Source organism: Lissotriton vulgaris, chromosome 12 (assembly GCF_964263255.1).
Source record: "Lissotriton vulgaris chromosome 12, aLisVul1.2, whole genome shotgun sequence".
Lineage (NCBI taxonomy): Eukaryota > Metazoa > Chordata > Amphibia > Caudata > Salamandridae > Lissotriton > Lissotriton vulgaris.
Window position 1 is genome coordinate 7,081,424 of NC_141700.1, and position 288,358 is coordinate 7,369,781.

The 288,358-nt window shown below is 50.8% G+C and overlaps 1 protein-coding gene across 1 annotated transcript; it reads right to left on the bottom strand.

The window, feature by feature from the left end:
* Positions 1–15,014: 15,014 nt before the first annotated feature.
* On the bottom strand, positions 15,015–217,943 carry STK11 (serine/threonine kinase 11). Its single transcript, XM_086946696.1, has 10 exons — positions 216,162–217,943; positions 144,188–144,271; positions 137,037–137,126; positions 113,687–113,819; positions 111,141–111,277; positions 110,400–110,527; positions 66,521–66,578; positions 60,067–60,260; positions 17,658–17,892; positions 15,015–16,413 (listed from the first exon to the last, which is right to left on the bottom strand). Exons 1-9 carry the CDS (start codon positions 216,440–216,442, stop codon positions 17,681–17,683), a joined length of 1,317 nt encoding a protein of 438 aa, XP_086802822.1. The 5' UTR covers positions 216,443–217,943; the 3' UTR covers positions 15,015–16,413; positions 17,658–17,680.
* Positions 217,944–288,358: the final 70,415 nt, after the last annotated feature.

Sequence of the window (288,358 nt, forward strand, 5' to 3'; positions counted from 1 at the left end):
CGGAAGCCGAATTGTAGATCGGACAAAGCACGCCTTTCTCTACCCACTGCTGGAGTCGCTCAAGGATGACCCTGCCGGCTACCTTGCCCAGCGAGTCCAACAGTGAGATGGGACGATAGCAAGTAGGCTCCTGGCGGTCTCCCTTTTTAAAGATTGGGACCATGATGGACTTGGTCCAGGACTCCAACAGCCCCTCTTTTGCAGCTGCCGTGCATACCCTGGTAAGTATGGGGGCCCAGAGGTCCAAGTTGTATTTAAAGATGTCCACCGGGACTCCATCGGGCCCCGGAGCTTTTCCATTTTTCCTTAATTTTAGGGCCAGAAGGATCTCAGATATCAAATTCAATTGAAATGGGGTATACGACGGCTGGGTGGGTTACATCTTCGCTTCCTATATGTGTTTTTTTCTGGAAGATTTTTGAAAAGTGGGATACCCAGGCTCCTTCTTCTATGGCCACTTCGATTTTAGGAAGATTGTCATCCGCTAAGAATGGGGACTTTATTACTCTCCAAAATGCCTCACTATTTTTATCTAGGGCACTTCTATGCAATTCGTCCCACAAAGCCTGTTTTAGTTCACCCTTTCTTTGGTTTCGCGCAGACAGGTATTCTTTTCTAAGTCTGGCAATTTGCTGTGGATCTCTAGCATCCTTGTTCAGGGCCACTTTTAGCTTAAAGTGTGCCAAGGTACAGCTATGATTAAACCAAACTTTCTTTTTTGAGGTTTCTGCTTTTGGCTTTGTTGTCAGGAGGCCCTTAATGGTAGTTAGAATTATGGAGAAGTTACTTAGAACTTCCTCCTCTGTCACAGTTAAATGAAGGCATTTTATGATGTAAGGAGGCTGATTTAATCAGCTCTTCAGTGATTTGCCCAGGATTTATCTTCCCCCATTTTAAAGAGTACCCATTTAGCTGAGCCAGATGTAGTTTATTCTGGGTCAAAGCTTTTGCTATCGTTAAGGTAAGGGATTGTTGGTGGATTAAGTTAAGTTCTATCCTAAGGGCCGAATGATGACTTAATGTATTTGGTAGGACTTCGAAGTGTTTGGTCCTATTTGACAAGCCATCCGATAGGAGGATGTAGTCGACTGTTGACTGGTATCCCCTCCCTACGTATGTTGGGTCTAACTGCTTAGTATTAGAGTTCGGGTTGGTGACTATTAGGAGGTCCAAGTCTGATAACAGGTCGTTCATAGCTGTGCCCAGTTTGGTATGGCAGAAATGGGTAAGAGGGATATCCTGCTCATTCACCATCCCACCACAATTTTTTCCGGGTGTGGGCAGGGATGTAGATTAAAGCCCCCCCTCCCCTCCATAAGAAGAAAACGGCACCTTTACCTCCTTTCACCTGTCTAAGATTGGAAAGTTTTTCATTAAAATTTGATACCACCCTCAAGAATTCTCCTTCAACAGGCGATGGGTCAGGTCGACTGCTCCTCCTCACTAGGCAAAGTCGAAAGAAAGTGTCCCACGATGGTGCCAAACACAGCTGTTCTTGTTCACCGTGGTCGGGGCGGGGCAGGCAGGGAGAGCAGACCAGGTGGTGTGGATTGGTCGTGCAGGGGCTCCTGGGAGACGGAGTCCCTGACAACGCTCGCAGCCCTGCTGCAGATTACCCCTCACCTCTCCCCGACCGAAGCTCTACAAGTGCTACACCAAATGCAGAGTCTGTTCCTGACCTGGAACCGCGATGCGGGACCCGCAAAGCGGGTCCGGCGAGCAGTGGGCAAAACCAACAGCGGGCAGCAACAGGCGATGGGTCAGGTCGACTGCTCCTCCTCACTAGGCAAAGTAAAAAGAAAGTGTCAATTGCGACCGACAGCATAGCCGGCCAGAAAGAAAGAAAAAAGCATTGAATGCCGTTTTCTTTCTGCCCATCTGAACACACAGCTGCAGGGGCCACTAAGAGTTGCACATCTCCAGCGCCACGATTTTGAAGAAATTGAGTCAAGTTGGTCTGATTGTCTCTAGGGATCTACAACCTCAATACTATACAGCCCTGAAGATGGTCTCACTAATGCAAAACTAGAGACCGAAACGTCGACTTATAACTTTTTTCTTGGATATTGATTTGTTGTTTATATTTAGAAAAAGTGTTGCAATTGTTACAGTGAAGGTTTTCAAGTGCATGATAATTACCTTCTTGTTGCATTGTATGTATTGTATACAAGTACCCTGAAAAATTCTAATATATAAAATGTAATACTTTCATATATACACCCGTTTTTGTATGTTCTATACACCTCTTTGAGATTTACTCCATATGATTGTTCACTCTTGAACAGAGTTGTACCCGTTTACAAGAAATTGCCTAAAAGAATTGACGAGTTGAAAGAAATCAATTAGCAAGCAGATCTTCCATCTTGCTCCCAAATGTAAGCTCAAAATAAACTAATCATTCATTTGAATAAATCCCTTGAAGGCACATTTCCCAGGTTAAGAAGTGGGCACGCTGTACTGGTCACCTAACAGCCCACAAACCTAAATTTGCCACTTTGCATTTTGCAGATGACGTAGTGTGACCGTAAGAGGCCCAACCACTAGCTTGGCATCAATGCTTGTGTATACAGAGTTGGTAGAAAACCCATATATTGGTTGAAAATATCCCACTGAGCTTCAGATACAATGGATAGGAGGTCTCTCCGAACAACAGGACTCGGCCACACAGAAGGTGAAGGAAAAACCCATCACCTGGTTGTAAATGTCTCCGTATACTGTACTCTCCTGAAGTTAGGGCTATGGACACCTGAACATATCAAAAACCTTTGAAATGGTTTACAATGTCGCACAAACCTCAAATACACTAGAAAGCAGGTTTGACTGAACGCCAGGGCTCGGCTGATGGATAATCCAAGAAGTTCTCTCTGAATGTCAGGGTTCGGGAACAGATGAAAAACACACAAACTGGTTGAAAATGTCACGCAAGACCCAAGAGTTTCTCAGAACGTCAAAATTAGGGCACAGAGGAGGAATCCACTGAAATGTAGATTTACTACAGCTAAAGGATGCTATCAATTGAAGCTTTTCACAATTTTGCTCAAGATCTATTTGTTTAAAAAGAAAACAGGACGGCGACTCCATCTTTGTGTAAATACTGCCATACGCAGATCCAAGATGAATCCATGAGAAGGGACCTGCAGGACGTTCCGACAGCTGCCTTGACCGGCTTCTCGATGGACGGTAGCATCCGGTTTACGAGCAGCCTCCAGCTAGGGATACCCCGGAGCGGTCTCTAATCTAAGGGTTCCTTTAAATCAAAAGTATTTTAATCCAAGCTAAAAATATTTTTTTTAAATCAAAAGAGAAACGTACATCCAATTAACAAATAGAATCTTCTTTTTTTTATAGTCAATGGATGTCTTGAGACTAGCATCATTTAGACTTATGTTCCACACTTGCTTTACTCCAGGGAACACTGTGGCACCAGTAGAAGCCGCATACCTTGCAGTAGGGTGAGAGAAGGGCATTCGGAGGCTCTCCACAGCAGGTGACCGTCTCATCGTTCCAGGTGAAGCCAGGGCTCCTTTTATAGTGCACAACCCGTAAATACTTCTCAGAAGTTCAGTCTTTATGAGAACCCCCTACTCTGTTCACCTCCACTGGACTGACTGCTCACCCAGTAGGTAACCATAGCGATCTTAGAGTCCGCAAAGTATGTTTAAAAAAATCCTCAACTCTAACTTAAGCCAGTTATGAGGAACATTGATTTTGTATTTTGTATTTATTAACACGGTTATTCAATTAATCAAATCTGTATTCCTAAGTGTACGCAAAGAACAAGTTACTGACCTTCGGTAATGCGGTTTCTGGTAGAGACACCATCTTACCACAGATACCTCACCTGAATATTCCCCAGGCGGCAGATTTAATCTGGAAAATTTTAAGCAGTTCCCCGGTGTGTTGGCAGGTGGCGCCATGCAGATCTGCACCAACGTCACTCCCCTCTGGAAGGGACACGTGGGCCCTACATCGGCGCCGTTCATGTCCGTTGACCTCATTGGCTTTCTGCACTGTCCGCGCACTCCGAAGCAGAACCCATTCTACAGATTGGTACGGACCAAAGTACAGATCTCCAAATAGGACCTTTTTGGTGTCTACAAGAAAGAGGGTTACCGAAGAAAGTTCTGTTCTTGGCATAGAGGGCTGCAGAGTGGTACATTTAGGAATAGATCGCCATCTGGTGTTGGGCTCGGATGATTGCACTTGTTTTTCTCTTGGAGAAGTCTTTTGTCGTCACGAGACCGATGACTCCTCCTTTGGGTGCTAGTGCGCATGGGCATCGGCTCCATCCTTAGATTGTTTTGCCATAGTAGGGTTAGATGGAGTAGTATGATAGAATACAGAAAGAGATGCCCATGTAAGTGTATCTAAATAAGATAGTGTTGGAACAGACACAGGTTTCCGGGGAGGCTGGGAGGGCATGTACCACTCTGCAGCCCTCTATGCCAAGAACAGATGCATACTGGTAAGTAGCATATTCCGTTCGAGGCATATGGGCTGCAGATGGTACATTTATGAATAGACTATACAGCAGTTACCTCCCTAGCGGTGGTCACCAGTGTCTGTTGAAACAGTCTGAAATAAAGTTTTTAGTACAGCTTGGCCCACTCTAGCCTGTTGTGTCGCCTGCACATCAACACAGTAGTGTTTTGTGAAGGTATGCGGTGTAACCCAGGTTGCTGCTTTGCATATGTCATCTAGAGGAATGTTTCCTAAGAATGCCATAGATGCCCCTAGTTTACGTGTAGAATGAGCTCTAGGAGGAACAGTTAATGTCCTTTTTGCTTTTATGTAACATATTTGTATACATTTTACAATCCACCTGGCAATGCCTGCTTTAGAGATAGGATTGCCCTTATGTGTTGGAGAAAACGCTACAAATAGTTGTTTGGTTTTTCTGAGTTTGTGTTCTTTCTATGTAGTACAATATTGCCCTTCTGACATCTAATGTATGTAGGGCCCTTTCCGCTACCGTCTGTGGTTTTGGAAAGAAGACTGGTAGTTCCACTGGTTGATTGATGTGGAATGCTGAAATTACTTTAGGCAAGAATTTTGGGCTTGTTCTAAGAACCACTTTATTTTGGTGTAACTGTAGGAATGGTTCTTGTATTGTAAATGTCTGTATTTCACTTACTCTTTCGAGTGAAGTAATGGCTATAAGAAAGGCTACCTTCCATGTAAGGAATTGTATTTCACACCTATGCATAGGTTCGATAGGCGGTCCCATTAGTCTGGTGAGTACTATATTGAGATTCCACACTGGGGAAGGTGGTAGTCTTGGCGGAATGACTCTTTAGAGGCCTTCCATGAAAGCTCTTATTGCTGGCACTTTAAACAGGGAAAGATGTTGCCTGTTTTGCAGGTACGCTGCTATAGCTGCAAGATGTACTCTAATGGAGGTGTAAGCAAGGTTACATTGCTGCAAGTGTAGTAAATAGCAAATAATCTCCTTAGTGGCTGCGTCCAGAGGATGGATGTTGTTACTGTTACAGTATAGAGCAAATCTCTTCCACTTTGCTGCATAGCATGCTCTGGTAGTAGGACGTCTTGCTTGCTTAATGATTTCCATACAGTTTGGAGGTAAATTTAAGTATCCAAATTCTATGACCTCAGGAGCTAGATCGCTAGGTTCAATTGTTTGGTATCTGGGTGCATTATTTCTCCATGGTTCTGTGTAAGGTGCATGGGTAATATTTCTAACTTTTGATGTGGCACCTGTGAGAGTTGCAGTAGCGTGGTGAACCACAGCTGTCGTGCCTACGTGGGTGCTACTAGTATCATTGTCATTGAATGTTGTTGCAGTGGGAGAGGGGGAAAAGCGTATGCAAATTTGTTGGACCAATTTATCCATAACGCATTGCCCTGCGACAGGTGGTGTGGGTACCTGGATGCGAAGGTTTGGCATTTTGCGTTCTGATGAGTGGCAAATAGATCTATCTCTGGTTGTCCCCAACTTTGGAAGAATGGCTGCAGAATTTGGTCATGCAGTTCCAATTCGTGTATTTGTTCTGACTCTCTGCTTAAGATGTCTGCTATCTGATTTTGAACATCTGGTAGGTGTTCCGCTACCAGATAGATCTTTTGAGGAATGGCCCACCTCCAGATGTCCTGTGCTAGTCTGGATAGTTGGAGAGAGTGTGACCCCCCCCCAGTTTTTGAATATAATACATTGCAGTCATGTTGTCTGTTCTGGTCAGGACTGCTTTGTTGAGAATATGCATTTGAAAAGTTTTTAATGCTAGAAACACTGCTAGTAGTTCTAGATAATTGATGTGCAGTCTTTTTTGCTGTACACTCCATCTTCCCTGCACTGTATATTTGTCCATATGCGCTCCCCATCCGGTGAGCGATGCATCCCCTGTTATTATCACTTGTGGAATCGGTTCTAGGAACGACCGCCCCTTGGAAATGTTTGTTGTGTTCCACCACTTCAGAGAATGATGTGTGCGGTCGTCTACCAACACCAGATCTGTAATCTGACCTTGAGCCTGATTCCACTGTGTTGCTAGACATTCTTGCAGCGGACGCATCTGTAGTCTGGCATATGGTTTAAGCAGTATGCAGGAGGACATCATCCCTAATAACTGCATGAACACTCGAGCTGTTATTGAGTGCTGCAGTTGAAATCTTTTGATCAACGTGAGCATTGTTTGTATCCTGATTGGATTGGGGTATACTATGGCTTTTTCTGTATTTATAGTAGCCCCTAGGTATTGTTGAATCTTGTTTGGTTGTAGGTGGGATTTTTTTGTAGTTCACCATAAACCCTAGCTGGTGCAGCAACTGAATGGTCTTTTGTGTGTTTTGAAGACATTCTTCTTGTGATTTGGCTTTTATTAGCCAATCGTCCAAGTAAGGGAAGACATGTATTTGTTGTCTTCTTAGGTGTGCTGCAACCACTGCTAGGCATTTTGTGAACACCCTTGGTGCTGTTGTGACCCCAAACGGAAGGACTTTGAACTGATAATGTTGACGTTCCACAACAAACCTGAGATATTTTCTGTGGGCTTTGTGAATTGGGATGTGAAAGTAAGCGTCTTTTAGATCCAGCGTAGAAAGAAAGTCCCCTTTCTTCAGTAAAGGGAGTACTTGTTGGAGCGTGACCATGTGGAAATGCTCCGAATTTATGTAAGCATTGAGAGGTCTGAGGTCTAATATTGGTCTTAGGGACCCGTCCTTTTTGGGGATCAGGAAGTATAGAGAGTATACTCCTGTTCCCAGTTGATCTTTTGGGACCTTCTCTATTGCATGCTTTTGTAGAAGTGCTAGTACTTCTTCTCTTAATAATGTCAGATGATCTTGACTCATTGGACGCTGTTTGGGGGGGATGTTTGGTGGGGTAGCTGTGAGTTCTAGGCAATAACCATGTTGGATAATTTGTCTCACCCACTTGTCTGATGTGATGTTTTCCCAGACAGGTAGGAACAGTGATAGACGTCCTCCGACCGGTGTTATATGGTCTGGGGGGAGTTGTATGAAGTCACTGTTTTGGGGTTGGGGAGTTGCGGTTGTTGTTATTTCCGCGACCTCTACCCTTGTTGTTGTTACCTCTGTAACTGCCTCTTGAATTACCTCTGGGTGATGTTGGTGTAAAAGAGGTAGATTGCTGGCTTGTGCCTGTATTCTTTGACCCCCCTCTATAGGTGAACCTACAAAAGGAACCCCTTTGACTTGGCTGTTGCAATGCTCCCATTGATTTAGCCGTTTCTGTGTCTTTTTTCATTTTTTCTAACGTCTCGTCTGTACGTGAGCCAAAAAGTGTTTTTTCATCAAAAGGCTGGTTCAATAAGGATGTCTGTACTTCTTGTTTGAACCCTGAGACCCTAAGCCATGCTTGTCTTCTTAACATGACACTGGTGTTGATGGATCTTGCTGCAGTGTCTGCTGCGTCTAAAGCACATTTAATGGAAGTGTTAGTTATTATCTTCCCTTCCTGTATAAGCTGATCTGCCCTTTTTTGATGTTCCTTGGGGAGATGTGTAATGAGTTTATCCAACTCATCATAATGAGCTCTATCATAACGTGCAAGTAGCGCTTGTGTATTAGCTATGTGCCAGCTGTTTGCCGCTTGGGATGCTACTCTTTTGCCAGAGGCATCTATTAACTTAGACTCCTTATCAGGAGGAGGAGCTTCTCCTGTAGTTAATGAGTTTGCTCCCTTACGAGCGTTTGTGACTACTAGCGAGTGGGGAGGTAACTGTCCCCTGATAAATATTGGGTCCTTTGGGGCTGCCTTATATTTTTTTATCAATTCTTGGGTTTAATACCCTAGCCCTCAAAGGATCTTTGAATATGTCAGCTGTGTGATTGAGAAGACCCTTAAGCATAGGTAGTGTTCCTGATGTTCTTTGTGCAGCAGGCAGTGTTTCGAAAAGGAAATCCTCTATTTGAGGTTCCTTGTGTAAATCTACCTTGTGGTATTTTGCTGCCCTATTAATTAACTGTGCAAAACCTGTATTATCATCAGGTGGTGAGGGTTTTGAGGGATATAGTTTGGGGTCGTTATAGTTATCTGACCCTGCATCATAATCCTCCCATGGGTCTGCTTCATCTGGGGCAGTGTCGTCATCCCCATGAAGTTCTCCCTCCCCTGTATCACTTTCTACATCTGTTTGAGGTGTAGAAGGTGCAGGAATAGCTGGCAGAGTGTGAGGAAGAGAAGAAGATGGTGTGTCTGTAGGTTGAGGAGAAAGAGGAGGAGTTGTATTTGTCCCCATTGTTCTCTTTTTAGGAGGAGGAGCTTTGTCGTCCAACTGTTCATTCTTCCTCTTTTTAGGTAGTTTTGTCACCACTTTGCCAGTTTGCGGATCGATAAACAAAGACTTTTGTTTTGGATCAGTCTGATGCTCCTGTGTCGGTACCGAAATGTTTGGTTCCGAAAGGTGCCTTTGCTTCTGACCGTCAGTGTTCTGTGTTTTCGGTACCGAGAATTTGCTTGATTCCGATTTTTTCGGTGTCGAGTAAGTCTTCGGCGTCGAAGCATGTTTCGGTTTCGACATGGAATGTTTCGACTGCGAGCCTTCCTTTGTATGGAGCTTCGGTGTCGATCGCTTCTCGGATCCGACATAGTGGGAGGCCGATTGTTTCGGTTTCGTTGCCGGGCCCAAGGCAGGGCGTCGGAATTTTTTTTCGGTAGTCTGACCGGGCTCGAAGGCGGGGTCGACACCAAACGGGGTCGGTTTTTCGGTAAAGGGACGTCGTCACTCACGGTTTGATGATCGTCTATTTCTTCGACATCAGACTCGTCCACTTCCGACCCAGACTCCTCATCTTCTTCTTCTTCTTCGGGGTGCTGGGCCTCGAACAGCTCCAGGATTGCCTCTGACTGCATTCTCGAGACTTCGTGTCTTCGGGCTCAACAGTTTCTAATAGTCGACTTGGAGGAGAATGCTGCGCAGGCTTCACAGTCCCTGGATTCGTGTACAGGTGATAGGCAAAAAATGCACACCTCGTGTAAGTCCTTGTGTGGGAACTTAGCACCACACGTTGGACATTTTTTGAATGGAGTCCTTTCCATGGACTCAGGGCTGGACTACGTCGAGATAGGCCTCCCGGTCTCGTCGACGTAGAAGTTGTAACTTTTGTTGTTTGACGTCGAAACGCGTCAAGATGGAAATAAACTCTCGTTCGATAACCATACCGTTGAATTGGAAAGGGAATACGCGCCAAAATATTACTTTTTTCCCCGAAGTCGATCCGGAGCGTTTCAATCCTCAACCGAACCCGATGGCGGAAAAAAACAATCTAAGGATGGAGCCGATGCCCACGCGCACTAGCAACCAAAGGAGGAGTCATCAGTCTTGTGACGACAAAAGACTTCTCCAAGAGAAAAACAAGTGCAACCATCCGAGCCCAACACCAGATGGCGATCTATTCATAAATGTACCATCTGCAGCCCATATGCCTCGAACAGAAAGTTCTTCTGATAGAGACTTCCAACCATGGAAGCCTAACTTTTTGAATAGATACCAAAGCAGCATCTCTCAGGTGGTGTATCTGAACGGATTCAAACCAAAAAGTCCTGCAGGACACACAGGCAAAATGCCCATCTCGAAAGACCTAGCTGTCCAGACAGTCAGTCTTGGTGAAAGTGTGTAGAAATGCCTGCATAGCCCACTAACAAATGTCCAGCACAGGCATTCCACATGACAACTCGGTGGTAGCAGCCTTGGCTCTGGTGGAAGGAACCTGCAACATTCTGAAGCCTGCCCTTCAGCCAACGCAGATCACGATCCAGCGAGAGAGGTCCTTCTGCATAGCCTTGATTTTCATTTCTCCAGCTAATCCAAGAAGGAACATGTTGTCCACTTGATGCTGACTGGTGAGATAAATATAGAAGCAGAGAGCTCTTTTAGGATCCAGGAGATCCAATCTGTCTTCCTCCTTAAGAGGGATGACAGAGCAAAGAATGTTGGGAGGCTAGATGTGCAAAGGTTCACCACCTTTGGTAAAAAGGGGTCACTAGTCCTAAGCAGCAGCTTTTCAGAGTAGAAGAAGGTAGAAGGATTTACAGAGAAAGCCTGTAGCTTACTCGCCCTCCGTGTTGAGGTATTGGCCACCAAAAAAGACAATCGTGAGGCTTAGCAACCTGAGAGGACAGCTGTGCATTGGTTCAAAGAGAGAACTCATGAGAAATGTCAAAACTAAATTCAAGTCCCTCTGGGGTATAACAAAAGGAGAAAGAGGGAAACAGATGCTGTAACCTGTTGAAAAAGTGCATTACACTTTAACTGTGTCCAAAGCAAAGCCGGGCTGGGCTAGGGATACGGCAAACGTCAAAACATAAGACAATTTAGTGTGAAATGGTAAGGCTTGTTTGCCAGCGCACCAAGCCACAAACTTGTCCCAATGGCAGGCGTTTACAAACGTGGTGGAGGAACACTTAGCTGCCAAACTAACAACCATGTCCTTAGGAGGAAGGTCAAAAATGCTCTACTGCTGCCACTCAGTCTCCAAACACGGAGGCTATGGTTGTGCAGGTTCAGCTGCAGGACCCTGCCTTGCTGCAGCGACAGGAGATCCTCCCGAGGAGGCAGTCTGAAAGGAGCACAGATGCGAATGCCCAGAATAACACGCTCTGTGCCCAATCCAGAGACATTAGAATGACTTGGGTCCGGTCCATCCTGATCTTGTTCAGAACTCTGGGCAGAAGAGGTATTAGCAAGAAGGCGTACAGGAGTGGAGAGTCTCACTTTAAGTATAAGGTGTCTCCAAGCAAGAACAACTTTGGAAACTCAAATGTTCAGAAGTGCAGCCATTGTGCGTTCTCTGCAGTGGCGAACAGATCGAGCCATGGTTCTCCCCAGTCGTGAAAGAGACCTTGCAGCACCTTTGAGCGTCACTGCTATCCGTGGTCCACAAAGCGTCAACAGCGTGCAAAGATCCTGCCAGGTGCTGCACCTCCAGGAAAATCCTCTGGCATTCCAGCCATGTCCAGATACACAGGGCCTCCTGGCACAGGGCACACAACCCCAACTCACTGCTTGTTGCTGTACCACATGGCAGCAGTGTTGTCTGTAAACACATGAACCAAACTCCCTTTGATGCATGGCAGGAAGGCAGTCAACAGGAAGTGAATGGCTTGCAGCTCCAACAGGTTCATGTGGAGCCGAGCCTCCAAAGGAGGCCTCTTTTCTCCCCTTCTTCCAAATGGCTGCCCCAATCCAGAAGCAATGCATCGGTCACCCCTGTCAGCTCTAGGTGGGGTAGGGAGAGGGGTCTCCTACGGACCCAATCGCAGTCAAATAGCTACTACTGTAGACCTTTCGCAGTCTCACCAAAATTCGGAGCAGATCAGAGAGAAACCCTGGTACCACCCCCACTGGGACTTCAGATCCCACTGCAGACCCCACATATGCCACCTGGCGTGCTTGACCAGAAGGATGCAGGCTACCTTCAGTCCCAGCAGCCTCAGAGTCAATCTCATTGAAATGCAGAACTCTTCGCTCCAAGGGTCAGAGGTGAAACTGCACCATGTCCAGAATGGCTCAGATGAAAGGGAGCTATTGCGAAGGAGTCGGCTGTGTCCTCTGCATGTTCATAGTAAATACCAACGATGTTACGTATGCAGGAGTCTGGAGGTCAGCGATGAATGCCTTAGGTGAGCGCACCTTCAGCAGCCAGTCATCGAGATATGGGAAGACTGGAACCACCGACCTTCGACGGTGTGCCTCAACGTCTGCCATCACTTTCATGAGCACCGTAGGGGCAGTGGTGAGGCCGAAGTGGAGTAGAGGCAACTGGAAGTGCTCCTGGCTCACTCTGAACCACAGATCATGGCTTTGGGGAGGACAGGATGTGAAATAAGAGTCCTGTAGATGCAGCGCTACCATCCAGCCTCCAAGGTCAAGACGGATCCGGCCTGGGCCAGGGTGGACATCTTGAATCAGTCCTTACTCAGGAAGGTACTGAGAGTTTGAAGGTCTAAAATCGGAGGAAGGCTCCCTTCCTTTTTCAGCAACAAGAAGTAGGGAGGGGGGTGTTAGGGATAGCAACCACGATTAACTTCTACATCAATACACTCTGTATGGCTCCCTTCATCAGAGAGCTTGCACTTCCTACTGCAACAGGGACAAATGGTTCTCCGTAAGCCGTTCCGTGGATGGTGCGGTATGTAGAAATGACAAGGCGCAACCTGGCTTACAATTTTCTGAACCCTCTTGCCTGAAGTTATCGCTTGCCACGCTAGCACAGAATTCTGGATTCTGCCTTTGAAGGGTGGCTGTGTGCGGTCAAGTGCAGCTGGAGGGTTGGAAGACCGGGCTTCGTCTCTGGGTACTGCAGCCACGAAAAGGAAGAGGGGACTGCAGAACTTGCTCTTAATTTAATGTCATTGCCACTCACTCACGACACTAGTGCACTTATCCAAGCGTGATCCGTGATCAGATTTGGTGGTACGCTAGGCATGGGCGCAAGAATGCGTTCTTTTCTTTTTTTAGACCAAAGCCGGACAGTACAGCTGTCTGGTTGGAAAAGACTTATTGAAAATCCCATTGCTTTCCATTTACTTTCTCTTTTGTCACTCTTACTTTCTATTCAATAATGTTAGGCCGTCCACGTAGACTTTGTCCCTCCTGCGGCACGAAGCCCATTTACCTTCTTTTTGATTGGCTCCTTTTATCCTTGCAGAAGGGTCTGCTTTTTGGGAACTTTATCTGTTTCTTAAAGCACTTCATAAGAGTGCATGTGGTTTCCCTGTTCTGTTTCCCCACTTCTCCCAGCAAATTTATTTTCCTAACATTATAAAAAGTTAATTGTCTACCATTTTGTCGTTTGAGCTGCTCTTGCGTATGCTTTCAGTTTTATAAAGCTTTGCCATTCGAACCGCACAATTTAACTCCATGTTGTGCTCTCTTGTTCGTACACTTCCACCCTCTCACTCTTGCAGTCTCCATATGCTCCCTCCCTGTTCCGCTGTGTTGCTTTCTGAACCCGCTCCCTCCAGGTATCTTCCCGCCAGCGTATCCCTGTGTTGCTTCTCCCCACCCTCCTCTGGCTTCCATGCACTGTGATTCGCCCTCTGTTGCCTGCTGCACTGCCTCAGGGATGTAAAGTATTACCAGTCAAAGGATAGCACAACACGTCTGATAAATGCACCCGAGAGGGTCAACATCCTCCCTGTCGCGCCAAGTGACAAAGCAAGGCGCCAACCAGAACAAACAGATGTTGTAAATGGACCTCGAGCTCATACAGTGGCGTCCTCCACTTCAGCAGCAGGTTGAACGAGCCGGGGCCACCCTGCTCAATCGCCATGAAGGTGGAGGATGGACGGTTCAGATGGAGGACCTGTCGCTTCCGCTATCAGAGGAGGCCAGACCGGAGCAGAAGAGGATGACACCGGAGCAGCTGGAGACGAAGAGCGTACCACAGTCTGCACAGCCATTCTGGCACAATCATGGCCCCCTGTGCACAACCACGGCCCCCTGTGCACAAATCATGGCACAGTTTCCCCAAACTGATGGGGGGAAGCAATGCAGATGACGTTTCACTGCAGCCGGAATGCGTATCCCAGAGTTTAAATGGAATTGAAAAAAAATGTTTATTTTATAACTTTGGTTAGGGTGGCCATAACATTCCCTCCAATCTATACATACACAAATTCAGCATAGCATATAACTTTCATTACATACATTTTATTTAATACCCAACTGGCTTGTCTGGGGTCTGTTCACCGCAAGACTAATATTGCATGAATCCCATCTAGACCCCAGGCTTGCTTCTACCCCACACCATTCCAGTCCTGATCCCCAAACTCCCCCTGTGCCCCTCCCCCACATCCGTTGGCATACCTCGATGTAAAATGGCCTCCTTTGTGGTTAAAATGCTCTGCAGTGCAAGCCTAAGGAGCCAGCGCAGAGCACTTGCCTTTAACGCCAGACTCTGGCATCCTACAGGAGAGGTCCCCTCCCTCCTTAGGGGAGACCCTCCCTCCTCGGATGCCCATCCCACCTTGGAGGTCTCCACATCCCTCTTTAAACTCCAGCCTTTCTCCTTTCGCTCTACTGTGGTTCCGAAGCATGGCAGCTCTTCACCCACGGATGCTGCACCGCAGCATTCTGGACATAAGGCATGTCATCACAGTATCTCCCGTTGGGTAGAGTAACCCTTGCGCAGCAGGAGCTTTTGCGTCCTGTGCTACCTCCCTTGTTGGCAGGGGTGCGATCCCTCCTCGTGCAGGGAGGGCATCCTTCCTTTGGTGAGGCTGCCGCTCTGGTCTGAGGATGGTTTCCATTCGATCCGTGCTGCAGCTGTGCTCCATCTTGGATAAAGCCGCCCACCATCCTGAGGAACCCTTGCGGCCCTCCACCGGCCATGTTCCAATTCCTCCAGCCCCATTCCTCGATGCCGCAACATACACTCTACCGCAAATCCCCCACCCTTACAGACTGGCTCCATCGTTGGGTACAGCAGCACCCCTCCTTCCACCAATCTACCCCCCCCTCTCCCTCCCCCCTCCTGCGACTCCATCCTTAAACAAGGTTACCATCCAACTCAGATTATCTTTGCAACATGAAAACATTCACCAATAAATTTTATTCTTTCCATAAAGAAAGTCCTCCAGGCGAGTACTGGTGCCGGCTCCCATGCAAGTGTATAGGATTTAATACCATCGGCTCGTTAGGTTTGTCTTTCAAACACATCGCAGTGCGCACCAGGGATGGACGCCCAATGGGACCAGCACAGGACACGAGTTTGAACCATAAAGTGCACTTCCACAACTTCAAGCTTCCAGCGGATCCTGGAGTGGAACGGGGAGAACCTAGAGGTCAAGGGGTGTTTAAAAACCAGGAGAATCTGAGGGTCAAGAGGCGAACAAAGAACCAGGAGAGGCGGCCAAGTGTAGACTGCAGGCTTCTATGGGCAGGAAAAGAATCCGGGGGTGGGCGTCATGGCAAGCAAAGAAACTTGGGGTGAAGGGGGATGTAAAGAACCTCCTGCGAGTCAAGAGAAGATGAAAGAAGCAGGAGACAGAAGAAGAGGGAAGCATGAGGAGGCCAGCAGGTCAGGTACATGCCTGAGCAAGGGTGGTAGGCGGTGAGGAATGGAGTAGCCCTGAGACTAGACTAGGACAGGGGGTCTCAGTGGAAATGAAGGTGAGGTCTTGAATACCAGAGATGCTGGCAGCAGAACAACAAGTCACAAGTGCACACAGAGAAGCTCTGGATTTGCTACAGACTAAGGGGTCAGAGGGCAGCTAGAGGATGCCAAGTACTGCATGTAGGCAATCCAGAGGTAAGCAGTGGCATGCAGGATTGAAGCGGGGGCATTGCTTCGCTCAATGAAGGTGCCACAAAAGGGTAAGGCGTGGCACCGGGGGCATATGAGCGAGGTCGAGAGGAGGAAGGCCTCCTCTTTGATAAAAGTGGTGAAAACCCAATACAGCAAAGGACAGAGGGTGACTGAGAGGGATCTAAGAGGCAGAAGAAGGCCACAGGCAGAAGGGTGGCACAGAAGCCACAGTGTTAAAGAGTTAGGATGTCAAGGGTCCAAGGGATCAGATGGGACTTAGGAGCCGGGTGCGCCAGATGGGGTGATTAAAAAACGAGTCAAATACTGATCACTCGCCCATAGACACAGGAAACAAGTGGATGCAAAATAAATATCTCCAAAAACCATGTCCTGTCCTCTCCCCTCTGGTCTCCATGAAAGAATGAACACAGGGGTTCCGTCTCCCCAGTCTTTAGAGGGAGGTGCCGTTGGAGAGCGAGTCATCCAGGAAAGAGCTGAGCTAGAGTGTGGCGGGGGATCTTGCACTGGTCCCGGATCTACACCTTCACGCCAAGCCCGCTCTCCACAACGTCACGTCACTCGGTTTCAAGAACTTTTTGGATTTTCAAGTGTTCCCCTGAGCACGGGTCCAAAGGGGTCTCCAACTGGGGCTAAAAGGCAAAGACCCAAAGGAATCCAGAGAATCTACAACAGACAGAAAAAGGTAATCAGGAACACACCGTACAGGCCAAGATCAACCGCCCAAAGCAAGAACCCCACGGATACCCCTAGAGATACTCCCAGGGCAACCCCATCACAGTGCACTTTCGTAGTTAAGAGGCCACTGCCGCATCAACAGCAGACATGACTGCAGCCTTATACCAGGTAAGCATGACCACTGCACACGCCAAGATCTACTCAACCTACCCACACGCCAAGATCTACCCCAACCTACCCACGCGCCAAGATCTACCCCTAACCTACCCACACGCCAAGATCTATCCCAACCTACCCACACACCAAGATCTACCCCAACCTACCCACACACCAAGATCTACCCCAACCTACCCACACACCAAGATCTACCCCAACCTACCCACACGTCAAGATCTACCCCAACCTACTCAAACGCCAAGATCTACTCACACGCCAAGATCTACCCACATGCCAAGATCTACCCACACGCCAAGATCTACCCCAACCTACCCACACGCCACGATCTACCCCAACCTACCCACATGCCAAGATCTACCCCAACCTACCCACACGCCAAGATCTACCCCAACCTACCCACACGCCAAGATCTACCCCAACCTACCCACATGCCAAGATCTACCCCAACCTACCCACATGCCAAGATCTACCCCAACCTACCCACATGCCAAGATCTACCCCAACCTACCCACATGCCAAGATCTACCCCAACCTACCCACATGCCAAGATCTACCCCAACCTACCCACATGCCAAGATCTACCCCAACCTACCCACACGCCAAGATCTACCCCAACCTACCCACATGCCAAGATCTACCCCAACCTACCCTACCCACCGACAAGATCTACCCCACCAGGGCAACACCACTACTGTGTACTTTCCATGGCTGAACCACCAGTAGACACAACTTCTGCTTTCTACCTAGGTCGGCATGACCAGTGACGTTCCTATACCTACCCGACCTGACGCTACCCGACCCATACAACATTGCCTACCCTACCAGTGCAACACCACCACTGTGTACATTCACTGCCAAAAGTCAATCGCTCAATCACCAGCAGGGGCATGTACAGTCACTCTAGCGGAGCAACGTCACTAGAACGTAAACCTACAGCAGCGGTACTATTCTGTACTCATTCAGTGGTCAGATCATGCTCGAAGCACTGGTACGTTCACTGTACATGGTCAGTGAGACTGGTACGCACACTAAACCAGGGAAGTACGGATACTTACCATCAGGCGCTGCTGGCCCTTGCTCACTGCTGTTTGCAGGTGGACAGTTTGCGGATCTTGCTGCTGGCAGAGTGGGCCTTGCGTTGCGCGCCAGAGGAGGCGCTCGCCCTCCGCTCAGTCTTGCTTTTGGTGCTGATCTGCACCGTCTCGGTGCCATTCATGCATAGTGGCTTGCTGCTGGCCCCTCTGCTCCGGTCCTGTCCATTCTGCCCGGTGTCCTCCTCCGGTACTTGTCCTGGAGAGGAGAGAAGGCGGAGGCTAGGTTAGCGCCTGAGGCAGCCCATCCAACGGGGAACAGACTGTGGCCCCTGCGAGCGAGACAGCCAAGATCCCCTAAAGAAGTCACCAGTCTCTGATGCAACCAGCAGCAACCAGAAGTATCAGCCCCTCAAACACATCCACTGGAGCAAAAAAACGGAGAACTTCAAAGTGTATTCGGAAACTAAACCACCGACAATCGCAGAACTGTCTGCCCCGAAAGAAGAGGTGAAGAGATATTACACACCGGCTTCCCTTCAAACAATTGACCTACTCAGGAGAAATCCATAAACCATTTCTTCAAATAAATGCCCCCCCCCATTTCTTTGGGGCCTCAGGCAAAAGGATGGATTAAAATAAAAAATTAAAAAAATTAACAGTCTTTTATTAAAGCTTAGACAAACAGGAGATGATTGGGAAACACCAGCCCTAGAGTTACTGCTCTCTACAGACACTCCAACACACTCACAACGCAGCATGCGGAAGGTTTGCACCGGGCAACCCCCCCACACAGCAGCCCCGGGCGGCCACTCCCCACACAGCAGCCCCCCCGGGCGGCAGCTCCCCACACAGCAGCCCCCCCGGGTGGCCACTCCCCACACAGCAGCCCCCCCGGGTGGCCACTCCCCACACAGCAGCCCCCCCGGGTGGCCACTCCCCACACAGCAGCCCCCCCGGGTGGCCACTCCCCACACAGCAGCCCCCCCGGGTGGCCACTCCCCACACAGCAGCCCCCCCGGGTGGCCACTCCCCACACAGCAGCCCCCCGGGTGGCCACTCCCCACACAGCAGCCCCCCCGGGTGGCCACTCCCCACACAGCAGCCCCCCCGGGTGGCCACTCCCCACACAGCAGCCCCCCCGGGCGGCCACTCCCCACACAGCAGCCCCCCAGGCGGCCACTCCCCACACAGCAGCCCCCCAGGCGGCCACTCCCCACACAGCAGCCCCCCGGGCGGCCACTCCCCACACAGCAGCACCCAAGCACTCCACAGATTCCCCTTCGTCGCCACTCATGACCAAGGGCTGAAAGAACAACCTCAGTTCAGACATAGCTATATGCAAATGGCTGAAGACGGCTGTAATACCAGAAACCGGTCCTCGGAAGCTTGTTTCCGGTTCAGGGAAGGCATGGCTTGGCAGTTCGGGCTGAACGGTTTCCATGAGGCACAGGGTCAGACTGATTTGCATATGGCCATGTCTGAACTGGGGTGGCAGAGTGGGCTAAAGAACGGTGATGGATTAAACCCAGATCTGTTGACTGGGTGTGAGTGTTTGATTGGTTCAGATGCTCCGTCCATCACCACCCCCTTTTGTGCCGTTAAGTTCATCCTGGTCCCTAACTTGTCTCATTTTGGGAAGACCCATATGGGTAAAGTAGGAAAGATATCAAAGCGCTGAGAAGTTAATTGCACAGAGACAGTCACAGCTTTGCAAGATGGCCTCATCCAGAGACCTGTGCATCAAAGCACTATGAAGTCAACTACATTGAGCGAGTCGGTATACAAGATCGCCTGAGGCCTGAGCATCCAATCCCTGAAGTCAATGACACAAAGCAACAGGACTGCTGCCACAACTGTATCTCAAAAATGTGCGACTTGAACAGACAGGCTTGGCCCAAATCAAATAAACCTGATGCCCTGTATCCAAGGTCGAAAGGCTCTCACTAGGGCAGTCACTAGTCACATCCAGGGACCCCGCGCTGGAGGTTGTCGATGCCATGACTTTGGGGACCACCTTTAGCCGGCAGCAGAGACATCCGACACAACATTTCAAGAACTTCTGGTGGGAAATCCAGAGGCTTTGAGCTCCCGCTTACTATGGAAGAAAACCTACCAGGGAGGAGGAGGGCAGACACAGCCACGCCCCGTTCCTCAGGTCTCACTAGAACAGAGGCTCTGAGCTTCCGCTTACTATGGAAGAGAACCTACCAGGGAGGAGGGCAGGCCAGCCACGCCCCGTTCCTCAGGTCTGATAGGAACAGAGGCTCCGAGCTCCCGCTTACTATGGAAGAGAACCTAACCGGGAAGAAGGAGTGCCGGCACAGCCACGCCCCGTTCCTCAGGTCTGATGGGAACAGAGGCTCCGAGCTCCATCTTACTATGGAAGAGAACCTACCAGGGAAGTGGGCAGGCCCAGCCACGCCCCGTTCCTCAGGTCTGATGGGAACAGAGGCTCCGAGCTCCTGCTTACTATGGAAGAGAACCTACCAGAGAAGTGGGCAGGCCCAGCCACGCCCCGTTCCTCAGGTCTGATGGGAACAGAGGCTCCGAGCTCCCGCTTACTATGCAAGAGAACCTACCAGGGAGGAGGGCAGGTTCAGCCACGCCCCGTTCCTCAGGTCTGATGGGAACAGAGGCTCTGAACTCCCGCTTACTATGGAAGAAAACCTACCAGGGAGGAGGAGGGCAGGCACAGCCACGCCCCGTTCCTCAGGTCTCACTAGAACAGAGGCTCTGAGCTCCCGCTTACTATGGAAGAGAACCTACCAGGGAGGAGGGCAGGCCCAGCCACTCCCCGTTCCTCAGGTCTGATGGGAACAGAGGCTACGAGCTCCTGCTTACTATGGAAGAGAACCTACCAGGGAGGAGGGCAGGCCCAGCCACACCCCGTTCCTCAGGTCTCACTAGAACAGAGGCTCTGAGCTCCCGCTTACTATAGAAGAGAACCTACCAGGGCAGGTTCAGCCACACCCCGTTCCTCTGGTCTGATGGGAACAGAGGCTCCGAGCTCCCGCTTACTATGGAAGAGAACCTACCAGGGAGGAGGAGGGCAGGCACAGCCACGCCCCGTTCCTCAGGTCTCACTAGAACAGAGGCTCTGAGCTCCCGCTTACTATGGAAGAGAACCTACCAGGGAGGAGGGCAGGTTCAGCCACGCCCCGTTCCTCAGGTCTGATGGGAACAGAGGCTCCGAGCTCCCGCTTACTATGGAAGAGAACCTACCAGGGAGGAGGACAGGCACAGCCACGCCCCGTTCCTCAGGTCTCACTAGAACAGAGGCTCTGAGCTCCCGCTTACTATGGAAGAAAACCTACCAGGGAGGAGGAGGGCAGGCACAGCCACGCCCCGTTCCTCAGGTCTCACTAGAACAGAGGCTCCGAGCTCCTGCTTACTATGGAAGAGAACCTACCAGGGAGGAGGGCAGGCCCAGCCACGCCCCGTTCCTCAGGTCTGATGGGAACAGAGGCTCCGAGCTCCCGCTTACTATGGAAGAGAACCTACCAGGGAGAAGGAGTGCAGGCACAGCCACGCCCCGTTCCTCAGGTCTGATGGGAACAGAGGCTCTGAGCTCCCGCTTACTATGGAAGAGAACCTACCAGGGAGGAGGGCAGGCACAGCCACGCCCCATTCCTCAGGTCTCACTAGAACAGAGGCTCTGAGCTCCCACTTACTATGGAAGAGAACCTACCAGGGAGGAGGAGGGCAGGCACAGCCACGCCCCGTTCCTCAGGTCTGATGGGAAAAGAGGCTCCGAGCTCCCGCTTACTATGGAAGAGAACCTACCAGGGAGGAGGGCAGGTTCAGCCACGCCCCGTTCCTCAGGTCTGATGGGAAAAGAGGCTCCGAGCTCCCGCTTACTATGGAAGAGAACCTACCAGGGAGAAGGAGGGCAGGCACAGCCACGCCCCGTTCCTCAGGTCTGATGGGAACAGAGGCTCCGAGCTCCCGCTTACTATGGAAGAGAACCTACCAGGGAGGAGGGCAGGTTCAGCCACGCCCCGTTCCTCAGGTCTGATGGGAACAGAGGCTCCGAGCTCCCGCTTACTATGGAAGAGAACCTACCAGGGAGGAGGGCAGGCACAGCCACGCCCCGTTCCTCAGGTCTCACTAGAACAGAGGCTCTGAGCTCCCGCTTACTATGGAAGAGAACCTACTAGGGAGAAGGAGGGTAGGTCCAGCGACGCCCCGTTCCTCAGGTCTGATGGGAACAGAGGCTCCGAGCTCCCGCTTACTATGGAAGAGAACCTACTAGGGAGAAGGAGGGCAGGTCCAGCGACGCCCCGTTCCTCAGGTCTGATGGGAACAGAGGCTCCGAGCTCCCGCTTACTATGGAAGAGAACCTACCAGGGAGAAGGAGGGCAGGTCCAGCGACGCCCCGTTCCTCAGGTCTGATGGGAACAGATGCTCTGGTAGCCATGGTGGTCAGATGGGCCCTGGAATGCCCAGATCATGCAAAGCAGACTTCTTGCTCCTGCTTCTGAAATCCCAGAGTGAGCAAAGCAGGCCGGGCCTGCGCTTCGTGACCCACATGTTCCAAAGGTGGCGGGCGCACCGAGGACGTGACTTGCAGGGCACTCTTTCTGAAAATAATTGGAAAAGCCATGGAATTACACCCTTGTTTTAGGGTTAACCCTTTCCGTGCGCCCGTCGGCCAACGGCTGTCGCGAACGCTACCACCGTAGGGCTGCGCACGTCCGTTGCCAAACGCGTCCCCGCCCACACAATGAAATGCCCCGCACCGTGGCGGAATTGCTGCTGCCGTTAAGGCGTTAAGAGTCTGACAATGGGGAATGGGGGTGGGGGTGAGTGGGGGGGGGGGGGGGACGACAAAGGACGACATTCAGGGGGACCCATTACCAGAACTACAGACAACCACTTCGAGCCCCTGTTTAGTTGATGTATGATACTTTTAGGAGCGACTGCTGCCAGAGATGGGGTGAAGCTGAGGAGTAACTTCACCCCTCTGAGTGACCAACCAGGGTACCAGAAAGAGAGCAGCTGAAGGATACAAGGAATATTTAGATGTATCCAGTTGGAGTGAGTGTGCCCGGCTTTGCAAATAACAGGTTATATTCAATTCTTCTGCAGCATTGATATTGTAAGTAAAGTGTGAGGCGAGTGCTCCACGTCAGAGTGTTTCTGGTCTTGCATGCTAGAACCGAGGCTCTTGGACTTACTCTGCCCCAAAGAAAACACAAGGAGAGGATGGGCGGAGCGCTGAAACCTTTCAGACTCACCCCCGGTCACAGATCTGGGTTTAATCCATCACCGTTCTTTAGCCCACTTCACCACCTCAGTTCAGACAGAGCCATGTGGAAATCAGGCTTGACCCTGTGCCTCATGGGAACAGTCCAGCCCAAACTGCCAAGCCAGGTCCTCCCTGGATGGGAAACAAGCATCCTGGGACCAGTTTCGGGGTTTCACCCCTTATCAGCCAAGATATCTTGAATTCAGTGGCAAAGTGAGCAAGAGACCCACGTCTGGGAATGCCCAGAAACCGGTCCTCGGAAGCTTGTTTCTGGTCCACGGAGGACCTGGCTTGACAGTTTGGTCTGGACTGTTCCCATGAGGCACAGGGTCAGACTGATTTGCATATGTCTGGGTCTGAACTGGGGTGGCGAAGTGAGCAAAAGAATGATGGATTCAACCAGATCTGTGACTATGGGGTGAATGCATGATTAGGTCTCGCGACCTATCGATGTGCGCAAGCGCATCGAGCGGAGCGAGAATTCAAGTGGCGAAAACATTGTCAAACTAAGGGCTTTCAGCCCCGCGGTTTTCATGAAGTTCACGTGAACAGAGGGCCAGCCCAGCACATCAAAGGGCTTCTCCTCCCCTAATTATTCATGGCCGGCCGCAGGCCGGCCGTACTCTGTTTACCAAGCCCGCCCCTTCAGTTTCCCAAGCCCGCCCCCATCCTCCACGCATCTCCTTTCACCATGCCTGCACTCTATACAGCCCAGCACATCAAAGGGCTTCTCCTCCCCTAGGGCTTCTCCTCCCCTAATTATTCATGGCCGGCCGCAGGCCGGCCGTACTCTGTTTCCCTTGCCTTGCATGCAGTGAGAGGAAACAACACCCCAAGACCCACAGCTGGCCCATGTCTAGTTCACGCTTTGTAAAACTACTTATAAATGAATAAACCCAACTACCAATGCAGTCAAAAGATACTTAGTCGTGGTACCCACCAACCTATATCTGCGACCCACCATCGCCAAACGAAACAATGTGTGCCCTCAAGCTAAAACACATACAAGGCCACCATACAAAGAACACACAGATTGCTTGCACCCATTTCTCGTTAAAGTTTATATAATGGGATTTGATCACCCGGGACATGTAGACCAAGGAGCGGAAAAAGGACAGGTAACCGGACACATGGAGACCGGACTGTCAGTGACACGCGACAGAACTGCAATACACTAAAGTGAACAATTAGATGAAGATTTTCTATTGTACATTCTCCTAATTATCGTGTAAATAATTTATGTAATAACAAGTAAAATGACCCCTGATGGAAGCCTGAATTATTTAAAAATGATCAAGTATTTATAAGATGGCACTTGGTCGGCATTTGTCTGTTGTAAATGGAAGGACACGTATGACTCGGCTTCTCACTTGTGTGGCAGGGCGTAGCTGCATGCGATGCGTTGGCAATCTGTTGTGAAGGCGAAGGCCTGCAGAATACTACATAAAGTCGTTTTGTTTGTGTAGCATTTTAAATCTGTTTGATATTACACCTTTATCATATCAAGCAAACTCGCATTGCATCAGGATTTTTTTTTTAAAGTAAGCATGGATTGCAAATAATAAAATAAAGGCCACTTTGTAGGTATTCACGTTAATTTAATAAATTCACTTTAAAACCGGAGATTTAAGTGGTTTACAATTTTTTTAACCCATCCATGCCAACACGAGGAAGAATCTTCCTCTTTCTGCGTTCCTCAAAAGGTCCGAATCACAGCCTTAAACGTGACTTTTAGTCTGCTCTCCCAATGAATTTCCACTGTTTAACTTCGTCATGGGGGGGGGGGGGGGGGTTTAATATCGCCACATCAAAGGCATCAATGACCCTCCCACAGGCTTCCCCAGCGCTGCCCCGCCCCCTGCTTCACGGCCAGGCCACATGTTCCCAGCAGCAGCATTTCTCCTGCGCCAGGCCACATCAAAGGCTCTGTGCCACTTTCACCCACACAGCACCACTTTCAGACACGCAACGCCACTCACACCCACGCAAGCCCACTATCACCCACGCAACACCACACTCACCCACGCAACGCCACTCACCCACGCAACGCCACTCACCCACGCAACGCCACTCACCCACGCAACCCCACTCCTCCACGCAACCCCACTCCTCCACGCAACCCCACTCCTCCACGCAACCCCACTCCTCCACGCAACCCCAATCACCCACGCAACCCCACTCACCCACGCAACCCCACTCACCCACGCAACGCCACTCACCCACGCAACGCCACTCACCCACGCAACGCCACTCACCCACGCAACGCCACTCACCCACGCAAAGCCACTCACTCACTCACGCAAAGCCACTCACACCCACACAGCACCACTTTCAGACACGCAACGCCACTCACACCCACGCAGTGCCACTCACTCAAAGCCACTCACACCCATGCAGTGCCACTTTCACCCACACTGTGCAGTGCACAATAGGTCTCGCAGTAGGAAAGTTGGAGCTATTGCTTTTGTAAATGACAAAGCCCTTTATGTTTTTAAAATGAAAACAAAAATAAAAGGCATGGTTATTTGCAATTGTAATAGCTCCAACTTTCCTGCTGCGAGACCTATTGGCAACGCCAGTGCTTGTTTATTCAGCATTCCGGCCATGATTCGGTGCGTAGTCCTCTGCCCCACGGCATGCGATCCTAGATTAGGTAAACGCTCTGGCAAAGAGGGGGCTCGCTTCTGTACAGGGGGTGACAGAGTCCACTCAGAGGAGAGGTGAAAGGCAGATCGCTTAGTGGGGAAAGGTGGTTGAAAAGGGGTTCAGCACAAGAGGAAGCGCGGCTTCCAAAGAGCAGAGCGTAGCAGAGACGGATAGAAAATGAACTGGAAAGAGGGAACATTGCACTACAGCCAGTGACGCGGGTTCCCGGAGCTGCAAGGGCGCGGGGTACCGGGGCTGCAGTGTCGTGGGGTCCCGGGGCTGAGGGGGCCCGGGGCTGTAGGGACGCGGGGGCCGGGGCTGCAGGGACCCGGGGGCCCGGGGCTGCAGGGACGCGGGGGCATCTCAACTCAGACAAGGAACCAGAGAATAAGTGCATCACGACTGTTCTCGGAAATGAAACCCCCGAGCACATGCGAAAGACGCCGCTGTGACGTCAGTAAGATAAGAGCGCTGCAGAGTGGCGGCCAGTGAACGCAGGGGTGGTTGGGTCACACCCGGGGATGCGCTCAGCACAATGGAGGCCTCACAATGGGGGATGCAGGCGCAGCATCCGGGGTTGCCATGGCACCCGCGCGCCGTGCAGAGATGCATCGAGAGGGAGCGCCTGAGCCTGGTCCAGGGAGGAGAGGGGGCAGCCCAGCCCCCCCCCCCCCCTCCCCCCTCCCCCCCCCCCCCCCCGGCGCTCGGTGACTCAGCCTCCAGCCGAGGCTCATCGAGTGGGACACAGCTCCGCGCCCACGGCAGGCCGGCACCAGCAGCGGCTGCTGGGACGGGGAGCGCCGCTGGCAGGTCCCGGGGAGGCCGCTCGGAGCCCCGGCACGGCCGGGCGAGGGGAGGGCAGTTACGGACTAATTGTTACGCATTAATGGCCCGGAGCCGGAAGCCTCTCTAGAGTCCCTCTGCGCGTGGCCTGGTCACGCAGGGGGTTTAAATCTAAACCTGCGGTGTCGGGCAGGGCAGGGTCACCCACACGCCCACAGTGGGTTGGTTTTGTGCCGCTGCCCTGGTTCTTTACTGTCAGTCCATCCTTCACTTCGGCTGGGCGCTGCACCTTCGCCCGAAAGGGCCAGGGCGCAGAGACTGCGGGGGTCACGAGGTAGACTAGAGGGGTGTCCAGAGCAGTCTTTCCGACGCCACGACACGGGACCAGCACAGGAGGAACCTTCCAGCAACAAAGCCTGGCTAAGGCCAGGGCACAAGGAAAGAAGCCACTCCAGAGCCCCGCGCCAGGACGCATCCCTGCACGTGGACTCCAGAGGCAGCCCTCGGTGCGAACAGAGACCCGCCCGACCCGGGGTCTCCACCAGACACACCCCCGCTCTGGAGGAGACCCTGCCCTGCGGCACCAGAAGACCTTCCGGAAGGGGTAGCCTGATGGAAGGACAGACGCACATGCCCAGAAGCTGTGGGGACCACAGAGTCCTGCTGGTTCAATCTGGAACCACTGGGGTGACTTGGGCCCAGTCACTACAGAACTCTGGGCAGGAGGGGCAGGGCAGTATACAGCTGCCCCCTGTCCCATCCCAGTCAACATGCATTTTGTAGGGAAGACTTTTGAGGGCACTTTATCAGGTAAACGTTTGGGCACTGTGCCTTATCTGCGGCGGCAAAAACATATAGCCAGGTGCTGCCCACTGTCTGAAAACGCCCTGGGGCTCCTGAGTTTTACAGTTGTTTGTGGTTCGCTGGGTGCCGCCGGATTAACTCACCCGCCTTTGCTTTCAAGGATCCTGGAAACCAGGGGCGTAGCTAGAGCTTGTGGCGCCCGGGGCTCTCCTTCATATTGCCGCCCCCCCTCGGGGGTGCTGGGGAAAAAGGACGGCGAACAACTGAAAGAGGTCCGAGGGACACTTAGTATCGTCGCTAATAGTTATCTCGATCAAGCAAGTTACATGCACATACATGACACAGTCCAGGGCTAGACAGACCACGTCCCCAAAATAGTGCCGCCTGGGACGGACAGCCCCCACCTAGCTACGCCGCTGAATGGCCAGTAAATACAATACAATGCTAATGTTGGTTGTGCAAGAGAGACTATTGCGCATAGTGTGAATCTTGGTAAATCTGCTCACAAGTGTACTGAATTTAGAATGTGCTAGATCAATAAATGCATACAAACATAATTACCCCTTCAACACCCAAACTACTCCATACTCCTACTACCTCTGCCTTATATTAACCCATCCTATATTTAAACTATCCAACCTTTAAATTACTCCTTCTACCCTCACATTATATCACCAAAACTCACACACTACACTCCGGTTTTAAAAACTGCCTCTTCAGACCCCCTCTGCTGTCCTACCTTTAAAGTACACCTTCTAGTCTTAAACAACATCTCACCTGTGAAATGCCATTCCCACCTTCAAAACACTGCTCCTTCTCAAACAACAGAGCCTCCTGCTCTACTAACACATCTCATTCTTCTAAGGATGATGAAAATGCCACAATATTTGAATGTTATGCAAAGTAAAAATATGGAAACTGCAACACTCAACAGAAAATACACAAAGAGCTTTAAAAGTATACAGCATTTCTGTGAGGTCATCAATTTTATACTCTTTGCTCCTTGTGACCGGCAGGCAGTGGAAGAACAGAAGCTCGAGGAAAGGGGGGTGAGTGAGGAGACGGGTGTCATAGCTGCCAAGGTTTCAGATTGCGATGTGTGACATTTTCAAAATGTCAGTGTAATTATGAGTGCCATTTCAACAACTATGAGTGACACTTTTTCACAAGCAAATTCAAGCAATGAAGATGAGGGAAACATAATTATCAGAAATGACACCCATTTGAGCAAAAAGAAACTCCAAGAACATCCTAAAAGTGCTACAAAGCACTAGAAATGGTCTCTGTCCACATGGGGCCTGGCCCAACAGGAAGGATCACCACTGACAACCGAATGTGTGACAAAAACACAAAGAACTGGTAGCTTTTATGTGGCGAAGTACACATAAATGCACGTTCTAGTCAATTACCATATACATGCAAGTGTGTCAACAGAACCATGCATTTGAAGAGGAAACGGGATAGTCTATTTTCATCGACAATTCCCATGCACCCATGACACGCTAACCTGTTAATACCAGTTCCAAAAATCTACCTAACCCCCAGACGAGTACTGCACACGATACAGATACGTAAACTTTCTATTCAATCAATAATGACCTGGAACGTGTTCCCAACACTGATGAACTTCGCCTTACATGTCAATCTCTGCCATATAATGGTCTTGATACTGCATGAGTCAGGAATGCTTAATAAAACGGTTTATAAAGTCCCTTTTCATAAGATGAGGACTACACACACATCTTGCTTTAGCACACGTGTGTGATGGTCTCCCTAACTCACCATCCATCCACTCTTCACCTCAGCTGCGTGCAGAGGGCACACTGAAAGAAAGCACAATGCTACAGAAAACAATGTCACCACCCTATCAGATTTGTCTATTTAAAGGGAAAAGGCTACTTTTTCATTCCTTGCTTGCTATGAATACTTTCTTTGGCAGTTAGCCAAGCTTTATCAAGACAAAAGCTACAACTTTAGTTGCGGCTCTAAACAATTAAAAATGGTGCAACATCAAGAATGGGATTCTGCAGTTGCAAACTAAAGTAGCCACACAAGTCTAGGAGTTTTAAAACGGCCACACATCATTATCATTGATTTGCTTCTGCTTTACCACTAAATAGCAACGTTTTATGTTGAAATCATCACTGCATTGATTGAAGTCTAGTCATGTCCTAAATTTGTTCAACTGCCATCAGCAGCAAGGCCTCTGCGTCAGCATTTCCAAACTCGGGGTCGGGACACACTGGTGGTTGTGAGCTGATTTTGGGCGAGTCTCTAAATTCCTGGTCTGTATGGTAGGTAATATTTAAAATGATTATCTCCATTTGTGCTGGTACAACGGTGCTGAACAATGTCTCTAAGTAAAATTTGAAAACAAACCCTTGCTACTATTCCCACCTAGGCTCCAGGTAACCCTTCCAGTATTTGTTGCAGCCGTGTTTATTCACTTGAAAAAGCCATTTCACAACAGGAGAGGGCGAGAAGCAAGCATCCTTGTCTCTGGGCGCCTCCTCCCGCCTCTGTGCTCCGGTTAAAGTGAGCCAAAGTAGTCACCGAGCTAAATAAACTCAGCAGAGGCCCAAGCTATATGCCTCATAACTTTCTCCTCGTATCAGTACAGTTGTCTGTTGAAGCGCTCTCTTGACATTCGGGGTAACTGTCCGCGAGACGCAGCGCTGCAATTAAGTGCATAACATAAAAAATAAATAACAGTCACTGAAACACTTACTAGCAGGTGACTTGCTAAGCTGCTGCCCACCGCCAGCCACAATGTGCAACACTGGTGGCCACTCTGGCGAGTCTGCCAGCTGTGCCTGTGCTGCTTCATCCGGGCTGCTCCCCAGACGCGGCCCGACCGACAGTGGACACTCGACTCCTCGACCTCCGCTGGGCGGCCCCCGTCACCCCCGAGCCCGGCCACGCTCGCAGTCCTCCGACCTCGGCCTAGCAGCTTGGTGGCCAGAGCTGCTGTGAGTGTCTGTCGCCGGCCGGGGCTCTGAGGTGGTCAAGATGCCGAGGGCTGCAGTGTAAGCGGGGCCGGTGACACTAAATTGGAGGATGGACCACCCTAGTCACTTTGGTCTGTCTGCGTACCTGTGCTGAGCGGTCTCATGTGGCTGGTGCTGCCCGATCGAGGCAGCAAAGTGTCTAAGATCCTTTGGGCCCAGAGTGACGTGACTGTGGCTTGAGGCCTGATCGATGCATTGCCTCGCGGTAGCCCATGCAGACTCGAGGGTTGACTGCACTGAGTGTCGGTAGAGGCGGGACGGCCTTCTGCAATTCCTGTGGCCCTCGGGATGCCCTGTTCCTGGGTCTCATCTGCTGCTAGGCTTTGGTGCCCCCCTGCTGCTCGCTGGAGGGGTCGATTCCCGCTGACACATTTGAATCCATCCAACCCCAGCACGCCCTCTCCCTGGCAGCACCGGAAGTCGTGGGCTGCACGTCAGGAGGAGCATGCGCTGGAAATTCAGCCGGCGGGCGGAGGCCGCTCGGCACTGGCCCCTTGCGGCGGCCTTTATAATTTATTTGGGGGCACGGAGTGTCCCCAAATAAATTCTAGAGGCCGCCGCAAGGGGCCAGTGCCGCGCGGCTGCCGCCCTGAAAATTGTGCCGCCTGGGGCGGACCGCCCCCCTCGCCCCCCCCCCCTAGCTACGCGGCTGCTGGAAAGTGTCTCACAATCCGGGAGATGCCCCCACGGACAAAGCCTCCCGAAACAGGACCCCGTACCCCGGCTTGTTGCAGTCCCACAGGATGGGGCTGTCCACAAGAGCCTGTATCGTCCGCCCATGATGGACGGGACGGCCTTCGATGCCGCAACTCCAACAGATGGATTAGTAGCGTATCTCTGATCTCCGCCTCACCCAGATGACCGTCCAACCCAGCAGGGACGCGTCCGTCACCACCGTCAGCTCTGGGTGCCACAGGTCACATTCAGGTCGAGCAGCCGCCACTGCAGATATTGGGCAGCCTTCTCCGAAACCCAGATGATATCCGACAGGTTCCCTTGGAAATGGACCCACTCATGCTTCAGATCCCAGTGCCGAGCTCGCGGATGGCATCGAGCGAAACAGATCAGCAGGAAGTATGATGCATCAGGGCCTCTGGGCTGCCCTCACCAAGATCCAGGACAGAGGTTCAAACATGTGGATTTTTGTTTGAATGATCGACACACAGTGCCACAGAGGAATGGCCATGAACTGCATCATGCCCAAGCTGGCTCCGGTCAGAGAAAGTCGCGGCACTGCAGTCCGGAAGAACTTTGGCTCGTTGACCGAGAACACCAGCTATGTCAGAAGAGCCGGTCTAGTCTGGAGGTGGTCTACGACGGACTGTCGGCCTTCAACAGCCAGTCATTGAGGTAGGGGAAAACTGGTTTCCCAAATCTCCAAAGATGGGCAGCGATCACCATCACCACTTGTGTGAACGTCCTGCGGGTGCTGGCGAGGCTCTAGGAGAGCCCGGCAAACAGGTTTATGGCCAACCTTGAACCGCAGGTCATGTCTGTGGGACTACAGAACAGGTGCATGGAAATACGTGCCCTGCAAGCCTGTGGTGCAGAGGAATGAAACGAAAAAGTATAGCGCTGCTGGAAAGATTTGGAGGACACATCGTTGGATGTGATGGATTGCCAACCCTGGAGAAAATGCTGGTTGCGAGCCGCTAAAGATATACGAGAGCGGCTTAAGGGATAGATGCAGGGGGTTGAGGGAAACATTAGGGTTCACCTTCCTGCTGTAAGCTTGGAACACCAAACTCTCAGGGGGAGTTTGTTGCAAGGGAAAATCAAGGTTGCACGGCAGTCTTTGGCGCCTGGCCTCCTGTCCAGGGTTTAGGCCAGAGGAGAGAGCCAAGCAGGGCTCTGCTGAATGACAGTAAGGTCCCGGAGGCAGCAGAGCTTCAGGAAGCACAGTTGTTTCAATCTCAACAGAAGGAAGCTGTAGATCCAGGACCTCAGCAGACAAAGGAAGTACTCTCCCCCGTTGGCAGCCCCTGGGGGTGGGGGATCAGCGGATGCATCAGGCCCCCTGGGCTCTTGTGAGTCCAGGTACAAACTCACTTCATGATGATGGGGATGATCGACGCCCACATCACCTCAGTCATCTCCGAGTGGTGGCAACCTCTGCTCAGAATCAGAGCCACAAACAGATGGACCCTCTGCGGACCTCCCCTTGGTGCGGGTGTGTTTTGCCTGAAAGAGGCTGTGCGGGTGTCGGGTGTGCCTGAGAGGAGTCGGAGTAGGACTTCAATGGAGTGATTTGACCCAGGGTTGGGCACTGGAGTTGGCAGTGTATCCTCCGCTGGTGTCGGTGACATCGCGAGCGGCGTCAATGAAAGAAAGACCGGCGCAGGTCTTGGAGCTGGAGTCGAAGCCAGCACTGGAGCCCGTGAAGTCCCCGAGGGGGGTTTCAGGAGCTCAGATGCCACCGAGAACAGATCCGCCCGTGGTAACCCAAAAAGAGGCCCATGCGGACTCTGGGGGTCCGAGGCATGCCAGGAGCAGCGGGAAGACTGCTACGAAGGAAATCAGCAGTATGGCCGCCTTAACGGGTTCAACCAGCTGTGGCTTCACCAAAGGCCCAGATAACTCTGGGAACATCAGCATCAAGTGTGGGGTCAGCCCATCAATTGGAGATCCGGATTGAGTGGCACCTTCGCAACCTTTCTTTAGCTGGAGTGGCAGATGAGGCAGAGTCTTGGTTTACCTTCTTGCGTTTTATCTTTGACTTGCCAGATGACTTTAATCACGAAGCGGGCTGGTCTTGGGATCAGACTAGAGAGCGGGACAAGTCCTCAACTTGGAGCTGGAATTACAGGAGGCCATGATTTCTTGTCGATGTTCATCAATGTACAGTTTTGCTTCACAGGCCTGAAAAACCTCGGGTGCAAGACGGTACATTCAACACTCAACTTGGAGCCGTGCCCAGAGCCCAAACTCTAAAGACACACCATGAGCAGGCCAGTCACCGACACCCTCTGTCCACAGTCATCGCAAGATTTGAATCCTTAGTTTCTTCGAACACTGGAATTCAACTTTGAACAAGCATTTACAATGTAATGGTTTCGCCTTTTGAAAAGTTTGAGCTATTGGCATTGTAAATGAAACATTTTTAGGTCTCGGTACTATCCGGTTCGTCAGAACCGGAAGTAACAAGATCTTATGTCTCTTAGAGGGGCTCTTTATCCCGCCTCTAATTTTGGCTCTCTCCCATTGGCTGGCTTCCTAAATGGAGGCCAGCCATTGGAGGAGAGAGCCTTCACTCCAAATAGGCTCGGTCTTTTTCTTTCCACTTTTTGGCCACGCATACTTTTGAGCACCGAACACGCCCCCAAATCCGAAAAAAAACCAGAAGCTTGTGTCCGCCATTTTCTATCCTTCGCAGTGAAGGTAAGCCAGTGTTTGTTTCCCTCTGTGCCTTCTTCCCCTGTCTGTTTCCCGCCCCCCTCCCGCTCTCCGTGTATTTTTGCTGTCCGTGTCTGTTTGTGCCTTCTTCCCCCTACACAGAGCCCGAGAGCGGTGAGAGCAGAATTGGCGCTCCCCCCCTCCCTCCGCCCGCAGCTCTCCTCCATCCCGATCCCCCCCTCCCTCCGCAGCTCTCCTCTGTTCTGTCCCGCTCCCCCCTCCCTCCAGCTCTCCTCCGTCCTGAAACGTGAATAATGTCTCCTCCGTCCCGATCCCCCTCCCTCCGCCCGCAGCTCTCCTCAGTCCCGAAACGTGAATGTTTGCTGATGGAGACGTAATGCTCTTGTCCGTCCCTTCTCTCAGACCCTCTCAGGCCCACTGTGCCCGCTGCACTCTGAGGGACGGGTCTGTGCCCTCACACTTCGTGCCCTGCGGCCTGGCCCGTCCTCGCCACCCCGCAGGCCGATGGTTAGTGCTTGGGGGGCATCAGCGCAGCTGTGGCACTTGTCCCCTCAGCCCCAGCTCTCTGTCGGTGGAAACACCAGGGTTTGGTCCATTGTCACAATTACAATCTTTGTTGTGAAAAAAAGAGTTCCTTGGTGGAATGTGCGGCTTTAACCCTAGAACCTGGAACCTCGGACCTAGGGAACCGGGTTCGAGTCTCGGCAGGGACGCTCAACATCATTTAATCTCCCCGTGCCTAACATAAAATGAAGGCGTCCCTTTGTAACGTAACTGCTTCTTGTGTAAAGCGCTCTGATACCTCCAGGTCTAGTTAGAGCTATATAAACCCCACTCCAAAAAACCACTCAGGAGACGGACCCGAAACACGGCGAATGTGACCGGAACCACGAAAAACTCGTAATGTATGTGCCAAATACTTGCTGGTTTCCCTACAGCTCCCCCTCCTTACATCCCCACCCCGAGGGGTGGTCCCACTAGATGGTGCACAAGAGATTCGTGCTCACATTTTCCATCCACCAGAGATCACGTGTATGGGCAACTCGTGCACATGTCTGAGCTCAAATATAGCGCCAAGACGTGGTTTTCTGAGGCGAGGCTATGCCCTACCTAACTTGTTCCTTTGCTTGGAATACACGCTGTAATCCGACTGGCACAGCGCCTCAAATCATTTATTTTCGCAGGTTGCGCTTTAGAAGGCCTCTTCTCTTAAAATAGTATAGCCAGGCTTGAAATAGATTTGCCAGGGCTCACCCACCAGCCTGCAGCGCCCGCCCCCCCGCACCCCCCGTCCTTGTGTGTCCAAAGCTCAGCCTTGGAAAGCTGTGAATCATGATGGGTGCTGTGAAGGGAGGGGGTGCAGAGGGTGGCACAGGTTCGGAGAGGCTGAGCTGGGAGCGTGGTCTCCAGGTGGGAGGCTCGGGTAACTTCAACCTTACATATGTGCACCCAGCGTCTCCTGCCTAGGGGGCCTGCCAGTGACGGTGGCGCATAGAAACGAACATATTTTATAGAGGCGCCCTAGCGTTGCCTCTGCTTCAGTGAAAGGGAAAAATGCAGCCCCCCTCCCCACCCCCACCCCTATTTATTTTCAAAATCTCCCTCTCTGCTAGTTAAAATGTTGGCATGTGCGGTGGCACTGCCCCTCCCCCACAGAGCTGTTCCAAGCTGCCAGGTTACTCAAAACCGTAAACTGCAGGTCCGTCCCTCACACCTCTTCATCCCGCACACTGCTTCTAAGCGCTGTGTCCCATGATGCGATAACGGCGCCTCAGAGGTCCCCACACTCCATAGAAAAACTTCTCACTCAGGCTCAAAAGCAAAGACATCCTTTCAACCTCAGACCCCACGCAGTGCAGCTAGCTATATACAGCGCCTGGATACACCCGTGGTGATGAGAGAGCTACTCAGATACTGACTGATTGATTTGTTGATTGATAGATAGATGTTGCAATCACTACATTAAAATATACTTTGCTGCTGTTACTGTATCGATGGGCCGGATACAGCAAACATTTCTGAAATCGAGTTAGCCATACTGACAAGTCCCAATGTTTAAGCAGTATTAATGCAGTCTACACGCCGCTGATGGTCTGTGCAGAAGCATTCAGAATGCCTGCATCAATTAATAATATACATTTTTTTCTCGTGACTTTGCTTTTACTTGTATGATAAATGCAACTGTCTCTTTGGAGCTTGCTGTTTGGATTGTAAATCCATGTTAAAGGTTCACCGAACACCGATACAAAAGCAACATGTATATTTTGTTTTTTCTAGGAAGGCATTTTTCAAGGTAGTGGGCGTCCCGAGTAATTTCTTTCCGCGAAGCAACTGTTTTTTCGGATTTTCATTTTTTTCTTTCTGAAGTTAAAGCTTCTTGTGTTTTTTTTCGTACTCCTTTTTCTAGCATACCCCAGCCGCAGCGTGATCATGGGTAGACATTATAGTTGCCTGCGAGTAGGCAGGCCGCAGGACTCTAGTGCCAAGGTTCTCCACTTCACCAGGAAACCCCAAGTAGCTCCTAAAGCACAGCTAGAACCTCTTCTTGCCGTGAAGCTGGCCCTGCCGGCTGACCGTGGATTACTGAGCTCACCGGCTGCAATCGTCCTCTCTACATTTTCTTAGGTGGATGGGTCATTAAGCTCTCACCATCTTTTAAACCTCTGAGAATTGCCTTGTGCAACGAATATCATTGATCCTTATTTCACAAAGGTGCCCTATTTATTTGAACCCAAACTGGTGTTGTGTCTGGAAAAGGTCATCTTTGACGTACTTTTATCCCTAAGTTGTCAGAGTAGTGAGTGCAGAGTGCAGAGTAGTGAGTGCAGAGTAGTGAGTGCAGAGTAGTGAGTGCAGAGTAGTGAGTGCAGAGTAGTGAGTGCAGAGTAGTGAGTGCAGAGTAGTGAGTGCAGAGTAGTGAGTGCAGAGTGCAGAGTAGTGAGTGCAGGGTGCAGAGTAGTGAGTGCAGGGTGCAGAGTAGTGAGTGCAGGGTGCAGGGTGGTGAGTGCAGGGTGGTGAGTGCAGGGCGGTGAGTGCAGGGCGGTGAGTGCAGGGCGGTGAGTGCAGGGCGGTGAGTGCAGGGCGGTGAGTGCAGGGCGGTGAGTGCAGGGCGGTGAGTGCAGGTGCAGAGCGGTGAGTGCAGGTGCAGAGCGGTGAGTGCAGGTGCAGAGCGGTGAGTGCAGGTGCAGAGCGGTGAGTGCAGGTGCAGAGCGGTGAGTGCAGGTGCAGAGCGGTGAGTGCAGGTGCAGAGCGGTGAGTGCAGGTGCAGAGCGGTGAGTGCAGGTGCAGAGCGGTGAGTGCAGGTGCAGAGCGGTGAGTGCAGGTGCAGAGCGGTGAGTGCAGGTGCAGAGCGGTGAGTGCAGGTGGTGAGTGCGCAGAGCAGTGAGTGCAGGTGCAGAGTGGTGAGTGCGCAGAGCAGTGAGTGCAGGTGCAGAGTGGTGAGTGCGCAGAGCAGTGAGTGCAGGTGCAGAGTGGTGTGTGCTGTTGAGTGCAGAGTGGTGTGTGCTGTTGAGTGCAGAGTGGTGTGTGCTGTTGAGTGCAGTGATGTGTGCTGTTGAGTGCTGTGTGCTGGCAATGTAAATGACAATGCCATTTATTTATGATTTAAAGAAAAAAGAAAGAAATGTCATGAGCAATGCCAATAGCTCTACCTTTAATGATGCCGAGACCATTGCATTGTAAATGCTTGTTATTTATGTGTTGGTTTTGAAAATAAATAAATAAATGGCATTGTCATTTACAATGCCAATAGCTTAATCTCTCGCAAATGCAAGACCTATAGCATTTGCAATGCAATAGGTCGCGTATTTACATGAGTTTGAGCTAATGATATTGCAGATAACAATGAGTTTTATTTATGTTACAAAAACCAAAACATAAATAAAAGGTCTCTCACACTGCTGTCTCGCACACACTGCTGTCTCTCACACACCATGCTCTCCCACACACCATGCTCGGGTGCGGCTCTGTGTGTGCCCGGGATCTGTCTCATTCCGGGCTGCCACACACGACGGGGAGGGGGGCTGTAGCCCGGTGAGTCCAATGGGTGTTGCGCGCCTGGGTGCACCCCATCACATATACACTTCGAGTTCATCCCGTGCCAGGCACTAGCAGCCCACACTATCCTGTTGTATTACTCCATTTTATGACACGGTCATTACTTTTCATCAATGTAAAAACAGAACACTGCAAGTACCACAATGCAAAGGAAAACGTGCAAACCACACTCCACGACAAGCAACAACCCGCAAGCACTGCAAAACCTTTGGAGGATGGAAGTCCTCACAGCACGTGGTGCAGTGAAGTAATCAGCCAGGACCGGGCGAACCTTTCATCCACCGGGCACGTCCCCATCGGGCTGGAGACAGTGGAAGCTCCAGAGAGGGGGAGAGAGAACCAGACTACAGAGGGATGGAGAGGAAAAGAATGGATGGAAAGAGACAGAGAGGAGACGATGTGAGCCGGGCTGGTTTTAGCATTTCCCCCCAGGGCTGCTTCGGTTCCACAGTCCGGCCCTGCAATCTCCGGGTTGCAAAACTTCCTTTTGTGAAAAAAAATTACATAAATAAATACCTCCCACGATACACAAAGCTCGAGTTTGTTTCGTGGCAGGCGTGAGGTGCTTCTATTGTCTTTACAGTCTGGGATTTGCAATCTTTCGTTTATAATGTGGAATACAAGACGGAAACACCTCGAATCTCCAGGCAATACATTTAGTCTGCGTTAACCAATCAGAGCTGAGGTGAGGCGACCCAGAATGTCAGACAGAGGCAGAGAGAGAAATAAAATGCATGTACATAGACCCGAAGGTCTCCGGTGTCCAGAGCAAGTCATGCATTAGAAGATTGTGTTCTCCTTTCCAAACTGAACTCTCTATACCCCCCTCCACCCGGTCCACCACAGCCCTCGTTCTTACGGGTGTCCAAAGTCCACAGAACACGGTTTCCAGCCCCGGGCGTTCATTTAACAAACCCGTGCATGCTGGGAGCTCTGTCAAGGTACATTCAAATTCCACCAACACATCCGATAGCCAAATAACCATTATTTATATTATATAAAAAAAAAAATAAAAAAAAAGACAGACGGCATGATCAGACAATACTCTATTAAAAATAACAAAAACACGTTAGAAATAGTTCCTACATAGTGTGTGAGACAGCGGGACACCTCTGGGCGCGGGGTGGTGTGTGTGCTTCATGCAGCGGGACACCTCTGGGCGCGGGGTGGTGTGTGTGCTTCATGCAGCGGGACACCTCTGGCCTCGGGGTGGGTGTACGTGCTACTAGTCACGCTTTGGTTTACCTGTACCAGGGTCACTGGACTATGCAAGTCTTAAATCGCAGTGTTTTCAGCATACTTACGGATGTAAGAAATAATCTGCTATTACGTCATTTGCAGATGTAAAAAAACAAAGTTTCTAGCTCGAACTGAATTTAAAACAAGAACGAACAGCGGGAGGGGGGGCGGGAACGGACAGCGGGAGGGGGGGCGGGAACACGAACAGCGGAGCTTCGGTCCCGTGATCAGGGGTGCGTGTCCTTGGGGGTCGGGTGTTTTGGGGCGGGGGGGGGGTGTTTGGTGCGAGTTTTCGCACACGCCATGGAGGGGGACTCACCTGGCTCCGGATGGTTGCTGGTGCGCTGGCGGGTTTCCTGGGAGGGGGGGGCCTGCACTTCTTCCCGGAGCAGCGCCCACCTCGCCTGGTGGAGTGAGCTTATCTGTCCGAGCAGCATAACAAGCACCTACGGGCACACGGACAGCGGGAGGGGGGGTTGGAGGGGGGAGGGGCGGAACGGACAGCGGGAGGGGGGGCGGGAACATGAACAGCGGGAGGGGGGCAGGAACGGGCACACAGATAGCGGGAGGGGGGGCAGGAACGGGTACACGGACAGCAGGGGGGGTGGGGTGGGAACGGAGAGCGGGACATCGCGCAATCCACCCCTGCAAAGGACACTTCCGAAATGGTGGAAAACAAAGCTGTGAAAAAAAAAATAGCACACCCACCGCCGCGATGACGATCAGAAAAGGGTGCAGAGGGAAGAAATCGCGGGAACGCCCACGAATCTGGTCCGGCCATGACAGACAGATCTCTGTTCCAATGGCTAACCTCAATTTATGGAGCTAGCCAATGGAACAGAGGGTGGATTCCCAAGCCACGTAGTATTCTCGTTAGGTTTTCGCCTGCGCGAAAAGCTGCGCAGTGCGCAGCTTTCAATTAGGCGAAACCTAAAAATGTGCAAACAGACTAAAAGGGAAGCGGAGCGCTGGATATGTATTTAAAGGCACCAAAAGAAAAGAACTGAAGATGGTGCAAAGCGTGGCATATAGGTGCAAAGCCCCTTAGTCCCTTTGGAGTGGAACAAAGTCCCAGTGGAGCTGCAAAGGGAGCTGGGAGCGGTAGAGCAGGGCAAGGAGGTCTTTCAGGTCCAGCCTGGCACCTGGGTAATGTTCTAAAAGTGAGGAATCTGCAGTTGGAAGGATTCACCCATTCTACTCTGCAAGACAGCACAGAACTGCCCACAGATGGGACATTGTCACACTGCGCGCAGGGCAGGGGCATCTGGACATGTGTCAGCAAGACAAACGGGGCCAAACTCTCTCCCTACCACCTTGGAAGCTTAGATGTCATGTAAGGGGAACCCCTTGACAATTCCGAACGATTATTCTGATGTATAATAGGTGGAGTGAGGGTATGCACTTACAAACTAACACAGAAACCACAGGAGGAGACCCCAGGAAGGACCCAGTGCCAGGCACTTTAACGTCCATGAGACGACGGACAAGGAGAGCCCTGCGGGGAGCTTCACGAGTCTGTTCCCACCGCCCCCACTCCCCCTTCCCCCAACACCTGCTCCGTCTCCACATCTCTGGAGGAGCGACAGGAGACAGAAGGCAGATTTCCTTCCGACACAGCACAGACCGTAGGCCAGCTGTCTGCTCTGAATTCTGGAGGGCTGCCTTGCTCCCGCCAGAAAAGATGGAATGGGTGCATTAAGAATCCAATGTCTGGCTGCACGGGTGACTCATCCCCTCTACCCACGAGCAATGAGAACACGGCGCCCACCCCCTTCATCCTGCACAGCACTCTGTGCTCAACACCTGAGCCCACCCCCTCCATCCTGCACAGCACTCGCTGCTCAACACCTGAGCCCACCCCCTCCATCCTGCACAGCACTCCCTGCTCAACACCTGAGCCCACCCCCTCCTTCCTGCACAGCACTCACTGCTCAACACCTCTGAGCCCACCCCCCCATCCTGCACAGCACTCACTGCTCAACACCTGAGCCCACCCCCTCCATCCTGCACAGCACTCACTGCTTAACACCTCTGAGCCAACCCCTCCATCCTGCACAACACTTACTGCTCAACACCTGAGCCCACCCCTCCATCCTGCACAGCACTCACTGCTCAACACCACTGAGCCAACCCCTCCATCCTGCACAGCACTCACTGCTCAACACCTGAGTCCACCCCACTCCATCCTGCACGGCACTCACTGCTCAACACCTGACCCCACCCCTCCATCCTGCACAGCACTCACTGCTCAACACCTCAGAGCCCACCCCTCCATCCTGCACAGCACTCACTGCTCAACACCTGACCCCACCCCCTCCATCCTGCACAGCACTCACTGCTCACCACCTGACCCCCTCCATCCTGCACAGCACACACTGCTCAACACCTCTGAGCCAACCCCTCCATCCTGCACAGCACTCACTGCTCAACACCTGACCCCACCCCCTCCATCCTGCACAGCACTCACTGCTCAAAACCTGAATCCACCCACTCCATCCTGCACAGCAATCACTGCTCAACACCTCTGAGCCAACCCCTCCATCCTCCACAGCACACACTGCTCAACACCTCTGAGCCCACCCCTCCATCCTGCACAGCACTCACTGCTCAACACCTGACCCCACCCCCTCCATCCTGCACAGCACTCACTGCTCAACACCTGACCCCACCCCCTCCATCCTGCACAGCACTCACTGCTCAACACCTCTGAGCCCACCCCACTCCATCCTGCACAGCACTCACTGCTCAACACCTGAGCCCATCCCCCTCCATCCTGCACAGCACTCACTGCTCAACACCTCTGAGCCCACCCCCTCCATCCTGCACAGCACTCACTGCTCAACACCTGAGCCCACCCCCTCCATCCTGCACAGCACTCACTGCTTAACACCTCTGAGCCAACCCCTCCATCCTGCACAACACTTACTGCTCAACACCTGAGCCCACCCCTCCATCCTGCACAGCACTCACTGCTCAACACCTCTGAGCCAACCCCTACATCCTGCACAGCACTCACTGCTCAACACCTGAGCCCACCCCCTCCATCCTGCACAGCACTTACTGCTCAACACCTGAGCCCACCCCCTCCAACCTACACAGCACTCACTGCTCAACACCTGTGAGCCCACCCCTCCATCCTGCACAGCACTCACTGTTCAACACCTGAGTCCACCCCCTCCTTCCGGCACAGCACTCACTGCTCAAAACCTGAATCCACCCCACTCCATCCTGCACAGCACTCACTGCTCAACACCTCTGAGCCAACCCCTCCATCCTCCACAGCACACACTGCTCAACACCTCTGAGCCAACCCCTCCATCCTGCACAGCACTCACTGCTCAACACCTGACCCCACCCCCTCCATCCTGCACAGCACTCACTGCTCAACACCTCTGAGCCCACCCCACTCCATCCTGCACAGCACTCACTGCTCAACACCTGAGCCCACCCCCTCCAACCTGCACAGCACTCACTGCTCAACACCTGTGAGCCCACCCCTCCATCCTGCACAGCACTCACTGTTCAACACCTGAGTCCACCCCCTCCTTCCGGCACAGCACTCACTGCTCAAAACCTGAATCCACCCCACTCCATCCTGCACAGCACTCACTGCTCAACACCTCTGAGCCCACCCCCCCATCCTGCACAGCACGCACTGCTCAACACCTCTGAGCCCACCCCCTCCATCCTGCACAGCACTCACTGCTCAATACCGCTGAGCCCACCCCCTCCATCCTGCACAGCACTCACTGCTCAACACCTGAGCCCACCCCCTCCATCCTGCACAGCACTCACTGCTCAATACCGCTGAGCCCACCCCCTCCATCCTGCACAGCACTCACTGCTCAACACCTGAGCCCACCCCCTCCATCCTGCACAGCACTCACTGCTTAACACCTCTGAGCCAACCCCTACATCCTGCACAGCACTTACTGCTCAACACCTGAGTCCACCCCCTCCTTCCGGCACAGCACTCACTGCTCAACAGCTCTGAGCCCACCCCACTCCACAGCACTCCCTGCTCAACACCTGAGCCCACCCCCTCCATCCTGCACAGCACTCACTGCTCACCACCTGAGCCCACCCCCTCCATCCTGCACAGCATTCACTGCTCAACACCTCTGAGCCCACCCCACTCCATCCTGCACAGCATTCACTGCTCAACACCTCTGAGCCCACCCCCTCCATCCTGCACAGCATTCACTGCTCAACACCTCTGAGCCCACCCCCTCCATCCTGCACAGCACTCACTGCTCAACACCTGAGCCCACCCCCTCCATCCTGCACAGCACTCACTGCTCAACACCTCTGAGCCAACCCCTCCATCCTGCACAGCACTCACTGCTCAACACCTGACCCCACCCCTCCATCCTGCACAGCACACACTGCTCAACACCTCAGAGCCAACCCCTCCATCCTGCACAGCACACACTGCTCAACACCTCAGAGCCAACCCCTCCATCCTGCACAGCACTCACTGCTCAACACCTGACCCCACCCCATCCATCCTGCACAGCACTCACTGCTCAACACCTCCGAGCCAACCCCTCCATCCTGCACAGCACACACTGCTCAACACCTCAGAGCCAACCCCTCCATCCTGCACAGCACACACTGCTCAACACCTCTGAGCCAACCCCTCCATCCTGCACAGCACTCACTGCTCAACACTTGACCCCACCCCATCCATCCTGCACAGCACTCACTGCTCAACACCTCTGAGCCAACCCCACTCCATCCTGCACAGCACTCACTGCTCAACACCTGAGCCCACCCCCCTCGATCCTGCACAGCACTTACTGCTCAACACCTCTGAGCCAACCCCTCCATCCTGCACAGCACTCACTGCTCAACACCTCTGAGCCAACCCCACTCCATCCTGCACAGCACTCACTGCTCAACACCTGACCCCACCCCTCCATCCTGCACAGCACACACTGCTCAACACCTCAGAGCCAACCCCTCCATCCTGCACAGCACACACTGCTCAACACCTCTGAGCCAACCCCTCCATCCTGCACAGCACTCACTGCTCAACACCTGACCCCACCCCTCCATCCTGCACAGCACTCACTGCTCAACACCTCCGAGCCAACCCCTCCATCCTGCACAGCACACACTGCTCAACACCTCAGAGCCAACCCCTCCATCCTGCACAGCACACACTGCTCAACACCTCTGAGCCAACCCCTCCATCCTGCACAGCACTCACTGCTCAACACTTGACCCCACCCCATCCATCCTGCACAGCACTCACTGCTCAACACCTCTGAGCCAACCCCACTCCATCCTGCACAGCACTCACTGCTCAACACCTGAGCCCACCCCCCTCGATCCTGCACAGCACTTACTGCTCAACACCTCTGAGCCAACCCCTCCATCCTGCACAGCACTCACTGCTCAACACCTCTGAGCCAACCCCACTCCATCCTGCACAGCACTCACTGCTCAACACCTGAGCCCACCCCCCTCCATCCTGCACAGCACTCACTGCTCAACACCTGAGCCCACCCCCCATCCTGCACAGCACTCACTGCTCAACACCTGAGCCCACCCCCCCATCCTGCACAGCACTCACTGCTCAACACCTCTGAGCCCACCCCCCATCCTGCACAGCACTCACTGCTCAACACCTGACCCCACCCCTCCATCCTGCACAGCACTCACTGCTCAAAACCTGAATCCACCCCACTCCATCCTGCACAGCACTCACTGCTCAACACCTGACCCCACCCCTCCATCCTGCACAGCACTCACTGCTCAACACCTCTGAGCCCACCCCCCCATCCTGCACAGCACTCACTGCTCAACACCTGAGCCCACCCCCCCATCCTGCACAGCACTCACTGCTCAACACCTCTGAGCCCACCCCCCCATCCTGCACAGCACTCACTGCTCAACACCTGACCCCACCCCTCCATCCTGCACAGCACTCACTGCTCAACACCTCTGAGCCCACCCCCCCATCCTGCACAGCACTCACTGCTCAACACCTCTGAGCCCACCCCCTCCATCCTGCACAGCACTCACTGCTCAACACCTCTGAGCCCACCCCTCCATCCTGCACAGCACTCACTGCTCAACACCTGACCCCACCCCTCCATCCTGCACAGCACTCACTGCTCAACACCTCCGAGCCAACCCCTCCATCCTGCACAGCACACACTGCTCAACACCTCAGAGCCAACCCCTCCATCCTGCACAGCACACACTGCTCAACACCTCTGAGCCAACCCCTCCATCCTGCACAGCACTCACTGCTCAACACTTGACCCCACCCCATCCATCCTGCACAGCACTCACTGCTCAACACCTCTGAGCCAACCCCACTCCATCCTGCACAGCACTCACTGCTCAACACCTGAGCCCACCCCCCTCGATCCTGCACAGCACTTACTGCTCAACACCTCTGAGCCAACCCCTCCATCCTGCACAGCACTCACTGCTCAACACCTCTGAGCCAACCCCACTCCATCCTGCACAGCACTCACTGCTCAACACCTGAGCCCACCCCCCATCCTGCACAGCACTCACTGCTCAACACCTCTGAGCCCACCCCACTCCATCCTGCACAGCACTCACTGCTCAACACCTGACCCCACCCCCCCATCCTGCACAGCACTCACTGCTCAACACCTCTGAGCCCACCCCCCCATCCTGCACAGCACTCACTGCTCAACACCTGAGCCCACCCCCCTCCATCCTGCACAGCACTCACTGCTCAACACCTGAGCCCACCCCCCATCCTGCACAGCACTCACTGCTCAACACCTGAGCCCACCCCCCATCCTGCACAGCACTCACTGCTCAACACCTCTGAGCCCACCCCCCCATCCTGCACAGCACTCACTGCTCAACACCTCTGAGCCCACCCCCCCATCCTGCACAGCACTCACTGCTCAACACCTCTGAGCCAACCCCTCCATCCTGCACAGCACTCACTGCTCAACACCTGACCCCACCCCTCCATCCTGCACAGCACCCACTGCTCAACACCTCTGAGCCCACCCCCCCATCCTGCACAGCACTCACTGCTCAACACCTCTGAGCCCACCCCCCCATCCTGCACAGCACTCACTGCTCAACACCTGAGCCCACCCACTCCATCCTGCACAGCACTCACTGCTCAACACCTCTGAGCCAACCCCTCCATCCTGCACAGCACTCACTGCTCAACACCTGACCCCACCCCTCCATCCTGCACAGCACTCACTGCTCAACACCTCTGAGCCCACCCCCCCATCCTGCACAGCACTCACTGCTCAACACCTGAGCCCATCCCTCCATCCTGCACAGCACTCACTGCTCAACACCTCTGAGCCCACCCCCCCATCCTGCACAGCACTCACTGCTCAACACCTGACCCCACCCCCCCATCCTGCACAGCACTCACTGCTCAACACCTGAGCCCACCCCCCCATCCTGCACAGCACTCACTGCTCAACACCTGACCCCACCCCCCCCATCCTGCACAGCACTCACTGCTCAACACCTGACCCCACCCCTCCATCCTGCACAGCACTCACTGCTCAACACCTCTGAGCCCACCCCCCCATCCTGCACAGCACTCACTGCTCAACACCTGACCCCACCCCCCCATCCTGCACAGCACTCACTGCTCAACACCTCTGAGCCAACCCCCCCATCCTGCACAGCACTCACTGCTCAACACCTGAGCCCACCCCCCCATCCTGCACAGCACTCACTGCTCAACACCACTGAGCCCACCCCCCCATCCTGCACAGCACTCACTGCTCAACACCTCTGAGCCCACCCCCCCATCCTGCACAGCACTCACTGCTCAACACCTGACCCCACCCCCCCATCCTGCACAGCACTCACTGCTCAACACCTGAGCCCACCCCCCCATCCTGCACAGCACTCACTGCTCAACACCTGAGCCCACCCCCCCATCCTGCACAGCACTCACTGCTCAACACCTGAGCCAACCCCTCCATCCTGCACAGCACTCACTGCTCAACACCTCTGAGCCCACCCCCCCATCCTGCACAGCACTCACTGCTCAACACCTCTGAGCCCACCCCCCCCATCCTGCACAGCACTCACTGCTCAACACCTGAGCCCACCCCCTCCATCCTGCACAGCACTCACTGCTCAACACCTGAGCCCATCCCTCCATCCTGCACAGCACTCACTGCTCAACACCTCTGAGCCCACCCCCCCATCCTGCACAGCACTCACTGCTCAACACCTCTGAGCCCACCCCCCCCATCCTGCACAGCACTCACTGCTCAACACCTCTGAGCCCACCCCCCTCCTCACAGACTAGGTCAGGCACTTGCAAGGATTCCAACAGTTTAATGCAACTAAACTCAAACCAGCCCAGGGTTTGGGCTGCTTACAGCCCTAAAGTCACACGCGAGACTGGAACATTGCAAGCACAATGCAAGAAGAGATTAAAAAACAATGCAAGGGGTTAAACACATAGCAAAGGGGATGAAGTGTAGTAAAGGGAAAGCAATGGTATACGAACCCTGTAAAGAGACTGTAACACGGTTCAACCAAGGGAAACTAGCACAGCAAAGAGGATACCCAGGACAAGAGCACAACAAAGGAAACGCCACAGGATAAGACACAGGAAAGGAAATGTAAAAGGAGATGAGCATTGAAAAGGCAGTGCGAAATTAACAGGAGCACAGGAAAGGGAATACAAAGGGATCCGAATACAAGAAAGGGAATACAATGGGACAGGAGCACAGAAAAGGGACTACAAAGGAAAAGGAATACAAATGGATAGGAGCAAGGAAAAGGGAATGCAACAGGATTGAGATAAAGGGAATGTCATGAAATAAGAGCAGAGCAAAGGCAATGGAAAGTGAGAAGAGCAGAGCAAAGGGAATCCAACCGGTCTAAGACTGAAAATAGAGGTTCTTTAATTTTGGCCACCTGGATCAAGGAGTCGTTACTCTTGCACACCCACGCCTCGCTAAAATGCTCTCTGGCCCACAACAACCAGAATGACCAGCACAACTATGCACACACCAGAGTTCAGTTATCTTGCCACAGTTTACTGCAGGCAAAAGCAAAAGGCAAATTTGATGGTAAGATACGTACTAGCAGACACAGGTAATATCACACTATACCTGAAAAGGACACTATCAACCCCTTGCAAACGCCAGCCCAGGATTTTCTGCATCCATCACCAGCACCTCTTCTGCACGGATACAGAGTGAAAGCACAATCCTTCTGATCATGTATGTACCTCCACCCACGGATCCAGACTCCAGGTGCAGTGCGAGCTGGGCATCATCTACACACATGTTACAGTCTGGCAGATGTGCTCTGATATAATAATCAGACCCTCATAAAGAGTATTTGGAACTGTGAACAGAGACCGCTGTGATAACTGCAGAGGGGCGAGAGGGACTACTTTAGACCAAAGGTTTAAAGCCATTCCATGTTGCATGCCACCATCACCAAAGCTTAGCCACCTCTGCAACCACATTCAGAGTCACTTAAACTGCTGCCATCAAACCAAAGGCTACAGACAGATCCTAGAGCACTAATGGCCTGCCTGAAGTGACGCAAACATCAAACAAGGTGCTCTTCGACTCATGAACCCCAAGGGGGCTTGGATTGGGCAGATCAAGCTAAACTATATGCACTCGCTGCGGCAAGACCTTTACTACCAGGACAGGGAGAGACGAAGAAACTTGCGGTAAGAGCATGGGGGAGAGTTCATCCCTCTAGACACTTGCAACCAATCGCTGCTGGTGCTGTGAGATTGAACACCTTGCTTCCAGGAGAGGAAAAGAGATAGGAGACAGGGCAACGTCTGGGGTTGGGGCGCGAGGAGGAATTTGCACCAGTCATTACTTCGCATCTTATTCATCACCGAATGAAAGCTCAACTACAGCCATCTGTCCCTCCAACCTCAAACGAGAATTCATTTACAGCAGAATTCAATGTTAGACCTTAACTTGAGCATTGCCTGCCAGTAAAACGGGGCCAGTTTATTACAAGACAGTTTGAGCAAGAGGAGATAAGTACCTCCACAACATGATGTTTGCTGCTACTCAGGTCCTGTGCTTGGTGAACGCTCTGAGAATCCAGTTCAGGACAAAGGTCAAATGAGCGGAGGAACCTCAGAGAAGGAGCTAGTTCAAGATCTAGAAGTCCACCTCTTGAAGGCACAAGGAGCGGAGAAAACAATGTCTGCGGCACCCAGAAGCAGCAGCCCCTGTCTTTAGAACACGCTCCATAGACAAAGCATGGTGATTCAGAGAAAAAAACTAAAATCAGAATCACCACTTTGCTACAGACAGACAAAATAAATTACACCCAATGATTTGAAGATGCCCTGGGAAGACCGGAAAAGGTATCACCAAAGATACTGGGCGTGGAACCCATCACTGTGCAAGAAACCGAACTCATGGGCACAGAAAAAGCAGCCCAAGAAATGTGGAGGACTCAAGAAAAAACAAAGAAACTTCAAAGATACTATAGTGTTTGCTCAAGACAAGGGCAGGCAAGTTCTCAGTTCTCACATGTTTCATTCTATTCCACAAGCAACTTATGCGATGCAAGTGAAAGTCAGAGTCTTGAAGAGGAGGTACAGAGAACGGAGGAATGAGGGATAGAGAAGGAAACTAGAGTTTCGAAGACTAGGTACAGAGAGTGGAGGGAGAAGGAAACTAGTCTTTAACACTAGGCACAGATAGCAGAAGGAAGGGGGAGGGAGGAGGACACAGCTCTTGAAGACTAGGTATAGAGAGAGCGAAGGGATGGAGAACGATACTAGAGTCTTGAAGACTAGGTATAGAGAGAGCGGAGGGACGGAGAAGGACACGAGTCCTGAAGACTAGGTATAGAGAGAGCGGAGGGATGGAGAAGGACACTAGAGTTTTGAAGACTAGGTATAGAGAGCGGAGGGATGGAGAAGGACACTAGAGTCTTGAAGACTAGGTATAGAGAGAGCAGAGGGATGAGGGTGGAGAACGACAAGAGTCTTGAAGACTAGGTTTAGAGAGAGAGCTGACGGAGAAGGACACGAGTCTTGAAGACTAGGTATAGAGAAGGCGGAGGGATTGAGAACTATACTAGAGTCTTGAAGACTAGGTATAGAGAGAGCGGAGGAATGAGGATGGAGAAAGACACGAGTCCTGAAGACTAGGTATAGAGAGAGCAGAGGGACGGAGAAGGACACTAGAGTCCTGAAGACTAGGTATAGAGAGAGCAGAGGGATGGAGAAGGACACTAGAGTCTTGAAGACTAGGTATAGAGAGCGGAGGGACGGAGAAGGACACCAGAGTCTTGAATACTAGGTATAGAGAGAGCGGAGGGTAGGAGAAGGACATGAGTCTTGAAGACTATGTATAGAGAGCGGAGGGACGGAGAAGGACACTAGAGTCCTGAAGACTAGGTACAGAGAGAGCGGAGGGATGGAGAAGGACACGAGTCTTGAAGACTAGGTATAGAGAGGGATGAGGGTAGAGAAAGACTAGTTTTGAAGACTAGGTATGGAGAGAGCGAAGGGACGGAGAAGGACACTAGTGTCTTGAAGACTAGGTATAGAGAGCGGAGGGATGGAGAAGGACACGAGTCTTGAAGACTAGGTATAGAGAGGGATGAGGGTGGAGAAAGACTAGTTTTGAAGACTAGGTATAGAGAGAGCGGAGGGACAGAGAAGGACACTAGAGTCTTGAGGACTAAGGTATAGAGAGCGGAGGGATGGAGGTATAGAGAGAGTGGACGGATGGTGGTGGAGAAGGATGAGAGTCTTGAAGACTCGGTATAGAGAGCGGAGGGATGAGGGTGGATAACGACACTAGTCCTGAAGACTAGGTACAGAGAGAGCGGAGGGATGGAGAAGGACACGAGTCTTGAAGACTAGGTATAGAGAGGGATGAGGGTAGAGAAAGACTAGTTTTGAAGACTAGGTATAGTGAGAGCGGAGGGACAGAGAAGGACACACGAGTCTTGAGGACTAGGTATAGAGAGCGGTGGGATGGAGGTATAGAGAGAGTGGAGGGATGGTGGTGGAGAAGGATGAGAGTCTTGAAGACTCGGTATAGAGAGCGCAGGGATGAGGGTGGATAACGACACTAGTCTTGAAGACTAGGTATAGAGAGAGCAGAGGGACGGAGAAGGACACTAGAGTCTTGAAGACTAGGTATAGAGAGAGCGGAGGGACGGAGAAGGACACTAGAGTCTTGAAGACTAAGTATAGAGAGAGCGGAGGGACAGAGAAGGACACTAGAGTCTTGAGGACTAGGTATAGAGAGCGGAGGGATGGAGGTATAGAGAGAGTGGAGGGATGGTGGTGGAGAAGGATGAGAGTCTTGAAGACTAGGTATAGAGAGAAGAGAGCAGAGGGATGGAGAAGGACACTAGAGTCTTGAAAACTATGTATAGAGAGACCGGATGGATGGAGGACTGTCTTCAAGACTAGGTAGAGAGCGGAGGGATGAGGGTGGAGAAAGACTAGTCTTGAAGATTAGGTATGGAGAGAGAGGAGGGATGGAGGACAGTCTTGAAGACTAGGTATAGAGAGAGCAGAGGGATGAGGGTGGAGAACGACAATAGTTTTGAAAACTAGGTATAGAGAAAGCGGAGGAACGAAGAAGGACACTAGAGTCTTGAAGACTAGGTATAGAGAGCACAGGAATGGAGGACACTAGTCTTGAAGGCTAGGTATAGAGAGAGTGGAGGGATGAGGGTGGAGAAAGACTAGTCTTAAAGACTAGGTATAGAGAGTGAAGGGACGGAGAAGGACACTAGAGTCTTGAAGTTTAGGCACAGAGATAGTGGAGGGAAGGGGGGGGGGGGAAGAGAGACGCTTTTGGTTCTGAACTCAAATGAAATTAGGAATATAACGCAATCATAGTTGTATTAAAAAAAGGTGGTGGGATGGGAATCTTCATCTGATCAGAAATGTTGCTTTTCATTATGTCTCTGAGGTTCATTTTCCTATTCTGCTTCATCACTTGGTGGGGTTGGCTCTTGGGTGTGCAGTGACTGAAGCTCATGTCTACGAATAGCCACTAACTCTCTCAGTTGTGTTAAAAGATCGTGAAGTACTTCCATACGAAGGGCTTCTGTGGGCCGAGCTCCCTGTACGGACAGCAGCCCCCTCCTCTGCTCAGCATCTGCCTCCTGCAGTCTGACCCCTATGGCGTGAGTTCCCTGTAGAGACAACAGCTCCCTCCTCTGCTCAGCATCTGCCTCCTGCAGTCTGACCCCTATGGAATGAGCTCTCTGGACAGACAGCAGATGTTCATCTGTCTCCTGCTGTGTGACCCCTATGGATTGAGCTCTCTGTAGAGACCGCAGCTGTTGTTCTGCCTCCTGCAGTCTGGCCCCTATGGAGGGAGCTCTCTGTACAGACAGCAGCTGTTCATCTGTCTCCTGCGGTGTGACCCCTATGGATTGAGCTCTCTGTAGAGACCGCAGCTGTTGTTCTGCCTCCTGCAGTCTGGCCCCTATGGAGGGAGCTCTCTGTAGAGACCGCAGCTGTTCATCTGTCTCCTGCGGTCTAACGATACCTGCTGACTGAGCTCCCTGTACAGGGCAAAGCTGCTGCCTCTGCTCAGTGTCTGTGTCCTGCAGCCGGACCCTTGCTGACTGATCTTCCTGCACTGATACTGAAGCTGGTAAGGACCTCTGTCCCAGGCCTGCCTCACACTGTGTGTCCCCGGAGGGCGGAGCTCCATGCTCTCTACTCTGCTCAGCACCTGCCTCCTGCAGCTCCCCTCCTGCTGACCGAGCCCCTTGCACACGCAGCAGCTCTCTCCTCTGCTCAGCATCTGCCTCAAAGGCTGCTTCCTGCTCCCTGACTTCTGGAAGCTGACCTCCTTCTGCAGACCGCTGCTCCCTTTGCTCAGCTTTCCCTTTAGACCATACCCCAAAGGTCTGGTATCCCTCATCACCTAAGAAGCAAAGAACAAATAGGCATTACAAGCCAGTCCATAAAACCATATCATTTTAGAATGGGTGATTGAGAACCACACAAGAAAGGAAAGTATTGAGTCCTGTGAAATGATGCAATGAGGGCTTTGTGAAATCCCCAACTTCCCAACTGCCTTCTACTCATCTAGCTTTGGACAGTTCCTGAAAACTCAGCACCACAAGTAATCAGTTACTTACCTATAACTCCAGCTCTCAAAAATTGGCACCTTTTATATATTCACTCGCTTGAATCATTTCCAGTCGTCAGGCTGGGAATCCCTGGTATACAGTGAAAACATACAACGTTCAGTATAGAAGGCAAAAAGGCCATAGGCCTGAAACACTGTATATTTAGTTCCACAGCGACCTATTTTGAAAGAACCCAAACTTCAGCCTATGAGGTGGAAGTGTAAGCATTCCTACTCCCCCCTAGAGAGCACCATATCTCAGATTTCAAAGTACAAGTGTGAGAATAGTATATACAATGAGCCTCTGACCGGGAAGGAGGGAGGGTCGCTTGTGAATAAATAAAAGATAGTAATGTTGGAGAACTGGAGTTACAACACTGGATCTTTTTTATATATGCATGCTTGAATCAGAATAGCAAGTAGTACACATTAAAGAGTAGAACAAACCGGGAAGCTGACTCACCTTTAATGAAAAGGATTTCTCAGTACAGCCCGTCCTACTTCTGTGTCAGCTTCTGCGTCCATGTCTAGGCATTAATGCTTCGGGAACGTATGCCTGCTACACTGCAGATGTTGTTCAAGGGCACCCAAAGCTGCGGTTGAAGTCACACACCTGGTGGAATGCGTCCTCACTCTACCCTGAAGAGGAGACTTGGCTTTGGCATGACAAAAAGCAATACACGCTGAAAGCCAATAAGCTATACCCTGTTTGGACAGGGCTTGACCTCTTCGTGGTTGAGCAAATGATACTTTCTAAGGTTGTCTAAGACCTCTTAAAATAACCATATGGGTTGTATGGACTGGTGCAAGGTGTCCACTTACATAAGTGACATCATACACCAGGCCGCCTCTCACACTCAGGCTCTAGGTACCAGCGGTACCCTTTACTAGGGACTTAAATGGTGCTGAAGGTATTGCCAAGTGGGGTACAATTGTGCAGTTTTGGAAAAGAGATCCGGCACTGGAGACCTGGCTAGCAGGAACACAGTGCACTTCCAGTCAAAATCCCATCAAATACCAGTCAAAAAAGCATTGTGACCATGTCAAAAAGGGCACTTTACTATTGGTGGGAGAAAGGGAGCAATAGGCAAGCCCATGTCAGGATTATTAGATGTTTGTTGCAGTAACAACTTAGTAAAAGTATTCACCATTTGTTGCAATGTTGATAAGAAGGCCATTGGCACTTGGACCACATCTGGTGCTCTATAATACCTAGGTGGTTTTTGCTCAAATCCGTGCTTGTACTTCCAGACTTTTACTCCTGTGGACTAACATTCACTGTAGCACTCCCCATCGTCCATCGAATCCCCTTAAAAATCTGAGACCGATCTGACAACAAACTATGTTGGGCTGTAAGCGGTCAGTACAATATAAATCACTAGCTTCTTCTTCCAGGTCTGACTGCAATAAAGGTACAGCCGTGACCCTCAAAAGGTGATTAAAAAAATTGCATATTTTTTACAGACTTCGCAGATCCCAACTGTGATGCAGTCACAGATATGGTCCTTCCCATCAACATAATCGATGGTATGGTGGTGGTCGTTGTCGACGGTGGTAGTATTGTCGTCGACAATGGTATCATTGTAGTCTTCTTCGCCATCAGCGTGTCAATCATCAACAGATTGGTTGACATGGACTGGACCATGTATGTCTATGATACAGTCGACTGGGTTGTCGTGAACAGTAACTGTCGTCAACGACATGGTTTCCTTGGTAGATTTCCTCTTTTTTGTCACATGCGAGTCTCCATAGCACTTAGACTCTGGTTTTTCAGCAAAAGAAGTGGCTATAAGCGCTCTACGAAATAGATCATTCTCAGGGAACTGTAAAAGTATACTTTAGTGAGTTGTCTTTATAGAAGTCTTTGGTTGGGCAAGGCTCACGGAATCTACCCCCTGACGAGGGGGCATCTCCTTTAGAAGGAGGAGAGTTCCCTTTAAATAAAAATAAAAAATTCGTAAGAAATACTGGAACCTCCTTTTCTTCGTGGAGAAAGACTGGCAGATCTTGCAATCCGCCGACTTATGTTTAGGATAAAGACAATAAATACACAGAGAGTGGGCCAGCAGTTTACATCTTGCTGCCACGAGGTAAACTGTTTTAAATAGAGATCTCTTCTATTTATCAGCCCTGGTGGTTGGTAATAGTTGCTAATCAGACCAAAGATCTCCCTGGTCCAGAAACTAACTATCATCCCTAAAAACAACTCAAACCACTCACAGTACAATAGTTCTTTAGATAGGGCTGGTTCAAATCCAGGGCAGCCCAAAATGGGTACAATTTAAGGTTCTTTGAAGGTTAGAGCAGAGCTCCGGCATGGATGTGCAGTAGAAATCTGAGCTATGGCGGCCTCCAAGGGGAGTGGGGAGTAGGAGAGCTTAAAGCTTCCACCTCATTGGCTGAAGTTTGGGTTCTGTCAAATGAGGTGGATTTGTTACTAAACATAGTATGTTGTTTAAGGTATATGGCCACATTTCATCATATGTTGTATATTTTATAATGTATACTGCTATTTCAATTTAACGGGGAATCCCAGTCTAACGATATATATATATTCCATTGTTGGAGAAATGGCTAGAACAGGTCTGAGCATAGGAGAGTGCTTCATGACTTGTACGCTGGCACAGGGAGAGTGTTCTTGATCTCCCAATTCCCAGCCCCCATTTCTTTACGGAGCATGTTTATATTCTGGACACAGATCGTACACTTACAGATGCTTGCTTTAAAACGTCCAAACAAAGATACCATCAGGGACCATACTCCTTGAAATACTGAATACTCAGCTGCCTAGTACAGTTCCCTGGTTTAAGAGAGTAACCCCTGCTTCATATCTAGCAAGTACAGTTTTTATCTCGGGACAGCAGACCTTGAAAACTACCATCTGGCACCTTCTACAAGCTTCATCTGCAGTATATATTCTAAGAGCACAGTTCCAAGTCATTTTAAGGTATTGCTTTACACACATCTTTGGTAGAGTCCCTTTCTCATGATCAGACGGCTTTGATGTCCTCCACTATTCTCTCATAATTCAATGGCTTTCCTCCCTTTTCTTGTGTCTCATGTCTGTGTGCATTACGGCCTCACAATATTCTGACTGTTTGACCTCTATTCTTCCACTGACGATGCGGTTTACATTAATGGAACTATCTTTTCTTTTAGTTTTCCAAGGAGTGCATGTGTTTCCTTGCTCCTTCCCGTGTGAGCCATCCTCGCCTCCTCTCACTTGTTGCTTCCACCACCTCGTCCATTGTTTTCAAAACCTACCTAGATTTTTTTTTTTTAATCTTCTGCTCTGAAATGGTAGGCGACAATAAAAAAAACGTGTTTTTTCTTGTAAAAGATATGAGACTTATAGATGAACTGGTTGGGCAAAATGCACAGTACCAGCCTGTGGTTTACATCTAGGTGAGAACAGGGAGGGGAATAGATGGCTGCTATTTTGTATATTGTGCCCACATCGGCTGGTGCCTTTTTAAACACTGGCTCATTGCAGAGCCTTCCATGCACAGTTATGGTTAACTATTGACACCTGAAGCAGTATCCGTAACTGTTTTCCATACTTTAAGCCACCAGTTCACACAAAGCCCAAATGAAACACGTCCAGAATCTTGCTCTCCCTTGAATGAGCCCGCATGTAAATGTACACCTAGAGAGGAAGACGTGCATCTCACACACACACACACAATCATATAAACACAAATGGAGGCACACCATGCACACCTGTAGCGGTCCCACTGCTGCAGGTTAGTCTAAGGTCTGTCATGGGCAATGCAAGTATGGATCCATGCAGTGCCAGCACACAGGTCTGGGGGCGCAGGCAGTGCCTGGATGCCCCGCTACTGCAGTTGTGCTACCTTACCCACCAGTGGGTGGTGATCTCCGAGGTTCATGCACTAACTAGCACACTGGTAGAGATTTGTGCTTTGATTGACTGGTTCTGGTGCAGGGGCCGGCATCTCGAGTGTCAGCAGAAGATCCAGGTCCAGCTCCCGGAGCAACGGTTACAGGAAGACTCCCTGCCCTGAGACTCTGCTTGGTTAAGAGCACTGCGGCTTTCTGCTCAGTTGATCCCCTTCCCCTGGACCACTGCAAGTATTGCTAGCGCCTCAAAGCCTCAACAGTGCAGATCCCATCGCCCCTTAAATTACAAGTCTGCAGTCCCTTCTCTTTTCCTGAACGCCCTTCTCTTTTCCTGAACGCCCTTCTTCACATGCTTGCTGCCTCTTTTCCTAAGCTCCACCTGCTGGTCCTGCTCCCCCTGTCCATTCTGCTCTTCTGTGTTTCTCTTTTTTCAGATGCTCGCCGAACTCAATTTTCAGTTTAAAGTATTCCTTCTGCTTCCACTATCTCTCCTTCGCTTCCGGGATCTTTCTACCCATCAACCTGCTCCTCCATTCATTACAATGTCCCTCTCCTCCCACAGTGCGTGTGCTCACAACAGGTTCTTTCACTCCTCCATTCATTCCAATCGGTCTCTCTTCCACCGACCTATCTTGACCCATCATGGACTCTTCTTGCTTTGAATTTGGGGAGCGTCATTTATATATTTAGATCCAAATACAAGGTTTCTGCAGAGGAAGCCACTACCCCCTGCCCATGTTACGTCTTCGGTACAACAGTGCTTACACAAAGCAGGAATGTGTGCAGTATTTTGCTTAGACCGCGGCATTATTGGGAGGCATTCAAGGCCTTCCTTGGATGCATTAAAGAGCACCTTTTTCAACGCATGCATCATAGCTTTGTTGGAATGCTTCTTCTCCTAAACTAAAAGGAAAAGCATTTCACGACAGCCGCCTGTGCATGCAAACCTACTGGCAGCCCTCTTGAATGTTTTTTTACATTTGTCTGATGCCGAAGAAAGGGAGCAAAGAGAACTATTGGCTGTGCTCATGCTTGTTGGCAAAGCAGGCACTCACAGAGACAGACTCAGTCACTGATGACGGATGAGGGCAAAGAGACTCAAAGGCACCTCGCTTGAGCTTATTTTCTGCTTCGAGTACAAAACAGCTAGACTGACTCGCGGACACACAGCTATGGTCAACCCTGTCCCAACTTGCAGAGCATTCCAGGAAAGCCGTCTTAAGACAGAGTTCAGAGCTTCAGGCGTCTTACATACCGAGTGGCGAGCCCAAGCACACTCCGTGGCACAGGCGGTTAGAAGCCGAAGACGTCAAACCGCTTCAAAAGCAGAATGTGCAGGAGGAAAGACCTGCCGGCTGCAGGAAAGGTGAAATGCTAATGGAGGCGAGAGACGAGGAGAGCTGAAAGCCACTTTTGAAACAAAAGAGAAGAGAATGTAGAATAAAGAGAAAGGATGGAGGAGACACTAATGAACATAAAGAGGAGTGAAGTGACAATGCACACAGAGAAGCAGAGACGAGCGGTACTGAATGGCAAGGAACACTCCGCGGCACAGATCACGCTGCTCCTTGGGGAACTCAGCTCATTCCTAGAAACCTTTGTTCCCGCCATTTCTCTGAAATGCGTGGGCTGGTGTGAGGGAACAGATCTTGTATGAAGCAAAGGACACAGGCTTGGGCGAGAAGGGGAAGCGTGTCACTGTATAGGCCAAGCAGATGGATGTGGGTAGGTGGGGGGGGGGGGGGCATCAACACCGCCCACCAGTATAGGTGGGGGGAGGGTATCACCGCTGCCAACTAGTATAGGCAATATGATTAGGACCGACCTGGCACTGCCGCAGCAGACATTGAGGCATAGTAGAAGAAAGAAAGCTGTGACCGCTATTGACAACTTCCATAAGATCTCACACTTCAACCCATTAGACGAAAAAAGCAGTTTTAATAAAGGCAAATTCAATGGTGTTATTTTGCTGAGCAATAGAGCGTGATGCTGCCAGCTTAACACCAGGCTCACATGTGCAGCTGCATGAGAAAATGTGTGAAATGTATAAAAAATAAAAAATCCTTCCAGGCACTCGCTGCTGAAACTATCACAGTACAAAAATGGGTTAAGGATTAATTGGGTGAGGGAGGGGCTCCTGGGGCATGTTAGGATCAACTCAATGCTCCCGCTCCCCCAGGAATCTAGAATTGAACAAGGGAAAACTACTTGCTTACCACTGGATTCACACCCAGGGTGGACTCAAAGCAGAGAGAAGCACTGGTGGAGGGGAGAACGTGAGGAAGTGAGAGGGACGGTGAAGCTATGCCCCAGCTGTTCACTGGTCTCAAATCCCACCCATCTGCCTCAGCCCCTCGTTAACAAGCCCTCAATATGTGCAACAGACAGGTAGGAACAAATAAGGCATACAGTGATGCAGGGCAGAGGGTCACAGGAAAAACTGAGACCATGCAGGACACCGTTAGTTTAGCCTAAACCGTGGGAGACAGCTGTGTTTGCGGTTCTTGCTGGACTTTCTTTGCTCTGAAGAACAGCACCGGCTAGAGAGAAGGTGAAAGACCCAGGCTTCTAAAGGTGCACCTGAACCTCAACTAGCAGTTTGACGGACATCAGGATACTACGTGCGAGGTTTCTTTTCTGTACCTTGAAGCCACTGTTGAAACACGGACTGTGTGAACCAACCTTCATATTTGTGCGGAGGTGTAGCAAGGCCAGAGGTATTCCTCCCTCCTGGAGGCTCCCTGCCCAGCACACTGCCTGCAAAGGAGTGCGTTTGTGACTATATCTATGTTAACATTCCATGGTCCATTCTAGGCCACAGGACTGGCATGAACTGCTCCCATGCACCACGAAAAGGTTGACAGACACCTCCCCTGCGCATGGACAAAAGACACATCCCATCAGAATTTGCAGTTGGCAACATTTTACTAAATCAGGGCTTCTGCACAAAATCTTTGACAAGATATGAAAAATAGAAGGCGAAACAGAAGACAATTTGTGGCAGAATAAGTAGTGAGGTCTAGACCAACAGAGCCAGAAAAGCTTGCTAATGCCATCGAACAGCTGCGCAGACAGAGGTGCGACCATCTTCAGTGCATACCCTCAGCCAAGAGGTTTCCTCGAGTCAATTCAAACCCTGTGAATAATTCCTACACAGAATCCCAATACCATCCTAGACTAAACTGGTGTCTGAATACCCATAGTACCCGACCTTAGGACGAATGAAAAGCGTAAGCCAGGTCTTCCTGGACTACTTCCAGGTCTATCCCTTTCCCGATGTAAAGAGCGTGGCAGTATTGTGTTATCAGCACAGACACTCTCAGCCCAGCTCTCACCTGGCACTGTGAAGTCCTGAGTGAAGATAATCTCATCCTCCAAGTCAAACAGCTCTTCGTCTTCCTCCTCGGTGTACCCGTGCAGGTCTTCGAGGTATGGCACCACAGTCATACTCCGCCACCGGTCCCTGGTCTCTGGGCTGGGGGGGATGGGGACACATGCTTCTGCCTGTGGGTGTTTCTTTCGAAACCAGCTGGAGAAAGGATGAAGAGCGATACATTATTTATTGAGAAAGTAGTGAAACAATCAGTGAACGTTCAGCATCATTAGTATGTGTGGTCCAGTTGCTAGACTACTACACACCCTAGATCACCATTAACGGTGGCCCGCTCCTCGGCATGGACCACTCCCAAAGCTCCTACAGATGGCCACCAGCCCACCTATCGTCATGGGACCTAGAGCTGCACCTGCCCAGATGGCCGGCTGTCCAATAAACTGCCTCCAGATCATACATATACCTCGGTGCTCCATACGCTGCCATCAGTCCATATACCTCGGTGCTCATATCTTAACAGCAGCCCCTATAAGGTAGGGCACTCCTAGTCAGCCCCCAGTCTCTAGCCAACTCTCCTATGCACTATCCACACCCTTCAAGCCTCAGCGCAGACACTTCCGAAGGCATGATAGTGTTTTATGCAAGCTTTTGAGCAATTCCAATTTGAAGGGGTCACCGAGGCACTAACCTATGTGCGGAGTTTGGGGAGGGGAAGGCAGGCGAGGTCAAATGTAACTCTGCTACCTGCTGGCATCCCCTCTTCAATCCTAGATGGTTTCAGCTCCTCCCTGTTGCCAGTACCCCACACCACAAGCCCTTACAAGTCTCTCCAATTACCCAAAGAGGAGACAAGGGAGGAAAGATGAAGGAAGGCGGCTCTGTGCCAAGCCTGTGAATAAAACCCCACATATCACTCCCCAAACCAACAAGACCTTCCATTGTCTCAAATGAAGAAACTTCACTCTGGATGATGCACTCTCACCTCCCCACCCAAAAGGGGAAGACTCCTCGCCACAATCCTGTCAACTGGGAAGGACAGTGAACCCTCCAAGAAAGACAGCAACACAGCGGCATACACACTCCTCAAACAGCACCCGGCACTCAGTAAATCAGGGTAATGCACCCCCCTCCAGGCTCCCCTAAAAGGAAAGGACTTCCCCCACTAATCCTTTTAACTGGGAAGCAATGCAACCCTTCCCCCCAAGAAGACAGTGACCAAGCTAGCAGCTTCTCGAAACCAGTGCTCACTCGATCCTATGGCACCAACAGGACCTCCACGCACATAGCACACAACACCCCCTCCTGCTCCTTGGTGCAGCTTTGCCTGCACGCTGCACTTTAAGCCCCAGCACAGACAGGGAGCTGCCCCCATGCACCTCAATCCAGCACACAGCACAGACAGCGAGCTGCCCCCATGCACCTCAATCCAGCACACAGCACAGACAGGGAGCTGCCCCCATGCACCTCAATCCAGCACACAGCACAGACAGAGAGCTGCCCCCTTGCACCTCAATCCAGCACACAGCACAGACAGCGAGCTGCCCCCATGCACCCCAATCCAGCACACAGCACAGACAGGGAGCTGCCCCCATGCACCCCAATCCAGCACACAGCACAGACAGCGAGCTGCCCCCATGCACCTCAATCCAGCACACAGCACAGGCAGGGAGATGCCCCCATGCACCCCAATCCAGCACACAGCACAGACAGGGAGCTGCCCCCATGCACCCCAATCCAGCACACAGCACAGACAGCGAGCTGCCCCCATGCACCTCAATCCAGCACACAGCACAGACAGGGAGATGCCCCCATGCACCCCAATCCAGCACACAGCACAGACAGGGAGCTGCCCCCATGCACCTCAATCCAGCACACAGCACAGACAGCGAGCTGCCCCCATGCACCTCAATCCAGCACACAGCACAGACAGGGAGATGCCCCCATGCACCCCAATCCAGCACACAGCACAGACAGGGAGCTGCCCCCATGCACCTCAATCCAGCACACAGCACAGACAGCGAGCTGCCCCCATGCACCTCAATCCAGCACAGACAGGGAGCTGCCCCCTTGCACCTCAATCCAGCACACAGCACAGACAGGGAGCTGCCCCCATGCACCTCAATCCAGCACACAGCACAGACAGGGAGATGCCCCCATGCACCCCAATCCAGCACACAGCACAGACAGGGAGCTGCCCCCATGCACCACAATCCAGCACACAGCACAGACAGGGCGCTGCCCCATGCACCTCAATCCAGCACACAGCACAGACAGCGAGCTGCCCCCATGCACCTCAATCCAGCACAGACAGGGAGCTGCCCCCTTGCACCTCAATCCAGCACACAGCACAGACAGGGAGCTGCCCCCATGCACCTCAATCCAGCACACAGCACAGACAGGGAGGTGCCCCCATGCACCTCAATCCAGCACACAGCACAGACAGCGAGCTGCCCCATGCACCTCAATCCAGCACACAGCACAGACAGGGAGGTGCCCCCATGCACCTCAATCCAGCACACAGCACAGACAGGGAGCTGCCCCCATGCACCCCAATCCAGCACAGACAGGGAGCTGCCCCCATGCACCTCAATCCAGCACACAGCACAGACAGCGAGCTGCCCCATGCACCTCAATCCAGCACACAGCACAGACAGGGAGGTGCCCCTATGCACCTCAATCCAGCACACAGCACAGACAGGGAGCTGCCCCCATGCACCTCAATCCAGCACACAGCACAGACAGCGAGCTGCCCCATGCACCTCAATCCAGCACACAGCACAGACAGGGAGGTGCCCCCATGCACCTCAATCCAGCACACAGCACAGACAGGGAGCTGCCCCCATGCACCCCAATCCAGCACAGACAGGGAGCTGCCCCCATGCACCTCAATCCAGCACACAGCACAGACAGCGAGCTGCCCCATGCACCTCAATCCAGCACACAGCACAGACAGGGAGGTGCCCCCATGCACCTCAATCCAGCACACAGCACAGACAGGGAGCTGCCCCCATGCACCTCAATCCAGCACACAGCACAGACAGCGAGCTGCCCCATGCACCTCAATCCAGCACACAGCACGGACAGGGAGGTGCCCCCAGGCACCTCAATCCAGCACACAGCACAGACAGGGAGCTGCCCCCATGCACCTCAATCCAGCACACAGCACAGACAGCGAGCTGCCCCATGCACCTCAATCCAGCACACAGCACAGACAGGGAGGTGCCCCCATGCACCTCAATCCAGCACACAGCACAGACAGGGAGCTGCCCCCATGCACCCCAATCCAGCACACAGCACAGACAGGGAGCTGCCCCATGCACCTCAATCCAGCACACAGCACAGACAGCGAGCTGCCCCATGCACCTCAATCTAGCACACAGCACAGACAGGGAGGTGCCCCCATGCACCTCAATCCAGCACACAGCACAGACAGGGAGCTGCCCCCATGCACCCCAATCCAGCACACAGCACAGACAGGGAGCTGCCCCATGCACCCCAATCCAGCACACAGCACAGACAGGGAGCTGCCCCCATACACCTCAATCCCGCACACAGCACAGACAGGGAGCTGCCCCCATGCACCCCAATCCAGCACACAGCACAGACCGGGAGCTGCCCCCCATGCACCTCAATCCAGCACACAGCACAGACAGCGAGCTGCCCCATGCACCTCAATCCAGCACACAGCACAGACAGGGAGGTGCCCCCATGCACCTCAATCCAGCACACAGCACAGACAGGGAGCTGCCCCCATGCACCCCAATCCAGCACACAGCACAGACAGGGAGCTGCCCCATGCACCCCAATCCAGCACACAGCACAGACAGGGAGCTGCCCCCATACACCTCAATCCCGCACACAGCACAGACAGGGAGCTGCCCCCATGCACCCCAATCCAGCACACAGCACAGACCGGGAGCTGCCCCCCATGCACCTCAATCCAGCACACAGCACAGACAGGGAGCTGCCCCCATGCACCTCAATCCAGCACACAGCACAGACAGGGAGCTGCCCCCATGCACCTCAATCCAGCACACAGCACAGACAGGGAGCTGCCCCCATGCACCCCAATCCAGCACAGACAGGGAGCTGCCCCCTTGCACCTCAATCCAGCACACAGCACAGACAGGGAGCTGCCCCCATGCACCTCAATCCAGCACACAGCACAGACAGGGAGCTGCCCCCATGCACCTCAATCCAGCACACAGCACAGACAGGGAGCTGCCCCCATGCACCTCAATCCAGCACACAGCACAGACAGAGAGCTGCCCCCTTGCACCTCAATCCAGCACACAGCACAGACAGGGAGCTGCCCCCATGCACCCCAATCCAGCACACAGCACAGACAGGGAGCTGCCCCCATGCACCTCAATCCAGCACACAGCACAAGGAGTGCAAAGCCCCAGGCTCTGGCAGGAACTTGCATGAGGTAGTGCAGGAGGAATCCATCTCCTACCTCAACACACACACACACACAGAATACCACTGCTCAGCAAACTGCAGCATGCAGAGCCTGGATCCTAGCTGATGCCAGGCATCTGGTGTAAAATATGGATGTGTGTGTGTGTGTGTGTGTGTGTGTGTGTGAGAGAGAGAGAGAGGGGGGGGGGGGGGTTAGTCTCATGGCCTCATCCTCTCCAGATGTGCCTTAGTGTCTACAGTAACATTGCACACATTCCCAGTGCCCCCACCCTCTCACATTAGACACCAGTGCTGTGGTAGCTTTGGCTGATCAAATGAAGTGTGACACTGAGAAAAGGAGGTGGTTGCCATGGAAACGGTGTGCTCATACAGCGCAGCATCTCTTATCCTGGTCCAAGACTTGAGAGCGAGCTGGGCAGTGATAGGAACAGAGGCAGTGCTCATCCAGAACCCCAGCTTCCCTCACCCTGGTCTAGTACTTGAAAGACAGGCGAAGCTGGGAACTGGAAGGAGAGAGGCGCTGCCCACCGGGAAAGCTTGACCGCCAACTCACTGACTGGCACAAGGCCAAGATGGACGGAGAGTACTACAAGCCATGGGGTTGACAGTTTGTTCAGGTCTCTACAAAGGGCTGCTTGGACTCCTCCTGAAGTATAGATTTCCTAGTGCAAACAGAAGGCTCCTGAATAAACCATTTTCCGGCACCTCACATCCACCCCTCCTCATCTTATGAACAGAGCTCCACTAAGAGGAACAGGGACCCCCATGCACATCCCAGGTGGCCCCTAGACCCCTGCAACTGACTCCTGTCCGACAGAATGAGGTGCTCCCGTTCCGGGCCCTCTTGTATGTGCCTGTGCACAGCTTCCTCGCTGCTGCCCTACTTTCCCTCATCCCACTCTACCTACCGCAGGCTCCCTGGAGGCACCCGTCAGTGGCGCTGGCAGACAGCGCTGACGCACGTACCCCAGCGGTGACTTTGTGCAGGGAGCGAGGGCTCCGCCAGAGTGGTGCATGGATATCATACAGAGATACAGTGGAGGATGGGAAGGAGGAGGTGACCAGAAGGTACCGGTGGTTATGGATAAGCGGTGGGGTCGGGAAGGAGGAAGGTAAGGAGGGTAGATGCTGGGAGCTTACACCAGCGAAAGGGAGTAGATGTAGGGTGCCAACACCAAAGAGAGGTGGATGGTCTGGGTGGGTTCACACCAGGACAGTGAGTAGAGTTGGTTAGTGACTAGATTAGTGGCTGACTGCTGAAGATGCAAGGTTGTGCTCAAACCAGGTAAAGATGGTCTGGAGGGGTCCAACCCCATGTAAAGGAAGGCTGGTGGAAGTGGCAGATCTGACAACACGAGGGCGCTGCTTACCTACATCCTGTAAGAGGGCGAGGCGAGCAGCATAAAGACAGGCGGTGCAGCAGCCTCTACTTATGGGGAAGGGGCATTGTGGCCTGACAGTCAAGCTGACAACATTGAAAAGCTGGATGCTGATCTGGGCATTGTGCTGACATCAGGTGAGGCAGCAAATGGGCAGGCAGGTGTCTGAGAGCGAGGAAGGTGGAGCGAGTGTGTGCTGGAGGACTGATATCAGGGGAGAGGCAAGAGGGTTGGGTGACTGGTTGCTGGGAACCAGGAGAAGTGAAAGGATAGAACAGGGCAGAGAAAGGAGAGAACAGTGAAATGCAGGCACAGACGAGGACAGCGGAAACAGGAGGGCCGCGGACAATACAGGGAGATGCAGCAAGACTACCCCTAGGGATGGGTGTCCAGGCTGACCAGAAGGACATGCAGCGGAGGGCCCTTCACCAGGCAGAGGAATGACCCCGCCCCCATCACCCCACCCTCGCAACACCAGGCAGAAGAATGACCCCGCCCCATCATCCCACACTCTCAACACCAAGGAGTCCAGGGGAAAATCGCTCTATCAAGTGGCAGGTTATATGGATGGGGCAGCAGGGGAGCGCCCTGGGAGCGGAAGGGGCATCACACCAGAGTTAGGCCAGTTAGTGAAAGAGAGACAGTAACAACACTCACCTGTGCTGCCGGATCTGTTGTAAAGAAAACCTTTTTGCTGGGTCGTAGGCGAGCATTCCTGCAAATGGCAAAGAGGGCAAAGGTCAGCGCACCCGAAGACTTTACATGGGTGTGCGAGATGCAAGTCTGCACTGCTAACACCTGTTATGTACATGTGTGAGGGGAGTTTCTCCCACTAGGTTATAATGCCATCTGTGCTGTTATTCATAATGAAAGCTTACGCACCTGCTGAAAGTACTGAGTGTGTGTGTGAGGGAAGCTTGCAGGTCTGCCTGTACTGTATATTATTGGAGAGAAGCCTGCCCACCTGTTTGCACTTAACATAGTGTGCACAGCTGCAGCCTGTACAGTACTATGTATGTGTGTGTGTGTGTGTAAGGGAAGCTCTCGCGGCTGCTGCACTTACTGTACATTGTATGTGTGTAAAGAAAACTTGCACTGATGGTGTCTGCACTGCACATTTTAGGTCACTGATAGAAACTTGCACTGCAGCTCCCTAGGCTAAACATTCTGAATAAGGGAAGCTTGAGCAGCTGCCGGGTGAGTCCTACCTATTCTGTGAGGGGAGGAAGTTTGCACTGCAAGCTACTGTCCGTGTTGCACGATCATGTGAATAAAGGAAGAATGTCTTGCTGCTGCCTTTGCAGTGACGTCTGATCAGTGACGGAAGATTGCAATGCTACTGCCTCATGGCTCAGGGTTCTATGCATGTGGTGAAAACAAGCAGATGGAGCTCAATGCAAAGGTAAACAGCTTGTATTTGCGATTTAGGAGAACACGTAAATATAACAACGGATGACAAACTCCATGTGAGACCCACCTAGGAGGGTAAAGAAGCAAGCCCTCTGATATATCTATGCCACAGCACAAGCTCACGCTAAATGCAGGACGAGGGAGAGAGCTATTGCAAGGTGAGCTCCCAGGCAGGCTTGCTTCCACTACTGGAAGTGAATGGGATTCTAAGGGGCCCCCTAGGTAGTAGTGTTCCAGGATTTCCAACTACAGCAGATCAAGCCTCGACAACCAGCTCCTGTGAATCTGTTGGTGGGCTTTTCTTGTAACCATTGATGGTTAGCAGGCAGTATTCGGTGTGGGTTTTGTCATTTACTAAAAGTCTTCTGGGATCACAGCACGTGAGCTGGATAACTAGGTTATTGCTAACAGGCACTTGATCACTTGCTCTCTACCCCTCGATAGGAATAGCTTACTCCTGGGATGAATTAAGATAGTGTAGGAGGCTGGCTCTATGTATGCTCTATGCCAAAGTAAGGTGTAGTGTGCAGAGTCCAGTGGATCCTCAGAGGTATAGCAGAGGCTAAATTAGACAATCACAAACAACTCTCTTTGTGGTAGTGTGGACGAGCATTTAGGCTTATCGGGAGTGTGTTAAACAGTTATTGTATTCATCAATCAAGACTGAAGGCACACACTCCGAGACAGAATTCAAACTAATTACGGAAGTATAATAAAAGGTATACTTATGTTTTTATTTCTAGGACTAAATAGACTTGGCACAGGTAGAAAGAATATTCTTTCAAATGCAAGCCTGTACACAGAAAGGCAACTGTAGATGAAACTGGTAGTGTTACAGGTTTGTGTTTGAAATTGCTTTGCATTACTTTTCTGTTACGTCGACTATTCAGTGTCGTATGCCTTGAGAGCACACCGTGGGTCCTACAATACAAAGGTAAGTAACACAATTCACTTTTCAAAGCACAGATACTTTAGTTCCAAACCAAAGGCAGGTCAACACTTGGAACATTTCAGAGGAAAAACAACATGGGTTCCTATAGACAAAAATAAAACCGGGTTTGCACCCAAGTAAACGACTTGCAATGTTGGGGTTAGAACCAAGGTTCAAGGAAGCACTCGAGCTGAACCACTAGGGCGGCCGGTTGCAGAGTGCAGTGGACTAATGTTAGTAAATGGGGCTAGGGGGGCCTTCAGTCAGGGGCTGCGACGAGCAGGCCTCTGGGTTATGGGAGCAAAGCTCCAGGAGTTAAGATCAGAACTGCAGGGGCCAACAATCAGCACAAGAGCTGCACTTACAGCGGCACTGAGACGTCTGGATGCAGGGTGCCAAGGAGACGTCAAGAGCCCTAGTGTTTACAATGGAAATCTCTGGTTTGGAAGAAAAGCTACAGGCTCGGGCAAGGAGGTTTCCTGAGGACGACTACCGGCGGGAGAGATAAGTTTGATTGTTGAGGTATGCCTGAACACCGTCGGATGGGCCACCAAAAGCTGGGGTCTTTGGGCGTCAGGTTTTCTTACCAGCTCTGGTCGCAGTCGGGGGGGACCTCTCAGGTTGAGGCTGCAGGCGTCAGGTAGAAGATAGTGGTAGGTCGGGGGATCACTGGATCCCAGGTCAGAATCGCTGGGGAGACTTCTTTGTGGTGATGGGCCACTGACTAAGCCCCGAGGTGTTGGGTGGAGAGCGGTGCAGAACCACTGAGTCGGCTGGATCTGGGGTCTCTGTTGGAGTCTTGGGTTCAGCAAATCCGCTGCTCACTGGAAACTGAGCCTTTTTGGTGAAGGTAGGGCAGGTCCTCCAGGTTCTGGATGGCATCTGGACACACAGGGGTGTTGCTCGTCGAAGTCGGGACAGGCCAGTAGGGCTGGGGTCAAAGCAGTTGGTGTCCTCTTCCTCTTTCAGCACAGCTCTTCGGTCCTTCTTTCTTCACGAATCTGAGGAGGCAAAGTTCAGGGGGTTGTCCCGAAATACTTAATTTAGGGGCGTTACAGGGGTGTGCAGGCCGGGACCAATAGGTCCCTTCCTTCAGGCGAATACACCCCCTATTTTGGCACCCTCCAGTGGCATGGGCCTCTCCGATTGACTGGGTCCCCTCATCTTTAAAATGGAGGGGACTGAGATGTGTGCTTCATCTCGCCTCCCTGAGGGTTGGGGTTGGCAAGGGTGGGCACATCTCCCCTCCCAACTTGGTTTTCCCACAAATTCTGTGACTTAAAGTAGGGGCAGAACCAGTGGGAGCTGGGGTCAGCAAAAGGCAGGGTCAGCTAACAAAGGAGACAGCCTTTCGAGGCTTCCCCTTAGTGGACCCAGCCCTTTCTGGGAGAGGAGTATTAAACACCTCTGCCCAGGATGGGCTTTGTTTCTGGACCCAGAGAGTGGAGGCGCTCTACCCAGGGTTACAGAAACCGGTCTCGTGGTGGCAAATGGCGGGTAGCCATTCAGGCACCACACCAGGGATGGTAGTTTTTCAGGGGGCATCTCTAAGATGCCCTCTGAGTACATGGTAAAATAAATCCCACACTGGCATCAGTGTGGGTTTAATGTGCGGATATGTCTGCTACAAAACTCCCCCAGTTTTAGTAAAGTCATTGTGGAGCTGTGAGGTTCGTAATGACAATATACTGTTTATAGTTTTACTGCAATTACAATGTCTAAGAATGGACTTCGACACTGTAGGGGTACAGTGCTCATGTAACTGTGTCCTCACCTGGGGTCTAGTGCACCGTGCTAGAGGGGTGACTTACCTAGGCCACAGGCAGTGGGTTGCAGGCATGGCACACAGGGATGTGTGCCATGTCGTCTCATCACTTTTCTCTGCACTAAAACACACACCCTGCAAAGGCAGGTTGTGGGTGTTAAGGTGCAGGGCCTCTAAGGGTGGCACAATAGGTGCTGCAGCCATTAGAAGAGGTGTGGCGCAGCGGCCAGGGTGCCAGACTCCAGACCACAGGGTTCACCGTTCCATCCCCGGCACCGGCTGCAGGTTAGCATAGCCCAATGTGACTCTGGGCAGAAGCTCGCTTAATCTTCCCGACGGCCCCCAGCGCCCGGACACCTCTCCGGAGGTAGCTGTGCGCTTTACAAATGCTGGTATTTTATTTAATTTCATTAGAGGCCTTCCCTTGTCACAGTGCCCTTGGTACCTTTTACAAAGGGGCTTAACTGTGGCCAGGGATGTGCCAATTGTGGGTACAAGTTACAGCTTTGGGAAAGGAACACATGTGCTGGGGTCTGGTTAGCAGGATCCCAGCACACACACAGTCAAGTTGGCATCAGGTACCTGGCAAAAAGTTAGGGGGTAACCTTGTCAAAAGGAGCACTTCCATACAGATAGGAAGATACAGCATGCGAAGAATGTAAATGTAAATGTCTTTGTACTTGTATAGCCCACAGCTACCCGCAGTGGGTCTCCCGGCGCTTGTACGAATACCGCAAGGGAACCCTTCCTGGTTTTCCGTGTGAAGTGTCCACTCCTGGGCACCCCCATGGTGAAACCAGGCATCCCCGGCGCTGTGGAGGCAGTTGTGGAGACTAAGCAAGCTATTGCCCAGAATTGCAGCATGGGACCCATGATTGCTATAGGCACTGAGGCGAGAATATCCAGTCAGAGGAATTTATGAGCCCAAGACCCGCCAAGGCGGGAATCGAAACCGGGTCCCTGGCCGGAGCTCTGCATCAAGGTCTGCCTGCTCTAACCATTGAGCCACACTTCTCCACACGATTCAATGCCCAGTCACTGCTGCGTCTAAGAAAATGACTCTTACTTACAAGTAGGTCGAAAGAGCAGTTCAGAGTAGATCACCATCTGCGGCAGCGATAAGACAGTGAACCAAAACCAAGCCCATTGCATCATTTACCCATCAGGCATTTTAGCTCATTGCCCCTACAATCAATATTTTCCAAAAAACCCACACTTGGATAGACCGCCCCCACACCACCAAGCTCTGCAATTCCAGGAGACTTTTGCAATAGTGTTTAGAAACAATCACGGGTGAGCCAGTCTATGGAAAGAGGTCAGAGACTAAAAACAAAGCGATGAAGTAACCTTGCTTTAAGATGTTTTCATCTCTCCGGAAACTGGGGTCCATTGAGCAACCAGTGGGTTGAAGACCAGTCGTAAATTGACAAAAATCCGATATTTCCCTAAACCCAAAAACCCATCAGCAAACAACAAGGGGACCACCCAGAGCCAAGGACATAATGGCTGCGGGTTGACCAAAGTCGGTGGCCTGGTCTGGTGGCTGTCGGGTATCTTGTAATTGGTATCTAGTTAAAAACAGTGCCTTTCAAAAACAGTTCCGGACACAAGTTGTTTGAAAGTTTTCAAAGGGGAAGAAATATAGCTGTGGCTCAGCAGCAACTCTGGTGACCCACCAACCCCCGCCCAAGGCCCTCTTTCTTTAGTGAAGGTCTGTGTGTAAAACTGTCCGGGGTACCCAAAGGACAGGTGACGGCCACTGGACCCCTAGGGCCAGTTCTCATTGGAAAATGGATTTTAGCATTAGGAACTGACATCTACTTAACATGAGATGGTTCAGACTATTCTGGAACTCAGTGACCGCCGTGCCAGTGCTGCAAAGATACTGGACATGTGCATCTCTTCAAGATGGAAAGGTACATACATACAGATCAGGTTGTGTTTTTTAACAAAAAATAAAATGTGACATTTTCTGCATATCAAGTAGAAGTGCATCTTCTTTCTCAGAATCCAGTTTTGTGGGCTTCATACGTGGATTTCAAGGACTAGGTCATGGTGTTGTTGATCCAAGACCCAACAGACAAGCAAGAGTGGCAGCGGTTAGTACAACAGAGAACTTTACTGAACGTAGGAATGCACTGGGAAGCCTCAGCAACAGAAAGGTAGGTTTGTTTGTGGGGTGATAGTGCAGCCTGTCCTTTTCACCTTAGACAGGCAGTGAGCAGGGATACGCTGCAGTAGGTTAGACCTTTCTACAACAAGAAACCAAGCTGGTCGCTGATGACTACACCACTTCAAGCCAGAAACTGGACTGTAGGATATCGACTAACCAGGAATCAAAACAATGGCAAGATAAGCAGGCTGGACACTGCAGAGGAAGAGCAGGCTCCCTGGTCAGTGCATGGGTAGGGCAGAGGCCTGGTGGGTGCGAGACGTGCCAGTGCACTGCTGATAAAGGGCAGCTGCAGCCAAGCTCTGGAACAGTCATTCTGATGTTGGGACAGATGAGCTACAGGACGCTCATCAGAGGGATCCACGCACATCTGCTGGAGGCAGTCGGACCAGGAGCCAGTCTTCTAGCAGTCTAGGCAGCTTCTCCCTTTTGGAAGCACTTTACCTTTCAGTGCTCACATCACAGGTGTCCTCAGGAAGGGACCAATGCATATCCTAGACAGCTAACAGCAGACATTGTGTCTGGCCAGAAGTCTGTAGTAGGCTGATGAGGTTTCCTTGCTCCCGGCATTTTTACCGCTGGCATATGCATAACTTGTCTGGCTAGTTTAGGATGCCAGAGCCAACCAAAACACCAATTCTTTCAAAATATTGTTTTCTCATTCAGAGAGAAGAGCATCCCTCTTCTTTCTGTCTGGTATTAAAGGTCTTCTAGAGCAGAGGTCAAGTCAGAAGAGTCCGATTGGTCAGGATGTGGATAAGCCCGAGTCTCAACTCTCCCATGGTGCTTCTGCAGAATTGCATTTCATTAAAGCAGGGGAAATCTAGACTAAACAAAGGATGATAAAAAATGTCCACTCACCTCTACCTCTCCACCAAAAAATTCAAAAGGCAAGACTGGTGTCAGGAGGCATCTTCAGCACAGGGAGACGCAGGCAGTCAAGTCCACCAAGGACAAATGCAGCTTGCAGGAGAGCCATCATCCTGCACAACCATGTATGTGGTGTCCAAAGATACATCAGTATTCACTCCATAAGGTGCAACACACAGAAAAGTCATGCAACCCACACAAAGATAGGCAAATGGGTCCAAATGACAAAGCAACCATGCCGAACTCTGGATGGATGCAAAGGTAACTTAGGAGCAGGGAGAGAGGCACTGAGATAAGCTCCCAGTACAGAGAATCTCACCACAGAGACCAGTCCAGGATATCTTGCAGGGAATTACCTGAGACGATGGAATACACGAGACAGGGGAGAGGAAACAGGGATTTGGAGGGGCCCACTTCATGTGGGCACCTGGGAAGGCAAATGCCTGGTAGAGCCGGTCCTCAGGAGTTCACTATAGAGATGCATGGAAATGCCGGACTTACCAAGAACCAAAGGTCATGTCTATGTAACACTCCATTCCATTGTGGTTAGCTTCTCTATGCAACCAGAGAGGATGACTAATCAAATGCAAAATGCTAATTAGTATTGGTGTTACCAAGGGAGGACTGCTCATGTGATAATCCTCAGCCCGCCCCATCTGAAAAGAAAAAGCAGGCCCCAGTGAGCCTAGTCTGTGATGGAAGCCCCTCAACATAGAGTTCTTGTTCTTGTTCTTCCTTTCTCAAACCACTGCAAATGAATGCCTAAGCAGAGCTAGCACTCGGTGAGGTCAGGGCAGCAAGTGACTAGAGAACCTAGGAAGACATAGTGCCCTGTCAGTTCAAGCATGAAAGTGTTTCCATATAGTCTGCACCTGCCTCATGGCTAGGTGGCGCTAGTTCAGTGGCAGACACATGGTACAGGGGGCTCCAAGCACAGAAATAAGTAGTAAGCAGGCCCAGCAGTGGAGCCTCAAATAAAACTGCAGTAGCAAATTCAAAACTACAATCTCAGGGCGGTGAAGGGAAGAATGCCTAGCTGGTGTTAATGGGGAAGTGGGCGTTAATGATGAGAAGAGGGTGGCAGGGAAGAGAGCTGGTGGGCGTTAATGGTTCCTGAAAGTATGAGCGGCAATTAGGAGAAGTGACAGATCTTGTTTTTAAGAGTAAGCTTGTGAAGTTGGGGCCACGGCTCTGGTTTAACTCCGTGAGGCAAGGAGTAGAAGATGCAGTCCAAACATGTGTCAACTCAAATTCACACGAGCAGCATGAAGTGCATTGGGAATGTGCAGTTTCCCTTCAATGGAACAGGACGAGCAGAATGTGTGCGACATTGTAGAGTCCAGTCTCTAGATGGAAAGAGTGTTCAATGACTGTCTGCGATAACTTCCTGAGGTTGAGAGTAATAGTCGACGCTCAGAGGCTGGCGAGCAGGCACTGTGTTTTGAGACCTGTGAACCTTAAAAGTAAAGAGCTTACAGGGTGAACGCAAGTCTGCGACAACCAACTTTTCCATCAGTCACGATGTACACAGGATGTTCTGCAGTCTGTGACCGCCTCGAAAGGAGAGAGAAGAGTTTGACTATTTGCATTGAATTTTCATAATCATTCTAAAAAGTGAAAGAATATCACAAATTAGCTGTGTGTTGAGAATAGATCATCAAAATAACTTTTTTCAGAGAAAAGTGAGTCACTGCTGTTGGTGTGCCAGCCAAAACGTGCGGCTGTGAGCTAAAAACAGACCTCTCCGTGATGCCTTTCCCGAGCATTAATATGAAGTGCAGTTGAGGAATGGATTGTGACTCAATCCTATCAGACAAGAATGGCTATTTCTGGCACTAATGAACAGGGGTTATTATTGCCAGCGTTGGCCCAATGGGATGCAATTGTTGACTCCATCGCAATGAACCACTGTCCCTTTTGTAATGGTCCAGCACAGTCTTCATTTGGGAGATCGTGTTTCTCCACTCTCAGGACACTACTCGCTGGAAGAAGCCACCGTCTCACCCAAAGATGTTTAGCAGAGGCTGTAAATCCAACTCTTCAGCTCTGTCTGCGAATATTAACGAATATGCTACTTACCAGTATGCATCTGTTCTTGGCATGTAGGGCTGCTGACATTCATATCTGTGCATAGATCGCCGCCTAGTGTTGGGTCCGGATGATCGCACATTGTTGTCCTGGAAGAGTCTTCGAAGTATCACGAGATAGGTGGCTCCTTCCCTCAACTACAGTGCGCATGGGCATCGACTCCATCCTCAGATTGTTTTTAGCCATTGTGGCAAAGATGGAGTGAAACTTTGTGAATGATGACCATGCTAGAAGTATATGTGAGTTCTGCAGCTGCTACAGGCACCGGGGAGGAGGGCGGGCGATATGAATGTCAGCAGCCCTACATGCCAAGAACAGATGCATACTGGTAAGTAGCATATTCGGTTCGAGGCATGTGGGCTGCTGAATTCATATCTGTGCATAGAATACATAGCAGTCCCTCCATTAGCGGCGGCCGCCTGTGCCAGCTGCAGCAGTTTGGAAAAGTGTTTTTAGAACAGCCTGCCTACAGCTGCCTGCTGTTTGGAGTGCACATTCACACAGTAGTGTTTTGTAAATGTGTGTGTGGTAGACCATGTGGCTTCTAAAGGAATATTTCCAAGGAAAGCCATGAAGGCCCCAACTTCCGGGTGGAGTGGGCCCGCGGGGGAATCGTTAGAGTGCGCCTGGCTTTCTGATAGCAGATCTGAATACACTTAACGATCCACCTGGCTATACCAGCCTTGGAAATGGGGTTGCCTTTGTGTTGTGGCGAAAAGGCAACAAATAGTTGTTTCGTCTTCCGAAAATCTTTGGTCCTATCAATGTAGTACATCAAGGCTCTTTTGACGTCAAGCGTGTGGAGCATTCTCTCCGCGACTGACTCAGGATTTTGGAAGAACACAGGTAGTTCTATAGTCTGGTTGATATGGAACTGAGAAACCACCTTAGGAAGGAACTTAGGGTTAGTGCGAAGCACCACCCTGTTGGAATGAATCTGTATAAATGGCTCTTGGATAGTTAGTGCCTGGAGTTCACTAACTCGCTGTAATCGCTATTAGGAAAGCCACTTTCCATGTCAAGAACTGAATCTCGCATGAATGCAGTGGCTCGAAAGGGGGACCCATTAGTCTCGTGAGGACCATATTTAGGTTCCATTTGGGAGCTGGTGGGGTCCGTGGAGGAATGACTCGTTTGAGTCCTTCCAGAAAGGCTTTGATGGCAGGCACTCTGAAAAGGGAGAGGTGCTGCCTGTTTAGGAGATAAGCCGCCATTGCGGATAAATGTATACGAATGGAAGCATAGGCCAAATTACATTTGTATAGATGTAAGAGATAACAAATGATGTTTTGAATAGAGGCGTCTAGCGGGTTGATGTTGTGGTCTGCACAATAAATGACAAACCGCTTCCATTTCGCCGCATAGCATGCTCTGGTGGTGGGCTTCCTTGCCTCCCTGATTATGTCCATACAGTAAGGAGGTAAGTTGAGGTAGCCAAACTCTAAGACCTCAGGAGCCAGATCGCCAGGTTGAGCTGTTGCGGATCTGGAAGCTAAATGTCGCCATGGCTCTGCGTCAAAAGCTTGGGTGTGAGGTGCAGCCTTTGATGCGGTACTACGGATAGTTCCAGAAACGTGGTGTACCATGGTTGGCGTGCCCACATCGGAGCAACCAGGGTGAGAGTCATTGAGTGTTGCTTCAGCTTGCGTGCCACCAGCGGTATTAGAGGTGCTGGGGGAAAAGCGTACGCAAATTTGCCGGACCAGTTCATCCCTATCGCATTGCCCTGCGACTGTGGGTGTGGAAACCTGGCGGCAAAGCTTCGGCATTTGGCGTTTTCCTTTGTGGCGAACAGGTCTTTCTCTGGATGACCCCACCTTTGGAAGTACGGGTGGAGTACTGATGGATGTATCTCCCACTCGTGCATTTTGTGGCTGTACCTGCTGAGCAGGTCCGCCATCTGATTGTCCTTGCCTGGGAGGTGTTCCGCCATGAGGAAGATATTCCTTTGAATGGCCCACTTCCACATGCTCTCAGCCAGATGAGACAACTGTGGAGAGTGTGTACCTCCCTGCTTCTGGATGTAGTACATGGCCGTCATGTTGTCCGTCCGGATCAACACGACCTTGTTGCACAGATGTACCTTGAATGCTTTCATCGCCATGAAGATAGCCATCAGTTCTAGAACGTTGATGTGCATCTTCCTCTGCTGTGCCGTCCATAGTCCCTGCACAGTGTAGTGGAGTACATGAGCTCCCCAACCCTGGAGAGATGCGTCCGTCGTCAGAACGATCTGTGGCACAGGCTCCTGGAACGGTCGTCCCTTGCAAAGGTTTTGTGGATTCCACCAATGCAGAGAGTTGTATGTACGACCGGTTACCAACACTAGGTCTATCAACTGTCCGTGAGCCTGAGTCCACTGACGTGCTAAGCACTCCTGAAGCGGACGCATATGTAGTCTCGCATGCGGGACTATGAAGATGCAGGAGGCCATCATGCCTATCAACTGCATGAACACTCGTGCTGGAAGCGAGTGTTGAGGTCTGAATTTCTGTATCAGCGATTGAATGCTGCTGACCCTCACTGAATTCGGCTGTGCTTTGGCTGCCAGAGTGTTTATCGTCGCACCCAGATACTGCCTTATGTGGGCGGGTTGCAGGTGGGCCTTTGGGTAATTCAGTGAGAATCCCACATCGTGAAGAAGGTGAATGGTGTGGGACATGTGGGCGGCACACTGCTGGGCCGACTTTGCCTGGATTAGCCAGTCGTCCAGATAAGGGTAGACTTGAATGTTCTGTCTCCGTAGGTGTGCCCCCACTGTCGCCAGGCACTTTGTAAACACCCTGGGTGCCGGGGTGACTCCGAAAGGTAGAACCTTGAACTGGTAATGTTGATTTTGGATGGTGAACCCGAGGTATTTTCTGTGTAGAAGACTTTGCTCTAGTAGAGTGAGCCCTTATACCCTCTGGAGGTTCCTTAATCGCCAGGTAGTAGCAGATCTTGATGCATAGAATGATCCATCTTGAAAGTGTGCGCTTGTGCACAGCTCTTCCTTTCTTGCAGCCAGCAAATCCAACAAACAGCTGGTCATCCACCCTGAACTCTCTTGTTCTGTCCAGGTAGAAGCTCACCGCCCTCTTAGGGTCCAAGCGAGGAAGTTTCCCCTCCTCCTTGAAAGGGTGAGGGTGAGGGGGAGGATAGAAGGTAGGAAGGGTAATAGACTGTCCTAGATGGAAGGGAGTAACCACCTTGGGCAGAAAAGCAGCCCTGGTCCTAAGAACCATTCGTTCAGCATGAATGGTCAAGAATGGGGGCTTCGAACTAAGAGCTTGAAGCTCACTTACCCTCCTTGCCGAGGTAATAGCAACCAGGAAGACAAAAGTCTCAAGGGACACTTGTGCAAAGGTTCGAAAGGAGAACCCATCAGGAAAGTAAGCACCAGATTTAAGTCCCATTGAGGCACAATAAAGGGAGTAGGAGAAAATTTATTTGTAAGGCCCTTCAAAAATCTTAAAACCACAGGAGATTTAAACAAGGACGGCTGATCCGGCAAACAGAGAAATGCAGACAAAGCCGAAAGATAATCCTGGACTGTGGCAACAGCAAACCCTTGCTGCGCCAAAGAAAGAGCAAACTGCAGTATATCAGACAAACAAGCCTTCAATGGGTCAAAAGACTTTTCTCCACACCAAGTGACAAATTTAGACCATCTGTATGAATAGATGATTTGGTGGAGTCACGCCTGGCCGAAAGAATGACATCTACCACATCATGTGGGAGAGAAAAGGAATTCAGGTTGCCCCGTTCAATCTCCAGGCATGAAGGTGTAAGGTCTGGAGGTGGGGTTGTAGAACCTGCCCCTCCATCTGAGAGAGGAGATCCACCCTGAAAGGGAGATGGAGCGGCGGACACGAGGAGAGGTGGAGAAGATCTGTGTACCACACCCTTCTTGGCCAATCCGAGGCGACCAATATGACTTGCGCCCGGTCTTGGCGAATCTTCCTCAGAACCCAAGGAATCAAGGGTATGGGAGGAAGCGTGTAAAGGAGTTGCAAGTCCCATCTCAACTGAAACGCGTCCCCCAAAGCTCCCTGCATCGGATACTGGAGACTGCAGAATGACGGGCAGTGAGCATTCTCGCGAGTGGCGAACAGGTCCACCTGAGGAGTCCCCCACGTCTGAAAGACGTGACGAACTACCTCCGAATGGAGCCTCCACTCGTGGTCGGCTGAGAACTGCCGACTGAGACTGTCTGCACGCACGTTCAGAACTCCGGCCAGATGATTTGCCATCAGACAAATCTGATGGTCCTGAACCCAGGACCAGAGACGCAGAGCCTCTCTGCAGAGACACTGCAACCCTACTCCTCACTGTTTGTTGACATACCACATCGCGGTGTTGTTGTCGATCAGGACTTGGACCAACAGACCACAAAGGGAAGGGAGGAAGGCCTTGAGTGCCAAATGAATCGCCCGAAATTCCAGAAGGTTGATGTGAAGCAACCTTTCCCCTGGAGACCAAAGACCAAAGACCTCCAGATCCCCCAGATGAGCACCCCACCCTAGAGTGGATGCATCCGTTATTACCGTGGCCATCGATGGAGGAAGTTGAAAAGGCTTTCCTTGCGACAGATTGCCTTCCACGCCCCACCAAGTCAGATCTGCTGCAGTTTCTCTGGAGATCCTCACAGACTCCTCGAGATCTCCGTTGTGTTGATATCACTGCCTGCGGAGCCACCACTGGAGTGCCCTCATGTGCCAGCGTGCATTGTTGACCAACAGAATGCAGGAAGCCATCAGACCGAGCAGGCGAAGGACCTTCAGGACTGGAATGACAGCTCCATTGAAAAATAAAGGAATCAACTCCTGTATGTCGCGAATCCTTCGAGGAGGAGGGAATGCACGACACACAGTTGTATCCTGTACCGCACCTATGAACAGGTTGCGCTGGGAGGGCACAAGGTGAGATTTGGGCACATTTATTTAAAAACCCAACCAGTACAACAACTGAGTTGTCACTTGCAGATGATGGAGAACCTTCTCTGGAGATTGCGCTTTGATCAGCCAATCGTCCAGATACGGGAATACCGATATTCCCGATCTTCTGATATGTGCTGCCACCACAGCCATCACCTTGGTGAAGACTCGAGGCGCAGTAGTAAGACCAAACGGTAGAACCACAAACTGGTAATGTTGTGATCCTACCGTAAAATGGAGATACTTCCTGTGTGACTGCAGGATAGGGATGTGAAAATATGCATCCTGCAAGTCTATTGACACCATCCAGTCTTCTTCTATCAGCACTTGAAGAACCTGTGCAAGGGTGAGCATCTTGAACTTATCCTGTTTTAGGTAAAAGCTTCAAGATCCTGAGATCCAGGATTGGACGAAGCCTGCCATCCTTCTTGGGTATCAGGAAATACCGGGAGTAGCATCCCTGACCCCTTTCCTGCTCTGGAACCATCTCTATCGGACCCTTTAACAGTGACTGGACTTCCTCCTGCAGGAGTAAGAGGTGTTCCTCTGTGCAAAAACCTTGGCAAGGAGGGTAATTCGGAGGGAATTCCCGAAAGGGAAGAGCATACCCATTTTCTACGAGATTGAGAACCCAAAGATCTGATGTAACAGATTCCCAATCCCGTAGAAAATGAGTAAGCCGACCCCCTACAGGACCCGCATGATCCGGAATGGCAGATCTAGGGCTGCTTTTCTGTGGCTGGGGGGTTGGAAGAGGTGGAGGAGGAGGCTTGACGTCCTCGCGGATGAGCTCTTTGCTTACCTCTGTATGATTTATACAGCAAATTCTGCTGTTGCTGCTGCGGTTGACCTTGACGGTAGGGACGAAAAGAAAAACGTCCAAAACCTCTATACCTTTTGGTAGATGAACCTCTTGTTTGCAGCCACAAAGATTTGGCAGTAGCCCTACTGTCTTTAAATCTTTCCAAAGCTGCATCAGATTTTTTACCAAAAATATCAACACCGTCAAAGGGCAAATCCAATAACGCAGCCTGAACGTCAGCCGAAAAGTCTTATGACTTCATCCAGCAGCCCTTCTAGAGGCAACAGCAGTTCCCATGATGCGAGCAACTGAATCAGCGGTGTCTAGCCCACTCTGGATCACTTGACGTGCAGCTGCCTGTGCATCACCAAAACCTCATCAAAATCCTTCCTGTTGTCATCAGGAATTTTAGGAGCCAACAGTCGCAATGAATCTATCAGGGCATGTATGTATCTACCCATAAGGCAAGTGGTATTAGTCGATTTTAAAGCCATACTTGCTGAAGAGAAAGACTTCTTCGCAATCCGATCCGGTTTCTTGGATTCCTTATCCCCAGGCACTTGAGGGAATGCACCCACAGTCTTTTTTAGGTTTCGGCTGCAAAAAAGATGCGCAAGCAGCTTTTGCGCAGGAGAAATCTTTTGAGTTACAGTATGTGGCTCTGGAATCCGCCCTCTGTTTCATTGGCTAGCTCCATAAATGGAGGCTAGCCATTGGAACAGAGAGGCGTCCGTCATGGCCGGACCAGATTCGGGGGCGTTCCCGAGAATTTTTGGCTTTTGGCTACGTCATGCGACGTCAGCCAAAAGCCGGAAACGCCCTCGAATCTGGTCCGGCCGGGCCGTGCTTGCTGCTGTCCTGCCTTCCTCCGTGTCCCTCCTCCCGCCGTCCCCCCTCCCGTTTTCATGACCCTGTCTCTTAGGACTCCGCTCCTTTTTTGTAGCCCACCCTGACCCTCAGTTGATGGGATTCTCAGAGTAAGGTTTTCCGATTCCAACACTTGAAATGGGGGACGGCGACGTGGGCCCGGAACCTGTCACACACAGGGCTGGAAACGGATATTCGGTAGCAGGATTGAGCCTTGAACCCACGCAGAGGCCTTCCCCACACAAGGTATAGGCTGAATATGTATGGGATGTGTCTATTGGTTGATTCGTGAAGTTTGACGGCTCACAAGCCGAGGCAAAAATGGTCAGGGAAATGTTCAATAAAGGGTTGCGGTCTGCGGCCTTTTACCAATAAACAGCGACTGTGTGTGCTCCGTGTGAAACTGCGGTTGCTGCGGGGTTGATCAGAAGAAGCAGAGTGGCCGGGTTGTTTGTTCTGAGGGTTTTGAAGACTGCATTTATTGTATGGTGTATCTTGGCGTCTTTCAGTTAATTTGTTTGAGTTTGGTCACGTTACTGACATTGTATCGGGCTTAGTATCTTTCATTTTCACGTTGTATGTATTTTATTCTGCGCAGACAGAAGGTCGCTTCAAGGAGCTAGAGTGGAAACAACACTTACAGGTTGAACACAAGACACAACGAACTATGAGTACTTCAACAAAGAAATGACGACAAAAAAATGTGATTTAGTAAGTGGGAAGAGGCTAATGCAATAATCTTAACGGCATCGGTGGTATTGTCCGCAGGTTGCATTTGACATTAGGTATATATGCCTATTGAATGCATTGAGAGGTGAGTAAATTGTCAGTAGGATGTACTTTGTATACTTTTAGTTATATTCTCGAGTTCTCAGTATGTAAACGGAAGTATACACCAACTTAGATGCACACAGGTGAAAACCCGACAGTCATGGCATCGTTTTACATGCATGTCTTCAGTGTGCTGTTTTCAACTGCATTGAGGTTGGCGCAGATTAAGCGACTGAAAACTGATTTTTTTTCAGAATACTTCTGAAATCACTGTTTGGGGGTTGCTCGAATTCGGTTGGTTTTTGCCGGAGGGTCAAATGCTAAATCTCGCCTTTTGAAGCCAAGGCTCGTCTTAATAGTTAACTAACTACGCGCTTTCAGATGAATGCGTCACACCTGTGACACTAACCACCGTCTGGACTGTGGTGGTGGTGCTTCTTCTGCGTGCCAGCTCCTGAACCGCTGGCATTGTCTGTGCACCCCCACGCCCCTCCCCGGCCGGGCAGGTTCTACTTCTTGTCCTCAGAGGGGCCACGGCCCCCTCCACCCCCAGAGACGGGGAGGCTGCCCGGTATCTGAGGCGGGCTCCGGAGACAAAGGCCTCCTGCGCGGCACCCCCGGCCTTTCCTTTCATCCTGCCGGGGACTTCACACCTCAGTCTGGGGCATTGTCCGAGCGAGAGCAGGAACTGACGGGGGCCGAGACAAAGCGCCCGCCATAAAATGCTAAAGGCTGCTCTTCCTGCGTCTCTTTCTTCCTATCTGTCGCCCTCCCGTTCTTACTTTCGATCTTTCCCTTTAGTTTGCTTTTCATTCTTTAAGTCTTGTCATTTCTTTTACATGTATTGTATCCGCATATTTTTTATGGTTCTTTCTTTCCAATATTCTTTATGTATTTATCTTTCTTTGTTGCTACTTTTCTTTCTTTCATGCCAAATTTCCCTCCATTGTTCCCCATCGGCCCTTTTTAGGTTTCGGCTGCAAAAAAGCTGCGCAAGCAGCTTTTGCACAGGAGAAATCTAATGAGTTACAGTATGTTGCTCTGGAATACGCCCTCTGTTCCATTGGCTAGCTCCATAAATGGAGGCTAGCCATTGGAACAGAGAGGCGTCCGTCATGGCCGGACCAGATTCGGGGGCGTTCCCGAGAATTTTTGGCTTTTGGCTACGTCATGCTACGTCAGCCAAAAGCCGGGAACGCCCCCGAATCTGGTCCGGCCGGGCCGTGCTTGCTGCTGTCCTGCCTTCCTCCGTGTCCCTCCTCCCGCCGTCCCCCCTCCCGCTCTCCGTGTGGTCCTGCCTTCCTACGAGTCCCCCCTCCCGCCGTCCCCCCTCCCCCCTCCGTGTGCCCATCCCCCCATCCGCTCTCCGTGAGCCCGTGGCACATTCTTGTTCACATTGAAATCCAACTGCTGTTTGTTCATTCGTAGTGATTGAGCAGCGCACTGTAAACTTTATGTAAACAAGAACAAAATAGTGTTTAAGATCTTTGATTATGCGTTTTTCTCAAGTTTGGAGCTAAAGCTATTTAAACAGAAGCCATGCCCAGGTTTAATGCTGCTTAAAACACCTGTTCTATGGTAAATCCAGAAGTCGGCTTCAGGAAGCTCGGGTTTAAGAAGAAGCGCCGAGGCACCATGGCCCCTCGGCGTCGCGCCGGCTGTAGGGCCTGGCTTTGATCGTGAGTCTTCAGGCCGGCTCAGAGGCTTTTCTTAGCGTTCTAGCGTGAAATGACGCACGCTGTTATCGCGCTTGCGTGTCAGTGACTGGAAAAACAGCATTCCGGGGACTAGTGGGGCGATCCTTCTCATAGAGAAGTGAAGAGAGGCCTTTGAAGCGGTAAAACATGCCACGGAGCTTAATCCGGGTCTCCCGCCTGAATGGGCTGAGTATAGATACTGAGGGAGAATGTCGGCATTGTAATGTATTTGTATCGGAGCATTTATAAAGCGCTTTCCGGTAGTGGAATTGGGAAGAAATACTCTCGGAATGCTGAAATTGGCGGTCAACGAGTGGCAGAGCAAGGGGGTGGAGTCACGAGGGGCGGAGCTTGAGTTTGACAATCGTAATCCAAATAAATGACTAACATATCCACCACTCAAATTACTTTCATATTTTCACTATACTAATTCACCACTAATCCTTTATGGGTTCCGTAGTAGAGTGCTACTTGCCATAAAAGCGCTTTGACGCCTCGTCAGGTTAGTAAGCGCTATATAAATGCAATTACAATTTCAATATAATAGAATTTAAAGAGGTAAAACAAATCTAGTGGTAAACACAGTTCTGAGAGAGTTCTGTGTTTCGTGCAGTCACAGTTATGACTCAAAGCAGCATAGAGAGTCAATGTGCCACCTGCAAAGCACACAGTGTAACATGAACATGAAGATCACACATTTGTATTTTATTTAGATAGGTAAGTGGGCTACTGCTTTTGAGACAGATATAATTTTTTTGCGTTACTTCCAGTTCATAAGTAAATGCGAATCCATTATGTCTGTGACATCTCCTAAGAACAAAATAGATATATTTTGCTTTCGGTCTGTACTAATCTGCAAACATTTGTAACAATGGAACACTGGGAGCTTAATTACTTTTCCTTGTACCTAAAGGGCATGTAGGTTATGTGCCCTTGGTAAATTCATTGACTGTTTTGGAATTATGACAATGTGAGTATGAGGAGGATACATGAACAGAAGGGTATTTTATCCCACCAGTTTTATAATTAATAACTGTGTGGGCTGTGAGAGCTGTGAGCTGTGTCGGCTGTGGGCTGTGAGCTGTGTCGGCTGTGAGGGCTGTGAGGGCTGTGAGGGCTGTGTGGGCTGTGTGGGCTGTGTGGGCTGTGTGGGCTGTGTGGGCTGTTGGCAATGTATATAACAATGCCATTTATTTATAAGTAAAAAAAAAAAAAGAAATGTCATGAGCAATGCCAATAGCTCTAACTTTTCCAAAGGCGAAACCATTGCATTGTAAATGCTTGTTGAACAGGCTGCCTGAATAAGAACAAAAGTTACTTACCTGTAAACTGTGGTTCTCCAGTATTGGCGTCTTTCTTAGATTCACATGCTTGAATATTCCCCGTCGTCGAAGTGGGAGTCCCACGGTACATAAAATAGCAGTAACATATGCATGTATACATGAAAAATATCATAAATAAAAATATACCTACATATAATGTAAGTACCATAGAACAAAATAGGCCCATTGAAAAGCCTAAGGGAGAACTCACTTTAGTAGCATATTAGTGTCATTATGTGTAGGTTCACATTCCAGCCAATCAGGCTGTAGCCTCGTTTAGAACCTTCTCCTCAGAAGCCCAAGTCCTCAGATTTTCGTAGCACAAAGTAAGTAAAAGTGCCGGAGGAGAAGAGAGCCTCTGAGGGGAGGATGGGAGGGTCCAATGAGGCTGTGACATTGCGAACTAATCCTAAATTAATCCCAAAGGTTCCCAGTGACTTTCATCTCAACGAACCCGTAATCCTGAAGACTTTCTTTCCTGCTCCGCAAACTCCAGCTGAGCAGTCATTACACTCATTGGATGTGAAACGTTGTCTCAAATTTTACATTCAGCGAACTGCAACTGTCAGAAAGTCAGATCAATTGTTTGTGGCGTATGGCCCAATTTGCAAAGGACAACCTCTTACCGAAGAGACCATAACCAGATGGATATCCTCTACCATATCCTTTTTCCACCAACGGCTGGGAAGCCCCTTCCTGCTCCAGTTCGTGCTCACTCAACTAGAGCGGTGTCTACTTCTGCTGCCCTTTTTGCGGGGGTACCCCTGAGGCAGATCTGCAGAGCTGCTACTTGGTCGAGCAGCCATACTTTTACAAAACACTACTGCCTGCAATCAACAGACGCCGCGGATGCGGCAGTAGGTCAAGTGGTGCTGCGGAATCTTTTCCAATAAAGGTGAGCCTCTGTTGCTACCCGCCTCCAGTCATAAAGGTTTTTTCTAATAATATTTTAATATTAATTGCATTTTGACTGATATGTTTATCTTACTTGCTTTGGTATATCACCTTTATGACTTATGTGATGATTTACTGCTTTCTACTCTTATTCAAGCATGTGAATCTATGAAAGACACCAATACTGGAGAACCACAGTTTACAGGTAAGTAACTTTTGTTCTTCTCCAGTATTAGGGGAGTCACAGCCTCATTGGAGAATTGTAGAAAAGGAGGCTGTATGGTAAATGCCTGGATGTCACTGACACGCCTCGAGGATGTCAAGGCGAGCAAGAGAGCAACTTTCCATGTGAGAAATTTTAGGCTTGCAGAGTGGATAGGCTCAAATGGAGGTAGAAGCAGTGGAGACAAGACCAAATTTAAGCGCCAAGCAGGTGGAGGGCTACGGATAGGTGGAAACATCCTAAAAAGGCCCTTGTAAAATTGATTAATGATTCTCGACGAACAGAGATGTAGAACCATCATGACGGAAGCGGGAAATAGCCACCAGAAACACTTTAAGAGTTGAGTGTGAAAGTCCTGATCTCGCCAGGGATAAAAAGAAAGGCAAGATCTGTTCAGGTTTTGCAGTCATGGGGTCCAAATCTTTAGTGCGGCACCAGACACAGAAACGTTGCCACTTTAATTGATAGGTTTTAATGGTGGATGGAGCGCGAGCGTGGGCTAACACCTCTCTGCAGTCCTCGTTGATTTTCAGACTTGCAATTCAGGTTCCAGGCATGGAGTTGGAGGTATGCCGGATCCTGGTGACCGATTTGTCCCTGCTTAATCGTGAGGAGGTGAGGTAGAGGATGAAGCGGTATCGGGTCGGACTGTGAAAATAGGAGCAGGTCCGTGAACCATGGACGCCTCGGCCATTTGGGTGTAATCAGGATTATGTGGCAAGGTTGAAACCTCATCCTGTGTAACAGGCGAGGAATTAGAGGAAGTGGAGGGAAAGCGTAGATTAAGTCGTTCGACCAATTGATCGAAAATGCATTTCCGCTCGACTCTCTGTGGGGATGCCGACTTGCAAAGCGTTGGCATTTCCTGTTGGTAGCAGTCGCGAAAAGATCCATCTGCGGCTGGCCCCACCGCCGGAAGATGAAATCGACAGTTGGTTGGTTGGTTGAGTTCCCACTCGTGATTGTCTGACGGCGCCCGGCTGAGCGAGTCCGCCAGAACATTGGCCACACCCGGCACATGGGTGGCTGGGAGATGAATTTGATGTTGAATCGCCCAATCCCATATTTCTTGTGCCAGTTGCGAAAGTAGGAGAGACCTTGTTCCGCCCTGCTTGTTGAGGTAGTGCATGCTGGTGGTGTTGTCTGTCCTCACCAACAGAGTTTGTCCCTGCACTAACCTCAGGAAGGACTTTAGGGCCAGGAAAAAATCGCCAAGAGTTCCAGGCGATTGATATGCCAAGTACGTTGGGTCGCCGTCCACTTTCCTTTTACAGACATGCCGTCGAGATGCGCTCCCCATCCCTCGAGAGACGCGTCTGTTGTAAGCATCAGAGCCGGAGGTTCGTCTTGGAATGAACGGCCCGTAGATGTGTTTGGAGGGTGAGCCCACCACTCCAGCACTTTCTGGATGAGAGGTGTTAGAAGGACTTTGTCCTTGAATGACCATAACACCTGTTTCCACGGTTTGTCTAATTCCTCCTGTAGAGCCCTCATGTGCAATCTGCAATTGGGGATAAGTTGGATGCACGAGGAAGCCATGCCAAAGAATGATTTGAACATTCGAACAGCAACGTACAGTTTTGACTGTAGGAATTGCACCATCTTTACCATGCGGTCCAGTCTTTCTTGGGAAACGAACACTTTCCACCCCCGAGAATCTAGCGAGGCTCCGAGAAAATCTCGCCTTTGCGACGGATGAAAGTGTGACTTCTGGCAATTGATTGAAAGCCCCAAGGTTTGGAAAAGGGAGACGCAGAGCTGAGTGTGTTGCTCAGTCAGTTGAAAAGTCTTGGCCTTGATGAGGCAGTCGTCCAGGTATGGATAAAATTGGACGCCTTGCAGACGCAGGAAGGCAGCTACCGGGGACAAGATCTTGGTAAAGACCCTCGGCGCTGATCGAAGGCCGAATGGTAGGACTTTGAATTGGAAGTGCAGTTGTCCGACTGTGAAGCGTAGATACTTCCTGTGTCTGGGGTGAATTGGCACATGGAAATATGAGTCTTGGAGGTCGATCATTGAAAAGAATTCCCCTGGATTGAGATAATTCAGAATTTGAAGCAGAGTTCACATCTGAAAAGTTTTCGAAATGATAAATTTGTTCAGGGCCTGTAAATCCAAAATTGGACGCCACTCTCCCGACTTTTTCTTGACTAAGAAGAACCGGGAATAAAACCCCTTGCCGCATTGACCTTGCGGCACTACCTCGATGGCTCCTTTTTTGATCCTCAATTTTACCTGGGCCAAAAGTTCTTTGAGATGGGGAGAGGGTGGCCCCGAAGGTGGACGAGTGGGAGGGAATTTTGTAAACTCCAGGGTATGTCCTTTGGAGAGAACGTCCAGGACCCATTGGTCGGAGGTGATTTCGGACCATTTGCAAAAGTACTTTGAGATGCGACCTCCAAGATTTACAGTCGGCAGAAGAAAGGAACTGAGACGGTCACTGCTTTTTATTGTTTGAGCCACCTCTATTTGTTGTTTTTCGTTGGTATGGTCTGGTGGTGGACTGACGATTCTGGGATTGGTAGGAACCCCTCTGCCGGTTATCGTTGTAGGTATTGTACGAACGATATTGACCTGATCCTCGAAAAATAGAGAAACCTCCACCTCTACCTCGTGCCCCCCGAAAGGGCAGTTTCTTAAACTGGAGGGTAGCTAAGGACTTTGCAGTGTCGGTGTCCTTTTTTATCGCCTCAAGGGCATCATCTACATGCTTGCCAAACAACGAATCCCTGTCGTACGGCAAGTCCAGGACTTTTGCTTGTACCTCTGGACGGAAGGTGGTAGACTTCAACCAGCCTTGACGCCTCAAGACTGCAGCCCCAGCCAATTGACGAAAGCCCGTGGAGGAAATGTCGAGCGTGCATTCAATAATTTCGGATGAAATACTCTCCCTCCTGAATAATGGCCTGCGCTTCTGCACGGATGTCATCGGGTATTTGAGGAATCAGTGCGGCAATCTTGGACCACATCTGGCGGTCGTAACGGCCCAAAACAGCCAAGGTATTAGCCGCCCTCACAGTAGTAGCTGCCATTGTTGTAAATTTTTTGCCTATAGAGTCCAACTTGCGGCCTTCCTGATCAGGAGGAGACGTGAGCAGTGTAGCAGGATTGCGGGATCTTTTCTGTGCTGCCTGAGTTATAACCGAATCTGCTTTCGGTTGTGACACCAAACAGGCTGGGGCAGACGCCGGAGCCTTATATTTCTTGTCCAATCTAGGCAAAACTGCAGGTACCGAATTTGGATGTTCCGTTAACTTAAGGCCCTCCTGCCAAATAAAGTCAATGATTGGTATTGTGTGGGATTGCCTTTGTGAGAGGTCCTTAAAATCATACAAGAAGCATTCACTTTCATGTTGTTGTTTTTCGACAGTGAAATGAAAACGCTTTGCAGCATGGACCATCAAATTATGGAAATTTGCAATGTCCACTGGAGGCGATGCTAGAGGTGAGGTGGGCGGAGTGGAAGGTGTTTGAACCCTGTAATTGTCCCACTCATTCATATCAACGTCATTATCGTCATCAGTGTTGCGAGGATCAGGATCCTTGTTGTCGGCGTCAGGACGAGTACCCCCCCGGTGACACAGGTGGAACAGGTGCAGGTGCTTGAGGAAGTTGAGGTTGAGGAAGTTGTGGTGCTGGAGAGGCAGGTGTAGATGGAGGGAACCTGTGGTTATAGTCATCTAGCATGTGCTGCAGGTTCATGACCAAAGATAATGGCATTTGCATAACCGGCTCCGAAGTAACTGGTTCCGATTCCTCAACAGGAAATAATTTGTTCCCATCTTCGATGTTTTCCACATCATCACCCTCATCACTATACTCCTGGCACATAATGTGCAAATCAGATGGACTAGATGCCCGTCCGAATAGTTGTTCCACCTCTGAATCGTTTCCAGATTCTTCCTCCCCAGACTGAAACAATTTGTCTGGAAGATGAGTTCCACTTCTCACTGGACTCAGTTGAATGAGAGGTACCGTCCTCAAAGAAGAAGCAGTTAACACTGCTGTTGCCAAAGGTTGATGAGACGTCAACAAGCCTGTTGACGTAAATGCGGCAGTCTTATAATCAACCTGAGGCGCCTGCGTCATCGCCATAGATGTAATCGACGCCGAAATTGAAGGCATTTTCTTCGTCGACGAAGATTTCTTTTCCGTCGACGGATCCGTCGACGAGACTGGAGCCTTACTCATCGACGATGTAGACATCGACGGGATGACAGCCGTCGACGATGATGTGATGGTCGTCGACGGAGGCGCCGTCGACGAGGCAGCCGTCGACTATGATGGGTCCGTCGACGAGCTGCTTTTAGATGACTTGATCTTCGTCGACGGGGTTCCCGTCGACGAGGGAAGCGTCGACGATGACTTCTTCGTCGATAGTTTTGATTTGACACTCGACGAGACCTTCACAATAGAAGTAACGGGTCTCACCTTCTGGGCTGTCGTCGACGAGGTGATAGTCGTCGAAGCAGCACTGGTTGACATAGTACATGTCGTCGTCGTCGACGTAGAGGCTACAGTCACTGACTTAGTCGTCGCTGAAGATGTCGACGGACACGTCAACGAGCCCGTCGACAAGCCAATGCCAGATTTAAAAGTGGAGGGCAAGGCTTTGGGCGCAGACGTCGGAGAACCAGGTCCCGTAGACGTGCCCTGAAGCGAATCCTGTGGGGAAACAATCATGGAGGACTCAAACAGTCTACTTTTCTTCAGAAAAGGAGATGGAACCTCAGTTTCAGACCCACGCTTCTGAGAGGATTTTGAAACACCAGATGACAAACTTTCTACCTCAGAAACCACAGACACTGAAGTCTTCAACTTCTGTAGCCACAGAAAGAGACGGGCCTCTCTATCCCTCAGAGTCTTGGGAGGAAAAGTGCGACAGTACTTACAGTTTTTCACCTCGTGGTCTAGGTAGAGACAGTAAATGCATTTACTGTGTGGATCCTCATGGAAAAGGCGCAGTTTACCACAAGAAGGGCAGGTTTTAAATAAAGATTTCCAATTTGAAGACATTTTCTGAAGAAAACAAACAGCTTGAGTTGAAGAAAAACTGAGCAGAGCTCAGGGAGACTCCCTTCACACGACGTGCGGTAGAAAATCTGAGGACTTGGGCTTCTGAGGAGAAGGTTCTAGACGAGGCTACAGCCTGATTGGCTGGAATGTGAACCTACACATAATGACACTAATATGCTACTAAAGTGAGTTCTACCTTAGGCTTTTCAATGGGCCTATTTTGTTCTATGGTACTTTTAAGATGTACAATTTTATTACATTATATGTATGTATATTTTTATTTATGATATTTTTCATGTATACATGCATATGTTACTGTTATTTTATGTACCGTGGGACTCCCACTTTGACGATGGGGAATATTCAAGCATGTGAATCTATGAAAGACACCCCTAATACTGGAGAAGGAGTAGTTTCTGTCCTGTAACTCCAGTTCTGTAGTAGGGGTATCTCTATTATAGTCATAATCTAGTGAATAGTCCCGCCCATGTGCGTGGACCCCGGAGCAATCAAAAATAATCTCTTAAAGTGTCGAAAAAATGCAGAAGTGCACAGGCACTTAAGAGAGAATTTAAAGACAGATAATGCAGCCTATAACCAGGCTACACTGTCCAGTACTTCAACTAGAAATGCCACCAAAAATCCACAAACAGCAAAGTCTGTCCAGATTTCCCTTGCCTCAGCAACAAAAACACTCTGGAATGATAGAGAGGAAGACATGGACAGACAAGCCCCATAGGCTGCCATTATGTGGATCAAAACAGGATACTGTGCCTTTAAGAGAACTTTCCAGAACTTCACAGTATTCCAGAATGCACTGCAGGTCCCTTATACTTTCAGTTCTTTTTGAAGGCGTAACACGCCAGACCTGTAGCATTCCTTACATGAATATCTCCACCGGGGAGGACGGCGGGCTCTTATGACTATAACAGAGATACCCCTACTACAGAACTGGAGTTACAGGACAGAAACTTCTCCTTCTGTAGTAGGGGATCTCTGTGTATAGTCATAATCTAGTGAATAGAATGGCAAGCCCATCCCCACACCAAAGCAGCGGTGGAGAAACGAGAAATAACACCACTATTGTGCGAACAGATTTCGCAGCGAAGCCTGCCCAACCTGAGAGTCTGCCCTGGCATCAGTGTCCAGACAGTAATGCTTAGCAAAGGTATGGACCGACTTCCCAAGTGGCGGCCTTGCAGATTTCTGCAATAGGAACATTACGGAGCAAAGCCGTCGTGGCAGCTTTTCCCCTGGTGGAATGAGCCTTAGATTTACCCCCTAAGGTCTTATTAGCCTTTTGGTAACACAGTTGTATGCAGGACACAATCGAACTAGAGATGGACTGTTTAGAGGTAGCAAGACCCGTCCTGACCGAGCCATAATTGATAAACAATTGGTCTGACCTACGAATATCTTTGGTCTTATCCAGATAAAATGTCAACACCCTCCTAACATCCACGGAATGTAAGGACCTTTCCGCTGGAGATGAAGGATTCTGAAAAAACGTAGGCAAAGTTATAGTCTGGTTGACATGAAAATCAGAAATAACCTTGGGAAGAAATTTAGGGTGAGTACGCATATCAACCTTAGCAGCATGAAATACAGTATAAGGTTCTCGGCAACACAACGCCTGAATTTCACTCACCCTGCGGGCCGATGTAATGGCCAAGAGGAACGCCGCCTTCCAGGACAGGTGCTGCAACAAAACCTTATGAATAGGTTCAAAAGGCTCCTTCATCAATCTGGACAGCACCATATTCAATTCCCATGAAGGCGAAGGAAGCCGTACAGGAGGGAACACTTTCTTCAAGCCTTCCCAAAAATCCTTGATCACAGGGATCTGGAAGGAGGTCTGTGAAGGGCATTTCCTGTAGGAAGTCAATGCAGCAAGATGAACCTTAATGGAATGTACATTAAGGCCAGACCGCGCCAAATGTAGAAGGAAGGATGACGTCTTCCTTGCATGTAGTCGGGTCATAGTTCTTGGACTCACACCAGATACAAAACCTCTTCCACTTGTAATCATAGGACGTCCGAGTGGAAGGTCCTTCAGTATGTCCATGCAATCTTCAGGCAGATTCAAATGGCCATATTGCACGATCTCAGGAGCCATGCCGCCAAACTCAAAGACAAGAGGTTGGGGTGCAACATCTGCCCCGAACTTCGTGAGAAGGACCGGCCTGCACGGCAGCCATATGTGCGGAAGGAGAGACCGGTGAAGCAGGTCCGGGAACCACCACTGCCTGGGCAATTCCGGGGCAATCAGGATCATCCATGCCCTGGACTGGGACAGCTTGATGAGTACCGCTGGAATCAGGGGAATGGGTGGAAAAGCGTACAGAAATCTGTTCGACCAGTTGATCCATAGTGCATTCCCCAGCGTCCCTTGCTGGTAGTACCTGGAGGCGAAGTCTCGGCATTTGCTGTTTTCGGCGGTGGCGAACAGATCTACGTCTGGAGTCCCCCACTTTTCGAAGACTTCTCCTAGTACTTCGTCGTTTATGGCCCATTCGTGGTTTTCCTGAATCAGTCTGCTCAGTGCGTCTGCCTGAACATTCTGCACACCTGGTAGATGGGTAGCAGTTATCGTCAATCCTCTGGCCAGAATCCAGTGCCAGATAGTCTGCGCCTCCTGTGACAGGGTGCGTGATCTCGAGCCCCCCTGCTTGTTAAGGTAATACATCGTGGTCGTATTGTCCGTCTGTACAAGCAGAGAGTTGGTCTAGAAGGACGGATGAAAAGCCTTCAGTGCCAAGTGAACAGGTATGAGTTCCAGGAAGTTGATATGGTACGTGGACTCCATCGGAGGCCACGTTCCTTGAATCTGTAAGTCTCCCGAATGCGCTCTCCAGCCGTGGAGAGAAGCATCCGTCACGATAGTCTGAGTGGGAATGTCCTTATGGGAGGGAACCCCTCTGAGGAGATTCTCCGCTGAACACCACCACTTCAGAGACTGAAGAGCATGCAGAGAAAGTTGTATCTTGTCGTCCCAAGATCCTTTCCTCTGGTCCCACTGGTCCTCCAAGCACTCCTGCAGAGGTCTCATGTGCAGCCGTGCATGAGGAGTGAGGAAGATACAAGAGGCCATGGACCCCAGTAGAGAAGACACCGTCCTCACTGTTGTAGATGGAGCGGTCATAAGAGCCTGAGCCTTCCGAAGGATCGATTGCCGTCGCTCCTCCAAAGGAGACACGCTTGCTGACAGCGTATTGATGGTGGCTCCCAAGTACTGAATGCACAGGACCGGGGTCGGGACAGACTTGGACATGTTGATGTGCAACCCCAACTTGTTCAAGAGAACGCACGTCTTCTGGAAGTGTGCTTGAGCATCCGAGAAGGAGGAGGCCTTGATCAACCAATCGTCCAGGTACGGGTAGACAAACACCTTGTTCTTCCTTAGGTGTGCCGCAACCACTGCCATACACTTCGAGAATGTTCTGGGCGCAGATTTCAGCCCGAATGGCAGTACTGTGTACTGATAATGATTGGTGCCAACTTGAAATTGCAGAAACTTCCTGTTTTTGCATGTAATGGGCACATGGAAGTACGCATCCTGTAGGTCTATAGCACAAAGCCAGTCTCCCTGTTGCAACTGAGGATAAATCTGATGCAACGACAGCATGCAAAACTTTTCTCTGCGAATCCATTTGTTTGCCCGCCTCAAGTCCAGAATGGGCCTGAACTCGTTATTGTCCTTCTTGCGAACCAGGAAGAACCGGGAGTACAGACCTCTTCCTCTTTGAGACAGAGGTAAGTCTTCTATTGCCCTTTTCCTTAACAGGATATCGGCCTCCGCCTGGAGCTCGCGCAGTTGATACTGTGAGCTGACCGGAGGGATCGCTGGAGGCAGGCTGATGAACCGAAGACTGTATCCATTGCAAACAATATTCAGCACCCACTTGTCCTGAGTAATTTTTCTCCACTCTGCCTGAAAAAATTGAACGCTTCCCCCCCCCACCGGAGCGGGTAACGGATGGAGGGGAAGTAACAGCTCAGGGTCGCAACCCGGCCGGGCCCTTGATCGCTGTAGAGGACTGCTGTCCCCCTCTACCCTTCTGGAAGGGTCTCCGGAACTGCTGCAGTTGTTGCTGCTGCTGTCCCGAAGACTACCCTCGTCCTCTTCCCTGTACACCGAACTGTCTTTGGAACGGGCAGTAGGACTTCTTTTCTTTCGGCTTCTCCAAGCCCACAGCCGTAAGGGTCTCTGCCTCCGCCTTCATGCGGGCCATCTCGTCATCTGCGTGTTTTCCGAATAAGGTCTCCCCGGAAAAAGGCAGATTGGCCACCCGCTGCTGGGCCTCCGGCTTGAGTGACGTGAGCCTGAGCCAAGCATGGCGCCGCTGATTGATCCCATGACAGTAACCATGGGCAGCCAACAGGGAGACATCCGCAGCTGCGCTGATGACCTGGTTTGACACCAGCATTCCTTCCTTGAGGATCTCTTGGAAGTCCTCCCTCTTGGCAGAAGTTCCACGAACTGTTGCAGGGAGTCCCACAGAGTCCGGTCATAGCGGCCTAGCAGCGCCGCATCGCTGGACGCCTTCATGGCCGTGGACGCAGTCCCACAAGCCTTCCTTCCAGCCGAGTCGATCCACCGACTTTCTTTATCTGGAGGCACAGTGGAGGACAAGGAGGTAGAGTGTAATTTCCTGGCCGCCGTCACTATCACTGAATCAGGGACCGGATCTATCCTCAGAAAGGCAGGGTCCGAATCCGGGGCCCTGTACTTCTTCAGAAGCCGGGAGGGAGCGGCCTTCACTACCGCTGGTGTGAGGAACAGCTCCTCTGCAGGTTCTACCAGTCCAGGTACTAGTGGTAGGAGAGGGCGAGACAAATGCTTCTTGTGAAGCGTTTCGAATATTACGGACGTCATAGGTGTTGGAGCCATCACTGTGATACTCAATTTTGCAGCCCCCCTCAGGAGAATCTCCTGGAATGTGCTTATGTCGTTCACCAGAGACACTCTGGTCCCTGGGGAGCCCGACAAAGTCGGTGAGTAGGAGCGGGTCCTGGAGGAGTCCGTGCGGGACCTAGATCCCCTTCTCCTATGGCGACGCCTTGATCTGGTGGAGGATCTGCATCGACTCCTCGATCTTCCTCTCCGTCCGGAGCGTGATCGTGACTTCCTCGGCCTTGGGTGATCCGCCGGTTCCACCGGAGCAGGTGACTTAGGCTTAGGTGTCCCTTTGGGAGGGTTCGGAAGATTAGGCAATGAGACCGACCTCTGAGGAACCAGAGGTGGCTTTTCTGGCAACCGAGGTCCAGGTTGAGGTGGAGGTAACGAAGGAGGAGTAGTGTTCCTCGGAGGGGGACCACTCGGCAATGGAGGTGGTGGCGTCACCTTCCGTGACGGGGTATACACCTCGGAATACACCGAGCCCGGTGAACCGCCATCTTTACCAGCCTGGGACGTTGGCGAACCTCCCATGGCGTCAGGTCTCCTTCCACTATTCTTCGGCGTCGAAGAACGATGACCAGACGGCGAGCGTCGGTCCCTTGACGTAGAGCGTCTTCTCCTCGGCGTCGAACGCCTTCGCCTCGACCGCGACCTCGTCCGCGACCTTCTGCGCCTCGACGGCGACCTTCTGAGCCTCGACGGCGACCTTCTGAGCCTCGACGGCGACCTTCTGAGCCTCGACGGCGACCTTCTGCGCCTCGACGGCGACCTTCTGCGCCTCGACGGCGACCTTCTGCGCCTCGACGGCGATCCACTCCTCGACGACGAGGATCTCCTCAACGATTGTCTCCTCTTGGCGAACGGCGGTGTCGCCTCGACGGCGAGCGCCGACGCCGGGCCTTTTGACGTTGATCACTCGACGACGACGAAATAGTCACAGGAGACTTCGATGGTGGCCTTATAAGGTCCTTCGACGCAGAGCGTCGACGTCGTTTCGCCCCCGACGACGGGGAACAGACCGTAGTCATCCCTCTCAACGCCGTAGTCAGTGCAATCGACCCAGACGGAGAATGGGGATGCTTGCTGGTCTTCCTGCCCATGGGGAGCCCCCCAGAGGCCTCAGCATGGGCAGATGAAGCCCCTCCAGACCCACCTTGTGCCTTCATTCTTCTTTCTTCGAGGCCCTGAAGCCTGATCTTCTTTCTGTCCTTCAGGGTCCTGCCAGAGAAGCCTTGACAGATCACACACTCCTCTGGGACATGGGAAGATGGAAGGCAGAGGATACACACCTCATGGGGATCTGATTTGGCCTTCTTCCTGGAGCACTCCGGGCATTTATCGATTAATGCAGGCATATTCGACAAAAAACAGAATGCAAAAACCAAGGAGAAAGGCACCAAAGTACTTAGAAAGCACTTACCTTTGAAAAAGCAGTGAAAAATCACCAAAAAAAAAACCCTGAAAAGGGAGAGCTCAATGCCAGGGTCCTGCTTGCAGGAGCCGGAAAAAAGAACTGAAAGTAAAAAGGGACCTGCAGTGCATTCTGGGATACTGTGAAGTTCTGGAAAGTTCTCTTAAAGGCACAGTATCCTGTTTTGAGCCACATAATGGCAGCCTATGGGGCTTGTCTGTCCATGTCTTCCTTTCTATCATTCCAGAGTGTTTTTGCTGCTGAGGCAAGGGAAATCTGGACAGCCTTTGCTGTTTGTGGATTTTTGGTGGCATTTCTAGTTGAAGTACTGGACAGTGTAGCCTGGTTTTATAGGCTGCATTATCTGTCTTTAATTCTCTCTTAAGTGTCTGTGAAGTCCTGCATTTTTTCGACACTTTAAGAGATTATTTTTGATTGCTCTGGGGTCCACGCGCATGGGCGGGACTATTCACTAGATTATGACTATACACAGAGATCCCCTACTACAGAATCAGACTTTCAAGCAAAGGATGAGAGGATAAAAACTCAGGATCCCCAGGTGCAACTCTATACCTCCTTGCAGCACTTTTAGCCACTGCAGGAGCTGTAAGAGGCTTGATCCAAACCTCCAAAATAGGTTCAATTAATGCTTCATTAAAGGGAAGCAACGGTTCAATAACAGAACTTGGGGAATGGAGAACCTCAGTCAAGAGATTGGATTTATATTCCACTGTAGGCAAAGTTAAATTTAAAAGTTCTGCAGCCTTCCTCTTGACCATGTGGTATGGCTTAACATCCTTTGAAGGAGCATCAGACACAGATGGCAGCTCCCATTCAGGAGAAAGTTCCAAACCACTAGCTTCTCCTAGATCTTCAAAACAGTCCTCCTGAAGCTCACCTTCTTCCATCTCATCCTCAGCCTCCCTATATCTTTGCTCCGCTATGGAGGCACTGAGCATAACTTCTGGATCTCTCCTTCAACAGCCGTGCCGTTGGATCCGTGAACGACTCAGACCGAGCCGGTATCGACCTAGAGATCGAATCCGTAGGCCCAGGGTGCTGTTCTTGAGGTCGACTCAGCCGGCGACGTCGGTACTGGCGTCGACTACCTCGGCGGCGCCGAGTGATGCCAAGGCAGCGTCTGAGCCGGCATAAAAGGCATGAAGAGAGCTGGAGCATAGGAGTGGGGAACTCCTAAATTATACGCCAGAGGACCCATAGGACCCGAAGGTAAACCAGAGGGGTACCATGCTCTGGAATAGACACCATACATAGAGTTTAAAAACGCAGTAGGGTCTTGACCTGGAGCTGGGAAAGGTGGGTAAGAACCCACAGACTGACCCTTCAAAGGTTCCGGATTCGCCTCCTCTTCCACAGGTGGACGTGTCATCGAACCCTCATTCAAAGGGACTTCATTCTCTCGAGCCGGAGTCGGCGCCTGAGACTGATTCAAAACCGGAGCCGGCGATTGAACTTGCAACTCCGAAGGCGAAGCCTTACCTTCTGGATCCAAGACCTCTGGTGACATCCTTCCCATGCTTCCTCTTGGGCGATTTCTGTCTCGAGTCCGAATCCTTACCGGAGTGATGCCGAGATTCATGCTTTCGCTTCTTTTTCGACTTCGAAGCATGACCGGATGATGACTTCGAATGCGAAGCCGAGCGGGATCTTGACCTCGATCTGGACTTCCACCTCGCCCTTCTCGAACGGGATCTCGAAGTCTTCTTTTCTGTACTTCCTCTTAACTTCGCCATTAAAAGGTTTAGTCTCCCTCTCTTGAAGTGCCTTCGGATTCATCTTCTTACACGAAGAACAGCTATCGATATCATGGTCCGAACTCAGGCACCAGATGCAGTCCTCGTGCGGGTCCGTAATCGACATCATTTTGCCCCACTCTCTACATGGCTTGAATCCGATCTTCTTCGTAGACCTCTTCAGTGAGACAAAAAAGCAAGAAAACAGAGAAAACAGTAACAAAGTTACCAACAGCTACAGAGATTCCCCGAAACCGTTAGCGTCGACGACGCTGAAAAAAGAGAACTGATGTCATTACGCCGGCGAGGGCCTATTATGGTGTCGGTGATGTCAGCGGAGTCGCGCGCGATGCCGTGCCTCTGTGACGTCGCCCACGTCGGTGCGAAGCTACAAAAAGAATTTCCGAATGTTGCTGATGCAAGGGGATATTCACAAGGTGAGGAATCCACTGGCAGATGTATTTATCAGAATCTCCCTTACAACAAGGCCATTCATGAATAAAGAGGCAAATCAGTGGTCATGTGCACCCTAAAAAAAATTTTTTTTTTTTTAAAAAAGATCCAAGTCCACGATGCAAGTGATGCGGTGAGGACGAAGATTTTGGTCACTGGATATGCTTGACTTTGGGGCTACTTGGAGCCCGAAGATCTTGGTATAAGGAAGCCAACACGCCTTTCCAACTTCAAGTGGTCACAGTGCACAGGGGCTCTGTTCCTGCGGCTCCGATGAGGAATACTGGCCTCACTTGGTAATAGGACAGGGCAGGCACCGAGGGATGTAAAGAGCCACAACCTGTGTTGCTAAGCTTTCAGAGTCCGTGGGAGCCCAGATCAGCAAACCGCTCAGCTTAGTTGCTTTGCCTGCAGATGCAGGGAAGAGACTCCTTCACTTCAACTGAGATTACTTCAGATGTCTTGGATGCCCACAAGACTTGTAAGGTTCCTGTATGGAGCACAGGCATGGACGTTACAGCAGATGAGCAGGGCAACGAAATCAGGCGCATCAGAAGTGTTCCTAGTTGCAGCCGTGTTGCCCAGTGCGAAGTCCAGAGTACCCAGAAGGCTGAAGTGGTGTCTGAAATGTATCTGGTCCCACGACGACTCTAGGGACCCACCCTCAGGTAAGCCCTTAAGTACCCTAAGGAAAGGATTGGGATGATTCAGGGTTTCCTCCCTAGGGAGAGGCTGGACAAGGGGGGAGGATACTCCCCTGCCCTTTGTCCAGTTTCATGCCATAGCGGAAGCCAACAGCTCCCTGAACTGGACTATACATGGAGGGCACCAAGTGTGCCCTGCCTTCAGGATAATAAGACCTGCTTTAGGAGTGACTTACAGGTTTTAAGTGCAGTGACCCCAGATATAGGGAAACATATCTTTTGTAAGTGGTGCTAGCACCAGCGTACACAGGCTGCAATGGCAGGCCTGTAGTTAATAGTTTGGTTTGTCTTCCATGGTGGCATAATACATGCTTCAGCCCATGGGGGACCCCTGGTGTACCTATGCCCTGGGTTACACCTTAGTACCATATACTAGGGACTGAAAAGGTTACACCAAGGCCCATTCTGGGGTGTACCCAAGTACTTACTAAACCCATTTAGGGGAGAAATCACAGATACTGGGAGTCCTGATTAGCAGGGTCCCAGTCAGACTAGTTCAAAACAGCTTAGCACCAGGAAAAAAGTGAGGGTAACCATGCACAAGGACCCTACCTACCTACAGAGCCGGTCTCTGCTCTGTGACCGAGACCGGCATTCCATAGGAGGAGCTGCGCTCGACTATTATGGTGGTGTCAGGAGATGGACCTGCCTGTTCAGTCTGTGATAAACAGTGATAATCCACAGAAGAGACAGAAATGTACGATTCTTTACTAGGATCTTCCTAGACGGCCTTGTAGGAAGCTGGCTCTGTATATACTAGGCCAAAGTGAGGTATAGTGTGCACAGAGTCCAGTGAACCCCAAAAGTAGGCAGAGGTAAAGTAGATAGAACATTACTCTCCACTTGTGGTACCTTGGTCGAGCAGTAAGGCAGTATCAACGGACAGATTTCACACACCAAAGAATGAATTTTGGTTTGTTTAAAAATATTCTTTCAGTTATTTTATTTCCTAGAACTAAGCAAGCCTGGCACAGTTAAGTGATGAGTACTTTGCAGTAATAATACAGTTTATATTGCAGTTGTATTTTAACTACTAGCATTGTAAGGCTTTGAAATATTGTACATATACTTTCTTTGGCTTTTCAATAGAATGTCAAGCAGATTCCTTTTCTTACATAGTGTATATACCTGGATACTACACTTCGAAATTGCCTGTGAACAGGTAAGTAAAAGCCTTTTGGTTATTTTTTTACAGTTTTATTTATTTATTTTACAGATTTGTAGAGCGCATGGCTGCCCGTGGGCGTCCCAGCGCTAATGATAGGAACCAGAATCAGTGGGAGAGACTTTTATAGATTTTCCAACTGCACACATGAAACTTTTCACAGAAAATGTTATCCTATGGAGGAAAATAGGGTTATCGGTTCAAAGGTAAGTATTCAGTTGCGTGAGTCGGTATTACGGGGGTAGACTCAGGGGTCCCCCAGGGTCAAAGATGCACTTTTGTTACACCCTCAGCAGCACTAGGGCGGCCAGTATCGAGTGATGAGGCTCAAGGTTATCCAATTGGGGATAGGGGGCCTCCGTTTGGTGGCCGCTTACGAGCAGGCCACAAGGTTGTGGGAGCAAAGCTCCTGGACTTAAGCTCAGGGCAAATGGGGGTTTAGGCCAGCGCAGAAGGTGCACCCTCAGCAGCACTGGAGTGGCCAGGTGCAGAGTGCTGTTTTGGCATCGGGCGCCAGTAGCTTTCAATGGGGAGTCTTCGGTTTGCAAACACACTGCAGGCTCGGGACAGTTTCTTCTGGGTGCGACCACCACTTGAAGAGGTAAGTTGGGATGCTGGGGGTTGGTTAGGCTCCGTAGGTTTGCCCCCCCAAGGCCGTGGGGTGTCGGGTGCAGGTGTGCCTTTTAGAGCTCCTGTTCGCAGTGGGGGTCGGGGGGGGACGACCTTCTGGTTTGAGGCTGCAGGTGTCGACTGGAGGCTTGAGGCAGGTCAAGGATCACCGGATCTCTGGTCAGGATCGCCGGGGAGACCTCCTCATGGTTTTGGGCCACTCAAATTTGGGACGTGGGCTTCAGAAGCGGAGTGGTGCAGACTCGCAGATCTTGCCAGAGCTGGAGTCTGTAGGTGAACAAACCGGTGTTCACTGGCGACAGTCTTTCCTTTTGAAGGCAGGGCAGGTTCTTGGGTTCTTGAGGCTGCAGAACACCAGAGTTTTGCTTTTGCAGTTTCGAGGTGGGGACAGGCCGTTAGGGCAGGGCCAAGTCAGTGGGCGTCCTCCTCCTCCTCTTAGCTTCGGCACAGCTGCTCGGTGGTTCTTTTCTTGTAGTTTCTTGTCTGAGGAAGCAAGGTTCAGGTGTTCCCCAAAACACTAGATTTTGGGGAGTTACAGGTAGGTAACAAGTTGGGACCAATGGGTCCCTTCCCTGGGGTGGGTACACCCCCTGTTATGCCCACCTCCAGTGGGAGGGGGACATAAGCCTCACCCTGGTTGGCTGGGTCCCACCCATCTCCAAGGTGGCGTGGACTGAGAGTTGTGCTCATCTCGCCTCCCCCAACTGAGGGGTGGAGTTGGCAGAGGTGGGCACACCTCCGTTCGTCACTTGGTTTTCCTGCTGGTTCTCCCGCCCAAAGTGGGGTTCAGAACCGTTGTTGACCAGTTTGTAGAAGCAGCAAAAGGCCTGGGGAAGCTCACAAAGGTGGGAAGGACGAAGATCTTTGTGGACCCTGCCCATCCTGGTTGAAGAAGGCGTGGCACCTCATCCCAGGATGTGCATTGTTTCAGGCCCCCGAGAGCAGCAGGCTCTTGACCCAGGGGTCCAGAAACATGTCTGGTTGTGGCAGGTGAAAGCAGCCACTCAGCCTGGACACTGGTGGTAGGTCGTTTTTCAGGGGGCATCTCTAAGGTCCCCTCTGTGTGCATTTTTCATTAACTCCCACACTGGCATTAGAGTGGGTTTGATGTGCTGAGAAGTTTGTTACTAAACTTCTCAGTTTTCAGTACAGCCATTATGGTACTGTGAAGTTCGCAATGACAAACTCCCAGCACCATATACTCTTAATGGCAGCACTGCACTTACAATGTCGAAGAATGGACTTAGATGCTGTAGGGTACAGGGCTCATGCACCTGTACCCTCACCACTGGTATAGTGCCCAAGCTAGAGGGGTGACTGACCTATGCCAGGGCACTGGTTTGTAGGCATGGCACAGAGGGATGCGTGCCATGTCGACTCTTCACTTTGTTCTGCACCAAAACAGGCAGCCTGTAAAGGCAGTGTGTGAGTGTAAAGGTACGTTAGAGGTCTTCCCTGGTCACAATGACCTGAGTGCCTCTGGTACCATTTACCCGGGGCTGACCTGTGGCCTGAGATGCCATTAGGTTTAGGCTTCAATGCAGTTTTAGGGAAAGAACATATGCCCAGGGAACACTCAGTCTAAGCACATCAGCAGTTCAGCAATAAGTGGGGGCAACCATGCAGATAGAGAGCAGTCCCCAGTCACAGTGGGGAGATAAGTGGTTTTGACCTTGTGAGGTGGGAGAAACGCTAATCTAAACATGGGAGTGGTTACGGTGCTAAAGAGATGTTCATGTTCGCTAAAAGGTTCTGCCACTTAAAAAACGGAGAGTCCTGGGTAATTTTTACTGTAAAGCTAAGGCAGAGTGCTGCAGAAGGAGATAGGAACACTGCAAGAAAATAGTTCAGATTGGGTGGCAGTATTTGTCCAGTCCCTGGCTATTGCACATGAAAAACCCAGCACCCCTACGACCACCTCAGAACGTTTTTGGACCAGGGCAGACTGCACCTTAAGACGACAGTCCTGCTGGAAGACGAGAACTCACTTATGGACTTCGAACTCCTGCTGGGACCCACAGACTAACTTCTCTTCAAGGGTCAAGTGGCTGCCCTCCTGTTTGCATGCTTCAGGGACACAAAAAACAAATACTCCACATGCCAATAGAGCCCATCTGACAGCATAGAATTGGACCATGCAGGATACCCGGGTGGAGACAGACCTGATGCGTAGGAGCATCCTCAGGGTAGCTAGGTGCTGTATGATTGACCAGCAAGAACTTTGCCAGCAGCTAGAGGAAAGTGGCACTAAGTGATTTTTCCCACCTCCAGACCACCACAACAAGATGCTGAGGCTTGGTCAGGAAGGTTGCACCCTATTCAAGCAAGAAAACCAGGTTTATCTCACTTGGAACTTTTTGCCGCTCTGAAAACATGTTCAAGCGGGCTGGCTCTGTAAAGGCACCCAGCCCAGAGCGGCCCTGCCCATCTACAGCTTCTCGTCTTGCTCGGTTGCAGGATTTTGGCTTCCAATAGAGTGGCTAAGTCCAAAGAAAATACCTTGAACGGAGACAAAGCAGCAAATCTATCCAGCTTTTAAAGCACACTCCAAGGGCCACAAAATCCAGTTTTCTCCCACCAACAATTTGAACAGGATCTCGAGGACGACTTGCCAGACTTTGGACCCTCCTCAGCATCGGCAGTAGACCCTGCTGCAGTGGAGCACGGACACTCAATTCCAGGTGTGACCAGTACAACCTGCTTGGTGTGTCTGACCTCCGCTCCACCGAGGTGGGCCTAAAATCACATTTAGGTTCCAGTCAACAGCAAAGTGTTTTTAAATGGTGCTTTACTTTTTCAAGACTCGGTTTCAATTAAAACTTGAAATGCATACCTTCGGTTCCCTTGATCCTCTTAAGTTTCGTGCTGTGCTCTTTGCATTTGTATACTTTAGTTTGGGGAGGATCTGTGCTCTAGAGTTGTTGCTGCTGCTGCTTGACCTAGCCACCCTTCTCTGGGGATCGCCTGCTGCTTGTGCCAGAGCCGACACGGCTGGAGCAGAGATTCTAACAGAACCGAGACGTTACCAAACTAGACTGCGCTTACCGGGTTGGCAATGGTCACCCTTCCAAAATTAATAACCACATTTCTGAGAGCAGGGCAGAGCGACGTAATCAGACTGATGGAAACACTATATTCAAAATTGTGAAGTAAACAACGTCGGAGACGGGTGGGAGAATGTCATCAGCAGAAGAGTCCCAGTAGTCTATTAATTTATCCTCATTCACGACTGGCCTTGTGCGCTGCAAAGAGCATTCATTGCTGCCAAATACAAGTCATATTAGAATCAGCGAGACTCAAAACTACCCTGCTAAACCCCAGATAAAGAAACACATCTATCTCTTCCCTGTGCTGTTCAAAGCCAGGAACGTTAATAACAGCGAACAGAACAGCATGGCCGACTAAAGCCACACTGCCACCTTGTGTCAGGGACTGGAAACCGCATCTAAAGCTTTCACATGAAAGTGTTGGTGTAGTAAACTGGGGTTCAGTAGCAGTAGCCCCCCCACACACACTTTTTGCCTGGTATTTGATGCAACTTTGACTGGAGGGCCCTGGGTTCCTGTTAATCGGGTCCCCAGTGCCAGCGTTCTTTCCCCAAAACTGGTCAGTAGATCCCCAATCGGCCAGACCTTTAGCACCATCTGTAAGTCCCTAGTAAGTGGTATCCCTGGTACCCAGGGCAAAGGTACTAAAACGGGCCCCCAAGAGCTGCAGCATATCTTGTGCCACTTGGGGGTGCCCAGGAGTGGACGCCTCACAGGGAAAGCCAGGATGGGCTCCACAGCGGTATTCGTACAAGCGCCTTGAGACCCTTGCGGGTGAGTAGTGCACTATACAAGTATCAATTTTACAATTTACTCTAAGGGGCCCAGCACCAAACCCAGGCAGACTGCGTGACAAGGCGCTCTAAAAAGTGAAAACCTGAAATGGCACCCCCCCCCCCTGTGTGCCATGTTCCCCAACACTGTATGTAATATTTGTACGTCATCCCTACAGCAGGTCTTCCAGCCCTAAGGCAGGGTGCATTATATTACATGTGAGGACATATCTACATGAGCAGATATGCCCCTGTGCTGGGCAGTTACTGACAGTACAAGTGAACAGGGAAGCCAGCTTAAGGTATGTACTGGGCACAGGTCAAAACGAGTTTCCCCGCTACACAAGGGCTTCACTGAAACCTATGGTGTTTGGCATCAAACACCTCGAATTAATAAACTCACACTGATTCGAGTGGCAGATTTATTAATACATGCACCCAGAGTGTACCATAGGGGTACCCCCTAATCCCTACTAGCCCTCTGGTGTGTTGGCTGACCAGTCCAGTCTAGCCTGTCGCCACAGACGAGTTTGATGGCCTAGAAGGGGAGAGCCCCACTCTCAGATGTCAGAAACAAGGCCTGCTCTGGTGGGAGGTGTTTACACCTCCTTCTCCAGGAAAGCGAGTAAATCAGCATATCAAGACAGGGGGCTTCAAAGACCTCTGCTGCCTTTGATATGTGACCAAGGGAAATGCCACCACCTGCCCTGGGCCCACCTGGCACCAGGACAGGCAAGAAAATTACACAGTCGGGAGGTGTGTACGCCCCCAGGCTAGTACAATCCTTAAGGTGGGCTACCTGAAGTGCACATGACTACGAAAATTCCACCATCTTGCTTTTTGGTGAACTTAGGTCCTCTGGGTCAGGGTTATACCCGCTTCCCACAGGAAGTGGTCATCTAGAGGGTGCATTCACCCTAAATTTTGGTAGCCCATTGGCTGCTAGCGAACTCTCCCTTTAATGCCCCTAAATACAGAACTTGGGTGGCACCCCCGAATTCAGGGCCTGAGATTCAACGAACAAATAGAACAAGTGGACAATAAAAGATTGCTGACCCGAGAACAGAGGATCAACAACTGACTTAGCGCCCAATCCACTCGGCCTGACTGCTGCACCCAACTCTTGTGGAGAACCAACTTGTCCTGCTGCTGTGCCGACTCCAAGAAACTCAGAGTGCTGCCAGCGCTTAGCAAATCGTCAGAGAACTCCCTTGAGTAGAAAAGCTACTCTCCTGCAGCCACAGGAAGCAAAGAAGCATGGGCCAGTTCACCGTCCGGCCACTTACCAGGACTACCGATGCTGCAGCCACCCAGGAAGAGGTCACCGTGCTCCCACGGGTCAGATCCATCCTCCCTACAAGTGTGAGGACACCAGGACCGACCGGAGATGCACAGCACCAATACCTGGGGTACCGGACCCCGTGCAGCAGTCAAGGTTTGTTGTGTCCAGACAGCCCATCAACACTGAAGAGGATGACCTGTGCGTCGAGGGACAGCGTCACAGCGGTCCTGTTTGGCCCTTTTTTTGCAGAACCAAGGCAAAGAGGGAGCCTGAACTGCCGCCACCTGACACCTCAAAGTGCCTCTGCACCCGCGCCCCACAGCCAGAGTCTGAGGGAGGTAATGGTGGCAACAGGGTCCTGAGACTCTTAAAGACGGGGCACAAACTTGGATTTGCCTAGACTGGACTACCAGCCGCCACCTGCAGCCTCTTTGTTCAGGCCCCCCCAAAGCGCAAGTGTTTCTTGCAGCATGGACAGGACACTTCAAGACATCAATGCACCTGAGCCCTAAAGCCCGAGGAGAAGTGGACAAACGGTGTCCCCAGGTGCCCGAGCATCTCAAGTACTGAGAACCCCTGTGGGTTCCCACGATTTGTCCCACTAACGCAACTGGGGTTTGCCTGGACTCTTTACACACTGTACGTCTTTTTGGTCAAGTAAAGGGCCAGCTTCCAACAGTTGGGTTCATAGGGAAGGAAAGAACCAGCCATCAGACGGATTATTACAAAACTGCCCATAGAAGCCAGGTACGCCTTTGAATGGGCATTGGTAATCATCAGTACTCTTATGCCCAGCTTTCTTCTAATGCAAGTGCAGTGGAATCAATAAAAATGTTGAGAACCCCTGGGAGGGAAGGAACCCTTGCGCACATCCAACAGAACACCTTTATCTAACAGAACAAGATTAACGCTCACTCCAGGGATGAGCAGATTCCCAGATGGCAGCGTTGCTCATCTCTAGCAGTCTCCTGATATAGGTACGATGTGGCTGTAAGATTGTGGGAGGGGTAGGACTTCGATCATTTGGCAATAGCAAATACGTGAATCTATGCTCTTACGTTTCTAAGGTATCGAAGGAGAAAAGGTCTAAAATCTCTAGTATTATCATGCAGCCAACGTTTGGTATCTTAAAACAAAGCAATAATAAGAAAACAGAGGTGTCCCTCCATACAGTCAACAGGACACCAGCTTGTGACACCCAGATTCCTGCCTGTGCAGGAAGCTCAAATCTGGCACTTAGAGTGGTGTCTGATGACAGAGTGCCCTTTAGTACTGGGAGGTACTAGGAGTTATCACTAGTGAAAAACAGAATATGCATCAGTTGATTTGACATCTTTCACCTGCAGGCAGGGTGTCCTGTCATTAATGCTCTCCTGGAGGTCTTCTCTGATACGAGTGGCTAGACTAATCAGTTTTTATTGGTCAACAACATCTATCTGCGCACACACACTTTGCCACATTTTTATGTATATGTCGTCTTCTTTCTCTCAAATATATTTGGGATCAAAACAGATTTTATTGATGTGCTCTGCGACTTGTGGTGTGGGCCGTATTTGAACCATGGCTAATTCACAACCTGTAAGAGATATCCATTTTTGCTTCTCCATCTACAAATACATTTCGACTCACGACAATCATTGAAGGATGCGTGTACTGCACACTTGATAATGGCTATCCTAGCTGGCAATAGGAGGGCTAGCATAAGGTGGCCTATTAGCTGTGTGTGCTGAATCTGGCGCTTTTCCATCAGCCCTCAAAATAAAAACAGGAGGCTAATGAAGGAAAAAGGTGAGACTGGTTAAAGGCGGAGTGGTGCCATCAAATCTAGGAGTCATTGGAATCAAAACGTGGATATCATTTCGATGAACGCACATCCAGGGGTCCTCTTATGGAAAACATGGTGAAAGCCTTTGCAGTGACGATCCAGTTTGGCCTGGGGTTTCCTGATCCACACTGGAACAAGTCCAGCCTCTTGATGGAGGATCTGTGGCCAAACGTCTCAGTCCACAGGCGATCTCATTCATTTGCTTCCCCACAGAGACTGCCCCATTATGCCACAAATGCGGTCAACAGAGTCTCGGTTTAGTCTCACACCACAAGCTGATGCTATCTGACTATTGCCAACAAGAGTTGCAAACCAGCCAGTCTTGTCAAACCAAAATGCAGAACATGCCCTTTGAAAGAGACTCCTCTCCGCCAGCTAAAGACCAACTCTCCCAGCACCTCGGCAAAGTCCCTCCTTCCCCTCAGTCCCAACCACTTATTCCCTTCCAGACATTTGCAATATTAGTCACATGTAGGAAAAAAAAAAACAGCAGAGCTCCTGGGCGACTCCATGGCAGCCCCTCCACGTTCACAGATTGTACACGATTCAGGCGCATACAGAGCCTGTAATTAGACTAAAAGTCTAGAAGCACAACCAAAAAGACAAACGTGTCAAAACTGGTTAATGGATTGGCCTAACACTCGTAAGTGAGCAAGAAGCCCCGACAGAAAATCAAGCTAGCTCCCCATGGCCTCATTTAAACGAAGAACCCACCTCAGCCCAACGGCTACTAGTGCATGTGAATATCATACACTGGTAAGGACATGCCTCAGACATCTGCAAATCAGTAGGAACCTCGTTCGGCCCCAGGCATGCAATCTAGAGTCTTAATTAAACGGGCACTCACCTCTTAACAGGTCAGACAACAAGGGGCCACAGTCCTCAGGAACGCTGTAGTCTCCCTTCCCAATGTTCTCAAATAATTTATAGATGTTATCACCCTCAAATGGGTACAAGCCAGTAGTGATGTTATACCTTCAAAGGAAGAGAAAAGAAAGAAGTGGTTTGCTAAGAGACAACAGCAAGTCTTTACTTCTAAGCCCAAAGAGGGTCACCCAACCCCAGCAAACAGTCAGGGTTAGTGCACCACAAGACTGAACCATTCCTTTTAACCGAACCTGCAGGCTGAGCGAAGACCTCTCCTGCCCTACAGTGAAACCAGGAGAGCAGAGACATCAAGACAAACTCAGCCCAGGTTAGTCTGAGGATGCAGACCTCTTCAGCTCAGTAACGGACCAAGTCACACATTTAACCTTACAGTACAAGCAAATGCCATTAAGACTGATGATTGTGCAGCGGTTGACATTGAAGAAAGACTGATGATTGTGCAGTGCTTCAAATGCAACTCTGCTTGATGCTTTGGGAATAGGAATACAAAACTATTTCTTTGGAACCAGAGTCACCATGAGTTTTTCTTATTTGGAATATCGCTGGGTGGAGTGTGATCCCAGAAAGGATTCCGCATGCAGGCTATTTTAATAGATACATTTCAAACGACCCTTTGATGGAGAACATGGTGACAAGGGGTCATGGTCTACAGCTAGAGGGTTCAGCACAGAGGTCAAGGCGCATGAATGTGGTTACTTACAGGGTGACTCCTGCTGACCAAATGTCTACTTTGAAGCCTGAGAAGGTATCGAGGCCGTTGGCAATTTCGGGGGGCTGAAATGCTGGAGAGCCTTGACTTGTCCTACAGGTGTCGTCCTCTGCGAACGGATGCAGCGCCTGCAAAGAGAGAGCAAGATTATTTCTCGTTATCAGCGGCTCCAACATACGGATCCTTGTACAGAAGAGTTTGTGCGGTCATCCCCAGACTACTGAAAGCAATGCCAACTGATGAAGGATTCTGTACTCCATAAATTCCAAATCCCAATAACAATATTGAACCTCAGATGTACCGCTTTTAAAAATTGCAGAACACATTAAAAGATTTGAGTTTAATCCCCAGCCCGTTTTTATTAAGAAAAAAAGGGTCTTGCAAGAGTGAAAAGGACACACTGCCTCTAAGAAAAGTTTACATCAATCAAGGGAATCCAACAGGGATGACTTCAGGACATTTTTGTGAGCAAAAGCGGCTATTCGATTTGTGAAGGTCTCCAGAGGGACTTTCAGGGATGCTTGAATTACCAACAGGAATTCCCCCTTATCGGCTTATGAAGGTTATCTGTAAGGAATTTATTTTTACCCATCTCCAGTTATGAGATTGTTGAAAGTTCCCAAAAGGAAAAATATATTGGTGCCCAACTCTTTAATCTTTATAAGATCTTTACACATCAGCAACAGAGCTTCCAGGAAATGTTAATAGCATCAGTTTCCAGAGAGCAGCGGACTTTTTGCTAAAACAGCTGCAGAGAGTACCTCGACTGACTGTCCCAGTGGGAAAAATATCCTGGGGTATTCAGATGAGCCGTAAGCATTAACCACAAGAAGCAGCCACCAGTACCCATCTATCCTTGGCGACCCTCCAAGCGCGGGAGCAATCTTTGCCATCTACTGGTGCAATGATCTTGCTGATCGGCCTGAAAGGTGCTAACCGAAGTGCTTTTCCAGAGCCTGTTGTAACAAGCTGGACGCTGTTACCACTGGTTGGCAGGATCCCACATTAAGAATGGTGCAGATTCAAGAGCTCCAATGCGAAGGACGCAGACAGTCCGCTTTGCACCAGACCCATATTGCATTAGTAAGCAAAACATTGCCTGACGTCAGTCTGGAGAATTTGATGGATTTTGCATACAGCTCACGTTAACCTAATACCACTGTACAGTTTCTGTGCTGCACTACCAGTCTTCTAGCCTTTTGGACTTTCAAGTAGCCGGGAGATGCAGGACTGAATGCTTTCAGAGGTGTGGAGCGAGACTGGGATACTACAGGAATATCCCTCAGCATTAACCAAGTATTCTATTGTTAAAATGAGGACTTCATTTGCATTTTTAAATATCTTCTTTGTGGGGAAACACTTTTCCATGTAGGATATATAGAATAATGCTATAAACGGTCTGTACACTCCAAGCACTCAGTCATCCTGGATTTTCCCAATAGGCACGAGAACTGAACAAAGATTTCACCTAATATTCAAGTGAGACATACAATATTTTTCTCTCTGTATGACATTCCACACGCAGACACCCCATGGGACAAGCTCCTGGCCTGGCAATTTTGCAAACTCAAGAGGGGCCGGGCCGTATTTAGTGAGAAATGGGATTATCAATTCCAAAGCAAGCAACTACCTATAAATAAAAGAGCTCAACAGTCAGGGGACTCTGACAACAAGGTGCAGGAGACCTTTATCTTCCTCCCTCACTGAACCACAACCTATTGCTCTGCCGGGAATGGTCAATAAAGGAAAATTCTAAGCAACACTGTCTTGGTCAGGAGTGAATTAAACAACTGTAGCTGCATCAAAAGGGAGGGGGAGGGGGGGGAGATAATAAGCCTGATACAGGAGCCTCAGGGCAGAGTCTGGCTAATAGAACAAACAACTGTCCAGAGGTATTTAAAAGAGGGCATTATACTCCAGTTGGGCAGTCAGAAGAGGACCATTCAGCTCTGAACTGCACTATGGATGAAGTTGAGGGGGAAAAGGGGTATATAACAATCAGTGACCTAGAAGTGAGCTAAACACCCCACCACATCTGGTGACTTGCATGGTCCTGGAGAGCTCTCCAGCCCTCACCCCGCATGACCAATAAGACTGTCTGGCGGACAGAAATGCAGATATGTTTTCGAAGTTTCCTTCCAACAAAAGGAATGAGAGCGCAGATTTTGATACTCCGATTCAACACGCAGGGCTAAAAAAAAAAAAAGATCTTTCTGGTTCAGGAGAGGATACCATCTATTGACAAACTTTCTTGGCTCTCCTGATATCCATGTACATACCAGTTACCTCAAGTCTTCCGGACAGAGCCATGTGTACCCTTCAGCATACACGCCAATCCCAGATACACTTTCCTGATGCTCACATACGCACCACCTCCTCCCACCTTGTGCCCCAGTGATCTGCTCCCGAAACACATACTGCAGGCGTGCATGCTTATAGCGGTTACTTCCTCCTGACAATTTCTTTGGCATGTACAAATGTAACCCGTGCTCAACTGTGCACATCTCTGCAGCCCCGCCACGTAAGAACACACATACCTCTGCCACCCCAAGGTCAGAAATCTTCAATGTCCCATCAGTTGTGAGCAGCAAATTCCCTGGTTTAATATCCTTGTGCACAATACCCTGACAGTGCAAATACTCCAACCCATCGACGAGCTGACAGAAATACCTGCAAGAAAAGAAGATTGTCAGTGTAGGAACGCAGCCCTTTTTGACATGGTCACACCCACTTTTTACTTGGTAACTGATGTGATTTTGACTGGAAGTGCACTGAACTCCTAAGCGGGTCCCTAGTGCCAGATCTCTTTCCCAAAACTGTACAATTGTTCCCCCAATTGGCAAAAGCTTTAGCCCCTTCTGTAAAGCCATAGCAAATTGTACCCCTGGTACATAGGCCCTGACATACTGAAGGGGGTGTCTAAGGGCAAAAGCACGGATTGTGCCACCCTAAGGAACCCCCCAGTAAGTTTGTGCGGACTGCTGATGCAGGATGCATGCCTTGGTGTCGGCGAAAAAATTACATGTCACACATCCGAGTGACATATCCCTTGCACTGCATTTAATATTTTTCAGTCACCCACTACAGCAGGTCAGCCAGCCCTAAGGCAGGGTGCTGAAGATTACATGTGGGGGTATTCCTGCATGAGCAGATATGCCACTGTGCTGGTCGGTCCGATTACTGCCAGTACAAGTGAACAGGGAAGCCATTTTAAACATGTGCTGGACACTGGTGAAAACAAGTTCCCCGGGGGCATGATGGCTTCACTGAAGATATGAATGTTTGGTATCAATCCTCTCAATTTGATAAACCCACACTTGTAGGAAGCGGGCTCTGTCCAGTCCAGTCCAGTGGAACCCCAAAGGCAGGCAGAGGTAAAGTAGATAGCACCTCACTCTCTATGTGTGGTAGAGTGGTCGAGCAGTAAGGCAGTATCAGAGGACAGTGTGAAGCATTTGTTGTACACACTCAGTCAGCACATGAATTCACACACTCAAAGACTGAACTAAGAGCAATTGGTTTTGTATAAAAATATTATTTTATTTCCTAGAACCAAGCAAGCGTGGCACAGGTAAGTGATCAATACTTTGCAGTAAATATACAGTTATAACTGTTTGGATTGCAATTGTATATGCGCTCTGCTTTGATCTACAGTACTGTTACTGAGAAATGCAATCCTTTGGAAATACATTGCATATACCTTAAATTGACTTTTTAGTAAAAATGACCAGTAGATTACTTTTCTTACACAGTGCAGTATGCCTGGATACTGAGAAGTAAAATTGTTTTTATTTAGTACAGCTGTAAAAGGTTTTTTTTAAAGATTTTCCAACTCCATACTTAGAAACCTTTCATTAAAAAACAGTCCATGTTATCGAATGGAGGAAAATAGTGTTTTGGGTTCAAAGGTAAGTACTTTGTTGTGGGAGTTGGCAATCTGGGGTTCGACTCAGGGGTCAGTGTAACAAGTGCATTTTGGCGTCGGGTGCCCGGTATCTTTCAATGGGGAGTCTCCGGTTTGCTAACACACTGCAGGCTCGGGGACAAAGGCCTTCTTCATGCGACCACCACTTGGAGAGGTAAGCTGGGATGCTAGGGGTTGGTTAGGCTCCGTCGGTTGGGCCACCCAAGGCCGTGGGGCGTCGGGTGCAGGGTTGCCTTTTAGGGTTGGATCTTCTAATCAGCTCCTGATTGTGGTTAGGGGGACCGCCCGGTTCGAGGCTGCAGGCGTCAGCTGGAGGCTTGAGGCAGGTGAGGATCGCCGGATCTCGGGTCAGGGTCGCCAGGGAGACCGCATCTTGGTGTTGGGCCACTCTAGCTTTGGCCGTGGGCATCGTGTGCAGAATGGTGCAAACTCGCGGATCCTTTCAGAGCTGGAGTCTGTCTCCCGTGAACACTGGATTTATTCAACAACAGAGTCTTTGGGATTGAAGGCAGGCAGGCCCTCTGGGTTTCTCGAGGTTGCTGGCTGCAGGACACACCAGGATTTTGCTGGAGCAGGTTCGAGGTGGGGACAGGCCAGTAGGGCTGGGGACAAGTCAGTGGGCGTCCTCCTCTTGTTAGCTTCGGCACGGCAGTTAGGTCCTTCTTTTCTTCTTGTAGTTTCTTGTCTGAGGAAGCAAGGTTCAGGGGTGCCCCTAAATACTACATTTAGGGGCGTTACAGGTAGGTAAAAGGTTGGGACCAATGGGTCCCTTCCCTGGGGTAGGTACATCCCCTATTATGCCACCTCCAGTGGGAAGGGGGCATAAGCCTTTCCCTGGTTGGCTGGGTCCCCCCCATCTGCAAGATGGCGGGGATTGAGTCCCCAAGACCCGGGAGGCCTGCCAGCCTTCGCCTAGGAACCAGGACCTACAGAGTTACAGGAGAACTTTACCCTTCAAGACCACTTGTGTAGCTGAAGGGAGGTCTAGACGCAACTGCGCCGAGTGAAGCAGCGTGTGTATAGACCTGCTGCCCATCAAGTGCCTCTCCACCGCGTATGCCGGATCCCCCCTATTTCCGTACCACCATTCATTAAGCACCAAAAGATGTGACGCCTGATAATAGGAGAGGACATCCAACGTCGCAAGCCCTCCTGTGTATGTAGAAAGGAAGCATGTACGTAGAGCTACCCGAACCGCTCCCCCCCCCACAGAAACCCACCTAAAGCAGAGTTTACCTGCTGAAACCACTGCGGTGGAATTAAATAGGGGTGGTTCTGGAGTTGGTACAGCAGGCGAGGGAGCGCCACCATCTTAAAAATAGCCGATCTACCGTAGATGGTAAGAGGCATCCGAGACCACGACTTGAGATCTTCTCGTGTGCGGTCCCACACCAGGGCTAAGTTCCGGTCTCTAGAGACAATCGGGGAGGCAGACAGATACTCTCCAAGGTATTTCATCCCTCCCTGAGCGAGGTGGAGAGCAGAGGCCTAATCCCCCACCCTGAACTGATCATCCAGAACCCATAGCGTGGATTTGCCCGGGTTTATGTACAATCCTGAAGTCTCGCCAAATATCTGTAGGATTTCCAATAGACGTGGGCCTGATCTATCAATATCTGTAAAGAAGAAGGACATCATCGGCATTAAGCGCTATTTTATCAACGAAACCAGGGGCCCACCTAAAGCCCTTAAGCTGAGCATCAATACGCACCCACGCCGCCAGCGTGTCCATAGCCAGCGCAAATAAATAGGGGGAGAGGGGGCACCCCCGACGCGTGCCCCGCTGGATACTGAAGGAGCACCCACCCCCACCCGAACCGACGCCGTAAGATCTGTATAAAGCAGCCGCAGGTAGGCTAAGAAACGTGGGCCCAAAATTAAGACGGCCCAATAATGCAAACAAATACGCCCAACTCAGGGAATCAAACGCCCTATCCATATCCGCCAAGAGCAAAGCCGCTGGCTCTTCAAGCCGCCTCCAGGCCGCTATGGCTACATGCGCTCGTCTAATATTATGACGGGTGGCCGTCTGAGGCATGAATCCTGCCTGATCAGAATGAACCAAATTCGGGATATGCGGCCTAAGTCTATTAGCCAACGCCCTAGCCAGCACCTTGGGCTCAATATTGAGAAGAGCTAGGGCGATAGGACTCATGGCGCTCTGGAAACCTCCCCGGTTTAAGAAATATCACAGCTTCTGCGTGTCTCCAATCCAGAGGAAGCGGACCACTCTCCCGTGCCTCCCCAATTACTGATTTAAGGTGTGGGCCCAACTGTACTGAGAAGCGTAAAAAAAATTCACTCTGGAAGCCATTAGGACCCGGCGCCTTCCCTGGGCGCAGCTCACCCAAGGCGGTCATCAGTTCATCATCAGACAGGGGTTGATCTAACCCCTCCCGCACCTCGTCCGATACTGCCCGGGGGGGAAGATGGTCTATAAACTTTTGAACGGTCTCGACCGGGAGACACTCCTGAGGGGCATACAGACCCTCATAATAGGCTGAGAAACTTGCAGCGATAGCCGAAGGCTCAACAACAGGCTTCCCTTCCAGATCAAGGAGCCGAGGTAACGGCTGGGCATGGAGGGAGCCCTGGCACAGGCGTTGAAGCATCTTACTAGACTTATCGCCCCATTGATATACTCGACTGCCTGTAGCCAGCCAGGCCTGACGCACATCGTCCATTAGAATCGCAGAATATTGCTGCTGGGCTAATATTAACTGTCTCCTCGCCGAGCCACCACCAGCCTCCCGGCCCCTGCGCTCTAACGCCTCCATGCCAGCCTCCCTATGCACCAAGTCTCTACGCCGCTCCCTCTTTAGCGCCGCGTAACAGGAGGTGTCAACACCGCCCAACGTCTGTTTCAGGGCCTCCCATAGGACCGCAGGAGAGTCCACGGACCTCTCGTTGGTCCGAAAATGGTCCGCTATGGCTGTGGTTAAATGTTCCCTATACTCCTCACCTTGCAGGCGCCATCCCGACATACGCCACCGAAACGGCAGCCGCCCTGGGCCTAGTTGAAACGTGAGCGCAACCGGTGAATGATCAGACAGGGCCCTAGGTAGTATATCCATCGACAATATTCTGCGCGTAAGGCTCCTGGGAACAAAGATAGTCCAACCTAGCGAAGGACTCATGCACTACCGAAAAATAGGTGTATTCCTTACGGGGACCATGTAGATGGCGCCACACATCCACCCAATCAAGCCCAATCACCATGGATCTCAGTTTAATATAGGGTCCCCTCTCCAAGGGAATCCCCCCCCACTCCGTCATCGATCGAGCCCAGGTTCCATTACGTCATTCCAGTCCCCACCCACTATGGATATACCATCTGGCATGGATCCCCACAGCGCCAAAAGTCGCTCGACCAAAGACCACTGTAGTGGTGGCAGTGCATATACACTGCCAATCATCAGTCGGTCCCCCCCAATTGTGCCCTGTATAACGACATATCTACCTTGGGTATCGGACCATATTTTCTCGTGTGTGTAAGAGACCCTGAGATGTATAAAAATTGTAACGCCCCGGGAGCCTCTTGTGAACCCAGAATGGTATACCTGATTAAATACATACCGCTGCAAGCACAGGGCCTTCGTATCAAGTAAGTGTGTTTCCCGAAGCAATAATATATCGGCCCCCCTTTTCACTTTGTCTAGCGCCCAACGCACATTCCAAGTGACTACGTGCAGGGAACCCGGAGCTACCCGCCCTCCACCCCCAGTGACAGACATGCGGAAGTGTACCCGTCCCACCCACCAGTGCCTCCTCGGCTCAACGCACCTAGATTGTGACATACATTGAGCATCAATACGCAATCAAACAAACCCTCGAACTCCGCCCCCCCTCGAACTCCCTCCACCCCCACCCCATACCTCTCAAACATGTAAGTACCTGTCGTGGTCAGAGCAAGGTCCAGTCCCCAACAGGGGAACTAAAACCGCCCCCTCCAATGGATCCCCAAGAAAACACCCGTAACTGTAGGGGAGGGGGGGGGGGGGGGGAGACTTCCCCTCACCCCGTCCAGGACTACGTGAGCGGGATCCAGCCTAAATCAAACAGGCCCAACAGAACGCCTAAAAAAAATTATGTCACAGCGCCACTTTTCTAGCTGCTTCTTCTCCTGCGACGCGCCCTGCTGTCGGAAAACAGAGCCGGACCTGGATCGACACCTGGAGCGAGACCTCCTATACCGACTCCCCTGGCCCCGGGGGCCACCACAGGCCGCTCCGCTGGAAGAGGATTCGGAGTCCATGCTCGGTGGTGTATGGGGGCGTACTCTTACAGTTTCATTGGTCCATTTAAACACCTCTTCCGGGGAATCAAAAAATAGCGTGCGGGACCAATAAATGACCCTCAACCTAGCGGGGTAGAGCAGCGCGTACTGAAGCTTAAGGTCTCGAAGGCGCGCTTTGGCCGCCAGGAAGGACTGTCGCTGCTGCTGCACCATACGTGTGTTGTCCTGAAAAGTATAGAGGCATTGTCGTGGGTGAGGGAAGGCTGAGCCCTGGCCTGCCGCAGGACGGTGTCCCGATCCATATAGTTAAGAAACTTTGCTATGATTGGTCTTGGGCGAGCCCCGACAGGAGGCTTCTGCATGAGGGCGCGGTGGGCCCGCTCAATGACAAAGCACCGGGAAAGTACATTTGGCAGGAGCCATCCCTCCAGCCACCGCATCAGGAAGCGCTCCATGTTGTCCCCCTCGCATCCCTCCGGAAATCCCACAAAGCATAGGTTGTTCCGCCTGGCGCGCCCCTCTGCATACTCGACCCGCAGGGCCAGATCCCTTTTGTACCTTTTCCATGGCCGCCACTTTCTTCTTCAGAATCTTGACATCTTCCACTTCCGACACACGAGTCTCCGCTTCAGTGTTGCGCTCTACAGCATTCCGTAGGTCTTGCCGCAGCAGGGTAACGTCGGATCCGACCGCCCCAATCTTGGCGTCCAGCATGTCTCTGGACTGAGTGATGGCCGCCTTGAGCGCCGCATTATCAGGCAGTTGGCTCTGCGAGCCCGCGGACCCAGCAGCAGCCCCGCATCAGTAAATGTGTCTAGGGTGCCCTGCTTGGCATGCCACTTCCCCCCCCCTTGTCGCGGGTCATTGTGATGAATCTTGTCCTGGCTGATAGAGAGAGTATCAATCCCCGGGGACAGGCGCACTCCACGGTAATGAAAACAGGCCAGACGCCTCAAGCTATAGCAAAGACTCTCTTGTGGGCCACCGGCCAGCCGCAGCAATCCCCCGGTATTCAAGTCACGTGGGAGGCAGCTCTATCTTGCCACCAGGAGGCACCGCCTCGACCCCCTGGCTCCGCGGCCTGTACTGACCGCTGATCTGCACCCACGGCTCTTCGGGACTGGGCTGTGGGGCCGCCGCCATCCAAGGGACACTACTAGAACAAGGTCGCAAGCACACCCGCCCCACAGTGCCACATCCACCACGCCCAAACCACTGCGGACCGACAGTACCGCCGAGCACGCCCGATCCAGGTCACTACACCCCACAGAGGTCTGTCCAGAGAAAGGGGGGGGGGGGGCACACTCCCACCTCCGAGGCTCCCCCTGCCCACACAAGGATAGATCAGACTCACCGCTACGGGCCCGGGCCAAAGAAGATGGCCACTGCGTCCAGGACACCCAAAGCAGGCAGGATGGCTCCACTCACAGTTCCGATCGCCAACTCCTCTGGGGACCCTAGGTGTCGTCGCTGCTGGCCCCTCCACACCACCGTGCAAACAGCAGAAGAGAACCATCCCTTTATGCAGAAGAAGGGACCCACTGCGGTCCAATGCTGGGCGTGCGAGGTTGCCGGCACGCCCCTCCCGAACGCCGGGACCGAGTACACCGACCCAGCCGGTTGGCAGCCACACCAAGTCTATTTATGACGCTGCTCCACTCCCCCTCAAAGCTCACAGCGGGAAAGGAGGAGGCCCCATGCTGGATATATGTGGCAGATCTCACCGCCGGTCCGGGTCCGAAAAAATGGCCGCCGCCTTCCACTGGCCCTCGACCCAGCACAGGATCTCCCTCTGCCAGACGATCCCGATCCACTTGTGTGGAGGACCCACAGCAGCGCCCGGCGGATCAATCAGCAGCCGGGTGCACCCTTACGATGCGGGCCGCCCCCAGCCACGGGCGGACACAGCGCTGTGTCGCACCGCCACTTCAGGGCTTCTGCGCCGGCCCCTGGAATCACACCTCTGGGCAGGCACGCCACTCGAGGTCCCAGCGCCGCCTGCGCCGTCATTCTCCAGGCCACTCCTCCTCCGCAAGTCGTGCCGCCACACTCCGCAGTCCCTCAAGATGTATCGGAGGATCACCGGACCTCACAGCAGCACCTCCGGTAATTTGCTAGAGGTTGCGGCGTTCGAGGCAGGATAGGTCAGGTAGGATAAGTGCAGGCTGGCCGGAGTAAGCCTAAGGCACGACCGCCATTGTTGCCGGCCAAGCCACGCCCCAACAGCAAAAGTTTTTGAAAATGTAACAATTTGGCAGGCATCGCCCTGATGAGTGGTTGCATTACAAGAAACAAGCTGTGCACGAGCAGCTTATAGAAGGTTTTTGTCGGAACAGTTTCTCTGTGTTCCCGGCCACACTATTGGAAGGTAGCCCAGAAGCCAAGTCCAAAGTCACAGATTCTGTTTGTGACCACCAAAATGTCACCACCCAAAAGGAATCAAACAGGCTCAGCTGGGGTTCCTGGGAGCCAGGTCCAAAATGCAGTTGGTACGAAACAAGCTTTCCTACTGTCTACAAACGTTAGGAGCCTGCATCTGAAAACAGACAGGACTCAATCACAGATTAGGTGCCCAGTGAATACATAGAGCAAGTAAAACAAATATTGTTTTAAGTGATCTAAAACCGTAACAATATAACAACAAGCACTGGCGTTGCCAATAGGTCTCGCATTAGGAAAGTTTGAGCTATTGGTATTGTAAATTACACATTTTTTATTTATGTGTTGGTTTTGAAAATAGCGAAATTAATAGCTTTGTCATTTACAAAGACAATACTTTTAACTTTCGCAAATGTGACACCTATAGCATTTGTAATGCAATATGTGTTGTATTTACGTGACTTGGATGTATTGATATTACGAATAACCATTGATTTTAATTTTTTTAATTAATAAAAGTTATTGTAATTTATAATGGCAATAGATTAAACTTTTGTAAATAACTTTTGTTTGGTTCAGTGTATTTTATTGTGACGAAAATCCAAGAACAGAAGTGAAATATTAACATCTTTTTTTTTTTTAAGAATCTTTATTGTCAGGAGTTCAAAAGAGATATTCATACTTTCATTCGTTAGTTGCAGTTACATATCCTTAGCATTTGCACTCAAGAAGAAATGAACTCAGCATATTATGCGTCAGCACCTAACAGTATTTGCTACGGCTATGCAGTATAACAGTGAGTTTACACAATCATATGTAGATCGCAACCCACGTTAGTTCCTTATTCATAGAGAATACCCTGATAAAGCAATGTTGATAGTTTTGTCCGAAATTAGCAATATGAAGTGTAAGCAAAAACAAAAAAAACAAAAAAACATTAAAACCCAACTTTGGTCATCATTGTGCAATTGAGTGTGTTCATTTACATACAATTTCTTACAGGTTCAGTTACACAGCATTTCACCTACGATAGCTGTGCGGTCCCGCATCCTCCCGGCCCCCTCCTGCATTATACTGGCATGTCTTCTGCTACTAATCTTCGTCATCCTCAGATTCCGAGTCCTCACCCTCCGGTAAAGCCTCACATGGTTCGCCCCTATACTTGTTCCATGGCGTCCACACTTTATTCCACTTGCGGGGGCAAGCTCTTAATACATACACTGCTCTTTCCTTCACCATTAGGAGGTCCATGTTTCTTATCCACCCTGCCACCGTCGGCAACTCCGGGGCTCCCCACCGCTGTGCAATGTCCCGTTTAGCCACTGTCACCGCCAGTGTGACCCACAGTTGTCCATACCTGTTTAAGTCTGTAGGATCCCAGACATTCAGCAAGCACTTGCGGGGTTCCGGCAGGACAGATACATTGATAGCCTGTGAGACTGTACGCATAATCTGCCTCCATAGTTCCCTGATTTGTGGACATTCCCATAGCGTGTGTAATAGAGTGCCCTCCTCCCCGCACCCCCTGAGGCAGTATGGGTGCGGTGCCCTCTGTATCCTGTGCAGTAGTGTGCGGGTGTAGTAGGTGCGGTGTAAAACCTTAAGCTGCACCAGGCGGAATCTAGCTGAAATGCCTACCTCCCGTGGCGAGGCAAGTGCCTCGTTCCATTCCGTATCTTCCATGTCACCCAATTCTCCCACCCATTTTTCTTTAAGGCGTTGTGTGGGATCTGGCAGATTATTAAGCAGTTTTTTGTACGTGAGTGAAGTCGCTTTTTGCTCCATAAATTCAGTCAGTAGCCTGTCTTCCAGTGGTGATGATTCTGGGGGTGTGGTGTCTAGTGGGATTGCTCGCAGTAGAGCATGTCGGATTTGCACATACCGATACGTTTCAGAGGGGCCCAAGCCGTATGTCTGTTGGAGCTGCGGGAAAGGGACAACCGTACCTTTGTCCCAGAGGTCCCCCACCACCGAGATCCCTATATCGTCCCATCGTGCAAACCCCTTACATGTTCGCAGGTTACCCAGTGTTTTAGCGTCCCACAGTGGAGTTAGCCTGGTGAGTTTACCCTTCCACCCCAGGCGTGATTGTGCCGCATGCCAGAGCGTCGCCGTGTGAAGTGTTGGGCCAAGGAGGGCCTTCACTTGTGGGTAGTTATAGAGCACTGAGAGCATGCCCTCAGTCCCCAGTTGTGACCAATGCGCCTTATATGCAGGGTCCTCCCGTGATACGTGGATCCAATGATTAACAACCTTAAGCTGTGACGCCCAGTAATATAGTTGGAGATCTGGCAGCGCAATCCCCCCTTCGTACCAGCCCTTCACCAATTTAGTCTGTGCTATCCGTGCTGGGCCATTACTCCATAGAAGACTGGAAACCAATGCCGCTACCTGTCGGAAGTATCGTGGATTAACCACATAAGGGGAGTTTTCGAGCACATAGAGAAATCGTGGGAGAGCCATCATTTTATAGAGCGCGGCTCGCCCTAGGAGGGTCAGCGGCAGTGCGGCCCAGTACTTGACATCTGCACGCAGTCGCTGCAGAGGTGGCTGTAAGTTCTCGGTGTAGAATTGCGTAGCCTCGGCAGTCACAAAAATACCCAGGTACTTAAATGAGGAGGTGGTTATCTTGAGGGGACAGTCGGTTGGCAGCACCGGGCCCGGGCCCTTAAGTACATAGAGTATGGACTTGGACCAGTTCAGGGTATAACCCGAAGCCTTGCCATGCTCATCCCAGATGGTCAACAGGGCGGAGACCCCTTCTGTCGGTCCGGTCATATAGATCAACATGTCGTCCGCATATAGGGAGACCTTGTCCTCCCACCCGTCTTCCCAAGTGATGCCCCGGAATAGCGGCGTCGCTCGAAGCAGGACTGCCAGTGGTTCCAGTACTAACGCAAACAGAAGGGGCGATAGCGGGCACCCTTGTCTAGTTCCCCTCCCCAGTGGAAAGGCTGAAGATATGTGACCATTTGCAACCACCTGCGCCACCGGTAGGGTGTAGAGTAGTCGTACCCATGCAAGAAATTGCGGGCCGAAACCCATTCGGGTCAGGACAGCAAACAGGTACTCCCACTCCACCAGAGCCATTTTCGCGTCTAGTGAGAGTATCACAGCCTGTTCCGTAAGAAGATGCGCCCGCGCCATTACCCCGTGCACCCTCCGTAGGTTCAGCGCTGTGCTCCTGTGAGGCATGAAGCCCGATTGGTCAGGGTGTATTAGGGTATTCAGATGCTTGGTTAGACGACTGGCCAGGAGTTTCGCCAGGATCTTTGCTTCTGCGTTGAGTAGGGAAATGGGTCGGTACGAGGCGCAGTCTGTCGGTGGCTTGGCTGGTTTGGGGATGGCTACGATAGTGGCCGTACGTTGGTCGAGCGGAAGCAGTGCCTGTTTCGCGCTCTCTTTGTACATGTCTAAGAAAGGTTTGGCCAGTACCGAGTCCACCGCTTTATACCATTCCACAGGAATGCCGTTGGGGCCTAAAGCCTTGCCGGATTTCAGCGCCTGTATTGCTAACTGGATTTCTCCCTCCGTCAGGTCTGCATCAAGTTCCTGCCGTGCCTCAGGTGTGAGCACAGGGGTAGAAATGTGGCTGAGCGACGCCACGGCCTCCTGTTCTGTGACCGGTCGTGTCGGTGTGTAGATCCCCTGGAAGTGGTGAGCTAGTGTGTGGACTATCCGTTCTGGGTGCGTCTGCAGCTGGCCCCCCGCATCGTATAGTCGTTGTATTCCCTTGTGACTACCGCCCCGCCTGTCCAGCCATGCCAGCATCTTCCCTGCCTTATCTCCCACATCATAGATGCGGTGTGCTGTGTTCGCAAGGTGTCCTTTAGTGATTGTAGTGAGGTGTGCCTGGTGTTGCTGCTGACGGAGCTGTAGCTCATGTGCGGTGTCAGGGGTGGGGCTTGCCATGTGTGCATTATTTGCCGCGTGTAATGCCAGTTCCAAATTAGCCAGTTCGGCTCTGGATTCCCTTTTGTGCCCAGTAATGGCCGATATTGACGCCCCTCGCAGGACCGTTTTATAAGCCTCCCATAGTACTGAGGGTGAGGCAACCGATCCCGTGTTTTCATTGAAATAGTGTGTCGTAGCCAATTTAAGTTTCTTCCTGATACCGGGTACCTGCAAATAATTGGGGTATATCGGGTATAGTCTAGCGCGCTTATGCTCTCTGGTAGAAAGGTGAAGTGAGATCGGGGAGTGGTCAGAGATGCCTCTTGGCAGAATTTCCAGCCCGTCCACTGAGCCCAACCCCACCCCCAGAAAGAAGAAGAAGTCAATACGTGAAAGGCTATCGTGGGGGGCTGAGTAGTGCGTGTAGTGCTTCGCCGTGGGGTTCAAATGACGCCACACATCCGTGAGGCCCATGGCAGTCAGGAATCCAGGAAGCATGGTAGTGCCTCTCCGGCGATCCCGTATGGGAAGGGTATCCAGTAGGGGGTCCGTTATAGCATTGAAGTCACCCCCAAGGATCATATCCCCTTCCGGGAGATCGATGAGAAACTGGCCAAGTGCTGGCAGTGCTGTAGCATGTAGCGCTGGGGGGATGTATACAGATATCACATTCAGAGCCCTCCCCTCCCATTGGCCTGAGAGCGCCGCAAACCGCCCCTGATCATCTGTCTTGTGGCTAGTGACTAAAAAGGATGAGTTGTTCTTGAGGAGTATCCCGGTGCCTCTGGAACCTGAGGTGAATTCGGAGTGCACTGCCATGGTATAGCCACGCCTATTCAGTGCTTTGCAAGTGGTCCCTGCCAGATGTGTTTCCTGAAGCAGCACCAGGTCAGATTTATGACGTTTAATGGTTTGCAGTACCAAACCACGCTTAATTTTGTCCCCCAATCCCCTGACGTTCCATGTAAGTATCTTTAGCGGGGGCACCAGTGTCGTTACAGGAGTGCCCTCAGCGGGTGCTGCATGTTCTCGTTGTGCCATTTGGGTTTACGACCCGTGATACCAATGGGCAACAATGTGGTGAAGCCAGTGTGCGGTGCCGCGCGCCGTAGTACCTGGCGCCTGCGGTTAGTAGCGTAACTGTGCCTTGTACAATCGCAATGATGACGACCAGTAACCTTAACTTTAACTTTAACATCACAACTCTTTTCCCCCCACCCCCTCCCTGCTCCCCTGCACCACGGACGAGATCCCGCCCGCATCCCCAACTTGGCAGAGTGCTTTTGTCCCCCCCCCCTCTAGTCTTACTTGCTTGTGGGGTTGGTGAGTCCCCTACAGGCACCGGCCAGAACCCGCCCTACTCAGTTCCATCGGCCCGTAGTCCCAAGGGCTGTGTCCAGATCGTGTTGCATTCAGCTTAGGTAGTCAACCCTTGCCAGGCTGACCGGAATCAAACGGGTCCCTCTCAAGATCAGAGTCTAATCCCCCGGCTGCTCCCTGCTCAGTAGCCGGGCTGGCTGCCCGGCGGTCCGTCGGCCTCTCGCTGCGGCGGTCTTGGCGTTCCTTGTGCGGGCGTTGGGGTTTGCCCACCGGTCTCCAGCCATCCAGCCATTCTCGTGCCACCTCGGGGGTATCGAAAAACCACGTCCTCCCCTCAGCCACAATCCGCAGTTTGGCGGGGAAGAGCATCGAATAGGGCAGGCCCCTGTCTCGTAGCGTCTTTTTTACTTCATTGAAGGTTTTTCGATGTCTGGCCACCTCGGCCGTGTAGTCTGGGAAGAATGCCAGAGTAGAGTTTTGAATTTTCACAGGCGGTGCCATCCTGGCTGCTTGCAAAATGGCGTCCCTGTCCCTAAAGTTGAAGAGTCTGGCCAGCACCGGCCGCGGTGTGGCTCCTGGCTTGGCCGCACCCCCAGGGACCCGGTGTGCTCTCTCGATGGAGAAGAAGTTGGACAGGCCTTTAGGCTGTAGTTTGGTCTGGATAAGATCTTCGATGTAGAGGTCCATGGCCCCCTTCCCCTCCGATTCCGGAAGGCCTAGGATGCGGACGTTATTTCTTCGTGAGCGCCCTTCCTGGTCATCCAGTTTTTAGGTCTCGCCTTTACCATTCCGCAGGAATGGGAAATGGGGAGAATTCAAGTCGGCTATTTTCTCTTCAAACCAAAGGGCTTTCAGCCGCGGTTTTCTTGCAGTTCATGTGAATCACGTGATCAAACATGCACGAGCATTCACGTCCAGGGCTTCTCCTCCCCTAGCAGCACTCCTCCCACACCAGCAACTCCCCCCTCCCACACCAGCACCTCCCCTCTCTCTCCAAACAAACACAGCCTTGCCATAGCAGCACTCCTCCCACACCAGCAACTCCCCCCTCCCACACCAGCACCTCCCCTCTCTCTCCAAACAAACACAGCCTTGCTGTAGCAGCACTCCTCCCACACCAGCAACTCCCCCCTCCCACACCAGCACCTCCCCTCTCTCTCCCCGCAAACACAGCCTTGCCCTCTCCCACACCAGCACCTCCCCCCTCCCACACCAGCACCTCCCCTCTCTCTCCCCACAACAGCACTCCTCCCACACCACACGGAGGATTCAGCAGCCGCTCTCACCAGCTTGTGGCTCTTGTCTACCCCTCTTTTTCTTTCCCTTTCTTTCGATCCCTTTTCCCTGCATGATGCTCCCTCTTTCTTTCCCTTTCTTTCGATCCCTTTTCCCTGCATGATGCTTCTCCCTCGATCTCTCTCCAACACGCTCTCTCTCTATCTCCAATCTCTTTCTTTATCTGTGATCTATTTCCCTCTCAAGTCTTTCTTTCCCCTCCTGCCTGCCTCGCTCTCTGGGACAAAGGTACACTGAAACCTATTATCGCCCAGATTCTCAACCACGTCAGCCCTGCTAGGCCTGCATAGTGTTCCGCAGAGGATCAACACAGGACAGAAAGGAGCGAAGTGCCTGTTGAAGCTGGAAGCTGCGGGAATACTTGTTTCCGTGTTGCACTGCACGTCATTCCTTTGTGCTCGTGCCCTCTGTAGAATTCCCCAGCCCCTCAGCTTGGCGCGTCATCCCCGCCCACCCCCTCTGCTCACTCCCCGCCAGCAGGGCCTTCACACATCCCTGTCGGCTGACTCACTTGGATGTTGGGATGTCCTACAGTGCAATCCAGCCGGCGTTATCTTTCCTCCTGACGGCCTGTCCGTAAACCTCCCACACACATCCTGCCGGTAGCCGGCAGGTGTGCTGAGAGGGCGTGCCCGGGCTCCGCCTTCGAAAGGTCCTGCCATGTGAACAAGGGACGAAAAATACAACTCTGTGCTGAAAAATAATTAAGAGCCTCGAGCAATGTGGCGGGAATTTATTAGCAAGCAGCAGCAAACAAGGAAATAGACCTTATTTTTTATTATATGGCCTGGCGTTAGCCCAGTCCTTTTGATTTTATTAAAATGTGAAGCATTCTTATAGGAGCATTCCGCTAGACATCTCGCTCGCACATCAAAGGCTGCTCACTCAAACACCATATGCCTGCTCCCCACCCCCGCCCCCCACCAGACTTCATTGGAATGTGCCAAAGCCATCTGTTGCTTCCCCCAGCAGGCTCGGCCTCACTTACTTCTCCTCCCCCCTAATTAACATCCCTCACGGCCTAGTAATTACCTCTTTTCATGCTCTACATTGGCCAATGCTTGTTTTCTTTCGTAGAGCCACTTAAAAAGTGCGTCATTTTTTCATCTGCGCAGCCGAACCCATGACCTACAAGTGACCCATCTCAGCATCGGGTTCTTGGCTCAGTAAATCACGATAAAACTTCAGAGCTAGTTCCGACCGCAGATTAGTTTTTATGAGGGCTCAAAAAAGAAACGGCACATGCAAGCAGAGAAGGAAGTCATCAGCGCCACTCCTAACAGCTCCTAATGTACGCTCAAGTGGCCGCAATTTGTAGAGCTGTGCGTTATTTATCCAGTTCTAAATACTTCCAACCTGAGCTGCTATAAAAAAAAATGCACACAATTAAAACATTAATAAATGTGAATAGTACGGGGGTGGCTTATAAGGAAGGCATGGCGGAATTGCTAAAACTGCAACAAGCTGACAATGTGTTGATAATTTCAATACCCAGATTGGTCAACGAGCTAAAGTTAAACGCTGCTACTGACCAACATGCGTTCTGCAGTTAGAATTCTGAATTCAAGTAATGTCAGCTGGGCGGTTCATCCTTCCGATGTAAATATAAAGTAATAGCAACTCCTGTTGTCTAGAACTCTTATAAACGAGAAGCCTCTCCGTTACTTGCTACCACCTGCATGGCATTTTTTGAGCAACCAGTGCACCCTGGATTCCTGCCACCTCCAAATGTCAGTTTGGATGAAGTTGTGTTGGGTGCCGATTTCTATTTTCCACCTCGGGATACTTATAGGGACAACAAGTGGGTGGTAAAGTTCATTGGCTCAACTCCACATCTGAGGACTGGCTTCCCTTGGGTCTGTGATGCATCACAGAGAGAGCAGGGCCTGTGTTGCAGCGCAGAGAGGCTGCACGCGCTTTCCATCCAGCGCGCGAAGCGCATTAACACCAAAGCCATCTGTTGCTTCCCCCAGTGGGCTCGGCCTCACTTACTTCTCCTCCCCCCTAATTAACATCCCTCACGGCCGTGAACCAAAGGGATCACTTATAGAAGTGATCATGCGAGTGCAGCATAGTTCGTTGGGGTCCAGTTTTGGGCACAGGTTTAAACCTTCTTTCGGTTCCACGTGTAATTTCTCCTGCTTTCACGTTGATAAGAGCTCTGGTAACAGCCCATAAACAACCTACGTTGTTGCTGGGGCCTTATTACTTATGCTTGTGCCAGTTTTCACAGAGCCTTTGACAAATGTGCTTTGTCAAGATAAGCACAGCTTTTATAGGTTCCTTTTCTTCCGCTCTAAGAATTCCTTGTGTGCTCTTTAGAAGTGTGGGGGGGGGGGGGGGGGGGGGGGAGGGGATGAGGGGGGTGTGTATATCACCCTTCCATCCGTTTGCCTTAACACCTTTTGCAGATGTCAGCCGCATCTGATTCTGGGTTAGAACTGTTTGCTGAAATATTTACCGTTTGTGATAAATTCAGTGGTTAGTTTTATGCTGTCAATAGATGTGGGACTTTCGATTACAGACATTTTGCAGAGAATATGTTTGATTTACGCAACATCCATAAACAATGTTATTTTAAATGTAAAATAGTAACTTACATGTGAGAAATGGGGGAGGAGGGGTGCTACAGAGATTACATACAGTGAGATTATTTTAAGATAACTCGCTATCCGCCTTTCCCCGTGCAGCTGTGACTGTGTAATGCTTAGGGACACTTTAACCTACTTTGTTTTTTCCTCTAACGTGACTGTGAGCCCGTGGCTAGGAAGGATGCGCTACCTGACCCGCGCTGTTCTTTTGTGTCTGTTAAATATGCATATAGCTCATTAGGTTATAGTGCCTGCTGCAAATGCGTGTGTCTGATTTTCTGTGTAGCTAACCCATGTGTCCTCTGTACAAACGGGACACACATCTACGCAACGCCACTCAACTACGCAATGCCACTCAACTACGCAACGCCACTCAACTACGCAACGCCACTCACACATGCAACGCCACTCAACTACGCAACGCCACTCAACTACGTACACATGCAACGCCACTGCCACATGCAACGCCACTCACACATGCAACGCCACTCACACTGCCAACCACACTCACACAGGCAACGCCACTCACACAGGCAACACAAATCACACAGGCAACACCTCTCACACAGGCAACGCCACTCACACACGCAACCCCACTCACACACGCAACGCCACTCACACACGCAACGCCACTCACACACGCAACGCCACTCACACACGCAACGCCACTCACACACGCAACGCCACTCACACACGCAACGCCACTCACACACGAAAAACACGTTGCCAATAGATCTTGCAGTACGACAGGTGGAACTATTACAATGGCAAATAACAATGCCTTTCACTGTTATCATTTTGAATACATAAAGGGCTTTGTCATTTACACAACCAATAGCTCAAACTTTCCTACTGCGAGACCTATTGGCAACGCCAGTGCTTGTTCTTGTAGTTGCTTGGTGGTCTTCTCCAGTCGCTCCATCGCCACCTGTAGATCCGAGGTGTCTTCAATGAGTGATTTTGTGACTACCTCCACCTGAGATACCCTCTCCGACATTTTTTTAAAGTCCGCTCTCAGCAGGTTCACTTCGGTGGAAATGGTGCCCACCGTCGCCTGGACCTCAGTGAGGGTTTGCATGATTGCTTCCAGTGTAACTTTCCCAGTCCCATTTGCGTCTGTGGATGCACCGGTGGAATGACGCCCAGGTCCCTGCGAGTGGCCGCTCTGGGAAAAGGCAAATTTTTCAAGCCGCGCTTGCGACGTTGTATTCCTCGTGTTCTTGCCCGCCATTACGCTGCGTTCGGTTCCGCACTGTCCGGTCTGTTCAGTGGCCCTTGGTCCGGCCTTCCGCTGCTTTTCCGGTCCCCTGGGTGTGCGCCGGTGATGCAGATGGCAGGAGTGTGGATCGCAGTGCACCGCAGCCCCCTGTCGTCAGGCCTGGGTCGCAATCTGGCTGGAGTCCAGTCTTATGATCCAGCCACGTGTTAGGCCCTCACCTCCGTGGTCATTGCAGGTAGAGTCACTATGGGGCCTTGATGCGCCGCTGGCGGCGTCTGCGCTATGGGTACCACGCAGGTGTCAGTTGCCCGGGGTGGTGCCCCCTCCACGTGGGTCGCACTGCCGCTTCCCAAGCTTTTACGGGTGTTGTGGCCGTATGCACCGCCAAGCTGCGAGTGTCTCCCCTTCCCCACGCTATCTCGGGCCAAAGTCCAGTTTGCCGAGCTGCGGGGGGGTTGCGTTGACCTAGGCGCCTTTCGCCCTACCTGGTCGTGTTTGTGAGGTGCCTGCCCAGCAGCGCAGTCTCTGGATGGCTTCTCCGCGGTGCAGGGACTCCTATGCCCCCGAGGGCGCCTATTTCGCGTCCCGGAGGGACTGGTGGTAAAGCCCTGGTGCAGCGCTGTTCTGATTCCGTGGTTTTACCCGCCGTCTGGCGGTGGGACGTGGGTGCCGGCCGGGGCCGATTCCCTCCGGCCGGGTAGGGCGGACTTCCGGTCGGGCACCCTCAGCACTTCAGGCCGGTGCTGCTGGGCAGCTGGAGGCCCCACCTCGCTGTTGCCGATCGAAGCACTTCTGGGCGTCGGATTTGCACCGGGGGCGGCTCGATGTGCGCCGCTTGGTTCCTGGAGCCGATTTCACCCCTTCGGGCGGGTTGGTGTGCGGATGGGCAGACGGATATGTGCGCGGGCCGGTCAGCCTTGCGGAGCTCCCGAGTTAAGCTGCCGCCATGTTCGGCAGTTGGCCCAAATATTAACATCTTTATGTGACATTTGTAATAAAGCTTGAAACATTGAGAGAACATATTTGAACCAGTTGTTTTTGAATGGTTGCACAGATGCTGTGGTGGCGCTGAGTGATGTGGTGGTGCCCCTTGGTGGTGCTTAGTGATGCTGTGGTGATGCGATAGAGTATAATTATGTGGCATGTAACTAAGTGGCACTGAGTGGTATTTGGAGTGTATGTTGCATTGAGTGCAGTGTAATTATGTGGCATGCAATTATGTGGCACCGAGTGGTATTTGGAGTGTATGTTGCATTGAGTGCAATGCAACTATTTGGCCCTGAGTGGTATTTGGAGTGTATAATGCATGGAGTGCAGTGTAAATATGTGCTGTGTAATTATGTGGCGCTGAGTGGTATTTGGAGTGTATGTTCCGTTGAGCGCAGTGTAATTATGAAGCATATAATTATGTGGCACTGAGTGGTATTGTGTGGGGATTGTATGCTGTATTCAGTAGAGTGTAATTGTGTGGCGTGTAATTATGTGGCACTGAGTGGTATTTGGAGTGTATGTTCCATTGAGTGCAGTGTAATTATGTGGCGTGTAATTATGTGGCACTGAGTGGTATTTGGAGTGTATGTTGCGTTAAGCGCAGTGTAAAAACCAAACATGTGATGTGTTACAAAGTTGCCTACAGACACGCATTCCAAAATTGTCTCTGGATTTTGTTTTAAAAAAAAAAAATCACACGCTGTCTGGGCACATTAGCAATTCGTGTTAAGTTTCCTTTAAAAATAATATAAATGCAAGTGCAGATTCTCTAACTGGTTGTCTTTAAACAACATGCAATCCCCAATTGTACGATTTCTGTGTTTATTGTCTAACGTTTTTATGTACATTAACACATTGTGGTATAATCCACTGGTCCCAGAAGGCTGCAAATTTAAATGCCCGAATGCAAATGGTGCCAGAGTTGCCCCCTTTCGTCTTTAATAATGCTGTACTATAATTTAGTGGATGTTCGCTCTGTGAAGTCTCTGCTACAGCGCAAACAACAAGGGAACGTTAATTTTGTGAAAGGGAAAAGATATTAAAGTTCATATTCGTTACGTAAGTTTCTGATACTTATGACTCCTCTAGTGTGACTGTAAAGCTCAAATAACTGCAGTTTGAGGAGAGCATCTGCGATGCAAGCCATGTTATTCTGTTTGTTTATCATACAGATATCTCTGCATTCTGTTAGTACGTGCATGTCAAAGTGCTGCATGCGCATGTGATATCACAAAAGGCAAAAGCTAGTTGGATTGCTCGGTAAAGTGGTTAATACCTTTAGTGAATGTGCAACAACTCCCTGACTGTGCAGTAGAGCCTGGTGAAGGGGCGGGATGCGAGCGAGTGGGAGGGAACGGGCCAAGCCGCGCTGGAGAAGCATCACGGAGAAGCGAAAGGGTGAGAGAAGAGGCATGGGGGCGGGGGAGAGCATTCCATTGAAGTGTGAAGCTCTCGCCAGGTCTGATGGGGGCGGGGAGCGGCATCAATGCGGGACTCAGCACACCAAGGACTCTTGCCTCGTGGCGCTCCACAGTGCCCTGGTGGCCTGCACTGACTCTCAACCCAAGAGGTTTAAATTGCACATGTGTGGCTGGGCGCCCAAGACGGCATGCACATTTTTAACAGTGCATTAGCCAGCACTCCCTCCTCCCTGCTGAGTGACATGCAGCAGTCCCGCCTCTGCCTTGTGCTCTAGGTGTGAATGCGAATGTCTCAATTAAGACCACCTACCTGTATCGCTCTCTCTGTACATACACGTGTTGTAGGAGGTTTTTTGAGCACGCTATGTCTTCTGACAGTCACATCCAAACATACGAGTTACAAGAAAGGGATTCGGAGGGTTAACGGGGCACCAGACCCATCAAAACGCAAGCAGCACTGGGAGTCGAGTGTAACTTTAACCTCAGACTTTGTGCTACCTGACAGAAACGTCCAGTGGGTTTACCCATGTGATATGGGCGACTTTTAACCTGTTAGAGTGCGCTCCAAACAGGTCTAACCACAGCAAGCCTAGAATTCTGCCACTTAAATACTGTGTGACAAGAACTAGAGATCAGAAGCGTCATTTGGGCACAAGATGGCTGCCTTATACGAGCTTGTCAATCTAGGCACTCGACTTGAACCGCACCTCTGTTTTTGTTGTTCTCCGTTCTTGTTAAACACTCTGTGCTTGTAAGAATGTTTTCGCTCGCTAAGGTTTCATCATGTGAGGATTGAGTCTACTATTACTGCAGGCTACAGTGCCCTGTTATGTGCAAATGATCTGCTCGCTCGTGCCGTACTTGTTTTTTTTTTTATTGTAAGGATGCGCTGTAGTGTCCACTATGAAAGCTCCGCTGTGTGTTAGGCTGGTGCGTAGCAGCCCCTGGCAGTGTGCAGGGGTCTGTCAAGTGCATAACGTGCTATGAAGCGGCAGGGAATGGATCTCCATAGTAACAAGGGTACCTTTTAACTGCAGGGTATTGGAGTGTTGCTGATAAATCAGATGCCATTTCTACACTTCATCAAGGCCTATGTGCAGAAGGTTCGATTGAGCGCTTGTGTGCCGTTGCCGTGTCCCAGGCGCTACACTTTTGTATCTGTTGATACGGTGCTTGTGAGACATCAATCCTTGGGGAAAAATATTGATTCTGTGTTTGTTGTGTTCACTGGGTGGTCGGCCTCTGTAGTCTCCAATCAATAAGGACTCTATTGAAGGCCTGTAAAGCAGAAATCAACTTCGGTCTTCGCGCCGTAGTGCTGCGACTAACTATCCATGTTAAGTGCACTCATGCGAGCCTCAGGAGACGGTTATTCGGGGTCAAAGGCAGCTGGAACCAAAAACAGACTAGGGCAATAAATACAAATCGCTAACTTGTGGGAAGCCTTGCTTAGTTAATATTGGGTGCTACTTTTTGGGAAAATGATTGGCATTGAAGCATGTTAAAGCTTGTGGGGCAAGTAATGTTAACCAAGACTGCAAACACTATTTTCCACTGCAACCCTAACAAGCGAGAAGGTGAGCGGCCGGGAAACTGAAAGTACGGCCGGCCGGCTAGCCATGAATAATTAGGGGAGGAGAAGCCGCACAGCACACGCTGGGAGAAGCCCTTTGATATGCTGTGCGGCCGTGAAAGGAGGGAGGGAGGCTGATGCGCGTGCTTGTTTGGTCACGTGATTCACGTGAACTTAACAAAACCGCACGAACTAAACCCTTGGTTTCACAAGCGTTTTGAGGACATGAATTCTCGCTCCTCTCAATGCGCTTGCGCGCATTGAGAGGTCGCGAGACCTAAAATCTCACATGCAATAAAAACCACGAATTCACATAAAATCAGAGGTCCTGCAGAGCCTTGGGTAAAATCTGGGCACTTAAAACTTATCACCAAAATATGTTGCTTACTTCTGTGCAAGAAAGATGAACTCAACAATCCCAAAATCAGAAGGAAGGAAGGATCCTCCACTAGAGGTGAAATTTCACTTGGTTGCACCCCTCAGCCCAGCATGCCAGAGCTCCTCTCAGGGTGCAACAAAATTAAAACATGTGGTGCACCTTCAAACAGGCTTGAGACTCCTGTCTAAAGCTCAGACGCAGTGCACAAAATGAGGGGCATGAGGCACTCAAATTGAATACCCCACAATTCTCGATGACACATCTTTCCCTTATTTCCTGTACTGCACCCTGCCCCTGACAAAGTGGCCTGAAGATGTCAGACAACAGCTAACTGACGCTTCGCCCCTCCCTCACGAAACGCTTTTGACGATATCAGGCAATACACAAGGCATGTCAGTTATCTTCTCCAGGGACTTCTTTTCCATAGCTCCGCAGGTGACGTTGGGAAGTGTAAATATTGCACAAACAAGTCAACATAGCATTTGCAAAGCGGTGTGTGATTCATGCACTGGAACAGCTGGAGGTGCTTGGGACAAGTACCAGAGTGGACTGCTCGAACTTTATCTGGATCTAGAACTGTGCTCCCTCCAATCCCTCAGTCTGGTGTTATTACCCTGGCACAAGCCCCCTCCTCCCCCATAAACAACATTCTGCAGGACTTACCCGTGTGCTTGAAAGACTGGAAACTGTTTTGATGGCACGCTGTCCAGCATCTCCTGCATGCCACACACGCAGTACTCCATTACCATATACGTGGGCAGAGTTAAGGAAGTGCCTGCCACAAAGAATCAATAAACGCATACCGTATAGGCCTTCCTACAGACCGTGCTTATGAATGGGTTGAGACTGTGGGACCGAGGTGGGTGGGGGTCTTTAAAAGTTGATGAAAATAAGACATTTTGCAGAGCCTTATGCAGTGGGCAGGGATCCCGCCTCAGAAGGACCAGGTCATGATCTCTCAGTGGAATGTCATTTTCTGTGGAACTCAGAGAGGTTAGTTTCATCCAGGACATCTTCCTCCATCACACAGGTGGGGGGAGATAAATGCTAGTCCTTAGGACATTGACTCTTCCTTCAAGAATGCGTGAGGAGGTGTCACTGCCCACCAAGTCTAAACCATGTGACTGAGCTTGGATACATCAACTCCAATAGAGGTCTTCTGAACCCCACTAGGGGTCGCTAGAGACTGGAGTACCTCAAACTGAGTCATATGACCAAAACAACCACTGTGTGCTGTCCCACCATCTGCCTGCTCCGAAGCTTGTTTTATGTACCCACTGGTTCAAGCTGTCAGCTTTGAATTTGTCATTCAAGTTTCCCAGCAATGTGGTGAGACTGGACATCACAAGATCTAGACAAGAAGGCGCAGCTTCCAAAAGACGCTGCTACAGTGCATTTTAATACCTGTGCTCTTTAGTCCCCCAGAAAGTAAGATTTGCTGCACCACAGTCAAGTGTAAGGAGTGTGTGGAAAGGGGACTCAGAAGTGTCAGAAGGTAAGGGAGCACCGAAGCTGCACCTTGTGGCGTTTGAGCACTTGCAGCACAGCCCCCGTGGCTTCAGAGAAAGGTGTTGCTTTCTGCTGTACAACAGGCACTTCACGACACCATCCCTCCCTCGGAGGCCAATATATAATGCCCAGGTTCTCTTAAATTCAGCAGTTTGTAGAAACTGCTCTACTCCTGAAGCACAAGTTACTACTTGTGTAACGATATATATGTAAGAGACATCATTAGTTAGTGATAGATTCCTTACCTTAGAATATCCCCAGGCGTCAGACTGGATCTGGAAAATTTTGCGTAGCAATACCCCTGCGCGCCGGCAGGCGTCGTCCGCAGCTCCGCGTCAGTTGTCGGCGTCGTTAGAGCCGGAATGACGTCGGAGTACATAGACACCACCCATGTGCGCTGACGTCAGTTCTGATACACAGCTTTTCCGCGCCAGATACGCAGAGCCATGATAGAACCAACACTGGCGCCATAAAACTAGGACCCTGAAAGGGGATGATCTTAATCCTAGATATCGGTTCGCAGAACGGGGAGGATGGGTGGGTCGGTAAGGAATCCATCACTAACTAATGTCTCTTACAGATATATCGTTACACAAGTAGTAACTTGTGCATCTGAAAGAGACACATTAGTAATAGATTCCTTACCTTAGAATAGATACTCCAGCAATGCCAACCCGGTGGTGGGTCTGCAAACCAATAATCACACCAGAAAGTCCTGGAGGATGGAATGGCCAAAGAAGCCATCCCTCCGGACTTGGCTGTCCAGGCAATAGTGTCTTGCAAACGTGTGCAGCGAGGCTCACGTAGCTGCCTGGCAAATGTCCTGCAAGGGCACTCCTCGTTCCAAGGCAGTGGTAGTCGCCGTGGCCAGAGTGGAATGAGCCCTCAGCCCAACAAGGGGTTCCTTCTTAGCCAAAGAGTATCACGCCTGGATACACAAGATGATCCACCGCGAGATGGTCCGCTTGTGCACCGCCTTTCCCTTCTTAGCGCCCACGTAACCAACAAAGAGTTGGTCATCCGCCCGGAACTGGCGTGTGCGATCCAGATAGTAAGAGAGTGCACGTTTTGGGTCCAGACGGTGGAGCCTCTCTTCCTCTTTCGAGGGATGCGGAGGCGTTAAGAAGGTGGGCAAGGTAATGGACTGCCCGATGTGGAAGGCCGTGACAACCTTGGGCAGGAAAGAGGGTCTTGTCCGCAACACAACCTTGTCCGGATAAATAGAGAGGAAAGGAGGTATAGAAGAAAGAGCCTGGAGCTCACTCACTCTCCTGGCAGAGGTGATGGCAACCAGGAAAGCAGTCTTCAAGGTAAAAAGACGGAGAGGACAGTTATGGAGCGGCTCGAAGGGAGCACATATAAGGTAGGTAAGCACAAGATTCAAGTCCCACTGGGGCATCACGAATGGAACAGGAGGAAACGTGTGTGATGCCCATCAAAAACCTATTTACAAATCAGGGACTTGAACAAGGAAGGCTGATCAGGTAGCCTTAAGAAGGCGGAAAGGGCAGAAAGGTAGCCCTTGATAGTGCCCAGAGCAGAGCCCTGCTGGGCAAGAGACAGAAGGAAGAGGAGAACCTCAGAAAGGGGTGCAGAGAGTGGATCCACAGCCTTTGCTGTGCACCATGCCACAAATCTGTTCCACCTGCAGGCGTATACCGACTTCGTGGAGGGACGCCTGGCTGCCAGAATGACATTACAGACTTCGGGAGGCAAGTCAAATGGCCTCAACTGTCGCCGCTTAATCTCCAAGCTTGTAGGTGGCGACTGGACAGGTTCGGGTGGAGGACCGTCCCCTTCTGCTTCGAAAGAAGGTCCTCCCGAAGAGGCAGCAAATCGACTGACATGCTGAGTAGCTCGGGATTCCAGTATCTTTGTGCCCAGTCCGGAGCCACAAGGATAACCTGGGCCCGATCGCGCCTGATCTTCAGCACTCTGGGCAGAAGTGGTATAGGCGGAAAGGCGTACAATAGACCGCAACTCCACTCGCGACGAAAAGCGTCTCTGAGCGAGTGCCGCCTTGGAAATTCCAATGCGCAGAACTGATGACATTGCGCGTTCTCTTCTGTGGCGAATATATCTAACCAAGGCTCTCCCTCCTGCTGAAAGAGGCCTTGCGCCACGTCAGAGTTCAGACGCCATTCGTGATCCATCATGCACCGACGGCTGAGTTAGTCTGCCCTGGCGTTCAGAGAACCTGCCAGGTGTTGAACCACCAGGGTCACGCCCTGATGTTCCAGCCACTGCCAGAGGCGCAGAGCCTCCTGGCATAGGGTCCACGACCCCACCCCGCCCTGTTTGTTGCAGTACCACATGGCGGTGGTGTTGTCCGTGAACACCTGCACTACACTCCCCCGGACAGAGGGGAGGAATGCCTTCCGTGCAAGACGGATCGCCCGCAACTCCAGATGGTTGATGTGGAGCCGAGACAACGCCAGAGACCAGAGGCCTCTGATCTCCGCCTCTCCCATGTGGCCCCCCCCCAGCCCAGGAGGGACCAGTCAGTCACAACTACGTGCTCGGGGTGGGGTAGGGAGAGGAATCTACCACTGACCCAATCGCGGTCCGTGATCCACCACTGCAACTGTCTTGCAGTGCCATCCGAGATCAAGAGATGGTTGGACAAGTTGCCCTGATGCTGGGCCCACTGAAACTTCAGGTCCCACTGCAGAGCCCGCATCCCCCACCGGGCGTGATGCACCAGAAGGATGCAGGAGGCCATCAGACCCAGAAGCCGCAGCGTCAAACTGACCGAGACTCGGGTTAAAGGCTGAAAGATCGGAATCATAGCCTGAATATCCCGAACCCGCTGTTCGGGAGGATAAACCCGAAACTGCGCTGAGTCCAGAACCAATCCGATGAAGAGGAGCTTCTGGGAGGGACACAGGTGCGAATTCGGCACGTTGATGGAGAACCCCAGCAGGTGCAGGAGATCGGCCGTAGTCTGAAGGTGGCTGACGACTGTCTGGGGCGAGCCCGCCTTTAACACCAATCGTCGAGGTAGGGGAAGACTAACACCCCTTTCCTGCGCAGATGGGCTGCGACCACCGCCATCACTTTCGTGAACACCGTGGGGCGCTGGTAAGGCCAAAGGGGAGCATGGTAAATTGAAAGTGCTTGTGGCCTACCGTGAACCGAAGGTAACGCCGGTGGGCCGGCAGGTCGGGGATGTGAAAATAAGCGTCCTGCAAGTCCAACGCAACCATCCAGTCTCCAGGGTCCAGGACAGCTAAGACCTGAGCCAGAGTCAGCATCTTGAACTTCTCCTGTTGGAGGAAGCCGTTGGCGTTCCGTAGGTCCAAGATAGGGCATAGGCCCCCTTTGTCCTTCTTGGGGACCAGAAAGTAGTGGGAGTAACAACCACACCCTACTTCCTAGTTGCAAGTAATCCCCAGACAAGCGGTGGAATTGCAGTGGCATGGCTGCAGGGGTCACCTCGAGGGGAGGGAGGGGGGGGGGGGAGGGAGGGAGTAGCCCCTTCGGACGATTTGCAGCACCCACCTGTCCGATGTGACAGTGCGCCAGTGGAAGAGGTGATGGCGAACCCTGCCCCCCACTGGTGTCACATGGGCCTGATAGCACAGACTAGGAGGGTTTTGAGGCAGGTGCTGCGGGGGAAGGTGTGGACTGGCATCCCGTGTTCCCCGACCGGCGCTACGGCGATTTCCACAGCCGCCACCTCGCTGTTGAACGTTCTGCGGCACGTGGCTGGCGACACGTGTGGGGGTACCCCTTCCTTGGCCACGAAAGGAGCGAAAGGCACCCGTTTGCTGGCGTGGCCCAAGGACTTGGCCGTAGCCCTGGAGTCCGTAAAACGCTCAATCGCATGGTCATCGAACGGCATAACCAGAAGGGTAGCCTGGACATCGGCTGAAAAGTTGGTGGACTTCAACCAGGCGTGGCGTCGAACCGCCACCGTCGTTGCCATCGCCCTGCCCAGTGAGTCCTTTGTATTCAGCCCACACCGGATGTAATACCGTGCTGCATCTCGGCCCTCCGCAAGGGCTTGGGCGAGTTTTGCCCGGGCCTCCTCCGGACATTGTGGCAGCACTTCCGCGACCGTGTCCCACAGGGTGTGGTTGTAGCGGCCCAAGAGGAATGCGGTATTAACTGACCTCAGTCCCAAACTCAGGGACGATAACACCTTCTTCCCGAACTGTTCGTACCTCTTGGCTTCCCGATTGGGCGGGCCGTCGGGAATGCGGTCTGGGAAGTGGAGGCCTGGATGACCAGGCTATCAGGGGTGGGATGGGTGGACAAAAAGCATGGGTCACCCGGGGCCAGGCGGTAGCGTCTGGCCACGTTCCTATCCACAGGCGGGCCTGTGGCGGGCTTGGACCAAGTGCCCACAAGAACGTCACACAAGGCCTCATTAAACGGCAGTAGAGGCTCACTGGAGCTTGCCTGCGGTTTAAGGACCTCAGTGAGGAGGTTAGTCCTCACGGCAGCGACAGGGAGCTCAAGGTTTAGGGCCTTGGCTGCCCTCGTCAACACTACACTATAAGCAGCCCCTTCCTCCGTAGCCACGGTTGGAGGGGAGACAAATCCAGTGTCTGGCGAAGTGTCAATTCCACTGGCCTCCCCAAGCTCATATGTCCAGTCCTGTTGAGAATGGCACTCCCGTGCCAGATGGTCCTCAGACCCCTCCCAATCACCCTGGTCACCCATCTCCTGTAATTCAGGGTCAGCGGATGGGGCTAGTTCATGGAAATAGAAATCTCCAAAGGCAGTCGGTAGCGGCGCCGGAACGGACAGAGGGTAGGATCAGGGACGGCGCCCATAGCAGGCGCCGGGGGCGACACCCGCTGGGCCGGCGTCAGTGAGGTTGTGAGGTCGACCTGCGACGACCCGGAAGCGGATCCAGGGAAGGCCTGCGGCGCCGGGACCGAAGACGCCGGCGGCGCCAGGGCCGAAGCACCCGACGGCGTCGGAGCCGAAGCACCCAACCCGCTAGGCCCTCCAGCCGGGGCCGTTGGGCCAGGAGGCGCCACGGAACCCGGCTGAGGAGGGAGGGACTTCATGGCCATGAGGTACCGCTCCACCTCCTCAGGCGTCGCGTCATGCCCAGGGACCCGAAGGTGTAGGGCAGGCGGCGATGTCCGCGACTCAAGAGCCGCGTGGGTGGTGTCACCCAAAGCCCCGGCAGCATCGCGCGAGCGTCGGGGTGGTCGGAGGAACGATGACGTCTCTCCGACCTCTCATGCCTCTTACCTGAGGACTTGGATCCAGACGACCGATGTCCACTCCCGGAGCTGCGAGGGTTCCGACCCCGCAACCCGTCCCTAGACCTCCTGTGGGGCCGGGACCTAAAGCGGCGCGGGGCCGACTGCCCGAGTTTCAGTCCCTTGCGGGACCGCTCCTGCCTAGCTTTAGAGGTCAGGGCCCGGCAGTCTGAGCAGGTGCAGTCGTCGTGGTCGAGGCCTAAACACTTGAGGCACCGGCGATGGGGGTCGGTAACCAACATCAGTCTGTCGCACCTGGAACAGGGTTTAAACCCGGGCATCCCTACCGGCACCGTAGGAGTCGAATTGAGTAGAGAAATGATCCAAAAAGATCAAAAAGTTTAGTAAAAAAAGACTAAGGGGTAGAGTTTCTCCGGATCTGCGCTAGCTGGCGCGGAAAAAAGAAGAACCGACGTCAGCGCGCATGGGCGGCGTCTATGTACTCAGACGACGTCATTCCGGCGCTAACGACGAAGACGACGGACGCAGAGCCGCGGACGACGCTTGCCGGCGCGCAGGGGTATTGCTATGCAAAATTTTCAGGATCCAGTCTGACGCCTGGGGATATTCTAAGGTGAGGAATCTATCACTAACGTGTGCGTTTCAGATTCTGGCATTCACTGAGGTCATTCCATCATCAATTATTGCAGGTCACATGTTGTAACTTGCTACCATGGATGAGAGAAGACATGTTGGATTACTTACAAATAGGGAAAGCTTTATTCTTTGAAAAGTGAAAGACAAAGTTGTAAACTGGCAGAACAGCGGGGATTCGTGCAGAGAAGAGCACAGAAGGGGAGATGGAGACACAGAAGTCTGGAAAGAGTCCATCTGTTGTGCCAGGACACCTGAGATGGAGAGGGGCAGCCTTTGCACTTAGAACATTCCACAAGGAGCTTTGACTTTATGCTTTTCACAAGTCGACAGGACTTCCATAAAGTGCTGAAGCAGGATTCGTCTTGGTGCACCTTGAGCCTCTGACAATTTTCACTAAAAGGGAGAGGCAACAATGACTACGGATCGGACAACATTACTTTAGTACTTTTCACAAAGCCATCCTCACAACCATGCAGTAAAGGATATATCTTCTGTTTCTCTTCATTAAATAACACATCAACCAGCTGAATGACGTTCCGGTGCCGCAACCGCCGCAAGAGCTGGATTTCCCTGAGGGAGAGAGAAAAAGCACATAGTTAGTAAGAGGGACCTGGTGCCATCCAACTCTACGCTGGACCAAAGAGGCATAGCGAAGAAATAGCGCTCAGGGTACACGCCTGCGACAATCTCAAAAAGCTTCAGCTTAGATTAGATTACGGATAAACTAGCTCCACTCCCAAATAACCAGAAACAGACAAAGACATAGTTTTCAACATACTTAAAATTCATACAACTAGGTTGTCAGATGAGTCTGTATCTTTATACTCGCAAGCAATAATGTCCTATGGGAAGTCTCTTGATATTTAAAAGCTTTTTTACTAGTACCTGAATTTTACTTATATATTTTAGTACACATAGCAGGCTTGAGCAGGCAGAAGCCACATCGGTTCCTCATATAATGAGCTACAAAAACGGAAGATTTACTTACGTACCATGACAGACTGAAGGGGTCTATTCTGAAGCTCTTACACACTCACGCTGCTAAAAAATGCAAAGCTCACCTCAGACTTCTGGTAGGTTCTGTGAAAAGATAAGGTTGCTCAGAACAGCCTTTAAAGCTGCAGTTCTTACCCTCTCTGGCCTGTGGCAGATTAGGAAACCGATACTAATGACTTTCCTATTGACATTTAGATTTTGTGCTGCCTTGGGGGCTGGCTTGTGTCTCACCTCACAGTTTAGGATGATGGAAGTCCGGACAATAATGAATGTATTGCCACAAGAGACATTTGATTAGCATGCTGCTGTGGAAGAGGTGTGGCGCAGCAGCCAGGGTGCCTGACTACGGACCACAGGGTTCACAGCTCGATCCCCGGCACTGGTGGCAGGTTAGCCCAGCACCATGTGACTCTGGGCAATAGCTCGCTTCATCTTCCCGCAGGCCCACAGCGCCAGGACACCTCTTCGGAGATAGCTGTGCACTTTACAAATGCTGGCATTTCTTTCTTTCTTATTTCATGCTAGAGTGAATGAATACTTTGTACTCTTTGGTGATGTTAAATATTTATTTATTGTCTTTTATGATCAGTGCGTTCGAAATAAAGACTAATAAACAAACAGAATGAATACTTCTGTAGCACTCAAGCTAATATTTGTATGTTCATGGGGAGCATTCTTTCACTTTTAAGCCCATCTACAGACTGTCAACTTTAGGTAGCCTCATGTAATGAAAAAAGGCATCAATAAAATACACACCTTTTAGATATATACTCCACATACATAAAGATATGCACGGAGGGCTTTGGGTCAGCCCTCTTCTTCCATTGGCCTGCTCAACTGTAATTTACATTTCGCTTGCACCCACCGCAGCATAGACTAATGAAGCAATGGGTCGTGCACAGAAGCCATCTATGTACCTTCCATGTACTTGGATCTGTGTGTCTGTTACTTTTCTCCTGTAAAAGCATATCCAATGCAATACCATATTTCTCATCCTGTGCCTCTATCAATATAGGTAATCTGAATATACTTCCTTCCTTTCTGTATCTATATACTTTCAATGTACTTATGGATCTATATATTTATCACTTTCTTCTAATTTAGCATTTCCAATGCACTAGCCTATTTCTCAGCCTATACTTTGCTCAATATATCTTCTAGACCAACCTTCTGACTCATCTCGAACTTCTTTCTACTACTCCTTCTAATGCACTACCCTATCTCTCATCCTATACATCTATCAATATATCATCTACATCCACTCTTTCATTTATCCCAAACGCCATACCACTACTATGATTGCCAAAATAACCCTTTCTAGACTCTCCTGCTCTACCCCTCCTTGCATCATCTGACACCTCTTTTCTTTACACCAATCCCCTAAAACAAACCTTTCTAAACTCTCCCCTCTGACTCCTTCCCTCCAAAACTCCTTTTTACTCATCCAAAAGCCTCTTCCTACTGCTAAGACCTAAAAAAAAAATTTTTTTAATCCTTCCCTCTTTTATCCCTCCACTATCCTTTTCAATCAAAATTAACAGACTAACATGTTCACTTCTCAAATTCCATATTCAAAATTCAACAATACTAATATACTGCCCAAATAGCTGAATAACATATCTACTACTCAAATTACTTCCTATTTATACTATACTAATTTTCAACACTAATCCTTCATGGGTTACGGAGTGGCGTGCTATTCGCCAGAAAAGATCTTCAACACCCATCAGGGGTAACAAGTGCTATATGAATGCAAATCTTTCTTCCCTTTTTATCCCTCCACTATCCTTCTCACTCCAAGTAACAGACTAATATCCACCACTGAAATGACCTCATATTTCACCATATTAATTCACCACTAATCCTTTATATGCTCCCTGAATAGCGTGGGTCAACAAGCGATAAATAAATACAAACCTTTGTCCTCCTCTATCCTTCTGCTATCATTCCAAATCCAAATAACTGACTAACGTATCCACCACTTAAAATGTACTTGCATGTTTCACTATACTAATTCAACACTAATCCTATATGGGTCCCGGAGTAGCGTGCTACCTGCCGAAAAAGCGCTTCGACACCTCGTCAGGGGTAGCAAGCGCTATATAAATGCAATTACAATACAATCAGTGACTGCATTTCCCCAGATTAGAAATGCAAATCTGCCTATTTATTTTCTTCCGAGTTAATCATATTTTTTTTTTTATTAATTTTGGCAAACATCCAAAAGCCATCTTTAAACTTAAAAACTCCAAATGCCTATTTGGATAAAACTTTGCTAGTTTTTTCGATCCTTTATTTTTATGTAGTCATAGTGTATTTTAAACTAGGTTTTTAGGTGACATAAATTCAGAGCCAGTTCTTTTATTTCTGTGCACATGCTTGCAATATACATTTTTTATTTTTTTTATTTTTTATTATTACACCAGCTTGCCAAGGCCAGACCTGTTGGCTTTACACCTGTTTGCTAGTTTTGGAGTAGTAGCACACACGTGCCTCTATAAACTATTTTATTGGTGTGAACAGAAGAACGGATCCTGGAAAAAAGTGACTACTCCCAGCACATGGCGCCCTCCCCGGAAGTGCTGGGGAACCCTCTTTATTGTAAGAAAGGTCCAGATACGCCACTCCGTGCTACTCCGGAAGGAGCGAGCTGGTCAAGATGGAGGAGGCACCCTCCCCGGAAGTGCTTGGGAGCCCTCTTTATTGTAAGAAAGGTCCAGATACGCCGCTCGGTGCTACTCCGGAAGGAGCGAGCTGGTCAAGATGGAGGAGGCACCCTCCCCAGAAGTGCTTGGAGCCCTCTTTATTGTAAGAAAGGTCCAGATACGCCGCTCGGTGCTACTCCGGAAGGAGCGAGCTGGTCAAGATGGAGGAGGCGCCCTACCCGGAAGTGCTTGGGAGCCCTCTTTATTGTAAGAAAGGTCCAGATACGCCGCTCGGTGCTACTCCGGAAGGAGCGAGCTGGTCAAGATGGAGGAGAGGCCGCTACAGCTGCACGGATTCGGTTCCTCTTATGGGATTCGTTCGTACGAATAAGAAATACTAGTTTATGCTTTTTCATATCATTTTAATGATTATGTAGGACTTCCGTAAATCTTACCTAGAATATGCCAGTCCGAACCTTTGATTATGAACATGATTTTATTTCCCTCTCTGATGATCAGCCTAATAAGCCAGGTCTAGCTCTGCAGATGCAGACCTGGTGCTACTCTCTGAACACTACTTTCTCCGTACAGGGTGCCAAATTATGGAATTCCCTTCTGGCAAAAATAGGAGCCCCCGTCAACCATCTGGAATTCATGAGCATGGGTAACAACTGGCTATTCTACCAGGATTCCCTGAGACACCACCATCTACAGAACCAGTCACACAACAAGAATCAATCCTGCTCAAGCCACAATCAGAAGCTCTAGTCAACTTGTCTAGATGTATCAAGCCTTCCGTCAATCTAACCTGCGGGAAGGTCTTTTGACCCAGGCCCTGCATGTCTAAATGTAACACAAAAGCACTACTTTCACCTGTTCGAGATTGCATGAAATCCCCCAAGCATCCTCCCATTATACAGCATCATCCAGCCGTAAAACAATAATTTGATTTATGACCTTTGAATACAGACAATCCTTTGCATCCCTTCCCCCATAATAGACTCTTATTATAAAAAGCATGCTTTTACCCGAGTCCTACAGAAAGGCTTACCCCTCTTGCTCAATGTGAACTTGTGTGATGACCCCAGGCAGGACTCCACCCACAACCTCTTCTTTCTCCTCACACAATGGTATCACAAAGATCTATCAATCTTATGTGCTTCCACTATGCTCTCTACTCACCCCAACGTACATACCAGCAGCACACCTTGCCCCCTGTACCCACCCAAACTGCAAGCTAGCACGGACATCCAACTCCCCAGTGGGAGCCTCCTGTCCACCTTTCACTGTATCTGCCATCGCATAAAAGTATATGACGCCTCACTCTCCAGAGTACAGGCATCCAGTTCCATAGTGAGAGCCTCCTTGACATTATCTATTGACCCCAATCACTGACACACACCGACATACCCCCACACGGACGTCCAACTCCCCGGTGGGAGCGTCCTTTATACTATTCACACCACCCGTGAGTCGAACACCTTGCTTCCTGAAGCCTCAAACGGAGAGCCACTGGTTCAACCAGAGCCCTGTTATTCTGCACTGGATACAAAACCTACAAAGTTCTAACAGCTAGGGGGCGTGGCCAACTGCTGAGCATGGCGGCAGCTTGAAGAGGGAGCTCCGCTAGGCATAACGGCCTGTACAAATAAATCCGTCCTATGATCCGCGACATCGCCCGCTCGAAGGAGCGACATCAGTTCCTGGAACCAAGCGGCACCCATTGATCCGCTCCCGGAGAAGATCCGATGCCGGGAAGAGCTCCGCTCTAAAACGGACTGCTGGGGCCTCTAACTGCTCGGCAGCACCGGACTGGCGTGCCAGGCGGATCCGGGCGAAGGTGCCCCCTGCCAGGGTGAGACGCAGTGACACCAGCCTGCAGCGCATCGCAACGAGACCTGCCTCGCCGCTCCGGGTCACCGGAGGGAGCCCCTGGAGGAGAGACGTCGGCAGCCTCGTCCCGGACAGGCTGCGCCTCACGCACACACGCGGACTACACACCATTGCCAGTGGGGAAGTCCATGACGACTGGCGGCGCCATTTTTGGGGACAAGCTGAATATCGGGAATACCACTGCAGTCGCGAGGTGAGCCCGAGTGAACTGGGGGTCCAGGACCGCGCCCGCAGATCAGCCCATCAAATATTTGCACAGACTTACCGGGGGGGCGGGGGCTGCTCCCTGCCCCGTGGCACACGGTACATGTCCGGAGGGGGCGTCTGTTGAACACTCCGACCTACTGAACGGAGCTGCAGCCACATAGGGAACCCACCCCGGTGAGACACCACAGAAAAGCGCCAAGAGTCAGACAATACTTTTGAGGTGCTCCCTGCCAGAAAAGCGCCGGAGAACCCTTACAACACTGGGGATAAGCGTGATACATTAACCACGAAGGAGCGGAGTACACACGTGGGAGGACACGCGACGAAAGCACTGAGACCGGCCTCCTGGCAAGCGTGATCCCACGGCCGTGTTATACGGGGACGCTGTGGGTGGCGGTGTGGACCCCTGCTGCAGGAAGAGACCCCTCCAGATCGCACGTGGCCAGACGACAGGTGGACCGGGCTGCACGACAGTGAGCGCGACGCCATGGCGAACAAAGGCACAAGAGGTGCGATGACGCGAGCAAATCTCGATAAATTTGCGTATACACAACACGGACACTCTCAGGGCGGCGGGCGCCACTCCTCGGGTGCGCCTCCGGACACGGAAGGGGCAAAGAAAGTCACCCTGGAAGATATTATGAGGACCCTCACTGAGGTACAAGCAACAGTAGGCACTATTTCCTCAGAGGTAAATCTGCTTAGAGCGGACTTCAAGAAAATGTCGGAGAGGGTGTCCCAAGTGGAGGTGGTCACGAAATCGCTTATTGAGGACACTTCGGACCTGCAGGTGGCGATGGAACGGATGGAAAAGGTCACGAGGCAGCTACAGGACAAGCTGGACGATCAGGAAGGACGCTCCAGAAGGAACAACGTCCGCATCTTAGGCATTCCGGAATCGGAGGGGAAAGGCGCCATGGACCTGTACATTGAAGACCTTGTTAAAAACAAGCTGCAACCGAAAGGCCTGTCAAACTTTTTCTCTGTCGAAAGGGCGCACCGGGTACCTGGGGGTGCGGCCAAACCGGGAGCTACACCACGACCTGTCCTGGCCCGGCTGTTCAATTTCAGAGATAGAGACGCCATCTTGCAGGCGGCGAGGGTCGCACCGCCTGTAAAAATTCAAAACTCGACTCTGGCATTTTTTCCGGACTATACAGCGGAGGTGGCCAGGCGCCGGAAATCCTTTACTGAAGTCAAAAAGACGCTACGTGACAGGGGACTACCCTACTCAATGCTTTTCCCCGCCAAATTGCGGATTGTGGCCGAGGGAAAGACATGGTTTTTTGATACGCCAGAGGTGGCGCGAGAATGGCTAGATGGATGGAGGCAGGTGGGCCAACCCCAGAGACCGCACAGGGACCGCCGGAACCAACGCGACGAGAGGACGACGGAACACCGAACCACTAGCCCTACGACCGAAGAGGGAGCCGCGGGACTGGACTCTGATCTGGAGAGAGACCCTCTCGACTCGGGCCAACATGCTAAGGGTTGATTGATTATGCTACATATGGAGTGGCAAGCTTGCGGACCTTGGGACCTCGTAGCTGATGGAGCTGAGTAGGGCGGGCATTGGCCGCTGCCTGTGGGGGACTCACCTACCCCACGAGCAAGTAAGATGGATAGGGAAGGGACTAAGCACTCTGCCAAGTTGGGGATGCGGGCGGGACGTAGTCCGTGGAGCAGGGGAGCAGGGAGGGGGTGGGGAGGGGAAGTTGTAATGTTGTTGTTATTGTTATTGGTCATCACTACTTACATGAGTAACACGGTCGCACTACTGGTCATCCACACTTGGTGCTCCGACACACGTCCTCTCATGCAGATTGCGTCCCACTGCTGCTTATTGACGCCACTGATCTTGACTACAGTTGGCACAACAAGTCCAAGCTGCACCCATTGAAGGCACCCATGCGCTGACAGCTGTACCCCCACTGAAACTGCTTACGTGGAACGTCAGGGGACTAGGGGACAAAATTAAAAGAGGTTTGGTACTACAAACCGTCAAACGCCACGGGCCCGAGTTGATCTTGCTACAAGAGACACACCTGGCAGGGACTACATGCAAAGCTCTAGACCGACGCGGATACACCATGGCAGTTCATGCTGAATTTACAACGGGCTCCAGGGGCACTGGGATACTCCTTAAGAAAAACTCACCCTTTCTGGTCCATAGCCACAGGACGGATGATCAGGGACGCTTTGCGGCGCTTACGGGCCAGTGGGAGGGAAGAGCCCTTAATGTCGTGTCAGTATACATCCCCCCGGCGCTGCACTCTACAGCACTGCCGGAGCTGGGGCACTTTCTTCTTGATCTTCCGGAGGGCGACATAATCATGGGGGGGGACTTTAATGCTATCACCGACCCTTTACTTGACACCTTCCCCGCACGAAACCGCCCACGAGAGGCTGCGGTTCTTCCCAGCTTCCTGAACGCACTAGGCCTCACGGACGCCTGGCGCCAACTGAATCCCACGGCGAAACAATACACGCACTACTCCTCCACACACAACAGCCTCTCGCGTATTGATTTCTTCTTCCTTTTAGGGATAGGATTGGGCTCCGTAGATAAGCTGGAAATTCTACCCAGGGGCATATCAGATCACTCCCCAGTCTTGCTACACCTTACCACCAGAGAGTCGAAACGCGCCAGAATATACCCAATATATCCCAACTATCTTCAGATTCCTGGAGTCCGGAAAAAACTCAAGCTGGCCACAACCCATTACTTTGCTGAAAATGTGGGAACGGTCTCCTCACCCTCGGTGCTCTGGGAGGCATACAAAACGGTCCTGCGTGGTGCAGCCATAGCAGCAATCACTGGACATAAAAGGGACTCCAGGGCGGAACTTGCGAACTTAGAACTGGCGCTTGGCGCAGCAAACACTGCCCACATGTCAGACCCTACCCCGGAAACCGCCCATACGCTCAACCTCCGACAACAGCAACATCAGGCTCACCTGACAACAATTACAAAGGGGCACTTAGCAAACACCGCACACCGCATATATGACGTAGGAGACAAAGCTGGGAGGATGCTGGCGTGGTTGGACAAACGAGGCGGCAGTAACAGGGGGATACAGAGACTATATGATCATGTGGGCATGATACAGACACTAAATAATCAACAAAGACCACCTGAAACAGACATACAATACATATTCCGATGGTGTTGGAATACACTCAGTGTGTTAAAATACCCCTCACACACCAAAAGGGCCCTTGGTGTCATGCTTCATCATCGGGGTCTTCCCGCCCCCGCTGCGGGACGGGGCAGTGCTGCGACAAGCGGCTACGCCGGAGCACCTTTTAATTGTGAGTACTATGTGAGTGATAATGGAGTGAGTGTCAGTGAGGTCAGAAGTGATGAACAGTGAAATTAAAGTTAAAAAATACCTGGCCTGGTGTTTAGAAAAAATTATTTAATAGGCACTGGCTGGTATCGTTAAAAGGGGTGAGGCGGAGTGCAGGATCGGGTTACTAGTCTTGCTCTCCTGTGTGGGTCAACATGTTTCGGGGCGACATGCCCCTTCGTCAGGACCGGGATGTATAGATCCCCCTGTCACTCACTAATGCGCTCCCACAGATAGAGAGTGTTGTGTTTGATCAATGTGTATAAATAATTTAAATACACGTGAAAGAAGCTCGGTCAGTAATACTGATGATGTAAGCTTATTGAATGATGAGACAATGCCCCATGAGCCAAGCTGGGCGAAGGGTATAGAGGGTCCAATCAACCCCCACACCTCAGTGCTTCCTCCTTCGTCAGTGGCTTCCGTGGTGATACAGACACACCCGGAGCACATTGTGCGCACTCTAGCACGCCACTTTCAGGGGATATACACCCCGGTGCGGTCCGTCACGGAACAGGAGGCAATGGCCTCGCTAGGGCACATCGGGATCCCAGTGCTGCCGCAAGAAGCGCAGCAAGAACTAGAATCAGATCTGACAGAGGAAGAGATCCAATTGGCGATACAGGCATTACAATCCGGCAAAGCGCTGGGACCTAACGGAATACCCGTAGAATGGTATAAAGCGACAGCCTCGGTGCTGGCCAGACCCCTGCTAGATATGTATAATGATAGTATAGAGAGGGCAATGCTACCGCTCGATCAGCGCACGGCCACGATCGTGGCCATTCCCAAACCAGATAAAACGCCAACTGAATGCACCTCGTATCGACCCATCTCCTTGCTCAACGTCGAAGCGAAGATATTGGCGAAACTCCTAGCCAGTCGCCTGACACAACACCTACACACTTTGGTACACCCCGACCAATCGGGATTCATGCCTCACCGGAGTACGGCACTGAACCTGCGGAGGCTACACGGGGTACTAGCGCGGGCGCATCTCCTTACGGACCAAGCTGTGATACTATCCCTGGACGCAAGGATGGCGTTCGACCTGGTGGAGTGGGAGTACCTGTTCGCCGTCCTGACCCGAATGGGCTTCGGCCCGAAGTTTCTTGCATGGGTGCGGTTACTGTACGCATCGCCGGTCGCACAGGTGGTTGCAAATGGTCACATATCACCGCCATTCCCACTGGGGCGGGGAACTAGACAAGGGTGCCCGCTTTCGCCCCTTCTCTTCGCACTGGTGCTGGAACCTTTGGCAATCCTACTTAGAACGACGCCACTGTTCCGCGGCATCACCTGGGAGGAAGGGTGGGAGGACAAAGTCTCCCTATATGCGGATGACATGCTAATCTACATGGTCAATCCCACCGAGGGGATCCCTGCCCTACTGGCGCTGTGCGATGAGCATGGCAAGGCATCGGGTTATACCCTCAATTGGTCCAAATCCATAATATACGTGATCAGGGGCCCGGCCCCAGCGCTACGTGACGGCTGTCCCCTAAAAATATCATCCACCTCCTTCAAGTATCTGGGAATTTTCGTCACCTCTAATGCTGCAGATTACTATACCTTGAATTTGCTGCCACCCCTGACACGCCTACGGGCGGACGTCAAATTCTGGGCTACACTACCGCTGACCCTCCTTGGACGGGCAGCGCTATATAAAATGATGGCCCTCCCACGGTTCCTATATGTACTTGAGAATTCCCCTTATAACGTGAGCCCGCGATACTTTAAACAAGTCACTGCACTGCTATCCAGCCTGCTATGGAGCAATGGCCCAGCACGGATAGCGCATGACAAATTGGTGAAGAGCTGGTACGAGGGAGGGATTGCGCTACCCAATCTCCAGCTATATTATTGGGCATCCCAACTTAAAATAATTAACCACTGGATCCACATTTCACGGGAAGACCCCGCATACAAGGCAGACTGGGCACAGCTGGGCACAGACGGCATGCTAGCGGTGCTGTACAATTACTCACAAGTCAAGAAACTAATCGGTCCGACACTGCACACGGCGACACTATGGCACACAGCTCAATCACGTCTGGGGTGGAAGGGGAAAATTACCAGATTAACACCGCTGTGGGACACCAAAGCGCTGGGGAACTTGAGGTCCTGTAAGGGATTTGCACAATGGGACACCATAGGAATCTCAGTGGTGGGGGACCTTTGGGAGGGGGGCACGGTGGTTGCATTTTCCCAACTCCAACAACAGTATGACTTAGGCCCCACTGAGACATTCAGATATGTGCAGATCCGACACGCGCTACTTCAGGCAATTCCACCAGACACCACACTCCCGGAATCGTCACCACTGGAAGACAGGCTGCTGACAGATTTCATGGTGCAGAAAGCAACATCTCTCACATATAAAAAACTAGTGAACAACTTACCAGACCCCACACAGAAGCTTAAAGAGAAATGGGTGGGGGAACTGGGTGAGATGGACGAGACGGAGTGGAATGAAGCGCTTGCGTCACCGCGTGAAGTAGGCATATCAGCCAGGTTCCGCTTAGTACAACTCAAGATTCTACACCGCACTTACTATACTAGACCACTTTTACATAAAATACAGAGGGCGTCGCACCCTTACTGCCTCAGGGGCTGCGGGGATGAGGGTACTCTACTCCACACTTTGTGGGATTGCCCACGGATCCAAGAGGTCTGGAGGCAAATCATGCGCACAGTCTCCCAAGCCATGGAGGTGTCAGTCCTACCTGAACCCCGTAAGTGCCTGCTGAACATTTGGGACCCTAACGACTTGGACAGGTACGGGCAGCTGTGGGTTACACTGGCTGTGACAGTGGCCAAACGAGACATTGCGCAGAAATGGGGGGCCCCGGAACTGCCTACGGTGGCTGGATGGATCAGGAACATGGACCTACTGATGGTGAAAGAGAGGGCAGTGTATGTACTACGAGCGTGCCCCCGTAAATGGAATAGGGTGTGGATGCGCTGGAACAAGTATAGGGGGGAACCATGTGAATCATTGCCAGAGGGTGGGGACTCGGAGTCTGAGGAAGATGAGGACTAGATGGAGTAGGTCTCTCTGTTGAATGCTGCTGGGTGACGGGAGGGGGCGGAGCTGCAGTGTTACACTGGAAATATTGAAACACACGTGGAATGACCGAATGCAGACTGTGTACAGACATAATCCGTTGCCAAATGATGACCTTAGTTGAGTTTTACTGTTTTCACTTTAGCTAAAAATTGTAATGTTGGGAGCAAATACACATTCTACGAATGGGATACACATGGACTGACATGTAGTATTATTATGAAGGGGAGACACGGATGATGAGTATTAGTTGGTCAGGATTACTTCATGCACGAATCGTGATGACACCAGATATTGATTGGAACATAACCTGCTTTATCCGTTTCTTATGATTGCAATTTACATTCACATGTAAAAGTGGATTCCGGATGTTGATGTGCATATGATGTTTGCAATCCTGACAATAAAGATTTAAAAAAAAAAAAAAAAAAAAGTTCTAACAGCTATAGGGCTATGCCAGCCCCTAGCACCCACAATAAATTGAAAATATATAAGGTCATCATCATTATAGTTGTGTTTACAATTATATGACCAGATTTGGAGGACAAGACTAATCATTACAGTTAAAAGACAGGGAGGGTTACATTTCTTTATCGCCAACGCGAGGATGTATCACTGACAAAGATTCCCTCGTACAAAGAAGCCCAACATCCGTAGAGTCTCCAACTACGACATACATGAGGGGGTCATGTAGTTCCTACAAATCTATACAGAATTAGCGAGTTTTAACAACAAACTAAGGGATTGTGTTCAGACTGATTCCAGACACACCTAAAGGAAATGTTAGTCTGTAGACCAGCTAGCTCACAGTGCCACTATAAGCCCCCCTCAAACCTCACCTAGGAGTGAATACTTTTTAGCAACTATCGAACATGACAACCCAGACCCCTCAGGTATTGTGGAAACAGTGCAGTACTTTTCGCTCAGTCACTCGTGATCACTTTGTCTCAGAGAGATACACAGAATAAACAGTGGTACATTTTCAATAAGTATTTATTGAACCAGCGCCATTCTAGTGTAAAATACGCGTGCTGCAACAACCGTTACACAGAAACAGATATATAAGATTACAAGCAGTAACAAAGTAAATAAAATGTAAATTCTACCATGGTGCTAAAACAGTGAATATATGTAGGCACATAGATGCATGGCAGTAATCATGTGTACTTAAGTGTACCTAGCATGTATGTCGGTGGAAAGCCAATAATCCCAGTTGGAAAGAGCCAACCCCAATAACTGATGGGAGAAAACGAAGTACCCCCCGTCTTGGTCTCAAATTGGACACCCCGCAAGAGATGTCAGACCACTGGGTGAAGGGACTTCAGCGTCTCGTGTCAGCATGGAAGCTTCTCCTCTGGTTTGCCCGAAAGGTACCCTCAGAGGTTCTACCTACATGTGTCATGGTACTGTGGGTTTGTCGGCCAAGGATGACAATAGCGGTGACTTTTATACAGAGTTATTATGCAGAAGATGGTAATTCTGCTGCGATGCGAAGATTCCTCATGCATAATAAATTAGGTTTGTTTTTGAAGAAAACCACACAACATGTATTCAGCACTCAACTAGGTAAAAGGTCAGCGCCAGAGCAGTTATGAAGAGCAAGGTAGGGCAAATGAAGGCAAAAGGTCATACAACTACCTAGGCCTATACTGGGGTACATTGGGGCTCATAACAAGGAATGCAACTAAAACTCAAACCATCGTTTTGGTGGCTGCGCTCTGACAAAAGCAACACGAGACCAGATCCACCGACCCACTTCACGACAGTCCGCTCTAGCTGGGACATCCTCTGGGTCTCTGCAACAACACAAAGTATTCGTTGCTGAAGTCCCATGTTGTGAACCCATGCTACAGGAAACTGGGTATGTTTTACCTGCCAGTAACCTTGGAGATTCCAGCATTAAACCGTCAAGATAGAGTGGGATTGTGCAGGGTCACAAAGCTACACCAGCATCCGGAGTAATATACAAACTCAACCGTGGACTGCCGAATGACTGGCAGATGACATTGCATCGGAATTCAAGTTTTCAATCACACTACAGTGACTTTAGTAAAATGTGAGTTAACAAATGGTCTGTAAGCAAAGCAAACCAGATTTACTGGAAAGAGCACTTCTGAGTTCAAAGAACATGTATTGTTTCATAATCAACCCATGAACTATTTAACAAATGAACTCGAAGAAGTGCCACCTTATTTATTAGATTTCCCTGGTGCACTTCTATTACAATAATCTCACACATCCACGTTTTAAAAAACAGATTAGGTACGGTCTCTGATATTAAACACAATTTCTCTCAGTGGGTCAGGAGATTTTACAACTCTGGATGACGCCGTCAGTGGGTCCGAGCGCTGGAAGGAACACTCCATACGCGATCATTACAACGACACATAATGTGCCCAAATGTGGATACCACATATAGCACAATATAGCACAGCTAAACTCAAGAGAAGAACACAGAACTGCAGATAATAAACCACAGGATACAACATATGCCAAGCAGCCACACACATACTCAATATACCACAGCCAATCTCCAATCCAAAAACTTTAAGTCCAATACCAGTAGTGGTCTCAAAATGGAACAACTGTCCTGATGAGGGTCCAAAAATAGACAACACTCAATACGGAGCTTCCTGAACTCAGCACCATACCACAGATGTGTACAATGGTAACACAACCTTTTTAAAACAACTCTACACCTAAACATCCTTCATGCTGCTGTGATGGCTTTGGCATACTTTACCACTTCCCTGCATGTGTGGAAAGGTTGCAGCGATGTTGGTGCTGTAACGTGCGTGGGGCATGAATGTAAAGAAGCAGCTCAGACTTCCACTGCTGGGGGTGTAACTTCTGTGTGGAAGGGAATCCTGAACTGCTAAACCTCATTCACCTCACACGGCAGTTCCCGGTGATGGCACGGATGGGGGAAGCAACACCAGGTAGACAAGTTCCTCTAGAAATTAAAGCAGTCAGATTTCACAGTAATACAAGAAGTGTCCGACCCATTGAAGAGCAGAATATGATCAACTGTACCACAGAGGCACACAGGTCAACAAGGCCAGGCCTGCTTCACTGTCACCCACAGTCCACCTCGGGCTACGGTCTGAAAATGAAAAGCAGCCAGGTAGAAGTTGAAGCCATCGCTGTTATGCGATGCAGCTCTGTATAACGCACAACCACCCAAGACAGTATCTTCGGGCTATTCTTCAGAACAAGCTCCAACCACAAGTCTTCACTAAACGAGCACCTCAACAGTAAGAGTTCAGGAGAGAGGACAGCTGGAAATGAACTGATAGGGTGCCCATCGCAGTCAAAGAGGCGAGACAGAGCGAGGCAGCAGAACACCTTCCTGGAATACGAAGGAGCAGATGCAGAGAACCAGGCCAATCAAGAAGGGAGTGATTTCATTACCAGGTGTGCAACGGGGGAGGGTTCCCCAAACCCCCGCAACTGAAGCAAGTGAACCCTCCCCTCCCTAGAAGACCTACCTCGTCTTTTCCATTCAAGTATCTATCCATTCATTCATTCTTGCAGTCTTCCATCCACCCGCTGATATCCATCGTTTCACCTTTACATTCAGTCATTCATTCAAGCATAGTTCAGTCTGTCTCTATCCATCCATGAAACCATACTCTCAGCTATCCATCCTTTCACCAATCCACACTGTCACCCATCTCTTCACCTATTCATCCTTTTCCCCATCTTTTCACTCATCGACGCATTCTTACACCCACGCAACTTTTCACCCATCTTCTCTTGGACCCACGCATCCACACAAACGCATCCACCTTTCAGCCATTCACTTCTCCCCACACTTTTAACTCACTTGCGCATTCTTACACACACACAAATGCTTTCACGCATCCCCTCGAACCCACGCATCCTTTCACCCATCTTTTCTTGGACCCACGCATCCACACTGACCCCATCCTCCTTTCACCCATTCACCCCCCCACTTTTTTTTAGTCATCGACGCATTCACACACATGTAAATGTGTAAATGTGTGTGTGTCTTGTAAAGCGCACTGCTACCCGGCGGCGTCCTGGCGCTATAGACCGCTGGGGAACCCGTCCTGGCTTTTCCTGTGAGATGTTCCCTCCTGGGTATCTCCAAGGTGAAACCAGGCATCCCTGGCGTGTGTGGGGGGCGGTTGTGGAGATGACTTGTTATAGGGGTGGGTAACCCAATAAACCCTTGCGGGCTTGGGCAGTCAAAGTGTTTAAGGAAAAAAGTGCCAGCAAGGGATTTGTTTACTGCTCAAAGTTTAACAGTGTAGTGAAGTCTGTATTATTTAGACTTATCAGCTGAGTGGAACAGCAACTGTTCAACATATTTTCAATCTGTTTCAAAATTCTATAGAAGCTACCACACTAGCCCTATACCAGTACAACAACTTGAACAGATTCACAACAACTTTTTTGGTTATAACCAATAAATGAAATATTGGACACAAGAACAAAGGTAGAGCAACACGGAAAGGTTTGTTCTTCAAAGAAAATTATTATTTATATTCTTCCAAATGTAAATTGTCAAAATAACAAGGGTATACAGTTAATGGTGATTGCATATGTATCTTAAGTAAATGGAGCTGACAAAACAATCCATTAATACAAAAGAAAACAATCCAGTCTATAACAAAATAGATAAAATTGACTTCTTTTAAAAGATAATAAATAGAAAGTCAAGTGCGGGCAGTAGACTTGGATTGATGTGTCGACGTTTCGGTCTCAGTGGTGAAAACCAGAGACCATCATCAGGACAGTGAAATTAATGCAATGAAGATGACCCTTATAGTAAATTTAAGAACAAGCTATAGGTGAGCTGAAGTATAAATTCAAGGTTCATTGCCTTAAGGGAACGTCAAGTCTCCCCTGTGGTTGTATCCATATATTCAGGCCAAATAAGTATTAAATCCTTATGGTGAAGAATCCCTGTATCATCAATCTCAGGATCCACGTTAGTTCGGGAAATGGCGTAAGGCACGAAGCGTCTCCTCTGCGTCGGGTCAAAGCTGAGATTGATGATACCAAATAAGTATTAAATCCTTATGGTGAAGAATCCCGAACTAACGTGGATCCTGAGATTGATGATACAGGGATTCTTCACCATAAGGATTTAATACTTATTTGGCCTGAATATATGGATACAACCACAGGGGAGACGTGACGTTCCCTTAAGTCAATGAACCTTGAATTTATACTTCAGCTCACCTATAGCTTGTTCTTAAATTTACTATAAGGGTCCTCTTCATTGCATTAATTTCACTGTCCTGATGATGGTCTCTGGATTTCACCACTGAGACCGAAACGTCGACACATCAATCCAAGTCTACTGCCCGCACTTGACTTTCTATTTATTATCTTTTAAAAGAAGTCAATTTTCATCTATTTTGTTATAGACTGGATTGTTTTCTTTTGTATTAATGGATTGTTTTGTCAGCTCCATTTACTTAAGATACATATGCAATCACCATTAACTGTATACCCTTGTTATTTTGACAATTTACATTTGGAAGAATATAAATAATAATTTTCTTTGAAGAACAAACCTTTCCGTGTTGCTCTACCTTTGTTCTTGTGTCCAATATTTCATTTATTGGTTATAACCAAAAAAGTTGTTGTGAATCTGTTCAAGTTGTTGTACTGGTATAGGGCTAGTGTGGTAGCTTCTATAGAATTTTGAAACAGATTGAAAATACGTTGAACAGTTGCTGTTCCACTCAGCTGATAAGTCTAAATAATACAGACTTCACTACACTGTTAAACTTTAAGCAGTAAACAAATCCCTTGCTGGCACTTTTTTCCTTAAACACGTTGTGGAGATGAGGCAAGCTAATGCCCAGAGTTGCCGAGTGTGATCCCTGGTTAGAGTAGGCACCGAGGCGAGAATTATAGAGTCCGCTGACCCTGGTTCACGACCCTGCCGCGTTGGGAATTGAACCCTGGTCCCGGGATGTCCTCTGCTTCCGGGTCTGCCGCCTCTAACCAGTGAGCCACACACACACACACGCTTTCACACATCCTCTCACCCATCCCTCCATCTTCTTCTTTCGCTTTTCTATCAACACATCTTTCTTTGGCATCAATTAGAAGCGTTTGTCTGCCAAGTTGCAGAAAGAAGAGGCCCATGAATAACTCCACGCCGACCTAGATGCTTAAGTAACGACCTCTCCAGAACAGATCTCAGAGTGGAGATAAGACAGTGAGGATGTATGCACCCAGTTACCTTTCTGGAATAGAATCACAAGAGGAGAACAGAATACATTCTACAACCACAAATGTCTCTAAGCCTGCCTATAGAGCAGAGATTAGGCAATACTGGATTCTACATGTTTAACAAATCGACCAAGAACTAAAAGAAGGCAATGCTGCACCCCATGCCCAGAGACCTTTAGAGGAACAAACAGCACAGAACAGGCCAAGCAGCATTTCACACACCGAGGACCTCCTAGGAAACAAGAATGAAGACCAAAAAACATTTAATTTTATACCACGACACCACCAAAAACGAGAACAAAGACAAAACAATGCTTCATTCTACACAAAGACACCAACAGCAGAGCTAAAGCAACAATGTATTTCACACTTAGGAACCACAAGCAACCAAGAGCAGAGCAAAAGCAATGCTTCATACCACACCTAGGAACCCCGAGAAACCAAGAGCAAGGAACACGCGAAGCAGCACTCCGTACACAGAGAACCCACTAGGGACCAAGAGCAAAGACCAAGCATAGCAAGTCCTTCAAGGACCAAGAGCAAAGACAAAGCAACACCTCAATTCATACAGAAAACCCCCAGGAACCATCAGCTAAGACCAAGCAATACTTCATTCCACACACACAGACGCCACTAGTAAACAAGAGTGAAAACCAGGCAATGTTTCATTGTGAGAAAGTGGCTCTATATATACACTGCACCAGAATAAGGTACAGTGTGTATAGAGTCCACAAACTTCAAAAGAAGAGAGTGTCCCAAGAAACCAGAAAGGACTGGGTATTGAACTATAGCAAAAAATGAGATTCCTTTCTGTGTTATTTGACTTTAGGATTTGTGACCAACTGGTCTACTTTCAAGTTTTATATTACTTCTATACAAATAGACGTTTCAGGTACTTATTATTACACAACACTGAAATAGCTTCTTTCTTTCAACATTTATTTTTATAGTGTTAAAAACATTTATATAAAATCAATCACAGAACATTTCATATCCAACATATCATCACGAGCATTTCCCTAGTCTAATACAAAATCAATCCTATTCTTTTTTAATGCTCGAAAAAGACAAATTAAAACAATAATTCATAAAGTTAAAAAACTATTCAGTATATACTATCGTGGGTGGTCCCTTGTCGACGCATTTCGGTGCGATATGATCTTTTGGGCACCTTCTTCAGGACAAAACTTATGGAATAGTATTTTCTAAAAATTAATGTAAAAAACAATTAGTATCTTATTATGTTGAGAGTTTATCTTCATCTATACAGTGTTGGGCACTCATTGCACCTAGTCTTAATCTCTCTAAACATTAGAAAGAATATCTTACTTAGAATGCTTTAAAGTCAGTTGTTCCCACTTCTTATTGAGTTTATCCGTTTTAGACTTCACTATGTGTCAGTTTCATAAATTTCTGAAACATAGAAAGTACAGATAGGAGTTATCCCTGATTATCTTCCTTAGCAAGGTTATAAAGACAGACCCTGTTATTTTGCCAGTTACTTCAAAACAGGAGTATTTTGTTCTGCGTGTCTATGGCAGTCGTCCGCTAATTAGTGTTAAATTGGAGGCACATGTATTCACATTCTTAATGAGTTCTCCAATTTGGTAGTTCGCCGTCGTTTTGTAGTCCATTTATATTGAACGCAAAACAAAAAGCCATTTTTTGTGTAGTTTATTTACGTGTATTTTTTTTTACAAAAACAGGCTCTGGGATACAAGATTTCCTCACATAAACATGTACTCAGCTAAAAGTCGTCATGATAAAGTGAAGACCTGTCTATATACCAATACAGGCACTGAAAGAAATCGTTTTCAAGGTATGTAACTCAAAAGGCCATCAGTATCTGCAATGAATACTGATAAATAATTCTACTAGACAATACATTTATATTGCTATGTTATCTAACAGGTGGACCAGTAAGAAGTCCCCGTGCCAGATACCTTGAGCAAAATCAAAGACGCAAACGACTGCCATAGACACGAAGAACAAAATTCTCCTGTTTTGAAGTAAGTGGCAAAATAACAGGGTCTGTCTTTATAACCTTGATAAGGAAGATAATCAGGGATAACGCATATCTGTACTTTCTATGTTTCAGAAATTTATGAAACTGACACATAGTGAAGTCTAAAACGGATAAACCCAATAAGAAGTGGGAACTACTGACGTTAAAGCATTATAAGTAAGATATTCTTTCTAATGTTTAGAGAGATTAAGACTAGGTACAATGAGTGCCCAACACTGTATAGATGAAGATAAACTCTCAACATAAGATACTAATTGTTTTTTTACATTAATTTTTAGAAAATACTATTCCATAAGTTTTGTCCTGAAGAAGGTGCCCAAAAGATCATATCGCACCGAAACGCGTCGACAAGGGACCACCCACGATAGTATATACTGAATAGTTTAACTGTATGAATTATTGTTTTAATTTGTCTTTTTCGAGCATTAAAAAAAAGAATAGGATTGATTTTGTATTAGACTAGGGAAATGCTCGTGATGATATGTTGGATATGAAATGTTCTGTGATGAATTTTATATAAATGTTTTTAACACTATAAAAATAAATGTTGAGAGAAAGAAGCTATTTCAGTGTTGTGCAATAATAAGTACCTGAAACGTCTATTTGTATAGAAGTAATAAAAAACTTGAAAGTAGACCAGTTGGTCACAAATCCTAAAGTCAAATAACACAGAAAGGAATCTCATTTTTTGCTATAGAGTCCACAAACCCCAGAGGTATAACAGAGGTTAAAGTCAGGGCTGACCTTACTCTCGAAAGTGGTAGCTTGGTCGAGCAGTAAGGCAGTACCAGAGGACAGTGTAAAGCATTTGTTGGACACACTCAGTCAGCAAAAGGTTTCACACACTCAAGGACTGAACTCCAGGCCAATGGTTTTTATATCAATAAATATAGTTATTTTATTTTTAGAACCAACAGATATCAAAATATACTTCACTCATAATTGAGAAATCTTAGGTAATTACTTTGCAGAAAGGTAATAACTTTGTCAACACACTAGGTACAGGGGCTGCAGTAGGCAACACAATTCTAAACACAATTTAACATTGAGCTCAATGGGTGGTTCTACATAAATGCAGTTGATTACTTTGTAGATTACTTTTGTAATTCCAGGTCTGAATCCTAGATTCAGTCCTGGGTTCTAAGCTGAAAACAGTTTAATAAAAACGTTTTGGTTATTTAACTGATTTTTAAGGAAAATAAAGGTATTTCAAAAGTTCACACTTAGAAACTTTTCAGTGAAAATCTAGCAATGTTATCCAATGGGAGAAAATTCAGGTCACAGGTAAAGTACATTCTCGTTACTTTTGTAATCCAGTACTGGACTCCTAGGTCCAGCACTGGGATATCTACTTAAGACAGGTAAGTAATTACGTTTCAGTAGTTGGTTCGATTTTTAAGGAATATTTCAAGTTTTCAAAAGTAGACACTTGAAAGAAATTTCACAGACAAGTAGACAATGGATTCCTATAGAGAAATTGAAGGTTACTAGAAAACCCGGTTAGGATTACTTTTGCGGTTCAGTACTGGGCTACAAGGCACAGTACTGGCTACTCTCCTGATCACAGGCGAGTACTTCGAAATGAGGTATTCAGCTGATTAATAGGAATATTTTTGAGTTTCAAAACGTCACACTTAAAAGATTTTTCGAGTCTAACCAGTCATTGTTATCCTATGGCAGGTAAGTGAGTTATCGGTTTCCAGGTGAGTACTTGACTGGTGAAGTTAAGGTTCTGGGCATAGTCTCAGGGGTGCCCCAGGGTCAGGTAGGTACAGTTGATACACCCTCAGCGGCACAGGGGCAGCCGGGTGCAGAGGTAGTTAGGCCCAATGTTATCCAATGAGAGGCAGGGGGCCTTCGGTTAGTAACTGCTGGCTAGCAGGCCACACGGCTGTGGGAGCTGGGCTCCATGTCACTTGCTCAGGGCAAATTGGAAGTAGAATAGAACATAGATTGCACTGCCAGGGTCACTCGGGCGGCTGGGGGCAGGGTGCTTTTGAGCCGTCGTGCGCTCAATGTTAGTCAAAGGAAAAGGTAAAGAGGGAACAAAGGCTGCAGACTCTGGGACGGAGATTCTTCAGGTGCGACCACCTCTTCGAGAGGTAAGTTGGGATCTTGGAGAAGAGGTGAGTACCCCAAAGGAGGGCACAGGAGGTCGTTGGGCGCCGGGTGCATGGGTGTCTTTGGGTGTCAGGAAATCTTACCCTCGGCTGGTCGCGGTTGGAGGGGTCCCTGGTTCTGAGGCTGCAGGCGTCGTCTGGGTAGTCTATGAGGTTCTTTGGGCACTAAACTTCGGCTCCCAGTCGCCGGGGGGACGTCCTTGTGGTTTTGGATCACTCAGACACAGGCCGGGCTTGGCGGGTGCAGAGTGGGCTGGATTCGCAGTTTCTGGCTGACACCAGGGGGGTTGTTGTTGGAGCACAGCCTCTGCACATGGGAGTCCAGTCTGTTAGAGGGTCAAGGCAGGCAGGTCCTCCGGGTTGTCCAAGGTTGCTGTCCGCAGGAGTCGCCGGGATTTAGCAGGAGCAGGTTCCAGGGTCGACAGGCCGGTAAGGGCTGGGACCAAGTCAGTGGGTGTCCTCCTGTTAGCAGCTACATGGCGGGTCTTCTTCTTGATCTTTTCTTAACGGGATCTGAGGAAGGAAGGTTCAGGGAGCCCCTAAATACTGAATTTAGGGGCGTTACAGGTAGGGCAAGGGCAGGGACCAATAGGTCTCTGTCCTGGGGTGAATACACCCCTTAGTCTGCTCCTCTCCGGTAGGAGGGGGGCAGGAGCCTAGCTGTGTTGGACAGGCCTCGTGGCCGGCCCGTCCCCTCCCCGCATGGCGGGTCGCGGACCCCTACTCCTCCTGCTCCTTGGACAGGAACCACCCTTGCAGCCCGCCGGGGCAACACCCAGCCCTTCCCCGACGGAACCTTGGCTCCTGAACCCCACTGTATCGGCTGGCCCGGGGCCCTCCCAGAACCCCGGTCTCCGGCCCAGCCGCCATCTTGGACACTACACGACTAGGCCTCATGGCCTCGGGTCGACGTCAGCCTCGGGCCCAACCAGGCCCCGACATCGAGGCACCACCATCCACCCAGGGGGTGAAGAGACCACTTGGCAGGGCAATGGGAGAAGGAGTGTCGATGGCTCCCCTCCGCCAGGTGTCGATCGCCCCCAGCCTCCCCGGGCGCTGGCTCCACCCCCCTGCTGGGTGTCTGGACTCCCTCATCCCGGACCTCCCGACCTCCAAGTGCGAGGGTCCGGACATCAAAGGGCGCCAGACCTATAACTGGGGCTGCTCCAGAGCAGGAAGGCAGTTGTATCCTGGAGTCAAGAGACACCGAGACAAACTCATCCTTGGAGGCCTGCTGGCGCGGCTCCTCTTCGTGAACCACCTTTGAAGGCCTGCTGGCGCTGCCGCGGCTCATCCTCGTCGTGAATCACCTGCAAGGCCTGCTGCCGCGGCCCTCCTCGTCGTGAAACCATCTTCCAGGCCTGCTGGCGCTGCCGCGGCCCTCCTCGTCGTGAACCATCTTCCAGGCCTGCTGGCGCTGCCGCGGCCCTTCTTGTCGTGAGCCATCTTCAAAGCCTGCTGGCGCTGCCGCGGCCCTCCTCATCGTGAACCATCTACAAGGCCTGCTGGCGCTGCCGCGGCCCCTCAGTGCGAACCCTTCAGCTCGAGGATTGTGAGCTCCACCTTTGGCTACTTCTGTACCGGACCGGTACTCAGACGGTCCCGCTACCCCTTTTCCCCAAAGAGACTATATTTGACGGGATCCTCGTATCCTGGTCCTGCTGTACCGCTCCTTACCTTGCCTAAAGATATACATAAAAGTGTGCAGAACTTATCCTTGTGTGGTGTCTATCTGTGGGGGGGGGGGGGGGGGGGGGAGTTACTTGTCTGTACGATTACCTGAGAGGGCCCTCGCCGGAGGCCTCTCCCCCCTGTACTCGGCCGACCCTCCGGGTCCCCGTCTAACATTGGTGGCCAGCGGCGCGATCTGAGCCGACGCATAATCGTACAGAGAGCAACTCACCCCACGACACACAGCCACCATGACGACAAAAGAGAGTGGAACAACCAAAAAATTTCAGATGGAAAAGCTGGAAGAATACAGCCACAAAGAACTAAAGCAATTCTGCATAGAGCTGGGCATTGCTACCACGGGACTGAGCACGAAAGATGACCTCAAGCACGCCTTAGAGTCTTGGGTGGAGACGGAAACATCCCCACCCCAAAATCAAAGCCTCGAGACCACAGAAACAAGTACCACCCCTGTGGACGAAAGAAGACCGGGCCTCTCGGCCAAAGAAGCCCGAGAACGGGAGAAAAGCCGACTCCACGAGTTGGAGCTGGCTCGACTCCGCCTAGATGGAGAACTCAAATTGGCAGAACAAAAAATAACCCTTGAACACTTACGGCTCAGGGAAGAACGGGAAGAGAAAAAGAGCCAGAGGGAGCTGGAAGAGAAAAGACTAGCCTACGAGCATGAGCGCAACTTGAAGGAGCTAGAGATCCGACGGCAGAACAAAGACCTCGGAGTCTCCGGGCACCAGAGCCCCACTGCCCCTACGGACCCTAAGGTCCACATCCCCAAGGACGTCGTCAGGGAATACTACCGGAACGATGATATCCAGCAATGGTTTAAAGCCTACGAGGTAGCAATGACCTCCCACCGAATCCCGCGGAGCGACTGGGGAGCCGGGTTATGGGGGAAATTCGTCAACGAAGGACGAGACGCCCTGCTGCAACTCCCCGACCACCAGATGACATCCTACGACCACATGAAGGCCGCCCTCCTCACTCACTATGGGCTCACGCCCGAAATGTACCGGCAGAGGTTTCGAGACTGCAAACGAATACCTGGTACAACCTGGGTGGAGTACGTAAACTTTTTTAGCCGGGCCTTCGAGGGTTGGATCAAGGGCAGCCAGGTCACCACGTACGAGCAATTATTCAACCTTATTGTATGGGAGCACCTCTCCAATAATTGCTTCGTCGAACTGAGACAGCACCTCCTTGATAGTAAGCTGACCGAACCTCGGAAACTCGCCATCGAAGCATACCGATGGGAGAGCACACGAGTCCCTCGGAGCTGTCCCAGCGAACAGAACAGAGCCTCCCAAGGGCCCCACCGCCCACGGGGGGGGGGGGAGGAGGAGGCCAGGGTCGGGGCAGGGACACCATCGCGGTGCCCCCCACTAGCAACACCCCGGCCGGAAGAGGAAGCCCTCCAACGCGACCAGGGTTCCGCCCCAACGTTACCTGCCACAAGTGCCAGTGACCCGGCCACTACGCCAATGATCCGAACTGCCCGAAAAATCAGGGCCCCACGAACCGTCAGTTCACCGCCGCCGCCCTGGGAGAAGAGCCGGGCCAGGAAGGCGACGAAGAGTACGAACAATACCAGCCCGAGTGGGAACCAGCAGCCATGTCCCTGGTCTGTCTAGGGGAGAGGGACATGGTCCCGCGGGCGCCCATCCCCGCCAACACGCAGAAATACAGCCAATGGGTCACCATAAATGGACGCCGGGCTGAAGCCCTCCGTGACACGGGGGCCAGTGTCACAGCGGTCCGCTGCCACCTGGTGACCCCTGACCAGATCCTACCGAATGTACTTTGTCTAGTACGGTCGGCAGACAACTCCAAAAGCCTGTGCCAGATGGCCCGCGTCCCCTTCGAGTGGGGGGGGGGGGGGGGGGTCCGGCATGCTAAAAGTGACTGTCCGCGACGATGCCCTGGTGGACTGCCTTCTGGGGAACGACCTCGAGAGCTCTCCCATGCCAGCCGTTGAGCGGAGGGAGCACCTGGGGATGCTTGGTCTCCCTGAATGGGTCTGTGTAACGACCCGATCCATGGCCGCCCACGCCATCCCATCCACTGAAGAACCCAAGTGGCCCGAACCTCCACCGCCGGTCGTCACCGAAGAAACCACCCCTGAGCCTGGTCCTCCGGGGTCCGGCGACGAAGCACCTGATCAACTACAAGACCTCCCGGAGCTGGCCCAGTGGCGCCAAGAAGGTGGCCCCACTCAGGCGCAGTTCCGCCAGGAACAAAGAGCATGTCCCTCCCTCGAGGGACTCCGACAACAAGCCATAGCCCAGAGCGCAGGGGATACCTCGGGGGCCCACTGGATCTACTGGGACAACGAGCTGCTCTACAGTGAGCAAAAGATGGCCGAGCTGGGAGCCAGCCGGGTGTTGGTGGTCCCCCTCCGATTCAGAGACTTCCTATTGAACTTGGCACACGATGTGCCTCTTGCCGGGCACCTGGGGCAGGACAAGACGTACAGCCGCCTGGTGACCCACTTCTACTGGCCGAAGATGCGGAACGATGTAGCGAACCACTGCCGGGCCTGCCCCACCTGCCAGGCCAGCGGGAAGAGCGGCCGAAAATTGAAAGTTCCCCTGCAACCCTTTCCCATCGTCACCACCCCCTTTGAGCGGGTGGGAATAGACATTGTGGGGCCCCTGGAGCCCCGGACAGCACAGGGACACCGGTACATCCTTGTCCTGGTGGACCATGCTACCCGCTATCCCGAGGCCATTCCTCTCCGGACCGTGACAGCGCCTGTGGTGGGCCGAGCCCTGATGGGGATCTTCTTGCGGGTGGGCTTCCCCCGGGAAGTCATCAGTGACAGGGGCACAAACTTTATCTCCAAGTACATGAAGTCCCTTTGGCAACAGTGCGGGGTCACCTACAAATTCATGACCCCCTATCACCCGCAAGGGAACGGACTAGTAGAACGATTTAACCGCACTCTCAAGGGGATGATCATGGGCCTGGAAGAACCCCTACGTCGCCAATGGGACGTGCTACTCCCGTGCCTCCTGTTCGCTTACAGAGAAGTCCCCCAGAAATCCCTGGGCTTCAGTCCGTTCGAACTATTGTATGGGCACCCCGTCCGGGGCCCCCTCAGCCTGGTCAAAGAAGGGTGGGAGGTGGCCCCTCAGAAGACTCCCCCTGATGTATACAAGTACCTCTTGACCCTCCGTAACCAGACCCGGCGGTTCAGGGAACTTGCCAAGGCCAACCTCGAAGCCAGCCAAGAAGACATGAAGCGCTGGTATGATCAGCATGCCTCATCCATCGAGTTCGAGCCGGGACAACAGGTCTGGGTGATGTCCCCGGTTGAACCTTGCGCCCTTCAGGACAAATGGACGGGACCCTTCAAAGTGGTGGAGCGTAAGGGCCCCGTCACCTACCTGATAGGCATGGAGTCACCCCGAAACCCCCTACGTGTCCTCCACGCCAACAGACTCAAGCCCCACTTTGTGCGCTCTGAACTTAGCCTCCTGATGGCTACCGACAGTGGGGCTGAAGAAGACTCCGAGCCCCTTCCCGATCTCCTGAAAACGCTCGAGAAGGACGGCTACGTGGAGGGAGTCCACCTCTCCGATGTCCTGTCTCCAGCGCAACGCCGAGACTGCCAAGAACTCCTACTCCAATTTTCCGACCTGTTCTCCCTCATTCCGGGGGTCACCCCCTGGTGCCTCCACGACGTTGACACCGGGGATAGCCCCCCTATCCGACACAGAGCGTACAGGGTGCCTGATCGAGTACGCGCCTGCATCCAGTCGGAAGTCTCCAAAATGCTAGCTCTGGGAGTGATCGAGCCGTCAGACAGCCCCTGGGCCAGCCCGGTCGTGCTGGTCCCCAAGGCCGCCGCTCCGGGCGTCGCCCCCGAGCTCAGGTTCTGTGTAGACTATCGAGGTCTAAACGCCGTCACCAGGACCGACGCTCACCCCATTCCCCGGGCAGATGAGCTGATTGACCGCATGGGGGCCGCCCGCTACCTGAGCATCTTCGACTTGACAGCGGGCTATTGGCAGATCGGCCTCACCCCAGGGGCCCAGGAGCGATCCGCCTTCTCCACCACGGATGGCCACTACCACTTCAAGGTGATGCCATTCGGAATGAAAAACGCCCCCGCCACCTTCCAGAGACTCGTGAACAAGGTGCTGGCGGGGCTCGAGGAATTCAGCGCCGCCTATCTGGACGATATTGCTGTGTACAGCCGCCACTGGGCAGAACACCTCCACCACCTCCGGGAGGTCCTGAACGCCCTCCGGCAGGCCGGGCTCACCATCAAGGCCAGCAAGTGCCAGATCGGCCAAGGGTCCGTGCCCTACCTGGGACACCAGGTGGGAAGTGGCCTGGTGGCCCCCCTCCAGCTCAAGATTGCCGCCATCCAGGCCTGGGAGCCCCCGGTCACCCAGACAGAGGTCCGAGCCTTCCTGGGGCTCACTGGGTACTACCGGCGCTTCGTAAAAGACTATGGCAGCATTGTGGGGCCCTCATAGAACTCACGTCCAAAAAGAACCCCAAGCAAATCAACTGGACTCCTGAGTGTCAGGCGGCCTTTGAGAACTTGAAGTCCGCCATGTGCACCGCCCCCGTGCTCCAGGCCCCCGACTACAGCCGGGAATTTATTGTACAGACAGACACCTCAGATCATGGCGTGGGGGCCGTCTTCTCCCAACTCAACCCAGAGGTGGTCGATCAGCCAGTGGCCTTCATCAGCCGACGCCTGCTGGCCCGAGAACAGCGCTGGAGCACCATCGAGCAGGAGGCCTTCGCCGTAGTGTGGGCCCTCAAGAAGCTCCGGCCCCATCTCTTCGGCACCCACTTCCGGGTACAAACAGATCACCGACCCTTGCAGTGGCTGATGCAGATGCGGGGGGAGAACCCGAAACTGTTGCGTTGGTCCATCTCCGTGCAGGGGATGGATTTCACTGTGGAGCATCGCCCCGGCCAAGACCACGCCAACGCAGACGGCCTGTCCCGCTTCTTCCGCCTCGGCGAGGAGAGTACCCAAGAGGATGGGTGACTCTCCCTGCCTTCAGCTCGGGGGGGACGCATGTTGGACAGGCCTCGTGGCCGGCCCGTCCCCTCCCCGCATGGCGGGTCGCGGACCCCTACTCCTGCTCCTTGGACAAGAACCACCCTTGCAGCCCGCCGGGGCAACACCCAGCCCTTCCCCGACGGAACCGTGGCTCCTGAACCCCACTGTATCGGTTGGCCCGGGGCCCTCCCAGAACCCCGGTCTCCGGCCCAGCCGCCATCTTGGACACTACACGACTAGGCCTCGTGGCCTATGGTCGACCTCAGCCTCGGGCCCAACCAGGCCCCGACATCGAGGCACCACCATCCACCCAGGGGGTGAAGAGACCACTTGGCAGGGCAATGGGAGAAGGAGTGTCGATGGCTCCCCTCCGCCAGGTGTCGATCGCCCCCAGCCTCCCCGGGCGCTGGCTCCACCCCCCTGCTGGGTGTCTGGACTCCCTCATCCCGGACCTCCCGACCTCCAAGTGAGAGGGTCCGGACATCAAAGGGCGCCAGAAATATAACTGGGGCTGCTCCAGAGCAGGAAGGCAGTTGTATCCTGGAGTCGAGAGACACCGAGACGAACTCATCCTTGGAGGCCTGCTGGCGCTGCCGCGGCTCCTCTTCGTGAACCACCTTTGAAGGCCTGCTGGCGCTGCTGCGGCTCATCCTCGTCGCGAATCATCTGCAAGGCCTGCTGGCGCTGCCGCGGCCCTCCTCGTCGTGAAACCATCCTCCAGGCCTGCTGGCGCTGCCGCGGCCCTCCTCGTCGTGAACCATCTCCCAGGCCTGCTGGCGCTGCCGCGGCCCTCCTCATCGTGAACCATCTTCCAGGCCTGCTGGCGCTGCCGCGGCCCTTCTTGCCGTGAGCCATCTTCAAAGCCTGCTGGCGCTGCCGCGGCCCTCCTCATCGTGAACCATCTACAAGGCCTGCTGGCGCTGCCGCGGCCCCTCAGTGCGAACCCTTCAGCTCGAGGATTGTGAGCTCCACCTTTGGCTACTTCTGTACCGGACCGGTACTCAGACTGTCCCGCTACCCCTTTTCCCCAAAGAGACTATATTTGACAGGATCCTCGTATCCTGGTCCTGCTGTACCGCTCCTTACCTTGCCTAAAGATATACATAAAAGTGTGCAGAACTTATCCTTGTGTGGTGTCCATCTGTGGGGGGGGGGGAATTACTTGTCTGTACGATTACCGGAGAGGGCCCTCGCCGGAGGCCTCTCCCCCCTGTACTCGGCCGACCCTCCGGATCCCCGTCTAACAAGCTGTAATTGGGCAGGGCTCCCCATCTTCAAGATGGCCGGAGCCCGGGGTCGTGCTTCACATCGCCTCTCCCACCTGAGGGGTGGGGTTGGCACAGGCTGGCACAGCCCCCTTCTTGACGTAGTTTATCCCGCCAGTCTTCCCACCAGAGTGGGAGGTCAGAACCGGTGGGTGCCAGTTGCTGGTTACAGCAAATGGTCTGGAGAAGCTCACAGGAGGCGGCAGGCCTTTAAAGTTTCCCCCTGCCTGTGAGACCTGGGGTTACCAGCTCTCAAGGGGGTAGCATGGCGCGAGCAGCAAGGCAGCCAGGGGCTTGTGTGTAAAGCAGCTACTTAACGCACACATCCAATGTAAGACACAGTGGCGCAATAATGGAGATCACACCAGTAGTTCTATTTGAAAGAATCAAGATCTTTTTTTTTTTTTTTAAATTTTTGAAAACCTTTATTGTGCACATGAAAGGAAACAAATACGGGCCTACAACCACCAGGCCGGCCACGTTACATTGAGCACAAGTGCTAGCAATATGGTCCCCTAGCGGCATCAGGTGGCATAGCATCACGTAACAACAGTTACACTGGTAAAGTCATGCCGTCAAGGAAAAGGAGCGCTGAAGGTTAAATTTTAAAGTTTTTTCCGATCCAGAGAAATCAATGAAGAATAGGTGCAAGGAGAGCTGAGTCCGTACAGTAAATCCCAACATGAGTAGGCAGCATAAGTAGTAGCATCATTTGGGTTGAGCATCTCGTCAGAGTGGCAATACAGTAGAGAAACAAACTGAACAACTGAAGTCATGACTGCGCCACCCCCAGCGCCACCCACTCTCTAACCCCTATCACAGACCCAGAACAGAAAATAGGAGAAGAAAGCGCAGAAATTTGAGAAAAAGGCCCATAGAAACTAAATAAGAAAAATAAAATGTACCCCCCCACCCTACACCAACGCGGAGGCTACGGCCTACCCCCCCCGACAATGTGCCTGTCGCCCTTTAACGAACCCGAAATGCAGTCCAAGAGAAGAAAGAAAAGAAAAGGAAAAAACAGAAAAGAAGAAAAAATAAAGAAAAATTGGCTCTTATATATAGAGAGTGAGAAAAGGCCATCCTAATCTACAACTCTCACAAAATACAAGTGAAGCGGGAGGAGGAGCAATTCCGAATGTTCCCAGCTTCCCAGCCAAAAATACTATCCCCACACAGTATACGACAACTCAGAAATAGGTGATAATGCAAAAGCAGTGGGGGAAAGGCATCACATCATGCATCACTGAGCAGTTTTAAAAGTCCTAATCTCACCCATTTACCATACTACATACACAGCATTAAATGCGGAAAAACATTGCTTCAGGTGAGAGTCGGAAGAATGTGCCCCCGGACCCCCCATACCGCACAGAACCGCCCTCCCAACTACAAAAGAGGAACAGCATGACCCCGTACTTTTGTCCATAAAGGGAAAGAACGTCACACACATCACAATCAACATTTGCAGGTTGTAGACAAGCCTGGGTCCCCACTTGTCGATCGGAAGGCAGGAGAGATCAATACCACAAACTATCTGTACCACCGGTTGCGAAGACATCCTCTACCCCAACTATCAGTAACAGAATAGGACCGGCATGTTAAAATGGCAGTGCTAAATGTGTGCAAAAAGCAAACCAGAAGAAACAATTCCAGACTAGTCCCCGCCCGCCGGCATACCCTCACAATAGTAGAAACCGCCTAGCCCTGGCCCGACCGTGGGCGATCCCCCATCCCCTCCCCACACGCAAAGTCCATCCCTTCGGGGACAAAGAGACAAGATGGCCGAAGTGGGGGAGGGGGAGGGACACAGTCACAAAATGGACGTCGTCGGTCTCCAGGAAAGTCACTGAAACACATTGAAAGTCCCATCAACTCAGCCAGAGAGTAAAAGTTCCACCACCGGGAATTGGGAGGCCCCGGGGACGAGGCACGTAGGGAGGTTTCAGGCCGAGTATTTGCTGAGCCCGACAGCGGTAATGCTGAACAAGGCAGGAAGGCAGGTGCAATGACGGAGGAAAACAAAGTAGCACTAACCGGTCTCATAACTGGTCTCGAGTTGCAACAAGTAGCGGTGGATACAGTGGCAACTTTGTCAGGGATCCCCGGATACCTTGTATCCCAATCAGCCAGCTGCAGGTGTGAATCCAGACTCCTCGATGAGAGAACTTTCCGCTCCCACTCCCGGTCGACCATGAGGGCATCAAGCTTCTCGCCCAGCTCACAGTAGCCACGTCTCAGCGCCACTCTTAACTCACCCAGAGCCACCATAACATCCCCGTTTGACCACACAGGCTGTGGGTCCTGCAGTTTCAGGGCAGGGAAGGGCGAATGGGGGCTGGTTACCTGCCGGGACGTGGAGTCATAGTCCCAATGCGGAGGCAAGCCGTCGTCCTCATGGGGCAGGCAGAGAGGCGTCGCCATCTTTCAGGTAGAAGAACAACGGAGCCAGGGGTGGGGGTCCATGAAACAGCACCGATCACCAATTTAAGCCCCCATCAACTCCAGGGTCACCACTCGGCTCACGGTTCCCACGCGGAGCCGGAGCGACCCTTCTGTATAGTCCGGTTGGAGGAAGGGGAGGGCTCGCCAGCACTAGACAGGAGCAACAATGGAGTCGAGGCAGCAATGAAACAGCATCCAGCAAGGAGGTGCGTCACCCCTCCAATCTAGTCACGCACTCGGGCTGTGGAGCGAAGGAGATGTGATATTTCGCCGGTCCGCCGACCCGCATATGAGTGTCTCAGCTGTAGACGGCAGCGGCTCCGTCCCCACTGAAGTGGCGAGCAGGCAGCCCGACCGTCACGGTGCTCAGGGGGCCGGCGGGACGCGGAGGTTAAAGCCGGGGTCCAATGCAGCGAAGTCGTTCCAGGGATAACTGCGGTTGCCGGGCAGTCAGAGGCTCCGGAGTAACGCTGGCGAAGTCAGCTTAGCATAACGCACATCCCGCTAGCGAAATGGCGAAGGATAGTTGGCAGGATGAAGGTGCGGGAAACAAAGGCTGGCGGAGCCGAGAGCCTATACGTCCACTCCGGTCGCCATCTTGGCTCCTCCCGAATCAAGATCTTTTATATAGGCTTTCAAATAGAGCGTTGCATTGTTAACTCTTTAGAATTTCATTGAGACATTTCATGAATCGCATTTCAGGTCACATTTCCCATAAATGGGTGAACATTTCATTACAATCATAACCAGCTCATCTAGTAGTGAAACACTAGTTGTCCCCGCCTGTCCTATCAACCTTTCTGACAGGTAACGGGGTGACTGTATTAACCTGGAGGATCCTACAAGAAGCGACTATAGTAATGCGTTTAAATATCACATCAAACCTCTCATGGATGCTAAAACATATCAGCAAGTAATTATCAGTCCAAAAAGGAACTCCAAAGAACACAACCTTTAGTTATTTGTGACAAGCTTTTCTTCTTATGAATTCCGGTTGGTTTGCAACCTAGATCAGATCATTAGAACACTAAGGAAGCCCACCTCTGCAAGAAAATTCCGTACAGTGAAGTGAATCTCCCTCTCATGTCAGGCTTGTAAATCCGGTGCATCATGAACATTTTCAGCTTGTAAATATGGTAGAGGAGAACGTGTTTAACTCTCCAACCTCCAAACTCAGGAGGCACATTCAAAAAGGGGCCAACGGGGCCCAGTCTCAATCCACCCCGGGGAGGGGCGACCTCGGGCCACACTCGGCCTACCGCCCTCCTCCCCGGGGGTTACCTGGTACCTTCAGCCCTCCGGGGCCCTTGCGTTGGCTGAAGTCGGCGGGAGAAGCTTCCACCGGCTGGGGGGACCTCTGGACGCCTGGCACGGTGCTTTGGGGATGCAGGCACTGGCGCAAGGCGGTTCCGTGACGCGGGGCAAACGGGAGGGGGCTCTCAGGCTCCACGGCCCCCCTCCGCGACGTTCCCGGGCTTCCCCGGTTGAAACAGAGGCACGGGGACGGCAGCCAATTGCTGCGCGGCTCAGGCGGGGGCGCGGCCGATGTCGCGGCTCGCGTCCCCCGTCACGTGATGAGGGGATGCTGGCTTCGGGCCTAGCGCGGCCTGGTGAACTCGGTGCAGCGGTGAGTTGGCCTGGGAAGTTAGCGCTTGCGGCCACAGCACGATGACAGAGGCAGCGCTCGACAGGGTCAATTACGTCACAGCAATTCACAGAGTCAATTACGTCACAGCAATTCACAGAGTCAATTACTTCACAGCGCTTCACGGGGGCAATTACTTCACAGCGCTTCACAGAGTCAATTACTTCACAGCGCATGACAAGGGCAATTACTTCACAGCGCTTGGCAGGGGCAATTACTTCACAGCGCTTGGCAGGGGCAATTACTTCACAGCGCTTGGCAGGGGCAATTACTTCACAGCGCTTGGCAGGGGCAATTACTTCACAGCGCTTGGCAGGGGCAATTACTTCACAGCGCTTGGCAGGGGCAATTACTTCACAGCGCTTGGCAGGGGCAATTACTTCACAGCGCTTGGCAAGGTCAATTACTTCACAGCGCTTGGCAAGGGCAATTACTTCACAGCGCTTGGCAAGGGCAATTACTTCACAGCGCTTGGCAGAGTCAATTACTTCACAGCGCTTGGCCCACAGAACAGTCAGGGACATACAGGATGGCCCAATTTTAGGCAGGGGATGCGCAGGGCAGCACAGTCCAGTACCTGGTCCCAGAAAGCAGTCTTCTTTGCGCTTGGATGGCTCTGCGCCCTGGATTGCTCGTTTCTTGAAGTTGAAGGGGGGGGGGGGGTGATGAGTTGAAGGCCTGAAGAATTTCTCTTCAGTCACTGCAGATGGTCTCTGGGGTTCCCTACCACTGGGCCAGATCATGGGGGGCTAGCTTAGGACACCTCACCCAGCTTAAGAGGCAGCACCTAAATCCTGTCACTCCCAGTAGCATAGGTTCCTCACTAGGCCCTCCCGCCTAAACTCCTGTGTGGGTTCCCCAGGTTAGTGATGCCCCAACTGACTAGAAAGTTTCCCTCCTTTTCCTTATATAGTGTCAGTTGGCAGTTGGCAGTGGCAGTTGGTCCCTCCCCTATTCTGGAAAGTTCCAGGAGCTTCCCTCATTCTAGCTATGGCAGGCTGGTATGGCAACGTTGTTTAAGGGTTCCAGCCAGCTCCTGGCTACTAGAGTGCGCCTAATCAAACCACGCTGCAGTAGCAGAGGTCAGTGGCAGCCATGTTGGGGGAAGAGAGCACCTGCAACCTGGCATTGATTAGCAATGGGAGGGTGCCCAGAGTCCTAAAGCCAACAAAAAGTAGGTGTGAAAATTGAGGCAAGGGCAAAAAATACAGGGAAAGACCACCCTAGGGCTGACAGGTCTAACACTGCCCATCCTGGGGGAGGAGACCTAGCACCTCGCTCAGGATGTGCATTGTTGCAGGCCCGACCAGCGGGGGGCTCTCCACCCAGGGATCCAGCAACATGTCGAGTGGCAGCCTAGGCAGCCTCTCAGTCCAGACGTGGATTGTAGGTTTAGGTTTCAGGGGGCATCTCGAAGATGCCCTCTGGTGCATATTACATTAAATCTCACACTGGCACCAGTGCGGGTTTAATGTGCTGAGAAGTTTGATACCAAACTTCTTAGTCTTTAGTGAAGCCGTCATGGTGCTGTGGAACTCGTAATGTCGATCTCCCAGCACCATATACTCTTAATGGCAGCACTGCACTTACAGTGCCCAAGAATGGCCCTGGGTACTGTAGGGGCACAGGGCTCATGCATCTGTGCCCACACCACTGGCATAGGGCACCCAGCTAGAAGGGTGGCTGAGGTATGCCAGGGCAGTGGGTTGGTGTGCATGGTACACAGGGATGTGTGCCATGTCGACTGTTCAGTTCAGCACCAGGACACTCAGTCTGTAATGGCAGTGTGTGGGTGTCAGGGTACAGGGCACCTAAGGGAGGCCCAATAAGTGCTGCAGCCCTTATGGGTCTTCTTTGGTCACCATGCCCTGGGTACCATTTACTAGGGGCTGACAGGTGGCCAGAGAGGCTAATTGTGTTTTAGTTTCAACACAGTTTTAGGGAAGGAACACAGGCCCAGAGTACCTGGTTGGCAGGAGCCCAGGGCACACTCAGTCAAAGCACATCAGCAGTTCAGAAAAAGTGGGGGCATTCCAATGCAAGAATGAGGGCACTTTTTCACATTCATTGGATACCAAGATAGCAGAAAGAGCGAAGACCAAGCAACACTTTATTCGCCACCTTGACAGCACCAGGAACTAAGAGTGAAACAAAGCAGCGCTTCATTCCATACTTCGAGACCACCAGCAACCAAGAGCAGGCTTTACTACAATCAGCACACACAGAAACTAGCCACCAACAGTGAAAACCAAGCAACTATGCATTGCAAAGCGAAGGGCTGCTAGGAATCAATGTGGCATCTAATTCCATACCCAGAGAACCTGCGAGGAACCAAGAGCGACAACAAAGAGATGCTTCATTCCACACTACTGGGAGTCAATACCAAAGGCACTGTATTTCAAACCACAATATGGTACTAGGAACCTAGAGCAAAGACAGGTTCACACTGCAGTCAAGGTCCAGAGTCTAGACTTCTGTACAAAAAGGTTCCCTGAATAACCAAAGAACCTCTTGATTAAACAGAAAATAGAGTAAACAGAATAGAAAAATATTTAGTTCAACTTTTACATTCCACTGAGCCATGCTGCATAGGTCATTGATGCTGTACCATAACCACCTATCTTCCAGAAGGCTCAGCAGGTGCTCCAGAGACGCGAGATCCCCAAGCCCACACAGAAAGGCAGCACTCTGCTTAAATTGGGGATCAACAAGTGCTTTTAAAAACCCAGGAGTTGGAGGGTTAATAAGTTTGAGATTTTCATATGCAGGCCAGAGAGTGAGGACCTCAAACTAAGACTTCAAGAAGGATGCCCAGATGACCGCACTATTTACCCCAGAAATTAACCGAAAAAAGCACCTTCGCAATCCACTGGTTTAGAGCACAGCACACAGCTTTACAAGCAATAGGTTTATGGGAGAGAGAAGACCAAATATGCAATCCCCGGGTTTAAGGCAGAGCACAACAGAATACAAAGTCTGGGTGTCAAGACAGAGCACAGACACACATTACAACCCACAGGTTTAAAAGCCGCTTCACAACCCACAGGTTTAAGGCAGAGCACAACTGAAATGACAATGTCTGGGTTTCAAGACCGAGTACAGAGCTGCATTACAATACACAAGTTTAAAGCTGCTCCACAATCCCATGCTTAAAGTTGCATACATTATACACGTTTCTAGCTGCTTCACAATCCACAGGTTTGGAGCAGTTTTACAGTTGCTGGATTTTAAGGCTGAACAAATTGCAGCTTTCCGATCCACAGGTTTAAAGCTGGGCACAGGGCAGCTTTACAAATCAGTGAGTTAAAGCAAGGCACACAAAAAAGCTTTGCAATCCATAGACTCAAGGCAGGGCACAGACCTGTTTTACAATTGCTTTGTTTACGGATGAACACACATTAGCTAGAACACGAGTTCTTAACTTGGATATTCAAGCGGTCATGCTTGCCAGAGTAAAGCATGGCACAGAGCAGCAATATAATCCCCGGAAGTAGTGCACAGAGGCTTCACAACTCTAGGAATGGCACAGAGGTGCTTTCAATTATATTCCTAGTAAACCTCACAGTCTCTCTTAGCTTTAAGTTATATTACTAGGAAACTTTGCAGCGTTTCTTAGCAGTTGAACACCTCAATCAAAAAAGAGGTGGATCCGTAAAATAACAAGCATTTGCAATGCAATAGGTCTCGCATTAGCCTAAGACTGCTTTGTCCATGCTACCACTAGGATATCTGGTCTATAAGGTCTACTTTACAACCATCACCATAAGGGTTGTTTGGACTGATACAGGGTGGCCACTAGAATAGTAAATGTAAATGTATAGGCATTTATATAGCGCACTACTTACCCGTAGGGTCCCAAGGCGCTTCGACCGCTGCGAAACCCTTCCTGGCTTCCCTGAGAGATGGTCCCTTAATGGGTATCTCCAGGGTGAGACCAGGCATCCCCGGCGGTCTGGTGGGGCCGTTAGTGAAGATGAGGCAAGCTAATGCCCAGAGTTGCCGAGTGTGATCGCTGATCAGAGTGGGCACCGAGGCGAGAGAATTATCGAGTCCGCTGACCCTGGTCCAGAAACCTGCCGCGCCGGGAATCGAACCCTGGTCCCGGGCCGTCCTCTGCTCTCGGGTCTGCCGCCTCTAACCAGTGAGCCACACTACATCACATATCAGGCCAACTTCTCACACTTGGCATACAAGCATGTAAAAGCAGACACAGCATGCAAAATTTCATAGTACACAATGGGCGTACTCAGCTGAAACATTATTAAAAAAAAACAACATAGCTGCCAGTCCTATCCTACCCTTGAATGCTGCAACGGAATGAAGCATGCGCTGTGATGGCAACTAAACATTGTGAATGTTTTAATTTCCCACGGCACACTCAATTTACTTCGAATTTTGATTGGCGTGTATCGCAATTACAGCAAATGCTAATAAATAAGAAGACCGGTGTCGTAATACGTGAAGTAAGTTGAACACAAACACATCTGCGATAAAGTTAATGTTGGGGACAGAGGGACATATTGACAGCAAGAATATTACAAACAAGCATTTGCAATGCAATAGGTCTCGCATTATGAAAGTTTGAGCTATTGGTCTTGTAAATGACAATTTTTTTATTTATGTATTGTTTTTGAAAATAGAGAAATTAATAGCTTTGTCATTTACAATGCCAATAGTTATTACTTTCGCAAATGTGACACCTATAGCATTTGTAATGCAACATGTTTTGTATTTACGTGACTTCGATGTATTGATATTACAAATAACAATGGCTTTTAATTTTTGTAAATAATTAATACTTAAATAAAAGTGATTGTAATTTATAAATGGCAATAGCTTAAACTTTTGTAAATAACTTTTGTGAAGATTATGTTCAGTATATTTTATTGTGACGAAAATCCAATAACAGAAGTGAAATATTAACATATTTTTGTGACATTTGTAATAAAGCTTGAAACATTGAGAGAACAATTTGAACGAGTGATGGTGCCGAGGGATGCTGTGATGGTGCCGAGGGATGCTGTGGTGGTGCCGAGGGATGCTGTGGTGGTGCCGAGGGATGCTGTGGTGCTGCCGACTGGCGCTGTGGTGCTGCCGACTGGCGCTGTGGTGCTGCCGACTGGCGCTGTGGTGCTGCCGACTGGCGCTGTGGTGCTGCCGACTGGCGCTGTGGTGCTGCCGACTGGCGCTGTGGTGCTGCCGACTGGCGCTGTGGTGCTGCCGACTGGCGCTGTGGTGCTGCCGACTGGCGCTGTGGTGCTGCCGACTGGCGCTGTGGTGGTGCCGACTGGCGCTGTGGTGGTGCCGACTGGCGCTGTGGTGGTGCTGAGTGGTGCTGTGGTGGTGCTGAGTGGTGCTGTGGTAGTGCCGAGTGGTGCTGCCGAGTGGTGCTGTGGTGGTGCCGAGTGGTGCTGTGGTGGTGCCGAGTGGTGCTGTGGTGGTGCCGAGTGATGCTGTGGTGGTGCCGAGTGATGCTGTGGTGGTGCCGAGTGATGCTGTGGTGGTGCCGAGTGATGCTGTGGTGGTGCCGAGTGATGCTGTGGTGGTGCCGAGTGATGCTGTGGTGGTGCCGAATGATGCTGTGGTGGTGCCGAGTGGTGCTGTGGTGGTGCTGAGGGATAATGTGAGTGATGCTGTGGTGGTGCCGAGTGATGCTGTGGTGGTGCTGAGTGGTGCTGTGGTGGTGCTGAGTGGTGCTGTGGTAGTGCCGAGTGGTGCTGCCGAGTGGTGCTGTGGTGGTGCCGAGTGGTGCTGTGGTGGTGCCGAGTGGTGCTGTGGTGGTGCCGAGTGGTGCTGTGGTGGTGCCGAGTGGTGCTGTGGTGGTGCCGAGTGATGCTGTGCGAGTGGTGCTGTGGTGGTGCCGAGTGATGCTGTGGTGGTGCCGAGTGATGCTGTGGTGGTGCCGAGTGATGCTGTGGTGGTGCCGAGTGATGCTGTGGTGGTGCCGAGTGATGCTGTGGTGGTGCCGAGTGATGCTGTGGTGGTGCCGAGTGATGCTGTGGTGGTGCCGAATGATGCTGTGGTGGTGCCGAATGATGCTGTGGTGGTGCCGAATGATGCTGTGGTGGTGCCGAATGATGCTGTGGTGGTGCCGAGTGGTGCTGTGGTGGTGCTGAGGGATAATGTGAGTGATGCTGTGGTGGTGCTGAGTGATGCTGTGGTGGTGCTGAGTGATGCTGTGGTGGTGCTGAGTGATGCTGTGGTGGTGCTGAGTGATGCTGTGGTGGTGCTGAGTGATGCTGTGGTGGTGCTGAGTGGTGCTGTGGTGGTGCTGAGTGGTGCTGTGGTGGTGCTGAGTGGTGCTGTGGTGGTGCTGAGTGGTGCTGTGGTGGTGCTGAGTGGTGCTGTGGTGGTGCTGAGTGGTGCTGTGGTGGTGCCGAGTGGTGCTGTGGTGGTGCCGAGTGGTGCTGTGGTGGTGCCGAGTGGTGCTGTGGTGGTGCTGAGTGATGCTGTGGTGGTGCTGAGTGATGCTGTGGTGGTGCTGAGTGATGCTGTGGTGGTGCTGAGTGATGCTGTGGTGGTGCTGAGTGATGCTGTGGTGGTGCTGTGGTGGTGCTGAGTGATGCTGTGGTGGTGCTGAGTGGTGCTGTGGTGGTGCTGAGTGGTGCTGTGGTGGTGCTGAGTGGTGCTGTGGTGGTGCTGAGTGGTGCTGTGGTGGTGCTGAGTGGTGCTGTGGTGGTGCTGAGTGGTGCTGTGGTGGTGCTGAGTGGTGCTGCTGAGGGATAATGTGGTGGTGCTGAGGGATAATGTGGTGGTGCTGAGGGATAATGTGGTGGTGCTGAGGGATAATGTGGTGGTGCTGAGGGATAATGTGGTGGTGCTGAGGGATAATGTGGTGGTGCTGAGGGATAATGTGGTGGTGCTGAGGGATAATGTGGTGGTGCTGAGGGATAATGTGGTGGTGCTGAGTGATGCTGTGGTGGTGCTGAGTGATGCTGTGGTGGTGCTGAGTGATGCTGTGGTGGTGCTGAGTGGTGCTGCCGAGTGGTGCTGTGGTGGTGCCGAGTGGTGCTGTGGTGGTGCCGAGTGGTGCTGTGGTGGTGCCGAGTGGTGCTGTGGTGGTGCCGAGTGGTGCTGTGGTGGTGCCGAGTGGTGCTGTGGTGGTGCCGAGTGGTGCTGTGGTGGTGCCGAGTGGTGCTGTGGTGGTGCCAAGTGGTGCTGCCGAGTGGTGCTGTGGTGGTGCCGAGTGGTGCTGTGGTGGTGCCGAGTGGTGCTGTGGTGGTGCTGAGTGGTGCTGAGTGGTGCTGTGGTGGTGCTGAGTGGTGCTGTGGTGGTGCTGAGGGATAATGTGGTGGTGCGGAGGGATAATGTGGTGGTGCTGAGGGATAATGTGGTGGTGCTGAGGGATAATGTGGTGGTGCTGAGGGATAATGTGGTGGTGCTGAGGGATAATGTGGTGGTGCCGAGTGGTGCTGTGGTGGTGCCGCCTTTAATAGCAAGGCTATAAGACAGCACGTTGTTGCACGAAGATGGCATGCTTTGCCCATGCAGCAATAATGAAAATCACATGCTGCTCAAAACCGTGATAAAAACATGATGGAAAACAGAGAAAACGACAGTGCTCATGTTAAATGGCTGTAGTAGTGCCAAATCATGTGGACCATGCATCAGGGAACAGCAAATGTTCTACGTGAAGATAAGTGCACAGGATAATACTCATGCGCAAAAAACAGTGTCTAAATTAAAATTCGCCGAAATTAGCAAGTTCCTAACGCTTTTAGAGGCGTAACAAATTACGTGCACACTGCGACTAACAATCGTGACTTCAAAGGTGTAAAACATGCAACAGCCAGCGGAAAGGAGGCGAGGCTCGAACGCAGAGCCCAGCGCTTAAAACATTCATTAAACCAGCAAAACAGTGCTGTGCTTACCAGGGTGAAGAAAACCTCCTGCTTGCATCAGCGGAAACGCTGATAGCTCGACGTGTGATTAGAGGTTAAAAATGAAAGAAACGTGGTGCTTAGAGCGTCTTAAAGGGAAGGTGCTTTCACTGAAGTGAATGTAGAGTGTGAATAAACTTAGTTGAGACAAGCGCATGCACTAACGATACATACAATCATAATACACTCTAAATTACAGAATATCTATAGTTGTATTCATGTTGTATGTAATAGCACACAAGGCAAGAGATAAATACGCAATTACCAAGCATACAAATAAACATTAAAGGAAACAAGCTCTTGGCATTCTGTGGGGAGGGAGGGAGGAGAAATGCGAGACACGGCCTGGCGGCCGTGAAAAGTGTGAAGCAGGGGGCGGGGGAGCGGATCTCTTTTAAGTGAAGCTAAGCTCTCAGAGGCAGGAGGCTCGGGCAAGCGCGTGCACGAGCACATGAACTCGACGAAATCCGCAATGGTTTCAGAGCTTGATTGAGCCTCTATACTCCTGTCCTGTTATCGCTTGCGCGATTAATATGAGGAGACCTAAAAAGCAAAGGTTTCTGGTTGGAAGGAATTGTGCTCAAGGGTGGGGCTCCCAAAAAAGAAAAAACCTAGAAGACCAGCAGTAATGATCCAGGGCCAGGGATCACAGCTAGCATACCATGCTCAGACCAGCAGTAATGATCCAGGGCCAGGGATCACAGCTAGCATACCATGCTCAGACCAGCAGTGATGATCCAGGGCCAGGGATCACAGCTAGCATACCGTGCTCAGACCAGCAGTAATGATCCAGGACCAGGGATCACAGCTAGCATACCATGCTCAGACCAGCAGTAATGATCCAGGGATCACAGCTAGCATACCATGCTCAGACCAGCAGTAATGATCTAGGGATCACAGCTAGCATACCATGCTCAGACCAGCAGTAATGATCCAGGGCCAGGGATCACAGCTAGCATACCATGCTCAGACCAGCAGTAATGAGCCAGGGCCAGGGATCACAGCTAGCATACCATGCTCAGACCAGCAGTAATGATCCAGGGATCACAGCTAGCATACCATGCTCAGACCAGCAGTAATGATCCAGGGCCAGGGATCACAGCTACCATACCATGCTAAGACCAGCAGTAATGATCCAGGGCCAGGGATCACAGCTAGCATACCATGCTCAGACCAGCAGTAATGATCCAGGGATCACAGCTAGCATACCATGCTCAGACCAGCAGTAATGATCCAGGGCCAGGGATCACAGCTAGCATACCATGCTCAGACCAGCAGTAATGATCCAGGGCCAGGGATCACAGCTAGCATACCGTGCTCAGACCAGCAGTAATGATCCAGGGCCAGGGATCACAGCTAGCATACCGTGTTCAGACCAGCAGTAATGATCCAGGGCCAGGGATCACAGCTAGCATACCGTGATCAGACCAGCAGTAATGATCCAGGGCCAGGGATCACAGCTAGCATACCATGCTCAGACCAGCAGTAATGATCCAGGGCCAGGGATCACAGCTAGCATACCGTGCTCAGACCAGCAGTAATGATCCAGGGCCAGGGATCACAGCTAGCATACCGTGCTCAGACCAGCAGTAATGATCCCGATCCAGGGTTCACAGCTAGCATACCGTGCTCAGACCAGCAGTAATGATCCAGGGCCAGGGATCACAGCTAGCATACCTTGCTCAGACCAGCAGTATTGATCCGGGGATCACATCTAGCATACCATGTTCAGACCAGCAGTAATGATCCAGGGCCAGGGATCACAGCTAGCATACCATGCTCAGACCAGCAGTGATGATCCAGGGCCAGGGATCACAGCTGGCATACCATGCTCAGACCAGCAGTGATGATCCAGGGCCAGGGATCACAGCTAGCATACCATGCTCAGACCAGCAGTAATGATCCAGGGCCAGGGATCACAGCTAGCATACCATGCTCAGACCAGCAGTGATGATCCAGGGCCAGGGATCACAGCTAGCATACCATGCTCAGACCAGCAGTAATGATCCAGGGCCAGGGATCACAGCTAGCATACCATGCTCAGATCAGCAGTAATGATCCAGGGCCAGGGATCACAGCTAGCATACCGTGCTCAGGCCAGCAGTAATGATCCAGGGCCAGGGATCACAGCTAGCATACCTTGCTCAGACCAGCAGTATTGATCCGGGGATCACATCTAGCATACCATGTTCAGACCAGCAGTAATGATCCAGGGCCAGGGATCACAGCTAGCATACCATGCTCAGACCAGCAGTGATGATCCAGGGCCAGGGATCACAGCTGGCATACCATGCTCAGACCAGCAGTGATGATCCAGGGCCAGGGATCACAGCTAGCATACCATGCTCAGACCAGCAGTAATGATCCAGGGCCAGGGATCACAGCTAGCATACCGTGCTCAGATCAGCAGTAATGATCCAGGGCCAGGGATCACAGCTAGCATACCGTGCTCAGACCAGCAGTGATGATCCAGGGCCAGGGATCACAGCTAGCATACCGTGCTCAGACCAGCAGTGATGATCCAGGGCCTGGGATCACAGCTAGCATACCATGCTCAGACCAGCAGTAATGATCCAGGGCCAGGGATCACAGCTAGCATACCATGCTCAGACCAGCAGTAATGATCCAGGGCCAGGGATCACAGCTAGCATACCGTGCTCAGACCAGCAGTAATGATCCAGGGCCAGGGATCACAGCTAGCATACCATGCTCAAACCAGCAGTAATGATCCTGGGCCAGGGATCACAGCTAGCATACCATGCTCAGACCAGCAGTAATGATCCAGGACCAGGGATCACAGCTAGCATACCATGCTCAGACCAGCAGTAATGATCCAGGGATCACAGCTAGCATACCGTGCTCAGACCAGCAGTAATGATCCAGGGCCAGGGATCACAGCTAGCATACCGTGCTCAGACCAGCAGTAATGATCCCGATCCAGGGATCACAGCTAGCATACCGTGCTCAGACCAGCAGTAATGATCCAGGGCCAGGGATCACAGCTAGCATACAGTGCTCAGACCAGCAGTAATGATCCAGGGATCACAGCTAGCATACCATGCTCAGACCAGCAGTTATGATCCAGGGCCAGGGATCACAGCTAGCATACCATGCTCAGACCAGCAGTAATGATCCAGGGCCAGGGATCACAGCTAGCATACCGTGCTCAGACCAGCAGTAATGATCCAGGGCCAGGGATCACAGCTAGCATACCGTGCTCAGACCAGCAGTAATGATCCCGATCCAGGGTTCACAGCTAGCATACCGTGCTCAGACCAGCAGTAATGATCCAGGGCCAGGGATCACAGCTAGCATACCTTGCTCAGACCAGCAGTATTGATCCGGGGATCACATCTAGCATACCATGTTCAGACCAGCAGTAATGATCCAGGGCCAGGGATCACAGCTAGCATACCATGCTCAGACCAGCAGTGATGATCCAGGGCCAGGGATCACAGCTGGCATACCATGCTCAGACCAGCAGTGATGATCCAGGGCCAGGGATCACAGCTAGCATACCATGCTCAGACCAGCAGTAATGATCCAGGGCCAGGGATCACAGCTAGCATACCATGCTCAGACCAGCAGTGATGATCCAGGGCCAGGGATCACAGCTAGCATACCATGCTCAGACCAGCAGTAATGATCCAGGGCCAGGGATCACAGCTAGCATACCATGCTCAGATCAGCAGTAATGATCCAGGGCCAGGGATCACAGCTAGCATACCGTGCTCAGGCCAGCAGTAATGATCCAGGGCCAGGGATCACAGCTAGCATACCTTGCTCAGACCAGCAGTATTGATCCGGGGATCACATCTAGCATACCATGTTCAGACCAGCAGTAATGATCCAGGGCCAGGGATCACAGCTAGCATACCATGCTCAGACCAGCAGTGATGATCCAGGGCCAGGGATCACAGCTGGCATACCATGCTCAGACCAGCAGTGATGATCCAGGGCCAGGGATCACAGCTAGCATACCATGCTCAGACCAGCAGTAATGATCCAGGGCCAGGGATCACAGCTAGCATACCGTGCTCAGATCAGCAGTAATGATCCAGGGCCAGGGATCACAGCTAGCATACCGTGCTCAGACCAGCAGTGATGATCCAGGGCCAGGGATCACAGCTAGCATACCGTGCTCAGACCAGCAGTGATGATCCAGGGCCAGGGATCACAGCTAGCATACCATGCTCAGACCAGCAGTAATGATCCAGGGCCAGGGATCACAGCTAGCATACCATGCTCAGACCAGCAGTAATGATCCAGGGCCAGGGATCACAGCTAGCATACCGTGCTCAGACCAGCAGTAATGAGCCAGGGATCACAGCTAGCATACCATGCTCAAACCAGCAGTAATGATCCTGGGCCAGGGATCACAGCTAGCATACCATGCTCAGACCAGCAGTAATGATCCAGGACCAGGGATCACAGCTAGCATACCATGCTCAGACCAGCAGTAATGATCCAGGGATCACAGCTAGCATACCGTGCTCAGACCAGCAGTAATGATCCAGGGCCAGGGATCACAGCTAGCATACCGTGCTCAGACCAGCAGTAATGATCCCGATCCAGGGATCACAGCTAGCATACCGTGCTCAGACCAGCAGTAATGATCCAGGGCCAGGGATCACAGCTAGCATACAGTGCTCAGACCAGCAGTAATGATCCAGGGATCACAGCTAGCATACCATGCTCAGACCAGCAGTTATGATCCAGGGCCAGGGATCACAGCTAGCATACCATGCTCAGACCAGCAGTAATGATCCAGGGCCATGGATCACAGCTAGCATACCATGCTCAGACCAGCAGTAATGATCCAGGGCCAGGGATCACAGCTAGCATACCATGCTCAGACCAGCAGTTATGATCCAGGGCCAGGGATCACAGCTAGCATACCATGCTCAGACCAGCAGTAATGATCCAGGGATCACAGCTAGCATACCGTGCTCAGACCAGCAGTAATGATCCAGGGCCAGGGATCACAGCTAGCATACCGTGCTCAGACCAGCAGTAATGATCCCGATCCAGGGATCACAGCTAGCATACCATGCTCAGACCAGCAGTAATGATCCAGGGCCAGGGATCACAGCTAGCATACAGTGCTCAGACCAGCAGTAATGATCCAGGGATCACAGCTAGCATACCATGCTCAGACCAGCAGTAATGATCCAGGGCCAGGGATCACAGCTAGCATACCATGCTCAGACCAGCAGTAATGATCCAGGGCCAGGGATCACAGCTAGCATACCATGTTCAGACCAGCCGTAATGATCCAGGGCCAGGGATCACAGCTAGCATACCATGCTCAGACCAGCAGTAATGATCCAGGGCCAGGGATCACAGCTAGCATACCGTGCTCAGACCAGCAGTGATGATCCAGGGCCAGGGATCACAGCTAGCATACCATGCTCAGACCAGCAGTAATGACCCAGGGATCACAGCTAGCATACCATGCTCAGACCAGCAGTAATGATCCAGGGCCAGGGATCACAGCTAGCATACCGTGCTCAGACCAGCAGTAATGATCCAGGGCCAGGGATCACAGCTAGCATACCGTGCTCAGACCAGCAGTAATGATCCAGGGCCAGGGATCACAGCTAGCATACAGTGCTCAGACCAGCAGTAATGATCCAGGGATCACAGCTAGCATACCGTGTTCAGACCAGCAGTAATGATCCAGGGCCAGGGATCACAGCTAGCATACCATGCTCAGACCAGCAGTAATGATCCAGGGCCAGGGATCACAGCTAGCATACCATGTTCAGACCAGCCGTAATGATCCAGGGCCAGGGATCACAGCTAGCATACCGTGCTCAGGCCAGCAGTAATGATCCAGGGCCAGGGATCACAGCTAGCATACCGTGCTCAGGCCAGCAGTAATGATCCAGGGCCAGGGATCACAGCTAGCATACCGTGCTCAGACCAGCAGTAATGATCCAGGGATCACAGCTAGCATACCATGCTCAGACCAGCAGTAATGATCCAGGGCCAGGGATCACAGCTAGCATACCATGCTCAGACCAGCAGTAATGATCCAGGGCCAGGGATCACAGCTAGCATACCATGCTCAGACCAGCAGTAATGATCCAGGGCCAGGGATCACAGCTAGCATACCATGCTCAGACCAGCAGTAATGATCCAGGGCCAGGGATCACAGCTAGCATACCATGTTCAGACCAGCAGTAATGACCCAGGGCCAGGGATCACAGCTAGCATACCATGCTCAGACCAGCAGTAATGATCCAGGGATCACAGCTAGCATACCATGCTCAGACCAGCAGTAATGATCCAGGGCCAGGGATCACAGCTAGCATACCATGCTCAGACCAGCAGTAATGATCCAGGGCCAGGGATCACAGCTAGCATACCGTGCTCAGACCAGCAGTAATGATCCAGGGCCAGGGATCACAGCTAGCATACCATGTTCAGACCAGCAGTAATGACCCAGGGCCAGGGATCACAGCTAGCATACCATGCTCAGACCAGCAGTAATGATCCAGGGATCACAGCTAGCATACCATGCTCAGACCAGCAGTAATGATCCAGGGCCAGGGATCACAGCTAGCATACCATGCTCAGACCAGCAGTAATGATCCAGGGCCAGGGATCACAGCTAGCATACCGTGCTCAGACCAGCAGTAATGATCCAGGGCCAGGGATCACAGCTAGCATACCATGCTCAGACCAGCAGTAATGATGCTCAGACCAGCAGTAATGATCCAGGGATCACAGCTAGCATACCATGCTCAGACCAGCAGTAATGATCCAGGGCCAGGGATCACAGCTAGCATACCATGCTCAGACCAGCAGTAATGACCCAGGGATCACAGCTAGCATACCATGCTCAGACCAGCAGTAATGATCCAGGGCCAGGGATCACAGCTAGCATACCATGCTCAGACCAGCAGTAATGATCCAGGGCCAGGGATCACAGCTAGCATACCGTGCTCAGACCAGCAGTAATGATCCAGGGCCAGGGATCACAGCTAGCATACCATGCTCAGACCAGCAGTAATGATGCTCAGACCAGCAGTAATGATCCAGGGATCACAGCTAGCATACCATGCTCAGACCAGCAGTAATGATCCAGGGCCAGGGATCACAGCTAGCATACCATGCTCAGACCAGCAGTAATGACCCAGGGATCACAGCTAGCATACCATGCTCAGACCAGCAGTAATGATCCAGGGCCAGGGATCACAGCTAGCATACCATGCTCAGACCAGCAGTAATGATCCAGGGCCAGGGATCACAGCTAGCATACCGTGCTCAGACCAGCAGTAATGATCCAGGGCCAGGGATCACAGCTAGCATACCGTGCTCAGACCAGCAGTAATGATGCTCAGACCAGCAGTAATGATCCAGGGATCACAGCTAGCATACCATGCTCAGACCAGCAGTAATGATCCAGGGCCAGGGATCACAGCTAGCATACCATGCTCAGACCAGCAGTAATGACCCAGGGATCACAGCTAGCATACCATGCTCAGACCAGCAGTAATGATCCAGGGCCAGGGATCACAGCTAGCATACCATGCTCAGACCAGCAGTAATGACCCAGGGATCACAGCTAGCATACCATGCTCAGGCCAGCAGTAATGACCCAGGGATCACAGCTAGCATACCATGCTCAGGCCAGCAGTAATGAGCCAGGGCCAGGGATCACAGCTAGCATACCATGCTCAGACCAGCAGTAATGATCCAGGGATCACAGCTAGCATACCATGCTCAGACCAGCAGTAATGATCCAGGGCCAGGGATCACAGCTAGCATACCATGTTCAGACCAGCAGTAATGACCCAGGGCCAGGGATCACAGCTAGCATACCATGCTCAGACCAGCAGTAATGATCCAGGGCCAGGGATCACAGCTAGCATACCATGCTCAGACCAGCAGTAATGATCCAGGACCAGGGATCACAGCTAGCATGCCATGTTCAGACCAGAAGGCACGTCTGAACTTGCCTGCCATTGCACAGACACAGCCGTCACATTCCTCACAATAGCGGTCTATACAGGGAGTACGTTACCTTGTAAGACACTTTAACATCATCCAGACATCCCCCTGCGCCCCAACCACCCCAGGTACTATGCACTAACTGTAGATCGGAGTCCTGCTGAATAAGAGGGTACAAGAGTCCCAGGTTGTGGATTCCTCGCCGGTGTTCCCATTGGGTCATTCTCCTGGGGGTTCGCTCAGTCGGCAGGACACTTCTACCTAAAGTTATGCCTAGTCACATGGTGGGGCCCAAGGCCCGCAGGGTGCCTTAGCACACTAGTCAAGAATAGACTCCTCTGAAGCAGAACTCACCTGGTACCTAAAGACCTGGAACAGCATTTTAGGACTTCAACTCTTTTGATCAGGAGACCTTGCCTACAGCTTGCTTATTTCTTCAGGCTGAGCAAAAGTGGTGCACGAGAGGACAATCCATGCCAGGTTTTCAAGATAGCTAGCAGCTATGTAAAGGATTCAAATTTAGGTGCATTTATTGTAAATGTAAACTAGGTCATAGCCTGAAAATCTGTCAAGGATCAGATTCTCTTAAGTCAAAGCAGACACCCCTGGCCCAGACTAAGCCTTGTACATAACTCCTCACCTGAACCTGCACAGCCTCCCACTTGAGAAAGATACAAGAATCTTCACAACCTGTACAATGAGCTGCTGCCCGGGGCTCCGCAGGTGGTAACGGTCCGTAAGAAGCAAGACAGGATGCTGTGGTATGGCAGCGCTGTGAATGACTTCAGGTACAAATCTGTCACTGATGAAACTTTAGACCGCATCAAATCTACATCCCAAAGTGAACCAGGACCTTAAAGAATTTAAAATGACAGCAGAGTACAGCTAGCTGCACAGGAAGCCACACCCTGGAATTCTTTTCATCCACACAATAGGGTAGAGCCTAACTGCTTAGTTTTCAGGAAACAGCTTAAGCAGCAACTTTTCAAGGAAGCTTATAACGGAGATGGTTATACGAAGCACTTGTGTGGCGCTAGATGTTACAACTTAAAGCGCCTGCAGTGACTGTGCACTTCATCTCTTTGTTCATCAACTACAACCATCCATCAACACACAACTAGCCGTCTTTAAATCTTGGCCATTGTCAAGGTGCAAAGACCAAACTGGGAGACTAATGTTCACACGACCTACAATATTGTGAACAATTAGTAGTATACACTCGCTCCAAAAAAGCCAAACAGATTTCCATAAAACCAATGAAAGGCACCACATTTGCAGGTCAGCATTAGTTCAGCAGTTCTGGATTTAAACTTGGGGAAAAATCTCCAACAGAAAACCCATTTTATTGGCAAGTAAAAAAAACAAGCATTTACAATGCAACGGTCTCGCCTTTGCAAAAGTTAGAGCTATTGGCAATGTAAATGACAACATTTTTAATTATGTGTTGCTTTTTAAAACAGATAAATAATGGCAGTCATTTAGAATGCCAATAGCTTAATCTCTCGCAAATGTCACACACTCACACACAGAGAGCCACACACACACACTCACACAGAGAGCCACACACACACACTCACACAGAGAGCCACACTCACACAGAGAGCCACACTCACACAGAGAGCCACACACACACACACACACACACACACACAGAGAGCCACACACACACACACACACACACACACAGAGCCACACACACAAAGAGCCACGTGAGAGAGTCAGAAAGTGCGGAGCGGTGGAAGGAAGAGTATGCAGAGGGAATCAAGACTAAACTAGACAGATAGGCTGCTAAGAAAAACTTTGGGGCACTGCACTTACTTTTTTCACAAATTAAAAGGCTGGTTTTTAACATTTACTAGTTGCTTTGTTACCCCACTAAAACACGTTGGTACTCTTATGGAACTCTGTGTATTGCAAGAATTAAATAAAGTGCTTGCTCTTATACTTATAAAATATGGCAGGTTTTCACGCGTCAGCTGCCGCAGGGATGTGCTGCTGAACTCATTCAAAAACACAGGTCACCTTTATAAATACTAGTAAGGAGCAGTATCCTGTAATAGATCCTCAACCAGAAGGGCAGCAATTTTAAACCATCAGGTAAAGGCCCCGGAGCAGTATTAGCCAGTCTGTTCTTTTTTGCTTAGTCTCTTCTGTTTCAGTCTGCCTATATCCCCCCGCCTCTCCCCCCCATCACCACCACCCGAGTCTGCCCTTGTTTTTGCCCACTGCAATCTCACCCTGCCCTCTTCCTCAAACAACCCTTTCTCCACCTCCCAGGTATCCGCACTTCTCCCTCAGTCTGCTCGACTTAACCTTAGCCTGTCCTTTCTCTGTAACCAGTCCCTTCAAGTCTGTATGTTACCACCTTCCTCTCAGCCTGCCACCTTTCAGCCAGACAGCAAGTCCTCCATGAAGGCTTGTCTGCTTTCAGATTGCCCATATTCCATTCTGCCCACTTACATATCAGCTTGAATATATCTGCCTTTCTCTCACCCTACCCATTAGCCCCAGTCTACCCATTCCCCTCGATTTTGACCACTACTATAACCTAACATTGCCCTCATATGACGGGAGGGTTACGTAACATAGTCACCCAAAAAATGTGAACATGTGTTATTAGGCTGGCAGTAGCCGGGTGAATAAACACTTGGCTTGTGTTGTACATGGAAGTGTGGGTACCACACCAGTGACGGTCAGGGCTCATGGTAAATGCTGGTGTGTGGAGACAGGCCACCCCTTGACACGCCTGCAGTTTGTTACCTGCAACAATCTCACATCCATGCACCTTCTATACCAGACATCGCAGAGCGTCTCTTTACACGTTCAAAGGTGACCCAATTTGCAAAAATGGGCCACTTTTTTAGCCATCAGATTCACTAATGGGACCCGGGTACACTTTTATTTTGGTGCCCGGGCCTTTTTTCTGCCCCAGTCGGACCCTGGGATCTTTGCTCTCACCAGGACCCATCCGATAGGGCAGGGCTGGTACACACCTCCCGTGCTAGGGGACATGTGCGTACATTGCACTCACCCCACCGGGCTCAGGAGCCGGAGAGGCAGCTGTTCTCTACTCTCCTCCGGCGCCAACACAAGCAGAGCTGGAACTCACTTCCCGCAGAGGGGGGGGCGCAGGCTACACGAGAGACAGTTCGTATGCAGAGAACACACGAAATTAAATTGTTAAACGTGACCTGTCAAGCAACAGAAAATGTATCAGCTGGTGGTTGATTATTAAAAATGTGATTAAATAACAATACAGAAACCCAATGGAAGAAAACGTGATGAAAGAAACAAGCGTATTCTACCGGTTGGTTGCTGCCTCAGGTGGTCTCAGTGACGGTGCTGGAGGCTGCGGTAACTGCTAGCGGATTCGCCCATGACGAGGACTCACACAAGTGGCACAGCAGCACCTGCTAGCGCCATCAGCTCAAGTTACACAGCAACAAGCCGCGCATGCCCAATCCTTCACTTCCTATCTGAAGACATGCTCAGTACAGCGCTTCCTGGCTCGAACAAGCACGACATCAGAACTGCTTAAACAGAGGGCGAGTCATTCTTACGTTGAAAGACATGACACAAACTGAGGCCCCTTCCCCAGTGAACCCGCCTACAGCACCGTCTGCCCTGCATTGGAATACCATACGACCCAGCCCTGCTGCTGGGGGCAGGCTGGGCAGCTGCTGGCACTTCATGGGAAGTTATAAATACCACTGAAAACTAAATTCAGGATCACACTTTTCTTTCAACAACCACAGAACGCGAATTGCGTAATATTGCTCGAAGAGGAAAGGGTAGGTGTTAAGAAGCAAGGGGTGGCGGGGGTCTCTGCTCGCACGGCTGTCAAAATCATGTGCGATATTGCCATGCATTTTTGCAGCACGACCGTGCATTCTCTCAGTCGAAGGCCCGCTTTAACTCCTAGCATGCCGAGTGGTGTTGGCGCGACTTTGGAGGTTCGAGTCTCGGCGTCGGCTCACCAGCCCGTGATTCTGGGCAAATCACTTAATCTCCCCGTGTCTACCAAAGAAAGGGTGGCGTGAATGAAGGGTAGCAGGGAAGAGAGGGGGCGGGGAGGGGCAACAGGATGAGGCAGAAGCAGAGTAGGGGGTGACACACAACCTAGTTTCGCCGAGGTGAGGCAGAAATGCCTCGGAGAAACGCAGCCTCCTTTTGGGATTCGGGGGCGTGTTTTTCTTTCTCTCCTCTTCCCATTGGCTGGAATGTAAAATTCCAGCCAATGGGAAGAGGAGAGAAAGAAAGTTAAAAACACACCCCCGAATCCCAAAAAGACGGGGCTTGAACGGAGTGACACCCCTCTCCTCCAATGGCTGGCCTCTGTTTAGGAAGCCAGCCAATGGAGAAGAGGGGCGGGTTCAAGCTCCCACTCTAGGAGTCATAAGATCTCTCCCTGTGACTGTGCACGCGCAGCCTACGCAGGTCTTGACCTAAAATATAGTTGGGACCCCAGTATGAACAAAGCAAACAAAACAAACTAGTCAGCACCAAACTGAGCACATTCTGGAGAAGTGTGGTGCAGCGGCCAGGGCAGCTGACTTCGGAGCACATGGTTCAAGGTTCGATCCCCGGCGGCAGCTCCGCACCATGTGCCTCTGGGCAAATAGCTCACTTAATTCCCACGACAGCCCCCAGCGCCTTGAGACCCAGAAGAGTGAGTAGTTTGCGCTTTACAAATACAGATTTACATTCTTAGATTTCCTACTAAATTAAGTTTCTGCCGAGCTTGTTGCGGATTGTTCGAATGATGGGAGTTAAAGTTAATAAGGATGCAAGAACAGGATTTTCTATAAAAACGAGGAACTAACCGTAACTACAGAGAAGAAAGTGCATCGCTGTAATAAATAGGGATACACGTTCTTAGACGTAACAATTTAGTGAAGCGGTCACAAAATAACAAGAAGGGCGCTGTAGAAAAGACATCCAACAAATAGAACTTCCTCAGTCTCTGCTGGACAAAACCAGAGACCTGTGTGGCACTGTCCAGAAGGATACGGTACCCAGTCTGCACTGGACAGACATAGGGAGAGGCCTCCACTAGATATGCACAGGGAGAGTCCTCCAGGGAGCAGGCTCTCTCCCCTGTATGTCGATTTCCACTTCACACCCTGCTGCTCCACCACACTCTCTAGGTTGCTCTCCCACGCCCCTTCTAGTCGGTTGCTCGCTGCTTTTCCTAACCCCTCATTTTGTTCTTCTTCAACACCTCCCCTTCTATTGCTGGACTGCATTTCTCTGTTCATAGCCCTACTGATGGTGGAGCTTTATTGTTACCCTACCTCCCGCTCCACTATTGCCGCTCCACTATTGCTGCCAATGTGAGCCCTCATATTGTCTGAAGCAACATGGTGGCAATCTTGAGATTTTAAAAACTAAGTTTTCTATATTTGTAGTATGGGAAGATGTCACTACTGGCTTTGACAATACTGGTGCATTATAAAAGCATGTGGTAAAGCCAATATTGACAACCACAAAGCATTGGAAAAGTGGGACTCAATGGGCTTATCAATGCTTATTTCCTAGATCTAGCCAGGGCTATTTTCATTCTAGTAAAGATTTGCTAGTTGCACAAAACTGGGTTGACACAAATACCACGGCACCTTTTGCTCAGACCCACGATTGTAGGTGAAGACAGGTGAGGCAGAACGCAGACTATTTACCTACCTCCGCTCAATACAGTCTGGTCATCAACCTCGGAGTTGGCCTCACTTCACAGGGAGAACTAAACCGACAGAGGAAACTGAATGACTGACTGCCAGACAAATATTTGGTAAGGAAAACTATGCATAAGGCAGAGTCCAAAAATCGCTAACCTTACTTCAGAGGTAAACCAAGTTAATCAGATCTGTCCAGATCGAACTTGAATGAGAAAGGAAGTGCTAAGACTGCTCTAACGTTTTCAATTAAAAGAACCAGGAATCAGAGTACAGGTCCAGAGCATGCAATCAGAACGTGCCTGCTAGAACACAACCCACTAAGTAATGGCTTGAATTACAGCAATGGATGGAAAATGTTCTTTCTTGTACCAAAAGCAGGCCTGGGTCCAGCTAGACAATGAGTGTACTGGAGTGGTGACAGGGTGAAGTGAGCGCTCAAAGACAAGGAAGGGAGCGCTTCACTGCATCTAGGATGGAGCTGCCGCTCATCAAGCTGTCACAAGTAGAGACAGCTCCACGACTAAATAAAGACACAGAGAGATACTGCTGTGACGACTCTCACCCCTATCATAACTCGCAGAGACCATCTGGCACTGCTTATGACCAGAGCGGACAGAAGACAGAGCAAGGATGAAGAAAAGCTACTGGGTCTGTTTTACATGGCCCAGGACTTGAAGGGGTCTTACTATCACAAGTCACTAGTCGTTAAAAAGCAGAAGATTCACTGAAGCGTGCATGGCAGGAGCTCCAGGGCTGCTGTAAGTCCTCAGGCAAAAAAACAACCTGCATCAAACTGAGCTTGTGTAGACTCCTCCTCAAGGGCATACTTGGAAGTAGGGGTGGAGTGGGGTGGGGGGGGGGGGGCTGCATATTTCTGTGACTTCGCCTCTGCAAGTGCAGCTGATTTTAATAAGTGAACCTGACAAAAGTCTAGTAACAGTGGAGGTTGGTACAATCCTAGAAAAGCAAATCATAACAAGCACTGGAGTTGCCAATAGGTCTCGCAGTAGGAAAGTTGGAGCTATTGGTTTTTGTAAATGACATTTTATATTTATGTTTTGTGATTTACAATGCCAATAGTTTTAACTTTAGCAAATGTGACACTTTTAGCATTTGTAATGCCACATGTTTTGTATTGACGTGACTTAGATGTATTGATATTACAAATAACAATGGCTTTTAATTTTTTTAAATAATTAATACTTAAATAAAAGTGATTGTAATTTATAATGGCAATGGTACGTTTTTGCCAGAGCTATTGGCTTTGGCAATGTATGTAAGCTATGTTCAAGAGCAGCTTGGCTGCTGTGAGGCATGCCATAAAGTTATAATAAAAAAAGTGTTAAAAGCATTTTTGTTACCTTATTTATAACCAAGAAGACATAATGTAAAACTGAAAAATGTTTATGCAACCGAGTTGAGGCCTGTTAAACTACCCACAGGGTAGCCTTTTATCAGGGTTTGTGTGGTATTTGAGCAAAGTACTTCCTTTCTGTATAAGGCGATAATCAGTTTCACATTATTGTGTTTGATAATAAGATCAAGGAGTGAGAAAATGAAAAAAGCATACGTAATGGTGGTGAAGATCACTGATATTGAGTGGCCAATGCGTGCAAGGGACTCAAAAGTCTCAGGATTCTTTAAGGAACGGTTGCAGCGCAAGGACTAAGTTTACTTGTCTCTGGTGACCTATTGTCATACGACAACCAAACAAGGAAACTAATGATTATCAATCCTGCAAGACCACAAAAAAGCAAAGTGGTCTGACCCACTGCCCCCTGCTGTATGCTACAGAGGGCAGAAGAACCATGTAATGACAACAACAGGCTAACAGATTGAAGAAGGCCGATTAAATGCTGCTGTTAGTATATAGAATATATAATTTGTCTACACTTGAAAGGTCTTGGCCGAGGTCAGATCTAAAAATACTTCTAGAACTTCTGTTACACTTAAGCAACTTACAAACGCATACACTAACAGATTACAACTTTATTACTGACTAATGGGTTAATACGTTATTTATCTAACATGATATGAGCTATTTCAGGAGAAAATATAGAAGACTTGTTCTCTCTCTCGACTGAACCACTCTAAGTGCTCAGCACAAAGGCACCTGGTTTCTATGCGGTGGCTATGCAATATAGCTTACTGACAAGCATGCTTTATTAATGTAAGCACAATGCTAAAACGAGAAATCCTATTTAATGGCACGAAACAAGCCTAGATTAGTGCCCCTCAAATAAACGGTGTCGTTTTGCACTTTGTGTACTGAACTGCTGTTGAGAAGCAGATAAAGAGTTATCATACTGATACACAGAATGATGATTCACGGCTCTGGATGCAGCCTTTCGGTGACTGAGCACAGGGCCCTCTGCCAGGCTTCGGGTTGCATCCGGGCACGGGGCGGCTAACACGGCCGCATCCGACGGTAAACATCTCGCACTGCACCGCCCGCCACATGGACGAGAACAGAGAGGACCAATTTTCACCGTCAGTTAGAAAGGAGGCCGTGTAAATAATTAAAAAGCGCTGCGAGGCCCAAATGCAGCACGCATCCCAAAAAAAACGCAGCAGCCTCGCACCTTGTGACTGGAGTTTCCCTTTGAGCAATGACGCATACTTAATGGGTAGTAAAAGACGGCCATAAATGATGCATAGTGGGTCGCCACTCCCCGCTGTGGCCTGGTGCACCGAGATTAGCATTAAAGGCAACAATGACTGCTCGTCAAGCCAATCGAAGCAGAATTATCCTGTGCTGGTAAAACCTATCGTTTCCAAAAGGTCACCACGATTAAGGATGGCATCCAGCGGCCCAAAAAAGGGGCTAATCCCAGGCAGCTCCTGTGTAAGGATTTGTGTGGCCCGGGCAAAACTTTGGCGATTCAGATGCTCACTTTACTCTATTCATCAAGGCTTTTGTTGCAACATGGTGTCATTTGCAAAACAAACATCTATTTCCCATGGAAACACGGTCTGAACTATACCTACACAGTGGTGACATCCCCAAAAGGAACCTTATCTACTAAAATAAATGCGACAGGGTGCAAAACGACATCTCAGCCAGCCAGTTATATACAACATGAAAGCTACAAGGGCAGAGCATTCACACAACATTATCTGCGACAGCTGACAGACGCTAACGCTATAAAAAAACCAAACAAGCAAATCGCGAAAGAAAGGTGAAATAAAGAAACATTAAATAAATGCACGCACTGAGACAAAGTGAAATAATGGAATTTAATTTTAAATGCAAGTGGCAAGTAGTACAAACAAGCGTTCTGTGTAAATCGTCACCAACACGTACCTGATAATGCAGAGCGGCCGGGAAACTGAAAGTACGGCCGGCCACCGGCCAGCCATGAATAATTAGGCGGGAGGAGAAGCCGCACAGCACACGCTGGGAGAAGCCCTTTGATGTGCTGTGCGGCCGTGAAAAAATGCAATTAGGAGGGAGGGAGGCTGATGCGCGTGCTTGTTTGGTCACGTGAACTCAAAGAAAACCGCACGAACGAAACCCTTGGTTTCACGAGTATTTGGAGCACTTGAATTCTCGCTCCGCTCAATGCGCTTGCGCGCATTGATGGGTCGCGAGACCTAAAAAGCATCTGAGGTGGTGTATTCCAAGACATGAAAAAAAGAGCAACCTTCAAAGTGCTAATGTCACCTAAGTGCTAATATTGCCAAAAGCAATGTTTTTGCAACTGATGCCCTGGACGAGCCCATCGACAGATCCTCTCAAGAAGGGTAATCAGAGCATTAAAGTAAAACTGGGTCCATGCACATTTGAAGGTGCAACAGCCAAGCACCATCTTGAGTATGCTTCATTCGCCCTGCCCTACCCCACTTATGACTAAATGTACATTTGTAAAGCCCATTATACCATAGGCATCAAAGCAATGTAACCAGCAAGAGCATACAGGGGTGACAAACAAAGTCAATTATAGCTGTGAGAAAAGCCAAGTGTTCACATTCTTGTAAAATGCAGAGTTTGAAGTAATATTAGCAATGTGTACCAGGAAAGTGTTCTATAACCTAGCAGCTGCCACCAAAAGTGCACGCTCACCCCATCTCACCTTCCTAAAGCGGGGAACAGTCATGTTCCTCTGACCAGCAGATAACTGCCTGCTGGGAAGATACCAGTTAAAAACAGTTCTTAAACAATAACAGCCCTGCTGGTTAAGGGACTTAAAAAACAGACACAGGGCTTTGAACAACAGCCTTTTTGTCACTAGAAGCCAACGAAGAGTCCTCACCCCTTCCTCACCGATAGATGTTTAGACATGCCCAAAACTAATCACGCCTCCACATTCTGGACAACCTGAAGTTTATTAAGGGAATACTGGTTGGCGTTCAAATACAGAATGTTACAGTAGTCAAGGAGAGATCCTATTAGTGCAATGACCACCGACACTCATGCTTCTTGGAGAGGAAGGGAAAGATCAATTTCAGGCACCTGATAATACAAAAACTCACAGTTCTCTTAACCTGGAGGTCAAATGTCAGGGTGTTATGAAAGATCAACCCCAGTTTTTTAGAAGAGGTTCTAGGAACAAGTAGTGAGTCACAAGTCTCCAGCCACAGTGGTCAGACCAAACAGAGTTCTTTACTGTGAAGATCATAATCTCCGTCTTATCGGCATTCATCTTGAGCCAGTTCTCTAGCATACAGGTACTGGCTTGTCCGATACACAACCTAAACATTTCTGCTACATCTTCCCGATAACCGTATATTTTTACAATGATTTGTGATCGCCCGAATAGGACAATACCTGAAAGGCGAAAGGAACAAACCAGTTTAGCCAGAGGGGCCACAAAGGTGAAACAATGTGGGACACCACAGGGAAGCTGGAAAGATTAATCTCTAAAGTCTCCGCAGCTCACTTTCTGTGTCCTATTTGCTATGAAGGATACTAGAAGATTGAGGGCAGAACCCCTCAGCCAACCCTGATGCAGTCTTTGCAACAATCGCATGGGAGAGGTGGTATCGAAGGCGGAGGATAAATCTAGCATAACTAAAATAGCCGCGCATCTGTGATCTACTTGGCGCCAAATGGAATCTGCCACTCCTAGGAATGCAGATTCAGTGCGGTGGTTCCCCCTAGGGACATTCTGTGAGGAGTCTAGAAGCTCAGAAGATGTAAAAAAACTGCTTATTACTGATTTATGTGCCGCTCAAGGAGTTTAGCCAGTACAGGCAACAAGGAGATAGGTTGAAGATTTTTCAAATCTCCTGTATCCCTAATCGGTTTCTTTTTCAGGGGAACAATTGCTTCTTTCCTGCATTGGGGATAAACTCCGGAGTCCAACACCTGGGCATACACCTTCTCTAGGAAAGCAGCAATTAGATCTGGTGGGAGTAGCATCACCGTGGGTGGGCAAGGATCGTCAGGAAAATCTGATATAATTTCCCAGAATGGTGTTATTTTCAGCTGCTGGCAAATCAGAGAAGGAAGACAATTCACCCTTAATGGGGGACCTCTCTAAGAAGTTATCTTCCATAGATGTAGGCACTAGGCCATCCTCCGCAACTTGAAATTCAAAGAGAATCTTCAAAATCTTATCCACAAAAAACGAGGCCTCCCTATTCGTAAAATCTAGAGATTTTTACAGCTCCCGTTGAGCTGGTGGCGATATCAGACCGCGAACCACCTTAAACAGTTCCTTAGATACACTGATTGCAAATCTTACTTTAAGAGAGAAGTACGAAGATTTTGCCTCTTTAACGGCATTCTTATATTTTCTAATTGTCTCTTTGTTTTTCCTTTTCTTATGGACTATGTAACAATCTCCATCTCCATTGTTGCTTGCGGCATTGCCGTTGGAGGTCTTTCAAACTCTCTGGAAACTATGTGGTGGAGACCTTCCTCCTCCCCTAATTTTGGCAATAAAGAATATGTCATAAATGTAATGGATGCCGTACACACATACACACCTTCAGCCAATCATGGTGCCCTGGCAAACAGCATGTTGCATTCTGGAACTTGTACTCTTGCTTATGCCATTCTATTTAATGGTGCAAGTCCCAGCATCCCAAGTGCTCTGCAATAAAAAAAAAAGTAAGGACTGATGGGAAGGACATAAACCACAAGCAGCTACTGAGCTGCACTTAAAGGATTCACTGCCAACTCATGAAGTAAGATAAACTTGCTCTGCTGTTGAAAATCTCGCTTCTCCAGGGGTGTTCATGTAAGACAGAAAGCCTCACATACATGAGCTGCTTGGGAGAAGCATGCATGTTAACTTGGTCTTCAAAAAGGAATGAACCGAATGTTATGGCAGGTTTGCCAGAAGTGTTCACTTACAGGACATCAAGCACAGCAAGTGTCATACACAGAATATGCAAGTTATAGAACTAAATTTGCTGTTGCAGGATAGACTCATGGTACAAGAGCCTTCCCGACATTAATACATTGCAAAACAGTTCATTGTTGTGCAACACAAACCTCCGGTTTCAACATTCAGAAAACAAAACAATGTGCAAGGACATGGAGGCCTAGACGAAGCAAAGTGTGAAATACAAACCCCAGAATACATGATGCTGGCTGGAGAAAATACAGATGCTAAATGTTAGACATGGCATCTTTTGGCGTGTTTCCCCTAAGTTTTAGCTTTCTGACCTCCCGGTTTTGACCTGTTTTTGCTGGCATAACGTTTCTGTGCACTTTTCGCACTGCCTGTCAGTGGTAAGGTGCAGGCGCTCTGTCTCAATTGTGTTTTGGATTGGTGTTTCCATGATTGGATATTTGATTTACCTGTTAGCCCGTAGTAAAGTGCACTGTGTGTGCCAGGGCATCAAATGCTACCGGGAGGCCTGCAGCTATGGTTGTGCCACCCCCGTGAGTAGCCCTGAAAATGGTAACTCAGACATCCCATTGAAGAGTCTGCGCGCAGTTGGAACTGCCATGTTGACTAGGCCAGTGCACACCGTGGCCGGCCCCTAATCTTCCGTTTTTTTACATGTCAGACATCCCTCAGGGAGAACCAAAGTACCCTTGTGGGCAGGGTGCAATGTATGTGAAAGGTAGGATATGCCCTGGTGTGCGAGGCATGTCTCGATAGTGAATTACAGCCAATTTCGTTTTTCACTATTGCAAGGCTACCAGTTCCCCATAGGATAGAATGGGAGGGTTGTTTATAACATCTTATAAACCTAACTGGCCCAGGGAATTCGGTAAGAAAGGAACATTTAGTATGCCTGACCTTAGAATCTACAGATGCATCTTTTAGTGAAGGTGATTTTTACATTGTGCGTTTGAAAATACCACTTTTAGAAAGTAGGTATTTTCTTGCTCAGTCATCCCGTATGCCTCTGCTGGAATGTGGATTGCCTGTCTGGGTTTTGGATGACAGAAGGCTGGGGGGCCAGAGGGACTCCAGATAGTCTAGGTAGGTCAGAAAAGGGCTGAATAGACCTGGGCTACAATGGGGGAAGGGGGGGGGAGATTTCCTTGCACCTCAAAGGGCCTGGTCTGCCTCTGACAAATGCAGTCTCCACCTCCTGCTAGGAATTCACACCAGAGAAAGCCCAGCTGGTTCTGGCCTGGCACAGACACTCTCTGAAAGATCAAAGGATTATTGGACATAAATACTGGGTCCAGACCCCTGAACTTTAGAACTCATCTGGATCAAGAAGACTGCCAAGAAGAAGAGCTGGAGAAGCTGGGAGGAGGAACTTCCACTTTGCTGTGTGCTTTGCTGGGCTGACCTGCAATGGCTGCTTCTGTCTTGAGCAGTGAAAGGCCTGGACTGGACTTTCTGCAACCTAATTTGTGAATCTCTCCAAGGGCTTGAGTTGGAGATTGCCGTCTCAGGAACAGCAAAGACTTCAAGCTCTTCTGCCCACAGCACTGGGGACTGTGTGTTTTGTACTGCATCAGAAGAACATCAACTCGACCACAACGCCGTCGCCGACTCAGTGTCCTAAAGACACCGCAGAGGGCACCGTCGCAAAGCCGCAGTACGACCTTGGTCTCACCGACAACGCCTTTTGACGCTATCAACGAGCCGCTGCTCGCACTGCCACCTGTGGGCACCACAATCCGCACCGCCTTGCTTCGCGAGAACGCCTTGGCCTCCCAGACGCAGACGCTCCAGGCCGAAATCGACGCCGCCGATTGCACCTTGGTTTAAGGGCACCGCTTGTAAATCACACGAAGCACCGCCCTCATCCCGCACAGCAGCCTTGGCCCACCGACGCCGGCACCATCGACCTCCGCTCTTCAGCCGACGACAGCGCTTCAGCAACAACAACGACACTGCTTGCACAGTGACCTGCCAGCACCGTGACGAGCACTGCCTTCATATCGCACCGCGACCCTGGTCTCACCGACGCCACCATCTAACCCTGCCACCGAGCCGCTGCTCGCACAGCGACCTGGGGGCACCGCACCGCTGCACTTCGCACCACACGCCTGCCAACGCCAGCACTCCCGATTCCATCAGAGTGAAGCTCGACCTGCAGCGCGAGTGACTTTAAGGGCCACATCACCCTGCATTTCTCAAAGGTACTGTTTGCGGGTCTTCCTGACACCGTAGTTGGCCCGCGACCAGCCAGAACTGTTGGATTTGTTGTTCACCACGCTGTGGTAGCCCCGGACGGAGCTACCTACATCGAGGAACTTTGTTTTAAACTGATTTTGGTAACCACAGACTTTTTCCTATAGTACTGTGGATTTGTCGTTTTTGGTCTGGTATTAAATATAATATAAATATTGATATTTTTCTAAACTGGTGTGGTGTCTGTTTGTAATGCGTACACTGTATTACTGTGGGTTCTGTGCACATGCTTTACACACTGCCTTTAAGATAAGCCTGACTGCTCGTGCCAAGCTACCAAGGGGGTGAGCAGGGTTGTTTTTTTTTTTTTTTTTAGGAGTGCAACTCCCTTATCCTGACTCGAGTGGAGATTTTTGCCTGGCTTCGGCCCGTGTCCTAGCCTACCAGAAATCCTATTTCTAATGCTACATTACCTCATTTGCCAGGTGTAGGGCACTTCTAACGAAAGTCACTGATCGAGTCCTGGAGAACAGTGAAGTCTCTACTAGATACATTGAACATGACTGTCAACAAGCCCCATGTCAAATGTTAACCGCCAAAACGATAAAAAAAACTGCAGTCTAAAGGATTGGCTGAAACTGCGTTAGCTTGGTTCTGAAAGAACTCAAGTGTAATAATAAAGAAAGTCTAAAAGAATGGGGGGTTACCCCTACATGTGATTGTAAAATTAGACTGTACTGATATTTGACTCACAGAACAAGAAAGCCTGTGGAACATCAAAGCTGGTTGGACAAAGATTTCACTAACAAATGACGCAAGTGCCTACAAAGCAATTATGCGTTAGGACAGCAATGTCAGATGTACATTTCGATTAGATTTGACAGCTTAGAACCACTTACGCAGAAGGAAAAAAAGAAAAAAAAAAAAAAAAGATAAGGAGGAGTGAGGCACAAGGGGTAAGAAAATATGGACAGGGAGTGGTTGGCTAAAGACCATCACGAAATATGGTAACTAAAAGTTCTACTTACACTGAAGTCCACAGTAAATCACATATTACAGGTATGTAGTGGGGAAATGTTGGATATAACATACATCCTCCTTCAACTGCATTGAATAAGTGTTTCAATCCAGTTAATATACCTTTGGCAGAGCAACTAATTTCCATTGCATTGGAAATTGAAAAGATTATGAATAATCTAAAAGAGATCAAATTGGCAGGGACAGATTAACTCAGTTTATTATTTCAAAAAGATCCTCAATCCTGGGCAAGGTTTTTATGCCCACACTTCCAGCAAACAGCAACTTCATACCCATCTTAGAAAGGAGGAGGCTCACTGAAAGGGGGGTAAGCATTGCGGGGGGGGGGGGTATACTAGTTGTCCGATTGCTTGGGCTGATTTCACTCATTGACTAGCCTTCTAAAACCTGCGCACGCACTAATGCGAGCTGTAATGGAGTGGGTAAATACCAGAGTTGATGCCAGGGTTCAAGTCAACTGTTGGCCGACAGACCTACAGACAAAGCCGACCAATAAGTACAAGTTGCCACTAACAGATTACATTCAGGCTCTTCCATACCAGAACTTGGTGAAGTAACAAAACGGCAAATTAAATAAAAAGGTGTTTATAAATGCAAACCTGTACCAGACAGCATGAAAATTAAAAAATACCAAAACGGGGTAAGAAATATGGGCTGAAAAAAAATGGATCTTGACAACAGAAGGTAAGGGGGGGTAAGGCAGGCAAACGTGAAATCTGAGAATTCTTACTAAAATGGTTTATTATTGGGCCATGAACTGGAGAGCCATGGCTCGAGATGATGATGGGACCGCCTACATGCTGGTAGCTAACAGGCAGCTGACCAGTACACCAGGAAAAAAATCCCTCTGGTACCGCAGAGAAGAAAATTTAACAGACAGACTTTGGAGAAGAAGAAACACCCCACCCGCTCCAACACCTTCCATCCTCCGCAGAAACCAGAGTATCCACCACTATGAACACAGATGCAGACAAAACAGGCCAGAAAGCAGGGTGCTGAACATGACATGATCAGGAGACGTGCCCGACTGTTTAGTTTACGAATCTGAAGCCTCCAAGAACAGACTGGCTGTTCTAACTGAGAGACTCCTTGAGCATAAGATAGAACTCACGTCTCAATGACCAGAAACAGACAGCACAAAACCTCATAGCTTCTAAGTATGTAAAACTTGTTGGGTTGAGTTTCCTGATGCCGCCCTTGGGCATAAGATACAACACATGTATTTACTCAGTGACCGGGAACAAACAGCTCAGCGACTCACCTCCAAAGCACTGCAGACCAAAGGATCTGAGTGGTGGGGTTAGAATCATCAGTAGTAAGAACTAGTGAGCGACTCCTGCACTGCCCAATTAAAATAGCTTGCTGAAATCTAGCTGCCATCCATGCAGGTTACCCTTTGCTGCCCATCTGTTCTCTTTCCACAAAAACCTTTGAGGTTCTTCAAAACTAAATGTAATGACCATGGCAGGTGGCACGGCCGAGAGACTGGGAGATAAAATAAGTGATTAACAGACCTCTGAAAACAATGTCAAAATGAGCGAGCAGGAAAGGAAGAACTCTTGACTGCAACACTAATTTAGCATCATTGGAGTCCTGTTAAATCTCAGTTGGTATGGACAGAAGAAATTTAGGATCACCCCCCGCCCCTCCAATTACAATAAGTAAAGTATACAGGGGGGACATAAAAAAGACCCTTATAAAAAAGAGTAAGCAACATATTAGTTAGTGATAAAGGAGGAAGCAGGGAATAAAGTGTTACTTTGGAGTGTGATTATTATTTCTGTCTAATCCCGACAATCCTCAGATCTGCTGACCAATGCAGACTGGGAGGTGACAAGTGACCATCTCTCTGCGAGGACCTCCAAACACAAGTACTGTATAACACACAGGAAGTTACGGCACCAAGTACCTTTCTTCTACACTTTTTGAAACCTACTAGTAAGTTACACCATAAGCTACTATGTACTTATAGTATTTGAATTCATTATTTTAAGCTAGTTCAGTAGCTGGAGGTACAATCTTCATAGAGACCTGGTTCTGGCGCTTCTACAATGAAAATACCTCGTCTAATGATTACATTACAATCACCTCAACGACATGTGCCATCCTCCACCTCAGCATTATCCACGGTTTCTACCGATACCTATTCCTGCACTCCTGGGCATCCCACCCAAGAGCTGAGACTACGTGCCTTCTTTTGTATTGCATCTACCGGTTTTAATTTTTATCCCACATGTAGCCGGGCCCTTAGACTGCGTTATTTTTCTTGTATAATGTATCCTGTGTTTTACCCAATTGGTCCCTTCCTGCCGAACGCTTTGTCCTGTAAAGCGCTCTAATACCCTCACAGGTCTGGTTCACGCTCTATAAAAACAAATAAATACATTTTAAAAAGGTGCTGTTACTCCCACTTCCTCAAAATGCCTTACCATGAACAGCTACCAGAGGCAATTTCATCTTGAAGACAAGTACAATGGGCAAGAAGGCCTGTAGCAAAGGCACATCCTTCAGAGATTCTGGAAAAGCTGTGGCACCAAAATCCTGTATCTGTGAACCTTGTGACCTGGGCACCAATAAGAGTAAACAAGCATTTACAATGCAATGGTTTCGCCTTTTGAAAAGTTTAAGCTATTGGCATTGTAAATGATAAAATTAGTATTTATGTGTTGGTTTTGAAAACAGATAAATAAATGGCATTGTGATTTACAATGCCAATAGTTTAATCACAGAGCCACACACACACAGCCACACACACAGAGCCACACACACACAAACCCACACACACAGACCCACACACACAGAGAGAGCCACACACAGAGCCACACACACACACCCAGAGCCACACACACACACCCAGAGCCACACACATCCACCCAGAGCCACACACATCCACCCAGAGCCACACACATCCACCCAGAGCCACACACATCCACCCAGAGCCACACACACCCACCCAGAGCCACACCCAACCACTCAAAGCCACACACACACTCAGGAGAGCAAGCACAGCAAGGGGGCAGGGAAGCAAGCACAGCATGGGGGCAGGGAAGCAAACACAGCCAGGGGGCAGGGAAGCAAGCACAGCCAGGGGGCAGGGAAGCAAGCACAGATGCTTAGTGAGTTTAGTGTGCAGCGAAATAAAAGATGAACCCCTGGCGTCTTGTTTGTGTGACTCTCCAGCTGACAGCGAGCAGCACCCAATGTTCTTATAAGTGCAAATATTTTGCGATGCATTGGACGGTGCCAGATCCTGCGGCCACGGAAAGTTTGTCTCCAGACACGGTGGGAAAAAAGGTGGCTTTTATCCAAAGCCAAGGACGTAGCTTCCAATTGTGTACCAGGTGCAGTGGCACCTGGACTGGGGGGTGGGGTGGGTGAGAGGGTGCATTCAACCCTGATTAACCCTATCTTTCACCGTTGAAACTGCTGCCAGCAGGGTCCATTCCTTCCTTGCACTAGGGCCCACAACACACTGGGTACTATGCCATTTTCCAAACTTTTTTAAAAACTGTGCCCTAAAATTGTCTGTTGTCTTGCACAAGTCACCTGGTGACAATTTCCACAACAAAATTAACCTGACTGCCAAGCATCTTGTCCTGTTTGTTTTCGTAATTATTGTGTGCTACCTCAACTTTCACAGTGAAACATAATAAATTTGGAACAAAGTGTCAGTCTTGTCAGAAATATGAACTTAAATAATGGGGTCGAGTTATGGATCTGGTAATAAGACACATAACGCGTAACCCAAACCAGCTCTGCATTTGAATTGACTGCACATTTTTTCTCAGTGGACGACCGTGGTGCCATAGCGGCCATATGCTACTGACCCGATGTGCTTCTTCCTCAGGGCAAGGGTTTCATTCTTGCCCATGTGCTCACAAATGGCGGCACCTGTGATGCTGGGGGCCACCGGTGAAGTTTGCTGATGTACTCTGGCGGATGGAGGGAACCCGGCTGGGAGATGGTGGGGGTCGGGGAGCTGAGCTAGGCTCTTGCCGGGTGTCTGTCTGTCTCTGGGGACAGTTGCCTCCTCTGCCCTCACCCATCTCTGCTGGAGCACTTTTTCAACGCTCTTGCTCTCTCTTTATACACTACCCACTTTACAGAACTACTCATTTCACCCCAGTTATTGTACGCTGGCCTCATGTGTCCATTCATTCACACATTTTCTTTGGTGCATTGTCTGGCCCGCCTCGCCTTATGCAAGGTCATCAGGTGAATATCGCACATGTACCCTTTGGAACTGTGTTTACAGTTCAGCTTGCCTAGCCTCACTATAGGCACCGTTTGAGCGATGCGAAGCAGGGCGTTGTTTCCCCAATAGGTGCAGGCTCTCAGTATTGCACGCGCATTTTGCTATTGACAGAAAGAAGGAACTCTTTACAGCGCGAATAACCCCCTTTTTCGATCCGGAGTGGGGATTAAACAGCATTCAATGTGTGTGTGTGTGTATCTATAGCTCTTTATTGCCCAAAGCATATGGCCGCTGCCTGTCAGTGGAAGTGAGACGTGCACATTATTAAATTCTTTGGTTTTCGAGGTGACCTTTGTCACGGCAGAGACACCCGCCTGGCAAATGGACGAATACAGGATGGCAGCTCTGTTTATAATCTCTGCTGCATCGAGAAACGAGAGGGAGGCGGTGCGTGCACCATTCATATATAATCCTTTACCAATCCACAGTCAACAAGGCAGCCGATAATTTACATCCGCTAAAGCACTGCCATGGATTGGGTGTGTAATTACTTCTCAGTGGCGGTGGTACCACCCCTCAGTAGCAGTGCACTCGCTGCGTGCATGGAGAGTGTCTGCAGGCGCTATACAGGCGCACCACTCGGGCCTTCAGAAGCGCTATGAACACTATAGTCCTGCAACATCAGAGTTGTACAAATGTTTTCTGCTTCCAGAATAGCTCCTTGAGCCATTGCACCCTATCTGTAGCGCAATAAAACCAATGACGCAGAGGACCTTCAGAGAAAATATTTTAAATACCAGCCTATTGCATTTATAGTTTACACCAATCACGCCGCTAGGTGATGCGCCCCAAAACAATATAGGAATACATCTTGGTCACGCACAATACCCAAAAACTTCCCATATAGGATCATAATATATCAAATACTCTGCTATCCATACATTCCCCATGGGGTAGTGCACTACCCATCCGAAAATGTGCTTCAACACACCACAGCAGGGTGTGAAGCCCCTTATAAATTGGACTCACGTGTGTGAACCGCCATGTCACTTATGGCAACCCTCATAAAAATAAAGAGTGATGCATGCGGCAGGGGGGACGGGCACACGGACAGCGGGAAGGGGGACGGGCTCACGGATAATTATCTATGAGAAACTTTATCTCATTACTGTCGAGAAGAAGACATGAAATTATTGCTTCTTACCCGAATTAAGTCTAAGTCGATTAGCGGTTGTTGATAAGTGCGGTGACATAATGGTTCGAGCTAGACGAAGTCGATAAAATAACGCTTGTCTATAAATCAAGAATAGTAGTATAGGCGATTCAAATTGGAAACATTAATTGCACATTAGCTGAACTCGGCGAATATGTTACCCGTTTCTTACCTAGGAGTGGCCACCAAGCGCCGTAACGGAATTACGGTGTTTGTCAACTGATGGCGATTTGCGGTCACGGACTTGTGGCTTATCTAGAGTTAAAAATAGCCGTGTATTGGTATTACTCTTACGCTATATTAACTGGTTCTAATTTGCGCCGGTTTCTATTTGTTATCTTACCTAGAACAGGCAGAGGAACGGCGTACCGGATAAACACGTTCTGGCGTCTGGGAACTCAGCGAAAGAATTACAAACGGTCAATTTCGTTGGTTTATTTAACCTCTTTGGTCATTGGTTAAAGGGGTTACTTGATTTCTTAAAGGTGTATAGCATGATGGACCGGTATTCGTATACAGGTGGCAAGGGCGAGGTGGGATAAAGTTTCTCATAGATAATTATCTAATTGCAGATAGCTGTTAACCTACAAAAAAATCCTTAGCAGCAAGCGTCCGGGTAACTACGTAACTCTGAAGCACCCCTGGCCTGTCCTGAACAGGTAGCAATGTAACTCTCGTAATCATCATGCAATCGCAGTGACTAATACCGTATTATACTAACATCGATATACGGTAACTTCTATGTTCTAGAGAGTCGGTAATCTGAGTAGGACCATATCCAACAACCAGGTGGCCGTATTACTATGTTACTTGAAGCCAAATAGGTAAACAAGTCAGGTCCCGGGCCTCGCTGTGATTGGCTGACGTCACAGGGTGTCCCGGGCCGGCAGCCAATCACAGCGCGGCCCGGGAATGACGTCACGGGGGTGTCCCGGGCCGGCAGCCAATCGCAGCGCGGCCCGGGACAAAGGGGCGGGGCTTAAAAAAAGCACCAGAAACGCCCCCGAATCGCGTTTTCGAGAGAAAGCGCGATTGACAGCCTCTGTCTCCCAATGGCTAGCCTCCATTTATGGAGCTAGCCAATTGGAAACAGAGGCTGTCCTAACCTCACTACTAAAAACAAAAGATTTCGACTGGGAGGGGCTTCGCCCCTCGCCAAAAGTCGAAACCTAAAAAGCAATAGCGTCCTTTCTCAGATCTTTATCCTGACTTTAACTGAACCTGGAACAAGCCGGATAGTCCATGACCAGACCACATGCAACCATTAACTGATTTATCGCCACTAGTTTTAAACTCTGCACTTACATTCCATTAAAAGCACATTTAAACATGGATAAAAATATATATTTTTAACACAATTTTGCTCCCCACCCGGTGCCATCACACAATCATAAAGCATGATTTTCACACTATAGCAAACTTACTTTTTCACATTTGCCTCTCCGTTAGGGATCCTACGTAGCTTCTTCTTCTTAAGGATTTTCACAGCCCTTCGGCAAAGTGTATCAGAGTCCAGCATCTCCTTCACTTTGCCATACGAACCTTCCCCTAATAAATCTCCCATCAAATACTTGCCAATTAGCTTCGCCCGCTTACGCCGAGGTTGGTAGATCACCTCAGTTGAGTCAATTCGATGGATAAAAGATTCCATCCCCAGCTCCCCCTCTGCAAAAAAGCCCATTTCCGTCGTCTCTTCCTCATCCATGCTGGGCTCGGCTCAGCTCCCAGCACACTCCAGGCTACAGTAGACCAATCCACTCTTGGAAGAGCCAGTAAATCCACTCTTGGAGAGACTTGAAAATCCCCTTGTGAGAGGTACCCGTAAATTCACTTATTGAAGTAATATCGCAGAACGTGTTCAGAATTTCTTGCTTTGGCCACGGACAAGCCAGAACTTCCTTGGCAAGAGGGGGTAAATAGGCTTAGCCGGTACCAGTTAGTCCACCAGTACAAAGAACAGTTAGAAGGGCTAGCGCAAGCCTGGCCGTGGTCACAAAATGTCGAAATGGTGATGGTCCTAGGACAAATGTTCAACCAGTCTCCACTCTTAGCAAGAGGTGAGTCATGTTCCAAATCATTATTGCCCCTCCTGCAGGGAACAGACATTTACCATGGCTGGGACAGGTTGGAGAGTGTTCAGCACTTGCACGATGTATTCCCAATCATGGCCCTCACTCCCCTGACCTGTGCAGCAAGCACTCGCTTTCTGAAGCTACAGAGGTTCACCAGGGTTTTGACATCTGTTGAAGACAATGGGCTTATGAGAGACAACTTTATGTTTATACCCCTATAAACATAGGCCTACTAAGCACTCAACTAAAATCCCTTTTGGCTACCACAAAAATGGCAAAGGAGGTTACTCCCTAAACAATCCACAGCTTCCCCACCCTGGTGCCCCAGAGACTTGTGTAGGTTTGGAGTCAAAGGTCAGGCTCAAATATCTTCTCCGGCCACCCTCGCACTCCTCAGATGCCAATGGCTAGAGTATCCCCAAATAGAAACTCCTTCAGATTCTGCCCCTTAACAACCAGTGCAGGGTCTGCCCCCTCACTCATTTCTTTCTTCAACTCCCTCTCCCAGAGACTCACTGACCCCAGGGTCTATACTGCCCTTTTCCCCACTGCCTGTTCCAGACACTCTCTGACCCCACTGTGTCTATATTGCCCCTAGTACCCTCTCAAGAGACTCTCTGGCCCCATCCAGTGTATATACTGCCCCTAGCTCCTCCCTGACCCCCTACTGCCCTCCCAGAGACTCTCTGATCCTCTTCTGCCCTCCCAGAGACTCTCTGATCCCCCTCCCAGAGACTCTCTGACCCTCTACTGCCCTCACAGAGACTCACTGACCCTGCTCAGTGTATTTACTGCCCCTTCCCCCTACTGCCTGGACTGCACTGCCTTCCCAGAGTCCCTTCCCTCCTTGTACTGCTCGGTGACGCCCTCCCACCCTGCTCAGGGCCCCCTCGGGGGCCTGGCTATTTTCCACCCCCGGCTCTGCTGCTGGATTGCTACTGGAGTCGGTTCTGCCTCTCTGGCCTGGAGGCCCCTGGGTGCTCTCACTCCCCGGGTCCGGGGCGCCCTCAGCCTTCGCTGGGGCCCGTCAGGCGGGGCACCGGCATCTCTGAGCGCTCTGAGTGCAGGCTCTGGGCTTCACATACCCAGGCTTCCCTCCGCCTCCCGCTGCAAAGCTCAGGCTGCCGCCATCTTGTTGACGCGGACCCGCCCCCTTCGGGTAGACACAGAGGACGGACTGTGCGCGCGGCCTTCAGGAGGTCCCGCCGCCACCGGCCGCATATCGCTATACCCGAACCGTGCGCTAAGTGAAATAACCAACAGTTACAATGAATAGCACATACCAAACAAAGTCCTGGTTATACTAGTGCACATTTTTAACAAGGCGTTTAAATCCTTTGAAAATGTTTGTAAAATGTATTTGTGAACATTTACAAATAAAACATTTTAATTAATTGTATTATCCATTCTGTATTAAGAGGTGCAGTACGTGTTTTTCTATTCACTTATGAACTTTGTCTAACTTTATCTTGCCAGTTTTACCATTAGTCTGCTTGTTTCTCACACAACACACGAACAATATTTCCTTTTCAAGATGGCTACGAGGTTAGCGTTAAGTGGAACTCAAATCCCCATTCAGAAGGTAAAATCCGTCCTTCGTCTATGTCCACCTCGATCAATTCCTGACTTAACGACCGGCAGGTTACGCAGTGACGCCCTACGGAAGCCGGCACGAGCGTGAGGCTTCTCTCTATTGGCTGCGCCTTTGACAGGCCCACCTACGGCAATGCTTGTGGATTGGCTGGCCGTGTGACAGCCAGCGGCGAGGGCGTGTCTACGAGACATCTGCCGTTTATTTTGTTTTTCTAACCCCCGCGAGCTCACGCACGCTTTGACCAATCCGTGCTCCGACCACATAGTGGTGGATGCGCGTGTCAATCATGAAGCCCCGCCTTCAGAGTAGAAAGTTATACACTTTTTGCTCTTTTACAAACCAGAGAAGAATGAAGGGAATGCTGGGGGGATGGCTCACCTCCCAGAGAGCAGTGTCACCACCCTGATTGAAAATATATATATATATATATTCAATGAAAAAACCATAGGTTATAGACCATATATAGTTAGGAATTCGCATTTACAAAACCTTATTTTACTCGCACAAAACCATTGAAATTCCATATATAGTTAGTTGCACTAACTATATATCGCGCACCCGCAATCCACTGCTGATGATGTCACATATTACATCATTCATGACATGGTCAGTGACATCACTGATGACATCACTGATGACATCTCAAATGACATCACTGATGACATCTCAAATGACATCACTGATGACATCTCATTTGACATTACTGATCACATCACTGATGATATCATTCATGTGATAATACGATGAACCTCTTCAGACTCTAATATAACCTTAGATACAATCAGTGTAAACAGACACTCACAGACTGTCACTCATCCATGGAGTTACTCACACACCTAGTCAGTCATGCAAAGAATCAATCACACCTCCATTTCCTCAACTATACAGTTATACAAACTTTACTTATTCAAACATATACTAACACATATTTACTCTCTTATACAATCCCTGATACAAGTTCACAATGATCCATACAGCCACTCACACATTCACTGGCTCTTATGCACAGTTATTTATATATGTCAACTCTCACATGTACTGTGTTTTACATATGTACTTACTTTGACATGTAGCACTGAGATATCCATTCACTCACCAATACACTCATGCACACAGTCAACCGCCCATACAGCTGTTTCCACATGCACTTTTGAACCCATACATCTAGTGAATCCACTGCTCACACATCTATGCACAGAGTCACACACCCCCTAGACACCCGCACACACACACTCGCTCTCCCATACAAATACTTGGGCAACCAATCAATAACCCATATAGTTACTCATATAGGTACAGAATAACACATGCATCATCTTATACAACAACAGACATACTGATGCACACATTCAGACAGTTTAGTCACTAACCAATGCACTCAGTGAGACACATTTAATCACTCTCTCATACAGTCAGTCATGCACCTACTAAATCCTTTATCCAGACACTTATACATCCACTCATTCTTCAATATGTAAGACATATTTTAACTTTACAGAAACATACAGTCACTGGATAATGTCATCAGTGATGTCATCAGTGATGTCACTGACCATGTATATATACACACACACATATACAATATATATATATATATATATATATATATATATATATATATATATATATATATATATATATATATATATATATATATATATATATATATATATATATATATATATATATACACATATATATATTTATCTCAATCAAATATATGACCATTTACATCATAAATATCCAAACACATCTGTGGTGGCGCGCTCTAGTTGTTGCACGTCACGCAGCGACGTGACGTGCTAGCGGCCATATTGAGGCTGCGCGCGCATTGCGCTTTGAGAGGCGCGAAAGCCGACGACACGGCAGATCGCCTCGGCGCTCTTTAGGGAGACATATAAATAAATAAATACTGTTAACCTCATCACTGCTGCAGCGTCTTTATTGAGGATATCACTATCATTACAATGGCGACGAGGACGGGATGGTGAACCCCTGCATACCATAGGCGACAAACTCAGTAACAAGAAGTCACTGAGGAAAAAATCACTTACACCGGTGAACAGCAGACACACAGCAGTAAGCAGGACCACGGAGCCAGGTGGCAAAGGGAAGCACATGGTCAAGAGGAGACCAACAAGCTACCAAACAGGTACCCTACCCTAAAGAGCGCGGCAGAGCCCAGAATCACCCCGGAGGGAAGCACAATTAAGCTAGAGGGGAGTGAACAGACCCCAGAGGAACAAAGCAAAGCACGCCTGATCACACAACGAACGCGCTGGCTGCCTTACAAAAGGGCGAGGGGGCTGACACAGGTAGTCCCCAGTCCCACGCGGGTAAAGAAGAGCAAGACAATACACCGTGCAGTCCCAGAAGTCAAGGGAGCATACCGCCCACGATCAAAAGTGAGAAGATGAGTGCGCAGGCAGGATATGCAATGGCGCCGGTGAAATTTCTGCCCAGACCAGGTGAACCACTAATGAAATGGGAGGACTGGAGAGAGTACATTGATAACTTCATAGGGGTTTTGGAAGACGAAAATGAGGAACAGTTCAACCCCAAGAGAAAAAAGCGCATCCTATTGCTCAACCTAGGCCCGGAAGGACTGAGAATTTTTAAGAGCCTGGTCCCAAAACAAAGAGGAAGCACCGATGATGATGTGTATGCCCACGCCATCGATGACCTGAATGAACAATACAGGCCGGCGGTGTGTGTATCAGTGGACAGGTTTAATTTCCAGCAAAGAAAACAATGCCCAGGTGAGACAGTAGAGGAATACGTGGCGGCCCTGAAGAGACTGGCGTCCACGTGCAAATATGACAATTGGGAAGAGGATTTCATCAAGGATCAGGTGGTGATGAACACCACGAGCACAGCAGTGCAGGACAAGTTATGGGCCAGCGGGGACACCACACTAAAAGAGGTGATGGTAATTGTCAAGAGGGCAGAGCTGGCGCGCAGTTGTGCGGAGGCAACGAAGAAGGAGACGGCGCCCAGCACCATGGTAAACAAAGTCGACGAAGAAGAGCCCCGCAAGGACTAAAAGTACAAAGGGTCGTCGGTGAAGGGGCCCAACAAATGGCAAGGCAACCCAGGCCCCCCAGGAAAACAGGCGGGGAGCAACAAGAAATCATGCTACAGATGCGGAAGCTGGTCCCACGAGGCGCACGACAGGAAGTGCCCAGCGTTCCACGCCAAATGTATGTACTGCGGCATTGTGGGCCACTATGAGAAGGTATGTCGGAGGAAGTCTTCTAAAGGCATGGTAAAATATATTGGACAAGAGGGCGAAGAACAGGAAGAAGGCACTGAGGAGGACGTTGTCACTGTGCTTTGCATTTATGACCAAGTGCTGAGCATCGACGGCCAAGTATTGAGCGTGGATGGCAGAAGAACGACGAAACCGGTACTGGAAATGACAATAGGGGAGTACCGATAAGCGTGGTAGCTGACACGGGATCGCCTTACACCATCGCCCAGAGAGCGGTGTGGAATGAAAGCTTCGCGCCACATCTAGGCCCAGAACTGGAGAAGCTGGACATTCATCCAGTCACATATAATGGGGACCGCATACCCATGGCAGGATTCAGACCATTGAAATTTGAGTTCAGAGGCCGTTCCGCCTTCTGCAAACTTTACATATTGGAGAGAGGGCCCTCGGTGCTTGGATGGCTGGACCAAGGCGACCTGGGCATCAAGTTGGATCCAGGAGGAAAGGAACAAATATTGCTCACTGAACTAGAAGCCTTGCCAGATCTTGACAAATAGAAGAGTGAGTACCCCAAAGTATTCGGAGGCACGGTGGGAAGGATGGAGAAATTCTCACACAAGATAATCCTAAAGGAGGAAGCAGTGCCAGTCGCCCACAAAGTGAGAAATGTGCCCTTGGCAGTGAGAGAAGCTGTACAGGAAGAACTACAGGACCTAGAAATAAAAGGGATTATTGAACCGATCACGTGCGTGGAGTGGCTGGCGCCATTGGTGGTAGTTATGAAACCCAGCGGGAAGGTCAGGCTATGCGTCGACCTACGGGAATTGAATAAGAACATTGTGGTGGAGAAGTTTCCCTTACCCAGAATCGAGGAAATGCTAGCCAAGACCAGAGAAATCAAGTGGTACTCCACCATAGACTTGACTTCAGCCTACCATCAGATTGCACTACACCCAGAGAGCCGGAAATTAACATCATTCATCACCCCATTCGGATGCTATCAGTTCCGCCGTATGCCGTTCGGGCTAGCCTCGGCAGATGCGGTGTTCCAGAAACTGATGCACCAACTGTTTAAAGACACGGAAGGTATCCAGTATTTTCAGGACGATATCCTGATAATGGGGCGAGACAAACCAGATCATGATGTGAAACTAAGCAAAGTACTGAAGATCCTAGAGGATAAAGGCCTCACAGCAGAATGGGCCAAGTGCCGGATAGGCATGGAGTCGGTGACCTACTTAGGGCCCGAGATTGGGGTGCGAGGAGTGACCCTGAAAGCGGAGAATTTTAAAGCGATTTGTGAAGCACCACCGCCCACCAACAAAGAGGAGGTCAGGTCATTTTTAGGCATGGCGGAATACTACAGCAAATTTGTGCAGCACTTCGCCACCAAGACACATAACATGAGGCAGTTGACGAGAGACAGCACTGAGTTCCGCTGGACGGAGGAGGCACAAAACGAATTTGAAGTCATCAAAAGGGAGGTAGTAGGAGCAGTACCACTCCAAGGATACGACCCCCAGGGCAAGACAGTGCTCACCACCGATGCCAGCGACAAGGGGTTGGGTGCGGTGTTGATGCAAGACCGAGGACAAGGAAGGATGGAGACACTTAGCTTTGCATCCCGCACACTGAGCGAAACGGAAAAGAAATACAGCGTAATAGAAAAAGAGATGCTGGCGGTCGTGTGGGCAATGACGAGATTCCGGCAATTCCTGTGGGGCACACGATTCCAGTTAAGAACGGTTGTTTTACTCTGCAGTGCGTGTGTAATTGTTTAACTTTGCAGCGCTTCATAATTGGTTAACTCTGTAGCGCGTGTGTAATTGTTTAAACTCTGTAGCGCTTGCATGATTGTTTTTGACCTGTGTAGTGCTCGCACCATTTCTGATCCGATTTAATATTACCAGCGCGACTTCCCTCGGCGCCTTGCTCTACTCCCCCCCCCTCCATTTTGTCCCTGTTGTTGTTGTGCCTCCGTGTGCGCTGACCTGAACCCGCCCCGCCTCCCAGCTAAGACGCCCTCGCCCCTCCCCCCCCACCATCCATTTATGGCCAATGCCCCCACGCGCAGCGTCCACGCGCTTCGGACACGCCGAAGGTGCGCCAAAGGTAAGCCCGTCTACGCCCGTCCGCGCCTGGACCGCGCCCAGCGCCAGACCCCCTGCCCCTCGCGCACCCCAGCCCTCCCGCATTACCTACGATGCCGCAACCCTCCTAGCCCTTAACCCCGGTCGCGCCCCCAACTGCGTCCAAGCCGCTCCTGGCCACACCCATGGACCATTCTCCTGCTACTCATGCAAATTCATCGGTACAGACACCATCTCCGCTACGACCACAATACAGACCCCTAACCCCAACCACCTACAATGCATCCTTCTCAACACCAGATCAGTCCACAGACACGCCATTGAACTATGGAATCTACTAGACACCATCTCTCCGGACGTCGCCTTCCTAACAGAAACTTGGATGAACGCCTCTTCCGCCCCAGACATCACCATTGCCATCCCAGAAGGCACAGGAGGAGGAATCGCTATCGTCCATAAGAAGTCAATCCGCATCTCAACCAGCTCTGACGCCAATCTCACCAACTCAGAACACCTTCACTTCCAGATCCACATCGACCCCAAGACCACACTCAGAGGCACCCTCCTCTACAGACCACCAGGACCCCGCGCAAAATTCAGCGAAGACATCACGGACTTCATCACCCCACACGCGCTCCCCTCCAAAGACTACATCCTTCTGGGAGACCTCAATTTTCACCTTGAAAAGATCAACGACCGCAACACCACCACCCTCCTGGACAATCTCGCCAACCTCGGACTTAACCAACTGGTCACATCCCCCACCCACATCGCAGGTCACACACTCGACCCCATCTTCACCTCCAGCAATCATGTCTCCTTCAGCCACACCACGGAGCTCCTCTGGACTGACCACAGCTGCGTTCACTTCACCTACAACAAACCAAAACCCACCAACCACCTCCAACCAACTCTGCAAAGAAACTGGAACAAAATCACCACGGACCAGATCTCCACATCACTCCTTCTCAGCACCCCAGCCCACTCTTCTAACGCAACGAAGCCGCCGCCAACCTCACCCTATGGTTATCCAACACCGCCGACACCTTAGCACCACTGAAGAAACGTCAAAACAAACCTGCCAACAAAAAGGCCTCATGGTTCAACGATGACCTTAAGAAGTCCAAGAAACTCTGCCGCTCCCTCGAAAAGGCCTGGAAAAAAGACCCAACTACTAGCACCAAGGACGCCTTCAAAAACGCCACCCGCACTCACCACCAACTAATCCGAAAGGCCAAGAAAACAGCATTCAAAGATCGACTCGACAACAACGCCCACAACAGCAAGGAACTTTTCAACATCGTCAAGGAATTTGCCAATCCCCCGGCCAACTCCAACGACATCACCCCCTCTCAAGCCCTCTGCGACTCCCTAGCCTCTTTCTTCTACAACAAGATTGCAGACATCCACAACAGCTTCGACAACCATCCCGGAGACCAACCCACCCAACCATCTGCTGAACATTCTCTCCCCGTGAACACCCTTAACGACTGGAACCCAATCTCCACTGAGGACACAATCCGCCTGATGAATTCCATCCACTCAGGATCCCCCACAGACCCATGTCCTCACCACATCTTCAACAAAGCAAACTCCATCATAGCACCGCACCTCCGAGACGTCATCAACAGCTCCCTCAACTCCGCCACCTTCCCGGAAGACTGGAAACACGCTGAACTCACCGCCCTCCTGAAGAAACCCACAGCGGACCCCACCGAACTCAAAAATTACCGCCCCATCTCGCTCCTCCCATTCCCGGCCAAAGTCATCGAAAAAGCTGTCAACAACCAGCTCGCCGCCTTCCTCGAAGCCAACAAATCCCTCGACTCCTCACAATCTGGCTTCCGAGCAAAACACAGCACTGAGACCGCCCTCATCGCAGCAACAGACGACATTCGAACTTTACTGGACAATGGAGACACAGTCGCCCTCATCCTCCTCGACCTATCAGCAGCATTTGACACAGTCTGCCACAACACCCTGTTACAACGCCTCAATAACATCGGAATCCAAGGAAAAGCACTCGAATGGATCACCTCATTCCTCACAGGAAGAACTCAGAAAGTCCGCCTCCCACCATTCAAGTCCGAAGCCACCGAAGTCATCTGTGGAGTACCTCAAGGTTCCTCACTCAGCCCCACCCTCTTCAACGTATACATGAGCCCCCTCGCGACCATCGCACGCCAACACAACCTCAACATCATCTCTTACGCGGATGACACTCAACTTATCCTCTCTCTCACCAACGACCCCAGCACAGCCAAAACTAACCTACACGAAGGAATGAAAGAAGTTGCCGAATGGATGAAACAAAGCCGTCTGAAACTGAACTCAGACAAAACAGAAGTCCTCATCTTAGGTACTTCCCCCTCTGCATGGGACGACTCATGGTGGCCGGGAGCCCTCGGAAAGGCACCCATCCCGACAGACCACGCACGAAACCTGGGCATCATCCTGGACTCCTCACTCTCAATGAAAAAACAAGTCAGCGCCGTATCATCTTCCTGCTTCAACATTCTTCGCATGCTTAGAAAAACATTTCACTGGATCCCCACCGAAACAAGGAAAACGGTCACCCATGCTCTGGTCACCAGCCGACTGGACTACGGAAACACCCTCTACGCAGGTACTACCGCTAAACTCCAGAAGAAACTCCAACGTATCCAAAACGCCTCAGCCAGGATCATATTAGACATCCCTCGCAACGAACACATCTCCGGTCACCTTAAAGACCTCCACTGGCTACCCGTCAATAAGAGGATCACTTTCCGACTGCTAACCCACGCACACAAATCACTCTACGACATCGGACCAGAATGCCTCAACTCACGACTGTCCTTCTACACCCCGTCCCGCCACCTACGTTCCTCCAGCCAAGCCCTCGCCACTGTACCTCGCATCAACAAGACCACCATGGGAGGCAGATCCTTCTCATACCTGGCCGCTAAGACTTGGAACTCACTCCCCGCTTACCTTCGCCTCACCCAGAACCACCTAGCATTCAGAAAGCAACTTAAAACGTGGATATTTGACAAATAATCCTCCCCTCCTCTTTAAGCGCCTTGGGACCCTCTGGGTATGTAGTGCGCTATATAAATTCTCTGACTTGACTTGACTAACAGAGTGAGGAAGACCAAGCAGGGATGGAAGAATTGGTAGCACTCACAGAAGACCAAGAAAGAGTGATTGGAAATCAGGAATGGAAGGAAGCATATGACGAAGACCAGATCATAAAGGAAGTGAAAGTATTCATCACAAAGGGATGGCCAGACAAAAAGCAGACCAGTGAGGACCTCAAACCATATTACGAGATCAGGGAGGAGTTATCGATGGACGACCAAGGAGTGTTCGTGTACAGGGGAGAGAAGGTCATCCCCCGGCAAACATCATCCCCAAGTTACTAAGCATGCTCCACGAAGGACATTTGGGAATAGGAAAAATGAAGTTGAGGACCAAACAAAATTACTGGTGGCCAGGGATGGATGTTCGAGCTGAAAGGCACGTCAGGGACTGCTTACAGTGCCAAGGGGCAGACAAAACACTCAAACTGCTACGCCCAGCCATATGAAAGTTTGACCCCCACAGAACCCGTGGGAGGAGTTGTCGGTGGACATCCTGGGCCCGATCCTGGATGAACACGGGGTTCAAAAATATGTGTGCGTCCTCATGGATAGATATTCCAAATGGCCAGAGTTGAAGGTGGATGAAGCGATGGATACTGAGACCATCATAAAGTTCCTGTCGGAGACCTTCGTGAGAGAGGGCATACCCAAGTCCATCCTGAGTGACAACGGCCCCCAATTCAGGTCAGAAAAATGGAGCAACTTCATGCAGAGGAATGGAATACTAGCCAGACACACGTCCGTCTACCATCCGGCAGGAAATGGACTGGTAGAGCGATTTAACAGAGTGGTGATGGGGTCGGTCCAGGCAGCCATCTCCAACAACAAAGACTGGGAAAGAGAGATATGGCACATGGTGTGGGCATACAGAATTACCCCCACAGGGACAGGATACAGCCCCTTCCAAATTTTGAGGGGTCGTGAACCATTCACTCTAGACAATCGCATATGGAAGGAAAAAACCATAACGAGCGAGTGGTCCCCAGCAGTAGTGCAAGCCAATTTGGAAAAGGCACAGGCCATTTACGCTAGACATTACAACAAACGGAGAAACGTGAAGGAGACAGACTTGGAAAAAGGCGAGTGGGTACGAGTAAAGTTGGCCACACTACAAAGAAAGGGCGACAGCAAGTACAGTAAGCCCATGCAGGTCAAGGAAGTGTTCAGCAGAGCGGCTTTGTTAAGCGATGGAAACGTGTGGTCCCAGGATCGCATGGCAAGATGCAACAGGGTTCTACGATGGAACCAAGGTGGAGCTGACCTAGGAGACATGGAGGAAGGAAACGTGGAGCCGGAACAAGCTGATGTGGAACTGGATGGGAGAAGAGGAGAACAGCAGGAGGAGAGAGCTGATGATGGCAGCCAGGGGGCTGCGAGGGAAAGAGACATGAGGAGACAAGATGAAAGCGCGGCTGCGCTTGGAAGTGGAGGATCAGACGGAGAGACTCAGGAGAGGGATACCCTGCCTACCCCGGTGAGGCTGACCCGGAGAGGTAGAGCGGTGGTTAAACCGGCAAGGTTCCGAGACTTTGACATGAACGGCGGACTGTGAGTTAACAGTTTCATTGTTGGGAAAAAAGGGGAGATATGTGGTGGCGCGCTCTAGTTGTTGCACGTCACGCCGCGACGTGCTAGCGGCCATAATGAGGCTACGCGCGCATTGCGCATTGAGAGGCGCGAAAGCCGACGACACGGCAGATCGGCTCGGCGCTCTTTAGGGAGACATATAAATAAATAAATACCGTTAACCTCATCACTGCTGCAGCGTCTTTATTGAGGATATCACTATCATTACAACATCATATAAGTAAAACAGTTAAAATGACAGAACAATACATCATTTTAAAAATAAAATTGCTTTAAAACATCCCATAATATAAATAGCAGCATTATTGGTTTTAGAAACAATCAATCTTTTGTCATGTTAAAAACAATTCATGGCAAAGTTCCATAGAGTTTGTTTGTTTCTCTTTATTATGAGTTGATCACAGTTGCATTTTTGGTTAGTTTTGATCTCTTCCACCAAGCAAACAGTAAGTATCGTGAGATAGCAAAAACCAGCCATCTGGTGGTATCAGACATAAAAATTCTTATTGCATCATTTGGACTTGTGAAGCATAATAAACAACATACAGGCAAAATCCATTTTTTCCGATGATCAACGTAGGTCGGACAAAGAAATAGAAAATGTACAAGGGTCTCAGGGGAAGCTTGACAGTTGGGGCATACTGGCACTATAGATGCATTTGTCCCAAGTACTTCTTCTTGAATTTAGAGGCAATGAACCACACCTAAATTGGATATGTAGGGCTCTTGCCTGGGGTGGTTCAATGGCATCCATAAACTGTTCAAAGCTAACACATCCTTTAAAATCTAGAAAACTAGAGGTTAAAGTGCCATGCGTGTGACTTTCTATACTTTGCCAGTCTGTGAACTTCCAGAACCTTTTTAGGTCTCGCCTATTATATTCCGCAGGGATAAATAGGCGAGATTATAGTAAGTGGAAAAGAAAAGTCTACCTAGCCTGCAGATCGTGTCCAGTTCATGTGAGCTATGCGCGTGCACAGAGACAGCCACTTCACACACCACCATTTGTCTGTGCCTCAGCATCAGACTTCAAAGGCTGCCGCTCCCCCGCCCCCGCGTGCACATTGCACACCACCATTTGTCTGAGCCTTGGCATCAGAATTCAAAGGAATGTGCTCCCGCTCCCCTGCCCCCCCCCCCCCCCGCCACAGCAATGCCAAGAGCTTTTTTTTTGCATCCTTTTCGCTGGGAAGCCGTGTTTTGTTCGGCGTTCTCTGCACCTTTCTCATTTTTTTTTCTGGACGAATGTGAAAGCCTACAGTGCTTGTTTACAGTAGCCTTGCTCCTCAAATGCTGTTGCTGTGTTGCCATCTCTCTAGGAACACTCAGCTTGAAAACACTTGACTTGCTAGCTGCAATGCTACATCCGCTATGCTTTGCCTCTAGACATGTTGGTCCCTCGCAGACTGTGCTGACTCTGCCCCTCCTGATTCTGAAACTGACCAATGCAGTCACCACGCAGTCTCTTCTCTCCGTCTTATGATGTCTGCCCTGCCTAGATTTAATTCGGACCCTCGCCCTCACACCCTATCACCCTCACACACCCTCACTCACCCTCACACCCTCACACCCCCTCACCCCCTCACCCTCACAACCCTCTCACCTTCTCACACCCTCATCCACCCTCACACACCCTCACTCACCATCACACCCTCACCCTCACACCCTCACCTCCTCACCATCACAACCCTCTCACCCTCACTCACCCTTACCCCCTCATACCCCCACACACTCGCAGCCTCACACCCCCTCACCCTCATACCCTCACACTCACACACCTCCACACACCTGCTCACTCTCACACCCCATCACCCTCACACCCCCTTATCCTCACCCTCACCCACCCTCACACACCCTCACCCTCACACACCTCACCCTCTCACCCTAACACACCCTCTCACCCTCACACACCCTCTCACCCTCACACACCCTCTCACCCCCTCACCCTCACATCCCCTCACCCTCACATCCCCACACCATTACATCCCCTCACCCTCCCTCATACCACCTCACCCTCAGAACCCCTCACCCCCACTCACCCTCTCACCCACCCCACCCACCCTCTCACCCTCACACACCCTTTCACCCTCACACACCCTCTAACCCTCACCCTCACACACCCCTCACCCACCCACCCACCCTCACCCTCACCCTCACACCCCTCACCCTCACACACCCTCACCCTCACCCCCTCACCCTCCTCACCCTCACCCTCACAACCCCTCACCCTCACACCCCACACACCCTTACACCCCCACACCCCCTCACCCTCACACCCTCACCCCCACACACCCCCTCACACCCCTCACTCTCACACACCCTCACCCTCACACCCCTCACACCCCTCAACCTCACCCTCACACCCCCTCACCCTCACTCACCCTCACTCACCCTCACACAGCCTCACTCACCCTCACACCCTCACCCTCACCCTCACCCCCTCTCACCCTCATACCCCCACACCCTCGCACCCCTCACCCTCACACACACCCTTACTCACTCCCCCTCACCCTCACCCTCACTCCCCTCACACCCCCTCACCCTCACTCCCCCTCACACCCCTCACCCTCATACCCCCTCACCCTCACACACCCTCACCCTCACACACCTTCACACCCTCACCCTCACACACCCTCACACACCTTCACACACCCTCACACATGCTCACTCACCCTCACACACCCCCTCACCCTCACACCCCCTCACCCTCACACCCCTCACCCTCACACACCCACACCCTCACACCCCCCCACACCCCCTCACCCCCTCACCCTCACACACCCTCACCCCTCTCACCCTCACACACCCTCACTCACCCTCACACACCCTCACACATCCTCACCCTCGCACCTCCTCACCCACCCTCACACCAGGGGCGGCTCTAGGGTCATGGTGGCCCTGGGCAGGGAGCGTAGGTAGGGGGCCCCGGAAGAGGGGGTCCGGGCGGGGCGGAGCGCGGAGGCCAGTAAAGAGGGGGGGGGGTCAGGGTGTTTAGAAGTGGAACTGAGCAGGAGGCCGCCAAATCCCTGCCAGGGGCCGCCACATAAATATGTATCCATCCTCAGAGGATAAATATATTAAGGATATATATTGGAGTGGTGGCCCCTGGGGTTTGGTGGCCCTGTGCAGGTGCACAGCTTGCACACGCCTAAGGCCGGCCCTGCTCACACCCTCACACCCCCTCACCCTCACACACCCTCACTCACACACACCCTCACACCCATCACCCCCACACCCTCTCACCCTCACACATCCTCAACCTCACACACCCCCTCACACCCCCTCACCCTCACACCCCCTCAGCCTCACACCCCCTCAGCCTCACACCACTCACCCTCACTCACTCTCATTCACCCTCACACACACTCACACACCCTCACCAGCATAGCATAACAAAACATAGCATAGCATAACAAAACAAAGCATAGGATAGCAAAACAAAACATAGCATAGCAAAACAAAACACAACAAAACATAGCATAGCATAACAAAACAAAGCATAGCAGAACATAACAAAGCATAGCAAAACAAAACATAGCATAGTAGAACAAAACATAGCATAGCATAACAAAACACAACAAAACATAGCAGACCAAAACATAGCATAACATAACAAAACATAGCATAACATGACATAAAACAAAGCATAGCATAAGAAAACACAACAAAACATAGCATAGCATAACAAAACACAACAAAACATAGCATACATAACAAAACATAGCACTGCAAAGCATAGCAAAACAGCATAGCGTAACAAAACACAACAAAACAGCATAGCATAACAAAACACATCATAGCATAGCATAACAAAACAAAGCTTAGCATAGCATAACAAAACATAGCATAACAAATCATAGCATAGCATAGCATAACAAAGCATAGCATAATAAAACATAACATAGCAAAACAAAGCATAGCATAATAAAACACAACAAAACATAGCATAGCATAACAAAACATAGCATAGCATTGCAAAACACAACAAAACATAGCATAGCATAACAAAACACAACAAAACATAGCATAGCATAACAAAACAAAGCATAGGATAGCAAAACTAAACATAGCGTAGCATAACAAAACAAAGCATAGGATAGCAAAACACAACATAGCATAGCATAACAAAACATAGCATAACATAACAAAACATAGCATAACAAAACACAACAACATATAGCATAACAAAACATAGCAAAACACAACAAAACATAGCATAGCTTAACAAAACACAACAAAACATAGCATAGCAAAACAAAACATATAGTAGCGTAGCAAAACATAGCATACCAAACACAACAAAACATAACATAGCAAAGCAAAACATAGCATAGCCAAACAAAGCATAGCATAATAAAACACAACAAATCATAGCATAGCATAACAAAACATAGCATAACAAAGCATAGCAGAACATAGCATAGCATAACAAAGCATAGCATAGCAAAACATAGCATAGCATAACAAAACATAGCATAGCAAAACAAAACACAGCATAGCATAGCATAACAAATCAAAGCATAGGATAGCAAAACATAGCATAGCATGACAAAAGAAAACATAGGATAGCAAAACAAAACATAGCATAGCATACAGCATCACTCCGCACCACCACAGCATCACTCAGGGGCACCACATCATCACTATGCGCTACCACAGCATCACTGAACGCCACAGCATCACTCGTTCGCCATTACAACATCACTCAGCGCCACTAAAGCATCAATCTGTGCAACCATTCAACAACACCTGGTTCAAATATGTTCTCTCAATGTTTCAAGCTTTATTACAAATGTAACAAAAATATGTTAATATTTCACTTCTGTTCTTGGATTTTCGTCACAATAAAATACATTGAACATAATCTTCACAAAAGTTATTTACAAAACTTTAAGCTATTGCCATTATAAATTACAATAACTTTTATTTAAGTATTAATTATTGGAAAAAAATTAAAAGCCATTGTTATTTGTAATATCAATACATGTAAGTCACATAAATACAACACATATTGCATTACAAATGCTATAGGTGTCACATTTGCGAAAGTTATAACTATTGGCATTGTAAATGACAAAGCTAATAATTTAGCTATTTTCAAAAACAAAAAATAAATAAAAAATGTTTCATTTGCAATACCAATAGCTCAAACTTTCCTGATGCGAGACCTATTGCATTGCAAATGCTTGTTTTAAGTAGGGGAACCATTGATTTTCTTATAGACCCATGGTCCTCCCATAGGGGCCCCAACCCTAGCTTTAAAAAACAATCCTTAATCATGTTAAGCTATTTAATGCGACCTGTTTGTCTTTGCAGAGCAATTAGATCTGCCAGGGCCTTCCTCGGCGGGACCCGAGTGTCACTAGTCCAAATCTTAACCCAGAACAGAAACGCCCTGAGAATAGCAAAATGGCTGATAGGTCTAAGGCCAAGATCAAGTCTAGGTGGCAGGAGGGGAGTATTTACAGGGAGATTCAGTATTGCCTAATGAATTTGTTTTCAGCAAGGACCAAGTCTTTCAAATTTTCCAGCTCCCATAGCTCTGCCCCATAAAGGGCTGCACCTAGACCTTTTGCCCTATTGAGGTATTGGTCTTGTAAATGACACATTTTTTATTTATGTGTTGGTTTTGAAAATAGCGAAATTAATAGCTTTGTCATTTACAATGCCAATATTTTTATCTTTTGCAAATGTGACACCTACAGCATTTGTAATGCAACATGTTTTGTATTTACGTGACTTAGATGTATTGATATTACAAATAACAATGGCTTTTAATTTTTTTAAATAATTAATACTTAAATAAAAGTGATTGTAATTTATAATGGCAATAGCTTAAACTTTTGTAAATAACTTTTGTTAAGATTATGTTCAGTGTATTTTATTGTGACGAAAATCCAAGAACAGAAGTGAAATATTAACATCTTTTTGTGACATTTGTAATAAAGCTTGAAACATTGAGAGAACATATCTGAACCAGTTGTTGTTGAATGGTTGCACAGATTGATGCTGTGGTGGCGCTGAGTGATGCGGTGGTGGTGCTGAGTGATGCTGTGGTAATGCGATAGATAGAGTGAGGGTGATATATAGATAGAGTGAGGGTGATATATAGATAGAGTGAGGGCGATAGATAGAGTGAGGGCGATAGTTAGAGTGAGGGCGATAGATAAAGTGAGGGCGATAGATAGAGTGAGGGCGGAAGATAGAGTGTGGGCGATAGATAGAGTGAGGGCGATAGATAGAGTGAGGGAGATAGATAGATAGATAAATAGATAGATAGATAGATAGATAGATAGATAGATAGATAGATAGATAGATAGATAGATAGATAGATAGATAGATAGATAGATAGATAGATAGATAGAGTGAGAGCAATAGATAGAGTGGGGAGAGGGGAGATGGAGGGGAGAGAGGGAAGTGAGGAGATAGGGGAGTGAGGAGAGAGGAGAGTGAGGAGAGAGGGGAGTGAGGAGAGAGGGGGAGGGGAGAGAGGGATTGGAGAGTGAGGAGAGGGGAAAGTGAGGAGAGGGGAGAGTGAAAAGAGTGGAGAGAGAAGAGTGAGAAGAGAGGGGAGAGTGAGGAGAGAGGGAAGAGGGGAGGGGTGGGAGAGAGGGGAGGGTAGAGGAGAGAGAGGTGAGAGGGGAGAGTGAGGAGAGTGGGGGAGGTAGAGAGGAGAAGAGTGAGGAGAGAGAGGAGAGTGGTGAAAGGGGAGAGTGGTGAGGGGGGAGAGTGATGAGAGAGGATAGAGTGGTAAGAGAGGAGAGAGTGGGGGAGTGAGGATAGTGAGGAGAGGGGAGAGGTAGAGAAGAGAGGGGAGAGGTAGAGAAGAGAGGGCAGAGGGAGGAGAGAAGAGAGGGAGGAGAGAGGAGGGAGAGGAGAGTGAGGAGAGGAGAGTGAGGAGAGGAGGCATGGGCGTCTGCAGGGGGGGCAAGGAGGGGCACTTGCCCCCCCCGGAGCGACCCTCCTTGCCCCCCTGCGGACGCCCATGAAAACCGTGACTTCAAGACGGGGTTCTCACTCTCTTTCCTCTTCTTTCTTTTATTTACTTCCCTGTGAAATGGATCTAAAAAAGAAAGACGCTTTTGCTGGAAATGTAGTATTTTTCTGACATTTTAATTCCAAAGTGCAGCATTGGAAATAAAAGGTTAAAAATATGAAAAATAGATAAATAACTAAATAAAGTAAGACAGAGTGGTAGCAAACTGGCCAAACTGATTTTATCCACACTGAAACACATTAGCGCCACTTTTACAGAGTTTGCCAGTGAAGCACTATTTTAGTTTTCTTGTCTTTGTTTTCCCTGGACTTGGAACTAGTGCACCAATCCTGGAGGTACCAAAATGTGTGGATTGGAAAACAAAATGTGTGTTGCGGCTCTGCGTCCAGTGATATGGTATTTTCACCATACTGCTTACGTTTTGGAAAGATATAAGCAATGGCCATTGAAATGGGTCCATTCAGGGCCCTGTAGTCGTGTCCTTAACTTTTCAGGCAAAAGCACTCACTGATTTCTGAATAGTGAGTGTAAAAGCATTAAGGTAACCATGTTGTTCCTGCTTACATTTCCCATGGTATGCTACATTTTGCATTCCCTATAAGTGTTTGCTTCTTCCAGGATGTTGTTCCTTTTTAGGTCTCGCCTGTCGATGCGCATGCGCATCGAGCAAGCGAGACTATTGCGAGTTATCCACTCTTTATCTACACTGCAAGGAATCGTGGCGATTCCTTGCAGTGCCCGTGACTTTTAAGGTCAATGCGCATGCGCATTGAGCTTATGCGCATGCGCATTGACCTTAAAAGCGCGTGCGCGTGCACGTCCGTCTTTGTTTACCCGCTCCGCCCCCTCCCGCCGTGTCGCATTTCTCCTCCCCCTCCCCTCTCTTCCTTCCGTCGGCTCCCCTTTTTCCACTCCCCTCCCCGGCCCCCCCCTTCACCACATCCAGATTGGCCCCTTGCTACCACATCACACCCCTCGCGACCGGCTCCCCGCTCCGCCCCCTCCCGCCGTGTCACATTTCTCCTCCCCCTCCCCTCTCTTCCTTCCGTCGGCTCCCCTTTTTCCAGAAGAATATTCAGGCATTGCAAACTTAGGCATGCCGTCCATTCATTTGGCCGATCGCGCTGCAACTCCGTGGATTCTGTCCGCCATTACCTGGTCACACAGTTCATCACTCTTGCCCTCTCGGTGCCAGGGTGAAGCAAGGTATCTCCCCCCACTAGGCCGTGTCGGAACTGTCACCAGTGTGGACCCACCAGAGCATGCACACAGAGTACATCTACCCTCCAAATATTGCAAGCCAGCTGGCATTTCTATAAATGGCTCGTGTTCAGAATTCCAACCTCCTTTCATAGTGCATCATTAGCTGGTAAGTAGACCCACGTTTCCTCATTCTAAATATTAAACTTTGGTTGAGCTTGTTTAGTTTTGCCGTAATTTTACCAGGCTTATTTCCTCTCGAGTAAAGAAAGAGTTGAATCTTGGCCTGCCCCCCGCCTCTTAAAATATGGATCCTTTGTAGACAGTACTCCCCTGCGCATCTGTCTTTTATAAGCAGTGGCTCGCAACTTTTTAAGTGCTCGGCTCAAGATACTATACAAAGTGATTCCAGGACATACAGTGCGTGCTTTTGTCATGTTCCAGTGTTTTGGTGGGATGTCCTGCCGCTTTTTGTTCCCATAACTACAAGGTCGTTTTGAGATTCATTTTACTCTACGTTCTTCCTGTTTAGTTGTATTTATACTCCCTAACCCTTGAACCATTTTACGCACTGAGGGGTTGCACTGGGTTGCTGTCCCAGCTGGCCTTAAGCAGAGATTGAATTATAGAAAAGCTTTTCACAATGCTTTTGTTAGATTGCCTTCTTTCTTAACTCGCTGCACAACACTTGGCTCTTAGGTGTTCAACTGACCTATCTGTCACCTCCCGCCGTGTCGCATTTCTCCTCCCCCTCCCCTCTCTTCCTTCCGTCGGCTCCCCTTTTTCCAGAAGAATATTCAGGCATTGCAAACTTAGGCATGCCGTCCATTCATTTGGCCGATCGCGCTGCAACTCCGTGGATTCTGTCCGCCATTACCTGGTCACACAGTTCATCACTCTTGCCCTCTCGGTGCCAGGGTGAAGCAAGGTATCTCCCCCCACTAGGCCGTGTCGGAACTGTCACCAGTGTGGACCCACCAGAGCATGCACACAGAGTACATCTACCCTCCAAATATTGCAAGCCAGCTGGCATTTCTATAAATGGCTCGTGTTCAGAATTCCAACCTCCTTTCATAGTGCATCATTAGCTGGTAAGTAGACCCACGTTTCCTCATTCTAAATATTAAACTTTGGTTGAGCTTGTTTAGTTTTGCCGTAATTTTACCAGGCTTATTTCCTCTCGAGTAAAGAAAGAGTTGAATCTTGGCCTGCCCCCCGCCTCTTAAAATATGGATCCTTTGTAGACAGTACTCCCCTGCGCATCTGTCTTTTATAAGCAGTGGCTCGCAACTTTTTAAGTGCTCGGCTCAAGATACTATACAAAGTGATTCCAGGACATACAGTGCGTGCTTTTGTCATGTTCCAGTGTTTTGGTGGGATGTCCTGCCGCTTTTTGTTCCCATAACTACAAGGTCGTTTTGAGATTCATTTTACTCTACGTTCTTCCTGTTTAGTTGTATTTATACTCCCTAACCCTTGAACCCTTTTACGCACTGAGGGGTTGCACTGGGTTGCTGTCCCAGCTGGCCTTAAGCAGAGATTGAATTATAGAAAAGCTTTTCACAATGCTTTTGTTAGATTGCCTTCTTTCTTAACTCGCTGCACAACACTTGGCTCTTAGGTGTTCAACTGACCTATCTGTCACCTCCCGCCGTGTCGCATTTCTCCTCCCCCTCCCCTCTCTTCCTTCCGTCGGCTCCCCTTTTTCCAGAAGAATATTCAGGCATTGCAAACTTAGGCATGCCGTCCATTCATTTGGCCGATCGCGCTGCAACTCCGTGGATTCTGTCCGCCATTACCTGGTCACACAGTTCATCACTCTTGCCCTCTCGGTGCCAGGGTGAAGCAAGGTATCTCCCCCCACTAGGCCGTGTCGGAACTGTCACCAGTGTGGACCCACCAGAGCATGCACACAGAGTACATCCACCCTCCAAATATTGCAAGCCAGCTGGCATTTCTATAAATGGCTCGTGTTCAGAATTCCAACCTCCTTTCATAGTGCATCATTAGCTGGTAAGTAGACCCACGTTTCCTCATTCTAAATATTAAACTTTGGTTGAGCTTGTTTAGTTTTGCCGTAATTTTACCAGGCTTATTTCCTCTCGAGTAAAGAAAGAGTTGAATCTTGGCCTGCCCCCCGCCTCTTAAAATATGGATCCTTTGTAGACAGTACTCCCCTGCGCATCTGTCTTTTATAAGCAGTGGCTCGCAACTTTTTAAGTGCTCGGCTCAAGATACTATACAAAGTGATTCCAGGACATACAGTGCGTGCATTTGTCATGTTCCAGTGTTTTGGTGGGATGTCCTGCCGCTTTTTGTTCCCATAACTACAAGGTCGTTTTGAGATTCATTTTACTCTACGTTCTTCCTGTTTAGTTGTATTTATACTCCCTAACCCTTGAACCCTCACTCACCCTCACCCTCAACCCCTCAGCCTCACCCTCAACCCCTCACCCTCACTCACCCTCACTCACTCACCCACCCTCACTCACCCTCACCCTCACTCACCTTCACCCTCACTCACCCTCAACCCCTCACCCTCACTCACCCCCACTCACCCTCAACCCCTCACCCTCAACCCCTCACCCTCACTCACCCTCAACCCCTCACCCTCACTCACCCTCAACCCCTCACCCTCAATCCCTCACCCACAATCCCTCACCCACACTCACCCTCACTCACCCACACTCACCCTCACTCACCCACACTCACCCCCACTCACCCTCACTCACCCCCACTCACCCTCACTCACACACCCTCACTCACCCTCACCCTCACTCACCCTCACCCTCACTCACCCTCACTCACCCTCACCCTCACTCACCCTCAACCCCTCACCCACCCTCAACCCCTCACCCTCACTCACCCTCAACCCCTCACCCTCAACCCCTCACTTACCCTCACTCACCCTCACCCTCAACCCCTCAGCCTCACCCTCACTCACCCTCAACCCCTCACCCTCACTCACCCTCAACCTCATGCTGAAGATTTACAAAAAAACCCATAAACAATTCTAAAAGCACTAACTCTAATGCTGCGAGACCTATTGCATTTCTAATGCTTGTTTTTGTAGGCCGCATTTTGCTCTTGTCTAGTGCGTAATTTAAATAGCGCATCCAGGTGTTTATAGCGGGAAAAAAATGGGTTGTAGTTGAAAACAGGGGGAGTTTTTCTCAGTGGGGCAGTACGGTGTTCAGTGGGGGAGAGGATGTGGCACTATGGTCAGAGCTGCTGAATTTGGAACTGGGAACCAGGTTCAACCTTAATAACATGCCCACCAGACCACTCTCCTGCGAGAGCACAATCACATGCTAGACCTTAGAAGGCTTCGCAACACCTTAGAAGTCCTGGTGTCTTCGCACCAGCAGGCGGACCCTAGCATGACAAGTGTAGGTTAACCTTCAAGGCTTGTCCACCACTATCCATACTGAAGGTCACCTCCAGTCTTGCGGGCTGGCCTATGAAGCAGCACACCCTAGAACAACAGTCACTGAGTCCACAGGACCCTTGAGACGGGCCAGCTCTAGGGCGGTGCAACCAGTGTGACCGCACTGGGTGCTGACTTTAGGGGAAGGCATCAAGTTTGCAAGTATATTATGGTTTAAAAAACGCTTGCTGCCTCCTTCCTGGCTTCCAGCAATTTTCAGCAAAAATAAAAATGTCATGATAACTCCGGTGATTAATGTTCTTCCTAGCGAGAGATCAGAATGTTGTCTAGTGGAAGTTTTGACTCATGGAAAGGTAGCCTAGAGGGTTAATGTACCGGCTGCAAAGAACATGCGCCATGCAGATCACAAAGTGCACATAATGTAAATAGTTCAGTGGGCTACTGCCTTTGTCAGAGATCCTTTTGTTACTTGCAGTTTATAAGTTAAAATCCTAACTTAGAACAGTGAGCTATTAACTGTCATCTAAGAACTGCAAACAAACTGCCAGGTATAAATTTGAGCGTTATGTTCCCCCCTGACCCCCTGTCCCCCAGTCTTTGATTATCCTAAAGTCCCAAAATGTGTTCTTTTGGACAGAAATCAATTCTGATTATTAAGGAGAACCCCCAACCATGGTATTACGTTTTAAATTCCGGGTATTGTGTTTCTCCAGACCAATCACTATAAAACTATACAGGCTACTAGTATGGTTGTCATGTGACTCCTACACCTTGTAGTCCTTAGTCTTATGTAACGTTTTCTATACAGTGATTTACACACATATTGATTGTCTCTGTGTGATGTGTGTGATGCAAAGTGCGCTGACACCCTACAATAGTATGAGTGGCGCTGTAAATCAAATTAAATGCATCTGAGAGAGAGTGGTTATGGAGGCTTGGGGGGCAGAGTTAAAGGGTGGCAGTGAGGGAATCCATGTCAGAGGTGGTCATTGAGGGGCCCTAACAAACATTAATACACAGGACACCACCAGTGCTATGGCTGGCCTGCCCTTGAGGCCAGTTTGCCTCACCCAAAGGTACCTCCATTGGCCTTGTTTCAGCAGCAGTATCTGCAATTCATCAGGGATTGGCAATGCAGGATTTGCACACACCAAACTAAGTTCGCAAACTTCACAGTCTCCCTGCTTCATTCACACGCACTTTTAACATGTGCTGCCTGCTGTGGGGCCACTGGAATTAATTATGCAGCAAAGGATGACAACATTATGCTGTAGTGTTGACTAAATTATGCATTAAAAAAAAGGCTGCAGCGTAATGCAGTATATTTTCAGATATTTTATTATTTTGACGTGTGTACACATGCTAACAGTCTCTAGAAAGATTTTGCCTTATTAGTACCAGTGTAACATACAAACGCAGCCGTGAGAAAGGTGACCAGTCAACCTTTACAATAGGCCATCCACTCCGCAGCAAAACAAGTCACATTTTATATTAACTTTTGATATGTTTGAGCTACAAATAATTTATTAGTTTAAATGGTCAGATCATGCAGCAGATCTTGCATTATGAGGCAAATTTGGCAGAGCCATAATTTTAGAGAAAACATTTGCAAACTAGGATATTTTGCCATTCATGTTTGAACTGCTGTTGTTGAAAAAGGGTGAAGTGCTGATGACAGAAACTCCATGGCTCGGAGACAAATGGCTTGTGTTTCCACATTTTATGTATTTGGTACATTCTGTGATTAGAAGCATATCCCACTTTGTGAATATATTTTAATGTCAATAACTCATTATAACCTTAAATAATCATGTGTATCCATTGGTTGATTAAACTGGGCAGTGAAATGCCAGACAAATACTAAAAATTGGGATGTCTGCGCATTCTAGCCACACCTCTGGCTCCACCCACAGATCCAATCCTTGGGTTATTCCCGCCCTCTGATTCTCCGCCCACTGTTCCCGTACTTTTTTAACCCACTTCGACCACTGTATAAGACTGAGCATCCCTGGACCTGTGATGTGGCGCAGCTGCGGGCGCCGCATGTGCCACACATTTACGGTGCCGGGCTTCCGCATAAGGGAGCTGGCCATTATTGTATCCCTAAACGTGCGCACAATGTCAGTTTGACATTGACTACATGTAGAGGGACTTAAAGTTTCTTTAAAAAAATATAGCTAACATTTGGACCTATACATTTTATTTTGTATGAATTAATTGAATGTGCGTAAAATTTAGCAATGCCCGGGAAATTCTAGTAAAGGGACCACCCACTGTCAAATCACTAGCGTGTGTGATTGCTGCATTATTTATTACTAACTTTGACGTTGTGCTTTAACTTTGGATAAAAGTTATCATGAATTCTAGCACCAAGAAGCCAATATTGGTAAATATGTGTGCTACAAATAATCCCTAACATACACTGTGCATACAGTATATTTAATCTGGTGCTTTAATCATAGGCTGTTTTAAAGTATTCTGATGAAAATCGAATCGTGCTGAAGACAGCCATGATTGGTGTTGGATCGAGGACCCAGAAGGCTGCACACCTGGCAGACAGAGATAAAGCACCTGTCAGAAAGTTTAGCGTTTTCCCTACAGGTGGTGTTTGTTGGTCCGTGGCAGGGTCAGTCACATGTCCTGGATTCCTGGCATTTAATTGAGTCTATCCTAGTTCTGCGCCCCAGTGTTTCGTGTGCCCCACCTGGCACACATCATGTCGGAGGATGGTGATGATGTTAACATTTTGCCCCCCCCTGGAAATTTTTCTGCGGACGCCCATGAGAGGAGGGTGAGGAGAGGGGAGAGAGGGAGGTGAGAGAGGGAGGGGAGAGTGGAGGGAGGGGAGAGTGGGGAGAGTGGTGAGAGGGGAGAGTGGTGAGAGGGGAGAGTGGGGAGAGGGGAGAGTGGGGAGAGGGGAGAGTGGTGAGAGGGGAGAGTGGTGAGAGGGGAGAGTGGTGAGAGGGGAGAGTGGTGAGAGGGTAGAGTAATGAGAGGGGAGAGGGAGGGAGTGGAGAGTGAGGAGAGGGAAGATTGGGGAGAGGAGAGAGTGAGGAGAGTGAGGATAGTGAGGAGAGGGGAGATTGAGGTGAGAGGGGGAGGGGAGAGTGGTGAGAGACGGAAGAGTGGTGAGAGGGGAGAATGGGAAGAGTGAGGAGAGGGGAGAGATAAGAGGGGAGAGAGGGGAGAAGAGAGAGGAGAGAGAGGAGAGGGGAGAAGAGAGAGGAGAGTGGGGAGACTGAGGAGAGGGGAGAGTGAGGATAGAGGGAGTGGAGAGAGGGAGGGGAGAGGGGGAGTGTGGAGAGGGGGGGAGGGGAGAGTGAGGAGAGAGGGTAAAGTAAGGAGAGAGGGTAGAGGGGAGGGGAGAGCGGGGCGGGATTTCTGAAGTGACTGATAGCCGAGAAGGCCGGTCAGCATTGAAGAAGAGCCTGTGGTCTTGGAAGAGGGAGGGAAGCGGAGAGAGGGAGGGAAGAAGAGGTGCTGGGGAAGAGGGCCCATGCGGTCTTGTGAAACTCGAGCTGCAGTACCAGTGGGGGAGGGAGAGCAACACTGAAATGTTGTTGTTTTTCAACAAAACATTTGGGAGTAAACCTGGCGGGCTCGAGCAGGGGCATGGAGAGGGCATTTTAGAAGGAGTGATGCCTAGGTGAATTAATCAAATTGGTTACGCAGCAGGAGGTGGTGCGGGACGGACGTCGAGTCAACAAAAAAAAAACTAGTTGGAATGAAGTGACTGATAGCCGAGAAGGCCGGTCAGCAGGGAAGAAGAGCGTGTAGTCTTGGAAGAGGGAGGGAGGCAATGAATTGTGGTGCGAGGCGTGGAGGGCGGGGGAGGGGTAGCAGGGGACCAAGTACACAAAAAAAGTGACCTCCACAATTCAAGTGTTCTCTCACCCCTGCGTAGGGTAGAGAAAATATGCATCATAATCTTTGTGAAAAAATGAACGAAAGAAAATGAAACTACTGGCAAGTATAGTGCATTTCAACACCATGCTATGTGAAATATTCCTTAAAAGGAGAAATATGCCGTAGCTGCCACAATAATAACCCAATGTTCCACAGGAGTAGTTAAGCACGACCCTACAAATATAATATGTAAATGTAAAACCGTTCTCCCAATATTAAAAAATCGCTCACTCTTCATGCATATCAAAAGAAATCTTACCAACAATAACAAGAAGATAAAGTGTTGTAGCGTCGATAATAGGCTCAGGAGATGGAGAATACTGCCAAGTAAATATAATAATAAATATAATATAAAAAGGAGTCAGTAAAAAAAACAGTAATGGAATTCGGTATGAGATACGAGTGAAATATTTATGAATGACAGATGACGACTTGTCTAACAAGTCGGCAGCTCTGGCGCTTACTCCACATCCTCTCCTTCGAAGAAACAGTGGTGGAAACCCATATTGTTGGTTACAGAGCTAACCTAAATGGGGAAGAATAATACAGAGTCCAAGAGAACTCCTTCGTTTATGACTGAATTAGAAGTAACGCGAAGTGATCCCGGAGATGGGCCCTTTGAGCAGCATGACAAGTGTAGTGCTGCTTAAAGCGCAGTCAGCAGCCATCCATTTCGCATGTTGGAGGCAGTTAAGCGCCTTGCTTCTGGTTTTTGTTTCTTTGTGGATAAACCCTGCTAACTCTACAACGCAAAGGTGTCTGGTAAAACGCGAGTTTTCAAAGGTAGCATTGATTCGCATTAAATGAACCTCTTTATCATGGAATTCAACTGTGGAACCGATTACGGCCTTTCTGGGACAGCCGTGGGCGTCTGCAAACGGGGGGGGATTCCTGCCCCCTATGGCACAGAAGCCGCAGCAGGCCAGCAACCGAACCACCAATGTCAGCCGCCCATTAAAATGGCATTCGCATCAGCGCACACATTGTGGATAGCTTTGATCGACCCTCGGGGTTCTATAAATCACATCGCTTTGCAAAGTAAATGGAGTTAGGTCCTGGGACGTGTAGTTGGTTGGACCATATATATATAGGAAAAAGTTTAAAGATACCAACCACACACTTTCTTTGATCCTTCAATTTAAGGAAAAGAACAAACCAGTATTACTCAAAGGTTTGTTGGGTATATCTTGTTCTTACCCTTTTAATTTCTATTTTTTCATTTTTCACAAAGATTTTTATGTATGAAAAGGAACAGCACATTTATGACATTTACACATAAATACAAAACATTATTCACATATATATACACACTAATGTACAATATTCCCTTGTTTTCACTTAATATACACAGATCCTTGTCTAAGATTGACAAAGTAACGCTCAATGTTATATTCAACAAATCACATATAAATGCAGACAATCAAAAATTATTTTGAAAATAAACCATATATGAATTCAATGGTCTATAAGTCTATAGGTGTCTATTTTATGTGCCGACGCGTTTCGAACCAGTTGACCTCAGTTCTCAGGTTCTCTTCAGGGCTCTGTCTTTAGTAAGTATCTAAAAAATGTGTACAAAGCAAAAAGTTCGTTTTTAGCTTCCTATTTTAAGCATGACTCCTCCCCATCTGTTCAAGTAGTCGCTATATTTATACCTGTTTTTCCAGCAGCCGCAGTCTACAGGTTTGACGGTAATTCCCAAATTCTTGGAGTCTTTATCCTGCACCCAAAGTAAAAATAAATTCATCACCATTTGTGTAGGAATATCTTAGACCAAACATGTCAAGCCTCATTTCTCCCAGACATACCTTTCTATGTGTTTTAGTGCTCGGGAATCTTTTCAGTTTCTTTATGCAGAGACGCTCATTCTGTATCTTAAAAGCCGACCTAGGATTTGGACAAGCATCTTAGTATGTATCATGACGAGCGATTTAATATCACCTTTTCTTCACTTTTAAAATGGCGAAGCATACCTGTCAAAGTTCTGTGGTATAGTCAGCGCTCTATGTTTTCTCAATTTATTGTATTTGGGTACGATCCTCTAGTCGTCTTTGGTTTAAAGCCTGAAAGTCATAAACGGGTCTCTGTTAAGTCTCCCGATTAAACTTTCTTACCTTCCTTGCTCCCTCACACTCAAGGTGGCATACCTGTTGTGTTTTAGCGGTCCTCCGCGTATTATTCCTTATCTTTCGCGCATCAGTTGTGGCTTGGCGGGCACTCGTATCTTTTAACCTATTGTGGAGACCTAAGGTTAGTTTACATGTGTGTGAAACCTTTCTTATTCTACGATGTTATCTGCTCCCCATACCTGAACTCTCCGTGATCCGGTGACTGCAGAATCAATCTGTGGACACCGTCGCCATCTTGAAACGGCTTATTATAGATGACCTATGTTAAATGTGTCGGCCATTTTAGAGTGGTAAACATATCGTGCCTACCCATATCGGACACGGCAAATTAGTTTGAATAAATTTGAGCTTGTGTACTTAATCTTCACTGAATCGATGTTGCTGTAGGCCCGGGTTCCACTTTTATTTTCTTCGTGTTTTCGTTTGTCCGGTGTTTGATCTGCGGCGGCCATGTTGGAATGGGCTTATAATCGCAGAAAGTATGATTCTTTGACCAAGTACCAACTGCTGCACCCAAGACACGCTGAAGCTCAAATATTTACAGTCTTGAAATTTCAGACAGTGAGTTAAGGCCTGAAAACGCACTGTTAAACTTTAATATTAAGTACGCTTCTTTTTGCAATAAAACTCTCTCAGGATCCACTGAAGAGTTCTTATTCTGGACGCTGAACAGTACAGACCATTTGAAATCGGTGTCCCCATGGCAGTTTTCTACAAAGTGTTCGACCATTGGGGCAGTTAGAATTTTATTTTTTATTCTTGATCTGTGTTGGGTCATGCGTGTGTTTACTTGTTGGCTAGTTTTTCCGATATAAATTTTGGAGCATGGGCACACAATTACATATATGACATTGCGAGTTTTGCAATTTGTGAAACATGGATGCTTCCATTTGACATTGCCATGGGTGAATTCCTCACCTTCCATTGTGTTGGCACATGCCACACAATTGCCGCATTTATGATGTCCTGCTATGGGCTTTAAGCCCCACTTTGTCAGAAGATCACTCTTTGGTTTTGGTACCATTATGTCTGCTTGTACAATCATTTGGCCAATGCTTCTATTTTTCTTATATGCGAAGAGTGGCCGGGGAAAGGGACACTCTAGGATCTCCAATAGGTGCCAGTTCTTTAAAACTGCTTGTCTGATCTTACTGGTGTCCGGACCAAAAGTGGTCACACAAACCAGTCGATCCAATTCCGGTTTCTTATTGGTTTCTCAGAGTCATTCTCTAGGCGTAAAACGTGCCCTCTTATTCGAATGTTTCAATAATTTGCGTGGATAACCTCTGTATTTCAGTTCCTCGCAGAATATTTTGGCGTGTTGTTCATAATCTGCGATATCTGTACAATTTCTTCGTATACGGAGTAATTGTCCGTATGGCAGATTAGCTTTTAAATTTCTTGTTCTTGTCCGTCTTTTTCCTATACAGTGAAGATTTTTTTTTTTTTAAACCTTTATTATATCGTTCAGCAAAAATTACAGAAGTAGACCTACAACCACAGGGGCCGGTCACTAAGTTTAGGCGATGCGTATCAGTAGTTCCATTAACACAGCTCTTCAGCCGGCAACCCTGAGGTCCGGCAGCGGTAAAGGATATACGGTGCATTGGACACAGTACAGTTCGCATGATATTCATAAGGTTTCATTTTACATTTAACCCCCCTCCCCCCCACCCAGAGACAAGATAAAGAAGAAGATACAGGATATCCGGAGCCACTCCTTCGAGGGTATAATAAAAGCGGGTAGGTGTAAGAAGGTAGACGCGGACCAACTTAAAAGGAACAGTAAAGACGCAAGCGCTAGCAAGCTCAATGAGGGTGAAGAACAAGACAACCGATCTCTCATCGTAGCCGCCTACCCTCGGACCCAACCCACTCGTATACTTCAGGATGAAACAGAAAGTACTGCTACCGGACACTGCAAGAAGAAAAAAGGGGCCATAGAACAAAACAAAGGCAAAATAGCAAACCCCCCCTCACCCCCCACCCTGCACCCATGCAATGGCTACGGCCTACCCCACTAGCAGCGTGCCTGTCGCCCAGAAGAATAACCTAAAGAGTTAAAGAAGAAAGAAAAAGGGCCATAGAACAAAACAAAGGCAAAATAACAACCCCCCCCCCCCCTGCACCCCTGCAATGGCTACGGCCTAACCCACTAGCAGCGTTTTGATCATACCAACGTTTCATGTCTTCTTGACTGGCTTCGAGGTTGGCCTTGTCAAGTTCCCGGAACCGCCGAGTCTGGTTCCGGAGGGTCAGAAGGTACCGGTACACATCAGGAGGAGCATCTCGGGTGGTCACCTCCCATACTTCTTTGACCAAGCTTAGGGGACCCCGGACAGGCTGCCCGTACAATAGTTCGAAGGGGCTGAATCCCAGGGACTTCTGGGGGACCTCCCGATGGGCGAAGAGGAGGCAGGGCAGCAACACGTCCCATTGGCGTCGTAAGGGTTCTTCCAGGCCCATGATCATACCCTTGAGGGTGCGATTGAAGCGTTCCACCAGTCCGTTCCCTTGAGGGTGGTAGGGGGTCGTAAATTTCTATGTTACCCCGCACTGTTGCCATAGGGACTTCATGTATCAGGAGATGAAGTTTGTGCCCCGATCACTGACGACTTCTCTGGGGAAGCCCACCCGGGAGAAGATCCCCATCAGGGCCCGGCCCACCACGGGAGCTGTCACGGTCCGGAAGGGTATGGCTTCGGGATAGCGGGTGGCATGGTCCACCAGGACGAGTATGAACCGGTGACCTTGTGATGTCCGGGGTTCCAGGGGCCCCACGATGTCAATCCCTACCCGCTCGAAGGGAGTGTTGACGACTGGGAAAGGTTGCAGGGGGACTTTTAGTTTTCCGCCGCTCTTCCCGCTGGCTTGGCAGGCGGGGCAAGTTCGGCAGTGGTTGATCACATCGTTCCTCATCTTGGGCCAGTAGAAGTGGGTCACCAGGCGGCTGTAAGTTTTGTCCTGCCTCAGGTGCCCGGTGAGAGGTACATCATGGGCCAGGTTCAGGAGGAAGTCTCTGAATCGGAGGGGCACTACCAGCACCCGGCTGGCTCCTAGCTCGGCAATCTTCTGCTCACTGTAGAGGAGCTCATTGTCCCAATAGACCCAGTGGGCCCCCGAGGTATCCCCTGCGCTCTGGGCTGCGGCTTGCCGTCGGATTCCCTCGAGGGAGGGACACGTTCTTTGCTCTTGGCGGAACTGTTCTTGAGTGGGGCCACCTTCTTGGCGCCACTGGGCCAGTTCCGGGAGGTAGCTGCGCGGGGCAACTTCTTCTTCGTTGGGCCCCGGTGGACCGGGTTCAGGGTCGGTGTCATCGGCGACGACGGGCGGTGGAGGCTCGGGCCACTCGAGTTCTTCAGTGGAGGGGATGGCTCGGGCGGCCATGGATCGGGTCATCGCACAGACCCATTCAGGGAGGCCAAGCATCCCCAGGTGTTCCCTCCGCTCGACGTCAGCCCAGGGGGAGCTCTCGAGGTCGTTCCAGAGGAGGCAGTCTACGGGGGCATCGTCTCGGACGGTCACTTTCAGCATGCCCGACACTCCCCCCCATTCGAAGGGGACGCGGGTCATCTAGCACAGGCTCTCGGAGTTATCCGCGGACCGTACTGTGCACAGTACATTGGGCAAGATTTGTTCTGGGGTCACCAGGTGGCAACGGACGGCCGTCACGCTGGCTCCTGTGTCACGGAGGGCTTCGGCCCGGTGTCCATTAATGGTGACCCACTGGCTGTACTTATTTATTTTATTTTATTTTATTTTATTTTAATTTCTTCTATAGCGCAGGAATCAATCCCGTAAGGGTATCTCCGCGCTTTGCCAGCTATAGAGTTATCAGGTAGAGCATCCTGGGAAGTTATGTGGACAGAAATGCTTCTTGGTAGAGAAGGGTTTTTAATGTCTTTCTGAAGGACAAGTAATTGGTAGTTGTTCTTAAGTCGATGGGAAGTTTGTTCCACAGGGCAGGGCCAACAGAGGAGAAGGCTCGGTCTCCTTGTCTAGATTTCTTTGTAGCAGGGGGTTTTAACAGGGCTTGGTTGCTTGAGCGGAGAGACCTGTGTAGTATCATCCAATAAATGAAGTCCAGGCAGGTAGAGGTGAGAAAGAGGAAGTTTATTGTAGAATATAAACTAGGGACCTCATCCTCCAAAGACCAGCAGGCAACTGACCAGAGAAGGTGGAACACCTTGAGTAAGGCACATTCCAAGATGGAACAGAGGTAGAATACATAAGGTAGAGGCAAGGAGATGCAAGGGAAGAGAAGGATACCACAACCTGCTGGGCTGATGCAATTCCAGGGATTGAGATAGGTATTTAGGACTTGCTCCATACAGGCATTTATGAACGTGCAGCAGATTTTAAAGTTGATGCGCTGCCGTATAGGGAGCCAATGCAGTTCTTTCAGCAAGGGCTTAGAGGGAGTCCTGGCAGGCGCACCCATGACCAGTCTTGCTGCCGTATTCTGGACCACCTGCAAACGACCTACTGCATCTGCATTTGCTAATGTCAGCAGGCCGTTACAGTAGTCCAGGCGACTGGTTACCAGAGCCTGTATAAGTGTCTTTCTACAGGTGGCAGGGAGATATGGGAAGACACACCTGAGTAGGCCAATGGTGTGGAAACACAATCCTGCGATGTAGTTTGTGTGCTCCTTCAGGGTCAGCTTTTGGTCCAACTTCACTCCAAGATTTTTCACATGAGGTTTGGATGCAGGTACTGGGCCGAGATCTATTGGCCACCAGTCAGGGGACCAAAGGATACTTGCCTTGCCAAAGAGCATGACCTCTGTTTTTGTCACATTGCACTGGAGGCAGTTCCTCGCCATCCAGTGTGACACCGCCCTCATACCCTCAGCAAAGTTCTCCTTGACTTTGGGGCTAAGGGAGCTGAAAGGGTAGAGGAGCTGGGTGTCATCAGCGTAGGAAACCGGTATGAACCCATATTTCCTCACAGTCTCAGCAAGGGGGGCCACATAAACATTGAACAATGTAGGGCTAAGGCATGAGCCCTGTGGCACCCCCTTCGTGAGCACCCTTGAGATGGAACGAAAGGGGCCCAGGCTGATGGATTGCGATCTCCCGGAAAGGAAACTCTCCAACCATGATAGTGCTAAGCCTCCAATTCCTACTCCCTGCAAACGGCTGAGAAGGATGTTATGGGACACGGTATCAAAGGCTGCGGACAGGTCCAACAGCACTAGAATCATGGAGCCACCTCTATCTTGTGACAATTCAGTGCTGTGGTTGGGCCTGAACCCAGATTGGGATTGGTCCAGGCCCCCTGTCGCCTTGATAAAGCTGGAAAGAGTGGTGTTGACGTGTTTCTCTGCCAGTTTGCTGATGAAAGGAAGGAGAGAAATCGGGCGGAGGTTGGAGAGTGCTGACCAGGGCAAGGTGGAATTTTTACGTATAGGGTTCACTACCGCTTCCTTCCAGGCGAGTGGGAGTTGACCCTCGGCAAAGGAGAGATTGAGTAGTTTCTGAATAGGAGGACCTAATATCTCGTTTAACGGGGAGATGAGTTTGGCGGGTATCAGGTCAGTAGGAGAACCAGTCTTTATTTGGTTGATGAGTGTGGTCAGGTCCTTAGTGGTTATTTCTGGGATGACCTGAAGAGTTTTTCCAGAGGTCAGCAACGGGGAAATTTCAGGGACCTCAGTTTCCAAGGTATCTGAGACTACAGTGATTTTTTTGTATATCCCTTCTATTTTGTCCTCAAAGAACTGGGATATTTCGTCACATAGCTCTTGGGAGAAGGTGTCTGGGCTCTCACATACTTCAGGGCTGGTGAAGGTCTGAATGATTTCAAATAGCTCTCTTGTAGAGTTGCCTGCCTCTGCAATTTGGGTGGTGAGGCTTGTTTTTCTTGCTTTTTTTATATTTTTGTAATAGGAGGTCATAGCCTCCAGGTATCGGTTCTTATCTTCCCTGTTGCCTGTCCGTCTCCAAAGTTTTTCCAGTTTTCTGCATCCCTGCTTTTCTGTTTTGAGGGCTTCAGTGTACCATGCTTCCCTTTTAGCTATGGTAGGTTTTTTTACATTTTTTTGAGGGTCCAGAGTGTCAATAGCTGTCAACAGTGTGGAATTGAACTTGGTGTTATCAGAATTGGAGAGTATAGGCTGTTCCCATGTTTGAGTAAGTTTAGCAAGAGTAATTTTATGCCATGGTCTACGTTTAGTGGAGTGAGTGGCCGGGCGGTTTATGGAGTTGGATAAGTGTGGTATAGAGAAATTTATCATTCTATGGTCAGACCAATTAATATGCTTGGGGGGATGGTAGTAAGGATCAGGTCCAGGGTATGACCACCCGAGTGAGTGGGACCACTATTTCTTGGATGTAGCCCTAACAGGGCAAGGTCTGCCAGAAATACATTGGTATCCGGATGATCATCAGTGTCAGTATGAAAATTAAAATCTCCAAGTAGAAGAAAGTTCCCGTTGGTTTTCATGTGGGGGGCTAACAATTCAGTGAGGGCAAGGGAGAACCCAGCATTGGGTCCAGGTGGGCGATAGACTAGAGCTCCTTTCCAATGTACCTTGGGATTGATTTTTAGATGAAAGATGAGTACTTCCATAGTAGGCAGCATTACTTGTTCTAAGATTCTAATATTCAGAGAGTCTCTATATATGATAGCAATTCCGCCTCCCACCTTCACAGGGCGGTCTAGGCGAAGAATTTTATATCCCATGGGAATCCCTAGGGTGATAGTAGGGATAGTGTGGGGTTTCAGCCATGTTTCAGTTAGGAAACTTCTGAGTGTTGGCCGGGATTGGGGCCCGGGGGACCATGTCTCTTTCGCCCAGACATACCAGGGACATGGCTGCAGGCTCCCACTCGGTCTGGTATTGTTCATAGTTTTCGGCTTCTTCTTCACCCTGCTCCTCCCCCAGGGAGGCGGCGGCGATCTGGCGGTTTTGCGGACCCGTGGGGTTGGATGGCTGGTTTCTGGGACAGTTGGGGTCATTGGCGTAATGACCTGGTCGCTGGCATTTGTGGCAGACAACGTTCGAGCCGTGCCTCGGCCGTGCAGGGGGGCTCCTCTCCCGGCCAGGGAGGGGGGAGTGTTGGTGGGGGGCAACTTGGCGGTGTCCCGGCCCCGGCCCTGGCCTCCTCCTCCTCCGCCTCGCGGACGATGGGACCCCTGGTGGGCTCGGCCTTGGTCTCCCACCCAGTTCCGGGGGACCCGGGTGCTCTCCCATCGATCTGCTTCGATGGCGAGTTTCCATGGCTCGGTCAATTTGCTGTCGAGGAGATGCTGTCTGAGTTCGACGAAACAGTTGTTGGAGAGGTGTTCCCATACAATGAGATCAAACAACTGTTCGTAGGTGGTGACCTGGCTGCCCTTGATCCACCTCTCTAAGGCCGTACTGTAGAAGTTCACATATTCTACCCAGGTGGTACCGGGGATCCTCTTGCAATCTCGGAATCGTTGCCGGTACATCTCGGGGTGAGCCCATAACGAGTGAGGAGGGCGGCTTTCATATGTTCGTATGAGGTCATCTCGGCGTCGGGGAGCTGTAGCAGGGCGTCTCTCCCCTCGTTGACGAATCTTCCCCACAACCCGGTACCCCAGTCTTTTTGCGGCACCCGGTGCGAGGTCATGGCTACCTCGTAGGCCTTAAACCATTGTTGAATGTCTACGTTTTTATAGTACTCTCGGACGACATCTTTGGGGTTGTGGACCTTGGTGTCCGTAGAGGGAGGGGAGCCCCGGCTCCCGGAGACGCCGGTGTCCCCGTTTTTCGCCTTAATCTCTAGTTCTTTCAAGCCGCGCTCGTGCTCGTACGCGAGCTTCTTTTCCTCCAGCTCCCTCTGGCTTCTTTTTTTCTTCCAGGTCTCCCTGTAATCGTAGTTGCTCAAGGGCTATCTTCTTTTCAGCCAGTTGCAGTTCCCCATCTAAGCGGAGTCTAGCCAGTTCTAACTCGTGGAGCCGGCTCCTTTCTCATTCTCGGGCCTCCTCGTGGGAGAGGCCCGTGTTTCTCTCCTCCTCTGAGGTTGCAGGGTTCTCGGTGATTGTGATGCCTTCGTTTTGGGGTGGCGACGCTCCTGTCTCTACCCAGGTCTGCAGGGCCTGCTTGAGATCGTCTTTGGTGCTTAGTCCCGTGGTCGCGATACCCAAGTCTTTGCAGAATTGCTTCAATTATTTGTGACTGTAATCTTCCTGTCGTTCCATCTGGAATTCTGCGGTTGGTCCGGTTTCTTTAGTTGTCATGGTTGCCGTGTGCTTTTTTGTTCGTAGTGGGGCGAGTTACTCTCTGTACGATCTGCGTCGGCTCGGATCGCACCGCTGGCCACCAATGTTAGAAAGGAAATCTTAGGGTCGGCCGAGCAAGGGTGAGAGGCCTCCTGGCGAGGTTCCTCTCCTAGGATCGTACAGACGAGCAATCACCCCCCCTACAGATGGACACCACACAAGATAGGTTCTTAATGTTTTTATCTGTACTTTTAGGCTGGTTATCGTAACGATACAGGAATAACTGGATCCAGGGATCCTCTCAAGGTTAGTCTCTGTGGGAAGGGGGTAGCGGGACAGTCTTGGTACCAACCTGGTACCGGGATACCCTGCGCTCAGCTCTCAATCCTTGAGCTGGGGGGTTCTTCGGTAGGGGCCGCGGCAGCGCCAGCAGGACTCCAAAGATGGCTTCACGAAGATGGTCCGCGGCAGCGCCAGCAGGACTCCAAAGATGGTTTCATGAACATGGGCCGCGTCAACGCCAGCAGGACTCCAAAGATGGTTTCACAAAGATGGGCCGCGGCAGCGCCAGCAGGACTCCAAAGATGGTCTCATGAAGATTGGCTGCGGCAGCGCCAGCAGGCCTCCAAAGATGGTTTCACGAAGATGGGCCGCGGCTGCGCCAGCAGGACTCCAAAGATGGTTTCACGAAGATGGGCCGCGGCAGCGCCAGCAGGACTCCAGAGATAGTTTCACGAAGATGGGCCGCGGCAGCGCCAGCAGGACCCCAAGGTGGTACGGGTTCCACGTAGATGAGTTCGTCTCGGTGTCTCTCGACTCCAGGATACAACTGCCGACCTGCTCCGGAGCTGCCCCAGTTATAGGTCTGGCGTTCTTTGATGTCCGGACCCTCGCACCTGGAGGTCAGAGGGGCCGGGATGTGCGTGTCCAGACACCCAGCAGGGGGGTGGAGCCAGCGCCCAGGGAGGCTGGGGGCGATCGAAACCAGGCGCCGGGGGGCGGTTGGAGGACCATCGAAACTCTTTCCCCCATTGCTCCTTCAAGTGGTCTCTTTACCCCCTGGTCGGATCGTGGTGCCTCGATGTCGGGGCTTCGCTGGGTCTGCGGCTGGGGTCGGGCCGAGGCCACGAGGCCTGGTCGTGGAGGGCCCAAGATGGAGTCTGGCCTGAGCTGGTGGGGATAGGGTTCGGACCAGCCGAGGGTGTTGAGGAGAGATTGTCGAGTTCCAATGGGGGAGAGCTGGGGGCTGCCCGGAGAGGCGGCTCTCGTGGAGGGTGGATGGTGCTGCTCTCGGCCGGGGAACAGGGGTCGAGGTAGTCCGGGACCCGTCATGCGGGTGGAGTGGGACCACGCCACGAGGCCGGGTCCAACATAGAAGCATTGGCCAAATGATTGTACGAGCAGACATAATGGTACCAAAACCAAAGAGTGATCTTCTGACAAAGTGGGGCTTAAAGCCCAGAGCAGGACATCATAAATGCGGCAATTGTGTGGCATGTGCCAACACAATGGAAGGTGAGGAATTCACCCATGGCAAAGTCAAATGGAAGCATCCATGTTTCACAAATTGCAAAACTCGCAATGTCATATATGTAATTGTGTGCCCATGTTCCAAAATGTATATCGGAAAAACTAGCCAACAAGTAAACACACGCATGACCCAACACAGATCAAGAATAAAAAATAAAATTCTAACTGCCCCAATGGTCGAACACTTTGTAGAAAACTGCCATGGGGACACCGATTTCAAATGGTCTGTACTGTTCAGCGTCCAGAATAAGAACTCTTCAGTGGATCCTGAGCGAGTTTTATTGCAAAAAGAAGCGTACTTAATATTAAAGTTTAACAGTGCGTTTTCAGGCCTTAACTCACTGTCTGAAATTTCAAGACTGTAAATATTTGAGCTTCAGCGTGTCTTGGGTGCATGCAGTTGGTACTTGGTCAAAGAATCATACTTTCTGCGATTATAAGCCCATTCCAACATGGCCGCCGCAGATGAAACACCGGACAAACGAAAACACGAAGAAAATAAAAGTGGAACCGGGGCCTACAGCAACATCGATTCAGTGAAGATTAAGTACACAAGCTCAAATTTATTCAAACTAATTTGCTGTGTCCGATATGAGTAGGCACGATATGTTTACCACTCTAAAATGGCCAACACATTTAACATAGGTCATCTATAATAAGCCGTTTCAAGATGGCGACGGTGCCCACAGATTGATTCTGCAGTCACCGGATCACGGAGAGTTCAGGTATGGGGAGCAGATAACATCGTAGAATAAGAAAGGTTTCACACACATGTAAACTAACCTTAGGTCTCCACAATAGGTTAAAAGATACGAGTGCCCGCCAAGCGACAACTGGTGCGCGAAAGATAAGGAATAATACGCGGAGGACCGCTAAAACACAACAGGTATACCGCCTTGAGTGTGAGGGAAGAAGGAAGGAAAGAAAGTTTAATCGGGAGACTTAACAGAGACCCGTTTATGATTTTCAGGCTTTAAACCAAAGAACACTAGAGGATCGTACCCGAATACAATAAATTGAGAAAACATAGAACGCTGACTATACCACAGAACTTTGACAGGTATGCTTCGCCATTTTAAAAGTGAAGAAAAGGTGATATTAAATCGCTCGTCATGATACATACTAAGATGCTTGTCCGAATCCTAGGTTGGCTTTTAAGATACAGAATGAGCATCTCTGCATAAAGAAACTGAAAAGATTCCCAAGCACTAGAACACATAGAAAGGTATGTCTGGGAGAAATGAGGCTTGACATGTTTGGTCTAAGATATTCCTACACAAATGGTGATGGATTTATTTTCACTTTGGGTGCAGGATAAAGACTCCAAGAATTTGGGAATTACCGTCAAACCTGTAGACCGGCGGCTGCTGGAAAAACAGGTATAAATATAGTGACTACTTGAACAGATGGGGAGGAGTCATGCTTAAAATAGGAAGCTAAAAACGAACTTTTTGCTTTGTACACATTTTTTAGATACTTACTAAAGACAGAGCCCTGAAGAGAACCTGAGAACTGAGGTCAACTGGTTCAAAACGCGTCGGCATATAAAATAGACACCTATAGACTTATAGACCAATGAATTCATATATGGTTTATTTTCAAAATAATTTTTGATTGTCAGCATTTATATGTGATTTGTTGAATATAACATTGAGCGTTACTTTGTCAATCTTAGACAAGGATCTGTGTATATTAAGTGAAAACAAGTGAATATTGTACATTAGTGTGTATATATATGTGAATAATGTTTAGTATTTATGTGTAAATGTCATAAATGTGCTGTTCCTTTTCATACATAAAAATCTTTTTGAAAAATGAAAAAATTGAAATTAAAAGGGTAAGAACAAGATATACCCAACAAACCTTTGAGTAATACTGGTTTGTTCTTGTCCTTAAATTGAAGGATCGAAGAAAGTGTGTGGTTGGTATCTTTAAACTTTTTCCTATAAATCACATCGCAGCACTTTTCCCTATGCACATCCGAGGTCAGGTCCTCGCCCTCCCACCCTAAACGCAGTTTTGATAGCAGGATTGGTTTGAAAGCGTGCATGAAAGGCAGCAGTGTCAGATGTGTAGGTCTTTACTCGTTTATGTAAGCTAGAGAGTGTGCTCATCCTTTTAGGAGCTGGTGAAGGGCACAGAGCGAGGGGCGGGGGTGGCCCGATAGGTCAGAGATGCAACACTCAGCGGAGGTGGGGGTCACTGTGTGGTGGTGTGTGACAGGCCAGGGCGTTTTCAATTTTCTTCCATCGCATGAGAAGACGGACTAAAAGTGGACGCGTCACACCAATGGAAATACGTCGAAGTGAGCAGTTTTTTGACACAGCAGCATAGAAGAGTATGCTTCATGTACATGCTTATCCACGCTGAGATGCACTAGCAACAGGTCGGAACTCTGAGTACCTCCAGTGTCCGTTTCCTGTCTGTGGTTCCGGACCAACTCTGGGGAAGGCATCATTCTAACAATGCTGCACTTGGTGTAATGCATTGTTTTGATGTGGTTATTGTGTCCGACTGTAACTGCCCTTAAACAAGGATAGGAGAGGAATGAGAGGGTAAGAGCCGTTTGTTCAAATAATGGTTTTCAGCAAGTGAGGAGGAGCGAGACAGAGATGAAGAGGAGGAAAGAGAGAGGGGGAGGGGCAGCGGCAGAGCAGGAGAAGTGGACACCGACTGTTGTTGATAGAAAGAAGAGGAAAGTAGGAAACGAAACGAGAGACGGCCTGGCGGCCGTCAAAGTGAAAGCTGTGGGCAGTGAATAAATTAGGGGAGGAGAAATACCTGAGGCACAGCACACGCTGGGGGATGCCTGTGGGAGGGATGCTGGTGGCTTTGATATGCACGCGCTTTTTAGGTCAATGCGCTTGCGCAGTGAGCTTGCTTTTCATGGGCAAGGCATCAAATCTCCCGATGGTTAAGCTCTGGTTAAGCCCCAATATCTCTCGCAAGCTCAATGCGCAAGCGCATTGACAGACGAGACCTAAAAATTAAAGTTTCGATATATAGGGGCGCAGTATATCCGCGGCCCCTCCCGACCACAAGCCTTATTCTAATCGGCTGTCAACACTCCAAACCAGAAAGTCTTGGCAGCCATCTTGTGCCTCGGTAACCGAGGCACAAGAAAAGAGAAAAACAAAGACAAAAAATAACAAAAGGAGGCAGGGTAGAAACACCCTGACCCCCTAGGCCTGCTCGTCCAAATTCGCGCTGGGTGCACAAATCCGGCTCAAAAAAGAAAAAACATGAGGAGCGGGAACACATCTGAATATTTATTTCACAGTGCACAGGCATTATGACAAACATGAAAACAAACTAGAGGCGAGCTCTGTGCATTTGCATATGTTTTTATTGGGTGTATTTTTGGAATGCTCTTTCCGGCTTCGGCCAGTGAGAGGTTATTTACAACATTTTTCGTGCCCCTGATCGCATTATAATAATGAATGGGACGTCTCTAAGACCTCCGGCAGGAATTACGTCTCCCATCTGTTGAGAGAATACTCCAATAAAACACAAGCCAGGCAGAACCAAAAGGAACTGCGCAGTGGCCGCACCTCTTGAGTTGTGTATTTAAGGAAGAATTACTGAGTCAATGTTTCGATTGATAATGCAGGGTTCAATGCCGTGTACAGAGCGGCTTGCTTCTGTCCGATTAAACCAAGGTTTCCTACGCGGAGTGTTCCTTCCCTCGGCTCTCCCTGGCATTACAACAACATCAAAACTGCAGGGAATACAGCCGCTGCCATCTCAAGGCCAGACTGACCCTCTAAGGTGCCATTATTATTGCATTCACTCTAAATGATACAAGCTGATACCCCCTTGATTTGCAGTGTGCTTGAATCTACGCTCGAGTGATCCCAGGGCATCGAGAGATAAGTTTTGGGTTCTGTGTTTTTACCAGGTCTCCGTTAAAGGAACTGGTTTACACCAGCACATTTTGCCTGGGTGATATATCTCTGTGTTTTTAGGTCTCGCCTTTTCCATTCCGAAGGAATGGGAAATGGCGAGAATTCAAGTGCTCAAAATACTCGTGAAACCACAGGTTTTTTCGTGAGGTTTTCTTCGAATTCACGTGAATCACGTGACCAAACAAGCACGCGCATCAGCCTCCCTCCCTCCCTCCTAATGGCATTTTTTCACGGCCGCCACCACATCAAAGGGCTTCTCCCAGCGTGTGCTCTGCGGCTTCTCCTCCCCCTAATTATTCATGGCTGGCCGGTGGCCGGCCGTACTTTCAGTTTTCCTGCCGCTCTTGTTCTTTGTTCGATTTTTTTCTACATAACAGTTCTTATTATGTGTTACTTGACATCAAAAGGTAAACACATTTTGTTCTAAGAAGGTGGTAATCCTACATGAGGTTCACCGAGTAACGGTTTGCATTATTAAAAGCGGTATTTGCTTGCTGCATGTTCAAGTCCAATCACAGCTCGTGACCATCCCAAACAACAGGGTCTCTTGTGGTTTACATCTTGCGGGTTTCATTTCCCTCCACTCAGCTCGTGACCATCCCAAACAACAGGGTCTCTTGTGGTTTACATCTTGAGGGTTTCATTTCCCTGCACTCGTCTCCTCCGTGCCATGACCACAGTGACATCTTCTGGTGGCCGTGAGACTGCACCTTACGGAGTAAATAAACGTAGCTCGTTGCGAGTCTGATGAGTAGAGGAAAACGGCAACAGCACGAAACTATGAGGAAATGTGCTTCTCACGTGGGAAAAAATCCCCATAACAAGCAATCCCTACAATGCATCAATTAATGTTACTGTGGGAGGATGTGAGAAAAGAGTGCTTGCTATTCTTCTCAGGACTGTTTAACATAAAAATCAGCTTTCTTAAACCTGCTGATTCAAATATAGTTTGATGTGGGTTTCAATTACGACGCAACGTGTGCAGCACATTCTCCTCTGTTCAATCTAATCAAACTAAAAACAGTTTTGATCCCAGAGTCCTCCAGCACGATACAACTACAGAGGTGTAATAAACCAGAGGCAAGTTTATATTGATGTCTCTTTACTATGGGTGCTTTGTAGAGCGCTATGATGTTATCTGCCACTTCTGAGCGCATAGCCCGATGATAAACAAGTCGAAGGTCATGGCCGAGTTATAGAGTTGATATAGTCCGAGCGGAATGAAGGCTGTGCCGTAACTCTCGATATCTCCACACCATCGAGTGCTTAGAAGCCAACATGAAGCGCTGTGAATTAAATACCACAAACTTCCCACTGACGTGCTAAAAATATTTTCTGTTACATGTTTCGCGAGAGAAGCATGGGTAAAACGTCAGGTGCTGCTTCTGTTTTTTTTAAGGAAAGGGCTGGACCTCTCAGTGCTGATGCTTTTACAATATAAGGTTCTTCCTCTAAATTGTTGTCAGTGCTCCTTCGACCATCCATTTAAACATGCCTGACTTCCACACGGTGCCGCGGTCCGCTTAAAAAACACAAACGGGGACGGGACAGGAAAAGGGAGAGAGGAGACGGAAAACAAACAGCTGTGTGTGCCAGATGAATCTGATGCTTTGGAATTGCTCAAAAGCGGCACTGTTTGTTTAACTGGAAGCTCTCCACAAAAAAACCCAGCTGCCCGAAACTCGCACGCAGCGTGTGAGTTGGTGTCTAGCAGCACTTGTTACAAACTGTGGCCCCCTGGTCACGTGTACGCAAGAGTGTATCCTCCCTTAAAATACACGGCCTTACGTGACGCTGCGGCATTTACAGAACGTAACGGGGGCACAGACAGTGTGGGATTGGTAACGCGGGCATTTTGACTATCCCCGAGGGGCCGGTGTCCGAGTGCCTGATTTGGGCTGCTTTTTAGGTCTCGCCTTTTCCATTCCGAAGGAATGGGAAATGGCGAGAATTCAAGTGCTTAAAATACTCGTGAAACCACAGTTTTTTTTGTGCGGTTTTCTTCGAGTTCACGTGAATCACGTGACCAAACAAGCACGCGCATCAGCCTCCCTCCCTCCCTCCTAATTGCATTTTTTCAGGGCCGCCACCACATCAAAGGGCTTCTCCCAGCGTGTGCTCTGCGGCTTCTCCTCCCCTAATTATTCATGGCTGGCCGGTGGCCGGCCGTACTTTCAGTTTCCCTGCCGCTCTTGTTCTTTGTTTACCTCATTCCGTCCATTTGCAGTCCCTCACCTTTCATGTCTTTACGTACATGTTAGACGGACCGGGAGGGTCGGCCGAGGATAAGGGGAGAGGTCTCCGGGGAGAACCGTCTCCAGCGATCGTACAGACAAGTAACTTCCCCCCCACAGACGGACACCACACCAGGATAAGGTTTAACGATACTTTATAAGCAATTCTTTAAGTACGGTAAAATGATACAAGGAGGTCTGGACTCAGGGGTCCCCTCGATTCTGGTTTCTGGATTGGGAAAAGGGGTAGCGGGACAGTCTTGTTACCAATAGATGAAAATAGCTCTCAATCCTCGAGCTCGGCGTTCTAGATGATCGGGCCGCGGCGGAGCCAGCAGGTCCCGAGATGGATGAAGGAAGCGACGGTCCGCGGCGGAGCCAGCAGGTCCCGATGAAGATGGTGGTTACAAACGGTCCGCGGCCACGCCAGCAGGTCCCGACGACGATGAAGGTTACGAAGGTTGCGGCAGCGCCAGCAGGCAGGACGATAGTTCACAAGGCAGGGCTACGGCAGCGCCAGTAGTCCGTCAAGGATGAGTTCTTCTCTGCGTCTCTCGACTCCAGGATACAACTGCCTTCCTGCTCTGGAGTTGCCTCAGTTATAGGGCTGGTGCCCTTTGATGTCCGGACCCTCGCACTTGGAGGTCGGGGGGTCCGGGATGAAGGAGTCCAGACACCCAGCAGGGGGGTGGAGCCAGCGCCCGGGGAGGTTGTGGGCGAGCGGTACCTGGTGGGGGAGAGCCATCGACACCTCTTTCTCCCATTGACCTGCCAAGTAGTCCGCTCACCTCCTGGGTGGATGGTGGTGCCGGGATGTCTGAGGCCTGGCCAGGCCCAGGGTTGGGGTCGATCGGGGGCCACGCGGCCTCGTGGTGGAGTGTCCAAGATGGCGCCCCGGCTGGGCGCGCGGGCCGGTAGTGGATCGGGCCCACGAGGTCGATATGTTCAGAGGCAAGGGTCCCGGAGGGGACGGAAAACGTGAAGTGGTGGTGTGTGACACTTGAGGGACCGGGCTCGGGCCTGGTCGGGCAGAGGGGGAGCGGCCTTTCACGTGGCCTGTCCAACATGCGTCCCCCCCAGCTGAAGGCGGGGAGAGTCACCCATCCTCTTGGGGACTCTCCTCGTCGAGGCGGAAAAAGCGGGACAGGCCATCCGCGTTGGCGTGATCTGGCCCAGGCCGGTGTTCAACAGTGAAGTCCATCCCTTGTAGGGAGATGGACCAACGTAGTAGTTTTGGGTTCTCCCCTCGCATCTGCATCAGCCACTGCAGGGGTCGATGGTCGGTCTGCACCCGGAAGTGTGTGCCAAAGAGGTAGGGCCGGAGCTTTTTGAGGGCCCATACCACGGCGAAGGCCTCCCTCTCGATGGTGCTCCAGCGTTGTTCTCGAGGTAGGAGTCGCCTGCTGATGAAGGCCACTGGCTGATCAAGGCCTTCGGTGTTCAATTGAGACAGGACCGCCCCAATGCCGTGGTCGGAGGCATCCGTCTGGACGACGAATTCCCGGCTGTAGTCGGGGGCCTGGAGCACAGGGGCGGAGCACATGGCGGCCTTCAGTTGTTCGAAGGCTGTTTGACAATCTGGGGTCCAGTTGACCTTCTTGGGTTGATTTTTGGACGTGAGTTCTGTGAGGGGCCCCACTATGGTACCATAGTCTTTCACGAACCGTCTGTAATAGCCCGTGAGTCCCAGAAAGGCGCGTACCTCGGTCTGGGTGATGGGGGGCTGCCAGGACTGGATGGCGGCAATCTTGAGCTGCAGAGGGGCCACCAGGCCGCTTCCCACCTGGTGTCCGAGGTAGGTTACGGACCCCTGACCAATTTGGCATTTGCTGGCCTTGATCGTGAGGCCAGCTCGCTGAAGGGCCTGTAGCACCGCTCGGAGGTGGTGGAGGTGGTCGGACCAATGGTGGCTGTACACAGCGATGTCGTCTAGGTAGGCGGCGCTGAATCCTTCGAGCCCGGCCAAGACCTGATTGACGAGCCGCTGAAATGTTGCTGGAGCATTCTTCATGCCGAAGGGCATGACCTTGAAATGATAATGGCCATCAGGAGTGGAAAACGCAGATCGTTCTTGGGCCCGGGGTGTGAGGCCGATCTGCCAGTAGACCGCCGTCAGGTCGAAAATACTGAGGTAGCGGGCAGCTCCCATGCGGTCGATTAGCTCGTCTGCCCGGGGGATGGGGTGTGCGTCCGTTCTGGTGACCGCATTCAAGCCCCGGTAGTCGACGCAGAACCGGAGTTCCGGTGTGGTGCCGGGAGTGGCTGCTTTGGGGACCAGTACTACTGGGCTGGCCCAGGGGCTGTCTGAGGGCTCAATGACCCCGAGCGTGAGCATTTTGGTTACTTCTTCCTGGATGCAGGCCCGTACCCGATCTGGTACGCGGTAGGCCCGGTGGCGGATAGGGGGGCTGTCCCCCGTGTCCACGTCGTGCACACACCAGGAAGTGACACCTGGGGTGAGGGAAAACAGGCCGGCGAACTGCAACAGAAGGTCTCGACATTCTTGGCATTGTTCCAGGGTGAGGGCCTCCGAGAGTCGGACCCCATCCACGGAGCCATCTTTCTCCCGAGTCCGTAGGAGGTCAGGGAGGGGTTCGGAGTCTTCTTCGGCTCCATTGTCTGTGGCCATCAGGAGGCTGAGTTCTGAACGTACAAAGTGGGGTTTCAGTCTATTAGCGTGGAGGACTCGGAGGGGGTTCCGTGAAGATTCCATGTCGATGAGATAGGTGACAGGACCCTTGCGCTCGACTACTTTGAAGGGCCCCGTCCACTTGTCTTGCAGGGCGCAGGGTTCGGTGGGGGACATCACCCATACCTGTTGTCCGGGTTCAAATTCGATGGAGGAGGCATTTTGGTCATACCACTTTTTCATGTCCTCTTGACTGGCCTCCAAGTTTGCTTTTGCCAGCTCTCTGAACCGTCGGGTCTGGCTGCGGAGGGTTAGGAGGTATTTGAAGACATCTGGAGGGTTCTTTAGAGGGGGCATTTCCCAGCCTTCCTTGACTAGACTGAGAGGCCCCCTTACGGGATGTCCATACAATAATTCAAACGGGCTGAAGCCGAGGGACTTCTGGGGGACCTCTCGATATGCGAAGAGGAGGCACGGCAGCAGCACATCCCACTGGCGACGGAGGGGCTCTTCCAACCCCCCAATCATCCCTTTGAGCGTGCGGTTGAACCGCTCAACCAGTCCGTTTCCTTGAGGGTGATAGGGGGTCGTGAAGCGGTAGGTGACCCCACACTGTTGCCAGAGGGACTTCATATATTTGGAAATAAAGTTCGTGCCTCTGTCGCTGACGACTTCTCGGGGGAAGCCCACGCGGGAGAAGATCCCCATCAGGGCCCGGCCGACTACCGGGGCTGTCACAGTTCGCAGGGGAACAGCCTCGGGGTAGCGGGTGGCGTGGTCCACCAGTACCAGGATGAACCGATGTCCTTGTTTTGTACGGGGGTCCAGGGGCCCCACAATGTCTATCCCGACCCTCTCGAACGGGGTGGTGACCACGGGAAATGGTTGCAGGGGGGCTTTTAGTTTGCGGCCGCTCTTTCCACTGGCTTGGCACGTGGGGCAAGATCGGCAATGCTGGAGTACATCATTCCTCATTTTGGGCCAGAAGAAGTGGGTCACTAGGCGGCTGTAGGTTTTATCCTGACCCAGGTGTCCAGCCAGGGGGACATCGTGGGCCAGGTTTAGCAAGAAGTCTCTAAAACGGAGGGGCACCACTAGCACTCGGCTGGCCCCCAGCTCCGCGATCCTTTGTTCACTGTATAGCAGATCATTGTCCCAGTAGATCCAATGTGTTCCGGAGGTATCCCCTGCGCTCTGGGCGAGGGCTTGTTGGCGGAGTCCCTCGAGGGAGGGACAGGTCTTCTGCTCTTGGCGAAACTGCTCCTGTGTGGGCCCCCCCTCTTGATGCCACTGGTCGAGGCCAGCGAGGTCCGGAGGTTGAGCTGGTTCTGGGGGGACGGCACGGTCGGTGTCTTCGACTGGGGCGACCGGGGGAGGAGGCGCCGGCCATTCGGGTTCCTCCGGTCGGGGATTGGCACGGGCGGCCATGGACCGGGTGGTGACGCACGCCCAGTCCGGGATGCCTAACATCCCCAGGTGTTCTCTTCGTTCTACGGCTGCCCATGGAGAGCTTTCAAGGTCATTTCCTAGGAGGCAGTCTACGGGGGCATCATCTCGGACCGTCACTTTCAACATGCCGGAGACCCCTCCCCATTCGAAAGGGACGCAGGCCATCCGACACAGACTTTCCGAGTTATCGGCTGAACGGACAGGGCAGAGAATGTTTGGTAGGAACTGTTCTGGGGTCACCAGGTGACAGCGGACGGCTGTTACACTGGCCCCGGTGTCACGGAGGGCTTCGGCCTGGCGTCCATTGATGCTCACCCATTGGCTGTACTTCCGGGTGTTAGCGGGTAGGGGGACCCGCGGGACCATGTCTTTCCCCCCTAAGCATGCTAGAGCCATGGCGGCTGGCTCCCATTCTTGATGCTCTTGCTCATATTCTTCCTGCTCCTCGGAGATCTGTTCTTCCCCCAGGGCAGCAGCGGCCACTTGGCGGGGTCTTGGGCTCTGGTACTGTGGGCAATTTGGGTCGTTTGCATAGTGGCCGACTCGTTGGCATCGGTGACACGTGACATTGGCTCTGTATCCCGGTCGCGCCGGGGTGCTGCCCCGGTTGGCCGGGGGGGTGGTGCTGGTAGCGGGGGCGACCGGAGCGTTGTCTCTTCCTCGTCCTTGGCCCCCTCCTCCTCCTCGGGGACGGTGCTGACCGTTGTTGTTCCGGTTCTGTTCATAGGATCCATTTCGGCCCACTCTGGTGATTTCCCACCGGTCAGCCTCGGCTGCGAGCTGCCGTGGATCAGTCAATTTGCTGTCGAGGAGGTGCTGCCGGAGCTCAATGAAGCAATTGTTTGATAGATGCTCCCACACCATGAGGTTGAATAGTTGTTCGTAAGTTGTGACATTGCTTCCTTTGATCCAGCCCTCGAAGGCTCGGCTAAAATAGTTCACGTAGTCCACCCAAGTTGTACCCGGGATGCGGGTGCAGTCTCGGAACCTCTGACGGTACATCTCGGGTGTGAGCCCATAGCGGGTGAGGAGGGCAGCTTTCATGTGGTCATAGGAGGTCATCTGATGGTCCGGGAGCTGTAACAGGGCATCGCGGCCCTCATTGAGGAATCTCCCCCATAGACCGGCTCCCCAGTTGCTTCGATCGATCCGGTGGGCGGTCATAGCGATTTCGTAGGCCTTGAACCATTGCTGGATGTCGTCCTCTCGGAAGTATTCTCGAACGACATCCTTGGGGATGTGTACCTTCTTATCTGTGGTCCCTGGGGTGTGGGGTTGCTCGGGCACCCCTAATTCTTTGTTCTGCTTGCGTAAGTCTATCTCAGCTAATTTGCGCTCGTGTTCATATGCCAGTCTCTTTTCCTTGAGCTCCCTTTGTCTCTGTTTTTCCTCCCTTTCTTCTCGGAGACGCAGGTGCTCTAAGCTCAGTTTTTGTTCGGCCAACTTAAGTTCAACATCCATTTTGAGCCGGGCCATTTCTAGTTCATGTAGTCGTGTTCTTTCTCGTTCCTGGATCTCGTCTTGCGAGAGACCCGTTCTTCGCTCCTCGGGGGCCGTGGTGTTTTTTTCTACTGCTGCGATGTTTTGGTCGGTGGTTCCGACGGCCCCGGTTTCTGCCCAGGACTCTAGGGCATGCTTGAAATCGTCTTTGGTACTTAGACCGGTGGTAGCGATACCTAGTTCAATGCAGAATTGTTTTAATTCATGATGGCTGTACTCGTCCAATTTCTCCATCTGAAATTTCTCGGTGGATCCGCTTTCTTTGGTTGTCATCGTGATTTCGTCGTGGGGTGAGCTACTTTCTGTACGATTATGCGGTGATTCGGATCGCGCCGCTGGCCACCAATGTTAGACGGACCGGGAGGGTCGGCCGAGGATAAGGGGAGAGGTCTCCGGGGAGAGCCGTCTCCAGCGATCGTACAGACAAGTAACTTCCCCCCCACAGACGGACACCACACCAGGATAAGGTTTAACGATACTTTATAAGCAATTCTTTAAGTACGGTAAAATGATACAAGGAGGTCTGGACTCAGGGGTCCCCTCGATTCTGGTTTCTGGATTGGGAAAAGGGGTAGCGGGACAGTCTTGTTACCAATAGATGAAAATAGCTCTCAATCCTCGAGCTCGGCGTTCTAGATGATCGGGCCGCGGCGGAGCCAGCAGGTCCCGAGATGGATGAAGGAAGCGACGGTCCGCGGCGGAGCCAGCAGGTCCCGATGAAGATGGTGGTTACAAACGGTCCGCGGCCACGCCAGCAGGTCCCGACGACGATGAAGGTTACGAAGGTTGCGGCAGCGCCAGCAGGCAGGACGATAGTTCACAAGGCAGGGCTACGGCAGCGCCAGTAGTCCGTCAAGGATGAGTTCTTCTCTGCGTCTCTCGACTCCAGGATACAACTGCCTTCCTGCTCTGGAGTTGCCTCAGTTATAGGGCTGGTGCCCTTTGATGTCCGGACCCTCGCACTTGGAGGTCGGGGGGTCCGGGATGAAGGAGTCCAGACACCCAGCAGGGGGGTGGAGCCAGCGCCCGGGGAGGTTGTGGGCGAGCGGTACCTGGCGGGGGAGAGCCATCGACACCTCTTTCTCCCATTGACCTGCCAAGTAGTCCGCTCACCTCCTGGGTGGATGGTGGTGCCGGGATGTCTGAGGCCTGGCCAGGCCCAGGGTTGGGGTCGATCGGGGGCCACGCGGCCTCGTGGTGGAGTGTCCAAGATGGCGCCCCGGCTGGGCGCGCGGGCCGGTAGTGGATCGGGCCCACGAGGTCGATATGTTCAGAGGCAAGGGTCCCGGAGGGGACGGAAAACGTGAAGTGGTGGTGTGTGACACTTGAGGGACCGGGCTCGGGCCTGGTCGGGCAGAGGGGGAGCGGCCTTTCACGTGGCCTGTCCAACAGTACAGCCCTAACCAGACCAGCTGACTTATGTAGATGTAATGCAGAAACCTCTGCGCGGTCCCGGCTTTGTCCCCCCTGACCGGCCTGTGAGCTCCTAGGCAATTATTTTATTTTACTGTGCCTCCCTTTCGATATCACTGAATTTGACGGCACCTTTAGTACATCAGATCAGCATATGTGGGGATTGAACCGCGAGCCTTGTGCTCCGGACTCAGCAACTCTGGGCATGCGCCACACCTCTCCCACGCTCATTTCATTTAACTCTATCCTGTCGCACTCAGGACATGGTAAAAGTCTTTGAGGCTCCCTTCTACCTATCAAATCCCCCTCACCGGGAGATTAAGTGGTTATACTCGACACTCAGAAGATTAGCATGAATCTTTCCACTCCTTTTCTTATTTTTTTTTTTTTTCATTGTAGTCTTACCTCCAATGCGTAGGAGTGCACAGCTATATCTGGTGGGGACTCAGCCCGCGGGTATGAAAGCATTTATTTTTTTACGCGCACAGCAGCGTTATAGAACGGGGGCACCTTCCTTAGTGTTAGTCCCGTGGGTGATTACGTGATTTGTCCTAATCACTGGGTGCCGAGCCAAACATGGTGGATCAAGCCTGGTCCCCCCGCTCCAAATGCATACCGAAGGGGGGGGGGGGGGGGGCGCACGTTGCATCACCGACATCGTCTATCCTGTGCTACCTTATATGGAAGCTGAGTTGAAGTCTTTGAAAAAGGATACTGGAGCCCAATCTCGGCTCCATCGCCTGACAGATCGTCTGGGAACCTAGGCACATCTCGTATGGCTGTTCCTAAATCTAATTTTCCCTTACTTGCTCATTATCCTGCTAGTATTTCTTGCAGGGGTGGGGACGCTTTCCTCTATTTGCAAATACCGTAAACATATATATCTAACGCTCTACGGTCCATTTCTTATCCTCATTATGTTTAACATATACCAACCATATCTAACTGGTCACACCCTCACCCACCCTCACCCACCCTCACACCCCCTCACCCTCACACCCTCACTCACCCCCTCATCCTCACCCCCCCTCACAACCCTCTCACCCTCACTCAGCCTCACACCCTCACACACTCTCACCCTCAAACCCCCTCACTCACCCACACACACTCACACACCCACTCACCCTCACCCTCACACCACTCAGTGCTACAACACATATGTGTGTGTAGGTGCAAATGCAATGTTCTTGGATTTTCGTCACAATAAAATACACTGAACATAATCTTCACAAAATTTATTTACAAACGTTTAAGCTATTGCCATTATAAATTACAATAACTTTTATTTAAGTATTAATTATTTACAAAATGAAAAGCCATTGTTATTTGTAATATCAATACATCTAAGTCACGTAAATACAACACACATTGCATTACAAATGCTATAGGTGTCACATTTGCGAAAGTTAAAACTATTGACATTGTAACTGACAAAGCTATTAATTTTGCTATTTTCAAAACCAACACATAAATTAAAAAAGTGTAATTTACAATACCAATCGCTCAAACTTTCCTAATGCGAAAAGTTAAAAGTATGGGCATTGTAAATCACAAAACAAAAAAATAAAATGTCATTTAGAAAACCAATAGCTCAAACTTTCCTACTGCGAGATCTATTGGCAACGCCAGTGCTTGTTTATCCCTATTCACCAAGGCAGGGTTTGTTGTAACCCTTAAAAACAAGCATTTACAATGCAATGGTCTCGGCAATATTATAGGTAGAGCTATTGGTATTGCTCATTATTTTTTTTATCTTTTTTGTATCCCTAAATAAATGGCATTGTCATTTCTATCGGCATTAGCTTTTTTTGCATATGTGATACCTATTGCATTAGCAGAGAGAGAGTGAGGTAGTGAGAGAGAGAGAGAGAGAGAGAGAGGTATTGAAATAGAGAGAGAGTGAGGTAGTGAGAGAGAGTGAGGTAGATAGAGAGTGAGGTAGTGAAAGAGTGAGGGAGGGAGAGGGATGTTGTGAGGTAGTGATATAAGCATAGAGTGATGTAGTGAGAGAGAGAGGTAGTGAAAGAGAGTGAAAGTGAGTTATGTTATTCTAAACTTTTTAAGCGCACAGACACCCAGGGGTTTCATGACGAGTTAGTGAGATAGAAAGAGTGAGGTAGTGAGATAGAGAGTGATTGAGGTAGTGAGTTAGAGAGAGAGAGTGAAGTTGTGAGCTAGAGGGTGAGGTAGTAAGAGAGTGAGGTAGTAAGAGAGTGAGGTAGTGATGTTTTGAGAGAGAGAAGTTGTGAGATAGTGAGGTAGTGAGATAGAGTGGTGTAGTGAGGTAGAGAGAGTTATGTAATGAGAGAGAGGTAGATAGAGTGAGGTAGTGAGAGACAGAGACTGAGGTAGTGAAAGAGTGAGGTAGAGGGATGTTCTGAGGTAGTGAGATAGAAACAGGGAGTGAGTTTGTGAGGTAGTGAGATAGAGTGAGGTAGTGAAAGAGAGTGAAAGTGACTTAGTGAGATAGAAAGAGAGAGTGAGGTAGTGAGATAGAGAGAGAGTGAAGTTGTGAGGTAGTGAGATAGAGTGAGTTAGTGAGGGAGTGATGTAGTGAATTTTTGAGGGAGTGAGTCGTGATATACTGAGGTAGTGAGAGTGAGATTGAGATAGAAATAGAGTGAGCTAGTGAGATAGAGAGAGAGTGAGATAGAGAGTAAAGTTGTGAGGTAGTTGTGAGCCAAAAAGAGGGAGGGATAAAGCAGCCCTGGTTGTAATGCAGTGGTTGTAATGCATTCCTATATGAGCCACAGTATTGCCGCCTGATTGTCTGACTTTATATAAACTCTGCACAAATAATCTGAAAACAAAGGGGAACTTATAGTAACGCATTTGTGGCTCAGTTTGTTCGTCACCAACAGACTGCTTTGTAGATAGATGACAGGGTTAAGGGACCTGTTGCACAGATCTAGTCTAGCTGCAGTAAGCTTCCGGACACTGTACTGGGGAGGTATGTCCAGCGTTAATGGACTTGCTCTGGTACCACGTTTGAAACAACGTGAAGCAGCTCAGAGTGTTGATGTGCCTGTTGCGGGGGTCGTCTTGTGACCTGCAGGTGACACGTGCCAGGTGTGGTGAAGAAGCTCAGTGGGTGAAGCGCTCACTGCAGACAGCGGCACGTCACCTGTATGACATCATCCGAATTGCTGCTGGGTTTAAGTGCACCCGCGGTGTGGCCAATTCCGCTGCCAGTTGTCTTCCTGCACAACTCCGCAACAGACCTGCAGGAAATAAAAGGAAACTAATTACGGGCCGCCGGTGGCCCCGGATCTGTGCCTGCGGGAACCTTCGTCGCTGCTCAAATTGTTGATGCCATGGCTGGACATAGTCCACGGAGCAACCTGAAACAGAAAAATAAAATTATTTGGCCCCCAGCAGAGGGGAAAGGAGGGAGCCTGGGTGTCCTGTCTGTGAGCTGAGTGGCACAAGTGACGAGTTTTTGAAAAGAGCAGGGGAGTGGATTATCACTGGGAGGGTGGGGGGGAGTTAGGGAGACCCTCGGAGGAGGCTGCTGGGCACAGGGAGGGTGGCAGGCAGGTGGAGAGCGCGGAGCAGGCATTGGGCGGGGGTGAGTGAAGGAAGACAGGCAGGCATGCGAGAGAGAGAGAGAAAATATGAATGAATAAATCAGTAGTACTATAAGTGCTTAGAATTTACTGTGAGAATCTGAAAACTGAGGGAGAAGAGGGGTGGGGGGGGGCTGCAGGGCGGAGCCAGGAAGGACGGTCATGAATGCAGGCTGGCGGTACAAATGCAGGATTTATATAAACTCTGCAGAAAGAATCTGAAAACAAAGGGGAACTTATAATAACGCATTTGTGGCTCAGTTTGTTCGTCACCAACAGACTGCTTTGTAGATAGATGACAGGGCTAAGGGACCTGTTGCACAGATCTAGTCTAGCTGCAGTAAGCTTCCGGGCACTGTACTGGGGAGGTATGTCCAGCGTTAATGGACTTGCTCTGGTACCACGTTTGAAACAACGTGAAGCAGCTCAGAGTGTTGATGTGCCTGCTGCAGGGGTCGTCTTGTGACCTGCAGGTGACACGTGCCAGGTGTGGTGAAGTAGCTCAGTGGGTGAAACGCTCACTGCAGACAGCGGCACGTCACCTGTATGACGTCAAGCAAACTAAATATGTCACACAGCAGAACACTACTTCTAAGCTTACATACACATTACTTAACTCAGTCGGTACAACTTGTACTAGAAGGTGTATTTGAATCAATTTAATAAAGCCAGTGTTTAAAAAAAAAAAATAAAAGGACATATACTTGTTGAGGTGGGACGAAGTAAAAAAATATAAAGAGCATCCAAGCCAACACAAGTAAAAACTATAACGATGTATCGATACGCAAAGCGTAGCATTTTACAATAAAAAAACAACAATGGCACATTGTACCATTGTTAGACGGACCGGGAGGGTCGGCCGAGGAAAAGGGGAGAGGTCTCCGGGGAGAGCCGTCTCCGACGATCGTACAGACAAGTAACTTCCCCCCCACAGACGGACACCACACAAGGGTAAAGTTCAACGATACTTTATAGGCAATTCTTTAGGTACGATGATGATACAAGGAGGTCTGGACTCAGGGGTCCCCTCGGTTCTGGTCTCTGGTTTGGGAAAAGGGTAGCGGGACAGTCTTGTTACCAAAAGGTGGAAATAGCTCTCAATCCTCGAGCTCGGCGTTCTAGATGATCGGGCCGCGGCGGAGCCAGCAGGTCCCGAGATGGACGAAGGAAGCGACGGTCCGCGGCGGAGCCAGCAGGTCCCGATGAAGATGGTAGTTACAAACGGTCCGCGGCCACGCCAGCAGGTCCCGACGACGATGAAGGATTACGAAGGTTTACGAAGGTTGCGGCAGCGCCAGCAGGCAGGACGATGATGCGCAAGGCAGAGCTACGGCAGCGCCAGTAGTCCGTCAAGGATGAGTTCTTCTCTGCGTCTCTCGACTCCAGGATACAACTGCCTTCCTGCTCTGGAGCTGCCCCAGTTATAGGGCTGGTGCCCTTTGATGTCCGGACCCTCGCACTTGGAGGTCGGGAGGTCCGGGATGAGGGAGTCCAGACACCCAGCAGGGGGGTGGAGCCAGCGCCCGGGGAGGCGATGGGCGAGCGGCACTTGGCGGGGGAGAGCCATCGACGCCTCTTTCTCCCATTGACTTGCCAAGTAGCCCGCTCACCTCCTGGGTGGATGGTGGTGCCGGGATGTCTGAGGCCTGGCTAGGCCCAGGGTTGAGGTCGATCGGGGGCCAGGCGGCCTCGTGGTGGAGTGTCCAAGATGGCGCCCAGGCTGGGCGCGTGGGCCAGTAGTGGGTCGGGCCCACGAGGTCGATATGTTCAGGGGCCGGAGTCCCGGAGGGGACGGAAGACGAGCAGTGGTGGTGTGTGGCACTTGTGTGACCGGGCTCGGGCCTGGTCGGGCCGAGGGGGGAGCGGCCCTTCAGGTGGCCTGTCCAACATGCGTCCCCCCCAGCTGAAGGCGGGGAGAGTCACCCATCCTCTTGGGGACTCTCCTCGTCGAGGCGGAAAAACCGGGACAGGCCATCCGCGTTGGCGTGATCTGGCCCAGGCCGGTGCTCAACAGTGAAGTCCATCCCTTGTAGGGAGATGGACCAACGTAGTAGTTTCGGGTTTTCCCCCCGCATCTGCATCAGCCACTGCAGGGGTCGATGGTCGGTCTGCACCCGAAAGTGTGTGCCAAAGAGGTAGGGCCGGAGCTTTTTGAGGGCCCATACCACAGCGAAGGCCTCCCTCTCTATGGTGCTCCAGCGTTGCTCTCGGGGTAGGAGTCGCCTGCTGATGAAGGCCACGGGCTGATCAAGGCCTTCGGTGTTCATTTGAGACAGGACTGCCCCAATGCCATGGTCGGAGGCATCCGTCTGGACGACGAACTCCCGGCTGTAGTCGGGGGCCTGGAGCACAGGGGCGGAACACATGGCGGCCTTCAATTGTTCGAAGGCTGTTTGACAATCCGGGGTCCAGTTGACTTTCTTGGGTTGATTTTTGGACGTGAGTTCTGTGAGGGGCCCCACTATGGTACCATAGTCTTTCACGAACCTTCGGTAATAGCCTGTGAGGCCCAGGAAGGCGCGCACCTCGGTCTGGGTGATGGGGGGCTGCCAGGACTGGATGGCGGCAATCTTGAGCTGCAGAGGGGCCACCAGGCCGCTTCCCACCTGGTGTCCGAGGTAGGTTACGGACCCCTGACCAATTTGGCATTTGCTGGCCTTGATTGTGAGGCCAGCCCGCTGGAGGGCCTGTAGCACCGCTCGGAGGTGGTGGAGGTGCTCGGGCCAATGGTGGCTGTATACAGCGATGTCGTCTAGGTAGGCGGCGCTGAATCCTTCGAGCCCTGCCAGGACCTGGTTGACGAGTCGCTGAAATGTTGCTGGAGCATTCTTCATGCCAAAGGGCATGACCTTGAAATGGTAATGGCCATCAGGGGTGGAAAAGGCAGAACGTTCTTGGGCCCGGGGTGTGAGGCCGATCTGCCAGTAGCCCGCCGTCAGGTCGAAAATACTGAGGTAGCGGGCAGCTCCCATGCGGTCGATTAGTTCGTCTGCCCGAGGGATGGGATGTGCGTCTGTTCGAGTGACCGCATTCAAGCCCCGGTAGTCGACGCAGAACCGGAGTTCTGGTGTGGTGCCGGGAGCGGCTGCTTTGGGGACCAGTACTACTGGGCTGGCCCAGGGGCTATCTGAGGGCTCGATGACCCCGAGCGTGAGCATTTTGGTCACTTCCTCCTGGATGCAGGCCCGTACCCGATCTGGCACGCGGTAGGCCCGGTGGCGGATAGGGGGGTTGTCCCCCGTGTCCACGTCGTGCACACACCAGGAAGTGACACCTGGGGTGAGGGAAAACAGGCTGGCGAACTGCAACAGAAGGTCTCGGCACTCCTGGCGTTGTTCCCGGGTGAGGGCCTCCGAGAGTCGGACCCCATCCACAGAGCCGTCTTTCTCCCGAGTCCGTAGGAGGTCAGGGAGGGGTTCGGAGTCTTCTTCGGCCCCATTGTCTGTGGCCATCAGGAGGCTGAGTTCTGAACGCACAAAGTGGGGTTTCAGTCTATTGGTGTGGAGGACCCGGAGGGGGTTCCGGGCAGATTCCATGTCGATGAGATAGGTGGCAGGGCCCTTGCTCTCGACTACTTTGAAGGGCCCCGTCCATTTGTCTTGCAGAGCGCAGGGTTCGGTGGGGGACATCACCCATACCTGTTGCCCAGGTTCAAACTCGATGGAGGAGGCATTCCGGTCATACCACTTTTTCATGTCCTCTTGACTGGCCTCTAGGTTGGCTTTGGCCAGCTCTCGGAACCGCCGGGTCTGGTTGCGGAGGGTTAGGAGGTATCGGAAGACATCTGGGGGGTTCTTTAGAGGGGGCATCTCCCAGCCTTCCTTGACTAGGCTGAGCGGCCCCCGTACTGGATGTCCATACAACAGTTCAAACGGGCTGAAGCCGAGGGACTTCTGGGGGACCTCCCGATATGCGAAGAGGAGGCACGGCAGCAGTACATCCCACTGGCGACGGAGGGGCTCTTCCAACCCCCCAATCATCCCTTTGAGCGTGCGGTTGAACCGCTCAACGAGTCCGTTTCCTTGAGGGTGATAGGGGGTCGTGAATCGGTAGGTAACCCCACACTGTTGCCAGAGGGACTTCATATATTTGGAAATAAAGTTCGTGCCTCTGTCGCTGACGACTTCTCGGGGGAAGCCCACACGGGAGAAGATTCCCATCAGAGCCCGGCCGACTACCGGGGCTGTCACAGTCCGCAGGGGAACAGCCTCGGGGTAGCGGGTGGCGTGGTCCACTAGCACCAGGATGAACCTATGGCCTTGTTTTGTACGCGGGTCCAGGGGTCCCACAATGTCTATCCCGACCCTCTCGAACGGGGTGGTGACCACGGGAAAAGGTTGCAGGGGGGCTTTCAGTTTGCGGCCGCTCTTTCCACTGGCTTGGCACGTGGGGCAAGATCGGCAATGCTGGTGGACATCGTCCCTCATTTTAGGCCAGAAGAAGTGGGTCACCAGGCGGCTGTAGGTTTTATCTTGACCCAGGTGTCCAGCCAGGGGGACATCGTGGGCCAGGTTTAGCAGAAAGTCTCTAAAACGGAGGGGCACCACTAGCACTCGGCTGGCCCCCAACTCCGCGATTCTTTGTTCACTGTATAGCAGATCATTGTCCCAGTAGATCCAATGTGTTCCGGAGGTATCCCCTGCGCTTTGGGCGAGGGCTTGTTGGCGGAGTCCCTCGAGGGAGGGACAGGTCTTCTGTTCTTGGCGAAACTGTTCTTGCGTGGGCCCCCCCTCTTGAGGCCACTGGTCGAGGTTAGCGAGGTCTGGAGGTTGAGCTGGTTCTGGGGGGACGTCACGGTCGGTGGTTTCGGCTGGAGCGACCGGAGGCGGAGGCGCCGGCCATTCGGGTTCCTCGGGTCGGGGGTTGGTACGGGCGGCCATGGACCGGGTGGTGACGCATGCCCAGTCCGGGATGCCTAACATCCCCAGGTGTTCTCGTCGTTCTACGGCTGCCCACGGAGAGCTTTCAAGGTCATTCCCCAAGAGGCAGTCTACGGGGGCATCGTCTCGGACCGTTACTTTCAACATGCCGGAGACCCCTCCCCATTCGAAAGGGACGCAGGCCATCCGACACAGACTCTCTGAATTGTCGGCTGAACGGACAGGGCAGAGAATGTTTGGTAGGAACTGTTCTGGGGCCACCAGGTGACAGCGGACGGCTGTCACACTGGCCCCGGTGTCACGGAGGGCTTCGGCCCGGCGTCCATTGATGCTCACCCATTGGCTGTACTTCTGGGTGTTAGCGGGTAGGGGGACCCGCGGGACCATGTCTTTCCCCCCTAAGCAGGCTAGAGCCATGGCAGCTGGCTCCCATTCTTGATGTTCTTGCTCATACTCTTCCTGTTCCTCTGAGATCTGTTCCTCCCCCAGAGCAGCAGCGGCTACTTGGCGGGGTCTTGGGCTCTGGTACTGGGGGCAGTTTGGGTCGTTTGCATAGTGTCCGACTCGTTGGCATCGATGGCACGTAACATTGGCTCGATATCCCGGTCGCGCCGGGGTGCTGCCCCGGTTGGCCGGGGGGGTGGTGCTGGTAGCGGGGGCGACCGGAGCGTTGTCTCTTCCGCGTCCTTGGCCCCCTCCTCCTCCTCTGGGACGGTGCTGACCGTTGTTGTTCCGGCTCTGTTCGTAGGACCCATTCCGGCCCACTCTGGTGATTTCCCACCGGTCAGCTTCGGCTGCGAGCTGCCGGGGATCGGTCAATTTGCTGTCGAGGAGGTGCTGGCGGAGCTCAATGAAGCAATTGTTCGATAGATGCTCCCATACCATGAGATTGAAAAGTTGTTCGTAAGTTGTGACCTTGCTTCCTTTGATCCAGCCCTCGAAGGCTCGGCTAAAATAGTTTACATAGTCCACCCAAGTTGTACCCGGGATGCGGGTGCAGTCTCGGAACCTCTGACGGTACATCTCAGGTGTGAGGCCATAGCGGGTGAGGAGTGCAGCTTTCATGTGGTCATAGGAGGTCATCTGATGGTCCGGGAGCTGTAGCAGGGCATCGCGGCCCTCATTGAGGAATCTCCCCCATAGACCGGCTCCCCAGTCGCTTCGATCGATCCGGTGGGCGGTCATAGCGATTTCGTAGGCCTTAAACCATTGCTGGATGTCGTCCTCTCGGAAGTATTCTCGAACGACATCCTTGGGGATGTGTACCTTTTTCTCTGTTGCCCCTGGGGTGTGGGGTTGCTCGGGCACCCCTCCTTCTTTATTCTGCTTGCGTAGGTCGATCTCCGCTAATTTTCGCTCGTGTTCATATGCCAATTTCTTCTCCTCGAGCTCCCTTTGTCTCTGTTTTTCCTCTCTTTCTTCTCGGAGACGCAGGTGCTCTAAGTTTATTTTTTGTTCGGCCAACTTAAGTTCAACATCCATTTTGAGCCGGGCCATTTCTAGCTCGTGTAGTCGGGTTTTTTCTCTTTCCTGGATCTCGTCTTGCGAGAGACCCGTTCTTCGCTCCTCAGGGGTCGTGGTGTTTTTTCCTATTGCTGCGATGTTTTGATCGGGGGTTCCGGCAGCCCCGGTTTCTGCCCAAGACTCTAGGGCGTGCTTGAAATCGTCTTTGGTACTTAGACCGGTGGTAGCGATACCTAGTTCGATGCAGAATTGTTTTAATTCGCGATGGCTGTACTCGTCCAATTTCTCCATCTGAAATTTCTCGGTGGATCCGCTTTCTTTGTTTGACATCGTGATTTGGTCGTGGGGTGAGCTACTCTCTGTACGATTATGCGGTGATTCGGATCGCGCCGCTGGCCACCAATGTTAGACGGACCGGGAGGGTCGGCCGAGGAAAAGGGGAGAGGTCTCCGGGGAGAGCCGTCTCCGACGATCGTACAGACAAGTAACTTCCCCCCCACAGACGGACACCACACAAGGGTAAAGTTCAACGATACTTTATAGGCAATTCTTTAGGTACGATGATGATACAAGGAGGTTTGGACTCAGGGGTCCCCTCGGTTCTGGTCTCTGGTTTGGGAAAAGGGTAGCGGGACAGTCTTGTTACCAAAAGGTGGAAATAGCTCTCAATCCTCGAGCTCGGCGTTCTAGATGATCGGGCCGCGGCGGAGCCAGCAGGTCCCGAGATGGACGAAGGAAGCGACGGTCCGCGGCGGAGCCAGCAGGTCCCGATGAAGATGGTAGTTACAAACGGTCCGCGGCCACGCCAGCAGGTCCCGGCGACGATGAAGGATTACGAAGGTTTACGAAGGTTGCGGCAGCGCCAGCAGGCAGGACGATGATGCGCAAGGCAGAGCTACGGCAGCGCCAGTAGTCCGTCAAGGATGAGTTCTTCTCTGCGTCTCTCGACTCCAGGATACAACTGCCTTCCTGCTCTGGAGCTGCCCCAGTTATAGGGCTGGTGCCCTTTGATGTCCGGACCCTCGCACTTGGAGGTCGGGAGGTCCGGGATGAGGGAGTCCAGACACCCAGCAGGGGGGTGGAGCCAGCGCCCGGGGAGGCGATGGGCGAGCGGCACTTGGCGGGGGAGAGCCATCGACGCCTCTTTCTCCCATTGACTTGCCAAGTAGCCCGCTCACCTCCTGGGTGGATGATGGTGCCGGGATGTCTGAGGCCTGGCTAGGCCCAGGGTTGAGGTCGATCGGGGGCCAGGCGGCCTCGTGGTGGAGTGTCCAAGATGGCGCCCAGGCTGGGCGCGTGGGCCAGTAGTGGGTCGGGCCCACGAGGTCGATATGTTCAGGGGCCGGTGTCCCGGAGGGGACGGAAGACGAGCAGTGGTGGTGTGTGGCACTTGTGTGACCGGGCTCGGGCCTGGTCGGGCCGAGGGGGGAGCGGCCCTTCAGGTGGCCTATCCAACAACCATACTGTAGAAAAGAGTAGCATGGCAACCAGTCCATCCCGAAAGTTGTACTTGATAGCGCAATAAATGTGTTATTACATAGCATTCAGATTATTGCTAGATTGAAAAAAAGATTCTCAACCCCTGAATTATGATGCAACGCTCATAGTAGAGGTGAGCCTGCTATTTGTGCCAGCATCACATTCGAGGAGACACTCCACACGTCCATGCCCAGTGGTTGGGACGCGTCCCAAAAGGACTGCATCACCATCATATGCTGGGGTGGGTGCTAGCTAGAGTGCAAGAGGAGCAGTTTTAAAATATGCCCTAGGACGACTCACTCAACATTTTTAGTGGACACTTCTCAGTGTTGCAACTACTTTCTTGAACGTGTTTAGTTGAGAGCAGCTAGCATGACATTACTCCAAGGGGGGGGGCAGAGCAGGACGACGGAGCTGCGGGCGGAGGGAAGGGGGGCAGAGCAGGACGACGGAGCTGCGGGCGGAGGGAAGGGGGGGCAGAGCAGGACGACGGAGCAGCGGGCGGAGGGACGGGGGGCAGAGCAGGACGACGGAGCTGCGGGCGGAGGGAAGGGGGGCAGAGCAGGACGACGGAGCTGCGGGCGGAGGGAAGGGGGGGCAGAGCAGGACGACGGAGCTGCGGGCGGAGGGAAGGGGGGCAGAGCAGGACGACGGAGCAGCGGGCGGAGGGACGGGGGGCAGAGCAGGACGACGGAGCTGTGGGCGGAGGGAAGGGGGGGCAGAGCAGGACGACGGAGCTGCGGGCGGAGGGAAGGGGGGCAGAGCAGGACGACGGAGCTGTGGGGGGAGGGAAGGGGGGGCAGAGCAGGACGACGGAGCTGCGGGCGGAGGGAAGAGGGGCAGAGCAGGACGAAGGAGCTGCGGGCGGAGGGAAGGGGGGGCAGAGCAGGACGACGGAGCAGCGGGCGGAGGGACGGGGGGCAGAGCAGGACGACGGAGCTGCGGGCGGAGGGAAGGGGGGGGCAGAGCAGGACGACGGAGCTGCGGGCGGAGGGAAGGGGGCAGAGCAGGACGACGGAGCTGCGGGGGGAGGGAAGGGGGGGCAGAGCAGGACGACGGAGCAGCGGGCGGAGGGACGGGGGGCAGAGCAGGACGACGGAGCTGCGGGCGGAGGGAAGGGGGGGCAGAGCAGGACGACGGAGCTGCGGGCGGAGGGAAGGGGGGCAGAGCAGGACGACGGAGCTGCGGGGGGAGGGAAGGGGGGGCAGAGCAGGACGACGGAGCTGCGGGGGGAGGGAAGGGGGGGCAGAGCAGGACGACGGAGCTGCGGGCGTAGGGAAGGGGGGGGGCAGAGCAGGACCACGGAGCTGCGGGCGGAGGGAAGGGGGGGGGGGGCAGAGCAGGACGACGGAGCTGCGGGCGGAGGGAAGGGGGGCAGAGCAGGACGACAGAGCTGCGGGGGGAGGGAAGGGGGGGCAGAGCAGGACGACGGAGCTGCGGGCGGAGGGAAGGGGGGGCAGAGCAGGACGATGGAGCTGCGGGGGGAGGGAAGGGGGGGCAGAGCAGGACGACGGAGCTGCGGGCAGAGTGAGGGGGGGGCAGAGCAGGACGAAGGAGCTGCGGGCGGAGGGAGGGGGGGAGCGGGACCGGGGCGAAGAAGGGCTGCGGGCGGAGGGATGGGGGAGGGGGAGGGGGGCAGAGCTGGACGGAGCTGCGTGCGGAGGGAAGGACAGAGCTGGACGAAGGAAAGCGGAGGGAAGGGGGGACGAGCAGAGCAGCTCAGAGCAGCTCTGGAAACCACCACCGTCTTTCTCCGAGGCAAAGCAGAAATGCCTCGGAGAAAGCATGGTCATTTTCGCATTTGGGGGCGTGTGTTTTGCTGTTCTGAGTGACGGACAACGTCACTGTCTAAAGAACGCAAAAAATCACGCCCCCAAATCCGAAAAGGACGGGGCTACATTGGAGTGACTGATCTCTCCTCCAATGGCTGGCCTCCTTTTAGGAAGTCAGCCAATGGGGAGAGACAGTGCAGGGAGGCGGGTTCTGAAGCCCCACTAGAGGACATTAATTCTCTGACATTGCGCACCAATGCAATCCTCATACACTGACACCAGTGTGAGCGCCTCACAGTACTCACCATTGCTACTCTCACACAGCCCACCAGTGCTACCTTCTCACCTTGCACACCAGAGCACGCCTCATACACTGACACCAGCGTGAGCACATCACAATACTCACCAATGCTACTCCTTCGCACAGCCCACCAGTGCCACCTTCTCACATTAGCCACCAGTGCAAGCCTCATACATGGACACCAGCGTGAGCGCCTCACAATACTTACCATTGCTACTCCTTCACACAGCCCACAAGTGCCACCTTCCCACCTTGCACACCAGAGCACGCCTCATACACTGACACCAGCGTGAGCACATCACAATACTCACCAATGCTACTCCTTCGCACAGCCCACCAGTGCCACCTTCTCACATTAGCCACCAGTGCAAGCCTCATACATGGACACCAGCGTGAGCGCCTCACAGTACTCACCATTGCTACTCCTTCACACAGCGCACCAGTGCCACCTTCTCACATTGCACACCAGAGCACGCCTCATACAGGCATACCAGCGTGAGCGCCTCACAGTACTCACCATTGCTACTCCTTCACACAGCCCACCAGTGCCACCTTCTCACCTTGCACACCAGAGCACGCCTCATACAGGTATACCAGCGTGAGCGCCTCACAGTACTCACCATTGCTACTCCTTCGCACAGCCCACCAGTGCCACCTTCTCACATTGCGCACCAGTGCACGCCTCATACACTGACACCAGTGTGAGCGCCTCACAGTACTCACCATTGCTACTCCTTCACACAGCGCACCAGTGCCACCTTCTCACATTGCACACCAGAGCACGCCTCATACAGGGATACCAGCGTGAGTGCCTCACAGTACTCACCATTGCTACTCCTTCACACAGCGCACCAGTGCCACCTTCTCACCTTGCACACCAGAGCACGCCTCATACAGGGATACCAGCGTGAGCGCCTCACAGTACTCACCATTGCTACTCCTTCACACAGCCCACCAGTGCCACCTTCTCACCTTGCACACCAGTGCACGCCTCACACCCTGACACCAGCGTGAGCGCCTCACAGTACTCACCATTGCTACTCCTTCACACAGCCCACCAGTGCCACCTTCTCACCTTGCACACCAGAGCACGCCTCATACACTGACACCAGCGTGAGCGCCTCACAGTACTCACCATTGCTACTCTCACACAGCTCACCAGTGCCACCTTCTCACCTTGCACACCAGTGCACGCCTCATACACTGACAGTAGCTAGAACGCTTCACAATACTCACCAATGCTACTCCTTTGCACAGCCCACCAGTGCCACCTTCTCACCTTGCACAACAGTGCACGCCTCACACCCTGACACCAGCGTGAGCGCCTCACAGTACTCACCATTGCTACTCTCACACAGCTCACCAGTGCCACCTTCTCACCTTGCACACCAGTGCACGCCTCACACCCTGACACCAGCGTGAGCGCCTCACAGTACTCACCATTGCTACTCCTTCACACAGCCCACCAGTGCCACCTTCTCACATTGCACACCAGTGCACGCCTCACACCCTGACACCAGCGTGAGCGCCTCACAGTACTCACCGTTGCTACTCCTTCACACAGCCCACAAGTGCCACCTTCTCACCTTGCACACCAGTGCACGCCTCACACCCTGACACCAGCGTGAGCGCCTCACAGTACTCACCATTGCTACTCCTTCACACAGCCCACCAGTGCCACCTTCTCACCTTGCACACCAGTGCACGCCTCACACCCTGACACCAGCGTGAGCGCCTCACAGTACTCACCATTGCTACTCCTTCACACAGCCCACCAGTGCCACCTTCTCACCTTGCACACCAGTGCACGCCTCACACCCTGACACCAGCGTGAGCGCCTCACAGTACTCACCATTGCTACTCCTTCACACAGCCCACCAGTGCCACCTTCTCACCTTGCACACCAGTGCACGCCTCACACCCTGACACCAGCGTGAGCGCCTCACAGTACTCACCATTGCTACTCCTTCACACAGCCCACCAGTGCCACCTTCTCACCTTGCACACCAGTGCACGCCTCACACCCTGACACCAGCGTGAGCGCCTCACAGTACTCACCATTGCTACTCCTTCACACAGCCCACCAGTGCCACCTTCTCACCTTGCACACCAGTGCACGCCTCACACCCTGACACCAGCGTGAGCGCCTCACAGTACTCACCATTGCTACTCCTTCACACAGCCCACCAGTGCCACCTTCTCACCTTGCACACCAGAGCACGCCTCATACACTGACACCAGCGTGAGCGCCTCACAGTACTCACCATTGCTACTCCTTCACACAGCCCACCAGTGCCACCTTCTCACCTTGCACACCAGTGCACGCCTCACACCCTGACACCAGCGTGAGCGCCTCACAGTACTCACCATTGCTACTCCTTCACACAGCCCACCAGTGCCACCTTCTCACCTTGCACACCAGTGCACGCCTCACACCCTGACACCAGCGTGAGCGCCTCACAGTACTCACCATTGCTACTCCTTCACACAGCCCACCAGTGCCACCTTCTCACCTTGCACACCAGTGCACGCCTCACACCCTGACACCAGCGTGAGCGCCTCACAGTACTCACCATTGCTACTCCTTCACACAGCCCACCAGTGCCACCTTCTCACCTTGCACACCAGTGCACGCCTCACACCCTGACACCAGCGTGAGCGTCTCACAGTACTCACCATTGCTACTCCTTCACACAGCCCACCAGTGCCACCTTCTCACCTTGCACACCAGTGCACGCCTCACACCCTGACACCAGCGTGAGCGCCTCACAGTACTCACCATTGCTACTCCTTCACACAGCCCACCAGTGCCACCTTCTCACCTTGCACACCAGTGCACGCCTCACACCCTGACACCAGCGTGAGCGCCTCACAGTACTCACCATTGCTACTCTCACACAGCTCACCAGTGCCACCTTCTCACCTTACACACCAGTGCACGCCTCACACCCTGACACCAGCGTGAGCGCCTCACAGTACTCACCATTGCTACTCCTTCACACAGCCCACCAGTGCCACCTTCTCACCTTGCACACCAGTGCACGCCTCACACCCTGACACCAGCGTGAGCGCCTCACAGTACTCACCATTGCTACTCCTTCACACAGCCCACCAGTGCCACCTTCTCACCTTGCACACCAGTGCACGCCTCACACCCTGACACCAGCGTGAGCGCCTCACAGTACTCACCATTGCTACTCCTTCACACAGCCCACCAGTGCCACCTTCTCACCTTGCACACCAGTGCACGCCTCACACCCTGACACCAGCGTGAGCGCCTCACAGTACTCACCATTGCTACTCTCACACAGCTCACCAGTGCCACCTTCTCACCTTGCACACCAGTGCACGCCTCACACCCTGACACCAGCGTGAGCGCCTCGCAGTACTCACCATTGCTACTCCTTCACACAGCCCACCAGTGCCACCTTCTCACCTTGCACACCAGTGCACGCCTCACACCCTGACACCAGCGTGAGCGCCTCACAGTACTCACCATTGCTACTCCTTCACAGAGCCCACCAGTGCCACCTTCTCACCTTGCACACCAGTGCACGCCTCACACCCTGACACCAGCGTGAGCGCCTCACAGTACTCACCATTGCTACTCCTTCACACAGCCCACCAGTGCCACCTTCTCACCTTGCACACCAGTGCACGCCTCACACCCTGACACCAGCGTGAGCGCCTCACAGTACTCACCATTGCTACTCTCACACAGCTCACCAGTGCCACCTTCTCACCTTGCACACCAGTGCACGCCTCACACCCTGACACCAGCGTGAGCGCCTCACAGTACTCACCATTGCTACTCCTTCACACAGCCCACCAGTGCCACCTTCTCACCTTCTCACCTTGCACACCAGTGCACGCCTCACACCCTGACACCAGCGTGAGCGCCTCACAGTACTCACCATTGCTACTCCTTCACACAGCCCACCAGTGCCAACTGCTCACATTGCGCACCAGAGCACACCTCATACACTGACACCAGTGTGAGCGGCTCACAGTACTCACCATTGCTACTCCTTCACACAGCCCACCAGTGCCACCTTCTCACCTTGCACACCAGTGCACGCCTCACACCCTGACACCAGCGTGAGCGCCTCACAGTACTCACCATTGCTACTCCTTCACACAGCCCACCAGTGCCACCTTCTCACCTTGCACACCAGAGCACGCCTCATACACTGACACCAGCGTGAGCGCCTCACAGTACTCACCATTGCTACTCCTTCACACAGCCCACCAGTGCCACCTTCTCACCTTGCACACCAGTGCACGCCTCACACCCTGACACCAGCGTGAGCGCCTCACAGTACTCACCATTGCTACTCCTTCACACAGCCCACCAGTGCCACCTTCTCACCTTGCACACCAGAGCACGCCTCATACACTGACACCAGCGTGAGCGCCTCACAGTACTCACCATTGCTACTCCTTCACACAGCCCACCAGTGCCACCTTCTCACCTTGCACACCAGAGCACGCCTCATACACTGACACCAGCGTGAGCGCCTCACAGTACTCACCATTGCTACTCCTTCACACAGCCCACCAGTGCCAACTGCTCACATTGCACACCAGAGCACGCCTCATACACTGACACCAGCGTGAGCGCCTCACAGTACTCACCATTGCTACTCCTTCACACAGCGCACCAGTGCCACCTTCTCACCTTGCACACCAGTGCACGCCTCACACCCTGACACCAGCGTGAGCGCCTCACAGTACTCACCATTGCTACTCCTTCACACAGCCCACCAGTGCCACCTTCTCACCTTGCACACCAGTGCACGCCTCACACCCTGACACCAGCGTGAGCGCCTCACAGTACTCACCATTGCTACTCCTTCACACAGCCCACCAGTGCCACCTTCTCACCTTGCACACCAGTGCACGCCTCACACCCTGACACCAGCGTGAGCGCCTCACAGTACTCACCATTGCTACTCTCACACAGCTCACCAGTGCCACCTTCTCACCTTGCACACCAGTGCACGCCTCACACCCTGACACCAGCGTGAGCGCCTCACAGTACTTACCATTGCTACTCCTTCACACAGCCCACCAGTGCCACCTTCTCACCTTGCACACCAGAGCACGCCTCATACACTGACACCAGCGTGAGCGCCTCACAGTACTCACCATTGCTACTCCTTCACACAGCCCACCAGTGCCAACTTCTCACCTTGCACACCAGTGCACGCCTCACACCCTGACACCAGCGTGAGCGCCTCACAGTACTCACCATTGCTACTCCTTCACACAGCCCACCAGTGCCACCTTCTCACCTTGCACACCAGTGCACGCCTCACACCCTGACACCAGCGTGAGCGCCTCACAGTACTCACCATTGCTACTCCTTCACACAGCCCACCAGTGCCACCTTCTCACCTTGCACACCAGAGCACGCCTCATACACTGACACCAGCGTGAGCGCCTCACAGTACTCACCATTGCTACTCCTTCACACAGCCCACCAGTGCCACCTTCTCACCTTGCACACCAGAGCACGCCTCATACACTGACACCAGCGTGAGCGCCTCACAGTACTCACCATTGCTACTCCTTCACACAGCCCACCAGTGCCACCTTCTCACCTTGCACACCAGTGCACGCCTCACACCCTGACACCAGCGTGAGCGCCTCACAGTACTCACCATTGCTACTCCTTCACACAGCCCACCAGTGCCAACTGCTCACATTGCGCACCAGTGCACGCCTCACACCCTGACACCAGCGTGAGCGCCTCACAGTACTCACCATTGCTACTCTCACACAGCTCACCAGTGCCACCTTCTCACCTTGCACACCAGTGCACACCTCACACCCTGACACCAGCGTGAGCGCCTCACAGTACTCACCATTGCTACTCCTTCACACAGCCCACCAGTGCCACCTTCTCACCTTGCACACCAGAGCACGCCTCATACACTGACACCAGCGTGAGCGCCTCACAGTACTCACCATTGCTACTCCTTCACACAGCCCACCAGTGCCACCTTCT

What these genes read in the sequence shown, in the direction of transcription:
- STK11 (XM_086946696.1), bottom strand. Translation starts at nt 216,442, where the DNA reads ATGGATGAGGAAGAGACGACGGAAATGGGCTTTTTTGCAGAGGGGGAG. An exon ending in GGAGAGGCAAATGTGAAAAA is followed by an intron (nt 144,272 to 216,161) that starts GTAAGTTTGCTA and finishes TCTCTCCCTCAG; the next exon opens with GGAAATCCAGCTCTTGCGGC. An exon ending in CTGACCTTGGGGTGGCAGAG is followed by an intron (nt 111,278 to 113,686) that starts GTATGTGTGTTC and finishes CTCTCTTTGCAG; the next exon opens with GCGCTGCATCCGTTCGCAGA.